This window comes from Halichoerus grypus, chromosome 1 (genome assembly GCF_964656455.1).
Source record: "Halichoerus grypus chromosome 1, mHalGry1.hap1.1, whole genome shotgun sequence".
NCBI lineage: Eukaryota > Metazoa > Chordata > Mammalia > Carnivora > Phocidae > Halichoerus > Halichoerus grypus.
Window position 1 is genome coordinate 42,066,564 of NC_135712.1, and position 288,358 is coordinate 42,354,921.

At 36.7% G+C, this 288,358-nt stretch overlaps 5 protein-coding genes across 11 annotated transcripts; 3 read left to right on the top strand and 2 right to left on the bottom strand.

Moving 5' to 3' along the window:
• Positions 1-29,326: 29,326 nt before the first annotated feature.
• On the bottom strand, positions 29,327-92,387 carry PROS1 (protein S). 3 transcript variants are annotated; one of them, XM_036097324.2, is made up of 15 exons: positions 92,217-92,387; positions 72,668-72,825; positions 69,716-69,740; positions 63,562-63,648; positions 60,517-60,639; positions 60,287-60,418; positions 57,227-57,352; positions 54,260-54,381; positions 51,262-51,377; positions 48,056-48,245; positions 40,279-40,446; positions 38,814-38,982; positions 34,799-34,947; positions 32,516-32,741; positions 29,327-29,572 (listed from the first exon to the last, which is right to left on the bottom strand). In XM_036097324.2, the coding sequence occupies exons 1-15, from the start codon at positions 92,290-92,292 to the stop codon at positions 29,412-29,414; spliced, it is 2,028 nt and encodes a 675-aa protein (XP_035953217.2). In that variant the 5' UTR covers positions 92,293-92,387; the 3' UTR covers positions 29,327-29,411. The 3 variants fall into 3 exon arrangements, with proteins under 3 accessions (XP_035953217.2, XP_077916962.1, XP_077916996.1); XM_078060836.1 differs by lacking the exon at positions 57,227-57,352; XM_078060870.1 differs by lacking the exons at positions 69,716-69,740; positions 72,668-72,825; positions 92,217-92,387 and adding an exon at positions 64,575-66,870.
• Positions 92,388-98,475: 6,088 nt separating this feature from the next.
• Positions 98,476-165,613, top strand: ARL13B (ARF like GTPase 13B). Of its 4 annotated transcripts, XM_036097325.2 has the most exons (10): positions 98,476-98,838; positions 113,532-113,602; positions 119,837-120,086; positions 143,879-143,984; positions 144,846-145,048; positions 148,546-148,660; positions 151,629-151,854; positions 154,219-154,335; positions 155,306-155,374; positions 163,478-165,613. In XM_036097325.2, exons 1-10 carry the CDS (start codon positions 98,780-98,782, stop codon positions 163,552-163,554), a joined length of 1,293 nt encoding a protein of 430 aa, XP_035953218.1. In that variant the 5' UTR covers positions 98,476-98,779; the 3' UTR covers positions 163,555-165,613. The 4 variants fall into 4 exon arrangements, with proteins under 4 accessions (XP_035953218.1, XP_077917091.1, XP_077917140.1 ...); XM_078060965.1 differs by lacking the exon at positions 155,306-155,374; XM_078061014.1 differs by lacking the exons at positions 113,532-113,602; positions 119,837-120,086.
• On the bottom strand, positions 129,809-139,593 carry STX19 (syntaxin 19). The gene is made up of 2 exons (XM_036097327.2): positions 139,389-139,593; positions 129,809-130,856 (listed from the first exon to the last, which is right to left on the bottom strand). The coding sequence occupies exon 2, from the start codon at positions 130,730-130,732 to the stop codon at positions 129,848-129,850; it is 885 nt and encodes a 294-aa protein (XP_035953220.1). The 5' UTR covers positions 130,733-130,856; positions 139,389-139,593; the 3' UTR covers positions 129,809-129,847.
• Positions 165,614-170,722: 5,109 nt separating the features above from the next.
• On the top strand, positions 170,723-222,315 carry NSUN3 (NOP2/Sun RNA methyltransferase 3). Of its 2 annotated transcripts, none has more exons than XM_036097329.2 (6): positions 170,723-170,900; positions 171,702-171,811; positions 181,571-181,914; positions 187,780-187,934; positions 188,897-189,018; positions 220,583-222,315. In XM_036097329.2, the coding sequence occupies exons 1-6, from the start codon at positions 170,889-170,891 to the stop codon at positions 220,851-220,853; spliced, it is 1,014 nt and encodes a 337-aa protein (XP_035953222.1). In that variant the 5' UTR covers positions 170,723-170,888; the 3' UTR covers positions 220,854-222,315. The 2 variants fall into 2 exon arrangements, with proteins under 2 accessions (XP_035953222.1, XP_035953223.1); XM_036097330.2 differs by having other exon boundaries at positions 170,723-170,794.
• LOC118539023 (heat shock cognate 71 kDa protein-like) lies at positions 192,550-194,842 on the top strand. The gene is given in 3 exon segments (XM_036097328.2): positions 192,550-193,403; positions 193,406-194,262; positions 194,303-194,842. Coding segments are annotated over 3 exon segments (1,938 nt in total). The 5' UTR covers positions 192,550-192,619; the 3' UTR covers positions 194,600-194,842.
• Positions 222,316-288,358: the final 66,043 nt, after the last annotated feature.

Consider the following 288,358-nt stretch of genomic DNA (forward strand, 5'->3'; position numbering starts at 1 on the left):
ACCCTGAAGTTTTCTTGTAACCTTTGATCAACTAGAGCAGGGGGCATGTCCTAAATCAATTGAGGCCTCCCCGCAGTTCTAGTCCAGACAGGAGCTCAATAAGTATTATTGATTGGCTGGTGGAGGATGAATTGTTTTAACTGGTTTATCTCAATTTTTAAGGTATTTTAAACACAGATCTTTTAGTGCATATTTTTAAATAAGATATATATTTAAATACTTTAATTTTAGAAAAGCAATGTAAACCTTCAGAAAACATTTATACTGCAAAAGTTTTTGTTGGTCTCAAAGAGGTAAATTTGAAAAAGATCGAAAAACCAATGCATACAAAGAATAGGAAATACTGGATTGTACTCAAAGTATTTCAGATTTTAGATTTAAGAAAATTTTAGGTCCTTGGGGGGAAAATCATCACAGCTGTTACAAATCTTTATACAAAGGAAACAATCTTCAAATAAACAAAATAATACACGTTTGAAATTGTAAATGAAGTTGGTCCTTATCTACATAGTGGATCATAGAGGTCACTGGCATTATGCTATACTTCCCCCTCAAAACCATAGCAATTATGACTGAAATCCCACCAATATTGTTAAGTATAGCTGTAAGCATGGATCACTTGCAGCAAGTACTCCTGAGAAAACTAGTAGTCCCAGTGAATTAAAGTAAATTTACTAGGCTCTGCACTTGAAAGCACCTGGTGTGAAGAATGGGATTAGGGGCTTCCAGACAGCATCAAAATCCCTTTGTCCCCTTTTCAGAAACTGAAATTATGAGACTCACACACACCAGTCTCTCTGTCTGAAAAGATCTGAATAACACTGTGGAGTTCTGGAAAGCTGAACTCACTTACAATTAGACATTTTTGAACATAATTTTTATAGCTGGAAAATCTGACAATCTAATATATTTTTCATATAACTTTAAATGTAGAAGGAGATACAGAAAATGTTTGACAAGGGTGCCTGGGTGGCTCAGTTGTTTGGGTCATGGACTCTTGAGTTCGGCTCAGCTGGTGATCTCAGGGTCATGGGACCAGCCCCGCCCAGCCTTACTGGGTGCTGGGTGTGGAGCCTGCTTGGGATTCTCTTTCTCCATCTCCCCCTGCCCCCCACTCATGCTCCGGCTCTCTCTCAAAAGAAATTCTCTCTCCCTCTTCCTCTGCCCCTCCCCCCCTCCCGAATCGCACTTGGCGCCCTCTCTCTCTCTAGAAAGAAAGAAAGAATGAAAGAAAGAAAGAAAAGAAAATGTGTGACAAGAACAGTGTACTCAATAAAACTTGAGGGAAGACATCAGGGTAATTAACTTGCTAACAGCAAAAAGAAAATTTTCAGAGACTACCAGAATGCCAGGGGCTAGTCTACAATAAATATGAGCACCACACTGACATTATTTCAATACATTTTAAGATGACACGGATTATTAATATGCAATTTTCAAGTGGGTAAGGCTGGTGATGTTTTTAATGGTGCATTTTGTTATATTCATTTTAATTCATTTAACTTTTCAGTAATGTTTCATTTTGTTTTCAGTTGTGCCATAAAATAGTTGCAACCATATTTGTAAATAGGAAAAGCATGAATGAGATTGTAAATATAATTAATTTGCATAATATTAGTGATTATTATATTTATGTAATTTATATAATTTTATAATTATGTTTATTTTATTTATACAATTACAGATATTAATTATATTACAATATTAATGATACTGTGTATAATTAAATGAAAATGCTAAATATTTTAAATGCACAAAATTAAAGTATTTGGCCATATCATATGTATGTGTTATTTGTACAAATCAATTTTGATGTTAACATCCTAATACCACTTCCTTCCTAACCTTGCAATAGAAGTTTTTGTCTTATTTTAAAAATGATTAAGAAACACTGCATTCAAACATTGAGTTCAATAGATCTCTTTAGGAGTAAAACTAAACTGTCATGGAAAACTTATGTTAATTGCTCTTCTATTTTAGAGATACATGGTAAAATGGTAATTGAATTTGAACACGTAATCGTTAAATAAAACATGAGTTATTATGACTCAAAGGTTTTCGATTTTAAATCTCCTACAGTTCACAATTTCAGTAAGTGAACATACATACAGACCTCTGTAAGTGAGTATTCCCCACTGTTGTTCAGTCAGCATTAACATGCTCATCATTGTCTACATAGTGCTGGCCCTGTTACCAGCAAGTTTCTAATACCTCAAATTAAGATATCTTTGAAAGAATGAGAAATGCCATTTACCAGGCAAATCCCTTCATTGATTTCATTGCAAGATTTAGGAGGCACAGAGTCAGAAGAGAAATTGTTAACCTAGTTTATGATTTAAAATGTTTTTATATTAAAACTAATAATGATATCATGGAGATCAGAATAAGATAATTCCCCAGAATTGTGAGGTTTAAACAGGACATACCAAACATATTTGCTACAGCCTCAGGCTACCCTTCAGCCACATGCACTCACCACTCTCCTCTGCTTCAAGGAGAACATATTTTGAGAAGTACGTCTGTGGTCCCTTCCTCTTGTTCATTCAACTGTCAACTGCATCTCTTACCCTGCACAATGCAACTAAAACTTTGCTTCTTTGATTAAATTCAACAGGGAATGTGACCTTATTATGAACCTGGCACTTTAACATACATTCAAAGAGATACTCAAGGATAAGACACAATAATTGAGGAAAGAAAGAAAGAACAGTAACTCTTATAGCTTACAAACTCAATAGGCATATAGGACAGATACACATGCAATAATGCATTTTGGTAAGCCACACAATAGTTCCCCCAGGTGATGCAATATTTACTAATCCCATATAGGAAAGGGAGACAGACCTGAACACTGGAGGGGAGGCGTGGGCAGTACTCTCAGGCAAGAGACTTACTTTTGTTCTTAGAAGAATGGATAGAGAGGAAGGGGCCAACCTTCCCCATCTGGAGGAAAAAGTTGAGTAAAACTGTATCACTGGCAATAATCAAGGTCCGAGAAACATTATAAAGGAAGAAATTACTGGGCATGAAATACCAGACAAGGGTGAAGACAAAAAGAAAAGATTATTTCTAAGACCCAAATCTGGGAGACCAAGAGAACAAAGTCAAAGCAAGTCTGAAGGGAACTTTCACAAGAGAAAAGCTTGCGTTAGGCTTGCATACGTTGAATTTTCAATCATTTCTGGGAACCAGAAGAAAATTAAAAGTGGTACTAAAGGGGCGCCTGGGTGACTCAGTCGTTAAGCGTCTCCCTTTGGCTCAGGTCATGATCCCAGGGCCCTGGGATCGAGCCCCACATCGGGCTCCTTGCTCCACGGGAAGCCTGCTTCTCCCTCCCCCACTCCCCCTACTTGTGTTCCCTCTCTCGCTGTGTCTCTCTCTGTCAAATAAATAAATAAAATCTTAAAAAAAAAAAAAAAAGTGGTACTAAAGCTTGGCCAACATGGGAAGTAGTGACAAGAGATCACTACTACCATTCTGCTACAGGGAAAAGCATAATAACTAAGATTTTTAATTATTTTGATCACAGCATCTCTTCTTTCAATATGAAACACAGAGCAGTGAATATTTTCAGTGAAGGTTTCAGTGGGATCCCTAGAACTCCTGAATTTTCAGCATCTCTGAGGAAAGAAGTTCAATTCAGGAACATTCAGTCAAGCCTCCTTCTATGACTTTTCTTATAGTCTCCTTTTCCTACACTCATCAAAAGTTTTCCTAATTCTTCTAAGAGGCTTCTAATTCATTAACTTGAACTTTACTCCAAGAATATGAGAAAACTATGTGTCTAGTAAAGGGGCCTAGAGTATCAAGTAGAGGAAGTGAAAGAGCAGTGAATATGTGAGTAAGTAGCATGATCACACTTCCAACCTTGCACTCCCTAGAAAGATGGCATGATGCAAGCTCCCCAAGAGACACACAAAATGACCATAAGTTTGCCTACATTTGGCAACCTGATGTCTTCTAGAAATCGAGAGTAACTCAGCTACCAACCAGGCTCATATGATCCAGGCTCAGCTCAGACTTTTGGTCAAAGAAACACAATAGTGTAACCAGAAGGAAATAAAAGACATTCAAATTGGGGCACCTGGGTGTCTCAGTCGGTTAAGCATCTGACTCTTGATTTCGGCTCAGGTCATGATCTCAGGGTTGCAAGATGGAGCCTCTCACTGGGCTCCAGGGAACCCGCTTAAGATTCTCTCTCTCTCTCTCTCTCTCTCGGCCCCTCCTCCCACCCCCTCTCTCTCTAATAAAAAAAAAAAAAGACATTCAAATCATTTAAAGATGTCCTTTTTAAAAATGGTGACAAGATGGAAATAGACTTTAAAAACCACAAATCATCTGAAATATTCATTCTCCCCATCTTTACAAATCTTAACATTCCCCACATGGATAGCAACAGCTCCTAAAAATCTTCTTCTCTGATGCTCTCAAGGCCCCACCACCATCCCGTAAAGGGCTTTGTTTTTCCTTCTAACGCTATTCTTTTTTCTCTTCCCAAAGTAAATATTCCATCTTCCCTTTTTCAGTTCTTTTTTTTTTTAATTCGTTGGCCCAAAACAGCATCAAAGTAACATAGGAATTGAAAGAATTTTCCTTGGAGGTCGGAGGCAAGAAGAAAATCTGGGGGCAAAAGTGGGCAGGGATAAGCACACACACCTTGACATTTGTAGTTCCCATCACATGTGGATGCTTAGTTTCAAAATAATTTACTGTTAGTATGTTTTGTTTTGTTCTCAACTCTAGGCTCTTCAGCGACCCTGGGTGGCTGAGTCATTAAGCATCTGCCTTTGGCTCAGGTCATGATCCTGGGGTCCTGGGATCAAGTCCCTCATCAGGCTCCCTGCTCAGGGGGAAGCCTGCCTCTCCCTCTCCCACTCCCCCTGCTTGTGCTCCCTCTCTCTCTCTCTGACAAATAAAGAAAAATTAAAAAAAAAAAAAACCTCTAGGCTCTTCAGAAGACAATTCAAACTCTCAGGAGATTTCTGGGTCATTCTCTTTTAAGATCCCTTGGGCTTTTGGAATCAGTAAGAAACTGAATAGAAATCTCCATTGTTAAGTCAAATCACAAAGACCTCAAGAGTCCTCTAACCTTGAAGATGCCAATCGTCTTCAGTGTTTCCCTGGCGCATGAGATGAAATGCTGGGGCACTGTGCATTGTCAGGTTCTCACTGGCCTGTGGCTTTCCACATTGCCACTCACCAGAAGACAAGCATGGAATTTCTGTCTGCTCCAAGAATTAGTGCTCCAAGAACTAGTGCAACATTTCTGTGTTGCCTGTTTTTCTCACACAGACTGTGTTCGTGTCCTAGTTTGCTTTTAATGAGTAAGAAGTTTGATAACATGATGAATCAAATTTTATTTAATTTTTTAAGTGTTAGAGTACTACCAAGAAAGAAAAAAGCTATAAAAATGTAGAATGCACTCTTTTTCTTTTCTAAAATGTCCAAGGAATTTTAGGTCATGGGTAGTGAACATCTAGTTAACTAAAGATTGTAATATCAATTACTAGTTTCTATGACATAAAGTATAAAGACACAACAATAACAATGTGTTAAATATAATTCAAAGTATCCTTTGGCACACAGTGAGAGCTCCATAAATATCCATAAATGAATCATTCTCCCTCAAGAGACTGAATTATTGATGGTGATTGCAGAACAATATTCTCGTTACTAGAAAACTAAAATATTACCTTTTTCTGAAAAAAAATTTAAGGAAATTTGTTCTTAAGGAGTCCAATTTTAAGTAGCTCATTTGAATCGTGTTCTCTATAATAATTGTTCTTTAAAATAATAATTATTATAGATGTACCAGGGAGTACTACACTCTTAATCTCCATTTACAGAACAAGAAACCACAGGATAATGAGTCCAGAGAAATAAGGGTTCTAACTATGGTAGAATATGTACTTCCTACTCAACCTTCAACCTGTCTAGCACTATTTCAATTATGTGATGTGTAACTATCCATTATACCTACTCAACTGTTTATTCAGCTGAGTAAAGAGACTTCAACCTAAGTAGCACCAAGTAGTTTCAGAGTTTACCTAAGTCCTAGGGAACTTTAAAGACACCAATTAATTAAAATTGCATAGCAGATAACAATTACACGAAATAAATGCAAATCATCCAGAATGAATGAATTCTTATTTAAACACATTATGTACCATTTAAGAGAAATGCTTGAAGTCAGATGAAAGAAAATTTGAAATAAAGTTCCTTAATTTTAGATAGCTATTCTGTGAATGCATATGTTTAATAGCATTATAAAGAATCACTTCTGAAACACCATTATATTTGCAGACAGCATATTCTTAGGTCACAAAGTTATGATTCATATATATCAAGTCACTTAGCACTGCTCGCAAGTGTTGCCAGCCTGAAATATAAAACAGAGAGGATAATAAAACTTTAACAAGCAGCAATAAAACTAATGAAATATAATCTCAAATATACTACTCTAATTCATCCAGAGAGGAAACACAATCACCCAATCCTGGAGATGAGGAAATGAAGCCAGCTCCATAAAAACACATATTCATCACAGTAACATGGATCATTTTAGAATTAGAATCAAAGAGAATTCAAGCTGGTTACAGTAGTGTAATTATCATGGCCAAGTAGATGAGGATGACAGGTTGAAGCAACAGATCACAAAAGCTTATTCTGGCTCCATATTTAAAGCTATGGAAATGAAAATATTGATATTATTTTTAACAGAGATAATCTTCAGGGCTGAGGACAGAGAAACTTCATGATAGTCAGATTGAGCAGCATTTAGGAAGTTAAGACTTCCAAGATCAATATGCAAGTGGGTCACGAGTTTATTTACATACAGGTCACATGTGCCTGTGATAACCATGCAATCTAGCCCAAAATAACTTCAGGTTGATGTTTATTACTTTGTCCCTTGAGGTTGTAATTTAACAATTGTGAGTTTCCCACTCCCCATCCTCCACTTATTTCTTGTCATTCTCCTCTGTTTTTGAGAACCTAGATTTCCAAATTTAAGAAGCGAGGAGAGGGCAGGAAAGGAAGGGTGAGAAAGAGCAGAGTGAGGAGGGAAGGGGGCAGAAGAGAGGTGCAGTTTGTGCCGTGAGCCCTTCCGCGGGAGCTTTGGTGTTCTGCACACAGAAGTGATTTAAGGCAGCAAGCTAAAGAGAGCACAGAGCTCTCCAAAGATGAAATCAGAAAAGACAAGGGTTTTGGTTTTTTTCCTCTTAAGAGACAACCCGCATGATTGTGCATATAGTATAGTTTACACATCCAAGTAAATAGTAAAGGGAAACAGGTCAGCAGCTGCCCATTCTCAGAAGCATCCACAAGACAACGAAGAGTTCTGTGCTTAGTCCTCCACTTAGAAGATTTAGGGAAAAAATAGAGGAATTTGTATCAATGATTGATTTCTTTTATCTAAGGAGACTGAGGAAACACATAATGTCAAGGGGGGGTCAAAGAATGAATGAGACAGGATATGGAACTCTGTTCAGGTGTGTTTAAGAGAAGTAAAAATAACGGAGAAGAGTAAAATGTGTACAGGGATTATATAGGAGTTTGGAATTTCTATTAATCAAAGGGCAAGTTGGTGGGAGTATTTTCCTAATAGAAAGAACTCACAGAGAGTCAGCTTATCTGCAGCAAGCTGAATTGACTAAAGCATTTTTAAAAACTCTAATAAGAGTTTTGTTGAAAAACAATGGAAAGAAGATGTCACATGAAAAATGTATGAAAAATATGAATTTTTTCTTCTTTTAACCCTACATTTAAATGAATACAAAACAGAATATGAGGTTAAATTCAAGTATTAAAAATCAAATTCATCTTACCTTCTATTTCTCACTTTTCTTTATTATATATGTACACTTCTACCCATTGGCTTTATTTCAGTTTGTTTGATAGGAGTGCTAATAATTTCGGCCTTGAAATTATTCCCTTGGAAAAGATAATTTTCACTATTTCCCACCTGTCCTGAAATTTTAATATCTAGGTACATGACTTTCCATCTTTAAAGTGGCAGTTATTTAGGGGCACCTGGGTGGCTCAGTCAGTTAAGCATCCAACTCTTGGTTTCAACTCAGGTCATGATCTCAGGGTTGTGAGATCGAGCCCCACATCAGGCTCTGTGCTGAGCGAGGACTCTGCTTGAGGTTCTCTCTCCCTCTCCCTCTTCCCCTGCCACCCGTGCTTAATCTCTGTCTCTCTCTCAAAAATAAATAAATAAATCTTAAAAAAATAATACAAAAGGAAAAAACACTTTATAGAAATGAAATAATAAGGTTTGTAAGAGTTATAGGTTGATAAAGAGTCAATGCTATTATTTTCCTTCTTAATATAAATGGCTGATAATTCTTTTCACTAGAAATAAAACCAAAACAATGCCTTTAACATCTACCTGCTTTCAAGGTTTACTAATAATTCTATCAGCCTATGGTGGGAGAAGGGGAAACTTCAATATAAAGAGCATAAGTCGACAATATTTTCAATATGAAGGATGTTCCGTGGCAATCGAGAACTGAATCAGGCCACATTTATGCTTTAAGTGAATAATTTCAGTTGTTAACATTATACAGTTTGAAAAGGAGCCTTTTTAAGGCTTGCTTTCATTATAACATATTCGTATAGCACCATCGTGTGGTAAATCAAGCACATACCAGCTTATTTAAAATAGCGCAAAAAGACCCCAAAAGAGAAAAAAATGTGCTATTTGTTTGGGTTCATTCTGATCATCTTCATTTTATCCAAGAGAGCTTAGAAAGAGTTAGCTGTGCTAACTTCATCCCACAGATCTAAGCCAAGTGCTTGTTTACTAGCAGGCTTAGATAGGCTGTGCTTGAAGTCAGAACCACGCCAAAGTAACTGATGAAAACACAGGGAGCAAATAACATTTTCCATTTCAAAAGTGTTTAATATTCTGGGTCTCTTATACAAAAGGTCTATCAACTATTCAAAGTTGGGTCTTTTATACATTTCAAAAATCACAAGTTATAGTTAAAATGATATTTTATAACCATCGTGCCTCTCTTACCTAACTGAAAAAAAAAAAAACCTGGGTACATGAACGGACAAGTTTAAGTGCACATATAGGGTGTTTGAAAGCAACTTAAATTAGAAATGTTAAGCATACAGCCTGACATCACACTTTTCTCACTTAAATCATTGGCATCCATTTTCAAAAGCACAAAATCAAACTTTAGTTTTAACTCTCTTCTACTTAACTTTCAATATCATCTCTAATACTGAGGAATGGGTATAATTATGAGATTATTTTAACAGATTTATATTTTACAAGTTAAAATTTTTCTTCCAAGATCAGAGCATGGAAATCAAAAACACAAGTTGGTAAGGCAGTTATTCTGGATTTAAATACAGAAGTTCTTCCTATAAAGCATTTAAAAATTTTTTCAGAAATAAAACATAATTAAAATTTAAATATAGCATATTTAAACTATAGGAAAGTGCAATTCTGTTAATTATTTCTCTCACTTTAGAAAGTATTAAATGAGCTGATAAAATTTTTGCCTTTAATTAATAATGTAAGGAGAGAAATGTAATTATTTAAACTCTATTATCTTCATATATTGTTTTAAGAAATGACAAGTGCTTTCAAATATATAGCCTCAGATTATTAATTTAAATACAACAAACAACACTTAATGTATTTTCCTCTTTTCCTTTCACCACTGAACACCAACCACAAATTGCTTTTTAGATTTAAAGATACAAAATTATCAACAGATATAAAATCAGAATAGGAGAGAAAAAAAAGACCTAGTAAGTAAATAGCCTAATGTAGAAGGAAAAGAATGGATTGAGTAGAGATGGAGATGATCTAATCCAAAGATTAGATAAACACTATTATTTTGGTTATATGAGTGTCTATTAGGGAAAACAAAACAAACCCAGTAAATAGACATAATAAAACAAGTTGAACATCTAATGGAATCTTGACACTCTTAAAAGACTTAACAATTAAGGGAGGCAGGACCACAACTAAGACAGTCCACTAGTTATTTAATTGCCTGCCAATGCCAGAAAATTTTAATTTAGTCACGGTGGCTTTGGTTCAACAGAAGAGTCAAGGGCAGCTGCCAATGGCAGGGCTACAAATCTAAAGCCTCCTGAATCTTCAGCCTCATGAAGATGAAAGGCATCTCGAAGATCCGACTATGAAGTAATATCAAGGAAGGAGCACTGTCACCTTTATAGATACATGTCTGTTGTCTTAAGGAGAAGAATGGAGGCAATCTTGGTCAACATTCTTTTGACTGCAAGTTACAGAAACTCATTTAAGATAGTTTTTACACAGAACAGGCATTTTGTTACAGGAATAGAAGTGTACAGAGCTACTCAAAGAGCAATCCAGAGACAATGATGGGATTGGTTATGGAAGTTGAGACTAAGTATTTAGAAAGTCGTATAGCATTGGATACAGTACTCTTTTGTCTGCTGATTCTTTAATAAAATCTGTATTAGTTTCTGATGGCCATGATAACAAATTGCCACAAATTTGGTGGCTTGAAACAACAGAGGTGTATTGTCTCATAGTCCTGGAGGCTACTCCAACCATCTTTTTTTAAGGAGGGCCTTGAGCCAGTGAAGCATCTTAGCCAGCATAAGCAGAGAGCAGGAAGCGCTTGAGAGTTTACAATCACCACTGCCTCCCAAGATGGCTGTAAGCCAACAACTGATTAGTCAGGGAGTATGGAAGCCCAGCAACTTTGCCTGAATCAGGACAAACAGTGTATTGTAACACATTCCAAAATTCCCCTGTTGAATAAGGCTGTCACCACCCTTGCTTGAAATAGCACCCTTGCTGCTTAGCTTCCCTCTCTTGCTTCCCTCACTCCCTTACCAGTTTATCTGGGAGCACTTTCTTAATAAATGACTTGCATATGAATCCCTTGCTTAATGTCTTCTTATACTGAAGAAAGTGACCTAACACTAAAGGTATTTCACAGAGACCTTGTTTAATGTCCCCTTAGACTGGGAAACCCAAACTAAGACAAAAGTGATCTAATATAAACGAATGGCAATATGAGCATCTAAACCTCATTGAAGAACCAGAACCAAATCATCCAGCGCTCTCTCTGGGCCTCCCGAGCCTCATGAACTATTCTCTTCACATGCCTATTTTATTTTTGTCTCTGCATGCATCCATATCTGTTTTCCTGCACATGACCATAACTTTCAATCTAGCTTTTTGGTCTCTATTTATAATTTTCTTCCACTGAATATAGTAACTTTCCACAATCTGTTAATGACTTTTATAATAGTTTTATATAAAAGAAGCTTATTTTAATGAACTTTAATAGAAGAAAAGGATCACCCCACAGCTTCAGAGATTACAATACTCTTCATAGTGTTAAACCAGATCAATTACTTCTCAGTCTCATTCAACTGTGGGATAAAGGTGGATCTGATTGACCCAGATTATATTGAGGTGATAATACTGGGTAGGATCAGTAGAGATATATAGTATACAAATGACTGTCACGTTTCATCCCTTTAAGACAGCACTTCTCTTTTAAGAAAAGAGGTGCATGCCAAACAGAATAAAAATAACTAGGAGTAAACTTAACCAAGGAGGTGAAAGACCTGTACTCTGAAAATTATAAAACGCTGATGAAGAAATTAAATAAGGCACAAACAAATGGAAAGATATTCCATGCTCCTGGCTCAGAAGCATTAATATTGCTAAAATGTCCATATTACCCAAAGCAATCTAAAGGTTCAGTGTTATCCCCATCCAATTACCAACATCATTTTTCACAGAACTAGAATAAATAATACTAAAATTTACATGGAACCACAAAAACCCCAAATAGCTAAAGCAATCTTGAGAAAGAAAAACAAAGCAGAAGTTATTACAATTCCGGATTTCAGGATACACTACAAAACTGTAGTGATCAAAACAGCATGGTACTGGCACAAAAATAGATACATAGGTCAACAGAAAAGAATAGAGAACCCAGAAATAAACCCATTAATATGGCCAATTAATCTACAACAAAGGAAGCAAGAATACACAATCAGGAAAAGACAGTCTCTTCAATAAATGGTACAGGGAAAACTGGGCAGCTACATGCGAAATAATGAAACTGGACCACTTTCTAATACCAGACACAAGCATAAACTCAAAACGGATTAAAGATCTAAATTTGAGGCCTAAAACCATAAAAACCCTAGAAAACAGGCAACAATTTCTCTGACACTGACTGTGGCAAAAATTTTTTTTTTGGATATTTCTCCTAAAGCAAGGAATATAAAGCAAATATAGACTATTGGGATTTGCACAGAAGAAAAAAAAAAAAATCAAGAAAACAAAAAGGTGATCTACTGAATGGGAGAACATATTTGCAAATAAACTCCATTAAGGTGTTAATATCCAAAATGTATAAAGAACATATACAACTAAACACCAAAAATCAAACGATCTGATTTAAAAATGGGCAGAGGACCTAAATAGACTTTTTGCAAAGAAGACATATAGAAGCCAATAGACACATGAAAACATGCTCAACATCATTCATCATCAGGGAAATGCAAATTAAAACTATAATGAGATATCACCTCACATCTGTCAGGATGGCTAAAATCAAAGACCACAAGAAACAAGTACTGGCAAGGATGTGGAGAAATAGGAACCCTGTGCACTGTTGGTAGGAATGCAAACTGGTACAGCCACTGTGAGAGACAGTAAGGAATTTCCTCAAAAAATTAAAACTAAAACTACCTACCCTATGATCCAGCAATCGCACTGTTGGGTATTTATCCAAAGAATACAAAGACACTAATTTGAAGGGATACACACACCCCTATGTTTATTGCAGCATTATTTACAATAGCTGAATTATGGAAGCACTTAAGTGTCCATCGACTGATGAATGGATAAAGAAGAAGTGGTATATATATTCCACTATATATGTATATATAGAGAGAAATATTACCCAACCATGAAAAAGAATGAAATCTTGCCATTTGCAACAACATGGATGGAGCAAGAGAGTATAATGCTAAGTGAAATAAGCCAGTCAGAGAAAGAAAAATACCATATGATTTCACTCATATGTGGAATTTAAGAAACAAAACAAATGAACAAAGAGAAAAAGAGAGAGAGACAAACCAAGAAACAGACTCTTAACTGTAGAGAACAAACTGATGGTTACCAGAGGGTTTAGGAGAGGGGGATAGATGATAGGTGAAGGGAATTAAGACTACACTTATCTTGATAAGCACTGAGAAATATATGGAATTGTTGAACCACTATATTGTACAACTGAAATGACTATAACTGTACATTAACTACACTGGAATAAAAATTGTATATATATATGGCATAAGATGTTTGGCCAAAAGACAGACAAGAATGATTTATTCTTTCTAGAGTAAAAATAAATAAAGAAATAAAGTCTTCACAGAAAGAGCATTAAACATGGACTTGAAGAATGAATAAAAGTTCACCAGGAGGCAAGTGATATTTTATGCAGAGAAAATAGTATAACCAAATCTGTGGAAGCTTACAATGAAGCTCTGAAAGCAGAAACTCATTTGGTGCTTTTTTTTCTACCCTCAGTATTTATCGTAAGTCTGGTCATAAAGTAGCTGCTCAGTAAATGAATTGTTCAGAAAATAAGTGCATCCAGAGTTAGCTGAATTGTGGAATGCATAGAAGAAACTCGATATAGAGCATGACAATAGAAACACAGGCAAGAAGAAATGCAAGAACCCAAGTGAGAGAGAAAGTGAGCGTCGGGCAGAAGAACTACAGTGGTGAGTGAGAAGAGATAACAAATCCCAAAAATATTCTAGTGGTAAAATTGACAAGACATGGTAACCAAACGAATATATATGAGGGAAGCGAGGGGAAAAAGAAGCATGAGGTCACAGAAGAAAGGATCCAGGAGAAACTGCCCAAGTGAATGATGATCCTTTTATTTAAGATAAAGAACACAACAGGAAAAAAACAGACTTGCAGGAATTAATAAAAAATGCAATTTCAGGCTCTGTTAATACCGAAATGCCAGGTGCCTGTTGGGGATATTCTAGAGATACAGAACAGAGGCTCAACAGAAGTCAGGCCGGAGATACACCTTTGGAAGTCATCTCCAAAGAGTTTGACCTCTCAAAATGGAATATGCACAAAAGGGGTATGTATACTCAGCAAGGCAGCAAGTTTACAGTAAAACGCAGGAGATTAAAGGGTGCTCTAGGGCAAGTGATTTCAAGCATTGGCAATGGGAAAACAAATTTTCACTAAACTCACAGGACGTAGTTCTTGCTGAAAGAATTCCATTTCCAGGAAAAGGTTAAGATGATTCTCAGAATATGTAGATACAGAAAATCCGTAGAGAGAGAAGAGGCTGAGGCAAATGGAAAAGTATCACATGATGGGTTAACTGAGAAAATTTATGAACAAGAATGGCTAATATCAATTTGTAGTTACTTTTTTAATAGTCACCATCAGGTGCATCAAACCTTTATTCAGTGCTGCACCTTCAAATTCATTGTGTCAGCAACAGTTGAGAAACTTTGGAGAAAGAAGTGGATCTTCTGCACCTCGGGTGATACTGTCCTGATAGGGCTGGATGGTACTAGAAAGATAGTGAAATCGTATGTAAAATGAACTACATTAGACGCAGCAGGAACTCAAAGTCGGAGGTGACTACAGAAAGCTTCCACGCCTTTCTCTGCCACACACAGACACGAGGTCCCCAGTTCCCAGAGACACAGAGAAGGACCCAGAGTACATGGTATGTTTAAGCAAAAACAATAATAATAATTCCCAAGGACAGACTACCTCATCTGACATTTTAGTTACAATTTTACAAATTAAACAATGGTAGATATAATATCAATTACAGTATAAAATCTACCCGAGTTAAGATAAAACTCAGAACTTCAATGTGGTTTTGTGCTTAGGGTGAGCGACTTCAGGTTATGCTTCCAAAACTTCAAGAGATAAAAGCTCATTCTCATTTGCTGTCGGAGCTGTTTTTTCAGTTTGCGAAACAACCAAAAGAGAAGACAGGAGATGTAATGAGAGATTGTGAAATCAACCACGGAAGTGTATAAAGTGAAGAGAAAGCCAAATACGAAGTTTTGAAAAAATTCATACCTAAAGGATGACTTTCCTAGAGTTGCTAAAAAAAAAAAAAAATTTTTTTTTTCAGAGAAGTTGGAAAAGAATCCTGAAAGACACATGACACAAAACCCAAAGCCTAAGAGTATTTCTAATCAAACAGGAGGCCCTGGTCAGCAGGGTCAAATTTGGTTAAAAAGTCTTCGAGCATTACGATTAAGATCTTCAGTTTCGTAAATGGGAGGTGACTTTTACAAAAGCAGTTTGAGTGGACTAGCTGATGTGGGCCATGGGTTAAATTGTAATAGGTGAGTTTTAAAATGAGCAAGAGAATATGGATTACTCTATTGAGAAGTTTAGAAAAACTGGGAGCAGTCAAGAGATAAGAACGGACTAAAAGCCTTTCACAGAATGGATAAATAGTGAATAAGCTTGTACACCAGGGGAAACAGTCCTAAAGAAGAAAGGACTGATTAAGAGTGCCAGGAACAGAGGGTATTTGGTGGCACAGGGTACCAACAAAGTGGAGGCAAGGGGACAGGAGAAGCACCGCATTCCCTCTGCTCAGAGAACAAAGGGGTACAGGAGGATAGAAAATGAGGCAGTCTGTGAGGCCTCTGTCTTCTCAGATAATTTAGACACTGCTTATCTGGGGAGGGCTAAAGGCACAGGGTTGAACTCAGTCACGAGGAGATAAGAAAAGTTTGTTAAATTTACAGTCAACGAGAGAGAAACAAAAGAATTAGGGAGTACATTGTAAATGCGCTAACTGCCACCGAAAGACTTTAAAATGGCTAATTTTGTGTTCTGTGAATTTGACTTAAATTAAAAAAGAGAAAGTGGTGAGCAAAAGTGTGAGACTGAAAAGCACACAGTCAAGGTTAGTGCAAAACAATAGGAAAGAAGAGAAATAGGATGCTCAAAGCCCATGACATGTTCTGCCAAAGACGTTACAGTTCTCTTTTGACTTTACTGACCTGAAGCAAAATTAAGACTGAAATATGAGTCTATCTTCAAAGGCAGACAGAGAGAAAAAGCAGTATTGTAGGCAAAAATATATGTACAAAAGGAGAAAAATCTAGTCAGATCCTGGGCTTTTAAATCGGGGGGGGGGGGAACAGGTCTGTTAAATGTAAATAATGGGAGATTTTTTCCTTTGTGACTGAGTAGAGTTCATTTGAGTTATTTCCAAGGATGTCAAAGTCATGATGAAACACTCCTTTTGTAAAAGTATTTGAAAAATAATGACATGTCCAGGTTGATAGGAAAGTTGAGGATTTCCTTTGAGACATTTCTGGCAAGATTTGTGGGTGTGGGCTGTTCTATAGTAATATGAGTCATCTGTTTTGCCTGGGACATGAAATTCCAAGAATGAGGAGGAAAATAGAATGCATCTTTGCATGTCAATATCTTCCTTACAAGATAATCTCTCTTTAGAGTACAATGCCTTTTGCCCTAAATCATCTGGTGTGGGCTTGCATAGAAATGGCTCTTTCTGGCTTCTTTATAGACAGAACAGAAACACAGAAGCCTTCAATGTTTCCCTTTATATCCTGCAAATGTTCTGCCATAAATACTCAGCTCCAAAAGACTTCATTATCACGATACTTTGTTTTAGATGAGATAATAGGTGAAGCGTAACAGTAACATCGTTCATCTCCGTGTGCTAAAGAAATGCTAAAATTCCCATGCCTCGTTCTTTTCCACCTTATTGCTTGATCTCCATTGGACCTTCACTAGTGTCTTATGATTTTCATGAACCTCGATTTCTCAGGTATCCATGAAGTCATTGGTATTTTAGGAAGCAGAGAGGTAGTCCAAAGGCATCTGTGGATTCAAAAACAACAGTGGGTATTTTCCAGGTGTGTAAATGTTTACAAACTTATTGCAAATTGGAGAGGAAGTAAAGCAAATACGTATCAACAAAAGAATCTATTTATTTAACAAATATATATTACTTAGCAAATGCCAGGCACTAGGGCACAGATAATGCCCCTCCTTTCATACAAATTACAGTGTACAAAAGGACACATTGTAAATAATCAGAGTATATGGAAGTAGGTAAATGTGACTCAGTGCTACAAGGGAGAATGGATGGATGCATTTGAGATAGTCTGAAGAAAAGTAGGGGGGGGCTTTGTCAGTGGAATGAAAAAGCGAAAGGATGAAGACAAAGGGATTAAAAGGGACCTATGAAGAGCCGCAGTCACTGACCTGATGAGGCAGAGATAATGGCTGGAGACAGGAGGATGGAGATAAGATGATGAAGGACCTTGGAAACTTTGCAGAGAACTTAAATACAAAACAAAGCAATTAGTGACCAGGGAAGGAGTCTGTTTTTTTTGTTTTTTTTTTTAATGAGCTTAACCAGACTCATCTCTTCTGTCTATAATGAGGATTTACTCTTAGCCCTTTGACTGGAGAATTTTGCAGGTGAGGAAAAAGGTAGGCATCAGAGAAAGCTACTGAGAACATACAGCAACTTGTCATTTTGTCCCTAGTTGCCACGGGTTTTACTTATGTACTAAACTGAAAGCATAAGTGGACAGAAAGTGGATGCAAAGGGCTACTTTAAAATCTAAGTTATGAAGAACAAAAATGAAAGACATCTAATCATAGTATTGAATTTGGACAATTCATAATAAATACTTTGAGCTGGTTTTCTCAGTCCTAAGATACACTTTTATATAGTACATTTTATCATGCAATTGATGGAGCTAGATATCTTTTCAGCTTGAGGTATTACTGAGTAGTGCCATATGTAGAGTAATAGGGAATCCTTAGAATGATTTTGAAATATATATTCTTTTCCTGACTTTACCTCACCATGGTCATGAGGCCATTTTTCTGGATCTGATAGTCTGGTACTTTCTAGTTTCTAGTCAGGAACACAGCTTTGTTAATTAAAACTGATTTTGTTCTTACTAATTATTTGAATTATTTAGTATCTCCCATTTTGCCCACGCCAAAGAGGTCTTGTACTTATTTTTTAATAAAAGGGATTTTACCCTTTCTCGCTCCCAGCCACCTTGGTGGCTGCTCTTGGTTGGGGCCATCCCACACCTAAGGCAGCAATATGGAGGCCACAAAAAAGTCAAAAGAGTCGCTGGAGTCAATCAACTCTAGGTTCCAACGTGTTATGAAAAGTGAAAAGTATGTGCTGGGGTACAAGCAGACCCTGAAAATGATCAGATAAAGCAAAGCGAAACTGGTCATCCTCGCCAACTGCCCAGCTTGAGGAAATCTGAAATAGAACACTGCCCCCTGTTGACCAAAACTGGTGTCCATCATTACAGTGGCAATGATACTGAACTGGGCCCAGCGAACGTGTGAGAAATACTGCAGTGCGCACACTGGCTATCGTTGATCCAGGGATTCTGATATCATTTGAAGCATGCCAGAACACACTGGTGAAAAGCAAATCATGCAAAATTTTTCTTTAATAAAACTGGCCAGAGCTTGTTTTTTTTTTTTTAAAAAAAAAAAAGAAAGAAAAGGGGTTTTAAAAATTAAAAAGCAGAACAGAGCATTAAATAATAACTGCCTATATAACTGGCTACATCATGTAAAATAATTTTTATTTGAACAAATCTCTCTGGTCAACAAATGAGGGTCGATTTGAAAATGAAATTCTAGAGGCTTTCTTTTTTTACTTTCTAAACCATAAAATTAGCTATCTGAAAATTATATAGAAAAACCATAATATATCAATGGTTTAAGTAATTCCTAGAGGAAGCAACAAAGACATTTTAATACTTTCAGAGGAAATGCATCTAAATGAATTATGCGAGTTAATTATAGTTTAGATTTCTTACCTTCCCCCTCCCATAATTTACAAGAGAGTCAGAATCTATTTTTTTAATTAAATGAACATTAACATGAGTGCTTAGTGGATTAGCATCTCTGCTTTTGCACCATTATGAATCTGAATGAAGGTTCTAGTGGTAGTGATTAAAACTGTGATGGTGAAAGCATATAGTATAAATGCATCTTTCAAGGTTTTCAAATTTTGCTTTTTCCTGAATCTGGCACTGTTGGAGAAAGGGACACAGTTAAGTCCCACGGTTTTGATCAAGTAAAAGGTATACAGTCTCTTATCTGATGCAAAAATGGAACCAGGAAAACAAAGCAGCCTGTTACCATTTTTAAGACAGGTCTGAGAAAAAATTGGAATGTATCAATGAATGAAGGTGGATCTTTAGGCATCACTTCTTCAAGCCTAGTTTGTGGACTTCCACATGGCAAGTTTCTGGTCCTGCGAAGTAGAAGATAAGACTTTCAACCTTTAATAAAGACCATTATTTTAATGAATCTTGGGAATCCAGCCAACTTTCCTCTATTTAACAATAACAATAATAAAAATAATAATAACAAACACATATCACTTACTATGGACAATTTAATCTTCACATCAACCCAATAAGCCAAGTACTATTATCTCACTTTACAGATGAGGAAAAAGGCACAGAGACAATAAACAACCTAGCACTAACAGCTAGTTAGTTATGTAACTGATATTTAAACTAAATAGTCTAGGGGCACCTGGGTGGCACAGTTGGTTAAGCGGCCGACCCTTGGTTTTGACTCAGGGTCCAGCCTCTCGTAGGGCTCCACGCTCAGTGTGGAGTCTGCTTCAGATTCTCTCTCCCTCTCCTTCTGCCCCTCTTTCTCATGTTCTCTCTCTCTAAAACAAATAAAATAAATCTTAAAAAAAAATAAAATAAAATAAATAGTCTGGCTCCAGAATTCATATCCATAACAATAACAACATAATATTCCTCTCACTTTCTATCTCTGTTCTCTTAAATTTTAACAGCAATCCAAAATGAATTTTAGACATAGAGTAAGTGTCATGGGATGAATGGTTCCCCCCACCAAAAAAAGATATGCCTACATCTTAATTCTTTAAACTGTAGGTGTTCCTTTTCTTGGAAAAAGAGACTTTTTGGGTGTAATTAAGTTAAAGATCTTGCGATGAGATCACCCTGGATTATCTGGGTGGGCCCAAAATTTAAAGGCAAGGGCCACTGCACCAGACAGATGCACAGAGAAGAGACGCACCGAGGGGAAGGCAGCATAAAGATGGAGACAGAAATGGAGTGACTTGGTCACCAGCCAAGAAAACCGAAGAAAGCCGACAGCCACCAGAAGTTGGAAGAGGTAAGGAATGGAGTCTCTCCTAGAGCCCCCAGAGGAAGCAGGACCCTGCCAGATCTTGACTCTGGCCTCCAGACTGTGAGAGAATAAATTTCTGTTACTTTAAGCCACGAAGTCTGTGGTCATTTGTTACAGCAGCCTCACGAAACTGATACAGTAAATAATGTGTTGCTTTGGGATGACTACACTGGAAACACATTTTGAGAAACTATTGCTACTGATATGCTGGAGCCAGCTCAGACAGACTTGCAAGAGCTGACGTATGAATATTCGAGAATTTCGCAAACTGGTTGTGAAACTGCTACCAATCAGGCGTCCCCTTACCCTGAGGAGTCACTTTGCCGGTTCACCAGCACCTTTACTTTAAGCAGTGCTGGAGCTAAGCGGCTCTTCCTTGGCCCCAGTCTAATCTTTTCAGTCCTCACTCACTGAGGGTAGCAGCGCTCTGAGTTCGGGCAATAAGAAAGTTCTCCTTTCTTCAGGAGAGGCATCTTATGCCCTTTAGCAAGTTTTGATTATTCCTGTTAGTGTGTATGGGGAGAGGAAGACGTGTGGGTAAAGCAGGACAGGAATATGAAGTGTTGCTAAATACCAGGACAGGGGCTTTTATAACAGACCTGTTAGAAAAGCTGGTTAAGGGGCGCCTGGGTGGCTCAGTCGTTAAGCGTCTGCCTTCGGCTCAGGTCATGATCCCAGGATCCTGGGATCGAGCCCCGCATCAGGCTCCCTGCTCGGCAGGAAGCCTGCTTCTCCCTCTCCCATTCCCCCTGCTTGTGTTCCCTCTCTCGCTGTGTCTCTCTCTGTCAAATAAATAAATAAAATCTTTAAAAAAAAAAAAAAAAGAAAAGCTGGTTAAGTGTCGGCACATTCAACCCCTCCCCCCAACTTCTCTCTACCCGTCTCAGACACCCAAATACTTACTTCTATTCTAAGATCAGCTTTGTATTTTACCAGATAGAACAATAAAATCAGAAAGTGTGGTAATTTACAAAAGAACCAATCATGTAAACAAGCTTTACCAATACTCTCCAAAGCAATATAAAGATAAAGTCAAGAGAAAATCTGATACTGCAATCCAACAAGGGTTGTTTTAAAACATTTCTTCGGGGGCACCTGGCTGGCTCAGTCAGTTAAGTGTCTGCCTTCCGCTCAGGTCATGATCCCAGGGTCCTGGGATCGAGTTCCGCGTCGGGCTCCCTGCTTGGTGGGAAGCCTGCTTCTCCCTCTCCCACTCCCCCTGCTTGTGTTCCCTCTCTCGCTGTGTCTCTCTCTGTTAAATAAATAAAATCTTTAAAAACAAAACAAAACAAAAAAACATTTCTTCGGAGCCACGGCAAGCAGAGCATGGAAACTACAGAAGAGCTGGTGTCAGCAGATTCCACTACCAAAGTGTTACTTCCTACACAATGGAGGAAGATAATCTAGAAAAAAGAGTTCTCAGCTAGAGTAAGTGTAATGTCAAAAATTTGGTTTGTTTTAAAAGCATACACACTTTCAGACTTTTATTTCTGTATGAAAAGTGTAAAGTTAGGGTTTTTTTTTACACAACTATTATTTTTATAAGGTGTATATATTACATGCTAGATAGAGTAAATTACTTTTCTTATGGTAGAAGAGGGATTTTTTTTTTGGTATTTGTTTTTAATAAAATCAGAAACATGGCAATATAAGACATAAGTTAAAAACGGGTTATAGAAATATAACTTTTACTGGATAACTTAAGAAAACTCCTTAGAAACAACAGAAAGCTTTATTTCATAGTGGGCATCTACAGGTGGCAGCCAGGACCCCTTCTTTGCAGTTGCTTGCACACCCACCCCCCTCCCAGCCACCTTGCCTCATGGGCGATGCATTCCGTGATGTACCTTAAAATCACCTGTAGAGTTTTAAAACTCTCCATGCCCAGGATGCATACCAAACTGATTAAATTAGAATCCTGGGCTGGAGGTTGGAGCCTGAGGGTGGGGGGGGGAGGGAGGGGAAGGGAAGTAAGTGGTCAGTATTTTTAAGGATCTGCAGGTGATTTCACTGTACAGCCAGGTTTGAGAACCACTGATCTAATGTAAGTCCACCGTTGTTGCCTTCCCACCATTTTTGATGGTTCAGAATGAATACTTGACCCAGGCTGGGCAAGTCAAATATTTCCCTTGGAATTCTGGAACTGAGGATGAAAAATAAAAATTATTATTGATCTGCTATCTCTGACCTGTATGTGACATGAACACGTAAATTCAGAAATGGTTGGCAGCCATATTCCATGACGTTCCAACTGAACAGTTGAGGAAACCAATATGTATTATTACGGCAAACCGTAGCTGGTCAGAGAGAAACAGCCATGAGAAACAATGTGAGGAAACTTCCTTAGTTCATTACAGCAATCCAACCCCCAGGAATAGTTTTTATCCCTTAAATTCCGTAAGTTAACCAAATACCTTTCAAAAATTCTCTTTTTGCTTATGCTAGTTCCAACTGAATTCCTGCTGCTTGCAATCAATAGAATCCTAACTCATTTATGGCTGTAATAGAGGAGCATTTCTTGTTAAGTACGGAGATTCTGATTTTTTTTGTAGAGCTTTCTAAGAAAGCTGACTGTGACAGATATGAAAGCATGCAGCTTAGACCACTTTTAAGAGACCCTGCTGCATGGAACACAGCTGACTGATAGCTGAAGTTGTTACCTCTCTGGATCCATCTGGGATTCCTCCCAACCAATGACTCAGCACAGTCACAGTATTTCTGCCAGGCCACTCCTGCCTGATGCAGAACTCTGCTGAGGGGCAATATTTCCAAGCATTCCTCATTGACCTAGCTGAAACTTCCTCAGAACTGCACTGAGATATGAGACTCTTCCTATCAACCTATTTCCTTTCTCCTTGTACAGGTATCAGACATACCAGGTACTTGAGGATTCTCCCTACTCATTCCTGCTCTCTCCCACTTTTCCCTTCACCGGTGATTCTCCCAATAAATCTCTTGCCTGTGGTATTAGTTTGCTACGACTGCCATAATAAAATACCACGTACCAGGTGACTTAAACAACAGAAATTTGTTTACTCATTGTTCTGGAGGCTGTAAGTCCAAAGACCAAAGGTATCAGCAGGTCCGGTTTTTCCCAGGGCCTCTCTCTTCTTTGGCTTGCTGATGGCTGCGTTCTTCTTGCTGTCCTCATACGGTTTTTCCTCTGTATGCGTACATCCCGGGTGTGTCTTTCTCTTATAAGGACAGCAGTTGTATTGGATTAGGGCCCCACTCTTATGACCTCACTTAACCTTAATTACCTCTTCAAATGCCCTATCTCCAAATACAGTCACATTAGGGTTTAGGGCTTTAACATATGAATTTTGTGGACTTGCAATTCAGTTCATAACACCTGTCTATTACCTTCTTGGTATCTGCTTCTTGAAGCTTCCAAACTAAGGCACTGAGCAAAGAGTAAAGTGACTTTCTTAGACAAATAGTGAGCCCTGCATCTGTGAAGGTGTTCACACAGAACCTGAAAGGTGGTCCCACCGATTAGGTTTCTATCTGAATTCTAGACCCACATAACTTTTTTTTTTTTTAATTGAACATGAACAGTAAAAAAAGTAACCTGAAATCTGGAATACCAAGGTAAAAGCTGATTTAAATTAAGCCATGATATGCAAAGAGTCATAGAAGATACTTTTGCTTTCTGGATTCGACCTCTACAGTTCCTTTCTTTTCCATGACCATGTTTGTACATAGATGAAAGGATATTCACTCATGAAGCCCAAGCACTTAGAACAAAGTTTGGCATATAATATGTGTTCCACAAATACTTGTTGAATCAATGAATTTATTGTTGCCTTCCAAACATGTCCATAGTTATTGCATCTAGTAGGTGCTCAGATTCTGTATGTTAAAAGAATTGAATTGGAGAATTATAATGGTAATGATGTGAACAAGAGATCAGAGGCTAGTGATTTTACTGATTTTTCTCCCTACATTGCCTATCCTGGAAAGTTCAGCCCAGAAAACAGAGTTAACTGAGAAATCTGGGAAGTTTTCCCATAATGATATACAGTTGCATGGCCTTTGAAAACCCCCCAGGTAGTTCTCTGGGGTGGACAATCTGATCACCAGGAAAACTTGATGGTGTCATGCCAATAGCTTTAAGTAATCAGGGCTTACCAGCTACAGATCCCTAGTCTTTTCAGGCATTTCTAGAGTATTTTTAAAAACAGAGGGGAAAGTACGGATACCAAGGAGTGTGAGGGCTCAGCTCAAAATGGCCTGGCATGAGAAAAATTTCTTTGAAAGCTACTGTTTTTAGTTTCATATGCATTTGCCAAAGCCTTTCAAGAGAAAGGTTCAACAGCAAGTTTTGTGCTTTGGAGAGATTCTGGAAAAATGTGGTGCCTGAAAGAAAAAAAAAACAACCAATACTTAAAATTTCCAGACTAATTATTCTACATATTTGGGGGGCTATAACAAAGACAGGAATTTCAGGAATGTAGAGGAGCTCTTCCGAGGAGGTAGAGAACACATACTGAGGAGGATGCTACAACATCACCTCAACAATCAATTCTACCGGAGGGGGCCAGTCAAGCAAGCTTCTTCCTTCATGGACTATGATAGATATGACACTCTCTCTAACTCAGTAGCTTTCATAAACTTGTCATTTTGGCATACTACTGGATTTTCTTTCCTACACTCCCAGGAGTTGCACATTTATATAACTAGCCCACTATTAGTATGCCAGCCATAGCCTGTGTGATGCTTGGATTCTCATATGGCCATAGGCTTGAAAGTTCTCCCTGTTCTAATTCTAACGTCGACTTCACACCATGTTGAAGAGAGCCCTTTCTCTCCTCTGCATTTCCCCAGATGTAATCTCCCTTGGTGACCACTCTCTTTGGTGTAAACTGTCTAAGCCCTCAATTTCAAAGAGGTCAGAAATAAGGCAAGAAAACGCCAGTGATAGTGGTTGCAAGCCCTTCCACCATTCCTGGCAGAATGTTACAAGACCATCCTTATGAATTCCTATAGAGGATTCCTTGATGATTGACTTTGGGGACACTTTGGCATATACACTCCCTAGCAGCTACTTGGCCGAGAGCTCTACCTCCAGGGCATGGAACATCATCTCCACACCAGTCTTATGGTTGCCATCCTCACCTTGGATAAACTGGCTGAGTTCTTCTCCTTCTTCTTGCCTCACTATTTCCGTATCTCTTTCTTTCTTTTTCCCTTTTAATTATTACTATGTTCTTCTTGTTTCGGCTTTCTCTTCCCAGACACATTCTTCTTATTATTTCTATGTCTACCTCTTTCTTGTTTTTCTCCTGGCACTCTTTCCCTCTTTCTTTCTGTTTATATTTGTTCCTTCTGTCTGTCTATGCTTGGTTCATCTTTCTTTACCTATTTTTTTTTCTCTTTCTATGCTCATCTAGTCTTTTCTGTTTCTCCCTTTTTTCTTTCCTAACATTTTCTTCTTTCACATTTTCCTTTCAAATTTCTTTTCTTATAAATTTCTATCTCTACTTAATTATCTCAGTCTCTGTTTAATTTCTTTAATTCTCAGATGTTACTATGAATATCACCGACTCCTACCTAAGTGTCTACAAAAAAGTATTTCTTTTTGTATTTTTTTCTGTCTCTATCCTCTTCACCCAGTATCATTCTGTGTCCTTTGCTTCTTCTTTTTCCTTTTCTTCTTTATTTTCTATCTTACCAAATCTTTCACTGAATCCTCTTTCATATCTTTCTCCTCTTGATTGCTTTTCTCTTTGTCGTCCTTTTCTCTCCTTCTGGTTTTATTCACATACACTCACTCACTCATACCTGTTTCTCTCCCTTTCTCCTATCTCTACTTTCCACTCATTTTTTGTGTTATGTCTGCCCTACTATATGTGTACGTGTGAACTCACATGCACATGGGAGACATAAGGAGACAGAAGGGAGTGCATGAGGTTAGGGAAGAACCCAGAGGCTGGATCTGTGGTTTGTTACTCTGGTTATCCATGGGAATCTTCTGATTCAGTTGTCTGCAATGGGGTCAATGAATCTAAGAAGGCTCTCAGGTTGAGATTTACTGGTTTAATGAGGAAAGCCCTTGAAAGCTAGGATTAATTATCTGTACTTCATGCAATAAGGGAGGTTTTGAGAATTATTGTGAAATACGATCTCTGTGTGAGAGATTATCTGAAAACATTGTGGGAAAGAGGACTTGGAAGCAGAGAAATGGAACTTCATATATATTTTATTGGGCCTAATTCAAATAGCACTTCTCTAAGCTTCCATTTGTAACCCATTTCTTCCTCCCCATAACCCCCTGCATATGGTTTATTTCTTTGTTGCAGCTCTTACCAAACTCAGGCTCATATTTGAATTACTTGTCCCATTTCTCTGCTATCTCCTAGACTGAATTTTTTGATGGCAGGACTAGAGCATTTTCTCCATTGTTTTCCTAGGACAATATGTAGCCCAGAGTTCTAATTATAAAAGTTTTCAGAGTCATTGTCAGCATTTCCTTAATTTAATTAAATAATATCACATTTGTCTTCAAAACCATTAAATCGATGATATTATCACCTGAGAATCAAAGACACAGCAAGTTATATATAGAGCTGAGGACAGAATTTGTTCACTCCAACAATTAGCATTTACTGAGTGATGGGATGACCAGTAAGAATAGAGGAGCAGTATAGAGTTTTGAATTTGGGCATGGACTCTTGATCCAGATCTCCCTGCCTGGTAACCTGCTAGCTACGTGTACAAAGAAGGCTACAGCTGTATCTATCTTCTAGAATAGCCAGCTGTTAGTCCTGTGTGGCTGCCTTGTACATGCTGAGTTGGCTCAGTAAGACACTCATCCCTGAAGGCTCCAGCTTCAACCCCAGTGTTCAATATGACTCTGTTTAATTAATTTTTTTATATTTATTATACTTATTTATATTTATATAAAATAACTTATTATATTTATTCATTATTTGGGAACTCCAGATAATAACATTAGATTCTTCCTATGTCATTTAAATATTGGCCCAATCACTCTTCTCTTAAGATCCACTTGAAGAGATCAGATGTATCAAATGGTTTTTTCCATCTGGAGACTAGTTACGGAATGAGATTTTAGACTACACCATTTAAACCTTTAGCAGGAAAGAGGATTTCTCTTGTTCCACAGCAGAAGATCAGATTTTCAAATATAAATTCTCTGGGAAAGCCTGAAGCCAGATATAGCAAGTAGCCCATGTGTAAGATCATTGTCAGATTCTCATTTGTAAGAAACACCTCCTCACCCAGCTCTCTAAGCCATACCTACATGCATCTCAGAGAGAGATGAAATTTATAAATGGGTCTCTGGAGCCTCTTTGAAGATCACTGCATGTTGGAAGTTTTCTGTTTCTGATGGGAAGTGTGGAATTGATCCCTGTAGTTGTCTTTGTATCTGGGCATAATTAAACAAGAATCACAAAACTCCTCCCCAAAGAAAATTCATTTTTCCTTCCCTTCCTTTCTTTTCTTCCTTTTTCATAGGCTTTCAGTTTTTCTACTTCTTTGCTTTTTTACACCAACATAATTGTCAATAGTTGCTTGCTGAAATTCATCACCCACAGTACATGGTGGTAAATTGGGAGAAAGATTACATCGAGGAAGATGAGCTAGCACAATTTCTGGCAGGTGTCAAACACTCAATATATGTCACCTTTGCTTTTCTTCCATTTCTGAGCTCCAGTCTATAACTCAACCATAGCTCCTGATCAAATATTTGAGCTTTATATCTTTCAACAAAAGAACCACTGTGCTGCAGGAAGACTTACATGTATGTTATATGATTTTATGTTCTGTTCAAAAAGTTGACAGAATATAGATATTATTCACATAAATGTTTGCAATATACTCTAATGTATTATGTTTCATGTGATATAAAATATCTACAGTAGAAAAAAAGTTTATTTTCTAAAACCATCAATTGAGACATCTGATCCATACCTAATGTGACTGGTAGGTTTGGGAGTGATAAAACTACCACTTGGAATGCATTACCAACAAGTACGTGGCACTCTAACCCCCTTACTCCAAAGATACAATATTAACTATGTCCTTCTGTGGTTATCCTCTCATTATACCTTTTCTAGCTTTCAGAGTTCTTTTTGTCCTTCAACAATCACATCAGGAAACTTACTCTGGTAATTAAAGTTGGATTCAAGGAAAACTATGCACTTCCACGTTATTCATTCTCTCATTCGTTCTTTCCATCTTAGGTTCTGCCTTTTCTAATCTCAAGTTTGCGTGACCCACAGCCAAATTTAAGGACTGTACCCATCCTAGGTTTTGACACCCATTCCAGCACAATCTAGTATGTCTTCCTCATAAAATCCAATTACTAACCGGCAAGATTCATGTGTTCTTATGAAAATTTGTCCCACTTGTTTTTAATTCAGGAAAGCTACTGGTTCAAATGTGAAGCTAAGTGAAAGTCCCTCTGAGGAACTATTTTTGGAGTAAAGCTTTAAAGCCTTCCACTCAATTCATTCTTGATAGGCCGCTGTCTCTCCTTCTGCCCTCATTAGGGAAAAACAAAAATAAAGAGTATCTGCTATGATCAATAGTATTTAGTCACATGCACTCTTGTTTGAGTTTACTTCCTTGCCTTCCAAAAAACACAGGTATTTCAGCACTAGGTCATGGTGATAAAATTAAATTTTACTTTGGGCGCCTGGGTGGCTCAGTCGGTTAAGCATCTGCCTTCGGCTCAGGTCATGATCCCAGGGTCCTGGGATCGAGTCCCGTGTCAGGCTCCCTGCTCAGCGGGGAGCCTGCTTCTCCCTCTGCCCCTCCCCCCACTTGTTCTCTCTCTCTCTCTCTCTCTCTCTCTTTCTCAAAAATAAATAAATAAAATCTTTAAAAAAATTAAATTTTACTTTTAATGAAGTAATGTCATTTGTAGCAAAAAATTCAAATTAGAAATGTTTATATATTTCATTATTTAATTTCTAGGCAGCAATAGAGGTAAGAATTTTTAAATGTGATTTGTACCACAAGAGGATCTTGTTCTTCTTGAAAAAGGACCTTTTTTAAAATTCCAGGAAAGCCAAAGTACCATAAAAAATCAAGGTCTGTACATTGCAGGTAAAACCCTTCAGCTATTATTGAAACATAAGTATAATTACATACAGGAAAAATGTATTATCAGTACAGGAAAGAAGCCTTAAGAATTCTCTGTGCTTTTTGAAACTGATGGACACGAGTGAGCTCTGATATCGTTATGCTTAGAAACGGCTTCATCCAGATCCAACTGAACACCATTAATGTTCACTTCCATACAGCCATTATAAAAGGCATTCACTGGTGTGGCACTGAATGGAATATCTGTAAAAACAGAATATCAAAATATTAACCCAAGACTTTTGGCATCTTATTTGCTTACAATTAGAGGAACTATTCAAACTTCCCATTTCCAACCAAATTCTAATCATAAAGGAAAAATTAATAATGTAATTATTCAATAAATTTATATTAAGTGACTTCTATGTATATAAGGTATTGTGCTTGACACTGGATTCAGCATTATCATCGGTTCCTCTGATTTCATAAACACAATCAGTCTCATTAAAACCTAAGATAGATAAACACTTTAAAAAGAATAAAAAAGAGCATATTCTTACCTGTGATGTTCTATTTTATTATTTTCTTTTTAAATCTGAGCAACAGTTTAAGCACTGTTAAATCATTTTTTCAACTCCAAACTATAGCTACATGGAAATCTTTTTAAAATGCTGTGATAAATGTATCTCTTTTATTACTGCTGCAATAAAAGCAGATTTCTATATTTTCCTAAAAATAGCTTCTTGCTGAGCATACAATGTCAGGTCATGACAGGAAATTCACTTTATGTACTGTTTAGTGTTCAAAAAATAATTTTAATAATGCTTCAGTGAATAGGGCCTTTGGGCCTTTCGACACTTTCACTCTCCTCATCAGACTTAATACTTTAGTAACACCCTTGAATTCCTAAGAACAATGGTTCATTTTAATAACATCCATCTCTCTACTTGCTTCTTTTTTTGGCATCTCCTCCCCATGAATTTAGTTCCCAATGGACATTTTTCAGCCTTTATTCTTCTTTCTTAGTACCTTATGCAAAAAACATACAGGTCAAATTTTCCACCTTTAATTTGCCAATGCAGTGAATAAAGTCCATACTTTTCTAGGGGCTCACACCATTCTTTACGAAACCCTTTCAAGTCTGGCTGAGCATCAAGATTATGCCACTATTATAAAAATCCTCAGAGATATCAATTTCCCCTGATTTCTAATTCATAGCATGCAATTGAATATGCCTATTTTGCATATCAACTGGTAATTTACCTATCCCACTGTTTACACTCCTAATATCTCAATTGTCAGTTCTCCTCAATTTTCCTCACTCTCTAAACACATCTTGCCTGAAGTCAATCTTCAGTGCTGATGCCAAAGTCCTGGAACCATTAAAATTTAATAGCTTTACTTCTTTTCAACTCTTTCATTGTTTGTCTGATTTACTAAAATGGCATTCAACTAATTTGCAATAAGGTAGTAAGTGGATTTCAATATAGAATTCATTCATTTGAACTATAATTATACTTCCTAATAATTAACCACAGTAACTTAAGTTAACTTTCTATTAACCATGCTAACTTATCTATTTATCTATCTATCCATAACTTTTAGAGCATCCTTACTTCTATTCCACAAAAACCCACATAAAATTTCCATATATGAAAAATGAAGGCCCTAAGCAGTTAAAAGTAAGAAAATGAAGGTTACTAGAAGTCCAGACATCAAACTCAGAATTTTCCCTGAGAATAACCTGCAAATGGTATTCGAAAATATTTCTCAAAAACTTTCTGCCTCAATTATTTTTTGCCATTTAAAGTAAAATGTTGATGCCAATTTCATATTTTCCAATATTAAGTCAGAGATGAATGTGCTTTTCCTCCAGTTTTCTCCATCTTATGGTAAACGGACTCTCCACCCACGCAAGTCCTCATGGTGGATACCTAAGAAAGAGATCCTTATACCTGCCTTTCAATCATTAAATCCTACTAATGTTGTTTTTCACATGCATCTCCCATCTAATCACTGTGCCCCATCTTCACTGCCATCATCCTAGTCCAGCAGCTTCTTCATCTGTAACATGGGGATAATAATAGCACCTGACTCACAGGTCTATTTTGAAAGTTAAATAAGTTGATCCCTCCTAAGCACTTTCAACGATGCCAGACTATTTATTATGCACTGATTGATGGCAGTATAGTTGTTGCTTCTGTTACTGTTACTGCTTCTCCATCTGGACCACTTCAGCAGTCCCCCGCTCCTCTCATCCACTTTTGCCTCCCACCTGTCCATCTCTATCCATCACGTGGGGTGGGTTTTTAAAATGATAATATTGATATACAATTTCCCTGTCTAAATTTTTTTTTAAAGACTCCCATGGCTCTTGTAATAAGACTCAGGACCCCGAACCAGGTCTACAAACCACCCCCCCACACACACCCAGTTCTCAGCTTCCTCATCCTGTATCTCCCTTGCTCAATGTGTTTTCACCACACTCATCGTCTATATATTCCTCAAGTGTATCCACCCCCCGTTTTGCCCACACATAGACCATTTTTACTTGCATATTAATTCCAATTCCCGCCCTATCACTTGGTTAAATTTAACCCTTCCATTTATCATATTTATATCTTAGCCTTTTCTTCAGAGAGCTCATTCTTGGCTGGCACAACCAGGCCAAGTCCCCATTTTTAGGCTCTGAAAGCAATTCATACTTTTCCTTCATAGAAGTTATCACAATTTAATTATTCTGATATTTTCTTAATTGGTTATTTGATGTCTGCCTCTGTACTAGATTGTAAAAGGCTTAGCAGCAGGGATCATATCTGTTTATTACTATAGCCCTACTATCTGGGGTGTAGGTTCTTAATAAATAAAAGGTAAATGATGGATGAATTAAAGAATAAAGATTGAACTCACAAGACTACTGTGAGAATGAACTGAAATAATAAATACTTTCTCACTAGGATAGTCAAATGCAACAAAACTTGGGTTAGTTTTAGTTCACCATTAAAAAATAAATAAACAAAATATACCCATAAAATGTCACTATAAATCCCCAGGAAAAGAAAAATGGATACTGGAATTTTGTCTTCCCTTCTAAGGTCCTTTTGCTAAGATTACATATTTAAAATACTATCAATTTGATTAAAAATATACTTTTTAAAACTTTTTAAATATAATTCTGAAAACAAAAAAAAAAAGGTAAGAAGATACCTGGAAGGCCACCCAGGTAAGTGGTTACTGTCCCTTTCATTGCTTTGTCCAAAATGGCCAACTGTCCTTGAAGGTTTTCAGAGGAGACGATGTCTTTTTTAAGTGGAGTGAACAGCTCCAGATTGTTTCTGTTGACTCTTAATTCCAGATGGAATTGTTGACTGGAACACAGACTTATGGCCTCTATCTGAAACATTATCATATTTTCGACAGATACGAGGATATCCTGAAAAACAGAGCAAAGATTCAATATAAGCAAGTATTAATGGTAATGCCACTTAAGAGTGACTTTTGAGTCACATCACAATTTTTAAAAATACATTAGTTTTACAAATTTCAGGTTCAGCTAAGATATAAATGGTTAGTGGCTTCTGAAAATTCAATACACCAAGTTGTTTTACCAAAGATGGGAACCTAAAGTCATGTGTTAAGCACTATTTTTCTGTTTGTTAGCCTTCCTAACTTCAAAACTTACATGTGAAAAATGAAGGAGTTGAATCACTCTTTGTTGGGGAAAAGGCTTGGAAAATTTCAAGTGCTTGAGTAAGTACATGCCAGCAAGACTGAAAGGTCTGTGTGTGCCACATAAGCAATCCTATTAAGACCTGGGGCAAAATGAGTAAAAAAGTCCTGAGAGAGGAAAGTCAGGGATCACCAGCAGTAAGTTACAGAGTATTTGCCAGAAGATATTCAAAAGAGAAAATGTATTCATTTTGCTGAACTTTTCAAACTGCTAAGACACAGAATTACTTAACTTCTTGACAGGGATCTATGCATATACCTTATATATGTATACAGGAAATGTAAAAAGAAAATAAAATCAAGGGGCGCCTGGGCAGCTCAGTAGCTTAAGCGTCTGCCCTCAGCTCAGGTCATGATCTCAGGGACCTGGGATCGAGCCCCATGTCAGGCTCCCTGCTCCAATCGCCCCCCTGCTTATTCTTGCTCTCTCTCTCAAATAAATAAATAAAATCTTAAGAAAAAAAAGAAAAGAACATCAAAACTAGGAACATGGCTGTTATGAGATGGTAGAAAGATAGTCTGAAGTACCTACTTAGGAATCCAAGTCTATACTTCGCAAATACAGGTTATTTGAGGAAATCTGTTACTATTACATATCCATATCCTTGAACTCACTAATAATCTTAAAATGGTCAGCAGACAAACTGTTCCAGAATGATCAATAGTATGTGGAATTATGTTATGAAATACTGTACACAGATATTGAGAAGGCAATCTGACATGGAGAAAAAAAAAAGGAGTCATGGAGTCAAACACAAAAGATAAAATAAATATCAAAGACATGGCATGCATTAATCTCCTCTACTGCAGGGATATAGTGCTGAAGATAGGATTTCCATTTTGTTTAAAAAAAAAAAGTAAACAAAAAGCTGGAATCTAAATGTAGCAAGCTCCTGTGGTAGACTAGAGATAAAAACTCAGCAGGATCTCCTTAGGTGGCTTTTGCTTAACCACTAGAAACTCCCTGCAATCATCGTTGAGCTGAAAACAACATACCTTTTTATTGCTACAGACATTATTCAATTACATGCTTCTTTCTAAAAGCTACAGAGAACATCCAAGCCAACCTTGGCTCAGACGCAAGCTTCTTGCTCTAACTTGTTGGAATCCACTGTGGATAACACATGGTCAGAACTATTAGCCTCTAGTGGAAGGCTGAATAATACAGATCTTCTGATAACGCTCATGTTTCCTTTTATCCAAGAGTTTTTTCCTGTTCGTCCTCCTAATTTCAAATGAGAGTTGCCACCAAGAAGCCAGGTGGACTGGTTTTAGTTTTCTCCAGTCCTTCCTAATTTACTCGTGGGAGAAAAGATTAAGAGTGCCAGAGAGCACAAAACATTATAATTAGGCACAGAATATCTAAGACTGAATTTTAATCAGACTCACTTTTATTTTGTTAGTACAGACTATGACTCCCATAATATTTCAAGGATTTAAATAAAGGTGGGTCTCTATGTACTCTGGGAAGGCTCCAGGCAGCCTGTGTGTGAGTCTGCCTGATCTTGGCTGTGGATGCACAGTAACAGGCTTTTCTCCTCTCTACTTCCTGGATCAGACCTTAGAAATAAGCCAGCAAAAAAGTAATAATAATGGACATTTTTTGAGTCCTTATTGATGTGCTGGAGACTGTGCTAAATACTTTACATGTTATCTCATTTAATCACCAAAATAACACTTCGAGGTAAATACTGCTAATATATCCATTTTACAGATAAAAAACAAAACAAAACAAGAATCACAAAAGTTTAGTGAAGTTACCTGAAGCTTTCCAGAGGCAGAGTCTACCAAGGACAAGGCAAAGGGCACAGTATTACCAGAAACCAAGGCGAAAATAACACCAGTGCCCGTGGATGGGCGAATGTTCAAGGACACATTTACTTGCCAGTCCTCAGCATTGGATATATTACCTGTTTAAACAATAAAACAGAAGCAGGATCAGTGTACTCCTAAAGTATGCCAGAAGGAATTATTACAATCTTACTAATACTCAGAGCCATTTTTGTGGAATACTAAAGGTTTTCATTCTCCTTCCTCAGTGACCTATAAAACCAAGGCAAAAAAACAAAAAACAAGAACCATTTTTTTAAGTGCAGGCAAGAAACACAAAAATGGAGCCCCAGCGTTCTGGTCTTCCTAGAATAAAATTCGAGATGTGGTGTTTCAGAATATTATGAATTTCTCCTGTTTGCTCTTTTACAGGTATTCTTTCTGCCTCCATATTCACCATTGGTCCAATCTCAGAGTGGTCATATTTTAAAGTACACATTTAGAAGGAAATTCAACAAATTTATTGTAATGTTTCTGAGGGAACATTTGGATATGGCTGCCATCACCACCCTACCATTCCTCATCCATAAAAGGCTCAGTTCAAAGCAGTGGGAAAGAAAAATATGATTTATACAAATAGGGGAGTTTGGGGAGTTTGATAGTAGAGAAATATTCTGAAATCAACAGTTAACTCTAAAATTGTAACAGGAACTCTTCTTCTGCGATTCTCTTGTCATAATAGTTAACACTCATTTTCTTTATTACTAGGTTAATTGTCTATCCCACTAGAGTGCAAGCCCTACATGTCTCTATGACCACTTTGTTTTTCACAGTAGTCACTCAACAAATAGTTGAATTGATATGTTCCAAAATAGTTTAATTCCTAAAAATACTGGGGCATCTGGGTGGCTCAGTCGATTAAGCATCCGACTTCGGCTCAGGTCATGATCTTAGGGTCCTGGAATCGAGCCCTGCATCAGGCTCCCCACTCAGCAGGGAGTCTGTTTGTCACTCTCCCTCTTTCTCTGCCCCTCCCCCGTTCATGCTCTCTCTCTGTCTCTCTCAAATAAATAAATAAAATCTTTAAAAAAATATTAATTCACATTTTGAGTGAAGTTTTCCTTATTTAATATGAAGTAATATAAAATAATACCTCAAATATCACTTATAGGTTTTGAAAAGGTGAATGTGAGTGGAGAAAATATTTTCCCCTTGACAAGATGATCTTCCATTTAGCCACATCAAATGCTATTGCGTTGTTCATTTATAATCTTTTTTTTTAAGATTTTATTTATTTATTTGTCAGAGAGAGTGTGTGCATAAGCAGGGGGAACGGCAGGTAGAGGGAGAAGCAGGCTCCCTGCTGAGCAAGTAGCCTGATGAGGGACTCGATCCCAGGACTCTGGGATCATGACGTGAGCCAAAGACAGACGCTTAACTGACTGAGCCACCCAAACGTCCCTATCTACAATACACTCATTTATATACATGTGTATTTATATACAATATAATCATTTTGAAATAAGTAAATTTACTATAAGGTATTAATGAACTCAAACTAAAACATGCAAACGTACAGAAATTATAATGTAACATTAAATGTTAATTTAAAAGTAGGTCACTTTCAAGTTATCCATGAAGTAACTAATTGCTTATGAAAGTAATTTTTTTTCAGATACAATAGAACTCTTACTTTCATTTTCTTTTCAGAGAGTTTTTCCTTTGAGCAAATTATTGTGGGCCTAGTTTTTTCTTATATTCAGTCATCAGCCCCAATTAAAAAAAATTTTTTTTAAATCCTTCATATACAGAACAGAACTAAAGTTAAAGACATTGCATTACTTTACGTTAAGAACACAAAAAGTACTAGTGTAAGATTCTTCCTTAAAACTGTAGTAATACTTTTTTAGACTGCAAATAAACACATTTAAAATACAGTTTTTCATTAAAGCAGAGATATCAGATTAACACTAAATTTATGATACAAAGTATTAGTAGCTCAAATAATGAATTCCTAAACAGAAAAAGACAAAGAACCTAATAATATAATTAAGATATAAAAATAGCTAATAAACACATGGAGAGATATTTAACAGTAGAAATTGGGATAATAATATTTAAAACTACAAGATTTAATTTTTCAACTCTCAGATTGGAAACAAATCTCAAGCATACACTTTCTTATTCTGTTGGTAGAAGTATAAATTGAGGAGCACCTGGGTGGCTCAGTCAGTTAAGCGGCTGCCTTCAGCTCAGGTCATGATCCCAGAGTCCTGGGATCAAGCCCTGCATTAGGATCCCTGCTCGTCTGGGAGCCTGCTTCTCCCTCTTCCTCTGCCCCCTCACCCCCCACCCCGCTTGTGATCTCTTTCCCTCTGTGTGTGTCAAATAAATAAATTAAATCTTAAAAAAAAAAAATAAGTATAAAATGATAAAACATCTTTGGAAGAGAATCTAACTGAGCAGTAGGAATTATACATCTGCATAAACTTTGGTGGACATAATCTAAGATTCTCTCCTACAGAATTAATCATAGAAAGGTATAAAGATGTATGTCCAAGGGTATTATGGAAATACTATTTGTAAAGGCAAAAACCTGGGTCAGTCTGGCAGGAGTTCCTGTTCTGCTTAGACTATAGGAAACTGGAAAGAGCACTGCTCCTACCCTTACAACAACAACAACCAAAGACCAATTATTTAGCTTCCCTCCTCCTGCAAGCCTGGAGAAGAGGAGCAGCAACCTGCAGGAAATGCACAAAGTCCATTCCTTCTCTGTCTTCTCTATGCAACAAAAGCCTTACAGCACTGGGGAAAAGGTAACAAACATTGTGGCCATTAGAACACATGCAAAGACCCATTGCATCTACAGGTTAGGGAAAGGAAACTGGAAAAAACAAAACAACCAACCAAAAACCATTTACCATGGAGAAGGAGCAGAAAAAATCTAGAGTCCTGATCATTAGATATCTCCCTCACAGGTGGTTGGGAGGGGGACAATGAAAAGTTCACACCCCTGAGACCCAGGGATACAATACTTGCCCAAAATTGAATCTGTATCAGAACATTAGAGAATGTTCCCCACACCCTGCCACCATGCTAGCAAATGTCAAGTAACAAGAGCATTCTTTTGGGGTGAAGCAAGACCATGGAGAAACACTTTCTTGAGGCATATCATAAACAGAATACCTAAAGCTAAGGATAGATCAGCTATTAAGAAAAATCCTCTGGCAAACCAATCACTACCATAAGCACAAGGTAACAATAAAGGAATTTGAAGAGTATTCAATGGAAACAAGAAAGTTTAAGCAGTTCAACTCTTGACTAGACTGATTCAACCCCTTTACAAAAGGCCTAGCAAAAGCAGAAATATGCTCATCTCCAGACATATATATTATTTACCTGCCTCTACTGTTCTACATAAGATGCTCACTTTTTAAACCAAAAATCATGCAATACCGAAGGAAACAAGGAAAAATAACACATGGTCAAGAGACAAAGCAATCAGCATGACATTGGACCTATCAGACAGGGAATTTAAAATAATTATGATTAATAAGTTGAAGGCTCAGGTAGAAAATGTAGACAACATGTATGAACAGATGGGAAATTTCAACAAAGGGTTAGACATTTTAAGAAACAATCAATTGAAATTTTAGAAATGAAGATGAATCCTTTTGAAGCATTTAATCAGTAGACTCAACACAACTGAGAAATTGGTGAACCTTAAAATAGGTTAATTGAATTCACTTGCAATTAATCAAGTTATGTGCCAATAATCTTTTTTTAAGTAATCTTTAAATAGTAACATAAGCATATTCTACTACCTTTCCCCCCAATATACTGCAAAAATTTAATAAAAAATATATAGCTATATGAATAAACCTAACACAATGCCTGGCACATAGTTAAGTATTCAATAATGTTTACTGAAGGAATTTTTGCTGTTTGTCAATGAATAAATGTAGTCATTAATGAGAAAAGAGAAGTAAAATGAGAAATCACTTACCATAATCTATGCTAAATTGAGCAACACCAGAACCAGGATAGTAGGAACCCTTCTCCACAGTGACAAGACAATGCTTACTTTGTTTTTCTTGAATAATTTCATTTATTCCTGAAGCTCCTTGATCCATCAAATTCCAGCCTCGTATACATCCATCTAGACGAGGGGTTATCTAACAAATTAAAATATAGGTCAAGGAGTACATCTTAAAAGAGCCAGACTCATACATGGCTTAATTAATTACAGATGCAGTTTTCATTTAGAGGGAAAACCCTCTCTTTGTTGATATGTTAAAATTCTTTAAATATTTTGAATATTATCTAATTTTTTAAGGTGTCCTTCAGATGGGCAGTCTTTTTCAGTTATAGTGAGTTTATGCCATCACAGACCTCCACTGGGATCCTAATGATTTTTAGCCCCTCAAGCCCTACCTGCCTCTCCTCTATCCTCCAGAAATAACTTTTCTGCTCTCAACTTCCATATATGCTTCTAGCCGTGGCCCTGGGCTGTAAGATGCTTTCTTTAACTGCATTTATATATAGGTTTGTTTTGCCATCAGACACTGAACCTCTTCAGGAACAAAAGTGTTTGCACTCTTTAGTCTCCATCAAAGCATCCAGCCAGACTCAAGACCCATAGTAGCCATTTCATAAATAGTTTTTGAAAAATTTATTTTACTTTTAAAATGTCTTGATTTATCAATTTCAAAGGAACAGATGCATTCACTCTGACATGGGTTAACTAATTCAGGTTTTATATCATACTGCAGAAATCTTTCAAAAGTTAAGGTAACTGTGAATTGCCATGAGTAAAAGATGGATATAAAATAGTAAATATTTAAGTTAAATCAGCGAGTATAATTGACAGGCCCATGACTTCAAATGAAATTTTTAAAACTCTTCAAGGACAGTGATTAGTCTCCTTCATGAGACCTATTCTACAGGTATTAGACAAACATCATATTCAGAAAATCATCTATTATATATAACTTCAATTTATGATAGGCTGAAGTTATACTCCCAGCAAAGATTTTTTTAAAAAGTTCCACCTTTATATGCTATTTTATCTCCCAAATTTAAGTCCTAAAATAGACCTAAGAAAATTCTTTGACTGGCTTCTACAAAATGTTGTATTTTTGGACTCCAATACATGTATTTATATTTGTAATTGCTGAATATGGACAGTTATCATGTTAACACTGAATTGATGCTTGAGAATTGAAAAAAAATCTACTTCCCCATGAGTAACGCTGGGGATTTAAATGGGCTCAAAAACACTACATTTATTTTCTTATTTCCTTAATATAATTTCAAGGATTGCTGTGTTATTTTTCCTTGTTCATTTCAAGTTGTCACAGTTGGTATGTTCAACAAAATAACTTCTTTGACTCTCAGAAAAACACATCTTCAAATCTATTACGGACAAGAGGAATTCATCCATGATGAATGATAGAAACTTGGATCATTACCGGTCTAATGAGGGCATTCTCCATTTTCCGAGGTAATCCTGCAAAATATACTTTAGTTTCTAGAAATCCATTTGTAGGCTTAAAAAGGCTTTCGGGTTTATTTATATTCATTACAGCTTCTTTAGCTATTTTTACACTAATACTGTGTTCTAGTTCTTCCACAGAGACCTATAATTAAAAAGACAAAAGTTATCAAACAACCAAACATCACTGCATGTCATTTGAAACGCTAAGATTGAAAAATCCTGTTATTATTCCAATAAATAATTTTTCAAAGTAATCATTTTAATGTAATTATTAATTTGTTGTAATCCATTTGAAATGTCTAATTACTATAAAGGTGGTCAAAATGTGTTTTAAAGTGATAATTCTTGATTGAAAATTAAATGAACACCATATTTTAAAGTAAAAAACACACAATATTGTTCTTTTAAATTTAAACAACCAATTATAATATACATATTTCAAATCCAGCATCATAAAATTAAGTGAGTCACTCTACAAAATCTTAGAAAACTTTTTTTTTAAAGATTATTTATTTATTTATTTGAGAGAGAGAATGAGATAGAGAGAGAGAGCATGAGGGGGGGGAGGGTCAGAGGGAGAAGCAGACTCCCCGCTGAGCAGGGATCCCGACGCGGGACTCGATCCCGGGACTCCAGGATCATGACCTGAGCCGAAGGCAGTCACCTAACCAACTGAGCCACCCAGGCGCCCATCTTAGAAAACTTTTAAGTGTTCTTATTTTGCAATTGTCTGAAAGTATACATATGGAATCAATAATGGAAATAAATTCTTAATATAAAGTGTGAGAAATCAGTACCTCCAATATTCTGTTCATGACACACAAATTATACTTTATTTCAAAATTCAAAAAGTAATTAAGGTCATAAGGAAGCACAATACATAAAATTAAATTGGGTTTTTCCAATTTTGAAAGTAGTTTTGTTTTCTTTTTGGTTTTTTTTTGTGGGTTTTTTTTTAAGATTTTATTTTTTTATTTATTTATTTGACAGAGAGAGAGAGAGAGAGAGAGCACAAGTAGGCAGAGCAGCAGGCAGAGGGAGAGGGAGAAACAGACTCCCCGCCGAGCAGAGAGCCCGATGTGGGACCCAATCCCAGAACCCCGGGATCATGACCTGAGCCGAAGGCGGTCGAATAACCGACTGAGCCACCCAGGTGCCCCAGAAAGTAGTTTTGTTTTTGTTTTTTGTTTTTTGTTTTTAAGTATGCTTCATGCCCAGCATGGGGTCCAACATGGGGCTAGAACTCATGACCCTGAGATCAAGCCCTGAACTGAGATCAAGAGTCAGACACTTAACCAACTGAGCCACCCAGGTGCCCTAAAAGTAGTTTAGGTTTTTAAAAAAGGTTGAAAGTGATGGTAAACAACAATAAAAAAAAAAAAATCCTCCCAAAAAGGTGATTCAAAGAACCACTGCTGCAGTCTCCTCATGCAAGACTGTAGCACTCAAAACGCAAACTCTTCTTTTACTAATCAATGATGGAAGCAAAAGAGTAGTCCTATTAAAGCACCACTACGGGAAGGGGAAAACTGTGCTCTAAAGTAAAATAACCTTGGTAACATTTACAGATTTAAAGTTAGTCAGTGCACTGTCCTTAATACAGCCAACCAGCATCATTTTACTTGAATGACTGTTCCCTCTTTGCAAGATGTTAAGTCAACCTCTAGAACCTCAGTCTGGCTTGCATCCGTACATTCTTACCACTCCCTCTCAGCCTCCCTTGCTGGCTCTGCCTCTTCTCTCAACGTCCATAATACTCCAGAGCTCAGCCCCCTAGACCTTTTCCCTCTAGTCATGCAAATATTTTTGAATAGGGGTCTACTGTTCCACTCTAGGGCATTTGGAAAATTTGGGGGTAGGGATGGTACTTTTAGTTGTCACAATAAGTAGGATGTATGCTGACACTGCAAGATGCTGGACACCCTGTAATATGCGGACAGTCATGCAAAATGAGTAATAAAATATTCAATATCCTGCAAATCTCCTGAACATCCCTACAGGATATTCATGTAGGGTATACTTAGGCTTATCTGAGTTTCTCTATATATGAACACAAAATATTTTTTGTACCAATTCAACACAGTCACTGAATTTTTCAAGAATAAAAGTCTTGTCAATCAAGGATATATTGATGTTTGTTTTGTTTGGATCTTTACCAAGAGTTTCTCACTATTTCGGAAAATTACTTTTACTGATGGCAATACCATCTATGCACTTAGAGTATTTGAACTGCCGATACAAAACTCCAGCATAAGTCTTCATTTACAGCTTTCACATTGTTCTACATATAGGAGCAAGCTTTGACAAATATTGTACTTGTACTTGAGCATTTATATGTTGGAATATATATTATTTTCTTATAAATGACTTTCCTTTATTTCTTTGTATAATAATTAGAGCATTATATTGGTTTCTATTAGGGATATGCAAAAGTAGCTTACATTGTTGATGCATTTCATTATAGGACAGTAAAGGAGCATTATGAATACATGGGCACTGGATGAGTTAGAGTTTAGAAACACAGATTAACAATAATCAATCTCATGGCCTTTGAGCCCCTCTTTATGCTGAATATTCAAAAGTTTTTATCTACTTTAAATTGAAGGCTGGACCTTAAAAGTATATCCAGAATCTGACCACTTCTCACCACCTCTCCACTGAGTTACTGCAATGGTCTCATGACCCCATAATCTGTCCCATTCTTACTCTCTGTTATCCAGTTTCCATAAAGCCATCATGTCCTGATATGGATTACCTTTCAAGATACATGCAAATTACATCATGTCACTTCTCACAATCATCCAAGGTCTTTCTACTTAGCATAAACTCCAAGTTCTCACTACAGTCCCTATGACCCTACCTGGTCTTGTTCCAGAACACATTTCTAACCTCATTTTCTGCCCTTTCCTCCCTCCTTTATTCCCCTGCATCTACACTGACCTTTGTGTTGTTCCTTAAATACAACAATCACATCCTCTTGCCTGATGCTCTGTACTTGCTCTTCACATGGCACAGAATCATCTTCCCCAGAGATTTCTCATGATTTGTGCCCTGGTCTCCGGTCAGATGTAATCTCATCGGAGATGGCTTTCCTGATTCCACATGCACATGCACCATCGTCACTCTCTGTTGCCTGGCCTTGCTTTTGTTTCTTCCTCCTAGCACTAACCACTATCTGACATATCCATTTGTTCATGCAATTCATGGTTCACATCTCACCCCTAGTACGCAAGCTACACAAGAACAGTGATTTTGTTTTATTCACTGTTGTAGCCTCACCATGCAAAGGAAGGAATAGCACATAAAGTGCTCAATAAATATCTTATTAAATGAATAAAATTATGATCCAAATTACAGATTTCCCACCCATATTAGAATCATACCCAAATATGAGGTATAATAATGACTTATAATAGAGCAATATTTATTTCTATGATTTGGAGCCATTTTAATTACTTAACAATTACACACATTCTATTTATCTGAATTACAAAACAATTCTACATTTTAATTGCTTACTTTTAAAGTATTTTATTTAAATTTTAAAATTATTTAAAATTAGTGAAACAACTGCTATCAAGTGAATAGTCCAGTTTATAGATTAATTTAACTTAACTTTGTCAATTAAAATGTTTACTTAAAATATGTATCTATTTGAGCTAATTTCTGTGGCTGCATAAATTTGGCTGAAACAGTACAGTTTATTAACAAGCCATCAAGATTATAAAATGGTAAAAATATTATGCAGTAATTTTTTTAATGAAAGATCTGAGGAAAAGAAATCCCATTTATATGGTGAGGATGAATATTCATAAATTGTTAAAATATCCAATTAAAAATTTTTTTAAAAGAACCAGCACCAAATTTATTACCAGATTAAAGTTTTTCTCTGACTTGCTTATTGTTCTTAAATTTTTCATGTCAAGTTGTATTCGGTTTATAAAGGGAAATTTTAATCAAAATATGGGCATATCATTAAATAACAATTTCTTTTTAACAAAGATCATAAACATAGGAGACAAAATGTGTGGAACTGAATAGCTGCCTTCTATCCAGCCCAAAATCCTGCCTTTAACCTATTATGCATGGATAATTCATTAGTAAATACTGCCTGCAACGCCAGATGTTAGCCTCACAGGCAAACATTTACCTTCTTTATATATATTCTGTATTACCTAGAATGTATCCAAGTTCTCCTTCCAACAGATAATATTTTCAATTTGTATCAATTAATCAGAAAAAATTCTGTTTGCTCTATTTTGCTGAAAAGTGATCTTAGTGATTTTTAGATAGGAGATTTGGGGACATGAGGCAATAAAATGTATTCTTCAGTACACAGGAGGAAGAGGTGTACGCATCAAGCTGTATGCATACAGATGGAGTACACGAAAGATGTGGTGGCAAAGCTACATACACTAACGAGAGCATCTGGAGAAGCCGGAGAATTTTAGTGATTGCTCTGACAGTTGCATCTGATCTTGTGCAGACATTATTCTGGTAAGAGTCCAAAATCTATGGCTGTCAAAGGATGAATAGCCCCATTTTTGGTAAACCACATCTGTGCCCAACTGTACTTTATTACTACCTGTATTTTAACGATTGCACATTACATTGCATTAATTCATAAGGCAGCACTAGCTATTAAACTGTGAGGTACTAAGTAAGCTCAAGAGCAAGGAAAATCTCTTGCCAGAGTTCTAGCACCTTGAACTTAGGAACTTAGCATTTTAAAAGTGCTCACTAAAAGCTTATGGAGTATATGAGTGCATGAGTGAGTAAATAAAGAAATGAAATAATTTAGGGGTGCCTGGGTGGCTCAGTCGTTAAGCATCTGCCTTCAGCTCAGGTCATGATCCCAGGGTCCTCGGATCGAGCCCCGCATCGGGATCCCTGCTCAGCGGGGAGCCTGCTTCTCCCTCTCCCACCCCCTCTGCTTGTGTTTTCTCTCTCACTGTGACTCTCTCTGTCAAATAAATAAAAATCTTTAAAAAAAATAAAATAAATAAAATAAAATAAAAAAAAGAAATAATTTAATGATGACCTCACATGTCTTCTCAACATGGACCTCCTGGCAGATCCCTTAGGCATAGAAAGTGTCTCTTTTGGGTACCACATTCTAAGGTGAAGCTGATCTCTCAATTATTAGCTGCTGAAAGTAGCAATGACTCTTTTGCAGAAAAGAATTCTCCCCATTATAGACTGGCAGTAATCCCTTCATGAAAAATTCCATTTTAGGCTCACTTTTAGGGATTATGTAAAAATTCTCATTTCTTTTCTTTTCTTTCTTTCTTTTTTTTTTGAGATGAAAAGGAATGTTTATTAATTGTCTAGTGACTTTTGTTCCTATTGGGTCTCATCTCTTCTTTGAAAGGAGTCTAAATAAAAACCATTGCATCTGCTTTTTTTTCCCCCTTCTTCTTCTACAAATACATCCATGGTGTCCTATATTTGCAGCTGCCTTCTTGAATCACAGGTAATTGTGTATGTGGGTTCTCATGTACAACAACGAACAAAGTCTTTGAAGAAAAAAGGGAAATTTATGCATGGGTTCTTCTTATATGCAGAGCCATGATTTTATTTACCTAGGATTTAGCAAACTACTTAAAGACATTTAGCAGTTTGTTCATCTGCCCCAATATATTCTCCAAGTATCATAGTCTCAATGACAGGTTATGCTAATTACCTAAAATTCTGAATAGATTTCATGCTCATGCTAATATAATCAAAACATGTATTTAAAAACAACTTTTTTGATACATATAGTAAAAACTATAATTTTTACATGGTGTTTTAAAATTTTGCTCTGTTTAATAGTTCCAAGAAATATATTAAGGCTGCCATGTTGAACCAACCGGTAGGATGGAAAAATACGAAACTTTCCCCTACCAAAGAACTTAGTTGTTTTCTGCTTATATACTGGGTTCCTCTATAATAACACATTTTAGGAAGGATTTCCTTGTTAAAGAATTCAGAAAATGCTACCTAAAGTTTTACATTTCAGAGTATACTCACATACAGATTCTGTTTTACTTTTTCCATAACTCATTGTCAAACTCTTGGCACCTTATCTATGTCATGACTGCTCCATGATTGCATCTTATTAAATTCTTACTACTAAAAAAGAATAACTATTATTCCTTTCCCACATGGAAGGAAGAAAATGGAAAGAAATTAACCTGTGAAGATAATGATAGGTATTCAAGTTGTATTACACAACATAAATTGATCTGACCAGAAGGAGGAGATTTTATTCCTCACTGTAAGAGTAATAAAAATAATTAGTAAATTCTCTTCTGTTTTTTTAAATGGGAATCTACCACTTAGGATTAATTTCACTTAAAATAACGCAAATACAAAGTTAAATGGGCTAAACCAAAATATTTTTCTACCTCATATAAAAATCTAGAAGAAGGCAGTCCAGGGCTGGTATGATAGTATGATTTCTTAAAGTCTCCAAGAATCCAGGCATGCTTCAGTATTCAATTGCCATAGCCAAAGTTTTATTGCTGTTATTATTATAAAGACGTTAGTTTTTTAGAGCAGTTGGGGGAAATCGGAGGGGGAGATGAACCATGAGAGACTATGGACTCTGAGAAACAAACTGAGGGTTCTAGAGGGGAGGGGGGTGGGGGGATTGGTTAGCCTGGTGATGGGTATTAAGGAGGGCACATATTGAATGGAGCATTGGGTGTTATACGCAAACAATGAATCATGGAACACTACATCAAAAACTAATGATGTAATGTATGGTGATTAACATAACATAATAAAATAAAATTAAAAAAAAGAACGGATTTTCTGGATCTAATATTTTTGGTTTGTATTTTTCTCTCTAGAACACAGAGTGCCTATTCAATATGTAGATTCAGTCTTCTTCAGTTCTGGGCATTTAAAATTATAATAATTAACATTTGTTGAGTATTTACTATGTACTTTATGCATTTATCCAACAAATATTATTAGAGATCTATTGTGTGCCTAGTGCCCCTCACTAGTGGGAATAGAGGGGCAAAAAAAAATTCAGACAAAATTTCCAACCTCACTGAACTTGCATTCTAGTCAGGGAGGATAAAAAAGAAACAGCACAACGGAGCCCGATATGGAGCTCGATCCCACAACCCTGGGATCATGACCTGAGCTGAAATCAAGAGTTGGACATTAACTGACTGAGCATGCAGGTGCCTCTCCCCTCAATTTTGCTGAGAATCTAAAAATGTTCATTTCTAAGCACTCTAATTAGTACTAGCTAGTGTATACTGTTTGTACAAGTTGATTATCTATATGCTAATATTTAAAAATTGCGTTAATTACTATATGCATTACTCTTTCTATGTGTATTTCTATGTTACTACGTGTATTTCTCTTTCATTTAAAAAATATGGGTGGCTCTTCAGTATGGCTGTCCTTGGTCAGTGGTATCTTTGCATAAGCTGTTATGCCTACTAATAATCCCTAACCTACTGGAGAGACACCACTAACAGCCACTAAAAAAGGTAAAAAGTCAAAGATAGAAAAGTCCAAGCAAATAACTGAAAACAATTTAAGTTCTAGGAAATCCTAAATATATTATGTGAGGTTATCATTTCTCAGAGGCTGTTTCAAGGATTTACAGTGTATGGGATATGCTTCATACAACATCAAATAAATCCAGCTCCATTTAGATTTGGTATCAGTATAAAAATAAGTTATTAATGATGTTAAACAAACTGTGTCAAAGTAGGGATATTCTTTGTGAAATATGCAAAACCTACCATATTCCATTGACCATCATTAATAACTTTGCCTCCAGTTGTGATTTTGGTTGTAAATTCATTCTTAAACTGAATTTCAATCCTTCCATCACGAAGTGCAATCAGGAACCAAGCTGAGCGGTCAAGAGATTCTGCATACAGGATAACACCTTCTGAATCATATGTTCGGAAATCAAATTCGGCTGAAAATCTAAATAATGGACAAAGAGAAAGCCTTAATAGAGAAAAATGGAAAGCCCAATAATTATTCTTTTTCTCTTACGCTAGCAAACAGCAGTATGTTGAAAGAGCCAACTATTTCTTTCTTTACTGGAATTAAAGAGTAGGGCAGAATTAGACTGTTCATGTGTTATCTCTGGTTCCATGTGTGTTTAAAATCAAGTTATTATATTTTCTTGCTTATTCTTGGAGTCTTTTCCCCCCTGTGAACAGATGCTTTGGTAATTTTTCATATTTTTTGGCATTTGTTTTGAAGGCCCTCTTTTAAATGCTGGAATTCATACACATGTACAAATATTAGATATATTCTATCTCTCCTGGAGCTTTTTATACACTATATAATCTGACATTTTGACATTAAGATTCCTATTTTTTTTTTTTTTTGCAGTGTCCATAAGTGATTAGTAAAAGATGTTACAATTTCATGAATGGTTTATACATCAAAAGGCCCATTTTCCCTGTAATTTCATATATGTCAGGAAGGAATCACTCACAGAGATATAGACAGCATATGGATGACTGCAAGTATAATTAAGCCTTCATGTGTGGTAAGAAAGGTAAAGTAAAAAACTTTAAAATATATCTGTTAGCTTGATTTCAAAAGCTCTCCAAAGCTCTAATTGTATAAATCACTAAAGCACATGAAAGGACAGCTTGAAAGCTGTAGTCTAGCCATGTGCTTGGGGGTATCTGAGCTCTGGCAATGACTGTTATTATTAAGACCTAGATACATGTGTAGCTGTTACAGGGGAAGAAATTTCTTAGAAATGCTGGATTAAAAAATAACATGTATTGATTAGTGCCCTAATGACACTGTAATGAGGATCGGCATTAACATTTCCAAGAAACCAGAAAACGAAAATGATTGAAAAAAGACAAACATGGAATAGAAAAAATAGTTGTATAACTATTAGTCACTTGAGTTAAGCTAAAATAAAGGTAATTTAAGCTAAAAAGTCAGGACTTCAGATAATTGCCAAGTAAGGCAAGAAAGAATCCCACAGCCTTACCTCCTAGTAATAGTAATAGGGGCACCATATACAACTTCTAACTTCAAATGGAACAAAGAAAGGCTGATAAAATAAATTTTTTAATCTTTAGAATTCCAAAGAAATATTTAAAAGTGGTCATGTGGGGTAAAGTATGTTGGACAGATAACAATGTAGTAGTAATTGACTGAATTAAGATTATTTTATTTTTTCTATTTTTCATTTTTTGCTTAGGATAAGGACCTCTATTCTCTTTCATAACCACCACATTTTGCTGATGTCAAACATGTATTATCTTGTCAAAACCCAAATCTGTGTATGCTCAGGATCTTCCAGAAGTTGATCCTATTATGGAGGTAATTTCCTTCTCTTTGCAAAATCATGCTAACCCAGTAATACAGAGTTGTGTTCTGCATCTTTCCGTCTGGAATATTTCAGCATACATTGGGGAACAATTCATTCTTTCTCTGAAGTTTTGTAGAATGAAAAAGATGAGTGAATTTGTTAACTTTAGGATAGGATAAATATTTGATCATTGGAAACAGAGCTGAAGGAATTGGCAAAAAGGAGGAGAAAAAAGCAACAAAGCACTGGCTGTTCTTTGTGTTGCTTACTTACCAAGTGGCAGTTTCTAAAAAAACTCATCAAGCTGTACATTTAAGATATGTGTATATTTCTGTATATGTATATATGCTATACTTCAATAAAAAGTTTAAACTAAATAAATAAGGAACAAATAAATAAATACTGAAAAAATTATTTGATCCAATGTTAGAGCCCAAACTGCTGTGAGTTGTCAGAACTGAATCGCCCTGAACATGCCTAAGTGTGTAATAATTAACACTTTTCTCTCTCATTCTCATTATTCTCTTAGCAAAGGAAATGTTGTCTCCAGTCTATGTCACTAGATAATAATATTTGCTCTGAGATGTTAAAAGGGAAAACCAGGTCTTGGTGGATAAGGGTATTGAAGGAGCACAATTATATCAGTGAATTTTATTTTATTTTTTTTTATTTTTTTTTTAAAGATTTTATTTATTTGACAGAGAGAGACACAGCGAGAGAGGGAACACAAGCAGGGGGAGTGGGAGAGGGAGAAGCAGGCCTCCCACGGAGCAGGGAGCCCGATGCGGGGCTCGATCCCAGGGCCCTGGGATCATGACCTGAGCAGAAGGCAGACGCTTAACCATATATCAGTGAATTTTAGAATACAGTTCAATGTTCCTTAATGATGTGATTTCTATGAATTTAATTGAATTATTTAATGAATAATCATTCATATATCTAATGAATTAAATTGTATGTATGCATGCTTATCTAATTAAAATATTTTAAAATATGGACTCTATAATCAGTCACAAATATGTTTTCTTTCCATTATTCCAACAAAATTCCAATTTCTTTTTTCTAGTTCCAACCATGTATGACTCTGAGAAAATATGGTAATTAAAGTAGAATCATGACTCCAGAATACAAACAACTATTCTTTCCATAGAGGCAACCTAACTGTAGGAATAACAGAAAAGGTACTCAGTCAACTAAAATCATGATGTGTTTTTTTAAAATACCACCTAAGCAATCTTATGAATTTTCCTTAATAATTATGAATATAACTATATTCTAAAAGCAATACTTTGAGTATTTTCTCATTACTTAGTTTTTATAACACGTATGAAGAAGAATGAAAATTTCACAAATATATTAAATCTACTTTCCCAACTTCTTAGTAAATATGTATTCACTAGAAAAGGAAGAAGGATGTATTAAGGTAAAATGATCATGGGGAAGGTCAGCCTAGAATGACCTTTAAATGATTCTAGCATGACAATTACACGTGTGAAGGGGTAAATCAACTTTAGTGTTCCCCAAATCATCTGATAATATCCCTAAATTATCTAACTGGAAATGCAATTTTATACATTTCAAACCTTTTTGGTCACTTATCTTCTGTCCTTACCTGCTTACCTCTAGAGATTATCACGGACATTGGTACCTCACCTGGTGATTTCCGGCAAACGAAATTTTAAATATAAAGCCACGCCTACAAATTGCTCTGCCAAGTAAAGTAATTCATAATTTTTGTCAAGGTTCAAGGGAAGGCACACTGGAACAGCCTGGAGAAAAGGAAAGAAAGCAAAGAAACAAAATGTATAGGTTATTACTTGCTGTTTGTGTCAGGTTAGGCATTCCTTTCTCGGATTCCTAATGGTCTTGTCAAATGTATCCTCTGTGATACGTTAATTAAATTAAGAACACCCTTGGTAATAAAGCAACATCCTTTTCTTCCTTATATAGTCCATCAGTATAACATCCCAGAACACGTGTTTTAAAAAGTCTTGCTCATTGTGTGTGGCTTATATTTTTGTCCTTACTATTTCCTTTGCAAATCTCAGCCCAAAACACACCCTTTTTCTTCCAGTAACAACACATATCTCCTTAATTAACTACAGCTCTGATGCCTTCTAAGAATTACATTGGGGAAAAAAAAATTTGTTGGAGTCAGAAATCATGGAAGAATTAGTATACCAATAAGTAGCACCTCAAACGTTCACTCATTCATTTATTAAGAAAAATTTTCTGTGGGCGCCTGGGTGGCTCAGTTGGTTAAGCGACTGCCTTCGGCTCAGGTCATGGTCCTGGAGTCCCGGGATCGAGTCCCGCATCGGGCTCCCTGCTCGGCTGGGGGTCTGCTTCTCCCTCTGACCCTCCTCCCTCTCATGCTCTCTGTCTCTCATTCTCTCTCTCTCAAATAAATAAATAAAATCTTTAAAAAAAAAAAAAAAAAAGAAAAATTTTCTGAGCAAAAATGTATAATCTAGATAATGAAGGTGAGGTAAGGAAGCTGAAGGGACTCTATTTTAGAAAGTCTCCATTTCTGCTGTTTTCTTGCTCAGCCCTATTTACTCATGTTCTGTATCTCACCTCGCATCTGTGTAAAAACCAAAGAAGCTATGTTCCCACTCCAAGGGGGAAACAAGAAAGTTAATCATTCTCTGAGTTCTGTCCTAGGCCCCAAACATCTGATAACATCTAAGAAGACCCAGATCCCAAAAATATTCTAGGACATTAGCTTCAAACAAACCTCAGCTGACACTGCCATCAACACCCCCTACCTTCGATGATTTATTAAAATAACACCTATTACTCACCTATCACTTGCCTTTGATGGGACCCTACCCTGGATTCCTGAAGGAACACATACCCTGGACCCCTTTCCAATATAAACCCCTAGCCCTAAATAACGAAGAGACTCATCCTCTTTTCCTTTCTGAGTCCCCCAGACACTCTGTCTGCTATACTCTGTCATTCACACTATTCAATACACTCCATTTTCACTTTCCCTGGCTCACATTTGATTTCTATCCTGTGGGAAGCCAAGGAACCTCTTGGCTGGTCCTGTGGGGACTCCCCTACCCCATCTCCCCAGGTCCTCAGACTCAGCCTGCCTGCATCAGAGATGCTGGAAATTCTAGATGGGATAAATATAAATTAAGATACCACGTTAGTCTCCAAGCAATTTACAGAAAAAGTGATTCAGAGTCATTAAATTTAATATCAAGTTTTTTTTTTTTTTTTTCCTAAGAGTAAAAGCAAACATTAAAACAGAAAGCTTTTTAGGGATAAGTTCTTGGGCATACATATAGGGATATTCAGGGGGGGATCTGTGTACATGGCACTGTATTAAATCAAGGTCCAGAAACAACATCTCATTTCCTCTTAGAATTTCAATAAATCTATTCCAAGGTAGATGGTGATGTGTAACTACTACAAATACTAAAATAATAAAAGATTAAATTACAAAATAGACATTCACACAGCATGGCATTCAATTAAGTACAGTTGAAGTTACTGCATATGCCAAATATCTCACCTTACCTTCCTTTACCAAGTAGGTGGCATTTATTGAATGTTACATTTTTGGACATACACAGTTTTGTCCTAGTAACAGATACGGAGGTATGTGAACACACATGATTAAATCACCGTTTAGGTGGGTTTTGTTTTGTTTTGTGTTTTTACTGTCTGCCTCCTAATCCTGTGAAAAAGAATGCAAGAGTTGGACTAAGAATCACTAACACATGACCCTTATATACAGGAAAAAAAGCTTCAGATGTTGACCTATTTATTTCAGTGAAGGAAAAACTACCCCTAACATTCAATTCTTGGGTCAATTATGAATTAAATCCAAGTAACTAAAAGCAAGTTTGAGAGATACAGGTTAACAAAATTGACCTCTCTGAATTTTGATATACTTTTAAACCCCACTAAATTCTAATCTGACAGTTATTTCCACCTGAGATTTTATGAGCACTCTTTCAAGTACTGACATGCCAAAGTGCAATCAAACTTGTCAGAGTGGGATAAGGAAAAATACACAGAGGAAAATGTTTCTGCTCAGGTTTCTAGGTAAGATTTTTTTTCTTACAAAGAGAAGTATAAACCTCACCTTTATTTAAATTTTTAAATAAACATACACATTGTACTTTGTAAATGTACAGCCCATACAGATGAGCACTTTCTGAACTATGACCCTGCAGTCGGGTTTTTTAAACCTAGTCGCTAATTATCCCCAATATTTATACCTTACATGACCGAAATTAGTAATAGGATTGTGACTCACAGCCTGCTAGACCTATAGCAATTATTATAGAACATCTGTATTTTCCTGGGGCACCTGAGTGGCTCAGTCAATTAAGCGTCCGACTCTTGATTTTGGCTCAGGTCGTGACCTCAGGGTCGTGAGATGGAGGCCCTCGTGGGGTTCCCTGCTCATTAGGGAGTCGGCTTGAGATTCTTTCCCTCTCTCTCTGTCCCTCCCGTGCTCACGCACTCTGGATCTCTCTCAAAATAAATAAGTAAGTCTTTTAAAAAAATGCATCTTTTCTTAAAAAAAGAACATCTGTATTGTCCTGACTTACCCCAGCTATGTGGAAATAAGTACACCAGTCTCCCATTTTAGAAAAGAGATGGTAAGTTTAGCATTGCAAAATGTTACCTCACAGCTCTTGTGATCTTGGGCAAGTTTGAATCCTTTTTTCCCATCACAATAACAAGAGTAACCTCCAGGGTAATTGACACAAAGTTGAGCACACATGTTCTCAGAGCATTCGTCCACATCTGGGGTAAAAGAGAACATAGATCTTAATATCTTCTAAATGTTCAATACAATAGGAGTATTCTGATTTTAGTATAAGATAATCAATGATAATAAGGGTGCCTGGGTAGCTCAGTCAGTTGAGCATCTGACTCTTTATCTCAGCTCCGATAATGATCTCGGGGTCTTGAGATCGAGCCCTGCATCAGGCACCATGCTTAGGGCTGAGTTTGCTGAGATTTTTCTCCCTCTCCTTCTGTCCCTTACCCTTCTTGTGTTCACTCGCTCTCTCTCCCAAATTAATTAAATAAATAAATAATCAGTGATACTAGATTCTTAGCAAAAGAATCTCTGTGACATGAAATCACATTTCAACACTTGGCATGGGAATTTAAATGGGTTACAAGTGTAATTTCTATTTACACAAGTGAAACAACAAATTTAATGTATAACTTTCAGTAATAAATAATAAAAATATAACAACTATACTAATTTTCCAATTTTTGAATTTGAAGGAAAAAAGACTGAGAGTCTCAAGGCAACTGTCATTTCTAACTAAATGAATTCCATTGAGACTGCCTTCCAATTGTTTGCTTTGACAAAAGAAAGTGAAGGGTAAGGAAGGGAGAGGAGAGGAGGGGAGAGGAGGAGGAGACAGGGAAGAGAAGGGAAGGGGAAAAAAATCCCTTTTAACTGAAGGTTAATATAATCAGGTATTACATAATATCAAGAACATCTGACATTCTATAATGCAGTGGTTGATAGTGACAAATTTAAGGATGTATCTTTATTTCTTATCATTTAAAAAAGAAAAATAAACCTCACTGTGCTATTACATCTCATATTGTGAAATCTATATAGCCCCATATTTTGAGAAAATCATCCTCGAAAAGTGTAAAAACATGCTTCAGCTAAAGTCTACTTCAGAGCTACATGAGATCCTTGATATTTTCAATGCATGCACCCTGCAATCTTTGAAAATTCGCAAGTACATAAATGCAAATATTAGTAGCATATAAATTCCCCCATAAAATGTCTCATAATACAACTGCAAAATTAGTGATCCCTTAGCATTAAAATAAAATTGCAGATAATTAAAGTAATATGAATACTGTACCTATGTGTCATACATACATCTTTTTAAAAAAAATCTGTCATTCATTGTATAAAACTACAATACACATGATGAAGTTGGCTAATAATAACTCTGAATATTACCATAGTAATTTCTATCTGGAGTTGTGGGAGAACAGAAATGGTGTGTGGAGGGGATATTTTTTGGTGAGTGCATAGGAGGTAAAACATCAAAATATCAACAGAAGCAGATATATTTGAAAAAAACCTATTCTAAAATTACTATTGATTTAGGCAAATTCATAGAGACAGAAATTAGATTAAAGGTTATCTCCCAAAAAGTAGATTCAGAAAGTAGATTAGAGTTTGGGGGAGGGAGGAGGGGAAATTTATTGCTTAATGGTTATAGAGTTCTGGTTGGGATGATGAAAAACTTCTGGAAACAGAGAGCAGCAATGGCTCCATAACCATGTGAAAGTAATTAATGCTACTGAATTGTACCCTTAAAAATGGTTAAAAGGGTACATCCTATACATATATACATATGTATATATATATACATATATATGTATATATATATATAGCCGTAATAGAAAATCACTATTGATTTGATTAGTTTTATTCATGATATTAAATTTATCTTGAAATGTTTAAAAATTGAAAGGAGGATATGAGATAATTTGCATATATATCTATGATAAAAAAAAATCTCCCTAATACCTCCATGCTACATGCACACCTGGCAGCACTCTTTTGGCCAAATGAGTCCAAAGGGTTCTCCCAAATCCACAGGCGCCAACAGTACTCATCAATACTTCTCAAATTTCTAGAGCTCAGTTATCATTTAATTATGATGAGATTTTTCTTTTATATGCATTTAATTATAACAGAACTATGTCATTTTCTATTTAAGAATAAATGACATATGGATACAAGCACAGAAAATTATCAAAAACTTGGTATAAAACTGAATGTTTCTTTTTTTTTTTTTTTTAAGATTTTATCTATTTGTCAGAGAGAGCACAAGCAGGGGGAGCAGCACGCAGAGAAGGCAGAGGGAGAAGCAGGCTCCCTGCTGAGCAAGGAGCCCAATGTGGGACTTGATCCCAGGACCCTGGGATCATGACCTGAGCCGAAGGCAGACGCTTAACCGACTGAGCCACCCAGGCGTCCCAAAACTGAAGGTTTCTAACCATCCATGTAACACCTATGTGATTTTTAAATTTGTCTTTCTTTGATATATGTATGTTTTTCCTTCCAGGTTGAAATTCTTTTTATCTTTGAATATTATTTAAATGATGTGAAGGTATGTTTATTTTGCTTTTATCATACATGGGAGGTCTCCGATTCATACGCAGCTTAGAGGACAAACAGAGTGCATAACTCTAAACCTAAAGACCATGTGTCTTACATACTTTTACTCTGGAAGGAGGCCAACGACTACCCAATTGGCCAAGCTGTATCATGGAGCTTGCCATCTTAGAAAATCTGATTGTGGGGACGCCTGGGTGGCTCAGTCGGTTAAGCGGCTGCCTTCGGCTCAGGTCATGATCCCAGGGTCCTGGGATCAAGTCCCACATCGGGCTCCTTGCTCGGCGGGGAGCCTGCTTCTCCCTCTGCCTGCCTCTCCCCCTGCTTGTGTTCTCTCTGACAAATAAATAAATAAAATCTTTAAAAAAAAAAAAAAGAAAGAAAATCTGATTGTGGATGTCAAACAGAACTAATGCTTCTAATCTCAAATCAAGGTTCAAGCCCACCCTCTCCACCATTAACATGATACCACCACAACTCTACCTTCACAAGACTTTAATACGGGATTGTATCTGTAGCCTTCAGCACATTCGCATTCAAAGTCTCCTGGGACGTTCTTGCACACAGCTGTGCCACAAATGTCTGGCATTATAGAGCATTCATCCACATCTATAAATGAAACCAATAAATTAAAAAAAAAAATTTCCCATACCAGAGGATACTAGCAAAGAATGCCTGATTTGTGTTTCCTGGATCTAGTTTAATATATGTAATGAGACAACAGAGTGGCCTGGGAATAACAAAATTTTAAATCTATCATCAGGTTTTAGTTTGCTAAACATGATTTCTCCATACAAACATATAGGGAATGTGATGTTTGCTATGTTCTTCATAGTTATGTAAAAGGAAAGGGCTTTTAGTTATTTTCTTATCTGCCAAGTTGTATTACACGAATAAATGGGAGAAAAGATTCACCATATTCTTAATATATATCTTAAACACATGTTTTTGAAATATGTTCTTAAGGTAGATTCACTCTGCATTATCACAAATATAAAAAATAAAAATGAGGTGGCTCATCAGTCATGTCTTCCTTTGGAAATGGACAGTAGCTCAATCAGCATACTATTACTGTTGGCTAAAGTATTCAAGAGTGATTCAAATTTAAAAAGGAATTGAGTAAGGTCTCTAAGTATTTATAAAATTCCAATACAAATTTTAGTGCTAAATTAATATCCAGAAATTTCAGATGCATTTATTATATTACATGGTAGAGTAGGAAACAAAATACTGATTGCAACTAGTCACTAGATAAAAGCATCTGTGAGAAAAACAAAACAAGTGACAGAAATAGTTCAATAGAGATGTAATTATTAGTGAACTTTTTTCATCTGTACCCTCTGGAGACAGACAAGTTCAGAATGGAAAATATATCTTGTACTCTATAAAATTGAGAGTTTAATTTTTCCACAGACTAATAACCAAAATTTCAGACATTACTCTATTTTAAAAAGCATGAACAGAAATAACTGAGTCAATTCCTATATAAGGGAATCCTCCTGTATCATGACCGTATCAGTGTCAATATCCTGGGTGTGATATTGTATGACAGTTTTGTAAAATGTTACTATTGGGGGAAACTCCACAAAGAGTACATGCGATCTCTTTCTATAATTTCTTACAACGGCATGTGAATCTCCAATTACATCAAATAAAATATTCATTTTTTTAAAAAGAGCTATAAAAGCTATATTTTAAAAGAAAGTGAAAACATATGACTAAAATTATTTGGTTTGAGGCATATTGCAGAGCACTATTTAAATCATATGAGTTCAGGTTATAGTACATTGATTTTATTACTCTACACTGACATCTAATGTCTGATGAAAAGTTTTATTCTTGCATTGTAGAATAAATTACTGTAGACAATTACTGGCAACTTGATCTCAAGCATATCCACATCTTGGCAAAGGCCCTATTGTAATAGTTGTATACATATTCTTCTATCACCTAGTTCATGGATGAAGTCTGTGTAAGTGAAGTATACAAGAAAATATTTTGTGGTCATCAGGGACATTCTTATATGTAAGAGGACTTTTTGTAATAATTTATATACATGTATATTAACTCAATGGATAAGAATTAAATACCTTTTAATTAAAAATATAAGTCACAACTTCTTTAGAAGAATAGACCACTCAAATATTTAAATGCAGAAGTATGAATGGATATTACTTGCTTATAGAATGCATATGGTATCCTGCATTATGTTGGTTTTCTATAGTGTTCTAACAGTATTGGTATTCTCAATTTCTAACCTCAAACAGACCTTGAAATAGGCAGACAAGAAAGATGTATGGTCACAAATTGGATAATGGTTTGGGAGAAATTGTTAGTTAATGCAGTTCACTTCAGAGTCATTTAACTGAACTTTAAATAATATTATAGTAAATTATACTATACTAAACACTATAGCACAGTGAGGGACAGAACATCCCTTGAATATGAATTCAATTTGGGGATTTCCCAAAGCAGATATGAATAGAGTTGAACAAGGACACTTTATGTTTTAACTTACTATATTTTTGCACCTCATAGCAAAAAGGAGAGGGACAAGTAAGGTGGGCTGGAGGGAGGAAGGAAGGAAGGAAAGAAGGAAAGGAGGGAGAGAGGCAGGGAGGAAAGGAAGAAAGGGAAAATTATTTCCATTTTCTAAAGGCAAAACTTAACTCCAGGCTGGAAAATTTCATTTTTAGTCATCCACATGTAGCACAAATATTTGAAGATTTAATTACGGCAGTTAAAACAGTCAAATAGAAAGGAAATAGGCAGAGGGGAAAAAAGTCAAAATTGGAGGGAAACATAAGGACAAAGAAAAACAAAGGAAATACACTAGTAAAATGACTTATTGAAAAGCTAAACTTTAAAAAAAAGAAAAAGAAAAGCTAAACTGACAGGGATTATTTAAGTCTGAAGAGAAAAATAGTTATGACCAATGATACATATGAGAAATGTATAAAGAGAAAGTATATGTATAAAGAGAAAGAAAACTAATTCTTCATCTTTCCCAAAACCACAACAGGAGATAAGGTGCAAGAAGATATTTGACAGGCATATCTAACCAGGAAATATGAAATACAGTGGAAGAGGTTATTAAGGATTATGATGGATTACTTTGTATGGCTGTTTATCTTATGGAATAAAGGAAATAATATTATAGTGTCTGAAAAAAATAAAAACAATGATTTTGCAAAGTCTCTAGTAAGCAAGGACTTGCACTGAAACTTCACTTTATCACCTTGTAATGAAACTCTTTATTCAAACGTGTACATGCACACACAACCACACACAGACGGTAAGAAAATAGTAAAATACTCAATAAATAATAAAATACAATAAGAAAACAATGAAAAATTCTATAAATAACAAAATAATCTATAAACATTAAACTAAAAGGCAGTCCCTTAGTATCACAAGGCTTCAAGGTGGGTAATAATGTATATTTATTACAAGCACTTATAACCAGAGAGTCCCAAGAATTTCCTGGGGAAATTCCTCTAACCGAACTTTGCTCTCACACAGTAAATGCCTTCTTGCTCTTACCTTTGCAGTCCTTTTTATTTAAAAGCATAAAAAAACCACTTTTACAGGAACAGTGGTAACTTCCAGGTGTATTATCACATATCTGGCTGCAACCTCCATTTACATTTGAGGGATCTTTGCATTCATTTATATCTAAGAAGGGAAAAATAAATTATTTTTAAAGCAATAAGCCTTTGGAGAACTTTCCAGGAGGCCAATCCAGATGAGTCAGGTGGGTTTAGTAGACATACCATATTCACACTTGTCTCCTTGCCAACCTGGTTTACAAATGCAAGTGAATCTAGCTTGACCATCTTTGCAGCTCTTATATCCATCTTCATTGCATGGCAGAGGACTACATTGGTCTGGAATGGCTGAAGGAGATAGACAGTTATTTAATTTTTACCACATGCCATGGTAAAAAAAAAGAGTTATATACCCTTTAATAGAAATCCTGTGCACGGAGCCTGTAATCAATGAAAAAAATTACAACTCCTTCCTTCAAATAATACTTTTTCATAGAAAAGTGAGTCCATTGTTTTTTCCTCTATGATCATTAGCCTTGTTTCCCAAACTCCACATATGAGTGAAACCACGTGGTATCTGTCCTTCTCTGACTGACCTACCTTGCTCAGCATAATACTCTCTAGCTCTATCTACATTGCCACAAATGGCAGGATTTCATTCTTTTTTTATTTTATTTTATTTTATTTTATTTTATTTTATTTTATTTTAAGATTTTATTTATTTGACAGAGAGAGACACAGTGAGAGAGGAAACACAAGCAGGGGGGGTGGGAGAGGGAGAAGCAGGCTTCCCTGCGGAGCAGGGAGCCCGATGTGGGGCTCGATCCCAGGACCCTGGGATCATGACCTGAGCCGAAGGCAGACGCTTAACGACTGAGCCACCCAGGCGCCCCTCATTCTTTTTTTAAAAAGAGAGAGGCAGACCCAGAGGTCAACTCTTTTTTCTTTTTCTTTTCTTTTTTTTGGTTAAAGACTTTATTTATTGTCAGAGGGACAGAGAGAGAGAGCAAGCACAAGCAAGGGGAGAGGCAGGCAGAGGGAGAAGCAGGCTCCAACACTGAGCAGGGAGCCCAATGTGGGGCTCGATCCCAGGACTCTGGGATCATGACCGGAGCCCAGGGCAGACACGGAACCAACTGAGCCACCCAGGGGTCCCAGGCCAACTCTTAACTATGGAGAATGGGCTGACGGTTGGCAGAGGGGAGGTGGGTGAGGGGACGGGTTAATGGGTGACGGAAATTGGGGGGTGCACTTGCTGTGATGAGCACCAGGTGTTGTATGTAGGTGTTGAGTCACTAGACTGTGCAACTGAAACTCATATTGCACTGTATGTTGGCTAATTGGAATTTAAATAAAAATTTTTTGAAAAAAAAGTGAGTCCATTAGACAAATCTTTGTAATTATTTTGCGAAAGGGAACTACTTTTATATTTGCAAATATATACAACTATACAATATATACAGTATATATTTACAACTGTAATTTGCTATTTTCATATAAATTGCCTTATTCGATCCTTAAAACAATTCAAATGTGGTAGGCAGAACAAATAAAACTACTCAGTATCAATACAAAAAAGAATTTGGGACTTCTAATTTGGGCTAAGATGAAGTAACACCAACTAGATTTATCTTCCTGCCTTAAATAAATACAACTCTGCTCAAAATACATAAAACAATGGTTTCCAGACACTGGGCAATAGGTAGCAGAGTACTGGTGATTCCTAGGGGAAGGCCATTTTGTTCATAAAATGTTACAGCACTTCATCACCATCTTTAATGATATGCCCATTTGTGTATTTATGGTTTCTCTCCCCTCATTAGACACAGCAATGGTCCCTTGGTTCCTGCACATTTCCACCTGTTTCTCAAGCCTTCCTAGTTAACTCTGCAAGTTCCTTCTAACACAGTCCCTTTTGCTTAAAGTAGCCTAAGGAAGTTTTTGTTACATGTTAAAAAAAAAAAACAAAAGTTTTAAACCTAACCAAACCCTAATTACCAGATTTTCAACAAATTTCAAGTCCTCATAAAATCAAGTTTTTTGAAAAGTGCTAATAAATTAGGTATTAGTTAAAATTCTAGAAGACAAGCTAATCAGCAAATTATCAAATTATTTTCATATCCGGAACACCTGGGTGGCTCAGTGGGGTAAGCGTCTGCCTTTGGCTCCGGTCATGATCCCAGGGTCCTGGGATCGAGCCCCACATCAGGCTCCTTGCTCAGAGGGAAGCCTGCTTCTCCCTCTGCCTGCCGCTCCCCCTGCTTGTGTGCACTCGTTCCCTCTATCTCTCTGACAAATAAATAAGTAAAATCTTTAAAAAAATTATTTTCATATCCTCTGGTAAATTAAAAAATAAAGTATGGATTAAATATACATGTTCAGGCAAACTGTTTTACTTGCGTAATTACAACCAACTGAAAATTAGAAAAAATTCAGATAAATGAATATTTAGATAATGCCAGTGCCACACGTAAAACATTCACTAGGTGAACCTCCCAATTTACACATTGCCATTTCACCTTTTTGTCTTTGACTCTCAGCTGGGAAATTGGGAAATTAGAGACAAATAATCTACCAGAGTTATCAGTAGGCCCTATATGAACTTCAGAGGGAGAAGGCTAATTTGATATTCTAACATTTTTCACATTTATATGATTGATGCCAAAAATTAGAAGAATAAACATGGCTCCACTTTGACCTATTAATCAACTGTATACATGGTTATGCAACAACATCTAAAATAAAGCTGTGGGCGGGCGCCTGGGTGGCTCAGTTGGTTAAGCGACTGCCTTCGGCTCAGGTCATGATCCTGGAGTCCCTGGATCGAGTCCCGCATCGGGCTCCCTGCTCGGCAGGGAGTCTGCTTCTCCCTCTGACCCTCCCCCCTCTCATGTGCTCTCTCTCATTCTCTGTCTCTCAAATAAATAAATAAAATCTTCAAAGATAAATAAATAAATGAATAAAATAAAATAAAATAAAGCTGTGGGGAATAAAATTCTGAAGTCAAGGACCTAAAGCTTAGTAAACAAGGAACACTGTTCAACTTAAACATTAGGTGGAATATTTATTTTGAGTAAAAGAGCAGCATTTACATTTGAAAAAAAAAGCTTTCAAATGATTTGAGAATATCTCCTTGCTAGGCACACAACTCCTATAGGGCTCATTTGTTGATTTTAAACATTAGTTATGTTTACATAGTGTATTTTATTTACTCGCAGGTTTTTAGTTTGTTTGGTTTTGTTTTTTTCAATGGATGATAGAGGTGTTTACCAGTGACACAGCTCCTGAGATCAGGGTGAGCATCAGTGGACTGACGTGCAGCAGTGAACAATCCAGCTCGGAAAGAGCCAAGACAACCTGTAAGTACAAACAAATGTAATCTTTTTAGAGTAGATACACTTACTTCATCCGAAATCATGGTGGAGGTAGAAATTATCCAAAGTGATAGAATATTTATCTTCCTGTGGATTGACAGGATTCGGCATTCAAAACATCATCCCTAAATATTTCCATCCACATTTTTGAAAAATTAAAAATTCTACACGCAAGATTACAATAAATACAGAATCATGAAAAACAGGTTTGTGGAAGCTTCTTTTGGAGAAGAACCTTAAAGAAGTGAAAAAGATCTTAGATTAACAGAAAAATTTATTGGCAAATAAATCTATACTCTTAACTCTGCAGCAGAGACCTAGAGTTACCCTCAAATCTGTAGACCAGAGTCTAATTTAAGTGTCTATAATTAAGTCAATAGATTAAGTTAGTGTTTCTGGCTGCTGCAGGCAACTTCTAATTCTCCCAGTGTTGCAGAGAGACTAATATAATAATATTTGTATAATGCCTCAATATTACAAAGTAGGTTTACTTCATTCATTTTATTCCTCACTATAACTCTGTGAAATTAGATACAGCAATCTGGCAGCAAAAACAGCTGAAATAACAGATAAATACTTATATACTTTAACTAGGAGACATTTAGTGTCAATAACATTTCTTAATAGTCTCTGAAGACAACATTATTGATAGATAGATAGATGCAGATATAGATACATCACTTCACTGTACAGCTAATCACAACTTACTAAAGAAGTGGTATTTTGATTATCTTTTGCCGAGTAAACAACCCCCAAAATTAGAAGCTTAAACAATCCCTCCATTTTGCTCATAATCTGTGGGTCAAATATTAGAAAGGATTTAGTTGGGTTCTTTGTCTCTGTGGCACATAGAGTCAGCCAGGGTAGACGAGATTGGAAGATCCAGCTCTCAGATGGCTTTTCACTCACATGGCTGACAGCTCAGGCCCCTTGGCATCTCTCTCTCCACATGTGGTCATACTTCAGGGCTTCTCAATGTGGTTGAGTTTCTCTTAGCATGCTGGTCCTACAGTAGCACTTCTTTCACGGCAGCTAGCTTCCAGGAGGAAGAAAGCAGAGGCTGCCAGGCCAAAGAAGAGGCATTTTGTCACCTGCACCACAGTCTATTGATCAAGGCAATCCCATGGTACATCCAGATTCAGGGAGCAAGGAGGGACTATATGTTTATGATCACTCCATGCTACTGCATATGAGTTATTGCTTCTAACTTTTTGCCTGTTAAACTTTACTCCATTGCAAGCAACCACCATTTTTATAATCCCCTCTACCCATGAAAGATACTTAGATTGCCCCCAACTTCCCACCTCTACAAGTTGAACTGCAATGGATATCTTCATGCGTGTTTCATTAGTACATGCGTAAGAAAGAGATACTGAAGAAGAAGATACAGAAGGGGTTTCAGGAATTGTGGGATCATCAGATGGGCAGGTCCTCTGTGGCTCTCCAGAGGTGCCTTCCCACTAGAGAGCATAACAATTTTTATACCTTGGCTTTCAGAAAATTTTTGCCATAATAGGCAAATAAATGATATCTCATATTATTTTTCTGATTTCTAGTGAGATGGAGTATACCTTTATGTCATTTAAAATTTTTTTTCCTCCTCTGAAAATGTTCCTTATTATTTATTAACTATTTTTCTATTGGCAGTTATTTATTGTTCAGGTGGGCTTGCAGAAATTGAAACATTTATGAATACCATCTCTCATTCTGTTACCTGTCTCTTAACCTTATCTTTTATGTCTCTTTTAAGAGAAGTTCCTAATTTTGTTGTAATCAAATTTACCAATTATTTTGTCTTATGGTTTGTGCATTTGCAGTTTTTTTCCATGCCGTTGATTACAAAGATATTATGTATTATTTCTTGAATTTCATGGTTTTGCTTTAACATTTTTTGTCTTTATTCCAGCTAGAATACACCATTACATTTGGTGGTAGTTAGGAACTCAAATTTATATTTCTGATTAGAGTTAGTCAATCTCCCCCACACCATCTTCTCAACAATTCAGTGATTTGTGGTGTCGTCTTTATCAAATATTAGGTTGGCATATATACATGGGTCTGTCTCTGAACTCTCTCGTTTCATTAGTCTATGTGTTCTTCTGACAATATCATATTGTTTTCTTTCTATAGCTTTGAATTATTAGTATTTGATGAGGTGCTTCTTCCCTTTACATTTTTAAATGTTTATTTAGACATGGGTGGACTTTTATTCCCTGATTTAAATGCTAAAGTGAACTTACTGAATTCTTTTAAAAAAATCCATCTGGAATTCTAAATGAGATTGCTTTTAATATATAGATTAATTTGGAGAGAATTGCTCTCCCTACAGTATCACTCAATCAAGAACATGAAATGTCTTTCCATGATTTCAGTTCATCCTGTATATTCTTAATTTGAGTTTTAAACTTTTCTCTGTAGAGGTCATATGAGATTTGTTGTTATAGCAGGAGGTATCATCTTTTCATTTTCTACTGGACTGTGTAAAGAACTACTACTGATTTTTATAGGCTAGTCTTAGAGCTATCCAAAAATCTCTTATGTGTTCTAATATATTGTCTATGGAGCCCATTTATTTCTAGGTATATCATCATATCAATTATAATTAATGACAGGTACATATTTTGCCCATGAGCTATACAGTTCTGTTTATTTTTCTTTCCTTATTGCATTGGTTGTAACTTCCAGTGCTTATCTTCTTATCCTTAATCATAAAGAGACTACATCTAAAGTTTAACCGGCAAGTATAATGTTTACTGCAGATTTTGGGTTTTTTTCTTCCTTTTTCCCTTCTTCCTTTCCTTTCTTTTCCTTTCCTTTTCTCTTTCCTTCTTTCTCTCTCTCTCTCTCTTTCTTTTTTTCTTTCTTTCTCTTTCTTTCTCTACTGTTGTGTGTATATCATTAGAGTGACCATACATGCCAATTTTCCCAGAACAGTCCTATTTTGTTCTTTTTTACCTGGCATTTATCTATGGTAGTACTGGTCCTGGACAAAAATATCAAAATTTGTAAATTATATGGTTATTCTGTATAACCTTTACCAAGCTCAGAAAGTTCTCCTATAATCACAGTTTGCAAAAAGGTTTTATATTAAATGCTGAACTTTATCAACTGCCTTTTCTGTATGAACTGAGGTAATAATACACTCTTTATGTGGATAATTAAATTGATAGATTTTCTGATGTTAAACCATTCTTGAATTTCTGGAATAAACCCTTAATTTATTATGATATATTATTTTTAATACACTTTAGATTGGATATCATTTTATTTAGAATTAATTTATAACTGAAAAGGAATTTTATTTTTATTTTTATTTTCTTGTGTTGTTCTTATCTGATTTGGGAATCAAGATTACACCAACCTTTCTGAATAAGTTCACAGCATAGAATCTTATTCTCTCTTCTGGGACAATTTTATAAGAGAAAATTATCTATGTTGGGCTTATAGTATTTCTTCTTTTTATCCTACACTTTGTGTTTTGGCATTTCCTTTTTCCTTCTTTTTCTTTTTCCTTAATTATTCTTACTAGAGGTCAATCTAACTTACTAACCTTTTCAAAGAATGAGATTTTGCTTTTGTGAATCTTCTTTTTTGTTTTCCTTCTTGCTACTAAGAGTTTGCAGTATTGTACTTTTAAAATTTTTTCTGGATTTGTATGATTAGGTCATTTTTTAAATACTCCAAACTGTCCTCTTACTGCTGCCTCAGCAGTCAGCACCCCACTTCCCACACACACATACTAGGTCAAGCCAGCCTTCAGTTTATCCATGGATTTCTCACATTTCTTGTTGTTTTTCATTTTGTTTTGTTATCATTAGTGTCTGGAATGCCAGTGTTTCTCTTGAGATGATTTTAAGAGAAGGAGTCAGCAGTCTGGGCTAATTCACCAACTTGGAAAGAACCAGAAACTAGAATTTATTTCTAATGTTTATATTTAGGCTCAGAACTTAGCATTTTTCCAAAGAAGTTTATCTTCCATTAATACAAAAATCCACTCTATCAGGTGATATTTTAAAGGCCCACATAAATAGTAGGGAGATTCGTTCTATTTTCTAAGGAAAGAACAGAACTTAAAAACTTAACATTTCTATAATGAAACCCACAAGTATTTTTTTACCAAATTCCATGTTTCCAATGCAGTACATAGGATATGTGGATAAACTGAAGTACTTTCTAACCCCTGAAACTCTAAACCTAAACACTGCCCACTGTGTGAGTATTAGTGAGCTAAGTTCTTGGGTGTCCCTGTCTCACTGCAAGGAGATTCCTGATAAGCTGGGGTAACTAGTAAAGTTAGGTTAGGTTTGCCAAGGACAGGATCATAAAGTTTTTCCCCCCCAATTAGGGCCATTGGCCTATAGAATATATACATCAAACGACGTAAAAGTTAAGTAGAGCATTTCTTTTCTGTTTTCAATAGTGGAATTCATTGCATATGCCTAAACTTAAGTAAAGACCAAAATATAAATTGTGAATCAAAAAATAAAACACAATAAAAAGTATAGTTCAAATTATGGGTTGGTTAAATAATAATACTTTACATTTGAATAAAAGTGTAAAGTAAAAAAATCTATCTACATACGTATACTTATTTGGTACTCCCAACAGGTCCGAAGTTAGAGAATATAATTATAGTGCACATTTAAATACAAAACCTGAAAAGCAAAATAACTTGCTTAACCTGACACAGTAGAAATTTTTAGATCTGGGAGTAGAGCCCACATCTTAGAGGTTTTGTTTTTGGTTTTTGGCTTTTGGTTTTCTTTTTTGTTTTTTTCACTTGGTTATTCTACCATGCTGCCAAATAAGACAAGCAAAGAGAAAAGAAAGTTGAGTAGAGCCAGAAAAGAGGAAGTTGAGAAGGAGAAAAGGAGAAAAAAGAAAACTATTTTATCTAAGGAATTTTCCCAAAGTACATAATGTTGTATTAAAAAGTTATCTATGGGGGTTACTGGGTGGCTCAGTCGTTAAGCGTCTGCCTTCGGCTCAGGTCAGGATCCCAGGGTCCTGGGATCGAGCCCCGCATCAGGCTCCCTGCTCCATGGGAAGCCTGCTTCTCTCTCTCCCACTCCCCCTGCTTGTGTTCCTGCTCTCACTATCTCTCCTTCTGTCAAATAAATAAATAAAATCTTTTAAAAAAAAGTTATTTATCTTTATCCAAACGTACTCTGTGATCAAAGGTATGTACTTCTAGAGTGCTGATGCCCACAAAAACAGAGCTTCATTACATGGACCTAAGAAACAAGGGTTAATACTATATTTTTTAATGCAAGCTTTTAATTTTTAATAGCCAAATATCTTTTTTATAAAATATTTAAACCCCTACCTAAAATTGAGAAGCTGAAAAAGTCTTGACATTCTATCTTTTCTCCACGTTAATTTAAATTATGATGATTTATGTCATAAGCTTTCGAGAGTGTAGAGATCTTTTCTTTCAGCAAAAGATAATCCATAAGTTCCAGTTATAGAGTAAACAAGCCTTAGGGTATAATGTATAGGATGGTGACTATAGTTAATAGTACTGTATTGTATATTTGGAAGTTGCTAAGAAAGTAGATCTTAAAAGTTCTCATCACAGGAAAAAAAAATATAACTATGTGTGGTGATGGACATTAACTAGACTTACTAGGTGGTCATTTTGCAACGTATACATACATATATTAAATATTATGTTGTATACCTGAAACTAATACAATGTTACATGTTAATTATATACCAATATTAAGATAACCCATGACAATTCATATGCTTCTAAAGAATGTCCTGATACTTAAATATAATTTATCATCAGCCCATGGACCTTTATGACAAAGACAAGAGAATGAAAAAGACTAAAAGTCAAAATGCCACACATTCATTAAAGAACCATTTCAAATTTGTCTACATGACCTTAAATAAAAGGACAGCAAAACTCCATATAAAATGAACTCTTACTCCCAAGGCTAATTAAATTATATTGGATGGAATAGATGGGTGGAAGATTGGACTTGATCAAATCTAAATTCCCTCCTATTTCTATGATTATTATGATTGAGATTCTTTGAACTTACCTAAGTATTTTGGATAAAAATAATCCTAGAAAGAAAGAAAAGAAAAAATACATCTTAGCAAGCCTAAATTTCACTATATAGTTAAAACTTAATTTTATAATGTGTTTTATATTAAATATGTAAATATATTACATATAATTATCATTTCCACATTACAACATTTTTGCTATAGTAAAATATGCCAGGAGTAGATAACTAATAACAATAAGCCAATAAGACACTTAGCTTAAATCAATATTAAGCAATAAAATCATGTTACAAAAGCTTCTAATTTGAAAACAGGTTCTACTGAAGATGTTACATGTAATATATGCTATTTATAAATCCTTTAATTTTTCCATAACAATCAGATACCCACTTGACACATTTCATGTCATGATGATTACATATGCCACATTTAATGTTGAGTAAGTGACATAATTTGAAGTGAATTAAAGTGAATATTTATCTTTTAGCATCTTATGTACATGTAATACCTTACTTATAAATTGGTTGTGTACCAAAAGTTTGTCTGTAAATCAGTAATTTGGACTAAGGAATGTACTTTTCCAAAGGGAGAAAAATGTTATAAATGATTTCTGAAGCTACGGTTCTTAGGCTGGTTTCCCAAAGCCTTCTTAAGCCATAATATATCTAATGTGTAACATTAACAGCACAAGAACACCTCACGAGAAACCAGTGTTTCTACACAAAAACATACTCAAGTAAGGAATATACCCCATCCAGTTCAGAGCCAAAGTCTCCACTCTTGCCTCCTCTCCCATATAAACCTATAGAACACTTGTCTACTCGTTTATAAGGATGGGAACTCCCACTAAGTAATTCAAACAGTGGTGTTTTCTTCTACAGAACAAAAGCCAGGAAGATAAGCAACAATGAATAGGTTCAAAAGGAGATGATGTAGGTGTGAGAGGAAGATACTAGGGACAGTGGTGAGGTGAGCAACCGGGTGGAGACTGGGAGTGTGAACTAGGATATTAGGGACGAGGACAGGGAGAGGCTGGGGCAGGATAGAAAATGAGAAGCAGGGGCGCCTGGGTGGCTCAGTCAGTTGGGCATCTGCCTTCAGCTTGGGTCATGACCTCAGGGTCCTGGGATCAAGCCCCGCATTGGGCTCCTAGCTCAGCAGTGAGTCTGCTTCTCCCTCTCCATCTGCCTCTCCCCCAGCTCATGTTCTCTCTTGTTCTCACTCTCTCTCTCTCTCTCTCAAATAAATAAAATCTTTAAAAAGGAAAAAGAAAGAAAATGAGAAGCAGTCACAAATGTTTCTTTTTCCTTGCCTTTCATTTCTCCCATTTTTTCTTTACTCTCTGTCATCCTTCTCTTTTGTATTTGAGACCAATGTCAGAAAGTGGAGGGGAGGAAGCACATAAATGAGTTTCCCTTCTCAACTAGTTTCCCTTCTCTCCACTATGGTCTTACACCTCACTCTCCATTTGCCATTCAGAGGCTAAGCTACAAGAACATACTTATAATGTTAGAAATATATACTCAAGTATTTATGGGCACTGTAATAATATGATATCTCAGGGATGCAGGCTTGCCTTAAATGATCCAGCAAAACAAAACAAAAATTAGACTGGGTGGGGTAGAGAACAGACAAAACAAGAATGGCTGACTGTTGATAATTGCTGAAGTCTGGGAAGGTATATGGGGGCTTATTAAATTGTCCCGACTACTGTGGTATATATTTAAATTTCTATAATAAATAATATTATATTATATTGTGATATATATGCACATCCTGCACAATAAGAGTACTAATCTGCTATATAGTGTGAAAAAAAATATTTCGTCTTGTCAATTGCTTATCCACAAAAAGCAACAAAACTGGCTCAATCCTGCAGAGTATTAAAAATTATTCTTTGGGTACCTTAGAAAAAATATTCTTAGAACCTATTAGAGTAGGTAGAAATAAAAGGATTAAAGAGGAACTCTGGAGAACACAAGTTGTTACTGTCTTGGACAAGTTCTCTAACTCTAGACAAATGTTCCTGCTCATTATCTCTCATCTAGTCTGATGGTCCCAGGAGCCATGGCTGAGCTAAAGGAGCTACTTTGTATATGTTTTCTCCCTCATTTCCTTTGGGTTACATAGTTCATCTCAAGAAATATATCTGAGGTAACCCTGATGGCTATTATATTTGAATTCTCAAGGTCATCTTCATCCTAATTTTTAGAGGCACTGTTTATAATCCTGTTTTCCACAGGGCATATTAGAAAACATCCTTCCCTAGGAAAATTAGGAGACAAAAGATAAGGTCCAGGGTCCCATATTTCTATATGATATTTAGTGGTCTTTATGATTAAATTCTTCTAGACTAACTTGGAAAAATTTATACACTAAATATATAAATTCTAACCCCAGGGATTAGTGATCATATCAAGTGGGTTCAGGAAACTTCCCAAGGCTTTATGGAAAAAATTATACTTAGGGAATACAGTACTGTAATGAATTCTTCAGTAAGCATTCACTGAGTAGCTATGATGTACCAAGCTCTGGATTAGATAGCCTTGTCTTCTAAAGCCTGGTTAAAAATGCCAACGGAAAGATTTAATGAAGTATAGTGATAATGCAGTCACACACACACACACATATTATGGGGAGATACCTTCTTCTCCACCTACCCAATACTACCAAATTCCAGTTAGGAAGAAAGTATTTACAAACCATGAGGTCAAGACCACTTGCTGATAATGAAGTATAACTGAATTATAGTTTGGTCAGAGCACATTGCTTTGACAATAGTGTCTTCCTAACAAACCCACTTTCCTCTGAAGTTACTTTTTCTGAAATGCTTCAGTGTTTACATGTAGAAGGAGATATACATAATCATTAACTTTAAAAAGGAACACAAGGGAACACGGACTCAAGCTGGAAATGTTCAGTCTTTAATTGTATGTCTAGGTATGTAATTAAATCTAATCTAATTAGATTTCATAAATTCTTACCGTTTCAGGGTCATTTTCAAAGACCTCCCTGGCTTCTTCTTTATTGCACAATTCTTCAATGCATTCTCTTTCAAGATTACCCTTTTTGGTTTCTTCAAACATAGAATTTGCACGGCGTTTCCTAACCAGGACTTGTGAAGCATGCTGCTTTGACAAAACTGAAGGAAAAAGTAAGTTTTTATGAGTAAGCTTTTCCTTTCTCCACCTAAAATATGGTATTTTATTAAACAGTGAGAATTAAAATCATTGTCTAAAAAAAATTTAAAAAATCATTGTCTAATTGTGAACTGCATAACATTTAAAATCAGTATAGAGAATTGAGAAGAAAAATATGCAGATACATAAGCACTTTGATTAACAACTCAGACAGCAAGTTTGGTGTGCAAGCTACAGCACTTGTATAATGATCTACATGAATCATTCAAGTTCATGCATGAGGCCAAACACACCAGACAATATTTAATGTTTACCTTATTATGACTACACTTGGGAAAAGCAGCATGCTGAAATGACTATATCAAAAGTTATAGCCACACATCTTTAAAGCTAGAGTAATAAGCTTTCTCAATTTTAATGGAAAACCACATGACCTCTGTAAAGATAGAGAAATGTGGGAGTACAGTCCAATCAGCTACTTAAAAGATACTTGATGAGCTAAAACATTTGATTTATTCATACAAAGGGAAAATAAAAATCTTTGGAAAAAAGGAAGATCATGTGCAAAGCACAAAATACAGAAGGCAAAGAGAAAAAATTTGGTAATATCAAATGCATAATGAATTTCAAACAGCTAAACAAACAACAACAAAAATAACAAAGTTCAACATCAAATGACAGATTAGAAGAAAATATTTCATAATATAGAATGGAGAAAATTACATCCAGAATGTATAAACAACTTTTGCAAATTAAAACAATAACAACAATAAGCCAATGGATAATAAGAATGTGTGCAAGATTAAATACAAAACAATATAAAGAAAATATAAAGAAAACACTATAATCAAAATCATATAAACATCACTAAAGAGGAAAATAAAAATGACCAATAAATACGTGAAAAGATGTTCACTACAAATTTTTCAATTAGATTTTTGCTCATTAAATTTGCACAAACTTAAAAGACTGATAACATCAAGTAATGGTGAGGGTAAGGGGAAACAAGTATTCTTGTATATCGGTGGTAGGAATATGTACTGGTAAGCATTATTTTAAGGTAATCTGGTAGTAGCTGAAAATTTAAAGCACACATACTCTTCAGTTCAACAATTCTGCTTCTAAGAATGTCCTGCAGATATGTACCTGTGCTGGAAAAGGTGTATATAGAATGTTTGTTGAAAAACTGTAATATCAAAAAATTAAAAACAATTTAAATAACTTTCAAGAAGGGAATGGAAAAATAAACTATAATACATCTGTACTGTGAATTAATATGCACTTATCAAAGAGAAGAAAGATATTCCTGTATTGAAGATCTTCAAGATATATTATTAAATTAAAAATGAAAATTGTGGAATGTCATACTATCACGTAACCCTATGTATACCAGCCATACTTGTAGATATGTAAATATCATGTGGACAGATACACAGAAAATAGTTTGGAAAGACACTCAAACTACTGATTGCAATTATGTTGGAAGAAAAGAATGGACAGCATGAAGCTTTGGCTTTATTGTTTTAGTATGTAAACAACACTACTTTTTAACGGAAAATTTTAAAAGCAAAAATAAAATCTACAAATAATTTTTAAATCCTGATTTAAACCATAATAATGCTTTCACTAAGATGAGTAAGTAATATAAACAGATAAATTTGTTTTTCTCTTTTTTATCTTATTACCTGGTGAAAAAGGCATACACAAAAGATGACAATAGAAGGAAGAAAAAGAAAAGCAAAAGGACTAATTAATCAAGTCACCATAATTATTAGTTGAATAACTGAACATCTTTCAAGAATGAAGTAAGTAATGTTATTTTATTTCTCCTACTTGCCAAAACAGAAGTTTAAATGTGATGACTAACTAAATAAATAGTGTTTGGGTTATATTTTTAACCCTATGTCTTACCATCTTTATCACTGTTCATTAAGATCAAGATTAAATCAAGGCTGTGTGTGTCTAACAGATGCTATTCTGTGAGCACATTACCTGCCAAGTGTATTACTGACTGATAAATGGTAGCCCTATCCACAATGGAAGAATCTGACATGGCCAATTATCTCATTTATTTGAAGTAGTTTTGAGGATCCTACTTTATAATAAATATGGCAAAAACTGAACTCTTCTGAACCTCAAAGCAAATATGTATCTTTCTGGGGAAAACAATAACATCTTTCTCTGGAAGATAAATACAGTGATGCGATAACAAAAAATCAACGTCAAATGCACTTAGAAAACTAACCATAAACATCACTCTTTTGCATTTCTTTCTTATGGAATATTAAGTTTTGGAATTTAGATCTTAATATTGACATTTAAGAATCTCTCTTCCCCTACAAGTGACCCCACTGCAGGACACAAACCAGGTTTGATAACACGTACTATATTCACGTTGTGAAAGGGGAAGTTCTCAAATGTCCACAGAAAACTAAGGTGTACATTTAAAGGAATGCTCACGTAAGTTTATAGAAGGAAAAGGAAACAAAAGAGCCTCCATTATTTCAGAGAAGATGGAACTCACATAAAGAGCATGCAAGATAGTTGCCCTAAGTTATAGTGAATAGCAAAATTAGGACTTAGATCCCAATGTCCAGACCTGTGACTATCCATTACTATCCGCTGCTTCTCAAAAAACAGTCAGAGGTTTCATTTTCTCCACTGATTAGAGGAATCTTAAAAAAGGAAACTGTTACACCTCTACCCTAAAGGATAATGAAGTTAATAATAAAAACCTAATTTTGTCTAAATTTGAATGCTTGTATTTTATTTCCTCTAGGCTCAAGCCAATAATGTTTTAAATTGGCATGGTACTTAATAATTTTCAATGTGTATATTATTTCATTTGATCATCACATAAATAATGCCATAAATCAAAGGACAGAATTATCATCCCCACTTTCCTTGAGTTACTTGAAGAAAATGAAGCTGAAAGAGGTTACATGACTTGGCCCAAGGTCATAGAGCTAGGATGTGCTGCTAATGCGACAAGAATTTAAATATATCCATCCTCCTAATCCAGTGCTCTTTCTTCTCTATATCTGCCACTCAAATGCCAACAATGTACTTGATTTTAAAAAAAAGAAATTATGTGGTTGTGGCATGGACAAGTTTGATATCTTAAATAAGACATTTACTGTCCTTGGGGCACCTGGGTGGCTCAGTCGTTAAGCTCTGCCTTCGGCTCAGGTCAGGATCCCAGGGTGGAGCCCCGAGTCGGGCTCCCCGCTCAGTGGGAAGCCTGCTTCTCCCTCGCCCACTCCCCCTGCTTGTGTTCCCTCTCTCGCTGTGTAGCTCTCTGTCAAATAAATAAACAAAATCTTAAAAAAAAAAAAAAAGAAAGGAATTTACCGTCCTTTAGAAAATAAACCCATCCATTTAACAAATGTGCTTTCAAAGGAGTCTACTATTCTTTGTCAAAAAAAATATAAACATGACATCACAGATCCAAATTAAGAACTACAGAACTGTAGGATGAGAAAACTATGTGGGTTAGAAGTGCTTTTAGGGGAGCCTGGGTGGCTCAGTCATTAAGCATCTGCCTTTGGCTCAGATCATGATCCCACGGTCCTGGGATCAAGCCCGCATCGGGCTCCCTGCTCAGCGGGAAGCCTGCTTCTCCCTCTCCCACTCCCCCTGCTTGTGTTCCCTCTCTCGCTGTCTCTCTCTCTGTCAAATAAATAAATAAAATCTTTAAAAAAAAAAAAAAAAAGGAAGTGCTTTTACCAGCTGCCTCAGTCTATCTACCCAAAAGCATGCACCCTGCCAGACTGCAGGAATGTCTACAAAGTTCCATTATTTATCATAATAGTCATGGCATATAAGCAAGTATATGCCATTTTTACATTATCTCCTTTAATACTAATCACAACTGTTCTAAGTAGACAGTAATTTTCCCATTTTATGCATGAACAAACTACAACTCAGGGAAGTTGAGTTAACCTTACCAAGCTCACACAGCTGAGAACAGAAGCCTGCCTCCAAAACCTGTTTTTCTTTTGCATTACTACACTGTCTCTAATCACTTGTTTCACTTCTTTGGATTAAGAAGTTTTTCAAGAAAGTCTGTTAAAACCTGAGTATTGTTGCTTGAAAAGTGTTACCTTCAGATTCATATTGTTAGGTATAATGTTTAGTTATGAGTCTTTCAAGTTAGAAGAATGACTGAACTATTCACATTTTTAACTTATCTAAGTCTTCCCTCTTCAAAACAGTGACCATAGCAGGTTGAACAATTATGTCAATAACATAGCCATTGTTCAAACATTAACTGGAATTCCTTTTTGAAATTGTCTTAACAGCTTTCATATGTTCCCTTCGATATTTTCTGTGGGGGCAAATCTCTGTTTTTTGAGCATAAGATTTGATTGTCTTATCCTCAAAAAAGTCACTTATTGTTACTGGTACTTCATAAAAGCACCTGTAAATAAAGATAGTGGAGTTAGCACTGCCTCTGGTCAGAGGAGAATTTCCCAGTGTTCAATTCAGTTCCACCTGGTCAAAGGGAGGTCCTTTCCTGAGGCCCCTCTTTTCCCACTGAAGTGTTCAAACTTGCCACCCTCTGTTCAGGAGTTGGTTAGGACCACTGATCTGCAGGTTGCCCAGTACTGATCAATCAGAAGAGAGTGAGGTTGCAGATGAAGGAGATACAAGCTTTGGGATAACCCATCCTCTGAATCTTTTCATTCTGCTCTCTTGTCCTTTGCCAAGATGGTTCTCACATTCCTCCTTCCAAAGCTCATCTCTTTTTTAGTTCTGCTTTCTGTCTCTCCTTTTCCCAGGCCCTACTTGTCTGTCATCCCAAGAATGAAGAACTACCCCTAAAAAAAATGCGTCTGAGAGAAAATCTCTGGCTAGAAATTGGGTTGGCAGAGTGTTTGAATCTTTGTTTCTGCTTCAATGTGGGACGAAGCAGGGGAAAATTGTTTTCAATGTACAAATAGAACAACTAGATAATACTTTGAGATGTAATTGTGCTTCATGTGTGTCAACTGTTGAAATGGCATGTTTTTAGTCAAAGCCTGAAGAAAAACAGAACTGCATGTAATATAGAAACACCGTTAATTAATAATGATGGGAAAACATATGTCCAGATACTACTAACTCTATTTAAAATACTCACATAGTAATCAAACATAAAATCTTTTGTTTTTTTCATAAAGATTTCTATCATGGAAGATTTCTAATTGAGGAGGAATATTTAAAAATGTGAAGACTGCAAGGACTATGAAAACCAAAAGATAGATTTTTAATTAGGCATTTGTTGGCCTATATAATTATTACCAATTTTCAGAGAAGCTTGTGTTAGACTTCAGGAAGAAATGCCATGTCTGGATGCATGCTACACTTCAATCTTTTTTTAGTTAAATTTTTAAAGAGAACTACTACACTTGCTTTCCTCTCAAGTTCTTATTTTTGTTTATATTGAGGACTAGGCTGCTGAGCAACTGAGTGTTCTCATATTATTATGTTAAAGGTTAGAAAAGTGTTAGAAAAAGTATTCTCTAAAGGTGAACTATATATGCATCCATTCTTCAAGAGGACTAAGCAATAAATAGGCTGATGAGAAATACTTTAAAAGAGTCAAAAATCATAAGGAATAGATCTGGATAAGAATTTAAATCTGGGAAAGAAAAAGAGGAAATAATCTATGAGTTATATGTTGTATAAAGGTAAGTCCTAAAACATTGGATTAAAAAAGATGAAGACTGGCGTTTATTTATAAGTAGAAGAAGCCATTGGTGCCATTAAAAAAAAAAAAAAAAAATGTGACTATCAACCCCCATTCTGGCTGAGTAGGGAAACAATGCCTGAACTGTTTAGCCACAACAGGAGTGACATGGACCTCTCCTTACTCTGAGATTTAATTATAATTTTAATTCACAGTGCCTAGTCTAGAAAAAGAAGAATAAATCAAACACTCTGCCATTGTTTCCCCAAGGTTAAAACCTTTTGATTGTGGCCATAGACAGAGAAAGTGGTACTTATCTGTTATTCCTTCCAAAACAACAAATACTTCTACCCAAAAGACAGAACAGGCAGCTTAATAATCCCCCCCAAAACAAACAAAACTAACAAAAAACCCAAACACAACATTAATCATTTCTTTCATTTGATTTGTCTGCTGTTGGTGAGTGATAAATTATAGTACTCCGTTTGAAGGGACTCAGAGTTCAGATTTTGGCAAGGCAGGGAGAGGGATTTGCTAGCCCTCTCTTTCCTTCTCCAGATAACTACACCGCAAACTGGCTATACTTCCTGAGGCTCCAGCAGGAGGCCTCCTTTATGACGTGCAGAACATCTTCCACGCAGTCGGTTTTCCTTGTCTTTTTCATCTCCGACACACTAGGACACCAGAACAGCATCTGCTTTTGACATCATGTACCAAGAGGTAACAGCACAGGAAAAGTTGTGTTTTTGTTTTATTTGACCTATTTGTTAGGATAGCATCAATTAATATTATTAGTTCACTGGCCTGTGTCTGTGTTTATGTTTGGAAAAGCAACAGGCAAACTGTTCCTGGACATTTTTAAAGGCAACAGTGAAAGAGTTGACCTAATTCTGCACTATCCTACTTCCTTCATATCTCCCAGATATGAAGCAAGGCTTAGAAAGACTCTGGATACATCCCTTTTGACTCTTAAGATACATTATTTTTAAGTGCTGATGTGGAAATGAGATTATTTGGAATATTGGTATAGTATTGAGTAGGTGCTTATAATTCAATTTCTAAATTTCTGCCAGACCCTCAGAATTCCTTCTTGACTTTCTAAAAGGCTATAAGACACAGTCTAAATAGCAATGGAATAAAATAATTTATTAAGGAGAGAGGAGAAAATGATTTGGATAAGGATTTGGGGAAGAAGGATAATAAAACAAGTAATAAGGAAAGGTACATTTAACATACAGAAACTCAGGCCCACTTAAAAAATTGGCCACAAAGTAAAATAAACCTACTTCTCCTCTTCCACAGTTACAAAAAAACAAAAAACAAACAAACAAACAAACAAAACACACACAAAAAAACAGAACTTGTGTTCTACTTGACAAGGCATATGGACTGAATCTGAATGTTTGGCATTATGGTCTGAATGTTTGTGTCCACCTTCCTGAATTTATATGTTCTAGGGGAAATCCCCACTGTGGCTGTATTTGGAAAAGGGGCTTCTAAGGAAATAATTAAGGTTAAATGAGGTCATGAGGGTGGGGCCCCAATCCTACAGGATTCGTGTTCTTATAAGAAGAGACATTAACGAACTCTCTCCCTGTAAGCATACAGACCCTGAGGAAAGGCCATGTGAGAACATAGTAAGAAATCAAGGTCTACAAGCCAGGAAGGGAGCCCTGACTAGAAACTGAACTGGTCAGCACTTTCATCTTGGGACTTTCCAGCCTCCAGAACTGTGAGAAAATAAATTTCTCTTGTTTAAGCCATGTAAACTATGATATTTTGTCAGACCAGTCCAAGCAGACTAATATGTAAGGCAAGGAGGTTAGTGACTATTTCTAGCTGCTCTTTAAAGTTAATGGATGAACTGAAAAATAGAATGGACTACTTCTCCCCCACCCCAAAAAGGTCACCCCCATTTTTATTCCTATTGCATTGACAAAGATTTAAAACGAAGTTAATGTTCAATGTTGGCAAAGATGAGAGCAAGTAGGCACTCTTAAATATACTTTTAAAAGCAAATTTCCAGGGAGAAATCTAACAATATGTATTCAAAACCTTTAGATATTCAGCTAATCATTAAATTTCTAGGAAATTAATCTGAGGAAATGAACAGGACATATGTAAAGAAATATGTATGAATATGTGCATCACAATTTTATTGATATAAGCAAAACATTGGAAATAATCTAAATTTCCAAACATATATTTTTGATTAAATATATTATGATGAACATATATGAAGAAAAACTATAAATCTATTTTAAAGTATGACAGATTTTATTGACATGAAAACCATCATCATATTTTTAGGTGAAACATCAAGTTAAAAATATTAGAAAAAAATAGTATCACAGCACAACTCCATTCTTGTATTATGTATTTTAATTTCTAAGAATATACATATATATGCAGACAAAGTTGCCTAGAAGAATATAGAGCAAAACATTACTTTGGCTGGTGGGACTACAGATGCATATTTTTAGTGCATATCTGTATTCCCAAACTAGATTATATTAATCATGGATTACTTGAATGGTTTAAAAATGTTAGGGAGTCAGTAGGATATAGTTAGTAGTTTAATCTAAGTCTCTGTCTCTCAAAAAAAAAAGTTAATAATAATTACCATTATTTAGGATGAGAGCCAAAATGTAGTTGATTTAACAATAGGATCACTGTTAACAGTCCCAATCACCAAGACCAGTGGGAGGGTGAGAAGGAAGAGAGGAAATAGAGACTGCTAGAATAAACCACTTCCTCAAGAAGTTCAAATGAGAGCAGGAAGAGAACATGGGATAACAATTCTTGGTAGAGGGTGAGTAAAAGTTAACATTTTCCTAAAGTTGGGAAGGTGCATCACAGAACAGCTGTGACACTCCCTGAGAAAATGCCAAATCTGCCATTTTTTTATTATTTATTTTTATTTATTTGACACAGAGAGAGAAAGAGTGAGAGAGAGAGATAGCACAAGCAGGGGGAGCGGCAGGCAGAGGGAGAGGGAGAAGCAGGCTCCCCGCTGAGCAAGGAGTCCAACGTGGAGCTTGATCCCAGGACCCTGGGATCATGACCTGAGCCGAAGTCAGACGCTTAACCTACTGAGCCACCCAGGCGCCCCTAAATCTGCCATTTTGAAAGATGGAAACTATCACACAAAAGCAGGAAGTTGTATTTTTACCATTTCTATGAAGATTTAAAAGCCATTGTTTTTGAATGTGTCTTTTTTAAGTCCATTCCAAAAAATGAACAAGAGGACTAAGAAGAATTATACTAATGGCCTAGAACTAGTGAGAGCCAGTTCCTATTACTTTACTCACTGTAGAAACACTCAGAATCTAGATAAATTATCCTTGTTTCACTTCCCCTCAAGCCTGGAGGACTCAATTTCCATATTTAGAACAATGTAATATAAATAAAACTCTTAAATGAAATGGTGTTCTCACACTGAAGTTAATAACTCAAGTTATTTTATTTATTTTTTTTAAAGATTTTTATTTATTCATTTGAGACACAGAGATACAGAGGGAGAGAGAGCATGAGCGGGGGAGAGGCAGAGGGAGAGGGAGAAGCAGACTCCCCGCTGAACCAGGAGCCCAATGTGGGGCTCGATCCCAGGACCCCGGGATCATGACCTGAGCCGAAGGCAGACACTTAACCATCTGAGCCACCCAGGCGCCCCAAGTTATTATATTTATTAAAAGCAAAAAAGTAAGCAAGGAATAAAAAGCATCATAACTCTACTTTCTAAAGGCACTATTAAAATGTTATCCATTTTCTTCCAATCTTTTGTGTGAAGTATTTTCTTGTCTAAAATTACTGAATTCTTGCCCATCCCCCAAAATTATTATAATTATTTACTTATATGTATTTCCCAGATACATGTAAAATAAAATAGGAATATTTAGGTAAAAAGGATTTGCATCACCCAATAGAAAAAGAGTCAAGACCTACTATTTGTTTTTGCATCACCAAGGTGAGTTTTTTTCTTCTAGCATTAACAAAACATTACCCTCAATCAAAGGTTTAAATTTAAAGATAATCTGAGTTTTGCTAATGTCATATATCATCTTGCCCTTTTTGATTAACTGACTGGAATCCTAAAACCCCAATCCCACACCTGATAAAAATTCCAGTGTCTCTCAAGACTTCATCCTAGGGCACCTGGGTGGCTCAGTCTTTAAGTGTCTGGGCTCCCTGCTCAGCGGGAAGCCTGCTTCTCCCTCTCCCACTCCCCCTGCTTCTCCCTCTCCCACTCCCCCTGCTTCTCCCTCTCCCACTCCCCCAGCTTCTCCCTCTCCCACCCCCCTTGCTTGTGTTCCCTCTCTCGCTGTGTCTCTCTTGGTCAAATAAATAAATAAAATCTTTAAAAAAAATAAAAAAGATTTCTTCCTCCTTTTGGAGCTGAGGTTCTTATGGTCACTATTGGCTTTGAGTGTTAGCTTTCACTAAACTCTTCACCTCAGTTGTATCTTATGGAACTATTCCCTTCTCTTCATTCTTAATCCAGTTAGATATGGAAATCAACCTCTTCTGAAGAAACCCTGAGAGTAGGAGGCAGGGGGGGAGGTACAAAGGGCTATAGTTTACATTAAAACAACTTTTGCAATTTAAAGTCAAGTCTTAAGCCAGTTCCTAAAGGTCCTCTGTCCACCTCACATATAATAATTTCTTAATGGATGGGGCGCCTGGGTGACTCAGTCAGTTAAGCATCCAACTCTTCATTTCAGCTCAGGTCATGATCTCAGGGTCGGGAGATTGAGCCCCGCGTTGGGCTCCATGCTCGGTGTAGAGCCTGCTTAAGATTCTCTGTCGTCCCCCTGCTCCTGCTCTCTCTCTTCTCTCTCTCTCTAAAAAAAAAAAAATCTTACTGAAGACATTCCTAAAAGCTGCATTGTCTTGCCATATGGCTCAGCTTCTTTTCTCCCTTCTCTGACATCTTCTTCCCTTCCCTCTCCCTGGTTGCCTCCTACTTCCACCCCTGCAACTTCTATTTACTTCTCATGCAGAACCATTTACCAACCTTTTCTCCTATCTCCTTAGACACCAGCATGATTCAAATTTTAAGTGTGCATAGGAATTACCCGCGGTCTTCTTAAAATGAATATTCTAAATCAGGAGGTCTGGCATGAGGCCAGAGATGCTTCATTTCTAATAAGCTCCCAGGTAATGCTGCTGTTACTGGTTCATGAACTACTCTTGAGTAGCAAAGTTATAGACCATGTTTTCAGGACTTCACTTTCTAAACCTGAAGCCACTTTTCAAGGTAAAACAATAAGAATTCTCACAAAAGAAATAATTTCAGTATTAACTGTTACCATATTTTTTTCACCCTGCTACATTAACAGCCAGTTCAATGTCATTATACTATGTCCCCAGCTTAGGTCTGTTGGGCATGGTTAATTATGCCCTCTCTATTTAACAAATAGATAGTTAATACAACCTCACATTTTGTAATCTATATTACCAAAGGTTAAATGAGCAATATGTGTTTGTGCTTCTCTTAGAGGAAGAAACAGTAATCTTAACCCTAGGGGAAGAATATTTTAACAGAGACAATGCTGACCAAATATTCCATGTGCTTCCTTGGATTGGGGCTATTGGAATTAAAAGCGGAATGGAGTTTTGTCACTTTCATGCACAAGCAAACGTCCTCCATTGATCTCCTCTCCCCTTCCTCTCATTGGAGAGATCAATACACTTAGAAGAGAACACCGCAGATGAGACCTCAGCTCTGGTGGACCCCTTGATCTTAGCTTTGTGAGACCCTGAGCAGGTCCCTGGACTTGTACCTGGACTAATGAGTTAATAAAATGGGGGCGCCTGGGTGGCTCAGTTGTTAAGTGTCTGCCTTCGGCTCAGATCATGATCCCAGGGTACTGGGATCGAGCCCCGCATCGGGCTCCCTGCTCGGCGGGAAGCCTGCTTCTCCTTCTCCCACTGCCCCTGCTTGTGTTCCCCCTCTCGCTGTCTCTCTGTCAAATAAATAAATAAAAATTTTTAAAATAAAATAAAATAAAATAAAACTCCAGTAAAAATTATTAAAAAAATAAATTATATTGTTTTAAGTTGCAAGTTCGTGGCAATTGGTTACACAACAATAGAAAACTAATACAAAAAGGCATATGTAATTTTGAATTAGGCTAAATGTATTAATATTGCTGATTTCATTCCATGTGCTAGCTAGGGTCACCAGTTCCAGTTCAAACAGTTGGCTTCGTTGGCTAATGGCATCCTAGACAAAACTCTGGCACACACTAAATAACTCTGAAAAGCCAGACATTCCTCGGCATAATATTAAAGAAAGAATTCACAAGGACTAGGAGATAGATTCTGGCTTGGATCTTTCACGTGGTTCCTACCTATTCACTTTCTCACTTATCCATCCCACTCCCCATTATGAAATAAAAGAATGTATGTTCATGATTATCAGAGATATCAATTAGTAAGGAAATCACTGGGCTTGCTAAAAAGCATTTTACTGGATGTTCTCCCTAGATTGGAAATGCTAATGGCAGGGGCTGCAGTGAAACAGGGCTCCCAGATCTCAGGGGGAATGGGAGGAACCCAGGGTGGCTGAGCTTAGTTGGCAGCTCATATTCACGTGAATCAAAGTCAGGGTGAGTGTAGTGATCAAATCTTGGAGAAAGAATTAACAGGTGAACATCTCCCTAGAATGAGATGGGAAGACAACCCATAAAATTCCTCATTAACTTTTGTATTCAAAACTCCCTGGGTTAGTAAAATAGAGGTTGTACAATTCAAAGAAATCACCACCTCTCCTTAATTACCAATCTTGAATCAGTTGATGGATCCAGAACTTCTAGAATGAAGGAGAGGAGAGATGCCCTTGAAGAAGCATCCTGTACACAGTGAACTTTTCTTCTTGTTTTCTCCCGCGCAGATTAACTGCACTGGGTAACTGCACTAAGGGAAGAGATTCCAAAAATTTCTAGTGATTATTAGATATTGGCCTGTAGAGAAGAAAAAACATCTAAAATCTAAGGTTTGCTGCCTAGAACTGAGGCCCATGAGGGTCAGTTGATTAAGGGCATTGTGTCCTACAAGTACCTAACTATAGGTCCAATAAAACTCAAACTCCAAACTGTGCTTCCTTCCCCAGGCATGAACTATTTTCAGCAACAATTTGGTCATGCTGGAATATTCCTGCCCAAGTGAAAGACAAGTTTTTATATACCTGGGCATTCAACACTGAGATGGACGCATACATATCGGTGGACCCCTTATTGTTGAGGCATATTCCATTTTTAGGTACTCCACTCTGGTCTATTTATCATATGAGTCCAAAAGCTGCCAGATGTAGATGGAAACCAGAATAAGAAAATGCTCTCTAGCTAGTTCAAAGTTCGAATCAAGCAGTCTGTCAGTCAGACTAGACAGTGACCCATCAGATCCAATTATGTCAAATTGTCCCTAGGACGGCAGGGTCCTCTGGTACTGTCCAAGGCACCTTAGCAAGTCCCCAAAGAAGAATTTCAGTAGAGGTCCTTATGATTTGAGAGCAAGTCACATTTCCTTCTGCCAGTAATTAGTCTACCCTTGAGAAACTGTTCTTGGCATCCTTTCAGACTTTAGTGAAGTCTGCAAATACAACCACAGGACACCTGGTGACCAGGTGATTTGAACAGCTCATTGTGAACTGGATGCTACCTTTTCCATCTAGCCAGAAACTTAGTTGTGACAGAAGTTCAGCTGTGACGTGTTCCAGTGGTGTGAATAGGATGGGACTATAGGCACAACTAAGTGGTCTATGCAGGCTGCTCACTCTCCTGACGTGAAGAAGTCTTACCTCAACCCCTCTTTAAAGTCTCACGAGGAAAAGCCTATGACCAACCTAGTGAGGATGAAAATCAACCTACTGAAGACAACATCTCTAACTGGCAGATACTTCTTTGTGATAGACCAACACGAGCCAGAGGGAGACCTGCTACGAAGCCACAGCTGCAATGAACAAACAAACGACAGCCTCTCTCAAGGGTGATCCTGAGGAGAAACAGAATGTTTGGAGAAACGAACACCTCACAATGGGCAGACATATAAGCAGTATTTCTCACTGTCCACTTTGCTTAGAACGAGATCTGGATCTATTCTGCTTCCTGAATGGTTGAAAATAGTCTGTCTATATGTTCAGAGACCCATAAAAAGCTAGATATCAGGTCGAGAGACAAGGTTGTTTGGTAAGAATTGCCCAGAGCTGAGACTATTTGTGTTCCAGGGGAATACTCACAAGATAGCCCCACACCAGAGAAGTTCTTAATAATAAGAGGGGATAGAATGGTCCACTTAAGGATTGTCCGTTGTGTTTCTTCTCAAGGCAATCTAGTGCAAGGGTCACAAACTCCGAAATCTGCAAGTGTTAGACAGGTTCCATAAACAAGGGAAGAGAATTTGGTGAAAGACGACAGGGGACGCTCGAAATTGTGGCAAACTAGAGAGAGTATATTCTATCTTAAGAAGGCAGCTTTGAATCTTACCATGTTAGAAGGTGCGTGCAGTGTTGCCAGATCTTCCTTCATTTGTTTTTCAAGAGAGGTCATAAAGCAAACTTTTTAGATGAAATTTCCTGATTTTTAAAATGCCGTGTGGGCCAAACACACAAGTCTGTGGGCACATTTGGTGCTAAGGCTGTCACTCACTGTGTCACTTGGTCTACTGTTGCTGGATACTCACAAAAAACCCCAGCTTGAGTGGCAAGCATGGAGACGACATATTGACTCAGCCGTACAGACTTTTCCCTCACTAAGATGCACTAGGCTCTCACTACTAAAAACACAACATTTGCCAGCAGAACGGCCATTCCTTCTGCTGTTAGACATTGGGCATATTGCAAAATCCATCAGATCCTGGTGGATGGTTGATTAGTTAGGGCTCTTTTATCATGCAGGAGCAGCGCACTGTACTCAGAGATAGAGATAGTCATTCTGGATTTGGATTTAATTTTTCTATTGGTACCACTATTGGTAGACTTATTTAATGCCTTATGCTAAGCCACACAACTTTATCTCTAACAAAGGAATTAATTCCACAGTTAAGGAAATAAGTCAATGGGATGATTATTATAGTTTTCATGGGTCTTACTATGCACACTAATACCTAAAAGGAGCTAGCCGTATAGGACGATAGACTGACCAATTATTGAAGGCTCTCTTACTGCCTTTTCAGACCTAACACTATCTTCCAAAATGTGATTTAAAAATTGTGGTATGTTTTGGAGGCCTCTCACTGGTTCAGTCAGTAGAGCAGGCAACTCTCGATCTCAGGGTCCTGAGTTCAAGCCCTATGTTGGGCATAGAGCTTACTTTTTTAAAAAAAGGGATACTTTTTTGTACCAGACATCATTAATACATAGTGCTTTTATTTCCCTAAAGCTAAAATACACAGGTTAGAAATAAAGGTAGAAAGGGAAGAAGTACTTGTCATGATATGATGCTTAGTGACTGTTATGGATTGAATGGTGTCCCCTATGAAGATGGTAACATCCTTAATCCCCCATTACTTGCGAATATGATCTTATTTGGAAAAAGGAGTTTCGCAGATGATCAAGTTAAGACAAGGTCATGAGGGTGAGCTCTAATCCAATATGACTGATGTCTTTACAAAAAGGGGAAATTTGGAATAGAGACACTCATGTACAGAGGGAAGATGATGTGAAGACATAGGGAAAATGCCATCTACAAGCCAAGAAATGTCTGAGGCTACCAGAAGCTGAGGAGAGAGGCATGAAACAGATTCTCCTTCATTGCTCCCAGAAGTAATCAATCCTGCTGACACCTTAATCTCAGACTTCTAGTTTCCAGAACTGTGAGACAATAAATTCTGTTGTTTAAGCTACCCAGTTTGTGGTACTTTGTTATAGCAGCATAAGAAGCTAATTCAATGACCTATTCTCACATTTTTTGCTTTTTTCTTCCCTTGCAACTGTCTTTTGCTCATCTAGAAATTGGTAAACCAAGAAGAAATGCATTCACTATGGGACCTAATAGATTTTCCACTGAATTAGAAGCTGAGACTGCTATGTAGCCATTTCAAGTTCTTTATTCCTGTTGAAAAAAAATTAAAAAGAAGATTATACTGGTATGACAATAATCAAGGCAAAATAGTGTTTTTGCCACATCTAAATCAAGTCTAGAAGGAGTGCTACTCCTTCAAGATGACTATTATACACAACAGAAATTATAAAAGAAGAGATGGCCACAATCATCCATAGGTAGGAACAACAAGGCTCAGACTCTTCCTGAATAAGGGTGTGGTTCATCTCAGAGAGAAGACAAAAAAATCCAACATAAGTGAACTGCGTGAAAGCAAGAGACAAGTGAATTGGGGAGTGAAGGAGGAGGTCATAAATACCAGCTCCCGCTCAAAAGGAAGAGAGGCCACCCCAAAGTACTTGTATTCTTTTGCTTGTCTTTTTAGTATGATTATTTTTTGGCATACGAGATGGATTGTAACAATGTATTGTTTCATCCATAAAGCATAGCACCATGACATGGGATTGTGACAGAACAAGTCGAGGCACGGACATCACTTGATGACAGTAAACTAAGAAATGGTAGCCATGAGCCTTCCTCTTTGGGTGCGGTGACTGGAATCTATTAAGGAGAAGGTCCTTTCTGCTGTTCTCAGTTATTTGTATTATATTAAAATATGTGCATTATACTTGAAATATTTCCAAATGGTGTATATGGAAAGAAGGGCGTGTGTGTATGTTGTACAGCCAATAATTAGCATGTGTAGACTTCTTTGTTTCTGCTTCCTTTGCAGCTTCCATTCCTTTGTGGGAGTTGTGCAGACACTTCTGATTCTAAGGAGCTGTCAGTCACAGGACTCCAGAGACATGTTAAGCCAAAATGATCAAGTTCTCCCTTCTGGGAATTTCAGTCATGGGCAGGGACACCCAGGACTAGAAGACAGTTAGAACCCAGTCATCTGATAGCAGCTCCTAACACAGACAGCATGTGACTTCCCATTATATAGATCAGTGAAATGCCTAAGTCCCTGGCTTCTGTTGGCCTAGTTATTCAGCATGCCATTCAGTAGTCTTACAATAAATCCACTCAGCTTCCTTCCTTCCTTCCTTCCTTCCTTCCTTCCTTCCTTCCTTCCTTCCTTCATTCCATCCTTCCTTCCTTCCTTCCTTCCTTCCTTCCTTCCTTAGTTAGCAAGTGTTCATTATTGTTGCTTGTAGCTAAAGAATATTGATATATGTACTATCAGGCTTCTCATTTTTTCTCATAATATCTTGAAAGTTTAAATATAGATCATTTAGCTATAAAGAGGATATTGAACTTGGTGGACAGGAAAGGTTTGTTATGAAGCATTACCATGTATCCTGATGTAGAATGGATGGTAAGAGAATATGGCACAGGGTATCATTGCTATACCAGAAATTGTCTCTAACTCTTCCTAACCTTAATAAAATCTCTCCAACAGTGCAACATTTTGAACTCTGAAATAAAGGGAATTTTTTTTTTTTTAAAGACAGATAAGCAATGAATAATTAGAGAAGGAAAGAAGAGAGCAAAAAAGAGAAAGCAGATATGAGTCAGTAATGTCAAGGGTAGACTGCATCCACCTAGCAGTGGAAGTCTGGATAGGACCAAACTAGCACAGCCGGAGAACATCTCTTTTCTCCTATTTCTCCTCACCACAGCCTTTAGTGGCAAATGATGGAATATGTAGACAGTATATATTTTAAATCTATCTCTCTGCCCCTTTCTGTCTGTCTCTCTCTTATATTTACTAAAAATATAAGAGATAGTAAAAATATCTTTCATATATATAAATGTCTACAAAGTCAGTTAACATCTCTGACCAATTCTTTATTATTAAAATGAAGAAGTTGAACTGGATAGTTTCTAACAACTCTCAAAACTAAAACCTTTTTCTTTAAATAGCAACTATATTTCCATGGACTAACCAATGAGTTATAAATCAAATATTTAGAGTTCTAATTCTATCTCAAATTTAAAATCTTAGGGAATAAAAACATTCCATCTGTACCTCAGTCTCCCCATCAGTTAACCAAAGATTATTTTTAATCCAATTAAACTACTCATACTTTTTAAAATAAAGTCAATATAGGGCCAACTATTCTTTATGTCATATATTTGTACTATTAATTTCTCCACTCTATCATAAAAAATATATTTCATCATATATATGGTTTGATTACTTGTGTGTAACACGCACAGACGTATACATCATTTTTAACTGTGTCTAGATTCAGTGAAAATTTAACAATCTCTACAAAAAGAAAGGGTTTAGCACATTCCTGTGATGACAAGCAGTGAGTGTGGGAGGAAACTTTTGCTTCTTTGGTTACCAAGCAAATATTTGATTGTTGTAATGAACTATATAAATAATGAATTTATACACATATGGTCCACATACAGGCTTACTGATAGTGGTTTGAATAGCAATGCTGCTATTGCAGCTCTTTAATATAAGATCAACAAATCATGTTTTACCTTTAAATTAGAATTTTAAAATACCTCAATCATCCTAATCAGTTAACTAATACAAACTAGTGGAATGTTAGTAAATTCCTGCTTAAGTCTCCTAAAATTACCATCTTTGAAAAGTTTCCACAGGAGCTTTAGGCAGCCTAAAAGTTTTTGCAATTCAGAGTTTATCTCTCCCATGCCATTTCCTGAGAATAAAAAACGTAGCACAAGTAAGCATTTTTAATCAATGACCATGCTTAAACTTTGAAAACGAACAAATTAACTGGCAATCAAAATGTACTAAATGCCAAGGGGCGCCTGGGTGGCTCAGTTGGTTAAGTGTCTGCCTTTGGCTCAGGTCATGAAACCGGAGTCTTGGGATTGAGCCCCATATCAGGCTCCTTGCTTAGCAGGGAGTCTCCTTCTCCCTCTCCCTCTGCCCTTCCCCCCCAGTTGTGCGCTCTCTCTTACTCACTCTCTCTCTAATAAATAAATAGATAAAATCTTTAAAAAAATGTACTAAATGCTTTGATATTCCTTATATACTTTTCAGAGAAAACTCAACATCCTGCCTTGAATCTACCCATGGGAACATAAAGAACTGGAAATACAAAGATAAAGTACAGAGAATTCATGCCATGACCTCAGATCAGTGACAGTGTCAAAAATACTTTGCACAAAATGATCTGAGAAACACAACATTTAGCAGTCCTTTTGATTTCAAGGTTAGAAAATGACATCTACCTCCTGCTATGCAAACCAGCAGTGATCCTAAAACAATTGGTTTGTCAATGTTGTGATAAGCAAACCAAGCTCAAAGTCCAGAAATTGCAAAAGGGAGGTAAAATTTCAGCAAGGGGTGTTGGCTGGGGACAGCCGCTTGTACCAAGAGAAAACATAGTAGGCTGCCTTTTTCTCCCTATTGTTATACTGGAAAGTGCTCATCCTTGTCCTCTGGGAACTTCAGCTGCTGAGGGCAAATGGGTAGGTGTTGTAATGCCTTCATTGTTATTTAGTGTCCCCCAGGTTTTTGAATCCGTCCAGTAGCCAACAGTTGACTCCTAGAGCAGGGCAAAAATTGCCCCTGCCCCACTGTTACACTGCCCGCTAGATCCACTGGCTGCTTCCGTCAGCCCGGAGATTGTCAGGACTTACTGGAAACTTTCTAAAAGCTGGCTGCAGCCGGAGCAAAGAAAATCCTACCAAGAGGGCTCCGGGTTCAGTTGCGCTGCTGCGGAGAGAAGACAGCACGCTATTGATTACTCACAGTTTGCCTCGGAGACTGGGAGCACTAGGATGAGGCACGCCAGTAGCGCCCCGCAGCGCCCACCCAGGACCCTCATTGCGAAGCGGGGGGAGGCGCGGGCGGGGACCAGGACGGTGGCGCGTCGCGGCGGGGACCTGCGAGCCCGGGCGCCGCTCACTGAGGACTGCGGCGCGGCGGCGCCTGCGAGCGAGCGCTCGGGCAGAATAGCGGGAGCCGGGGGCGGGGGGACCGCCCGCTCCCAGCCCCCAGCCCGAGAGGGGAAGTGATAACGAGGACATTTCCAGGAAGCTTTTCAAAGCTGGGGGCAGGGCTCAGGGAGAGTGGTGGAGGCCTAGTAAACACTGTCGAGACATCCTTCCTGGTCCCATGTTTCGTTCCCTGTCTCCGCGCTGTGAACCTTCCCAAGGAGAAGGGGAAGGAAACGTAGTAGAAACCGCCAGCGAGCTAGGGTGAGAGGCTGAGTGGCCCGGGGAACTTTGAGGACTCCGAGGACGGGGTGTCCAGGTTTAGAAGGAAAAATCCTGCAGAGACAGACTGACGTTGAGATGAAGACATTAATCAAACCTAGAAGCGAGTAACTTCATGAAGGCGCCAGAGAACAGAGATAATGGAAGCAAATGGGATAGTTTTGATCATCCAGTTTTCTTTTGTTCTTGCATTTATGGTGTTAAAAAAAAATATTTTGAGAAAAAAAATGAGAATGTATCAAATTCCATCACCTTCAAACAGCTCATTTTAATTTTTGCAATATAACCTCTACATTTTGTGCTTAGACATACACATCTGAAATGTTATGTAATGTTTAAGACTGCATCTGGAGCTAAAACACCTGATTCAAATCTCAATACTTTAATCACTTACTAGTTCTGTAACTTTAAGCAAATTGCTTAACCTCTCTAAGCCTCAGTTATATCTTCTGTAAAATGGGGATAATAGTGCGTTTTCATAATGTTAATGTAAGGATTTAAGAGATAACACATGTAAAGCAATTACTATGCGTTAAATAGTATTACTGAAGGCATATTTACTATTATCACTTCTAGAATTTCTGCCCAAATGAGCCTGTCAATTGATTTCCTATGTGTGTGTGTGAAATTCCATAGGCTGATCATCTTTCAAGGGGCTCTTCTGATTCTAGCTTTCTGTGGTTCTGTGACCCAACTGGATGGAAGTTGATATTAGTCACTTTTTCTGATAAGAACACTTGTGAAGGGATTACTGAATATATCTATTACCCTTCCCTCTTTGAAATTCTTTTCCTTCTTGCTGTGTCTGACTCTACCATATTAATCTATTCACCAGTTTATTCCCAGCCCCAAGTGATTTAATTTTTAATATAATTCTAATCTCTGTAGAATTGTTTGGTGTGCTGACAATCATAGCATTAAACAAAATGACCTTTAAGTGATATATTTAACTATTAAATTTAAATGCATTTAAGCTAGGAGTCTTTCAAGTAATGGTTCGATTTGGGAATCTCCTCATCTTGTGAGGAGGAATTAAGAGCTGAATATCAATTTTGAAATCTCAAAATTTCACAAGGAGAGAAAACTTCCAAAATCATGAATCAACAACATTCATAGCCATCTCTAATATCCTCAATATAAAAAAGAATATAAAAAGTTTGAAGAAGGAAATGTTAGAGAAGCATAAGTTACCCAAAAGAAATCTTGCTCTCCTGAAAAGTTCAAGAGATTAAAGTGATTATCTTTTTAATACCATAAAGGTGCAACACAGTGTCAGCAATTTGTCAGTGATGAAAAATTATGTATCTTACTTCTACTGTAATGTCAAACTTTGAAAAATCATATACTGAGATGTTTAATAATAAAATTTAATAATACATCTTTGGATAAAATTTTCAGGTTTTTAACTTATCTCAGAAGTTTACTTTGTGAAGATGATATCTGGCTTCAGCTCAATAAATTAATACTTAGTCAATTTCACTTGCTCAAAATTTATTTTTAGTACATTTCTAAATATGTTTGTAAGTTTGTTTGTTTTAAAAGGAGTAATTTCCATTGTTTTACTTTTTTTTTTTTTTTTAAGATTTTGTTTATTTGCGAGAGAGACAATGAGAGACAGAGAGCATGAGAGGGAGGAGGGTCAGAGGGAGCAGCAGACTCCCTGCCGAGCAGGGAGCCCGATGCGGGACTCGATCCAGGGACTCCAGGATCATGACCTGAGCCGAAGGCAGTCGCTTAACCAACTGAGCCACCCAGGCGCCCTCCATTGTTTTACTTTGAGAATGTTACCTTGTTAAATGTTTGCAAAATGGATTAGAGCAAGGAAAGTTTAGAAACCAGGTAACATTTATACAAGAGACAAGTGTTGATGAAGATGTGGAGAATGGTAGGAATGTATATTTATGGAAAATAATATAGGAAGTTCCTCAAGAAACGAAAAATGGAGCTACCATATGATCCAAGAATCCTACTTTTGGGTTTATATACAAAGGAATCACTATCTGGAAGCCATTTCTGTACTCCCATGTTCATTAGAGCATTATTCACAGTAGCCAAGGTAAGGAAACCACAACCTAAGTCTAATCAATGGATGAATGGATAAAGAAAATGTGATATAGAGATAGAGATAGATATGGATATCTCACATTTATGTATGACATTTGGGCACTATGCTAAGTGAAATAAGCCAGATAGAGAAAGATAAATACTGCATGGGATCACTTATATTTAGAATCTTAAAAAAAGAGGGGGGGGGGCGATTGGGTGTCTCAGTCAGTTAAGCATCTTCCTTTGGTTCAGGTCATAATCTCAGGGTCCTAGGATTGAGCCACACGTCGGGCTCTCTGCTCAATGGGGAACCTGCTTCTCCCTCTCCCTCTCCCTCTGCCCCTTCCCCCAGCTCATGCTTGCACTCTCTCTCTCAAATAAAAAAAAAAAAAAAAAAAGCAAATTCATAGAAACAAAGAATAGGTTGCCAGGATCTGGGGAATAAGGAAATGGGAAGAAGTTGATAGGGTATAAACTGAAAGTTTATATACCCTTTCACAGCATGGTGACTCTAGTTAATTATACTATATCATATACTGAAATTTGCTAAGAGAGTAGATCTTAAGTGTGTTCTCAAAAGAAAAAAAAGAAAGATAACAATGTGAGGTGATGGATGTGTTAATTAACTTGATTGTGGGAATCATTTTTACCATGTATGCATATATTAAGTTATCATATTGTACTTTTAAAATATATTATAATTTTGTCAATTATCCTTCAATAAAGCTGGAAAAAGAAATCAAGTAACATTTAAGATGCTAAATAATCCCTGGGGGATTAAATAAGAGTCTTAGCTAGAATGACAGCAAGGTTGTTTTCATCATTAAGAATAAACTAGATTACACTATGGTGAAATAGTCATGGAATTACAATGGTTTAAGGTAAGTGTTTATTGCTTACTCGTGGGAAGTTCACTGCAGGACTTTCTGGGCAGACATCTTCATTGTGTTGGCTCAGCATTTCATACTGTTTTGATTTTACAGTATTTCAAAGTTAATATAGTCTTCCACAATTTCTATTTCATTCACATTTCACTGGACAAAGCAAGTCCCATGACTTCTAGAGGGTGGGAATAGCTATCTCATATGTTTGGAAAAGGAAAACTGAAAATAGTGTGCGGTGCTTATGTCTACCAAACCACTTAATGTATTGAAAAACTAATAGTCAACTTAGTTTACTAATTGACCGACTGTATTTTGGCACCAGAAATGTTTGGTAACGTATCATTCTCAGGGAAGACATGAAGTAGAGGTGGGGTTAAGTATATTTTGGGGGAACAAGAGGGGTGTTGAGTATAGTTCCAGAAATGCTGAAGGAACATCTGCATAGTAAGTCTCTTCAGGCATAGGAGTAGTAATTGGACTCCAAGAGAACATGCTTTTAAAAAGGAATACAGAGGGATAAGGTCAGATCTTGGAGAGTACATATGGGAAGCCGAAGGAGGAATGACTAGTGAGATCCAGAATAGTACATAATTGTGAAAAGCCAAGGGAGGAAAGAGTTTTAGAAGAATTAACTGTATTAAATGTATTAAGGGATGAAAAAGAAAATGAGAATTGATTTAGTAATTGGAAAGATATAAGTTACATTAAAAAATGTGTTTTGAGTAGTTCAATGGGGCAGAACCTCAGTCACAGTAAATTGATAAAAAGAATGAACAGAAAAAAAAAATAGTGCTTTGGGGTTTTAGTGGTAAGCCACCAGTTTAAAAAGTTGGGTTATGAAAGTAAAGAGTCAGCAGAACAGTAGTAATCTGGCTCATAGCTAAGGAGGAATTGTGGATCTTTCCTGCCTTGCCTTCTTACCCCCTCTCTACCCTGGAAATTGCAGTCAAAGATCTAGGGAAAAAATGGGGAGCAATATGTTTCAGATGTTGGATCAAGAAGAAATAATCAGAGGAACAGGATTTCAGAAAAGTTGAAACATGATGTTTGTCAATGTCGCAGGAAAGTGGTTAACCTTGGAAAAGATGAGGTAGATATCTTCAGATATTAGACAATGAGAAGAAACAGATAACAGTGAGAAAAGGAAATTTATGAAGGTATAATCTAACTTTCTTCATTAGCACTATAGAATAGAAGTATTATTGTGTCTGGACAGGACAGTCTGGGCAGAAAAAGCATCCAGCACTGATGAAGGGATGATTCAGTTAGGAAAAACAGTACAGCCTTGAGACTGGAAAGAAATTTGAACTTATCAAGTCAGGACAATGAAAATAGTGAACAAGATCCTTAGCAATTAGGAGAAAAAGGTAGGAGGAAATGTGCCATAAATGTTTTTCAGACAGGTGACAGCAACTTCAAAATCTACTATCTATTATTTGTTAGAAACTGCACTTAGGCTTTATTTCTTTCATTTCATCATCTTAGTGACCCTGCAAAGTAGGTATTTTCATTCCCATTTTGCAGATGGGATAATTGGGTTCAGAGATGGTGAGCTGTAAGAGATGTATATGAGTTGAATCAGGGTCACATGAATGAGTAAAGAACAGAATAATTTTAAAACTAAATCTGTTGTGGGGCGGTGGGTGACTCAGTCAGTTAAGCGTCTAACTCGATTTCAGCTCAGGTCATGATCTCAGGGTCCTGGGATGAACCCTGCATAGGGCTCCATGCTCAGCTTGGAGTCTGCTTGAGATTCTCTCTCCCTCTGCTCTGCCTTCTGCTCATATGCATGTGTGCTCTCTAAATAAATAAAATATTAAAAACAAAAACAAAAACAACAACAAAAACCTAAATCTGTTGTAGCAAACCATTATTTTCCCCTGGACACACTGGGCATCCCAGGGCCCTCTCCTTTTACCAAGATTTGAAAAAACATATTTAAGTAGACATGGAATGGACACACAGGTCCCTACATATCGTGCGGGCATTTTTTTCCCCTACAGGAATGTACTTGCCATTTCTTTTCTCTCTCTCTCTATAAATATATAAAGAAATGCAGATATTACATATCCTTGTAGATAAACTAAAACATATTAAAAAAACAGCCAGCAGATCACCATCACCATCTTGCAGAAACCAAATAGCTAACAATCTAATATTATCTAAAAATCTTAAAAAGAACATATATCAAAATGTTAATACTTGTTATTTTGGGGTGGTGAATATGAGATTTTATTTTGTTCATCTTATTCCTTTTTCAGTGTTTTTCACATTTTCTACAATGAATATATTATTTCTTTTAAGCTCCTGCTAAAAGATACTCATTTATTTTGCATTCATAACCCCCCCCACAATAAATATCATACAATTCCATTTTACATTTTATGTAACAAACAACAATAAACATACAGATTAAAACGTCTGTCATCTGAATTATTAGATAGTTAGCAAATGAGCTTCCCCCTCGTCCTTAATTTATAATAACTGCCCCAGGGTATTGTTTCTGTAGTTGTGCAGCCAGAGTCTGCCGGAGTCCCAGAGGATCCCCAACCCTGCTTCATAAAACAAAACAAAACACGCACAAGACCTGAGATCTCTGGATCTCAGCTGGGGTTAGGGACAGACGAGGAACAACACATTTTGTACGGGTATTCAGAGAAGCCTTGCCCAAGATCTGTCAGGGATTTTTCAACGCCTCTCTGGACGCTCCGGTTGCCTAGTTACGAGAACCACCTCCCCGCCCCCGCCTCCACAGGGGAAGGGGAGTCCGGCCCCTTCAGCCACTCAGAGGCCCCCACCACGGGCGGTCGCACGATTGGAGTAGTACATGGGCGGTGCTTGGGGCGGGCCTTCCGCGCCTGCGAGGAACGTCAGCACGTCGACGCGGGGGTTTTCTGTGGCCCGGCTCCGCTAACCCTGCTCGGGTCTGTGTATCTGCGCCTTCGGCCCTGCTGTGCCTGGGCGACGAGGCCGTTGTTGGCTCGCGGGCCCCCGGCGCGGTTATCAGGGCCTGGTGCTGGGACTGACCGCCTTGACCTCCCTCCCGACTTCTCCGCCTCAGAGGTGCCTGGGAGCGGCTGCGGCCCTCCGGGGACTCGGCCCGGGGCAACCAGGGGCCCATCCCGCTCGGGGCTCGGATGGGAGGCGGCGGGAGGTGCGGCCTGGCATGTTCAGTCTGATGGCCAATTGCTGCAGCTGGTTTAAGCGGTGGCGGGAGCCCATCAGGTAAGCTGGAGCCGGCTGCCCGGTGCGGTCGTGGAGTGTAGGGACAGCTGCGCCCCGAGGGGCCGGTTGGGGGGGCCACACCTCTCCTCTGGGAAGAGTCTCTCTCAGGCCTCGGGGGATGCTTTTGCTCCCAATTTGACTTGTCCCCCGAGGAAGAGGTAGGAGGATGTAGCCTTTTTGTCTAGTTGCATTTAAGTTCTCATCAGTGGTGCTTACTGTTACCATTTAAATGGGTTCGAATTTCTTAAAAAGTTGTGGATTTTGTGTATGGAATTGGAAACTATCCGTTGTGTATATTTCCTGTGACGTTTTTGTAATGGGAGTTTTTTTTTTTTTTTAATAGAGAAGCATGGGATATAGTTTTCATAACATCCACACATTCCTTTCCAACACACACACGCACACATACACTCATGCACTCACTGTTTTGAGGACTTGGGTTTGAAATCTGGCTCCACTGCTTAATAAATTATATGACTTAACCACTTTTGGCCCCACCTTTGTCATATATTAAATGGGGGTGATAATATCTATGCCTCAGGAGTGTTGTATTAAATGAGACTAGCTGATGGAAAGTGTTTTCTTAACTGTAGTGTAGCTTCAGTTTTCATGTGGAATCTAGTTAAGCCTTTAATTGAAAGAGTCCGCTTCTTAACCTTTCATTTTGAAACGCTAGATGTATTAAGATGTAGCACCTGCTACTTGATATTCACTCATTTGTTGAGAAAATACCATGTGCCAGGCACTATGCTAGGCAAGAGTCAGTAAAAATGATGCTTTTTAGGCTTATCCTATAAAGAAACCTTAAGTTTGTTATTCCTTATAAATAATGTTGACTTTTTAATAGTTCTACTTTGGAATTAGGCCAAGGGTAAATTATAACAAAGTTTTGTTTTCCTTGTGATTTGATAAAGGTGTTGTTGGGCAGAGGAATACCACAGAGATGACATGTCTTTCTCAGTATCGAGGGTTGCGTGATGTTGATAGTCTTATTACTCGTAGTGTTAACTTTGATAACTTGGTTATGGTTGTGTCTGCCAGATTTCTCAATATAGTGTTTTTGAGTCAAACAGATTCATGTCTGAATCCTAGGAATTTTGGCACTTTTCCCCCTGTCAAGTGTGGATAATTTTTGTCTTGCAGCATTTTGAGAAGGAAATTTATGCAAGTACTTGATGCTTTGCAGGTAGCACTCAGTAAATGATACTTCTAAGATTAGGAGACGAGTGCCTATTAGTCAGTTCCCCACCTCAATTCATTTTATACTTATCAGTATAGATACCTTTCCCTTCTTCCCTTTCTGTGTTTGTGGAAGAAGGGTTCATTTTTCCTTTTCAAGACTAATTATGGTGGCTGTGTTCTTTATTCCATTTTTTTCCCATTTCTTGGTTAGCTTCAGTTGGTCAGCATTTTGCCAGAGGTCACAGAGAAAACTTCTGGGATACAAGAATAAAGCTAAACTTTGATTCCAAAATTTATTGTTCGGTTTTATCAAAAATACAAAATCTCTTTCTCTTTTGTCTTCACAGCTTCGCTTCTGTTCTTTCTTTAGAATGTAAACATGCTCAAGCCTCTCTTACCTAAAAAACAACCCAAACTAAATGTTTCCTATTGCTGCTTAACAAATTACTATTAATGTAGTGACCCAAAACAACACAAATTTATTATCCTACAGTTCTGAGGCCAGAAGTCTAAAATGGGTCAGGAGAGCCTTAGAGCTTTCTGGAGGCTCTGAGAGAGAATCTGTTTTTCTTTGCCTTTTCCAGCAAAAAAAAAAAAAAAAAGAGGTTGCCTGCAGTCATTGGCTTGTGGCCCCCTTCTTCCATCCTCAAAGCCAATTGTATAACATCCTTCTTCTCTGCTCTTTTATCAGGACTTTAAAAAGTCCCTTTTATGATGACTCTTGTGTTTACATCTGGTCTACCTGGGTACTCCCAAGATAAGCTCCCCATCCAAGATCCTTAACTTAATCATGTCTGCAAGATTCCTTTTGCCATGTAAGGTAACATATTCACAGGTTCCAGTGATTAGGTTGTAGACATATTTGGGAAGTCATTATTCTGTGTCTACCATAATAAACAACCCTCTGTCCCTGCAGCCACTACCTTTCCCTCTCAGCCTTCACCCCAGACTAACAGTTGGCAATGGATTACTGATACTTTCTCAACTTCATCTCCTCTCATGCATTCCTTAACTTCCTGCATTTGAAGACTTCTGCCCAGACCCTTTAATTCAGTTTGACACTTAAGACCACTCTCTTCTTAAAATTCTCTGGTTTATTTTTCCTGAATTTAAAAATTTTTACCTTTCTGCCTTTGGCCATTTCTTTCTCTGTTTGCCAGTTAGCCTTTCGTCATCTCACTCTCAAGTCTTCCCCAGTGTTCTGTCTTCAACTCTCTTTTCTTCTGTATGTTCTCCCTTCGTGGGCAATTTCACCACATATAGTGACTTCAGTGGCCACTTAAACATTGACTTTCAAGTCCGTGTGTTTCCAGTACAAAGACTCATCTACCACTTGAAGATTTACATATCCCATTCCACAAGAATCCTCAATCCCAGCACATCCAAAATTGAATTTAGATCCTCTCTCATTTCCATGCTGAATTGCTTCTGCCTTCTTTTTACCCAAGTCAAGCCGGGAGCAATCCTAGATACCTCTTTGTGCTTTGATCTCTCAAATCATAAAGTCTTTTGGTTTCTATGGGCTTAATACCACTTATAAGTCTTACACTCTTTTAGCCTTTCCATACCCATTGCTCTGTTTTAAAGATTTTATTTATTTATTTGACAGAGAGAGACAAAGCGAGAGAGGGAACACCAGCAGGGGGAGTGGAAGAGGGAGAGGCAGGCTTCCTGCGGAGCAGGGAGCCCGATGCGGGGCTCCATCCCAGGACCCTAGGATCATGACCTGAGCGGAAGGCAGATGCTTAACAACTGAGCCACCCAGGCGCCGCCCCACTGCGCGGTTTTAGATTAAATTTCCATTATTTCTTTCCCACATTTCTTTGACAGACTTTCCACTGTTCCCCTCTGATCAATTCTCTACACTGTTGTCAGTGGTCTTTTTTCCTTTTTCCTTCTGTCCAAATTCCTTATGCCAAATTCGCCGAATTTAAGTTCTCTAGTCCCTCCATTCCTCACCAAATGCTCTTCTTTTTTTGGTTAGCTGTTCCTAATCATTCCTCACTTGTCAGTTGGGAGATTCTCTTTCAGAAAACTTTCTTTGAATTCCATCTAGGTTTTTTACCTTTTCATTATAATTGCTTAGCACCCTGTATTTGTCTCTGCTTATCCATGTATTGTAATGAAATGTTTATTCAACTCTTCTCACCTGTCCTCCAGGATGGCTTGTGGACAGGAGCTGTTGTTATTTAAAAATATTTAAAAGTAATGCATGTTTATTGTTATTTAAAGGTGATGAATGTTTATGTAGAACATTGAAAGCACAGTTAAGCAAAAAGTGGCATATAAAGTGGCATATAAAGATTTACATTTTGTTGTAGAATCTCTTATATAACTGTAAATTCTCTTTTTATTTGCTGTTTTTACTCATTACCAAATGATCTCCATGGTGAGTCCAATTAACCATCTGACACTACACAAAATTATTAAAATATTATTGACTATATTCCCTATGCTGTATATAACATCCCTGTGACTCATTTATTTTATAACTGGAAGTTTGTAACTCTTAATCCCCTTCACTTATTTCATCTCTCCCTGCTATAGTAACCAACAGTTTGTTTCCTATCTCTGTAAGTTTCTGTTTGGTTTGTATGTTTGTTTTTTAGATTCCATAAATAAATGAAAACATATGATACTTGTCTTTCCCTGACTTATTTCACTTAGCGTTAATACCTCTGGGCCCATCCATGTTGTTGTAAATGGCAGGATTTCATTCTTTTTTTATGGCCGAGTAATATTCCATCGTATATCTATACACCACATCTTTATTCATCTATCGATGGACATTTAGGTTGCTTCCATATCTTGGCTATTGTAAATAATGCTGCAGTAAACATAGGGGTGCATGTATCTCTTCAAATTGGTATCTTTGTTTTCTTCTATAGATACCCAGAAGTGGAATTGCTGGATCGTATGGTAGTTCTATTTTTTTTTTTTTAAAGATTTTATTTATTTATTTGACAGAGAGAGACACAGCGAGAGAGGGAACACAAGCAGGGGGAGTGGGAGAGGGAGAAGCAGGCTTCCCACTGAGCAGGGAGCCCGATGCGGGGCTCGATCCCAGGACCCTGGGATCATGACCTGAGCTGAAGGCAGATGCTTAACTGACTGAGCCACCCAGGCGCGCCTGGTAGTTCTATTTTTAAGTTTTTGAGGAACCTCCATACTCCATATGTTTTCCATAGTGGAAAATTTATGTTCCCACCAACAGTGTACAGGATTTCCCTTTTCTCCACATCTGCACCAACACTTGTTATTTTTTGTCTTTTTGATAATAGCCAATCTGACCAGTGTGAGGTGATACCTTATTTTAGTTTTGATTTGCATTTCCCTCATGATTAGTGACATTGAGCATCCTTTCATGTGCCTTTGGCCATCTCTGTGTTTTCTTTGGAAGAACATTTGTTTGGGTCCTCTGCCTGTTTTTTAATCAGGTTATTTTTTTGAGTTGTGTCAAGTTATGTATTATCCTAAGTTTTATACATTTGGGATGTTAATCCTTTATTGGATGTATGATTTGCAAATATCTTCTCTCATTCAGGAGGTTGCCTTTTTGTTTTGTTGATGGTTTCTATCTGTGTAAATTTTTAAACAATAAAGAGATAATAGAATGCTATTTTGCAGCTTTTTATTTATTTTTGCTTTAATCATAATTATTATCTTTTTGCATCTTTACATGTTTTTCATGAACCATCTTTTTAGGTAGAGTAGTGTGTTGTATAGATTCACCAAAGTATGTTTAATTATTCCTGTTACTAAATATTTAGAAAATTAAAAATTTTTCACTATTATGAACAAGGCTTGTGTGGGCACCCCTCTATAAATATTTTGGAAATGGAATTCAAATGATGATGAGATCAAATGAAAAAGTTTAAGGTATTTGCTATATATTGCCAAATTGCTCTTCAGAAAGGCTTTAAAAAAACAAAACATATCAACAATCGTTGCTCCTACCAGAAGTGTATAAAAGTGCCTTTTCCCCCCTTCCCCAAGTCACCACTTGTTTTTTTCAGGTTATAGGGAGAAATGCTGTCTGCATTTAGTTTCTATTTTTTTGATTCCTATTAAAATTGTTTTTTCCTTGGACTTTTGTATTTCTTCTTTTGGGAATTTCCCAATGATTTCCCTTGGTGTTTTCCTATTGGGGCAGGTGCATTTTCTTATTGAATTTTCTAAGAGATTTTAAATGTATATAGTAGTAACCATTTTTCTATAGTATATATTGCAGATATTTTTCTTCCATTTGTTATATTTGTAAATTTTCTATGGTGTTTGAAGCATAAACATTTAACAATTTTTTATTCAAATACACCATTTAGTGTAATAATTAGATTATATTCCATTATATGTATCCAAGATTATATTCACCTATACTTTTTTCCTAGTACTTTCATATTTTAATTTTTAACATTTAAAACTATTGAAATTTATTTTGTGTATAGGGAACAGCATTTGTCCTGGACACAGAATACAAGCCATCGTGCTCAGTATATTCGGGACCTTGTAAGTAGGTCCTCACCCTTACATATTATCATCTACATACTCTAAACTACTATGATTTATGCCAGGTAGTGTCTAGTTGATGGAATAGTGCATATAAAATGTGATAGAACACGCAAGAGTTGAAAGATGATTTCTAAGATTTTTAGCAAGAATAAAGGACAGGATTTTGGAAGGGGTATAATTTTACTGGGGTCTTGAAGAAATTTTGTGCTTCCTAAGCTTTCCAAGGGCATGAATTCAGAAATGGCTTACCTAAGAGAAGCAGAAAATTAATATCAAGTTAAATGAGAAAAAAATCGGCAAGAAGAATAACGTAATATTACAATTAAAAATAAAAATATTTACTATTATTTAAACAAAAAGAAAAATATAGTAAGTACTCATGTGCCTACTACCCAGATTTTACAAGTATTAAACTTTGGTTATCACATTTCAGTTTTTTTCTAAAGAAATAGATAACAAATCTTTGAAGCTCCTTGCTCCCTATTCATCTCCTACATCCCTTCCTAGAAGTAACCACTAGCTGGAAGTAGTTTCTTGCCCGTCTGTGTTTTTTGATGTCAGAATTCAGCTTATCAAAACTTTACTTCAAATTTATTAGTAAATTGTTGTTCACTGTGGCCAACTGTAAAAGAGACTCAGATGTTACTTAAGCATTGTGGATTAATGCTTTTTGTACATCTCTGTGGTGTCTGGTAAAAGCGTACCATGATAGGGTATATCGTCTTTGCTATGAATTTTTTCAGTGGGGAAACATTTAGCACCTTAATAGCCATCATTTTGGTTTAAATAAATATAACTGTAAATCCTAGACTGTTTATAGAAATTGCTGAGTTTTTAATTTGTTAATTAAGCTGTACACACAGATTAGCAAGGATTATCTGATGTGCTGTATGCAGAACTGGAATGGTTTACATTTCTTTTTAAACCCCTGGGGCTTCTTGTTTATTCTTAATAAGTTTAGAATTTTAGGATAAAAAGGGACCTAGAGACATTCTGATTCTACCCCTTTATATTTTAGAAATAAACAAATTGACACTAAAAATTTGACTTCAGAGCTAGCATATGACCCCAAGTTTGGTCCTCTTTCTATTTATTAATGGTCCATAAATTTAGATAGTGATTTTGATGTAATATTATCCTGGGCTCCACAATCTGAATTAAAATGTCAGAAAATAGTGCACTTGTACAATAAAATCACACCATAATTTTTTTTTGGTAAATTTTTTATTATATCGATTTTTTTTTTGTGGTAGGTTTTTTCTTTCTCTCACACATTTATCATAAAATCGTGTTCCCAAGTCTTTTTTTCCTATGTGTGTTTATGTTACTTTTTAAATTTAGAACTTGCTTTATGTAGTTCTAAATATTTTCAGTAATACTAATTTGATGTGTTAAGTTTTTTTAGTGTTTTGGTGAAATTGTGTTGTTTTTTTTTAAGATTTTATTTTATTTATTTGAGACAGAGAAGAGAACATGAGTGCAGGGAGAGGGGCAGAGAGAGAGGAAGAGTGAGAAGCAGACTCCGCACTGATCAGAGAGCCCGATGCAGGGCTCGATCCCAGGACTCTTGGGTCATGAACTGAGCCAAAGGCAGCTGCTTAACTGACTGAGCCACCCAAGCGCCCCCGAAATAGTTTATTTTTGACTTGCAAAATATTTTTGAAGTTAGAAATAGTTTTTATGTAATTATCTCATTTGAAGTATTGTCTCCTTAGTTGACAGGTCAGGAAGTTTAGAATTGTAGATGTTCAAATGATTGCAATAATGTCACTCAAAAAAGATTGACAAATCAAATATTTTCTGAGTCTAAGTTCAAAACTCCAGTATTATGTTGCTTATATTTCTGATATATCAAATTGTATATCTGTTTTATAAAAAGAGACTCTGAGATCAAATATATAAAACAAGCTTTTGACTCTCCTAATCCCTACTTTTAATTTTTTTTACTCAGAATTATTTCACTTTTAAAAATATTTCTCACTGTTATTACCTTGAAACCTTGAGCACATAAACTTTTTCAGAAAACTCAGCCAGTTTGATGTAAGAAGATAGATAATTTTTTTTAAAGATTTTATTTATTTGTCAGAGAGAGAGAGAGCACAAGCAGGGGGAGTGGCAGACAGAGGAAGAGGGAGAAGCAGACTCCCCGCTGAGCAGGGAGCCCGATGAGGGACTCCATCCCAGGACCCTGGAATCATGACCTGAGCTGAAGGCAGATGCTTAATGGACTGAGCCACCCAGGCATCCCAGAAGATAGATACTTTTAATTACATTCCCTAAGATTGAACTGTTACTTTTATGTGAAGGTTTATATAAATTAAATCCATTGTAGTACTTTATCAACTGAAAATTATATATTTTAATTTTACTTAATATTTACTCAGCAAATGGGGGAGTCGGAAAATATATTATGCTGTTTCATTCAGTAAAGATGCTTAATGTGTGCCCAGCGTGTTTGATGCTAGGGCTACAGAGTTGATTGACAAGTTCTAGTAGAGGACACTGTATGAGAAGTTGCCTGAGAAAGTTAATGTCTGTTTGCTGTGGTAGCATGGATGGTCAGGAAGGACAGAAAGGATGAGGGGAGTACGTGGACTAGTAGGCCTGCTGGAGGAGAGTGGCAGAAGAGGAGGCTACAGAGTTTGGACTTGATTTTGTTTAAGGATTTTAAGCAGAAAAATGCCATAGTTAGATTTTCATCAATATCATGGTTAGGTTTTATTAACAGCATGCTATTCATGACCTTAGTTAGTGTACCTGTTATTAGGTAATCTACTTTCTATTAGGTCCACGAACTAAGTTTTGATTATGATATTGTGTAAAATACCACAATACCTTCAAGATACTGTGATGCAAATGAGCCATACTGGGGTGCCTGGGTGGCTCAGTCGGTTAAGGGTCTGCCTTCAGCTCAGGTCATGATCCCAGGGTCCTGGGATCAAGTCCCACATCGGGCTCCTTGCTCAGCAGGGAGCCTGCTTGTCCCTCTGCTGCTCCCCCTTCTTGTGCTCTCTCTCTCTCTCTGACACAAATAAACAAATAAAATCTTAAAAAAAAAAAAAAGAAAAAGAAAATGAGCCATACTACTTGGCTATCGGATGTGTATCTATGTGCATATATATAAATGTGAGTAAATTGTAGGCTAAACAAAATGGTTCAAGTTACCCTTTAAAATAATAATGATTATTACTATTTTTACAAGCCATTGTATTTAAACTTGCCATGGAAACTGCTGTTGACTTTTTATGAGCACGTAGAGATGGGTAACTTGTACCCGCTCTACTTGCAGGGACAGTATGAATATAAATGGTAGGGTAAAGTAGCTTTGAACTATTAAGACATACTGTATAAATTCAAGGCATTGGTTATTGCAGGGTTTGGGAAAAGATGAGAGCATTTACTGCTGAGTTACTTAATTTGGGACAATTGCAAAAAAAAAAAGATACTTTTATTTTACGAAACTTTGCAGTATTTGATATTGTTCATCTCATAACCCTTCTGGAAACTATTCCCAATGCTGCCATTTCTTTAGTCTCCTCATTTCTTTCTGACTACAGTTTTAAGGGTTTCTTCAAAGGTTCTCAGGGTTCCATGCCCCCCTCGCCCCTGGCTCTTCTCCCTCCTGCGCCCTCCCTGGGATCTTTCATCTGTTCTCATAGTTTTAATTACCAGGTGTACGTCTCATAAACCTAGCACAGGTCTCTCCTTCAGCTTCAGACTTCAGTGTGAGATGAGTGAGCACTGTCAACATGTGTAAAACTGCACCCATTCATTCTCTAATCTGGTCCCTGTCTGTTTCTGGGGTCTCATCTCATGGACTCCCTGTTTTGAGTCTTATGCTGTAATAAGAATAGCTATTGGTTGAGCACTTATTTTGTGCCACAGGCATTGAGCACTTTACTTGCAGTGTCATATTTCATTTAACCACATTCCTATGGGATGGATGTTATTATTAACTCATTTTACTGATAAAATTCTGAGAAGTTAAATAACATGGCCCAGGTCATATAACTTGGAAGTGGCAAATCTGGGACTTGAATACAGGTCTAATACCAAGGTTGTGGCAACCTATCAGATTTGTTACTAGTACAAACATACTGTACATCTTAAAATACCACGAAGTCCTTTCCATCTCAGCCTTTGTAGTTTGATATATAATTAATGACTCAGGGATAACTGTGATAAGAGTGAAGTAATCACTTTCAACTTCTGGGAAGGTCACATTGTTAACTATTTGTTGATACTAGTTCCTAGGGTAGCAGTATATCAAGTTTCCTTTAGACTCAGTGTGTAGTCGTATTGTGTCATGATTATGTGTGAGTCTAACAAGTGTTCTCCTTTTGTTTAAGGCTGCTCTAAGGTGTACTCTTAACCCCTGGCTTTAGCAACTCTACATCCTGCCAGTTCTCCTCCCCTCCTTGGTGTGGTATCTTCTCAGGCAGTATTCTCAGTTGGAATCTCTTCATTCTCCTACCTTCTATTTTCATCTTCCCCTTGTTTGGCAAACTTTTCCACTTTAACCGCTTAGCCGAAGCATTGCCTTGTCTAAGAAGCTTCCGTGACCTTCTGTATCTTTAGGCTGGATAAAGTCCTCTTGCTCTGTATTACTTTAATATCTTTTATGTATAGATGAGCATATTTAACTGTCATAGTGTCACAATGTACTAATATTAGTTCTTATATTTATTATTATTGTCTCCTGCCACTATCATGTAAGTTTAGTAAGGGAAGAATTTCTGTATCTGTTGTTTTTTGTTGTACTAATATTTGTTTATGTTTTAGTCACTCTCATTAGAAGATGAGTACTCTGGGATAGAAAACCGTGTCTCAGGCATGTTTGTGTCCATAATGCCTCCTGTCTGACCAAATGACTTGTTTTTTTTACTAGTATGAACTTTTCTAGACACTAAACCTAAGCACACTGTATATATATTTTTTTAATAGAAGGGCTAATGTATTTGATCAGTAATCATAAGGTTAAAAGACAGAGTGTCTTCCATCCTTCTTTTGTCATAGGCACAGCCAGCTATTCCCAATCAGTGATGATTTACCATATTTTAAACAGCTGTAATGACGTACATTTTTAACATGTGTTAGATTGTACATCTTCATTTTTTAAAGGGTTGCATAGAATTTTGAGTGTTAGGTGAATGTTAACCTTTTAAACCCATTCTGGGGACCCCTGGGTGGCTCAGCCATTAAGCATCTGCCTTCGGCTCAGGTCAAGATCCCAGGGTCCCGGGATCGAGCCCAGCGTCAGGGTGTCGGGCTCCCTGCTCTGCGGGAAGCCTGCTTCTCCCTCTCCCACTCCCCCTGCTTGTGTTTCCTCTCTGGCTGTCTCTCTGTCAAATAAATAAAATCTTTAGAAAAAAAATAAAATAAACCCATTCTGTTCTGAAAGTATAAATTTAATGTTTTGTTATCGGACATTGCAGTAATTCATGCTGTGATTTTCATTTGTACTGCTAATGTTATGTTTATTCATTAAGACTTTAATTACCTCAAATATTTAATTAAAGTCATGTTTTCAAGTATATGGCGTAATGATCTAAAAAATTAACTGCTTTCAAGAGTAGTCAGAGTAAAAAAGAAATCCAGAGAGACTTATTTTGTGCCAGTCTCAGCATAATTACAATTTTCCAATGTGTTATTTTCATGTTTGAAGGACTTTTTTGTTTGAACCTAATAGTCTATTAAAAAAGGAAAGCTTTTAAGGTAAAAAGCTAATACCCTTGGTAGCAAGCTTCAAGAGCAATGTTTCAAAATGTTTAAGAGCAATTATTTGGAAGATTTTTTTCAGCTGAAATCTTGGCAAGAATGGAGAGAAAACATAAGATGCAATCTGTGTAATAGAGAATGAGGGGCCATTTTCCTGAAAAAAGTATATTTGAGATTTTTCACTTTGGCTCATAAGGCATGAGAAAACATCAGTTCCGTGATGTACCTAGGAACTGCTGACCTAGTTGCAGTTGGTCTTCCTTGACTTCTAGAGTAGGTATGGTTGCCTGCCATCTCTCCCTGCAGCTGCCTGTGCTTTTCCATGACAACAGTCACCACACATACTTACCTAAAACCTGTTTTCTTGCTCTAAGGTGTAGGAGGGCTAGGGATTGTGGAATGTTTGTTTGCTGCTGTATAAAAGGTGTTTAATAAATATTTATAGAATAAATGATGCAAATAAGCATAATGTGGGCATTTTGTTCCCTAACAGTAATTGTTTTGGTTCATCGTCATGTTTGAAGCATGGTAGATCTTGAAATACATTATACATTTTTCAAAGGGCAATTGAATTAGTTTTAATATTATTTTAATCTAATTGTATATCTAGTAACTGGAGTTACCTAAAATATTATATAAATGCTACATTATCCATTTCTTTTGGATAGACATTTACTATACTTTGCTTAAGAAATTATTTTGTATTTAAATCTTTTTTTTAAAGATTTTATTTATTTATTTGAGAGAGAGTGAGAGAGCACAGCAGGGCGAGCAGCAGAGGGAGAGGGAGAAGCAGGCTCCCTGGGGACCCCAATGTGGGGCTCAATCCCAGGACCCTGGGATCATGACCTGAGCCGAAGGCAGATGCTTAACTAATTGAGCCACCCAGGCGCCCCATAATTTGTATTTAAGTCTTATTTGATATTTGGTAGTTATGAATTCTTCAAACAAAATAATAAAGTTATACTCCAGAATATTGCACTGCTTCCTCAAGAAGTAAACTCATATTTTTCACAGTTGATAATCAGGTATAATTTCTACATGCATAGAGGTATCCAGAACTCACATACTACCTCAGCTCCTTAAATTCATAATCTGTCATGGTTCTCTTTGGCATTCCCACTGACCCCCCACTGGATGACTAGGGATGGGGTATGGGGATGCTGCTAATTGTGGCTTACTTTATTCTTGCACTGATTCAAGCTTAGATATACTTCCATTTATTCCCCATGGTGGGTATAGACAGTTGAAACTTTTAGAAGACTATGGCTCCTGGATAACAAAAGAAATTAATATGGAGAGTAAATTAACTTCATTCACAAAAGCCAAAGTCCTCACCTACAAGGTCCTCCGTGATCTGGCCTCTGATGTGTTTCTGACTCCCTGTTCTTCTTCCCTGCTCCATTCTCACTGGGTTTTACCACATTGGCTTGCATGCTGATATTAGAACATTCCTGCATGCCCCCACGTTAGTGCCTTTGCTCTAGATATTCTCTTGACCCAGATATTTGCATGACTAACTCCCTCCTTCAAGGCCTTGCTCCGATTTTACTTTCTCAATGAGGACTGCCCATATCACCTACATAAAACTGCAACCCACCTACATAAAACTACATAAAAAATCCCCACTCCCGCCTCCCTTTACCCTGCTTTATTCTATATTTTTTAATAGTATGTAACCACCTTCCAACATAGTTATAATGTACTTAGTTGTTATATTTATTATTATTGTCTCCTGCCACTAACATGTAAGTTTAGTAAGGGAAGAATTTCTGTATCTGTTTTTGTTTGTTTTCTTGTTGTTGTAGTTATTTTAATAAACAGGCGTATCTCGGGATGCCTGGGTGGCTCAGTCAGTTAAGCATCTGCCTTTGGCTCAGGTCATGATCCTGGGGTCCTGGTATCGAGTCCCACATTGGGCTCCTTGCTCAGCGGGAAGCCTGCTTCTCCCTCTTCCACTCCCCCTGCTTGTGCTCTCTCTCTGACAAATAAATAAAAATTCTTAAAAAACAAACAGGTGTATCTCAAATACCTAGAACACTGGTGTCTAGTGTACAGAAGATGGTCAGTAACTATTTGTTTAATAGATGACCAATTTGGCTTTTGCAAGACCAGGTTTGTTCTTCCTCAGCATATGACCCATAACCTGACTGCCTTACACCTTCAACTCTGTCCTTTCTTTTTGTTATATGGATCCTTTGAATACATGTAGAATAAAACAAAAACAAACAGATCCAAGAGAGTCAGGGCTAGAGAGATGAAAGAACACCCCTTCTTAACATCTAAGTTCTGTTTTTTTTTAACCCTTTTTGGGATGATTGTTAGTGAAGAATGACTTGGCAGAAGCCCTGACTGTATCCCATGAGAATGTGGCCCTGTGGCTTTAACATGACAGCCATGTTACGCTCTGGCTTTCTTGCTATATTCCCAAATCTATGGTGTTAATGGATGGTCTTACCTGTTATATTGTGTGATGGCTCAACCTGAACCAGAAATGAGCTCTAGTGGTGGACTGTATTGCCAAGATAATAGGACCATTATAATAGGTTTGTTTCTTTTTACCTATCCCCAGTTTAAGAAGTCTCTAAGAGTTAAGTGATTTAGGTTCTGGTTCTGGCTTTGTAAGCGACTCATTGTCTTCCAACTCTGGGCTTATGTTTCTTCGACTGTAAAATTGAACTAGATTTTTTTTTTTCCTGATTCTGTCAAGTTTAGCTATATCATCAAAAACATTTTAAGCTTTATAATTGTAGGAACCCTATTTCAAAATATGTTAGCACTTAAGTTAATAATCATGTTGTTATACTGTGTTTAAGATTTATACTTGGTAAGGTGCTGCATATCTAAAAACAGGTGAGCACACCAGTAGTGCCTAGAACCTAACAATAATTGTTTTCTTATGTATTTCACAAGAAAACAGATTTGTGATAATCCTTAGCATTCAATTAACTAGAAAATTGAGTCTTTAGCCATGATAAGTAACTCATGGTTAGAATCCTTCTTTCTCTTTCTCTTATTCTTTCTCTACCTTTTGCACAATCTCTTCTACAATTTTTTTTTTTTTCTTTTTTGCTTATAGAACAGAAGGATGACACTTTAAAGGTATTTCTCAACAATTTTGCTTTTGGAATCTATTCTATTTTTGAACTGCCTGGGGTCTAGCAGATTGTCTTATACATAGTAGAAGCTCCTTAAATGTTGCTTGAATGAATGAATTTACTTTTATTTTTTCCCCAATATTGAATTAATTCAGAAAGTGATTTTTAAATTTTTATTATTTTAAGAAAGGTGACCCTTGTGATGGTGGGACTTGATAATGCTGGTAAAACGGCAACGGCAAAGGGAATCCAAGGAGGTAAGTGGAAAATATTTATTATTAAATTATTCTGAATTATTAATTTATGTAAATTGCTTTGTTACATATTTATTTGGTATAGATAGTATACACTCCATTACTTTAAATTCTTAGTATACTTGTGGCTAATATGGTGAATAGACTCTAGCTTAAGAGTACCAGCCAGTTAACATGTTTCAGATTTGAGTAAGTGCAGAGATGCAGAGGATCCTTGAGGTCTTTGATCAGATAAAAGGGATCACATCTGTCTTCTCAGCACAGGAGGGAAAAAGCAAAAAAAGGACATGCCCTGCCTTGAATGATACCCATCTTCCACTTACATTCTCTTGGCCAGAATTTAGTCACAAGGCTACGCCCAAATGAAAGAAAGGTAGAAATGTAGTTAGCCAGCACAACTGTCTTTGTATGTCTTCATTTTTTTTTCAATATTTTTTTCCAACATGATTCAACTTGATTTTTATAGTTATGTTAAAATGAGGGCCTCTTTTTTATCAAAGGGTTTTATGTCATTTATATTGCATCTCATTGAATGTATTTATTTAGTTAGTCTTAATTTAATGCTATGTACTACAAAATAGAAGCAACTGTGCTGGTGAGTTTGTTGTATACCCAGAAGATGTGGCGAAACATCTTACAGGTATGAATTGGGAAAAAACTTAACATACATTTGTTGCTGAGAAAGGATGTTGCAACAAGATATGCATATCAAATAGTCAGGGTGCTTTTATTTATGGAGGCTTAGGAAAGAAAATTAACACCTTGCAAAACTTGCTGTTTTGTCACCTCATATTCTACTATGTAACATTAGATGTAAATTAAGTATTTTGTCTTTGGATTCTTATGAAGTCCTTTTGTACATACCCTTCATGCTATGTCCTAGGTTATAGCCTCATGGAGCACTCATCATCATCATCTAAACCAGAGGTGACAAACTTCTTTTGTACAGAGCCAGATATTAAATATTTTAAACTTTGAGGGTCATGCGGTCTCTTTCCCAACTATACAACCCTGACATAGTGCAAAAGCAGCCATAGACAATATATAAACAAATGAGCATGGCCATGTTCCAATGAAATTTTGTTATGGACACTAAAATTCGATGTGTTATGATATATTGTCTTTTTGATTTTTTTTGTAATTATTTAAAAATATAAAACACAATCATAGCTTGAGGGCCATATAAAAATAGGTAGTGAGCCAGATTTGGCCTGCAGACCGTGACTCCTCATCTAAACATCCCCTTCCATTTCTTCAGTCTTACATTCAGGGGAGCATAATCTAAGAATCAGACCATCTAATCTGTTGTGTGTACTTAGAACATCCTCTTTCCATTAGGATCTTTCTCTTCTGATTTTCACCTCCATATATCCATCAGTTTCTTTTTCTGAGTTTAGAAAATACTCAAGGTGTTACATCATGAACAGAAAGTTAAAGCTGTCTTCAACTTTAAGCTTCCCTCTGGTTCTGTTTTTGTTCTTCATCTTGTTTATTTATTCTTTAGTCTACTCTAGTGACTGATTTCTTACCTTTTTTCTTTTTTAAGGATTCCAGTTATATAGAACTAGATGAAGTTTTCCAATGGAGCTTTTTTATGCCTTTGTATTTGTTTATGCTATTCCCACTTGTCTTACGAGAGAGAATATCTGCTTATCTTTAAAGCAGAGTATCTATATATCTCTAAAGATGGATTTTTGTTATATAGTCTCATTCTTCATGAAGTCTTTTCCACCTCCTGCTACCCTTAGCCATTACCACCACCATCAGTAGACTTGACTACTTCCTCTGCTTTGGCCTATACTTACTTATACCTACTTGTATCACTACTTAAATTACTCCTTCATTCATGTATCTCTTCCACCTTTCCAGACCATAAATTCCCAAAGAGTAGTTTTACTCATTTTGGTGTCCCAGTTCAGCCATGCCTTAGGTGTAATAGGCAACCTTCTTCCAACATTTCTGCCATGGCTTCCACTCTTCAGCTTATTTGTGGCTTGTCTCTGTTTTCCTTTCCTTTCCTTCCCTTTCCCTTTCCCTTTCCCTTTCCCTTTCCCTTTCCGAGATATATGTGCTTCTTTTCTAACTGCAGGGTCTAAATCCACACCCTCAGTGTCTTTCATCTAGAATGTGATAGCTTCCTAATCAAAGTACTTTCCTTACCTTCACCTTTGCTTCTTTCAATCAACTTCTCTTCTTTATGGCTATCAAAGTGATTGCATTAGTTGGATATAGGTTCAGTTGTCCTAACAGAGACCTAAAATAACAGTGGCTTAACAAAATAGAATTTTATTTCTCATAATAGTGCACACTAAAGTAGTGTAGGCGTAGCATAACAGCCCCATGGTGGTAGAGATTCAAGTTCCTTCTCCTATTTTTTTTGCCATTTATAGTGTTCTCCCTTGCCTATCTAGTCCAAGGTGGCTCACTACTGTGCATTTCAGCTGGAAGGAAGAAGTAAAGGGGAAGGGAGGCCATTTTATTTTCTTTTAAGGGCGTGAACTAGAAGCTGCTGTATCAGTTCAATTTAGTGACATTGACTAGAACGGGTGGTATTCTGGAGCTGGCTCCTACTTGCTCTCTTGGCTCATATCAGCTATCTAGAGCCAGTTTGGTACATCTCTTCCCAACGGTGTTTTCAGGTACCTCACAGTAGTTTGAAATTAGCCATAGTGGGAGTAATTATACCATGGAAAATGGCAAACACTGCATATCAAAGCACCCCCAAAGTGGTTAAACATTTAATGCCACAACACAAGCTCATTATCTAGAGTGTGCTCTAACAGCCATCCCTAGCTGCCACAGAGACTGGGGATTGTAGTCTTTATCCTAAATAGGTATGTGCTCAGCTAAAGAATCCAGGATTTTCTGACTATCCAGTGTGTTTCCTAATAGTTTCTAAGAAATGATTGTTATTTGGGTGGCAGAATTTTTCTTCGTGTAAATTGATCCCTAGCTTTGTTGGATATTAACATATCTTCACTATGTTACAGTTATTTGTTTATGTTTCCACTTTTCTCCTCTACGTAAGATTTCTGTAAGATCAGAAGATGGATCTTATTATTGTGTATCTAGGACGTTGCACAGTGCTTAGCATACAATAGATTCTCAATAAATAGTTATTGATTATATATTTTCACTTTATCTTGGGCTTTCTAGAGATTGTCTTAACACATATACTTTACTGAAATCCTCAGGATTGGGGACCATTTGTCTTTGTACCCCTGGTTCTTGTATGATGCCTGATCTTTCTATAATAGGCCCTCAATAAATGGCTACTAGCATGAATGGATGGATAAATACATGGAAGATGGATGTAAGGACAGTAGCTTCAGCTGTCATGGCAGTCTGGTGTTATAATATTGAGCCACTATATACTTTGTGCTAAGTATTAAGGATACAAAGTAGATCCCAGATACTGGGAAGGGACAGGCTATTGTGAGGACCAGCAAGAAGACAGAATATTATGATAGAGCGTGTAGGTGATACTGGCAGTAGGAAGAAATCATCAGAAAGGGTTTATAGGGAAGTTGTATTCAGAACATTTAGTCTTCAGTCTCGAAACACGAGTAGGACCCAGAGGAAAGGCTAGAGAAGTCAGAGAGGAAAGGCGTTTAATGTCTTGACCTAGATTTGAGTCCTTGCTCTGCCTACCATGTAACCTTGAACAAATTACCTGATCTGAATTGGTTTCCTGGGAATGTTGCCATCATTTTATCTGTGCTTACATTGCTCTCCTGCTTGGAATGTTCTTCTCCCTTCTTTATTATAATTATGTAGTTTTTAATCCTTCATTTTTCTTTCATGGCCTTTCTGAAGCCTTTGTATACCATAACTTCTGCCTCCCTTCTCTTTACTGTTTTCCTCTTGAATGCCCTTGGTCTTGGTTTGGGCTGCTGTACCAGTATCTTAATTTAAACAAGTTCTGGAGGCTGGAAGTGTGAAGTCAGGGTGCCAGTATAGTTGGGTTCTTGATGAGGGCCCTCTTCCTGATTTACAGACAACCATCTTCTTGCTGTGTCCTCATGTGGTGCAGAGAGACAGAAAACAAGCTCTCTGTGTCTTCTTATAAGTGTACTAAGCCTCATGACCTCACCCAAAGCTAATTACCTCCCAAAGGCTTCACCTCCAAACACCATCTCATTGGGGATTAGGGTTTCAACATACGAGTTTTGCAGGGGGAGGGGAGCACATGGACACAGGACACAGGCATGCAATCCTCACGCTATCCTCTCCAGAGTTTTTTTCATAGAAATATCAGTTCTTGTGTTATTTCCATTAATAGTATCTGTCTATATTGAACTATATGTTATTTGAGGACAGCAACCCTATCTTATTCATCTTTATATCCTAATGCCTAATGAAGTCCTGTACTGAGTAGGTGTCTGTACGTGTTAGTTTCCTTATCCCTACTCCAGCATTGTTGATTTATTTTCACTGATAATTTCCTGGGAGTACCTCTCAAATCATGCTCAAAGATGGCTGCTTATTTTCACTAAGGAGACCAGTTTTGGTCTGGACTAGATCCGTATTTTTAAATGTCTAGTATAATCCTGTTTTGGGAGTATCATTCTGCTTATATTGCTTCTAAACTTTTTTCTCCTAGATAATGAAGGTCTTAGAAAAATAGGACTTGTAATGTCTCTTTGAACTCTCTAGGGAGCTGTTTAAACTGCACTAAAGTACTTGCTGCCAGGGAGTAGTACCTTGCAAGTCTGTTTCCCAGTCACCCCTAAGCCTAGCAGCAAATGCCTTTCAAACTTACCTCTGTAGTAGCAAATGTTTTGCTGAATGTGGAAATGATAAGACCATCTACACCAGTGTTACTCAGTAGAGCTTTCTGCAATGATAGGAATGTTCTGTATGGGCTAGTAGTAGGATGGGCCACTAGCCAATATGGCTTTGAGCACTTTAAATGTAGATAGTACAGCTGAAGAACTGAAATTTAATTTAATTTTAACTGATTTTAATTTAAAAAGCCTCATGTAGTTTGGGGCCATTGTATTGCCCATGCAGGTGTAAACAAAGTCCATTGGAGTACTGTTTGTTGTGGATTCTGGTGATGAAGAGAGAATGAGACAAACGTGAAGTTTTAACTCTTCTTCATTGCCATCGAGTCACTAGGTTCTGTTAGTCTTTCATGAGTTCTCTCTTTCCATTCTTTCTTCTTTATTTTCATATCTGTCTGAAAAGCAGCCATCACTCTCATTTCTAGCCAGTTCTAGAGACTTTGCAAAGATGTGTCTTAATAAAGTACTACTTTAGTCACCTTAATTATATTACTGGTCTACTGAAATACCTTCCGTGGCTCCCAGTTCTCTCTGCAGAACTCTCTTCAGTCTGCATTCACAATCTTAAGGGTTTGCTCCAACTATGACATTCAACTTGTTTGTACTTTCTTGCCTTTGCTATTTCTTCTGTTACTTAGATCACTCTTACCTAGCTTTTAGGCCTAAAGTCTCAACTCCCAATTCAAGTCTTTCTTGAACCTTAGTTATCTTTTTAATCTTATTGTTATTACCATTCCTTGGCAGTTATGTACACCCGGTACCTTGTTTGTGTTGTCATATCCTTAAGTACAGAAAATTTCAATTTTAAATTTATGAGAACATCCAAAACATGTTCCTGTAGAAATAATGAAATCTACTCTATATTTGCAAGCTGACTTGAGAAGTTTCTTTATTCCAATTATAGCTTTAATTCAGTAATTAAAAAAGCACAGTCTACTCCTCATAGCTTCTCCCATTTTTTGGTTCTTCTCAACTATTCTCTAAATACTCAGCTTTTCTTTATAACTTCACAGAGGTTGTAATGGTCCCTGAGGATGGCTGTGGTGTTGAAGGGTTAAAATTTTTATTATTTGTAACTTGGAGAGTCAATAGCCTTAAAGGCAAGAGTTCATTCATTTATTCATTCTACAGATATTTATTAAGTACCTGTTATGGGGTAGACATTATTCTAGGAGCTGGGGTTATGTTAATATAAAACAAAAAAACAAAAACCAGAAATTTTTATCTGCATGGAGCATAAATTCTAGTTGGATATTTTGTAATATCTACCCTTCCCCCAAACCAGTATACTTAGATATAAAGCTTAGTGTGTAAGCAAGTAATAAACATTCCATTTAGTACTAAATTATGATGAAAAACACTTTATGTCATTTAAGTTGTGAAGTTAGATTAATGTTACTAATTTAAGCCTAACGGTTTTTTTTTTTTTTTTTTGTATCATTTGAAACAGAGTATCCTGAGGATGTAGCTCCTACTGTTGGCTTTTCCAAAATTGACCTTAGACAAGGAAAGTTTGAAGTCACCATCTTTGACTTGGGAGGTGGAAAAAGAATTCGGGGAATCTGGAAGAATTACTATGCTGAGTCCTATGGAGTAATATTTGTTGTGGATTCCAGCGATGAAGAGAGAATGGAAGAGACAAAAGAGACAATGTCGGAAGTGCTAAGACATCCTAGGATATCGGGAAAGCCTATACTGGTGTAAGTAACGTTGGTGTCATGGTAAATGCAGAAGCAGTGGCGTTAGCCAATAAAGAAATTTACCTAAATTACAAAATAAGCTAAATAAGCAAATAAGCTAAAATTGTCACATCCTAATATAATAAAACGTGATTAACTGGGGATTGTTAATATAGTGAGGCCTTGTTATGTTCTCCATAGGGATTAAGGATTGAGGCTGTATTATGAAGAAGAGTTATACTCAGATCTTCTGGGTATTCAAATACAAACTCTTTGTTTTATTTGATAATTTACTTTTTATAAGATTCTGCATTTTGAAATGGCCTATTAACAAGGTTCTAGAATGTTTTTCAATTTTTTCCCTCTTTTAATAACTTACGTTTTGCATTTTTCTTGTTTTTCTTGAAGAGTATTCTTATTTGGAAGTTATTTAAAACGTTTATTCTTCTAATGCCACAGTGATTTCTAAATTTTTATTTCTGTATTTCCAAATTGAATGTGTGATCTGTGTTGTTATCAACTTAGTCATGTGTTCATATCATTTTGTTGGGCTGCCTAAACATTTTTTAAAAAGTGACAAAGGACTTTTACACCACCTGCCCTCACAGCCTTTCTGCATGTAAACACCAGATGGTGCTATAACTATAAGACATAGAAAAGTGAAAGTCCTTTAAATTGCTCTTAAAATCATAGTGAGCTAAATGTGTGCTCTTGCCTTCTTGTCCCTTTTTCCTCATGCTTGTTTCATTACTGAGGATTAAAAAAAAAAACCAACCAGCTTATCATGTGGTTAAATGAGAAATTGTAAGCAGAGTTTCTCAGTGGTCCTCAGTAGTAAATGAACATTTCTAAATGAGGCAGTTTGGAAGCTCTGATTACAGAACGTAAGACTTTATGGCATCATTTATTAGTACGGGTTATATGGCTTAATTTTTTATTTATTTAACCAATTAGTGAAGTTATTTTATTTGTGTAATCAATTCTCATCTTTATTGAATCTGAAGGAAAGTTTAATAGACATATGTACAAAGAATGAACTATGTTGAACCCCATAGGCTAAGATAGTTTCTAAACATTTAAGCAAAGAACCAGTGACTTCTAAAGTAAAAAGTGTCAATGACTGAGATGACTGATGCTCATGTGTAAAATAATTGTGTGTTCATTTTTTAACCTAATAGTCATTTATTTAATTTATTCTTTCATTCATTCATTCATGTGTTAATTCAGCAAATATTTATTGTGCATCCACTATGTCCTAGGCATTGTTCTGGTAATGGGGATACATTTGGAAACAAAAACAATATAAATCCATATATGACCTCAGAAGCGTACATTCTAGGGGGTGACATACACAATAACTGTAATAATTAAGTTATATTGTACATTAAGTGATAAGTATATTGAAAAATACAGGTAAAATATCTGGGATCCTATGGTGGTGGTATAACAGGGGTATGTTACTCTTATAATTAGGATAATCATAGTAGGTTTTATTGAGGAGATGACACTTGAGGGGAGAGAGGCAGTCATGCAGATGTATGTGGAAAAATCACGAGGCAGGAGCGTGCAGTTCCTAAGTGACTACAGTTAGCACTGAGTAATGAAATACGGTCAGCAAGAGACCTGCTGTCCGTTCTCTCACCTCTCTCACCTAGTAGATTTTTGGAATAGAGGGGGAACAAAACTCTGGAAAAGCACCAACTAGGGGGTTGCTTCACCATTATAATTTCGTAGTCACTGAGATCTCACAAAGACATGAGAATTAATAATGGATACTATAATTTGCTTGTGAAGTATAGGATGGCTTGCCATTTGACCAGTTTTTCCCAAGGGAATTTTACAACCAAAGGATTTTTTTTTAATAAAGGTAAACTGCTTTTTGAAATGAGTGTGCTTCAAAAATACACAAAATGTACATATTCTTAATAAATTTAGTACACGTAGGGAAGAGTGAGTTAAAAAATGTTGATCGACCACGCAATGCCAATCACTGCTAACATTTTGATGAATTTCCTATGCATCTTTTTGCAAAATTTGTAATGTATACAGTTGTGTATAATACATAAAATTTTGTATGCCATCTTTTCTTATTAAAAAAAATACATATATTAATTAATTTATTTGTTTTTAAGTAAACTCTCATGACCCTGAGATCAAGAGTCATATGCTCTTCTGACTGAGCCAGCCAGGGGCCCCTGTACCCCCACTTCTTTTTTATATGTTTCTAAATCCCTCTTAAATACCTATACAAAACCCGTATTTGGAAATTCTCCTGTTTACCTTTTTCTCTCTGACTGACCAGTAATTTCTCTTATTGATGTTACTGTCTTAATATCCTTTGAGTCTCTACTTCTCTGTAATCCCCTCTGTAATCCCTCTGCACTTCTCACCTGTGTTTCTGAGAGCAACAGTGTCCTAAGCAGTCTCCCTACAGTCTTGCCCATCCTCCAAGCTCCCTCTACATTGCTAGCAGGAGTCTTTTTCTTAATTTGATGTTTTTCCAATTTACAAAATTTGATGTTTTACCAAAAAACTTGATGTTTTACAAAAACGGTACATGCTTTCACAAGTGAAACAATGCTAGTATATATAAAGAATATGAGAGCTCTTTAAAATACACTTTTGATCATTTTACAGTTCATCTGCTTAGTCATTCAGGTTGCCTTCACTGCTCCATGCAGATAAATTCTGTTTAACTGATACAACCCTAGTCCGTAATAGGTATGGCATTGAATACTCCACTAGGTAATAAGTGGGAAGGGCCTCTGGCAGAACCCTGCTAAGCTCAGTGCTAGGACCTGGTGGGTTGTGGAGACGGAGGGGGAGGGTATGTGAATTAGGCAGGCTACAGTGCTCCTTGTTGCACTCAGCTGCTTCCTTCCAGCCCACAAATATCTGGACCTATCATGGGCAGAATTCAATGACAGCATCTAATTTCTTCTGTTCATCTGTGTCTGAGCCTAAATTAGCTGATTTAGGACCCAAAGAACCTCTCAGAACTCACTGCAATACCTAGATAACTTCCTCTTCCCAGCCTCTAATGATGAAAAACAGCGAACAATATAAAACTTCTGAGAAGATTCAGCCATTCAACAGAAATAAACCTGAAAAATTAGAATATTGTCTATAATCACAAAATTACAAATTGATGGAGCTGGGATTCATTCATGCTCTGGGAAGCAAAGTTAGGTGCCCACAGTAGCGGGTCCTGGGGCCGTCTCTGGCTTGGCCTGACTTGCTCTTACACACCAGCCTGATGGCATGTGTCACTGCAAATGAAGCCTCAGCCAAATTTCACTTCATGTCAGACTTGAGGGCTCTCTTGAAAGGTCAGAATCATAGAACATTACTAGTCTTCTGTGTTTTATTAGCTCAGAAAGTCTTTTTTACCATTCTATAGCATTTACTACTTAATGAGCATTACTACTTAAATATTTTGATTAAAATCTCTAAAATAGTGGTGAAAAGTTGAAAAACCATGGGTTTAAAGAGAAGATGGAGAGTCTGGAACCTGGATTCTAAGAGCTGATGTAAATTTGTTTATGACCCTGGCAAGTAACTCTACTTCTTTGGACTTAGTGGTTAAATGCCTCTTCTATATTAAAAGTAGCTGTAAAATATTGTAATTCTTTTTTTGTATTCAGCTACATATAATCATGCGAACCATACTATAGGGTATTGTAAGAACCCATTTCAGTAAAAAAGTAAAAGTGATTAAAGAGTTAAAATAGATGCTATTCAAAGTTCCTGCTCTGTAATCATGTTAACCTATTTATTTACCTAGAAAGTGTTCCTTTTACTCTCTTAGCTACAATAGAGATTAACCTATACTCTGATTAAGGTATGAATTATATTATCTGCCCTTATGTAACCCCTCCATACTCTTGCTTTAACAATTTATAACCTAATTTTTAAAAAACTAAAATTAGATACTCTGGACAGATACTTTTCCAATAGAAAAAGTAAACAACTTTTGCAGTTGTATCAATAGCACTGGAATCAACATAATCCCCAATTTCTTTTTTAGTTGAAATATAGTTAACATATAATATTAGTTTCAGGTGTACAACATAGTGATTCAACAATTATATATACATTACAAAATGCTCACCATGGTAGGTGTAGTTACCATCTGTCACCGTACAGTTACTACAATATTATTGACTCCATTACTATGCTGTACTTTTCTTTCCCATGACTTATTTTATAGCTGGAATTTTTAACCTCTTAATCCCCTGTACCTCTTTCACAATCCTCCCACCCCCTTTCCAGCAGTAAGCCCAAATTTCAAGCTCAACACCCACCATTTTTCATAAATAATATAAGGCACTATTTGTTGATTACTTCTGGAAAAGATTGAGCTGAAGCTTTCCTTTTTTATGGTTGAATCTCCTAATACTTAAAACTGGGATAACTCTGGAGATCCAAGGCTAAAATTTCCTCCCAGGATAATAACAATTCTCCTTGTGTTAGCACATTTGTACTCTTGGAATGATGCCACTTTCTCATTACATACTGTCTGTTTTTCTGTGGAGTTATATGACCTAACTTTGGGCCAAACATTGCGAATTAGATGATTTGCAACAAAAGTAATATAGAGGAGTTTCACTCAGGGAAGAAAACATAATATCTCTGATATGATCTTACTAGGTGTTATGAACATTTCAATAAAAAAGAATTTTTTGACCCAGAGATGTTTGCACCTATGATGGCCTCCCAGGACCCTCTGAAATCACAGACACAATCCTGAGTGCATGTGCATTTTTCCTTGGGAGCAGATCCTAACTCTCATCAAATTCCTAAAGGATTTCATGACCAAAAAGGTTAAAAACCATGGCAGTGAGTTTCCATATTAGGAGAAACAATAACCAGGGTTTTATTATTACTTTTCCAATAGAAGATTTTTGTCTCCAGCCTTTATATGCCTACTTGAGTCACCTTTTTTCTAGACAGTATTATAGGAAAACGTTAGTTTGCAAATTTCTTTGAGTCATATTCTTTACTATAAGTGCTTAGAAGTTAACTAAGTTTACGAATTATCCTAATACTGTCATTAGAATTTGAGGAAAATGCACTTATACCAAGTAAGACCTTTAAATAATAAATAGGAGAACCTGGGCCCTTTTTAGATTGTTAGAAACTCGTAAGTATGCAGATATGGACTCCCTATGTCATTTAATCCCTTCGTCCTTAGATATAGTGGTATGTCCTTTAACTTACTATTTTTACCATCTGAAAACCCTGCTCACTGTATGTATAGGGTCCATTGGCTTAAGATTTCTCTTCTTGGCAGTGGAACCTTACCAAGCTGTCATCTTCATCAACCTTATTTAGTTATGTTGTTGATTCACCTCAGAACTTCCTTACTGAAGTCTTTTGTCTCTACTGGCATCAACTTCACTCTTAGCAGCTGTATTTCATAGTGAAGCTTCTCAGCTAGTTGACCTCCTAGGTAATTTCTGCATAAGGAACCTTCAGAAGTTGCCATCCTTCCCTTCCCCACCCAAACACACTTTATATAAAAACAATACAACAGAGAGAAACCTGTTGGTAGTGTTATTAGCAAGATGTTTTCTGGGGACCATCTGCATATCAGCATCAGCCCAGACCTTTTAAATTTTTGAGGGTGGGGCCAGGAAATGCTTCTGGCTTTTTTCCACAGGTTCTCCAATCATTCTGATGCATAGCAAAAGTTGAGAACGACTGGTATAGGGGAAAGCATGGGCTTTGGAGTCAAGACAGGCTTTGGGCAGCTTACTTGCTCTTTCTGAGCTTCCATGTCTGCACTTGTAAATAAGGATTTTAGTATCTGTGTTGTCATGTGAATTTCAAATGATGCATTTAAAGCAGCTAGTGCAGTGCTTTATTAGTGTTCTGTAAATGTAATGATGGATATGAGTAGGTATTGTTGATGATACGCTGTGCCTGGATGGAGATGGTTTAGGAGAGCAAGTTTTAAAGTGTCTCATCATATGAATTCAGGCTATGTGAAGCTTTTGACTACAGAAAATGACATAATTTAGTAGGTGAGAATATGAGCCCAAGTGCTCATAGTAATTTTACCGGTAGATTTCCTAATATTATACCTCTAATGCTTAGTAATTTTTTCTCTTTAAGGTAGTGATTTTAACAAAAAAAAAATTACCGTTAGTGCCTATTGAGTGTGTAAATAAAATATATACAAAATGTTCAACTAATTAAGAATCCTGTTGTTTTTGTTGCTTAGGTTAGGGTTTTTTTTTTTTTTTTTAAGATTTTATTTATTTGAAGTAGAGAAGGAGAGAGAGCATGAGCAGGGGGAGGGACAGAGGGAGAGGGAGAAACAGACTCACTGCTGAGCAGAGAACCTGACACGGGGCTCAATCGCAGGACCCTGAGATCATGCCCTGAGCTGAAGGCAGACCCTTTAACCGACTGAGCCACCCAGGCACCCCTCTTTTTTTTTTTTTTTTAAGATTTGATTTTTAACTAATCTCTACACCCAACATAAGGCTTGAACTCACAACCCCAAGATCAAGAGTCGCATGCTCCGCAGACTGAGCCAGCCAACTGGGTGCCCCAGAGTGATTCTAGTTGGTTTTAAAATATAACAATGAAAATTATATGTGATACATGTGAGGTACTGCTTTGCTAGAATCTTTCTGTGCTTAAGTCTTGCTTTAAAAGCACTATGTGCAGATATAAATACTAATAGAAAATTACTATTTTACAAATCCATCTGGACATAATTATGCTAGTGAGTAGTAAATAATACTTAATTTTCTCAGTTTCCATGATAAACAGTTTAGGAACAATTATAAACAAGTGTCAGTAAGGTGCTAGATTAAAGGTTATAGTGCAACTTGAGAAGAAACAGAAGAAATCACCACCTGATTAGGTGGAGAGTTTATCATTGGTTTTAAATTTATCTTTTTTATAAAGTTCTTTAAACATTTGGAGCTGATATGTGAAACATCTTTTTCTCTAGAAATACTTGATAATTGACAGAGTAGAAAACTCTTCAATTTCTTTATATTTTATAATTTAAAATTTATTTTATAGTGTTAGGACGTATGTATATGTATATTCCAGTTCTCCCTTAATCCCATTGTGCTATCAGTTACTAATTTTGCCTCAGTTCTTTAGGAAGTAGAAACTACCACGAAAGAATTCTCTCGTTTAGGACCACCAAATTTGCTCAGCTCTCTCTATCTGCTTTTATTCCTGAATGTTGCCTTCTCTCTGATTACTTGGAAAAAGTGCTTCAGCTCCTGTCCAAGGCCAGGTTCTCCATTTGTACTACAGATTCCACCCCTTTCTAGTTTTGCATATAATCCCTTCCCTTTCTTATATCAAGAGTTTGGCTCTCTGGATCATTCCCATTAGCAGGATGTGCTCTTGTGTTTCTTAACTTTAAGTATTATGGAATCCTTTGACTCTGCATTCCTCTTCAGCAGTTAATTCTTTTTTATAATCCTCTATTCACACAGCTGGAAGGAATAGAAGAATAGTCTATAGTGGCTGCTGTACTTCATATTGCATTCTTCAGCATATTCCACTTGTGCTTCTGTCCCTACAGTTCCTTGAAACTGCTCATGTTGGAGTCAACAAATTATCTCCACGTTGCCAAACCCACTGGCAGTGTGCTGTTCTTATTTACCTCAAGTTGACTTTTTCCTCAACTTTGTTAACACTGCATTGTAGCACACTTTTTTGGTTTTCCTTCTGCTTCATTGATGGTTTCTTCTCAATCTCCTTTATAAACTCTTCTGCTTTATTAACTCTTCTACCCCAGGTTCTTTTCTGGGCATCTGGTTTTTTTACATCCACAAACTTTTCAGGTGATTTCATTCTAAATAATTACCTTAAATCCTGTTTACTCAAATGACCCAAATCTATACTTCTAGCCCTTCCCTCTTCCAAGAGCTCCTGGTGATATAGCTAATATCTAGGAAACCTCTACTTAGGCATTTTATAGTAATCTCAGCTTCTGTTGGCCAAAAGAGAATTCTAGATTTCCTTTTCACCCCCAATTCTGAAACCCTTATCTCTGTCTTTTCCCTGATGACATCATCGTCCGATCAGTATCCTGTAGATTCTAGCTCTTAAATCTATCACAAGTTAGTCTAATTTTTTTTTTTTTTCATCACTACTTATATAGTAAATAGTAGTTAAGAACTGGTTCTGGAATCTGACTGGCTTGGTTCAAATTCTGATTCTCACAGTTTCTGTGACCTGGGGCAGGTTACTTAACCTTGCTGTACCTCAGTGTTTCGTTGGTAAAAATATAAAATTATTAGAACAATGGTGAGACGTAGTACATAGTAGACAGAATGGTTTTTCTCAAATATAAATTATATAACATTATTTTCAGGCCAAAATAGTCTTGAGGGCTTTGCATTGATTACATTTGCTGTAAACTTCAGACTTACATGGCTTACAAAGCCTTAAAGCTAGCCCCTGCTGACCTTTCTTAACTTTATTTCTTACCTCATTACTTTTTTCTTACTATGATACAGGTGTATTGCTTGTTTTTCTTTAAACAGAGTAAGTTATATCATCCTCAGAGTCTTTGTAACTGTTTGTTTTCTATGCCTGGGATATACCCTCCCTTGTCCTCATCATTCATATCTTCATGTAATATTACCTTTCAGAGAGGCCTTCACTGACCACCCAACCAAAAGAAGCCACTCCAATCATCCGTGTCTCAACACCTTATTTTAAGTTTCTGCCAAGAACTTAACATTACCTAATATTTATATTTGTGTGTTACCTGCTTTCGCCACTAAAATGTGAATTCCAAATCTCTATACCTATGTGAGTTCACACTGTATCCCTAGCCCATAGGGTAGTGCTCAGCTTCGTGGTAAAGTGATGGAGAAACTTTCAAGAATGCAATTGCCTTTATTTTTTATTTTATTTGTCAAACTTCCTGATCTGTAATACAGTGTCCTGAATGGAGCCAAGTTCAGGAAAATAGTGCCTTACTTTCTTAGGCCTTAAACTAGATTCAGCTCCCAGTTACCAACTAGACTCTTCATCGAGTACATAGTTGGATTTTTCCAGGATATGTTGACCACTGAGTTAACTGACCTATCTGAGCATAAAAGATTTAATTTTGCTTTAATATAGCACTCTTTGAGGGCACCTGGGTGGCTCAGTCGTTAAGTGCCTGCCTTCGGCTCAGGTCATGATCCCAGGGTCCTGGGATCGAGACCCGCATCGGCTCCCTGCTCCGCAGGAAGCCTGCTTCTCCCTCTCCCACTCCCCCAGCTTGTGTTCCCTCTCTCCCTCCCCCACTCCCCCTGCTTGTGTTCCCTCTCTCGCTGTGTCTCTCTCTGTCAAATAAATAAATAAAATCTTTAAAAATATATATATATAGCACTCTTTGAGTTCTTGTTATATATACTTCTTAACTACTGAAATGCTCTCAAATGAGCCAAAAGGATTGTTTAAGCAGTTGTCACTTACTGACACTCATCTTGTTAAGGCATTGAAAGTTAACAAAAATATATAATAGAACTTGATACCTGAACAGAAATGTAAAATCACTGATCTCATTTCCAGTAGTTAACCTGTGAGTTTAAAGTTAACTAACTATACTGTTTTTAGTTTAATAAGTGAAGACTTGTTTTCTCTGTGACTTTAGAAGTTTCTGTTGTTCTAGTAGGTAAAAGCTAAAGAGGAAAATCATGACTTAATAGTGATGAAAGGTATGTGAATGGATCTATAAAATGAAAAAAGACGCTGAAACGTGGGACATCTTCATTCTAAAACTGGAAAAAATGTCTCCAATAGCTTCTTTATTTTGAGCTACAGCATGGACAACACCAACAACACAGTACTTTACAAGGATTTCTTTTTTTGTATTTTACAGCTAGTCCAAATTTCTCCTTAGTAGTGTTAACATATTCTTTTGTACTGTTCACTATCATTTCAATATTGTTGATGCTTTCTCCTTGTTCCTCTACTAAAAGAGATATCTGAATGAAAAGGTCCCTTAAATCCTTTATTTGGTTCTCCAAATTAACAAGTTCCTTGTGTCTCTGTTCTATCTCTGAGAGTTGTGCTTTAGTGATAGTGATTTCTGTAAGTAAGCTTTCATTAAAAACTTCCCATTTTCCTTGATAAAGCATATCATTTACTTCTTCTTCAGGCATTTCTTTCCCAGCAACTTCAAGCTGACGGAAAATAAATGTCTTGCACTTCTCTTGCTTTGCTGCTATTGTGTCATTGTAGGTAAACATAGTTTGTTGAAATTGGCGGAACATCGCAGCATGCTGAGATTTAAGTATCCTTGTCACCACTGATGATGGACCATTTTCAGCCTCTGACTTTCTAACTTCTTTTACTAAATCATCCAAACCTCTATTAATGTGTTCTGCTTGGATTTTTATCTCCTTTGTAATGCTAGACTCTCTCTTAAGTAGACTAAACCTTCTCATTGAAGCCACCAGACTTCTCTGTTGTTGCCCAAATTTTTGAACATCAACTGTCACATTGTTAATACTCTCCTGTAGTTTTTGGATCTCATGTAGGTGTCTCTCAGCTACAGGCTCTTTTTCATAAATAACAGCTTGCTGCAAAAACACCCCTTGTTCTTCTGCTTCTGTAGTCGACACATGCCTGTCTCTAGAAAGTTCGATTTCCTTTGTTCGTTGCTTTAATTCTTGAAGTCGGTCTTTCATCTTCCCTTTCCTCTTAGGAAGCAAAAATGATTGTGTTGAACAAATAAAAGTTTGGCATTTTCTCTCAGTAGCAATTGGTTTCACAGAGCTATGTGTGTCTTACAGGAAAAATCCTCCTAGTTTTCTGAAAGGAGGTTGAAAAATTAGAAAAATCATTAAGAATTTCCTCATAAACATAAACTGAACAGGAAAAGTAATATAAAATAATTTATAAGTTACTGTGCATCTTGTGGGCCTATTATGAGTCCTGTTCGGTTGAGTGAAGTAGCTGAGAGAGCAGTGATAAAGATACAGTTACCCCCCAGATAAATACTTCAGTGTCATGATACTGTCACATAATAGATTTTTGTGCATATAGAGGATATATCTTAAAATGGAAGATTTGGCCATATCTTCAAGTTTTAGAAGTAAAAGGGCACTCTGAAAATGCCCTTACTACTAAAGATACTGTTCCCAGTTAATTTGACCTATGTCATGTTAAACTCATTTTGCTAAATATGCATAATTCAGTTAAAATCAGGATAGTGACAGGGCAGATTCCATTTGAGCAGTTGAAATAATATAGATAATACTGAATTTATTTTAAAAATTCTGAGGCTTCTAGATGGATTAACACATTATTTGACATAGTTTTGTTTTTTTTTATCCATTACATACATATGAAAACATATTCCTGGTTTGATTATGCTGGTTTCTCATTCTTAGCATTCCTTTGCAAAGATACCCAGACCTAGAACAAAATTTATATCCATTCATATTAAGTGCTATTTTGTTCAAACATGAGGATATATGAAGTCTTGTTTGGGGGTGCTGATAATATTGACATCATATCATGTGTTGGTCATTATCCACAGGATTAAATTTGGTGTACGTAATTTATAAATAGTGATTTGAGTAAGTGAGAAAGCAAACTGGTGCAGCCACTTTGGAAAACAGTATGGAGGTTCCTCAAAAAGTTGAAAGTAGAGCTACCCTACGACCCAGCAATTGCACTACTAGGTATTTACCCAAAGAACACAAAAGTACTATTTCAAAGGGATAGATGGACCGCAGTGTTTATAGCAGCAGTGTCTACTTCCAAATTATGGAAACAGCCCAAGTGTCCATGGACTGATGAATGGATAAGGAAGAGGTGGTATGTATATACAATGGAATGTTACTCAGCTATAAAAAAGAATGAAATCTTGCCATTTGCAATGACATGGATGGAGGTAGAGTGTATTATAGAGTGTATTATACTAAGCAAAATAAGTTGGACAGAGAAAGACAAGTACCGTATGATTTCACTCATGTGAAATTTAAGAAACAAAACAAACGAGTAAAGGGGGGAAAAAGAGAGAGAGAGAGAGAGAGGGAGAGGCAAACCAAGCAACGGACTCTTAACTATAGAGAAGAAACTGATGGTGACTAGAGGGGAGGTGGGTGGGGGATGGGTTAAATAGGTGGTGGGGATGAAGGAGTGCACTTGCTGTGAGAACTGGGTGTTGTATGGAAGTGTTGAATCACTATATTGTACACCTGAAACTAACTTAACTGCATGTTAACTAACAGGAATTTAAATGAAAACTTAAAAAATATATTGAAAAAGGCAATCTATGTTCATAAAATATTTTCACAGTACATCTTGATTTTAGAAAAGCACTTAACGATACCCTTCATGATATTTTTGCAGGTAAGAAGCTGTTGGGGAGTTACAAATAGTGCATTGAACCACACATAATATCAGTATAAGCCAGAGAAAAATCAACCAGTATTACTAATGTTATGTTGTTATGCTATTGGATTTAGTGTTTGATATGCTTATGCAAATATTTTGTTGGTGATTTGGATGTTGTCACAGAAGGCATACTTATCAAATACATTGATGGCACAGAATTTGGAGAGATCTTCAGAATGTTGAAGTACAGAGTTGGGATTCAAAGATTAAAATAGCATAGAACACTATACTAAAAGTAACAAAATTATGTTTAACCAGGACAGGTGTAAAATATTACAGGTAGTTGTTTAGAAAACACCTTTATATCTATAAAATGGAAGATCCTGTGTTCATAGCAGTGCTTATGAAAATTATTGGAGATTTCTATCAGAATAATCATGCTTTCTATCAGAATAATCATGCTTTCATGAATAATAGTGTCATGTCTAGACTGACTAAGCAAATGACTCTAGGCTAGATGACTCTAGGCTAGTCAAAGCAAATGGAAGAAGGACTGTGTTAAGTTGTGATGTTTTGAGATAAAAATTCATAAAATGGGAATTTCTAAACTGTCATGGAAGGATGAGATTGGAAGACCATAGTACAGAGAGAATCACTGAAAGGAATGGAAATACTTGTCCTGCAAAAGAGATGTAGGCGATATCTACAACTGTTTTCTGAAATGTGTAGGTCTGTATATATAAGCGGGATTAGACTTATTTGGCATTAATCCAAAAGATTAATCCCTATAAGTTAACTAATCAATTTCTGCATTTTTCTTATGGGGAAATTGAAAATCAGAAAAGTTAAATGTCTTACCCAGAGCTTGTTAGTGGTAGTACCGGTTAAATAATGCCAGATTTCCTGGCTGCTAGACCAGTGCATTTCCCAGTGTAAGATATATAACATAAATTTCCTGGAATATATGTATTACATAAAGCTGGGATCATCTATATGCTCTTTTGTATTCGGTATTTTTTTTTTTTAAAGATTTTATTTATTTGAGAGAGAGAATGAGATAGAGAGAGCATGAGAGGGGGGAGGGTCAGAGGGAGAAGCAGACTCCCCGCTGAGCAGGGAGCCCGATGCGGGACTCGATCCCAGGACTCCAGGATCATGACCTGAGCCGAAGGCAGTTGCTTAACCAACTGAGCCACCCAGGCGTCCTGTATTCGGTATTTTATTAAATATCTTATGATTATGGGGCGCCTGGGTGGCTCAGTCGTTAAGTGTCTGCCTTCAGCTTGGGTCATGATCCCAGGGTCCTGGAATCGAGTCCCACGTTGGGCTTCCTGCTCCATGCGGAGCCTGCTTCTCCCTCTCCCTCTGCATCTCTTTCCCCCTGTTTCTCATGAATAAATAAATAAATAAATAAAAATTTAAAAAATCTTTTGATTATGTTGGTATTGATATTTAAAAACACTCAAAAACATTGGGAAGTGATTGTAGAAACTTTTTCTTAGGTGGCAACTTTGTGAAAGCAGAATTAGCAACCGTAATTTACTCTATACCTCTGATAAAAACTAACCATCTTTCCAGTGTAGAGGGAGGTTGATGCCAAAGTCAGTTAGCTTAATGATTTATCTTGAATAGCTCCCTACTTTTTGTTTGGCTTAGTATTATATATTACTTCCTTATCTATATGCTCTCTCTGGCATTACCTTATTGATGCTGAAAATAAATTCCTCCCCAAAGTGTTTAAGATGTTATGTTGTTTTTGATATAGCCATAAACTTTTTCCTTTTTTTAAATTGGCTTTTTAAATATGATTTTTATTTTACTCAAATTAACACATATAGGCAGTTTAAGAAGTCAAATCACTTCAAGGTTTGTAAAGATAAAACTGCTGATATCTGCCTGCCCCAACACACCTCATTTCCAGTTCCCCATTCCCAAACGCAGTAATTTTCAACTCCTTAGCTGTATGTTGCTCTTAAACTCTGTTTCTAAGTAATTTGCCTATGTAGGTGTTTCTGCTTTTTCAGTTTTAAATATTATATTGAATCTCTGCTATGAAAGATGTGGATTTAACTTTCTCTTAAACCCCGAGTCTTCCCTCAATTTTTCCCTCTCAATATAGTTATATCGTAATTTTTGGTTAGTCACTATTCTGTGTTTATATTATTATAACTATACATTTTCCTAGTTCAAATATTATGTATGCCAGAGTCACATAAGGTACTGTGGTCATGTTTCCTTTCTCAGATAATTTTTTTCATTATTTCTAGGCCTTTTCAGTGGATAGGGCTAGGAAATGTGTATTTTCACTTTAAGAAATCTTTTCATTGAAATATTTGCACATATACAGAAAATGCCCAAAATAAAAATGTATGGTTTGATGATTTTTCACATGTCCATGTAACCACCACACAGATCAAGAACATGTAACTTTTAAAATTTCTCTTTTTTTTTTTAAAGATTTTATTTATTTATTCATAAGAGATAGAGATAGAGAGAGAGAGAGAGAGAGAGGCAGAAGGAGAAGCAGGCTCCCCGCCGAGCAGAGAGCCCAATGTGGGGCTCGATCCCAGGATCCTGGGTTCATGACCTGAGCCGAAGGCAGAAGCTCAACCATCTGAGCCACCCAGGCGCCCTAAAATTTCTCTTGAAGATACTAATTACCTAAGTTTTTCAATTGCCTCATTTTGTGCATGTGCATTACTAATTCAATCTAAAACTCTTCAATTGAACTGAAAGTATCCTCTCAATATATTTAAATATAGTAGGTATTCTTTTTCTTTTATTTCCTTTTATTATTGTTATCTTTTGAGGCTTCTTTCCTGGAACCCTGTAGTATGACCTGATTTACCACACAGCAGTTGTGTTTAGATATTTTTCTCCTCTCTTGTGTATTATCTCTTCCTGATTTCTAGTTCCTCATCTCTTTTCTTGGTTTATCCCCTTGATTTTGGGGCATACCCATAGTTTTTTTTTTTTTTTCCAGAACATAAATGTAGTGATAACTTGTATTTCTGAAAGTGTTTTTATTCTATCCTTAACACCTGAATGATATATTTTCTGCAGATATAATTCTTATTTGGAAATTATAGTCCCATAGAATTTTGAAAACCTTGCTGCATTTTTATCTAACATCCTTTGTTGCCCTTAAGAAATCTGCTATCAAATTCCTGGTATTTTATATGGGGTCTTTTATTTTCTTTCTTCCTTTCATGAAAGCCTTGGCCTTTTCTTTTTATTCCTGGTGTTCAGAAATTTCATAATAACATGACCTGGGGTACATCTTTTTGCATTAATTTGCTGGAAATTTAGTGGCTCTTTTCAAGCTAGAAATTCATGTATTTAGGATTTTGGGGGGAGGGTCCTAATTTTTTAAAAACATCATCTCTTCCATTTTCTTTGTATTCTTTTCTTTGGAATTCCTCTTATATGGATGTTGACTTTCTTAGCTATTCCTCTTTCTTAGTGTCTGAAAGGTAAAGTGACTTGCCAGAGGCCACACTACTAAAAAGTAGCAGAGCCTACAGTCAGATATAAGCTTACCTGATTGCAGATCTGTTCTTTTTTACCCATTCTATAGTGAATAGAGGTAGATTATCCTAGTGAAATCTACTACAAATGAAGTTGATCTGTATCAAATATTGTGTTATTTTTATAAATACTCTTAAATTAGTATAAATTACTATAAATACTAAAAAATGTTCTTACTAGAAGTAATATAGCATATTGGTGCTAAATTAAGTATGTTGTTTGCAGCTTTATTATAACCTTTAATATAATTAGACCAAATTAAGCACTTTACAGTTTAGAAGAGGAAAAAGAATTGGTTCTGATCTCATACACCTATGTTACAGAAAGTCTCTAAGAAATTTTGAATCCTGTCCTTGGTACCATGTAGAGATGAGGATTCTTATATTTTGTTTTGGCTTGTAGTAATAGGCTGAAATAAGAGATAGAAGTGAGCTATACCTCATTTCTATATATGTACACTGATTTCTGTTTTCTACTAACCTGTTAGTATTAATTCTTACAGCTACAATGTCTATACTATGCAAGACATAGCTATGCTGTTTTTGCACTTAAAAAAAACAAAAACAAAACTGACTTGTGTTCTTGATAATATGTGGGAAAAAAAGCAGTGACAGTATTAGAGGCTCAGATGAGAAATGGAAGGGGGAACCAAAACAAAACCAATTCTGATTTTTTTTATTCATGATAATTAAGTCCTATTTAATGCTTCTATATGGCTAAGTAGCTTTTGGTAATGTTTAAATTTCACAGTTCTCAACTACAATGTCCCCAACTTTGTCCTTGGTTGCATGGTTTAGAAGAAATCCTGAAAACAACCCCTTCTAACATTTTTATGGCTGGATAGATCTTTTTTTTTTTAACTAGAAATAAATGATCAATGCCATCAAAAGCCTTTTTCTCAAGCATCATAGTTTGAAAAAATTGTTAAGGAATAGGATATTTCAAATTGATATTGTAACACAGTGTGCCTTTGCAAAGTGCTCTTGGGAAGGTAAATTTTACTCTCACTGATTTTGAAAACCAACATATTTGACTCTCACCCTTGTAAAGGTTGTCTTTCTTACTTCAAATATAATGATGCAGTTTTAAATTTTGTCTTTTTTTTCTTAAGATTATATCAAACACTTCTGTATGTTTGTATAAGAGGGAGGAATATCTGTATATCTTGACTGAAAGTCATAGGTGATTATCTTTACAGAGTTAACTAATTCAGAATGTTCCTTAAATCCTTGTTAGTCTCTCCAAAAAGTGACTTGATGTAGGTACTCAGGTGCACTTACATGTTATATATAAATTGCATTTTCTAGTAGTTGCATGCTCGTAACTACATGCATAACTATTTCCAATTTAACTGCTTAATCTTATAGCTTCATAAAATAGAATATTAGGCAAAGTGAGATATCTAAGCATATTAGAATTTGAAAGTTGAAGAGACAGAGTTCATGAAGCCATAAAGTATAATAGCTTAGCTGCATGAAATTGATGAGACCACCATTGTATGTAATCTTTTCTGTACCTTAAATTTATTTTTCTTAGTGTTGGAAAAGTTCTATCCAAATATGAATCATCTTTCAGCCTTTTTAGCTTACTGTATTGCTATACAGTTTTGAATTGTACTATTAATAACTGACTTATCTTTGAGCTTAAACATGGTATTTGCAAAAAGAAAGTTAGAAGACTGATTTATAAATACGGTAATCAACTTTGACAGTTTGTTCTAAGAAATGGAAAAGTAAACCTTGTATGACTCAAAAGTTTCTCCACCCTATTACAAACAGGGGACATCCCAGAAACAGAAATATGAATAAAAATTACCTAATGCTTTAAGAAATATGCCCTGGGATAGATACTGACAGATGTATAGTTTTTTTTTTTTTTTAAGTAAGATATTTCTTTCTATAGTTCCTATTAAGTACAATATTTTAATAAATGTAACCAGTTTTTATACAACATAAAATGGAGTATTCTTTTGCTTTTATGACTGAAGACAACTTGCAATATTTTCCTAGTTCAAGGTGAAAGCAGCTGTTACTGAAAAATTCACCTCCTTGGCTACTTAAATATGGAAAACTAAAAATATTAAAAAAAAAAGAAAACTAAAAATATATATATATATACACACATATATATATATAGGCAAATTGCATATATTCTCTCAAAGCTTAGATTATCTGATACTTTTTGTAATGCAGTCTTTCAGTGCTTTTTTCATTCTACTTATTTGTTGTAAATAAGTTGTTTAATTAACTTGCTTAATGTAACAAGACCATTTTTGTTTAAATATTTAAGAACTGTATAATTTTGAACTCTCACTTATCTGATTAAGCTGTATGTACATGAAATGATTTTTATATTAAATTTAAAACTACATAGCCATGGAGATAATATGTTGTAGGTATATCATAGCCAACTTTCAAGTCCACCCTTAGTACATTTTTAAAAGTCATTATTATTTTGATTGAAAATGAGTTACTTATTAAGTTCTAACATTGTAGGAATTATAAAGTAATTTTGAAGAAATACCAAAAAATAAAATAAGTTTTGGTTAAGCTTCTTTATATTGGTTAATTTTTGAAAGTATTAGACCTACCTAATATAGGTATATGTTGCACTTAAATAATGCTGACTTGGGGTGCCTGGGTGGCTCAGTCATTAAGCGTCTGCCTCTGGCTCAGGTCATGATCCCAGGGTCCTGGGATCGAGCCCCACATTGGGCCCCACATCGGGCTCCCTGCTCAGCGGGAAGCCTTCTTCTCCCTCTCCCACTCCTCCTGCTTGTGTACCCTCTCTTGCTGTGTCTCTCTCTGTCAAATAAAATCTTAAAATAAATAAATAAATAAATAATGCTGACTTAATTTTTTTAAGTATCAAATCAAATATATTTATATTGAATTTTATAATTTAAGTACTTTTAATATACTAAAACATTAAAAGTAAGTATTTTGATATTTTTATTGTAGTCCTTTTATAACAAAATTATTTTCTAATTTCACCCTGTTTAAAAGATTTTCAGAAACAACAATGAAGAAATCAAGACCTTATAGAAAATTACCTTAACTTTAAAAAAAAATTATACATGTGTGTCAAATTTAGGCATAAGCTTCTTTTCACAGTTAAATGTAAAAGTGTTCTCTAAAGCAAGCACAGCATGACTAATTTATAGTCTGTCTACAAAAGAAAGAATTTTATTTTTAGAGGATCTGACTTTCACCTGTTTCCAAAATAAGAAGTTATATTTTAAAGAAATTAAAAGAAAAAAGTTGATTTTTATTACAGTGGCTTATTTCTAAGAGCTCTAAACCCAAATCTTATTCAGTATATTAGCAGTGTAAATCTGCTATATTTATATAGCCTGGTCCAAATCTGAGCGAACCAGTAACTTTATTTATTGAGTTATTTTTAAATGTGACACATTTCAGTTTATGGGTGTCTTGCATTGAAAGGTAGAAAAAAAAAAAGTAGTTTATTTACCTTTGTCTTGTTCTTTTTGTTGCTTTCCACCTTCGGTGTTGGGAGTCCTGCCCTTAAGAGAAAAACAGTATCATCTGTAACGTTTCAATCAAATTATTTAAGCCTGTGTCTTACGGTTCACAGGCTAATTTCTGTATGGGTTTCATACAGTTAATGTAATTGAAAGTCGAATAATGAAGTCAAATAAGTTAGATATAAAGTTGTCCTTTTGCTGTTAGTATCAAATGAGAAGAACAAATTGCTTACTTCACACCTGGAGAATCCGGTTTTGCCTGTTAGCCGCCCATTCTTTAGATTAAAGGAAGATCATTTTCATTGGAGCTAGCTGGTAACAGGAAGTCCTTGTTAAACTGCCTACATCGAGTATTTGGCACAGTCCCTGTAATTCCAGTTCTGTATTATATATAAAATACATTACTCACAAAAAAGGTGATTTGTATTTAAACAGAGGTTACTTTGTTTTCTTTAGGTATCAAAACTCGCTAAATACACAGAATTTAGAATAAATAGGAATGGAAACAAGCTTGGTGACAGCTTTTTAGTCCATTTACTTTAAAATGAATTCTATTTTATTTTAGGAAGTCCCAAAGGCTTACCTCATGAAATCATCGAATTTCAGAACTACAACAGCCAGAAAAGAGCTTGTATTTGAACCTTACACCCTTTTCTTTTTTACTTATATCTGTCTGCTATTTTCATTTTAAAATAAGTTACTTAACATAGTTTCAGTGTAGAAAAACTAAAGTTGTGGAGCAATCTGTGATACTGTTTATAATATCAGTATAACAATTCAAAATGAATTTTTACCAGAGTGAAATATTTATAAGAAGTATTAGAAATGAAATTTCTCTCAAACTACTAAATATCCTTACCTTTCCTTTTTTGCTGCCTGAGTTGTTATGATTTGAGGGTAAGAGGAGGGACATTACTATAATATCTATCAAAATAACATTTGCATTTATTCTTTGATTTAGTAGTCCTAGTTCCTGGAATCTGTTCCCAAAATAAGAAATAACTCCTTCACACACTTACTCTTCACAGCACTCTTTGTGAAAACAAATCACTGGAAACAACCCAAAAGTCCTTCAGTGTAGGCTTGACTGAATAAACAAAACATCCATATAATGATCATTTTGCTTATTAATAAAGAATATAGTAATAAAAAAGATTTCTTTATACTGCTCCAGGGTAATTTTAGGATTTACTATTTTTTAAAAAAGCGTGGTGGTGCACAAGAGTGTATGTAGTATACTAACTAGCTCTAGAGGAAGAAATGGAGGGTAGAGATAAACACACACAAATACCCTTCCCCATCACCAGTCAATAGCAATGAATTTCCATAGTCCCCAATTGTGTGCTTTAAAATACCATTTCCCCCATAAACATGTTTGTATTTTCAAAAAGGAACAGTGGGAGGATGAACTAAAAACTAATGAAAATAGTTACCTATAGGAGAATGGAAGGAATAGAGAAGAAAAGGGACAGAGATGGGAAATAGTTCTGATTGTACCTTGTTTTTATAGTTTTGAATTTGCAACCATATAAATGTTTTAAAAATTAAATCTTAAAAGAATAAAACTATCTCTAAAAGGCAAAAGAAGCCTGAAACAAATGAACCCAGGTACATATCTAGGTGGTGGGATAGCTACACAGAGAAGGATTATTCCGAGTAATTTAAAAACTGAGTATTTTGACCCGTGCATCTTTTGTGGGATGTATATTAGAGACAAAAATATTCACAAAGAGATCTTTTGACCTGCATTTAGTAGGATTTTTAGTAATAATATTGGTATTGTTATCTTGAAACTCATATATGTTGTAGGATAAAGAAATAGTTAATATATTAGGAACTGTAGTTTTCAAGCATAAGAAAAAAAGAGATACAAATTAAGCTAAGTAAAATATAAGTAATATTTGATTTAAAATGGAAAAATCAATACGAGCTCATGATTTTTTTTTCTTTCTTACAAAACGACATTTTTCCTAGCTTTATCCACTGAGAGGGTCTAGAAGCAATGGCATTAACAGCAATAAATGCCCATAGTCCCCAGGTTGTGATCTTTAAAGTACCATTTCCTTCCTTACTGAAAGGAATCAGGGCTCCTTAGAGAAATTGATGATTCCAGGTCTGGGACATTGTTTTTTTTTTGTTGTTGTTGTTGTTTTTTTTAAATGAGAAATCAAAGAAGCTACCAAAGCCTATTTAAGTTGTACCAAAAGAACACAGGAGCTAGTTCAAAGGGGATTCCTACTGACCAAAAATGGGTAACTTTGAGCCTCAAAAATAACAATGACTATAATAAATTGAAACACATCAAATACATTTTTAAAATCCATGAGTTCATAATGATATCCCCTCACAAACCAAAGAAAGCAATTCGGAGGTTGATAGGGCACCAATTCATTCTTATGAAAACTAAGAAATGAAGGCAAAAATCAAACATTTATGTTGACTTTCATCTGAATTTTATTTAAGTAAGTTACCAAGTAGTTGATGAAAGCTTACTTTTTTTTAAAGCAAAATCCAGCTAGTAAATTCAGAAATTCAGAGTAAATTCTAGTTCTAATTCATAGAACTAGAAAAATCATGATTTTATAAGCTCTTATAAAATAATGAAATTAAGCAAAGGTCATTAATGGCTGTTAAAATCATTCAATGAAAGAAAGGTTAGTGGGGAACTTTATTTTGGATGAATCAAGCTGACTCCAGCCAAATCCACTGATCCATTTTAAAATCACTAAATGTTCTATAACTAGATATTCTATGCCTTCTCAGTATCAGCACCATCTGTGAAATACGCTTGTCAAGATTTCAACTTGAAACTCATCCAGCCTGTACATCTAACTGCAGATGTCACATCTACAGATGTGCATCTAACTATAGATATAGGAAATACTGGGTATGCATGTTAAAATGACCTTATAAGGAAGATAGTCGAATCCTAAACACAGGAAATTCTATAAAATTCTATAGAAATTCTATAGAAATGGGACTTACTTTGTTTTCAAATAAATGTCCTGGAAGGAAACGTGGTGGTGGTGGTATTGCAGGGGTGTAAGTGTTGGGACTAGGGACAGTATCAAAAAGATTTAAATGAATACATTGTAATGTGTATCTTGTTTGGATCTGAATTTGGACATAACAAAAAAGATTGAGGAATGTTAGTTTTTTTAGGTGTGATAGTGGTATTATGGTAATGTTTTTTTAATTTTTTAATTTTTGGGTGAAGTAACATAACTGGGCAGGGAAAGTAGAGGATATGTAGATGAGCAAGAATGACGTAATGTTGATAATTTTTAAAGGTAGGTGATAAGGTTTCATTAGATTTATTATTCCACATATTTAATAAATAATATATATTTGCCTCTGAAATGTCTGGCAAACCCTGACCAAGACAGTGTTTTATTAAACTTTTGATCTCTGCCATCTGATAGGCAAACAGTAACTTGTAGTAATTTTTGTAGTAACTCCTATTTTTTTATTTTTTATTTTTTATTTATTTTTTTAAAAGATTTTATTTATTTATTTGACAGAGAGAGGTAACGAGAGCAGGAACACAAGCAGGGGGAGTGGAAGAGGGAGAAGCGGGCTTCCTGCCGAGCAGGGAGCCTGATGCGGGGCTCGATCCCAGGACCCTGGGATCATGACCTGAGCCGAAGGCAGATGCTTAACGACTGAGCCACCCAGGCGCCCCAATTTCTATTTTTTTAATAACTTATTTTGGTTTTTCATTTTGTTTTTCCCCAGTTTGTTTCTAACTGATCAGCATGGTTTTTATGCCCAATGCTATGCCAAGTAAATTAAAAGTGACCCTGCCTTTCCAGTAAGTTGCACATTTATGTGGACACATTCACACACTGAAAATACAGATGAGCTCAAATATTACAGGCTCAGTATGACCATCTGGGTGTTTAAAACATGATACAGTTTGTATTTTAAGAAGAGAAGGACATAATGTGAAAGTTGGAATTGATGGCTGAGGGCAGTGGAAGTCCGTTTCTTTTTCTCTTTGTAGCATTTTTTGTTGTTGGCCTATTGCCCTATTGCTTGTTTTCTTGACTCTTCTGTTCAGTTGATTTTTGCTTTTTATAGGACAATTCTCACAAACTTATTTTAGCAGTAATAAATCAAGAAAAAATGATAAAATAGATACTACAATTCTTTTTTAAAAAAAAGATCTTATTTATTTGAGAGAGAGAGCACGAGCGGGGAAAGGGGCAGAGGAAGAGGGAGAAGCAGACTCTCCGCTGAGTAGGGAGCCTGACGCAGGGCTCAATCCCAGGAATCCCGGGTCATGACCTGAGCTGAAGACAGACACTTAACTGACTGAGCCACCCAGGCACCCTAATACTACAATACTCTTGAACCAGTGTGTTCTGTAATCAGTATGCTTAATTAAATCTTTGGAATAAGAACATGATCAAAATATTTTTAAGTGGCTTTATGATCATGTATTTGCTATAAAACTACTTCATTTATATCTCTCTAGGTTGGCAAATAAACAAGACAAGGAAGGGGCTTTAGGAGAAGCTGATGTGATTGAATGCCTGTCTCTGGAAAAATTGGTCAATGAGCACAAGTGCCTATGTCAAATAGTAAGTTTTTGGTGTTTTTTTGCCCTATGAGATATGTTCAGCATCACTTAGTTTTTATAGAGGTGATAGGCAATTAAGTGGTAGACACCTAACAAAATAATTTATTAGTGTCTTAAATAATTTTTTTTACCCAAGAATTCACATTCTCACTTCTTCTATTGATATTATTTAATACTGTAACATATGTTTTCTGTTTAGTTGTTACTTCCATAAACTTTCATGATTTCAAAGGCTTTAGATTTGCTTTCGTTTAAGATATTGCTGTTAGGACATGTAAGTTATGCAAACATGTCATACTATAAATTTTGTAGAATGGTAAAGTATACATACAAAATTTAATGATAGGGGAGGTTATAATGAGTTTTGAAAAATTGTATCAGGAGAGTTATCCTACAATCTTAAGAAAGGTGGACAAACAATTTAGTTGTTCATTCTGGTTTCAGAAGATAACCATTAGGCTGTCAATCTTAAAAGATGTTTACTGCTATAAATTCCCTGTATATAAGGAATTAAAACTTTCTGCTGTTTTTAATAAGTAGGGGTATTTTTCTTCTGGCAATATAATTTTGTCTTCCATTGGATTTGTTTAAAATTATAACTGGCACTGTCGACTTATGTCATAATGTGTCTCATAGCTTACAGATATAATCCATAAAATATTTCGACTTATCTGTACTAATGTTAGTTTAGTGATCATTGCAAAGTTGTCTTTTGTAAGTTAAATAAGCAGATGCTTCATATCTCATATCATATAATGAGTTAGTTTTGATTTGCCAGTAATTATACTTAATGGTTTATGTACAGATTTTTGTGGAGAACTTTTAATTTTAATCTTTAAGTCAAATAAATTGCTGTTTTCAGGAACCTTGTTCAGCAGTCTTGGGATATGGAAAGAAAATTGACAAGTCCATTAAAAAAGGCCTTTATTGGCTGCTACATATCATTGCAAAAGACTTTGATGCCTTAAATGAACGCATCCAAAGGGACACAACAGAACAGCGTGCTCTTGAAGAACAAGAGAAACGAGAAAGGGCTGAACGAGTGAGAAAATTACGAGAAGAGAGGCAAGTAGATTTATTTGTACCACAGCACTTGCAAAGTCAAGAACACCACAGCTTTATGAATAACTTTATAGTTTTGTCTATTCAGTTTCCTCTTGCTGTATGAAGATGTTAGGTAAGGTTTTTATTTCTCTGGATTTTTCTGTATACAAGTTTGGGTGATAGGGTTCTAATTTTCCTAGTGGTGTTATAACAATTAAATTTATTCCTTAGTTATTTATTATTTCCCAGAATTTGAAGATTTTTATCTCATCTTATGGGTAACATTGGGATAGTGGTTCTCAATCCATGGGGTGATTTTGCTTCTCAGGACATTTGGCAATGTTTAGAGATATTTTTACTTGTCACATGGGGGTAGCTGGAGAGCTACTGGCATCTAGTGGGTGGAGGCCAGGGATGCTGCTCAATATCTTGTGATACACAGGACCGTCTCCCACACAAAGAATTATTGGGCTCAATATTTCAATAGATTGAGAACCCCTTCTTTTTAGTCTAAGCAAAGATAGAAGGTAAGCTGTTAGTGGATCTGTCAACTGATGCAAACTCTGATCTTTGTCAGAAAGTAGATTAAATTTCAGTATCTCAGTGTTCTAAAATGTGTTTTTAAAATTATTTTAAAAATATGGTGTTTGAAAGCAAACATTTAAATGGAATTTAGCAAACTGAATTAAAAAAAAGGATTATATAAATTCTACCACAGAATCATAATAATCTTAATGTGCAAGAAAGTACACAGATTTGATTAGAAGTTGAGTTTAGTACTTAATACCATGATTCAGCTTTCTTTCTCCACTGAATTGTTATGTGGTAGGGGAGGGGAGAAATGAAAAGATTTATTTATTTATATAATATATATATAAATATATATATGTGTGTGTGTGTGTATATATATATATATTTTTTTTTTTAGAGGTGGGGGTAGGGAGGGGCAGAGGGAAAGGGGGGGAGAGAATCTTAAGCACGCTCCACACCCAGCAAAGAGCCCAATGTGGGGCTGGATTTCACAAGCCTGAGATTATGACCTGAGCTGAAATCAAGAGTCAGACACTTAACTGACTGGGCCACCCAGGCCCCTAAAATGAAAAGATTTTTAAGTGAGTTCCTGTAAGATACAAAGTTGTCTTCCGTGTATCTAAGTAATATTGGCCTCCAATGTGCTTTTAACATAGTTGTAGTCTGGTAGGCAAGAACCCACTAATTACCCTTGGTGATGCCTTTGTGAGATGCTTCCTTACACTGTTGAGGAAATCCTCTGATTACTGGTATCTTTCATTTAATTCAGAGATAGGACTTAAAGAAATATTTTTAGAGATAACTCTCCATCCCCCAGTGCTCAGTAATATGAGCAGATTATTCATCTAGGTCTTCCTTGATACCAGTGTGAGATTTTAGTAAATGTGAGAATCTTTGGTTTTCTCTCTCCTAGTGTATCATATTTCCATGTTATAAAGCTCAGTACAACCAGTAATTCATGGGAGTATACCTTTTATTTTCTGAGGACTCTTTTGCTTTTCCTCCACTAAGAAAGCAAACAAAAATAACCAGAAAAATTGAGTTGGATAAAAGAAGTCTAATGTTAGTCATTTTTTTTTTCAAGTTTTTACCTTTTCCAGAAAGATATTCTAGATCATGTTATGGCAGGCTTTTCTATTATCCATTCCCCTTTCCTCCTTTCACCTAGCCATGTCACTTGTGGTCTGAGCCCTCTCCTGTTGAGCAAAGAGACTCTGTAATTAAAAGTGAATTGGCATTTAGAGACAAGTTATTAAAAAAAGAAAAAAAAACTAATTAAATCCAATTGAGTAGGTTCAGATATTTTTGAAAAACAGTAAAACATGCTGTTGTTGATAACCTGAAAATATTATGTCAGTACTAGATTACCTGAAATTGCTTAGTAATAAATGAATAACATTAAGAGCAATTACTGTCTTGTAGGTATGTTCATTTACACAGTGCTTTTACATACAGAGTGCTTTGTCTACACAACCCTATGAGGTAGATATTTTTATCCCCATTTATGGGAAAGCTGAAGCTTAAAGATCCAGGTAGAAGTCCAAGGTCACAGAGGTAATAAATCTAACTCTTGGCTTCCTGTGTTCAGAATGAATGGATATATCTTTCCATAATAGAGCATGATAAATGTCATAGTAATGAGCATTCATATTACCATACTTACAGTGTAGTTGCAGATCTACAATACTTTTTTGTCTTTGGCTACTTGTTTTAAAAAGAAACTTATTATTCTTCATGCCTGGGGCAATGTAAGCTATAAATAACAGTGATAGTAAGTGTTTCAGTAGTAACTAATGTGGAAATATTTATTTAATCTGAATGATATTGGGCAACTTAGTTTTATAATTTCTCTACTTTTACACAGCAATGATTGTTATCCAGCTCATTTGTGACATACAGCTTGACACAGCCCTGAAGAAGGGTGTTAACTAGAGGACTTACTTATTTGTCAACTTCAATGAGGATGGCATTTGTTTGGGAGGGTAATTAAGAAATTGATGAATATAAACCTTTGGGACATAGAAAATTAATTAACAAGCACCACTGACATTAAGAAGTCAGTCATAGGGAATGCTATTTTTGTTAGCATTTCTTTTTTTTATTTTTTTATTTTTTATTTTTTTATTTTTTTAAAGATTTTATTTATTTTTTGACAGAAACAGCAAGAGAGGGAACACAAGCATGGGGAGTGGGAGAGAGAGAAGCAGACCTCCTACTGAACAAGGAGCCCGATGTGGGGCTTGATCCCAGGACCCTGGGATCATGACCTGAGCCGAAGGCAGACGCTTAATGACTGAGCCACCCAGGCACCCCTCTTTTTTTTTTAATTCAAATGATCAACTATGGAATATTACTCAGCCATAAAACATAATGAGAGCTTGCATTTGCAACAGCATGAATGGACCTAGAGGGTATTATGCTAAGTGAAATAAGTCAGACTGAGAAAGACAAATACCATATGATTTCAGTTATATGTGTAATTTAAAAAAAAACAAATGAAAAACAAAGCAGAAACAGACCCATAAGCATGAGAACAAACTGATGGTTGCAGGGGGAAGGAGAGGTGGACAGGCAAAATGGGTGAAGGGAAGTGGGAGGTATATACTTCCAGTTATGGAATGAATAAGTCATGGGATGAAAAGTATAGCCCAGAGAATATTGTGATAGTGTTGTCTGGTGACAGTGGCTACACTCGTGAGCATAGCATAATGTATAGACTTGTCAGATCACTATGTTGTACTCCTGAAACTAATGTAATATTGTGTTTCAACTATACTTCAAATAAAAAGTTCAAATGATTAATCTTTACATGGGGCTATGCATGCCTATTATCTGCATTAGGATTTCTGAAAGTCTCTCCATAATTCAAAGCCATGTTCAGATGTTTAACTTACTCACTTTAATAGCCTTAAACCTATTACAAGTGTTCTTAAACATGGGTCAGCATTTTCTCATAAGGAATTCCAAATTTTTCTCTCAAACAATAGAGAACAAGGAGAACGAGCACAGGCGGAACTGAATGGAACCAGCAGCCTAGCTGAGTTGGACCCTGAACCAATTATTGTTAATCCTTTCCAGCCAATAGCATCTGTCATCCTTGAGGTATGGATGGTGGCAAATGTAATTTTTATAACTTAAGTTATAAAGTTGGAAGTTGAGAAAGGAGGTAGGAAGAGGTGTTCACCAGAGATTATTTCTAAAAGAAATTAAATGGGAGAAATGGATTAAAGGCTTGCTGCTTTTTCTTCTTCTTAATGTTTGCTTTTTGATCTAATATAAAAAGGAAAGCTGACTTCTGAATTAACTGAGAATGAAAATGAAGATTGAATGTAGCAACTGTCATAGTTACTATCCTGATAAATCTTTTTTTGTCATATGATAGTAATGTATTTACTCATATGATAGTATTTCATATGATAGTAATGTATTTACTCTTACATTGTCTTTCTCCCTGTGTTGCTGTTACTATCCCTTTAAAGTAATATTAAATGCTTATGATGCATTTTAGAGTATGTAAATGATTTCCTAATTATTTTCCCAGGATATTTCAGAATGTTTGAAACTATAGTAAGTTCTTCTATATATGAATATAATTTATTTTAATTTTAATTGTCAGAAGTTTACCAAAATTAATTTTTAGACTTTAATCACGAAGAAGTTAAGGGACTGTGTGTGTGTGTGTGTCTGTATATCTCTATCTTCGTTTTCATTTTCTACTGGTGTCCAGAGTTCGCACTGGCCTTTGCTTTAATTACCCTCAGCAGCCATGCCTCTTTAGAGGCAGAGCTTCCTAAATCTCCATTCACTTAGAGCTTAATGTGGCAGCTGACTTGGTGGTCCCATCTGTATATTCTCCATTCCTCTTCCCCTGTCACTGCCTCCTTCCACACAGGTGCTCATCTGGAAAGGTGGATGATTGTTTCTTCCTTGGGGCTGCTGCTGAGGAGGGAGGCAGCTCCACAGGTAAGAAGATGATTGGATAGTTTTGGTATTGCTTTATTTTGCAGAGTAATTGGTAATATGAGATAGTTTGTCTTAAGTTGCTTAGATAACAGAAGGTTAATTGTATTTAATCTTTTTATTAACCCTACTACATTTACCTTAAGTATATGCTTTTCTAAGTATATTAAAGCTGTCTTAATAACTTGAGCTATTGATTTATCTCTATCCTATTAAATACTGTGGTTGCCAAGTTTTGTTGTATGTCCTTTAAAAAATGCTGATAGGAAGGAAATCAAGTTTGACTTTTCACTTTGAAACATGCATTTTCTCTATATTTGTAATAAAGCTCATCTTGTAAATGATGACTGATTATTTTATAGTACCATGGTTATAAGTTACTTAGAAGGCCTTAGTGCTTCTACCAACATTGTATTTTTCATGATATAAAGATATGAACAATAATGGTGTATAGCATAGTATACCTCATATTCAAAGTCCCTGAACTAATTAGTGGCATACAGAAAGTATAGTTATTGTGCTTTTAAACTATGTTAATTTTAAGAATATGATCAATAAAGAAATGAAATAAATGAAAACAAATTACCTAAAGTCCCTTTTACCAAGCAAATTTTCCTTTCTTCACATAAAACTTCTCTTTTAAAATGTTTGCATTTTAGAGAAACACCCTACATTCCTTTGATTTTACCACAGTTAAAAAAAATGATGAGGTATTGTTTCCAGAATAGACAGACCAATCAATGGAACAGATAGTAACAAACTTAATTATGCATGAGGATTTAGTATAAGATAAAGGTGACATTTCAAATCTGAGAGAAAAAGGAGTTAGAATAATGGACAATTATTTGGAAAAAAGTAAAATTAATGAACAGTGTCTACCAAATTCAACTCTAGAAGACTTAATGTGTAAAAAAAGAAGACTTAAAAGTACTAGTACATAATATAATTGAACATTTGTATATACTTGGAGGAGAACTTTCAAAGCAGGACAGTCAAGCCACAAATCATGAAGTGAAAAACCCCAATCTTATTATATTCAATTTTTAAACATCTGTTCTACAAAGTTAAAGCCAAAGAACAAACCCTAATGAAAAATACTTGAGACACATAAAAAAAAAAAAGAACCCTTAAAAATTCTTATGAAAATAATGAGAATCTAATAGAAAAAAAAGGTTTTGAGTTACCATGGATAGGTCCCTAAAGAAAAAAATAAAAGTGGTAATAAGGTTACTTAATAGTTCATCTTCACTAGCAATAAAAAAATTAAATTGAATTAAACTAACACTGAGGTAAAAATATGTATTTATTAATTTGGCAGACATGTAAAAGACTGACGATGATATACAGGCATTGAAAAAGATATGAGGAAATGTCACTCTCCTAACCCTTTGCCTGGAGTGTAAATTGACTTTAGCTTTTCTGAAGAGTGGTGTGTAGTTAACTGTTGATCCAGTAGTTCTAGGAATTTATTCTAAAAACCTAATTCAATAATTGTATTTCTTAGAATGAAAAATTGAAAATAATTTGTCTCTTCATTAGGAGTTGGTAAATTAAGTTATGCTATAACCATTCAAAATGATAATATAATTGATGAAAGTAGTAATGGCTAATGCTTACAGCATTATATAACGTATAGCTAACACTTTACTATGGGTCAGGTACTATTCTAAGCACTTCAGATATTCATTGACAAGGAAAGAAATATATATTCTTAAGGAAAAACTTTAATTCTTTTCTGTTTAAAAAACAAAGGCATAAATATGTATATGAAGAAAGAGACATTTAATCACATTTATGTATGTTTTTGGGTGGTGTATGTCTGTATGTGTGCGGGTAAGAAAAGAAAGACACCTCTTAGTGATTACGTGCCACACAGATCATTTCTTGATTGTGGAATTACTGGTAATATTTGTTTTCTTTCTTTGTACTATCTGTGTTTTCTGAAAGTTTACCAAACAGTATGCTTTAGTGATATATTCAACAAATAATTTTTTAATAGAAATATCACAGTGCCCTGAAGTTACAGAATGCTTTTGGATTATTTGATTTCTTCCTTAAAACTATCTTAGACAACTATTATATTAAAAATAATATATTTCATTTTTGTTAGAATGAAAGAAAACTTGAAAAAGAGAAAAAGAGACAAAATATGGAGAAAGACAGTGATGGCGGCCCCCTGAAACATAAAGTGGAGGATGAGCAAATAGAGACACAGAGCCAGATCAGTTACAGTAGCCAAAAAAACAATGAGCTTGGAATAGTAGAAAATTATAAGGAGGCATTAACACAGCAGTTGGAGAATGAAGATGATACAGACCAGCGATCATCAGAATCAGGTGATAAATCTAGTTATTAAAAAAATACATTTATACATATATATAAAGACACAAAACTTAACAGTACGTGTCTCATTTGTCATGATTATTTTCACAAAAAATGTACTGTAATATTTTTTGTCTCCAAATGCAGTATTTTGTCATGGTTTTCTCATGGTTTTGAATTTCTCATTAGTGAATATGCTAACTTTTGTTTTTATTCATGATGCCTTAAAATATAGTCCTTTGTAATTTAAATGAATTTCAGCAGAAAGTTCTGTTTTCAGTTTTATTTCATAAATTTGGAATATAGCATAGTCCCAGGAATCCTTACACTGTGTTTAACCTTTAAGGCTTTTTTATGGGGTTTTGTTTTAAACTTCGTAATACTACAGTCAGCATCATTTCTTTTATTGACTTGCTATTTCTACAGAATGCAGACATGCTCAGTTGGACATTTTTAAAGTCAATAGCCATTTTCCTCTTATTTTAATATCATATAAAATCTTCAGTTCATAATTGCTTTTCTTTCTCTTAAGTGGCTATATGATTTAACAGGAAGTTCATGTCTTTGGTGTCATAGAATCAGACAACCTCGGATAGAATCTAGATATTTATTACATTACATTGTATTGTTTTTCAGTCTTAGCTTCCTCATCTCTAAAATGGAGATAAGCATCATTTTTTTTCCCACAGGGCTTTAAGGTTACTTACAATAAAAATAACCCCACAGTGTTCCTAGTGCAGGGCCTGACACATGACCCAATAATCATTACTTCCTTGTAACTTCTAGTTAGCAGTATGGTTTCATTATATATGAGAATTTTTGTACAGTATCAGGAAGGTTATGAAAATAAGAATGTAATCCCTGAGGTTCAGATTAGCTAACATGGATGTTTTGCTGTATAAAAAAACTAGATTTGAAAGTTATAAATTGGGAAGGTAGGGCAGCATATTCATACCCATGTAGTTCTGTTAACAGAGTTAAACAGAAAATAGATTTAAAGTGGCTTCTCAATATATTGAAAGAACTTTTGAACATTAATACTCTTTGTTAAAGAGCAAAAGATTTGTCAGATTGTTTGAAAATATAGTGTAGAAAGATCTAAGATAGTCAATCATATAACTATAATAATAATTAACATTTTATACCATAGAACATGGTTTCAGATATATTATTTAATGCAGGATTATGTTATTTAACATAACAATCCTAGGGTATATTATTCCCATTATTTTGAATAGGAAATCAGGGACTTGGAGAGATTGAGTTACTTGGTTAAGATCATATATCTCATCTGTGGCTGGGCTGAGAGCCCCCTTCATATCATCTGCCCGTTATCCTGTGTTCTTTTATGATCCTGAGCTATTCCCATCCTGAAATACCATATGGTTCTGGACTTTCTCTTTCCTTTCTCTCAGCTGTAAAGCTTAGGTTTTAATTGTAATATGTCTTTGTTTTTATCTGGAGTAAAATGTCTCAAATGACACAAGTAATTTATTTAGAAAGATAATGTGTTTCTAAACATGTTTATATTTCTCATTGCTTTGCAGATTTCATAGATGTTGGCTATTTCTCATATAACAGATAATTCCCATTTTATAAAATGTATTACATATATGTAAATTAAGTAGCTGGGATTGTCAATTAAAATATTTCAGTAACTTTGGTGTTTGGTTATTTAACTATTATGCTATACCGGTTTTCATTGTTAAAGTTTACATGTTAATGACATAGATGTCCTTAAATTGTTTATAAGTACTTAAGTGAGAATCTGTAGTTATTTTTTTTTAGAAAGAACACAAATTAATTCTGCAGTCTCTAATAATGTGATTTTGGTTACATGTGTTTATATTAGGCATACATTGTCCAGGGGTTATTTCAGTGGGTAATGTGTTTAGATTTGATTGGGGTCTTTTTTCACATTTCAAAGAATTATTTTTGGACTGTTTATACCTAGAATCCATTCTATATATTCTACTGAGACAAATCAACATCTCTCCCCTTTCCCTCGGCCATTCTGAGTTTCATGAAAATCCCTGCAATTAGGCCATTATATTTACTTAATATGACATTCGGAAAAAATATAAGTTACTTTTGGAAAGGTGAACTTTTTTTTGTATTCTGAATAACCTGTCATAAAACTTAAAATACAGGCTTTTTGCTGTTTGTATCATATTCATTAATTATTTATTCAATAAGCAATCATTTTAAAAATTTACTCTTAGTAAAGGCAGATTCACATTTCATTACTGGTAACAATTTCCAAAGTTGAAGATGTAGTTTTATGGTAATGATCATATGAATATCTAGTTCCATTCTTTTTTATTATAGAAGTTTACATTTTCCCAGAGGCATATAGTTCCATGTTTATATTCTTTTAGATAACAGTAAAAAGAAAACTAAGAAACTAAGAATAAAAAGGAGTCACCGTGTAGAACCTGTTAATACAGATGACTCTGCTCCTAAGAGTCCAACACCACCCCCACCTCCTCCTCCTGGTGAGTAAATTGATATTGATACTGAATTTAGAAATACTGCTTTAAACAGTAAGGAAAAAAAAATTTTGTAATTTTATTCCATATGTTTATTATTTTGTGAATTTATGAAAAAGGCAGTTTTCTCTACTTTGTTCAAAATTTATCATTATGTATTTCCTTTTTTTAATAAAAAAAATGTTTTCTAAAAGTAAAAAATAGTATGTAAAATTAATAAGAACACTTTACCCAAGCACTTCCTAGAATGGATTCAAGTCCTACTTGAAATATCAGTACCCAGATTGCTAAAAGGAATTTAAATGTAATGAATGGATGGCTAATGTAAGTTTTTAAAAAGTTGGATCTTTCATCCTGAAAGTTATCATTTGAAAGCAAGATGTGTGAATTTTTCCAATATATTTCCAACATACATACTGACCTTCTAAGTTGTCATGAGGATTAAAAGGAATATTGCATGTAAAACACTGGGATGTGCTAATGGCTCAGTAATTGTGAGAAATTTCTGAGCACTAGGCACAGTACCTCACATACTGTAGGTGCTCAATAAATATCTAAATGTATATGTTTATAGTGTCCTTTTAGCCCTGTTAGAAGGCTTTAGGTGGTAACATTTTCCTTTGAGGATTATTTTAAGACTCCTTTCTAGTATATAATTTATTAGTAAACATTTATTTTAGCCTTTGCTAGGGGTTGGAATAGTAGCCTAAGGTAATTTTTGATGGTGGTGAATGAAGATGCTTATATTTTTTACTAAAGATAAGTAAAAACTTAAAGCAGATGTTACCAGCCTATAATTACATTTTAAAATAAAAACTATTTCAAATGGCTTTGTGGCTATTCAGTACTGTGTCATTCAATATACATATATGACTTGACATCAAATATATACATTCTTGTCAAGGGAGGGATCCTCTCAACAGGCCTAAAGAGACATTGTTTAACAGTGTTTTAAAATGTTTTTCTTTTTCCTTAGTTGGCTGGGGAACCCCCAAAGTCACTAGACTTCCAAAACTTGAGCCTCTTGGTGAAACACGTCATAATGGTAATGCAAAAGGATCAGTTTTCAAATATACATATTACATCCACTTTTCTTTACCTCATTACTTCAACCAACTTTTATTTTTGGAAGCCTTTCGAATCCACAACCATCCTTTTTCATTATACTTCGCTTTTTTCATTTAATTTTTTTTATTCTTTAGTGCCTTTTGCCTCCATATAATTTGTTTACCTTGGACTACAGATGTAAAAATAATCATAGTTCATGTTTATCCATTATATATTTACGTAAATTGTTATGAAGAGTGAACAGGTATAAAGCAATTTAAATTAAATATGAGACATTACAATTATGCTTAGTGTTAAAAATAGCATTGTCCTATATGTGCTCAGTATACTCGGTGAAAATGCCACATAATTGTTCTTTGTTTCTAATAAGACCCAGTTGCTGAATATTAAAGTCAAGTAAAGATCAACACAGTTTATAAAATCAGAGACTAAATCAGCAAACCAAATAAAGTTCAGCTAAATAGAAAGTTACTAAAGGCTTACTGACTCAAGAAAACAGTTTTCTTTGGATGAAATTAACATAAGGTGTAGTCCAGCCAATATATGGCATTGGAACTCCACAGCTGGAAAACTAGAGAAAGGACAGTTGCGTATAAAGAACTGCCTGATACAAAAGGCAGAAGTTCTGATTTCAGACCATCAGCCCAGGCTCTTTCAATAAAATGTTTCTAGAAGGCAAAAGGGTGATTATGTATATTGTAGCTCAATGAAGTTCTCCATCAAGAATATCCAATTCCCTTTTTGATGGCTCTGTTTACCTAATTTAGAACTTGGATTCCTAAGGAGACCCATTTACCACCAGGAAAGAAAGTCAGAAGTTTAACGTTTACAAAAGCATTATCATGTAACTTGAAATTATGTCAAACTTTATAAAATATTTTTATTCAAAAAGTACATTAATATAAATGACCCATTTGTTTTTCAGAAGAATGTAATGAAATACATCTTTCATAATCATTAGTGAAAATTAAAGGATTTTTTTCATTTCTAAATAGAGAAAAGTTTGTTCTTAGACCATATGGGAATTACAGTGAAGTAACATCTCCGGTTGACTGACTTTACATCAGGATGTTTTTATTGACTGTAATATGTTAGTTCGTGTTTAATGATACTCAAATTGTGTATGTTAGAATACATTATCAGTTTAAATATTTACTGTGTTGTTAAAAAATTAGCAAAGTTAATATACATGTGTATGTATGTATATATTTATGTACACATATATAGAAAAATACTAATTTCTCATAAGACAGGCATTTTTTCTCTTGCTGAATTTTAGGCATCCAAAAAGCAAAGTTTTTATATTTGACACCACCTAAAACATTGGTGATACCAAGATGAATAAGACATAAATTCTGCCTTTCTGCAGATCCTGGTGTAATAGAAAAGAGAATACTTGAGTTTACTGTAGTGTATGTGACAATTCACAATATACAGTAATAAGTTCTGTGGTGTGGAATTGGAGTACTGTGCACAAACTGCATGGACAGTTAGTGAAAGTGGTATTACAACTGGGTCTTCGAAGAAGGAGAAGTCAGTAAGCAAAAGAAACAGACCATTCAAAGGTAGAGGAGTGGGAAAGGGTGTTGCTTATTTGGAAAATAAAGTTCCTTGTGATTGAGGCTTAGGTTCATGTAGGTAGGGTGGGTAAGAAGGAGGACATTTGAAGTTACCGAGTTTTGAGACTGGAATTATGGCTTAGGGTCAGATTGTGAAGGGCCTCATATATATACATTAAGATGTCTGGACTTGCTGTAATTTTTCAAGAGACACTATACATTTTTGAGCGGGGAAGTAATGTTACTAGATGTGTTGGTTAGGAAAATAATTTTTGTCACAGTGAAAAGTACAGACTTGCTGGTGGCCACACTTGAGGTAAGGATCCCATCTAAGAGGCTGTTCTAGTAGTCACAGTGAGAAGTGAGGAATGGAAATTGGAATGGAGAGTAAAAAATGTATGCTGGAAATATCTTAGTGACTATAAAAAGTAATATTTGATGAATGAATGTATGGGCCAAGGGGAAGAGGAATAGAGGATTATTTACTCAAGCAGCTGGAAGGTTGGTGCTATCTCTGAGATTGAAAATACTTGAGGAAGGAAACCTGCTTTGGAGGTGTCTGTAGGCTTATCTATTTGGAAATGTCTCTTGGCCAATACAAGTAAGATTCAAGAGCTCAGGAGAAAAGAAGGGACTCAAGTGAATGGAGGGTGTGCAGATTTTTTTTTTTTTAGTCGCCATCTCATGATAGGAATTCTTTGCCCATAATAAATGTGCTGTAATTTTACTGGATTAATGCAGGAGGGGATGATAGTTTCTTGTTTCTGAAGGAAATTTTGTAAAACGAGGAGAAAAGAAGTAATGGTGGTATTCAGGGGGAACGCAGTTAAGGACAGGTGGAAAAAGGTCGAAAATAGGTTGAGAAGGTCATTTTGTTTTGTTTGTGCTCACTTTCCTGTTTGTTTTTAAATTAGAACTTCTGAGAAAGAATTGTAATAAATTAGTTAAGTTCAAGTCCACCATATCCCAATATTTTAGTCAGTTTTCAGTATTAATCAATAAATGTAGCTTCCCAGAGCAGAGAAGAAAACACTATAACTTCACAAGTTTTAAAATATTTTTATCATTTTCTTCCCATAAATTTTAAGTCTAAATATACCTAACCTGGGTTAAAAAAAAAAAAAAAAGTACAATCAACTCTGTTTTCATTAATGTGGAAGAAAGCAGGTATAATTAAAATTTTGAATAAAAAACCTTAAGTTTGTTTTTAGAGTTTATCATGAGATCTTCATCGGAGATGCTGATAGCTGCCAATTTTATAATTGCATCCTCCTCTTTTCTCTAATTTTGTACATATTTCTTTGCATTTGGTGAATGGCAAGTAAACAACAGATACATAATGAACTAGAGTAGTAATTAAAAGTTAACTGCAAGTGGCTTGGCACTTAAAATTTACTGGGATGAAAAACAATTTTTTATAGTCACACTGGGAATTTTTAAGGCAGATTCTTTCTTGTTCTTTGATAATTGACATTTGCTTTTAGCAATTTGATTTTACTTTTCTAATACTATCTGTAATGCTTGCTCAGTTTAAGAGGTAAGGCATGCATTGAGAAAAGAGATGTAAAAAGAATACCTTTACTATATAAACACTCTCAACCCATACTTCATTAACATGTTATGTGTTATACATTATGAGAAATAAATCAAGGATTCTGTTAGCTAGAAATACCAAATGCACTAAAGAATATTTCTAATCTTAAAATGTGAATGAAGATAAAATTTTGTATGCAGTTTTTACTACCCTTCAATTTGATTTTTGAAAAGTTTGAAACTCTTTATAAAAATGTTTGTTAGCAATTAAGTTGGTTTATTATCAGTTAGTGCCCAATTATCAGTTGGGTACTAACATCGGCTTATATGCCCCACAGTTAAGACAATAAGAAACCTACTTTGTATAGAATGATTTTATTTTCTGGCAAAGAAATAATACAAAATCTTTACTGCAAAAATAAAATAATTTCCTGGGAGGGAAAAAGATAATTCTTGCTATGTGTATCTGATTTCTCTTTTTAGGAAGATACTTTTAAATTCTAGAAGTATAACACATTAGGAAGTATATTCATTCTGGTTTAATTTTGAGTTCTGTTATGTATTAAAATTCTCATTAATTCTGAATTTAAGAAGTTAGAGAAGTCATACTTAAAATTTGTCAAAAATGATTGTTTTAATTTAAATTATAACAATAATATAGCAATAATACTAACTGTATATTCTGTGTTCCTGGCATATTGTTAAACACTTTAAGTACTTTATGTCATTTTAATTCTCCTAAAAACCTTGTAAGATGGGCAGAGATACCCCATTTTGTGCAGGAGGAACTTATACTCCAAGGTCACATAGCTACTAAGTAGCAGTATCAGGATTTGAACTTAGGTCTGTCCAGCTTTGAAATCTATACTTTTAATTCATTATGTTACACTGTTACATCAAGATTTATTGCAGCTATTACTAGTTGCTTGGAATTTATAGTTGCTTGTAAAACCATTTTCTCCTAATACCTCTCTATATTTAAAGTGGTTTTCTTGTAGACAGCCTATAGTTGGATCATATTTTTTGCTTCACTCTGACAATCTCTATCTTTTAATTGTTGCAGTTGTACCATTCACATTCAAAATGATTTTTGGTATAGTTGAATTAATATCTACCATATCCATTACTGTTTTCTATTTGTTGCCCTCATTCTTTTTTTTTTTTTTTAAGATTTTATTTATTTGAGAGAGAGAGAGAGAGAGAGCACAAGCAGGGGGAGGGGCAGGGGGAGAGGGAGAAGCAGGCTCCCCACAGAGCAGGTAGCCCGATGTAGGGCTCGATCCCAGGACCCCCAGATCATGACCTGAGCAAAAGGCAGATGCTTAAGGGACTGAGCCACCCAGGTGCCCTTGTTGCCTTCATTCTGTGTTCCTATTTTTGTCTTCCACTCATTTTCTGCCTTTGTGTGTGTGTGTGTGTGTGTGTGTGTGTGTGTGTGTGTTTTAAGATTTGTTTATTTTAGAGAGGGAGAAAAAAAGAAAGGGAACGGGGTGGGGAGAGGGGCAGAGGGAGAGAGAAAATCTCAAGCAGACTCCCTGCTGATGGCAGAGCCTGTTCCAGGGCTCCATCCCACAACCCTGAGATCATGACCTGAGCCGAAACCAAGAGTCGGGGACACTTAACTGACTGTGCCACCCGGGTGCCCCTGCCTTTTGTGGGTTTAATTGAGAATTTTATATGATTCCATTTTCTCTCCTTTCTTAGCATATCAGTTATCCTAATTTTTTTTTTACTTTTTTTAGTGGCTGCTCTAGAGTTTGCAGTATACATTTTCATTAATCCAAGTCCACTTTCAAACAACACTATAAATTTAATGGGTAGTGCAAATACCTAAAATAATGAAATAATCCTAATTCCTTTCTCTGTGTTCTTTGTGTCATTGCTGTCATTCATTTGACTCATATATAAGCATGTATAAGTGTATATATGTATATATACATATTCATAAGATATATACCTTCATATATGTAATCAAACACATTGTTGCTATTAGTATTTTTGAACAAACTTATCTTTTTGATCAATTAAGAAGAAAAATACGTTTTCATTTGACTTATTTCTTCTTTGATACTTTTTCTTTCTTTATGTAGATCTGAGTTTCTGACCTATATTATTTTCCTTCTCTCTAAAGAACTTTTAACATTCCTTGCAAGGCAAATCTGCTCGCAATAAATTCCCTCAATTTTTGTTTGTTTGAAAAAAGTCTTTATTTTTCCTTTACTTTTGAAGGACAATTTTGCAGGGTACAGAATTCTAGGTTGGTGTTTTTGTTTGTTTGTTTGTTTTTTCTTCTCTCAGCACTTTAAATATTTCACTTTACTTTCTCCTTGTTTGCATGGTGTGTGAGGAAAAGTTGGACGTAATTCTTATCTTTGAGCCTCTGTTGGAAAGGTGTTTTTTTCCCCTCTGGTTTCTTTCAGGATTTTTCCTTTTCTTTGATTTTCTGTAGTTTGAAAATGATGTGCCTAGATAGAATTTGGCATTTATCCTGCTCAGTGTTCTCTGGATTCCTTGATCTGTGCTTTGATGTTTGACATTAATTTGGGGGAAATTCTTAGTCATTATTGCTTCAAATATTGTTTCTGTTCTTTTTTCTCTCTCTTCTTCTGGTATTCACATTACAAATAAGGTATGCCTTTTGTACTTGTCCCAAGCCCTTGGATATTCTTTTCTGTTTTTTTCCCCCCAGTCTTTGTTCTCTTTGCTTTTCAGTTCCTGAGGATTTTATTGATCCATTCTCAAGCTCGGAGGGTCTTTCCTCAGTCGTGTCCAGTCTACTAATAAGCCCATCAAAGACATTCTTCATTTCTGTAGCAGTGGTTTTTTTTATCTCTAGCAGCTATTTTTTTTTTTTTTTTTTTGGTTCTTTCTTAGGATTTCCATCTCTCTGCTTACATTGCCATCTGTTCTTACATGCTGTCTACTTTATCCACTAAAGCTCTTAGCTTATTAATCATAGTTGTTTTAAATTCCTGGCCTGATAATTCCGACATTCCTGCCATATCTTCTGATGCTTGATCTGTCTCTTTGGATCTTGGGTTTTTTGCCCTTTTTGGAATGCCTTGTTTTTGTTTTGTTTTGTTTTATAGTCTGACATGGTGTACCAGGTGAAAGGAACTGCTGTAAATTGGCCATTAGTAATATGGTGGTGATGGGTGATGGAAGGAGAAGTGTTCCATATTTCTCTGATTAGATCTCAGTCTTTTACTGAGTCTCTGCCTCTGGACTCTGAACTTCACAAGGGTTTCTTAGTTTTATTTCGTCCCCATTAAGTGGACAAAATGGATAGTGCCAGCTGGAATTGGTGATTTCCTTCCCCAGGTCAGTTAGGGTTTGATGATACCATGGTAGGTTAGGCTCTAGTTAATTAGTTTCCCCTGAGGGCAGGCCTTGTTCCCCAGAACAGAGTGCTCTGGGGTATTTCAAAATGGTTTCTTTTTTTCCTCCCCTGCCAGAAGTGGGAGGGGGATTTTTCTTCAGTATTTATTGTGGGAATTTGTTCACATTCCTGGAGATAAATTTCACAATATCGCAGGGATTCTCTTATGACTTAGTCTCCTTGGAATTTTTAACTCTCCGATTTGTTCCTACTAAGCCTCCAGCAGTTCATGAAAGTTCAGGTTTTCCTACCAGGCAGTTTTCCTTCCTTTGGCAGTTTCCATTTATGAATATATGCTCTGGTAAACTGAAACTCCCTATATTTGCCTGTGTCCAGTATTGGGGCAGTGGTGTGTCTTGTGACCTCCCCTCTTATGGAAATGAGATGAGTTGTTGATTTTGTAGTCTGTTCAGCTTTTTACTTCTTGTTAGGGTGGAGTGGTGACCTCCAATCTCCTTAAATGTGTTATGACTTTGTTAAATTAATATTTGTTCATTAGGACCCCTGGATGCTAGATGGTAAGTCGTGGTTCAAAAAAAACCACAGTAGAAATTGAAATAGGAAAAGTTTATTACTCACAGGTCCTGGAGGAAGTATATGCCATACCTTGAGGGTTCCACAGGGGGAGATCAAGGCAGGGTGCAGGCAGAGAGCTGTAGAATCTGGGCCATATGCTAAGGCCAGACTGGTGAATTCAAAACAAAAAGAGTGTAGTTTTGTAAGCTCCACCAGGGTCTTATCTAACAGAAGACCGTGGCAGGTGAGGGAGACTGTTGATCACAAAGGGCATTGGGTAAGTTATATCAGGAACTTACATTTACTTCTGACTTTGCAGGCTGTTTTCTAGGGCATGTGCTTATTTGCATGAAGGGCTAGTTAGCTAAACTCTCAAGATATGTGAAACTGGAACAGGCCTCTAATACATTTTCAACATATTTATTTCAAGTGATCCTAAAAATCTATGCTTCTAGAATAATTTTAAGGTAATAGGCTAGAAAATAATTACTTACTGAAGGTTTACATATGTTATTAAATTTAAGCCAATTTATAATAATTAAGGGACAGGAACTTATTATGAAATGTAAAATAAGACTTTCTTTGTTTCATATATGCCTTAAATCACTGAATTATAGTGAAGCATCATTGTAAATGATTACTACTTACCAGAAAACTGAGATAATTAATTAATTCTTTTCTCAAAATACCTACAAGTAATAACCATTGGATGAGAACACGGATGGTACAAATACTGACTTATCAGGGCCTTGGCAACAGGATCCATAGATTTTTGAATATTTGTTATTTGTTTTATTCTAATGTGAACATGTAATTGAAAATAAAAATAATATATATATTAGATACAGCTTTTTATTAAATCAAGTAGAAATTAATTTATAATCTAGAGTTAGGAATTTATCCTAGTGGTTATGTTTTGAATTTATTCAAGTTTTCTTGGATTTTGATTTTTTTTGTCTATTTTCTTCATCCATTATTTTACCCATCAAGTGGGAGCACCTTTCTTTTTTAAACATGTTGGTTGGAAAATAATGAATTGTATCAAAAATTCTGATTTACCATGACTTTTTTTTGGTGTTCCTTCTTTATGTAGATTTCTACGGAAAGCCACTGCCTCCCCTGGCTGTGCGACAGAGACCTAACAATGACTCTCACGATGCGGTTTCGTAACCGAGTCACGTGCGTGCACTCTTTTAATGCAGGCAAGATCAACTAGAGGACCTTCTTTCTCAGAGAGGAAAAACCCTAAACATTGATGACTGGGGCAAGATAACCATAGCAATTTCAGTAAGGAGATGAATAGCCAAAGACCTGACTGATCTGACAATTATCCATGTTATTAACTGTTAAAAAAAAAAAAAGGAAGCAAAATGACCAGTAGATGGGATGAGCATTTGAATCAAGTTAGCAGGAGTTACTGTTGACTCTGGATTTTACAGTTCCACTCATGGGCATATTCCTGAAGGAAAACCTCTTCAGAAAAAGAGCCAATGGACTCTGCACACTTTCTTTACTATTTGTTTAATAGTCTTTGTTACTGTATCTTACACATTTTTTGTAAGATACACGTGCATGGAAGGGGAACTCTTGGAAATTTATAACCTAAGTTTTTAACTTTTTATATTTTTCTAAAACTTATAAGAATTTTAATTACTATGATATTGACTGCACTTTTCTATAGATGCTTTGTTTAAATTGTGTCTGGAAATGGAGTTGACAAACATGAACTATACAAACAGGACAAATTTATATGGTTTCAGGTATGTTTTATGATAGTATTGTTCTTGAAGTGTACATCCTAATTGTACCTAATTTTAAAATAATACCTTTTTAAAATAGATTCTTAGATCTTTATTCTTCCAAATTATGTTATCTGAAAACACTACCCAAGGAGGGTTCATTTTGTTGTTGTTTGCTTTCTTTTGGTGATGATCACAATAAATGAAAGAGGCTTGAAATACTTTCTTGATCTAAATGCTTTTTATATTAATAAAAATGCTATGTGAGATATTAAAATTTTCAGTGAACACCTCTTTTATGGGATAGACCTTTTCAGATCAAGGTGCTTGTTGTCACTCCCTCATTCTCTCAGAAGCTGAAGTGACTCTTTTGGGTTATTCTAATTCTTTTGTGTCTTGAAAATAAAGGCAAAAAGACTGAAAAAGCCACAGTGGGTACAGAGACTTGGTTTTATAACCAGGAAATGCTTGGGTACTAAATCAATAAGAATAAAAATGTTGGTTTAAAATTACTTTTATACGGAAAGACTTCCTTTCTCAATTTAAAATAATAGCACTTCCCTTGCACTGAAGAATGGCATCCATATGGATTCTCTATTTAGGCAAACTCTTAGATATATATTTTGAGTATTAGATTCATAATGTTGCATTTAATTGAAAGTATATATATTTATAGCAAGGTGAAATGCTATAAACAACATAAATCCTTATTACCTTGATAAAATTGGTAAGTTTGGTAACTTGTACTGACAACAAACATATACTTGTATCTGACAATAACAAGATTAAGTATGTCTAAGGCAGTTTAATATGATTATTTTACTTTGGAGCATCACATTTAGTCACATTTTTTAAGTCCCTGAACTTTCATTAATTGGGTCACTTATTACTGTAGTCAGTATCATAATGCAGTCTTTTGAAGTTTCGTGCATAGGACACCAGGCACACTGAGTAAAAAGCATTCTACTTCAGATATAAAATTCATAACAGTCTAAATTTGATAGGTGGCTGAAATATAAGGAAAAGCAACACAAGGAGACAGAATGTAAATTTTGAACTGGATTGTAGAGAAAAACTTATTTGTACATCTTTTTGGTTCCTGTTTGTAACATTTACATTCATTCATTTTTTTATACACTAAACTTATACTTTTGTCATCCTTTTAATTTTCATCTAGTTTGAGAATAAATAAAAGTTTAAAAATTTTGTTTCCTGTAAGTGATTACTGTAGTGTACAATAATACTGAGTTCATTTATTAAAAATGAATAAAAATTCTGAAATTAAATATATGATAAAGTGAAATAAATGTTTTATATATCTCTCAAAAAATTGATTTGTATTCTTAAAGTATCCTAAAGATATTTTAAAAGAAGTTTTGTAAATCCAGGTTGCTTTTAACAAGTAAATGCCTATTTTGTTATATGCTGCATTTTTATTCTTAATTTTCACGAATTATGACATTTTCACACAATAAAAATAATTTATATCAGTATGTGGTTTTGCTTTTCATTTGATAAATTTAAATGATTTCTTTTTGGTAAGAAAATAGAAAAGGAATTTTCAAATATGACTGTTGGAAGAAATCTTAAGTTGATAGATAAAAATAATGACTTTTTATTTTACATGAAACCTTTTTTCTCTGCACAAGTTTTCATATATGTGGAAAAGAATATTGTCATTTTAAAGGCAGCTAAAAATATCATATCACCTTATGATCCTAGATGATCCAATGTCTGTCTTTTGTTACATTAAAATTACTGACCCAAAGATATATTTTTACTTATTTAAAAGATAATTCTATATGCCTCTAACACAAAAGGCATATATGACATACATAAAATATTCCTTGCAACACTAGAAATGTTATAAAATGTTAATAATGAATTTTTTAGAGTTACTGGTTGTGTGTTTTCCTCAATTTTTCAAACTAGTTTTTAAAATTTTATTTATTTACTTTTTAAAGATTTTATTTATTTGACACAGAGAGAGAGAGACAGAGCACAAGCAAAGGGAACAGCAGGCAAAGGGAGAAACAGGCTCCCCGCTAAGCAGGGAGCCGGATGTGGGGCTTGATCCCAGGACCCTCGGATCATGACCTGAGCCAAAGGCAGAGGCTTAACCAACTGAGCTACCCAGGTGCCCCCAAATTTTGCTTATTTTATAATGGGAGAGTCAAACAAAATTTGGTAAAAATTAAGTGCCATGCTTTCTGCAAGCTTAAAATTAAATGGTCTTTTAAGTGTCCAATGAAGGACTTAACATGTAAAACTTATTTTTTTTTAAATATTTTATTTATTTGAAAGAGAAAGAGCGTGCACATGAGCAGGGTTGGGGGGCAGAGGAAGGGTGAGAAGGAGTAAATAGACTCCTGCTGAGTGCGGAACCCTTCACTGGTCTGGATCCCAGGAGTCATGAGATCATGACCTGAGCCAAAGCCAATAGACACTCAACCGACTGAGCCACCTGGGCGCCCCTGTAAAATGTATTTTGAATAGTCCAGAAACATTTATCTGTAGAAGATGCCATTTTATTTGCAGCTGATCCCTAAGTATTCTTTTACTGTGATAATATTTTATTTTATTTGATACTCGGTTCTATATGGTATGCTATTCATGTTATGCAGTTTCTCCCATTCTGCACTGAAGAAATATAATACTCTTTGGTGTCAAAAGCTTATCAAAAGTGAAACTGCTTATACAAATAAAGCTGTAGCTTATAAACTTTATTACCCTTTGTTTAATACTTAAGTTTTTCTCTTAAGTGGAGTAGACTTTGCAACTGAGATTCTGCTAATACTATTTAATTTATCAAGAAATATATTCCAGCTGATCCAAAGAACAAATTCATATATTTGAAGACTTACATTAAAGTATGATTATAGGGCCACCTGGGTGGCTCAGTCGGTTAAGCATCTGCCTTCGGCTCAGGTCATGATCTCAGGGTCCTGGGATCGAGCCCTGCATCGGGACTCCGCTCAGTCAGTGGTGAGTCTGCTTCTCCCTCTGTGATCTCTCTTGCTTTCTCTCTCTCAAATAAATAAATAAATTCTTAAAAAAAGTATGATTATAAATTATCAAAATAACAGTAATCCATTAGCTTTGTGGAAACAATAATGGAAACCTGTTTTTTGGGGGAAAGAAATCAGAAATGCATTACCTTTAATGAAGGGGATCAGCTTATTATTGAAGGAAAAATAGGAAGAAAATTATTTGCTTGTTTAGAGCCTGAGCTGTAAATTCTTTCTGTGTGCTAATGAGTAAACAGAATTTATGACCTAGGTAAATGAGTCAGTGGTCTCCAGATTTTTTTTTTTTTTTTTTTAAGATTTTATTTATTTATTTGAGACAGAGAGAATGAGAGAGAGAGCACATGAGAAGGGGGAGGGTCAGAGGGAGAAGCAGGCTCCCTGCCGAGCAGGGAGCCCGATGCGGGACTCGATCCAGGGACTCCAGGATCATGACCTGAGCCGAAGGCAGTCGCTTAACCAACTGAGCCACCCAGGCGCCCCTACAGATTTTTATAATACATCTTTTCCAGTAAATGTTTAAGTTATTGTATTAGTTTGGTAGATCTGCCATAACATACTACCAAAGACTGGGTGGATCAAACAACAGAAATTAATTTTCTCACAGTTCTGAAGTCTGTAAGTCCAAGATCAATCTGGAACCTTGTTGGCAGGATTGGTTTCTTCTGACACCCCTCTCCTTGCCTTATAAATGGCCTGCTTCTCCCTGTTTCCTCACATGGTCTTTCCACTGTGTGTGTTTATCCCTAGTGTCTCAGGGTTTAAATTTCCTCTTTTTATAAGGATACTAGTCAGATTAGATTAGGGCCCACCCTAAAGGCCTCTTTTTAATTTAATCACCTCTGGAAAGACTTTCTAAATACAGCCACATTCTCAGGTATTAGGGCTTCAGCATGTGAAGTTTGAGGGGATAAGTTTCAGCCCATAAGTTACATACATTTTCTATTGCACTTTGTACATATACTCCCCCCAAATTTTTTTAAAAGATTTGATAAAATTAAATAAAAATACAAGTTATATTTACTTCCCAGTCCCAGTGGATTGTCTGATAGAGTTTGTACACACCACTTTGGAGGCCTAAAATAATAAAATGAGAACCTCAGCTAATTAGCTATTCTGAAATGATAGTTCAAGTTTGCCTGTAACTAAGCTTTGTTCCCTTGCTTTGATGGTGGATTTCTCTGTTGTGTTTTTCTGCCATTCATTTTAAGGAGCTAATAGTCTCTTGACGTTGGATTGTTTTACTACAAAGTCCGTCTTTATCTTTTTGACACATAAACCTCCACGTGAATGTGAAGGGTTTTGAGAAATGTTTTATGTAAATATGAAAATTCATAAAATGCACAGAAGTCTATAAAGTATACTCATCCTGAAACACTTCTTATATCTAATGGCTTCAGAATAAAATTGCTTAGGTATGTAAAAATTATTTTCCTTTGTACATATTAAGCTGCTTTATTCTTTAAAATAGTAATAATAAAATATAATTTCTGGTATTTGTGTCAGCTCAATTTCTTATATCTGCAGTGGTTTAAAACAAGTCTGGTAACAGTTTCTATTTTTAAAATAAAGCGTGGAACTTTGTTTATTCTTCAGTAGGTATTTGGTATAAGGTAGGGGAAATCCACTAACATTCTCATGATACATTAATATTGATTCTAGATAGGTTAATGGGTTAAATATTAATGATCAAACTGTAAGGAAAAAAAGGGAGAAAGAAACAGAAATAATTGCTTGCATCTGTGGGAAGAAATTTCCAAGCCGAAAGCAATGGAATCAATTACAAAATCAAAGAACTGATTGCATAAAATTTTTAAATATTTTTACATTTAAAGGGTTATAAGAAAAAATGGGAAAGTACTTGAAAATGTGATATGGTTAACATCTCTAAAATAAATGTAAGTAAAAATAGCACTAAGACACAGATAAGTGGACATGAGGTGGTAATTTACAAAAGAACATAATTAGTACGATTTGAAACCTATTCAAACTAAGAACATAAAAAAATTATAAGGTTATCAGACATGCAAAGAACGATGAACAAGCATGTTTATCAACAGTAAGAAGGTAAGTTAGTATAGTGACCTCCATACCTTGGAATACTATGCAAATTTTAGAAATGATGTATATGAGGAATTTTTAATATAAGAAAATGCTTATAATAATAGGATACATTATATGTACTATTTGATCAAACTTGAAAATGCTTAAAACTAGAGGAATACATCAAAATGTCAATATTGATGATTTCTAGTGGCATTATGTTCAATTTTCATTCTCATAGGCTTTTGTTTTTACACTTTCTTCAGTAAGCATTAGCTTATTTAAAATCATAAAGTAGAAACATGCTAAAAAAAGGCAAAAATAATATAATAGAACCAATATGACATGACTTCTTTCCAAGCATTACACATCCCCTTTCCCTAATAGAAATATAGTGTATATGATTTCTACTATCTCCTTAAAAGTCTTTTAAATGTCTATTTTGCAATTATACTACCCTATTAATTAAATAAATACAACATAATGAGCACAGAAAAAAATTTATAAAATCTCTTATGTACAGAGGCTGAAACACTAATGACTTTTCTCTAAGCAACTAACAAACTGCATGCATTTAATCACTTCACTCCTTAATACTTTATTTTATTTTCCACCAAAGCTAAATTCATTTTTAGATTACTGGGGAACTTGTTTAAGTAAATATATTAAGCTTCAAAATCACATTAGTGGCGATATTTTTCTTTTTACATGGTTCTAAGATTTGTACCTATGGTATATGCCTATATTGATATTTTGAACATCAAAGGTCTCAAAATGATGCTCATTAAATATCGGGGACCATATGAAGCACTGATTTCCTGATGAATTGCTGATTGCTGTTACAAGGGAGCAACTAAAAAGTAACACTAAAGGAGCAAATAAACTGCCGTTCGTATCAGAATGGGTGTAGTACTTTCCTCAGAACATGTAACACTGCCCCTAGTAAAGGGTGGGAGGCTAGTGCTTAGGGTCATTCTGGTCTTCAGGTATTTGGTATCAGAACGTGATGATAATTTTGAAGATCATGATAGTGAAAATAAGACACAGCAGCAGCTAACATTTGGGCGTTTACTGTTTCCTACCTTTGGTGCTAAGTGCTATACTGTGTATTTCAATTAATCATTTAACTCTCTCAGTTAAAAGAGATTATCCCCATTGTTCATCTCTAGGAAATAACATGCCTAATTTCTTCATCATATCCATCCCTTTTACCCTTCGTTCTAAATATCTGAGCTAAAGGGAACTTATCAAATTTGGTAGATTCAGTAACTAGCTTAGCCTCTGAGAACATTTTACAATGATCATTATACAAAATCTAATAGTGGCAAAGTTACAATTCTTTTTACTGAACCACCAGCACGCAGCAACCACTGTTCAACGCAAGGCTTCACTTGAAGCTCCAGCCACTCAAGCTCCGCCCAAGGGTCTAGCTACGCCCTCAGGAGTAAGCACCGCCTCCACCAGGGGCCGGCGGAAGTAACTTTGCGCGCGCGTGCCTCTCGCGGGACCTACACCTCTTTTTGGCGAGATTTCGACGACACGGGCAAAGCAGTATCTCGCGGGAAGTTGAACCGGAAAAGCGAGGGGTAGAAGTGAATGCGGGTAAACCTCGGATGTGAAGCTGTGCTTTTGATTTGCTGGAGGTTTTAGATGCTCAGTGGTGTAGACCTTTTGTTTGGCATCTCGCGGAGGGATCATGTTGACCCGGGTGAGGGCTGGCACTCGACTGGGAGCCTCTGACTGAATCAGACACTCTAACGGGCCGAGGTGGCGAGGGAGGGGGTCGGGATGGGGGGACTTCGCGAGCTGTTGGTTTCTGTGGCTTCACAGTCCAAAGTCCTAGAGTAATGCTGAATGCTCGAACGCCTTCTCGTGAGCGTTCTCTGTCGGTTTCTCCCAAGACTCACCTGTGCCCCCCGTAACTTGTCTGTAATCCAAACGGCAGACCTGAATACCTATTCCCTTAAGCTTTGAGCCGAATACAAGCTCCACAGGGCCTGAGACTGTCAGCTGCTCCGTTGTGGGAGCTTAGAACAATGTTACATAGTAATACCTCGCTAAACTTTGCGTGAGTAAATGAAATAGAATTGCAAGGAAGTTTCCACAGGAAACGAGTGATTTTTTTTTTGAAATAACCTTTTTAGAATAATTTTACATTTACAAAAAAAGTTGCAAAGATAATACTAACTTCCATAGGCTTTTCACTCAGTTTCCCCAAATGTTAACACCTAGAGTGGCTTATTTAATTTTGTTCCTTTGACGCAGCTTCTGTTAAGTCCACTTTTTTTTTTAACGCCACAAATCCTTTAACCTTTGCTTTACATTTGAGCAATAATTATTTGAAGAAACCCTCTTTTATCATAAATACAATTTTGTTACATTTGAGGTAATGCTCCCTTGCAAGAACTAGTAATAATCGTAAAACATGTTAAGAAAAAAACCTGCTTATTTGAAGTTTAATACATTTGTAGTGTCAGATTGTGTCAACAGCGTTTTCTTGTCATCATAGCTGAAAGCAAAATCAGAGAGGAAGCTTGCAAAACAGATTTGCAAAGTTGTATTGGATCATTTTGAAAAACAGTATTCCAAAGAACTTGGAGATGCCTGGAATACAGTAAGGTTGGTATAATTCATCTCTTGATGCTTTATGATAGAACACGAAATAAATCTTTTTTGGGGGAGGGGTGCTGTGAGTATAAAAGATAAAGGAATCTAAATCTGGCTGCCCTTTTCCTACAGAGGCTACAGAAGAGAAGAACTGTGAAGAAATAGATGGAAAATCATAGGAAAATGAAAAGGGGAGAAAGAAATCTTTGTAGTAATAGTAAGGAAAAAATTGTTATGGCCTTGCCTTGAGCAATTGTTTTGATCTTTGAAACAGGAAATCCCACCAGTTTGACAAAATTAATTATACTGTAACAGAAAAATCTTAAATTTTTGAGGGTATTTGACTAGTTTCTGAAATTCAGAAGATAATAAATCTTTAAAGCTGGCACAGCTCTGTCTTAGCTAGAGTCACTTTATTTGGTTATCATATTTCTTCCCTGTGTTTTTGGCAGGCTGTGTTTTGAACACGTGTACACACACACAAATTCTTTGAATGTATTATTGAAAATAAATGTTTCATGCATAGAAGTAAGAGATAAGTTTGATTTGTATGTTTAGTGATTTTTGCCTTTGGTCAGAATGTTATTCCATGGGTTCTTTACATTGAGTTCTTTTTTTCAATTTTTGTTTAAATTCTAGTTAGTTAACATATAGTGTAATATTGGTTTCAGGAGTATAATTTAGTGATTCATCACCTACATATAACACCCCGTGCTCAGCACAGATGCCCATCACCATCTAGCCCATCTCCCACCAACCTCCCCTCTAGCAACCCTCAGTTTGTTCTCTATAGTTAAGAGTCTCTTATGGTTTGCTTCCCTCTCTCTCTTTTTTTTTTTTTTTTTCCCTTCCCCTGTGTTCATCTGTTTTGTTTCCTAAATTCCATGTATGAGTGAAATCATACGGTATTTGTCTTTCTCTGGCTGAACTATTTTGCTTAGCATAATACATTCTGGCTATGTCCACGTCATTGCAAATGGCAAGATTTCATTCTTTTTGATGGCTGAGTAATATTCCTGTGTGTGTGTGTGTGTGTGTGTGTGTGTGTGTGCGTACACATCTTTATCCATTCATCAGTCGATGGACATTTGGCCTCTTTCCATTATTTGGCTGTTGTTGATACTGCTGCTATAAACATGGGGTGTATGTGTCCCTTCAAATCAGTATGTTTGTATCCTTTGGGTAAATTCCTAATAGTGCAATTGCTGGATCATAGGGTAGTTCTATTTTTAACTTTTTGAGGAACCTCCACACTGGTTTCCAGAGTATGGCCGCACCAGTTTGCATTCCCACCAACGGTGCAAAAGGGTTCCCCTTTCTCTGCATCCTCACCAACAACTGTTGTTTCCTGACTTGTTAATTTTAGCCATTCTAACTGGTGTAAGATGGTATCTCATTGTGGTTTTGATTTATATTTCCCTGATGATGAGTGATGTTCAGCATCTTTTCATGTGCCTGTTGGCCATCTGTATGTCTTCTTTGGAAAAATGACTATTCATGTCTTCTGCCCGTTTCTTAACCGAATTAATTGTTTTTTTTTGGGTGTGGAGTTTTATAAGTTCTTTATATATTTTGGATACTAACCCTTTATCAGATACATCATTTGCAGATATCTTCTCCTATTCTGTAGGCTGCCTTTTAGTTTCATTGATTGTTTCCTTGGCTGTGCAGAAGTTTTTTGTCTTGATGAAGTCCTCATAGTTCATTTTTTCTTTTGTCTCCCTTGCCTACATTGAGTTCTTACATAGTACATTCCATTCCCCGTAGAATACAGAGAGCAAGACAGTCCCCATATCCAGTTTGCCTGCAGTCTGGTGTTCCTGGGGGATAGGCAGCTGGTTAAAACTATATAAACTATTAATTCCATAAATATCCTGATAGAAATAGGCAGGAGAACCTTGTCTTATTTAACAAAGCCTGAGGGTGCCAGCAAAGACCTGAGGAGAAGCCAGGCCTTGGTGACTTAACAGGAGTTACCTTAGCAAAAAGAACCAGGTAACTGAGGCTGAAAGAAGAGGGTGCTTCTGAAGCTAGGCTGCAAAAGCCCAATACAGTTTGCTCAGTAAAAAAAGGTTATGTAGCTGTAGACAATGGAATTTAGTCACATTGTTGTCTTATTAAATCTCTTCTTAGACCAACTCAGTAACACGTTCTCATTTACAAAGGACAGCTTTAAGCATTTTTTTTAAAACAGATTAAGTATTGGCTGATAATAAAGTCTGAGGTGGTTCTGAGATAATTTTAGGACAAATAACACTGTCTTAGAAACTTGTAAATACTGTAATATGAAAAAGTAGTTTATGGTTGTGGTTTCTATTTCAAAACTGGATTTTAAAATGGATGTCTTCTGTCACAGAGAAGAAAGAAGGATGATAGTGAAGTGTAATAAATTCAATATGTTTTTGTATGTAAAGTTACTCACGTAGAATAGCCAAACAACCACACACCTACTGCATGCTTATTATGTGCCAGATCGTATTGGCCTTATGTGATCCTCAGAACAAAGCTCTGAGGTCTGTTTCCCATTTTTCACATGATGAAACTATACAGTTTAAGTAATTTCCCAAGTTTACTTAGCTAGTAAGTGCCAGAGCAGGGATTTGTGTCTAGGCTTTCTGGTTCAAGAATTTCCACTGCTAACCCCTAATCTCACACCTGCGGTGTAATTAGGCATTCATGGATAACTTTAAAAAAAAAAAAAAGAGGTTTTAAAAGGTATATTGTCTTCAGATTTTATAGTAGTCTGGCTACCCATACCCTGTAATGAGTTATTTTTCTATTTAATGTGCTCAGACAGATTTGTAAATTATTGTTTGACCCTAAACAAAATGAGCAGTGAACCTCAAATCCATTTAATTAGGTGTGCCTTCTGCTTCATCTACCTTTTTGTTGGGTTTTCATGGTAATTTAAATTTTGCATAAATGTGCTAAATTTGCCATGGGCAAAATAAAGGCTGAGATTAGAAAGTAGTCTGAGCATGGAAGATGGCATGGGGAAGTAAGAACATATATATATATATATATATATATATATATATATATTTAACTTTTATTTGGAAGACATAATGTCATGCTTGCAGAGTCTGTTTACTTCCAGGGAAAGGTGAGTGCATTGTTGTCTTCTACCTAGAAAGGGATTTACTTATTTTTAGTTTCCTGTCTTATCTAAGAGATTTAGATAGTGGGGAAGATTTAGTATTTATTTAAATTTTATTGTTTTGCAATAACCTTTTTTAAAAGTTACCCTCTGAGCAGGCCTTTAAAGTTGTTTACAGTGGGTTCAAGTTTTGCACTGCTCATTACCTACATTATCTTTCAGGTAAGCCCATTCATGGCATGACTTTGAACTTCCCTCACTATGCTGCCATCTCAAGCTGTGCAGTCCCCTCTAAGCTTTGTTACATTCTTCTCAGTATTTTCTGGTAACTTCACTTAGTTTGGTACTAGGCAGTCTCAGAAGCATGCTATTTTTCCCTTCTAAACCTATGTTATCATTTGCCACTTGCATGTTTTTTCTCACTTGTTGAAGGTATCACCATCAGTATGTTTCCTCTTTTCTCCTCCACACCTTCAAGGTAAAGAATGAAACTTAATCAAAAATAAGTCTGACATTTACCCTCAGCTCCTAGGAGGTTACCTCTAAGCCCTTGGAATGTCCTGCCTAAGAGTGACTTTGTTTACCTGGGGCATTGGGCCACACTGGAAAGTCTTAACAGTGTGATTTGTGGTCGGGGCTGTGGGTCATGGTATCAGCTTGGCTTCCCACCTCTGACCTCTAAAGGAGCTGGAGAATAAAGATTAGCCAGTTGATCATGTTTGTGTGACTGGGCCCCAATAAAATCTAGATGCCAAGCTTTTGTTGAGCCTTCCTACTCGTCAGTATTCCTATGCATATGGTCACACATTGTTGCTGGGAAAAGTTGTCCTTGCTCATGATTCCACTGGAGAGGACACCTGGAAGCTTCATGCTTTGAATTTTCCTGTGCTCTGCACCATGTACCTCTTACCTTGAGTGACCTTGACAGTTTGGGGGCTCCAAAACTGTGGACTGCCGTACACCACTACTCTGCCTCCATCAAAATCTAAATGCCCACCAAATGCTTTTCCTTCTTCCTGAGAAATTTCTTAATTTGGATTTCATTTGTATCCCCTTTATTAGTGTTTCTCGGAGTCCATAGTCTCTCATGGTTCGTCTCCCCCTCCGATTCCCCCCCTTCATTTTTCCCTACTATTACTGTTTTTAACCAATTCTCCCATCAAGCTGTCCCATATACCCTTGACAAAATTAGTTCTGCCTTTGTGTTTCCATTGCATTTTGTTGATAACAGCTATTGTAATTCTTTCACGATTGTGTTGTCATAATTTATTGTTATTTTTTCTGACAAGGGAGGGTCTTGAAGAACCAATACCTTAAGACTTGAGCAAGTCATCTACTTATTCACAAGTTAGTGTTTATAAACCAGGCACTGTTCTAACCACTGGGGATACAAAGATGGATTATATATATTCTGCCCTCAAATATATATGAGGGGAGGATTAATTGGAAATCTTTATATGAACTTTGGAAATTTTGTGTGCACTTTGTAGAAAGCAAAGCAAACAAAAGAGCCTCAGTTAAGTCTGGCCTGTCTGTGAATATTTTTTTATTTAGACACTCTTCTCCAGAGTTCACATAGTTGACTATGAGGGGAAAAAATATAGCAGATTGCATTAGCAGAATCTGTGAATGGGATGGAGTGGGGTGGTTGGAGAAAGCAGAAATGAACTAGTATCTCTATTTCAATTTTGTCCCTTATGTTAGCTTTACACAAATATTCAACCTTAATTTGTGCAAATCCCTGTGAATTAGTAACTTTTAGCCCCTTTAAAAGTCAGAAGTTAAAAAGTACCAATTTTAATGGCCAATCCAGGCCTGTGACTGAATGAAAATAATGTCAAATAACATTGTCCAAATAATACATTAATACAATTTTTTCAAGGGATATGTGTGCACAGGCAAGTTACAGCAATCAACTTCCAGATTTTCAGATTTTCAGTTTTCATGTCTTCTCTTTCACAAAACTACTCTGATCCTTATGTGCCTAAGGGAGTACTTATTCTCCTTTCCCAACCTGCTTTTCTGTTGTCTTTCTCCCACTTTCCAAAAAAAGGACACACTTTCACCATCCTGACTCTTCCACATTGCATTTCTCCAGGGTGACAACACCTCTACCTGTCAGAGACTATTGGAATGTCATTTTAAGGGTTGAGAAAGTAAATGACTAATGACTAACAAATTCTTTGACAGTTCAGGTGGTTTCCAAGTTTTGCTTTTAACAAAAAGTAAAGGAGCTCCAGTTGAGTTGTCAACTAACAGGTCATTTAAAATATTTTTGAAGATAGATCATTAAGTGATTTGGGAATATAACTCAGAAAGAAATAGAAGTCAAAAAGAGAGACATTGCCGTAACAAAATATATTTAATTCTTACCCACTTATTTAAGTGAAGGTTTTTCTCAGCCCTTGTAAGAATACAAAACAGGAATGTAGTTGATTTGGACCCTGACTCGGTACAGCCCTAGGTAATATTCATCTCTGGATATATGGGGACCAGGGTCAGGGGGAAGCTCATTTCATTGAGATCCATTTCCTGACACTTTTCCTTTTTATGTTTAATAATTATGAAATCTATGGTAAATATTTTGATCAACTTTATACTAATAATTTTACTGATAACTGAATCCAGAAGTTACCATTTTAACACTTAGAGATTTAGGCCATAGTGAAAACAAATTTAGTATGTGTGTGTGTGTGTTTATGGCAGAGAAGTACGATAGGGTAATAAAAGATTTCAAGTACAAAAATGTGTTAAGATAAAGTTATATGGGGAAATAGAATGTAAACAGAAAAAGGAACTGTAAAATTTTCACCTGTTCAGGAAGAGTCAGTTCATGACAGTTTTTAAATGGATAATGATGGGTTTCAAAATCACTCTGGTATTTAGGTTCCATTTTATATACCATTTTAAAAAGTGGTATAATTTATATTTTAAAATGTCAGTTTTTATAGTATGCTGGAAATTACGTTCTTAATCTGTGGTTAAGATTTTGATGTCAACTTAAAACGTGCCAGAGGGTACATAGTTTTTTTCAAAATGGTCAGTGGAGGTACTAGCAAACATCTTCAGGTCACTTGTGGGTCCCAATTCTGCTCTCTGCTGATGTACTTGAAACTTCTGTCATTGAAGACCAGTAAGTGGAACAGCTTCAGACCCCTCATGAATCTTCAGAGGAGTCCTGGAGTGTAGTGCCTGGTGAGTGTCGTCTTAAGCCCTCTAATGTACGCTCCCAGTATTGTCTGCTGGGCTACTTGTCCATCCAGTCAGAGCTTTGGACTTGAGTAGCCATTGGCCTGCCAGCCCCAGGGGCATCATCCTGCCAGTGCACTGGAGTGTTAGTGTGTGTGCGTGTCTGTGTGCGCATGTGCTAAGGAGAGGGGAAATCACTGGTAGTTGGGTGGGGCAGGATGGGTGGGGTGCTGAGACCCACATTAATATGCAGTTTTGCTTTCTTAGGGGTAGGAAGCACCAGCCTGAGCAATCTGAGCAGTCCCTTCATCAAGTGGTCCCATTGCAGGTGCTCAGGGCAGCGTGTATCAGGCTATTCCCACTGTTAGGAGCAGTGGGAGGCCAGGGCACTGACACTAGGCGAGGGTTGGAGTGAAAATTCTCTGCCTCTCCCCTGTGGTATGCCGCTAGTGCTACAGTACCAAGGACTCACACTTCGTTAGACTTTAAAGTCAGCCAGATTTTGGGGCACCTGGGTGGCTCAGATGGTTAAGCGTCTGCCTTTGGCTCAGGTCATGGTCCCGGGGTCCTGGGATCGAGCCCCACATTGGGCTCCCTGCTCCGCGGGAAGCCTGCTTCTTCCTCTCCCTCTCCTCCTGCTTGTGTTCCCTCTCTCACTGTGTATCTCTCTGTCAAATAAGTAAATAAAATCTTTAAAAAAAAAAAAATAAATCAGCCAGATTTTGAATCAGGTATTTCTGCTTAATAGTGATAGAACCTTGGGTGAGTTGCCAGATTTCTGAAAGCTTCAGTTACCTAACTTCTAAAATGGGGGTAATAGCTGTCCTTCACAGTAGTGATTGTTAAATGAGCTAAGCAGGCAAAATGCATATTGTAAACATATGATCAGTAATTTTTATTATTAATATCAGGGTGAGGTGGAGCAGGTGGATTCGCTTGTAGGTAGAAAGGTTTCCCTGAGGAGATAAAGCCTAAACCGGCCCCTCAGCAGAGAGTAGGGGAGTCAGCCAGGCCATTGTAGGTCAGAAGAAAGGTCATTTTGGGCAGAGGGAGCAGTTTATCCTGAGACTGGTAAAGGCTAAAGAAAACTTGTTCCAGGAAGTTCAAGGACTTCAGTAAGGCTGCATATAGGTTAGGAGGAGTCAGAAAATTTGTTTAAGCAAGTTCTTATTTTATCTAGTTGTTAAAGAATGAGAATAATTTGTGAAGATTGCTGACTCACTCTGCCGTAAGTACATGTTTTGTTTTGTTTTTTTTTCCAAGATGTATTTATTTGAGAGAGAGTGAGTGCCGGGAGGGGCAGTTGGAGAGGGAGAGAGAAGCTTTAGCAGACTCCTTGCTGAGCTCCCCACGTGGGGCTTGATCTTAAGATCCTGAGATCATGACCTGAACTGAAACCAAGAGTCAGATGCTTAACCGACTGTGCCTCCCAGGGGCCCCAATAAGTATATGTTTTTAAATGCAATGAGGTTCTCTCCCCTAGAGTCCTTTAGTGAACTTTATCATATTATATTTGACCCATATAATCTGCCATGAGCCACACCAGACTACTTTTAATTACCCAAATGCACTGTCCTTCATACGTTTGTGCCTGGGCTATTGCCTTTGTCCTTGAATTTCCCTTCTCATTTTGTCCTATGGTATTCCTCCTCATCCTTCAAGATTTAACATATTGTATAATACACAAAAATACTGTTCCTAAACTAACATACAATAAGGTTAAAAGGAAATATGCAAGATTAATAACCTTTACTAAGGGATCTGAAAGAAAATGTGACTAAATGGAGAAACAATGTAGTCAGGGTTGGAAAGACTAAATACAATAAGGATATTAATTCTCCCCAGATTTACTGCATTTAATATAATTCTAGTCAAGGTTTCTGCTATCTACACAAATATTTTATAAATTATTTTTTAACTGACCCAACTGATTCTAAAGTTCATCTGAAAGAATAAACATTCTAAAATAGCTTTGGAAATTCTGAAGGAAAAAAAAAGAAAAGAGATTTGCTCTGTCAGATATTAACCAATTGAAAGTGTCCTACCTTTGTTAGCTAAAGAAACAAGCCACTCCAATCTGTATTAATTAAATTATGTTTCTGACTATTATTTCTCTGTTAAATGAGTCAAAACCCTGGGTAGATTTTCATCCAGTTTGGAAGGGTAAGATTAGGATAGACTGAAATAAAAGTTATAGCAGTGACATTTGCAGATCTCCCCTTTGGGTCTGTTTTAATGCAGTGGTTCCCAAAGTGTGGTCCTGAGGATTAGCAGCATCATTATCACTGGAGAACTTGCTAGAAATGCTAATGCTCAGGCCGTGCTTCTGGCCTACTGTGTCAGAAAATCCTGTGGTAGGGCTTAGCAGTCTTTTACAGACACTTGATGCCTGCTAAAGTTTGCAGAGTACATTCTTAAAAAAAGAGGTTGTCATCCTCCAAAATTCCTGAAACAGACACACTGGGCTCCTCTGATGGTGGACCATCATAGTAAGAGGCAGTGAAGGAGAAAGCAGTTTCACATATTAGCCCGCAATTGAAATTCACCTGGCACAGTTCCAGTCGCAGGTGTTACATTTCAGTCCAGCCATTTCTCACCTAGGCAACTCCAGGGTGAGTAGCAGCTGGGATTTATTTAATTGACCATGGTTAATGAGGCTCCCAAATAGCTAGAAAGGTGAGCTTGTAAATAAATTAAATATTTCCTGCTATATCATCTGTCAGTTGATGTGAGCTTCTGACTGTTAAGAGATCTAACTGTTGGACCGAATAAAAAATTAGGAAAGAGAATCTTCTGGTGAAGGCGGGAGGGTGGAGGGTGGGCGGTGCTGTCAATCCATAAGTGATTTTTAAACCATCCTTGGTTTTGTATCATCTGAACCACTGATTGCCTCATTAACTCTGTTACTGTAGGGTTCACTATAGTTTTCCATACTTTTATTTCATGAGAGGAAGACTTTAACACTCACTCCTTTAAATACCCTTTAATGATAGTACTTTTCCCTCCAATATTAATAGTCTCAGGTTTTAAATTTTGTCTTTTGAAAAACACTTGTGCAAAGTGATAGACTGACATCTCTTTTGATGTATTCAGAGGTATATAAAGACAGGCCATGTGTTTTTGGCAAGATGTTCTGCAGGAAGGGACTAGGCTGAATGGCAGGTGAGGCATTCCTCTCTGGTGCAGAATTTAAGGGGCCCCTAAAACTCAACAATCAAATAATACTTTAATGGGCACAATTCATACAAAAGAAAGAAAACCCATGATGAATAAAATACTAAAGTTTTACATAAAGGCAGGGTCGTAACAGTGGTAGGTTGAGCCATATTAGAGCCTATGGCAAAAGGGCAAAGTCAGTGATACTAATCCTGACTCTGAAAAAAATCACAGGTAAGTGTGAAACTAGGACCCCATTCACTTGATTAGTAATATAAAATTGTGTTTGTATATGTAATATTAATATTCTTTTGTTTTTCTATTTCTAGGGATATACTAATATCTCCATCATGCTGGCAATATGCTATCCTTCTTAACAGATTCAATTATTCCTTTGAACTGGAAAAAGATTTACATTTAAAGGGCTATCACACACTCTTTCAAGGATCTTTACCCTACTATCCTAAATCAATGAAGTGTTACCTTAGCAGAACTCCAGATAGAATGCCTTCAGAAAGACACCAAATTGGAATTCTAAAAAAATACTATCTCCTGAATGCTGCCTCTCTTCTCCCAGTATTGGCTCTGGAATTAAGGGATGGGGAGAAGGTTCTGGATCTGTGTTCTGCTCCTGGAGGCAAATCGATAGCTCTGCTGCAGTGTGCTTATCCAGGTAGTGTGCTTTTCTTTCAGTAATTGACAGCTTTTAAATATCCATATATTACAAAATACTTTTAAAGTATATGAGAAGAAGTGTAAGATTGAGTTTGCAGACTTTGAAAATCTGAAAAAACCAGGACAGTATGTCGAATGGAAGTTTTAGCTAAGAAATCAGTGTAATTTTTTTTTTTTCAGCTACATACTAGCAGATAATTTTGAACAAAACTACCACATTTTGTAAACCTAAATCTGTCAGGTAATATGAATCCTGATAAGCCAATAACAAAGATTTTTTATTTTATCATTGACTTTTATACTTGAGAGTCTTGTATTGACATCTCATTATACTTCTGGGCAACAAAATACACACATTTAAAGTCATTTTTTGTATCATTAGACCATAAGGTTATAAGGCAGTTCTGTCCAATAGATATATAATGTGAAGTGCATATAAAATTTTAAATTTTTAAGTACTCATTAAAAACAGAAACAGTTGAGATTAATTTTAGTAATACATTGTAACCCAGTATATCCAAAATATTATTTCAACATGTAATCAAAAGTTATTAAAGAGATATTTTGCATTCTTATTTTCTTACAAAGTCTTCAAAATGGGCATGTATTGTACAGCACATTTCAGTTTGGACTAGCTACCTTTTAAGTGCTCATAGCCACATGTGGCAAATGGGTATGATATTAGACAATGCAATTCTTTTTTTTTTTTTTTTTTTAATTTTATGTAGTTGACAAAGAGAGAGAGAGAGCACAAGCAGGGGGAGCAGCAGGCAAAGGGAGAAACAGGCTCTCCACTGAGCAGGGAGCCCAATGTGGGGCTTGATTCCAGGATCCTGGGATCATGACCTGAGCCGAAGGCAGATGCTTAACCAACTGAGCCACCCAGGCTCCCCTAGATAATGCAATTCTAAAAGACTTTTTAAAAAGTTTTTTGGAAGTAACTTATCATTACCATTATTAGTATAAAAATGATGAAATATATGTAAATGTACATTTTTATAAATATTTGTTAAAAGTAATGAGTCAACCAACATCATAAATTATTTTCCTAATTAATAAGACTTTTTAAAAAATTATTTCAGATTTCCGTGGGTAAATATTACTTATAGCTTGGTAAGACAGGGTTCAGCATCAGTTCTGTCTAGTTTTTGTTTATTTGATGGTTTTTATAAATGGAGATGCTGTTGTTTATTTTAGATAAGATGATGGAAATGGTAGGAGTTGTGTTATAATTGTGCCTTCATATCACTTCTAATATATGGACAGTATCATTATTCCAATTTTTACATTGGGGGGCATATAATTCCTCATAATCATAATTATAATCATAATCATAATTATGGCATCAGTGATAGTCACACTGTGTTCCTTAGATAATTAAGTAAGGAGTAATTAACAGAACTGAAAATAGGCAGAATTGAGTTTTTTCCAAGTTAGTTGCACCAAAATAAATAAACGAATGAAACTAGTAGCCCAATTTCTTTCCATGGACCAAAGGCTGCCTTACACAGATGTAAAGCCTCAATGACTTTTTCATATATTTTTTAAATTCACTCCCTTTCCTGCTTAGATGAAGAAATACCAAGATTTGGTTTATTTTTGACGATTTAAACATGAAGTTAATTCTTTTTCAATGTAGTAAGTCTTCGTATATATATGAAACTTGGGTTGTGATGTCTTATATTACATATTTTGAAAAGGTTAACCAGTCTAAGACAATTTCAAATAAAATCTACATCTAGGCCAAACAACAATATAACATAAAGCTGTATTTTAATGAAGTTATTTTAAAATGCTGAATTAAGAATCTTGACTAAAGCTGTAATTTAATGAAAAGCTGACCTGATTTTCAGTTTTAACAGTTTAAATATTCTTTATTATAATGCCATGTTTCAAATCAACTCAGCCACATTAGTGAGCACGTACTACGTGTGCAAGGCTTTGGATGGTAGGTGTGGAACTGTGAAAGATGCAGAAATAACTAAGATTTTGGTTCATTGTAGAATGACAAAGTAGGTCTCCTAACCAACCCTCCTGCTGAAAACAACTAAAAAATGTAGGATATAATATTAAAAACAGAATCTTTAAATGCATTGGTGATGTCCAAATATTCAGTGACCAAAATCTAAGAGATAATGGGAACCTAGAAGATCAGTTGAGCATCAAAGCTAGCTTTTCACTTGTGAGCAGTTGCTTAACCTGAAAAACTTGCATGTTGATTTTCATTGCTTCATGAAAATGTGGGAATAAAAGACAAAGCCAGAGCTTGCCCAAGAGATAATCTACTAGGAGGTTAACTTAAAGAAAGCTGAGATTATAAAATGGTATACCCTCCATGTAAGGTAAACTAAGAAGAAATTGTCCTATCCCAAGGAACTGAAAGGAAAACTGTCTATTTTCAACTTTGATGATGGAGGAGAAATGGAAATACCCTCTGAAATTGTGTGAGCACAGCTAAGCCAGTGTAGACCATTATAGTGAAGTTGCAGAACATTGAAAATAAAGAGAAGATCTTAATAGCAGCCAGAGAGGACAGATAGTTTACCTCCAAAAGATAATAGAATGAGGATTGACCTTTGAGGGTAACAGTGGAAACTAGCATTCAGAGGAATGATGTTTTCAGTGTCCTAAGAAAAGATGACTATAAATCCAGAAGTATATTCACCAAGATATCCCTGAAAAATGAAAGTGAAATGGACGTGTTTTTTTTTAGACAAAAAGAGAGAATATAAGTTTGTCACCAATGATTCTGAAAGATGTGTTTCAGGAAAAAGGAAAGCCATTGTAGATGGATGATAAAAGATAACAAGAAGAAATGAAGAACAAAGAAGATGGGAAATATATGGGTAAATCTAAAAGTCATTGACTATAGAAGACAATGATGATAATGTTTTGTGCAGTTAAAAAATGTAAGCCCAAATATACAGTAACAGCATCTAGTTTGGGAGGGAGAATTAAAAGATTCTTACATCTTTTAGGGAAAATGGTAAGGTTGACTAACCTTATATTTTTTTTACATATGCATGTTAAAAATTTTAAGTTTATATATGCATGTTAAAAATAATAGAAATGGAATATAAAATATTTAAACCAGAAAAAGGGAGAAGTGGAATGAAAAATAATTAAGACACAGGTCTTTCCTTTGAGTCTCTTAGTGTCTGATGGGGACAAGGTGTGACTTTGGGGAGCTTTCTTGGTCCCAGTTTATGCTCCACCACATATGTCTTTGGCTTCACCTTTACTCCCATTCCTTAAAGGCTTGAGACCCTTGAATTGTTTCCAGATTGGAGAAACCCTAGAAAAGATTCATGCTGTTCCTGCAGTTATCTGCTGCTGCTGTTACTACTGCCACAAATTGAGGAGCCTCCAGATAGCTTCCAGCTTACAAGCAAAAATCACCACACTTGAATGGTTGCTGTTACTGGCCTTGGGACTCTGGCTTGCCTGTAGGGGCCAGATAGCACAAACCTGAACTGTGTGGAAGTTATCAACTCTTGGAATGGACTTTAACCAATGAGAGGCAGGAGACAGGAAGATGACAGCAGATTACTTGTTCTTCCTCCTTACTCCACTAAACCCCATAGTTTCTTCCAAGGCTTAGCAATTTCAGACTATGGACATATCCTGAGAGACTGACCAGTGCTGTAGCCAGCTTGATTACAACCCCTTTTATATTTGTGCTCCATCTTTGTATGATTTACTTCCTTTTTTCTTTCACTCTAGTTTCCCTGTGGTTGCACCTCCTCCATAACATTAACTTTTGCCTTAGGTCATTTTCTAGTGATTTTAGGTTTTTAGACAACTGTCCGTAAGCTGCATTAGCAAATCCTCTAAAAGCCCCTGAAGTAAACACATAAACTAAATTAAAAAAGAGTATACTACCTGTGTAAATGTAGCTTTAAAGTGATTTCTTATTCCTTTAACCCCCTAAAAAATTGATGCCATCTCCTAAGTGCCTTCCATATAGAAATTGTGGTGTGGTGATAGTAGAAAGGGTAAGCAATGCACATGAACATCTCTTGTGGTAAAATATGGTTAAGTACTATAGAAGTGGTTCAAAGTATGTATGAGAAGTGGACAAGTCAGTCAGATTTGGTGGAGCACAGAGTATGTTGGTAAAACAGTGGGAGGTTAAAATTGAAAGGTTGTCTTGAGGTCTCATTATCACAGACCTTGAAATAAATCAATAGTTTGAATTTTACTGTATGATAGGAAGTCATTAAATGTTTTTAATCATGGATTGACAATCAGAGAAAACAACACATGTATAGATATATATATATAGAGAGAGAGAGATATGTAGATGTATATATATTTATACATATATATTTGAGCAAAGGGTTTACAAAAATATTTCCCCCTCTACATTACAATTTCACCTTCATGTAGTTCTCTAGCTTTGTTTCCCTGGTAACCTGACAGATTGTCACTACGTTTCCAGGCAACATTACTCATGATAAAAAAGACCCTGGTGGGTAAAAATGCATGTGCACTGGGAGAAAGATTAAATAAGCCCCAGAGACCCAATAGGGATGCCCTGATTGGGTCTTCCTGAGTGCATTGATTCTTGTTACTGGGCAGTCCTCTTGTAACTTGGGCATCCTCATGGGGATCCTGAAAGCTGTGCCTATGAAGTTGTTAGAAGAGGTGTCTTCTGTGGGACATGAAGCTTTTAAGCCAGGACAACTCCTACACCTGCCCAATGTGAATGTGGAAGATCCACAAAAGTGGCCAATCGTTAAGTGCTTGTATACTAGGTTGAACATAGAGTGCCAGTTGTGGAAAATAACTAAAATATGTGGGGGAGAAGACAGGGAGAATTTTTTTTTTAAGATTTTATTTATTTATTTATTTGAGAAAGTAAAACAGAGTGAGCAAGGTGAGGAGCAGAGGGAGAAGCAGGCTCCCTGCTGAGCAGGGAGCCCGACGCGGGGCTCCATCCCTGGACTCTGGGATCATGACTTGAGCCGATGGCAGCCGCTTAACTGACTGAGCCACCCAGGCGCCCCAGGAAGAATTTTTAATAAGGTCTGTTTGTACAGATTTCTCTTGGCCCTGACTCACCATCTCTGGTGATAAGAATATTTCTTTCCTTCTGGTGTAGGGAGAGTACTTTTCATACGGGATTTCATCTCCTTTTAGGAAAAAAAAGGAAGGTAAAAATGCCCTTCCTGCATCTGCTATTATTCAAGTGCCTTTTGCTCAAAATACTATCAACATGCCAAAGTGGCATATTTTGGAGAGGCATGTTCTGAATCCTTTTACTAGGTACAATCCCCATTTTACACATAAGGAAACGGAGACTTTTTTTTATGAAGTCATGAACATTTTTTATTAACATATAGTGTATTATTAGTTTCAGAGGTGGAGTTCAGTGATTGATTAGTTGTATATAACACCCAGTATTCACTATATCACGTGCCCTCCTTGTTACCACCTTGTTACCCCATCCCCCCACCCCCCTCCCCTCCAGCAACCCTCAATTTGGGAAACAGACTCTTGAGAGCTAAGTAACTTCCCAGTTATGGGAATTATGACAGTTCATACTTTGAGCGATGTCTTACTAATACCATGAGGTATTGGTTGTATAGCATATCTTTAGGAATCCATAATTAAATTTGAATGAATAAATGGTCAGAGCTTCTGACAGGCTATGTAGGCAAGACTGTTGTGAATGTTTTGTGTGTGTGTGTGTGTGTGTGTATTGCTGTTTTTAAAACTTAAGATCATTATATTTACCTCTGTGCCCTATTTCTGCATAATTATGATGAATTGATTTCTTTCTGAAATTTATTTGATCAAAAGTGGAAATTTAACAATTCCATTGCATTCATTTTAAAACTTTTTAATCCTTTATGTTTAGGTTACCTTCACTGTAATGAACACGATAGTCTGAGATTGAGGTGGCTGAGGCAGACATTAGAATCTTTCATCCCACAGCCTTTGGTAAACGTAATTAAAGTGTCTGAATTGGATGGCAGAGAAATGGGAGATGCCCAGCCTGAAATGTTTGACAAGGTATAGTTATTACATTGTGACAAACTGATGGGCTCCCAGTGATACCACTGTTATGTTGCTTTGTTGTTGTTGTCTTCCATCTGCTTCCAGACATAGCCTGATACAATTTCTCAGTACTCTGGGAAATTTTGATAAAGTGAACAAGGAAGCAGTTTTCATTTGATGGTCAGCATGGTTCAAAGGAAGCGGTAGTAACATTGGGATTGGGGATTATTGAATTTTTTTTTTTTTTAAGATATTATGTATTTATTTGACAGAGGGAATGACAGCAAGAGAGGGAACACAAGCAGGGGGAGTGGGAGAGGGAGAAGCAGGCTTCCCGAGGAGCAGGGAGCCCGATGCGGGGCTCGGTCCCAGAACCCTGGGATCATGACCTGAGCTGAAGGCAGACGCTTAACGACTGAGCCACCCAGGCGCCCCATTGAATGTTTTTTATTTCCAGGTGCTTCAGAGATACTCAGGAAAAGATCAGATGTTACTTGGGTCAATGCACAAACATGTACACTATATAATTGCTTTAATTCGGTAACATTTCATATCAGAGTATGACAGTTGAAGAAAAAGAACATTTCAGCAAACCAAAATTGAAATATTAGTTCTCAAAAATAAATGCTGAGAATCCAGAAATATAGAATGTCTGTTTAAAACAAGTAACTTTTGTAAAAGTTTTTGCTATAGTCATCAAGAATATGAAATATGAGTAGACATTAGTAGACTTTTAGTCCTCCTGTTCCCTCTCCCTGCCAAAAAACCAAACACTGAAAGTGCACAGGAAATTTTCCTGTAAAGTATTAGTGAAGAAATGTCATGAAGAATTTACCATAGTATATTTTTGGTTTTAAAAGAAATGTCTTTACTTACTAGCTGCTTATTGTCATGTTTTACATAGCTTCTCCATGTATTTTACATCTGAGACTATATTTTCAGTGCATGTTTGCATTATATATCCTTTTTTTCTCTAGGTGTTAGTTGATGCTCCGTGTTCAAATGATCGAAGTTGGTTGTTCTCTTCTGATTCTCAGAAGGCAGCCTGTAGGATAAGCCAAAGGAGGAATTTGCCTGTTCTGCAGGTAGAACTCTTAAGGTGAGGGCTATTAATACAAAAGTTACTCTGGTTTCTAATGTAATTTAAATAGGCATGACAAATCATGACACGGGATTCCCCAAATGGAGGGTTTTCTGTGTAGGTGTTGATAATTATTCCTCCAAAGGCTGTATCCAGAAAATTCTTAACCTCTTTCCTTTCAGCTCTCATGCTGTAAGACCCCACTGCCCCCTCCCCCACCCCCTCAATGAAATGTACTATTGCTGTGCATTGTCTTTTAAAGGATACATATGATTTTACTGTGGTTTAAAGTTGTTTGCCTATCAGGACCGTCTCAAACCTAGTGTTCAGCACCCTATTCTTTCACCAGAACCTGAACAGTCCCCCATAATAGTAGCTTTGGACCAAGATGTATGTTTTTGGTAATGGATACATTGTTTTGGATGAGTCAGCCTCCTAGGAAGTTGTAGTTCATTGTTAGCACTTACCTCCCCTTGAAGAATTTTCCAGAAGCATGTGACCACCAAGAGATACCTGGTTTTCTTATGAACAGAGGCATTTTGGGACATTCTGTCCTGGTTTCAAAAGAGATTTCTACTTATACTCTACTCCCAAGTAATTCCTGTTGTTCAATGCAGAACAAAAATTCTCTGGAATATTTTAAAATATAACTTAATGATGTATTATCACTTGTTACCTCTTACATGTGGAATGATAATGATTAACATTTTTTATGCACTTCTGACAACGTGGTTTACTTCCAATTTCTGATTGATACACAGCAATCAATACATGCCATTACCTAAGTAGTACAACCAACTAATATGTAGTCTTGTTCTTGTACCAGATTATGAAATCAGCTCATATGGCTGTTCTAGGTAGTACCTACCAGAGGGTTCTTCTAAACGTTACTCATCTGGCATTTAAACTATTTATATGCTTCCAGTGTCAGCCTTTCATCTACTAAACCCTAAGATATTTTGAGAATTTTATACCACCTTTCCCCTTCTACCTTTTGGATTATTAGCTTTGGCATGTTGCATAGATCCTGCTATAAGACTTCTTTCTCACCTAAATTTTCTCGATCTGGCTTCTTAGTTAATTATTCCAGCTACTCTGGGCCTTGCCATTGTTAACCTTACACCTTGTAACAGACAATAAGTTTTATGATGGGTTATTAGCTTTGTGACGTCTAATTTTTTTTTTAAACTGTGATTAAGCAACCAGGCTTTCTGAGAATATCATTTTTCTTTCTCTCTCATGAAAAATCCTCCCTTCACTTCTTTTTCTTCCTGTTCATTACCAAGCTTTCTGTGTTTTATATTCTGTTGCTTTTCCTCCCATTTTGTCTCAGTTCATTGTAATCTATTTTCTTTTCCCTTTATTCTTCCAAATTTATGCTTGTTAAGGTTACTAAAGATCTATTAAATTGGCAAATATTTTTCAGTTTTAATTTTACTTGATCTCTTGATAGCATTTTAAAAATCTATTTTATTATATAACTATTACAAGGAAACATTTTCATTGTAAAAAGCTCAAATAATAAAAATGAAGCAAAAGGCCCTCTTGGCCATGGACCCAACCAAATACCAGCTTTCTTTACTGAGTTATCTGTTGGACTTGTTTAGTGGACTTGTGTGGACTTACCAAATCAAAAAAATTTCCAAACTTTTTCTCTAGCGATTTTTACAATTATGTGTGCATAGAGAAATTCATTTAAAAATAATTGCTATCACTGTGTATATATTGTTCTGAAACTTGCTTTTTTTGTACTTAATTTTTCTTAGTTTTTTCCTTATAGATTTACTTTGTTCTCTTCAACTTTTGTGAAATATTAAATAGAATCAATCTATCATATTCTATTTAATCCTCTATTTTTTGAATACTTATATTATTTCCTTCTTTTTTTTTTTTTTTTTTTTTACTTTTACAAACCATCCTTTGTCTCATTGGACATGATCCTAACATTTTTCTTGATTAAATATCAAGAAGTGGAATTGAGAATCAAACATTTTAGATATATTGTTCTCTAAAATAGCTATACCAGTTTATACTTTCTATTGCATTTGACTTTATTGACTGCATGTTCCCTCTTTTTTTTTTTTTTTAAGATTTATTTGCGGGGAGGGCAGAGGGAGAGAGAGAGTCTTAAGCAGACTTCATGCTGAGCACAGAGTCCCACACAGGGCTCGATCTCACAACCCTGAGATCACGACTTGAGCTGAAACCAAGAGTCGGAGACTTAACCAACTGTGCCACTCAGGCACCCCTGCTTGTTCTCTCTCATAGTATTCTCTTCCCTTGATTTTTGTGATCATATGCTTTCCTGGTTTTCTTCCTACTTATTTTCTTAATTTACCCTTAACCAGCTCATCCCATAATTTCTGGGTTTCCTTAGGCTGCTGATGTTTGCTCTCTTCTCTATTTATCTGATGGCTTCAACTGATACAAGACGCTACCTCCCAAGTATGTATCTAAGCTCAGATCTTTCTCCCTAGCCTCAGACCTATATATTCAGTTATCTCTGACATATCTCCATTTGGAAGCCCCTTGGACACATAAAACTCAGTTTGTCAAGAGAAGAACTCATAATTTCAAATGCTATTCTGTCCCCCCCAAAATCAACACAACAAAAAATCAAATAGAAACCCCACTAATCTACCTCTCTTTTTCTCTTTTGTATCTCAGTAATTTCCATACCATCATACATTTGCCTAAGTCAGAAATCCACCTCCAACCCCCCTTTCTCTTGTACTCAGTCAATTGCTAAGATGTTTCAGTTGTACCTGTTCCGTATTTTTCAAGTCCATCCAGTTCTATCCATCCTGAATAGTCTAACCTGAGCCACCAGCATCTGTCATCTGAATCCTTGTAACTGGCTCCTAACTGCCCTGCATGTCTCCAGGTGTGAGCTTCACTTCACTCTTCACAGTAAAGCAAATCTGATCTGAAATGTAAATCTGATTATGTCATTCTCCTTTTTAAAATTCTGCAGTGGTTCCCATTACCATTAAGATTTCAAATTCCTTAGTATGATATTCAAGCCGTCTTTGGATATGGTTCCTTCTTACTTCATTTGCCTCATTGTCTCAGGACTTCTCTTGCTTTGTGTTCTACTGGAGCAGTTCTTCAAACTCACCTTACAATGTCATTTCTGAGGCCAGGGCATTTCCTGTTCCTTTTGATTGAGGGTTCTTCTTACTCATTCTCCCCTTTCTCTTGGCTAACTCTGGATTCATTAGAAATTAGCTCTGACTAGGGAGTGTAGGGTAAGGCTTCAATAAGAAGAGGTCAGGGATTGATATTCCCTTCATGTCCTTACTTTCATTTAAAAATATATTGTCAGTTTCTTTGCTTAACATTTGCCTAGTACTTATCTCTCTCTTCAACAAGACTGTTATAAGCCCCATGGGAACAGGGATAGTCTTACTGTTTTTACTGCTAATACATAATTTGGTGTCTGGTATGTAGAAGGAGGTCAGCAAATAATTGTTTTAAAACACTAAATTAGAAGGGCTGAGTATTTAGAATTTAAATCTGTAATTAAATTTATAGCAAAGTTACTCTCATTGAATGCTGGGCTAGATCACCAGACAGCTGTTTTCTTCTCAAGCCGAGCCAGGCCCACACAGAAGCAACCATGTCTAAGGGACCGGCAGTTGGCATTGATCTTGGCACCACCTACTCTTGCGTGGGTGTCTTCCAGCACGGGAAAGTGGAAATAATTGCCAATGATCAGGGAAACCGAACCACTCCAAGTTATGTCGCCTTCACGGACACCGAATGATTGATTGGTGATGCTGCAAAGAATCAAGTTGCGATGAACCCCACCAACACAGTTTTTGATGCCAAATGCCTGATTGGACGTAGATTTGATGATGCTGTTGTCCAGTCTGATATGAAGCATTGGCCTTTTATGGTGGTGAATGATGCTGGCAGGCCCAAGGTCCAAGTAGAATACAAGGGAGAGACAAAAAGTTTCTATCCAGAGGAGGTGTCCTCTATGGTTTTGATGAAGATGAAGGAAATTGCAGAGGCCTACCTTGGGAAGACTGTTACCAGTGCAGTTGTCGCAGTACCTGCATGCTTCAGTGACTCTCAGCGTCAGGCTACCAAAGATGCTGGAACTATTGCTGGTCTCAGTGTACTTCGAATCATCAACGAGCCAACTGCTGCTGCTATTGCTCATGGCTTAGACAAGAAGGTTGGTGCTGAAAGGAATGTGCTGATCTTTGACTTAGGAGGTGGCACTTTTGATGTGTCAATCCTTACTATTGAAGATGGGATCTTTGAGATCAAATCCACAGTTGGAGACACCCACTTAGGTGGAGAAGACTTTGACAACAGAATGGTCAACCATTTTATTGTAGAGTTCAAGCGCAAACATAAGAAGGACATCAGTGAAAACAAGAGGGCAGTTCGTCGCTCCATACTGCTTGTGAATGTGCTAAGCGTGCCCTTTCTTCCAGCACACAGGCCAGTATTGAGATTGATTCTCTATATGAAGGAATGGGCTTCTATACCTCTATTACTCGTGCCTGGTTTGAAGAATTAAATGCTGATCTGTTCTGTGGCACCCTGGACCCTGTAGAGAAAGCCCTTTGGGATGCCAAGCTAGACAAATCTCAGATCCACGATATTGTCCTGGTGGGTGGTTCTACCCGTATCCCCAAGATTCAGAAACTTCTACAGGATTTCTTCAATGGGAAAGAACTGAATAAGAGCATCAACCCTGATGAGGCTGTTGCTTATGGTGCAGCTGTCCAGGCAGCCATCCTTTCTGGAGACAAATCTGAAAATGTTCAAGATTTGCTGCTCTTGGATGTCACTCCACTTTCTCTTGGCACTGAAACTGCTGGAGGAGTCATGACTGTTCTCATCAAGCGTAATTTTACCATTCCTACCAAACAGACACAAACCTTCACTACCTACTCTGACAACCAGCCTGGTGTGCTTATTCAAGTGTATGAAGGTGAGTGTGCCATGACCAAGGATAACAACCTACTTGGCAAGTTCGAACTCACAGACGTATCTCTTGCTCCTCGTGGCGTTCCTCAGATTGAAGTCACTTTTGATATTGATGCTAATGGTATCCTTCGTGTCTCTGCTGTGGATAAGAGCACAAGAAAAGAGAACAAGATTACCATCACTAATGACAAGGGCCGCTTGAGCAAGGAAGACATTGAGCGCATGGTCCAGGAAGCAGAGAAGTACAAAGCTGAAGATGAGAAACAGCAGGACAAGCTGTCTTCCAAGAATTCACTTGAGTCTTATGCATTCAACGGTTGAAGCAACTGTTGAAGATGAAAAACTTCAGGGCAAGATGAAAGCAACTGTTGAAGATGAAAAAATTCAGGGCAAGATCAATGATGAGGACAATCAGAAGATTCTTGACAAGTGCAATGAAATCATCAATTGGCTTGATAAGAACCAGACTGCAGAGAAGGAAGAATTTGAACACCAGCAGAAAGAGCTGGAGAAAGTCTGCAATCCTGTCATTACCAAACTGTACCAGAGTGCAGGGGGCATGCCAGGAGGAATGCCTGGAGGCTTCCCTGGTGGTGGAGCTGCTCCCTCTGGTGGTGCCTCCTCTGGACCCACCATCGAAGAGGTTGATTAAGCCAACCTGAGAATAGGTCTAGCATTGTTCCACACAAAATATTCGAAGGACCCAAATTTGTAGCAAATTCCATGGCAGTTTTAATGTTGAGCTGCTATAGTAAATAAACTGGGCATTCTTGATACTTGAATATGGAATACGTGCACAGGGAAAGGAAATAAGCATTGCATTTATAAACACTGTATTGTTAAGTGGAAAATGCAATGTCTTAAATAAAACTATTTAATTGGCACCAAAAAAAAATTATAGCAAAGTTAATCTGCCAAAGATGATATAATCACTGTTGTGCTGCATAGTAATTAGACATAAACATAAAGCATTTCTGTAATTTATTTTGATTTGTATTGCTTTTATATAACCAAAGCATGGTTTTAGTTTCAGTTTAGTTTTTTTCCTCCAATTGATACATTTCTCTTAACTTCATTTAGCATTTCAGTCCTCGTTGTAAAGGTCATGCATTTATATAAACCTCACATAGGCACCTACTTATGCCCTAACAACTATGCCTCTTCCTTAGTGGCCACTCCACTCTCCCATCATCTTATTTTCCAAAAGGAATGGCTTTAGCATTACATCATTTTAGTAGCATATTAACAAGGTGCAAAACTGACATCTCACTCACTACAGGTGTAGATTTTTATGTAATCAGACGGGGAAGACCATCACCCCAGCCATCTCCTATTCTTTTCCTTGAGCAGCTACTCTCCATTTCCTGTCTCTGATGCTTGGTCTGTGTGAGAGATTTGGGAGCCACCTAAATAAAGTAGTTGAAACTTTGGGTCCCTTGGTTGTGTGGTTATGATGATAATGGGGAAAGAGTAGGACACCCAAGCTATAGGCACAGAGAATGGTTCTAATTCCCTGACATCTACAAGTCTGGGAGTTGAAAAGATGAAGGAAAAAATGATAATGCCAGCCACAATTTCTCTTTTACCTCCTGTCCTTGACCCTAGAAAATGAAATATATAGTAATAGTAATTTTCTCATCAGGGATAGCTCTATCACTCACCGTGCCACATACAAAGAAATTTCTTCTACTTTCTTTGGAATCTTTCTCACCTAGTTATTGTCTTACCTTCCTTTAACAAAAGGTAATCCTTTTATTCCACAATAAGAAATGAAAGGTTTCAAATGCAAACATAGGCAAGAAAGTAAATATATTGATGTGTGAGTTTTACTCAAAAGTATAAAGGATTGATAGTAGATCCTTATTTTCATTTGCAAAGAGCAATTAGAAAGCAAGAAAGCAAATATTGCCTAGCTTGATATTGTGGACAGATGATGGCACTCAGAAGGGAGAAAAGGAGTGGAATGGATAATTGAGAGGCAAATAAAGAAAACTTTTTGTACTGTTTTGTTGAAGACTAGTATTTGCATTTGTCAGCTGACAGATACGGTACTCAAAGATACTTTATGCCCTCTGTGGCTGTATATTCATTTACCTCACCAGAAATTTTTCATATTTATATTAATTAGGCAGTCTGCATAGTGTTCACAGTTTTAGCTTTTGAAAACACACAATACTGTACAACCAAATATTACTCTTAACACGTTTTTATGAATGTGATACTTAAAATTGATACTTTATTATTAAAGATTTTATTATTTAAGAGAGAGAGAGTGCACACAGAGCAGGGGAAGGGCAGAGGGAAAGGGAGAAGCAGACTCCCTGCTGAGCAAGGAGCCTGATGTGGGGCTCAATCCCTGGACCCTGAGATCATGACCTGAGCCAAAGGCAGATGCTTAACCGATTGAGCCACCCAGGCATCTCAATACTTTAACATAATAGAAGTTTGTTGATGTTACATATTTTTGAAAAAGAGTAATGTTAGTAGATATGTAAGTCTTTTAAAATTCTTTTAAAAATTAATATATGTTTATAATCATGAAAAGAGTAATCTAACCTGATTTTTCTTTTTACCATGGAAAGCTTCTTGGAAGACACAATGATGACAGGAGAGAGATTCCAAAGCATATGAGTTCATTGTACACTTATTGAGGACTCTTTGATTTATCCATACAGAAGTGGAAAAATTAGAATCTTCTATTTAACTTATAAAACATGAAGATAAAATTATATACAACTCTCTCACATATCTTCCCAAAAACCATTTCAGAAGATAAGAATGTGGGACAACATTATAAGGAATAATTGAACATAAGCCAGTTCTATTAATGGAGTACCATTTGAAAGTATATCTTTACTTTATTTCTCAAAATAATTTCTGAGACCAGTCATTTCTGTTACATACTATGTATGTACATACTACATAATCAGATTCTCTGCTTCATTTTAATTTAAATGTATTAGGAAAAACAGAGTGAGAAAATATGCTGAAAATAACACACATGTAGTCTTTTTAGAAAGTGGCCATGGTGTTTGTGCAAAAGAAGTTTACATGATTTTTAGGTGGGAAAGCACGAACTGAAGAGTATGATTTATAACAAAAATATTGGTATGTTATTGCAGTAATGTATCATGTCATCCCTTTCCTCAGAGAAAATCAATCACATTTAAAATACTGACCCCTTCTGGTTTTCTTTTCTCACTAGTTGACAAGTAAAATCCAATTTGTGAACCCATTGAAAAAGGAAGCTTAGATGATTCAGTTACATTTTGAAAATTTGTATAAATCATCCAGATAACTATCCTTAAAAAGTGGTGCTCTGACAGCAAGAACTGTGTTTTAAAAGAAACATTAAAAAAAAAAAATCCCCAACAATTCCTGTCATGCTCTTGAGCTGAGATAAGGGATACCTAGTGACTATGGAGCGTGAGTCTTCATCATTCATCATCATAGTGACCAAAATATTGATGTGTTCATGTTGGAAAAATATTTGGACATACAGTTCTATTAGAATGGAAGATTTCACCACTGTTTTGGCTATGTATATAATTTGTTTTTAAAGGTCAACTAATTCACTTAGCTTTGCATACTATCATATGCTTAGTCATATGTTTGGAATCCAGAAAACGAAAGCAAACCACTATTAATACTACTACTCTTGCTGCTACTACTACTAATACTTTTCTTCCTCCTCTTTCTTCTTTTTTTCTTTAAGTTAAATGGCAGGAGTCAGAGGTTCTCAGATTAAAAATCTGTAATTTGGGCAAAGTACACACTTCTTTTTAATGAGAGTGTGCAGATCCAAATACTTCACATTAAATGAAATTGTAAAAGGTTGAGGAGACATCCATAGTTTGTAGCTGTTGTATTTTCAACATTAAAAATATCTCAAATATAGATTGAGAGTATGAAATAAAATCTTGAAAATGAGATTTTATCAGCATTTATGAATTTATCCAACATTAAGTATTTTGCATCAGAACTTTGCTAGGCACTGCAGATACTAAAATATATACGAAATGCTTTTTGTTCTCAGGGCAATTGTCGTAACATGGGGCAAGAACGTGTAGTAACAGAATAGAATACAGAGGTAGCAAGAGTGGGGACACTAGGCTTTGGTCAGGTTAAGGATGGGGTGTGGGTTTACAAGTTATATTTTAACAAAATAAGCAGCAGATAAATATTTAAGCTAAAGATATTTATTCTAATAATTTTTCCTAACATGGAAATAATGTAGTCTCATACAGCATTTGAAATATAAAAAGAAATATAAAGAAAAAAATAAGCCATCCATTGAAAGAAATTTATATTGACTTACTTCCTTTGATTGCATATAGTAATTACAATAATAGAAATCATAGTGGTATATAATTTGTTATCTTTTTCTATTTAATTTATTATGAACATGTTAATAAGTAGTATTTGAAAATATACTTTTGAAATGGCTACATCATATTAAATCACTCCATTCATTCACATGTATTCAGGTAGCTAGGAGTATCAAAGACTTTCTGCTGATAGGATCTCATTAATGCAAGAAATAGGTACAAAAACCTCCTAGTGGAGATTAAAATATCAGCCTTTTCAATGATCCAGGCAAGAGTTTGATAACTCTTTGGGGAAGGAGTTAGCAGCTGGCCTGTGATCCATTTCTCTTGATTTCTAGGGAGGCAGTCCCATGGAAAGAAAGAAGGCGGGTGACCCAGTTAAACATGATGATAACTGACCTCCTTGGTAAATAGACTAATGAATTTTGTTGAGAGGAGAACTCTTACTTATGGCATGCTTTGAGCAGACTATCCCTGGTTAGGATTGCCATGATAAACACAACCTAGAATCTAGATTTATGAGGCCCAGCTTCCTGGAGAGTGTCATACAAGTATTCAACTCCCTAAGATATATTGGAGATGCTCCCCATTGTGTGAGGTGACCTGTGAACTTTGCTTAGAGAACTCATCTATTATCTGAGCTAGAAAACATTCTGAGCTATAAGCAAGACTGAGATAGCCACATTGGATGTCCCTGCCTCTTTTATGCCACTTGATTGCTTGTATATTTGAAATTATTAGTAAAGCTTGATAATGGCTAAGATATCTGGCTCATGAGAATCTGATTTGACAATCCAGTCCTTTGTGTTAGCTCACCCCTAAACCCCACCCAGGGGCCTCTGATGAAACCTTATTCCAGTCCCACATCTAAATCTTGAAATTTAATCGGCTAATCCAGACAGCTCTGGACAGTAAGTAAGAGCCCTCCCCCTTTATATCCTGTGCATGGAAACATGATTAAAAAAGTGAAAGGGTAGGGCCTGTTGTGCCAGAGCTCAGGCAGTTCCAGGAGAATAAGAGAGTTTGTGATGTTCCACGAATAGTGATTTTTCCATTTTGGTTCCACTCATTAGTAAAAATAATAACAATGGATGCTGTTCATTGACTACATTAGCTACTTCTCTCCTTGTTTGCAGAGGCTCAAGTAAATAGGTGGAGAGAGTCTTGAATTGTTTACTCCAGCAACATGCCTATCCCTGCCTTGTAGGTGGAGGAGGAAGAATCTCCTCCTCCTTCATAGAAACAGGATGCAAGGATAGTGACAGTTCTCCCCTAACTGTATTCTTTCTGTTTATTGTATTCTCAGTATTTATTGAGTGCCTTTTATATTCTGGGCACCAGTGGTGAAACAGGGCAGATTCAAATTTTGTTTGACGTGGCTGCCATTATTTTGTAAGTAATTAACCGTCCATCATTACTGATTTAGGAGTTTCATGACTTCTGTCAACATCCCTGAAACTGGCATGCTACCTTTTTAGCTTACAAGCAAGATAAATATCAGTCCCTTCACAGTTTTTGACTTTGTGGTACAATATCTTCTCCATATTGTGGCTTGGTGGCTTACCTTTTACTCTTTTTAGTGTTTTGGTTTTTTTGTTTTTGTTTTTATAAAGAAAGGTTATTGCTTTTTAAATATATTATATCTCTATCTTCCCTTAGGATGAATGCTTCTTTGTGTCCTGTTTAAGAAATATTTCCATAACTTAGATAATCTCTTGTGTTATTTTCTGGAAGCTTTATTTTTTAACTTTTACATTTAGGTCTATAATACATCTCAGCTAATTTTTGTTTAGTAGTGTAAGGTAGGAATCTATTTTCTTTTCTTCCTTCCCGTTTTCCTTCCTTTTTTTAACCTTGCACATGAATACCTAATTGTCCCAACAGCTTTTATTTTATTTTTTTAAAGATGTATTTATTTATTTTTAGAAAGAGAGAGAAAGCACATGGGAATGGGGGAAGAGGCAGAGGGAGAGAGAGAATCTCTAGTAGACTCGCAGCTGAGCACGGAGACCCACATAGGGCTCCATCTCACGACCCTGAGATCATGACCTGAGCCGAAATCAAGAGTCACACGCTTAACCAACTGAACCACCCAGGTGCCCCGCAACAGCATTTATTGAAAAGTCTGTCCATTTACCGGTACTCTGTAGTGCTACTTCTGTCATAAATCAGATGTCCACATTAACATCAGTCTGATTTCTGTTTATTCAATTGCTTTGTTTACAGATCCTCCAACTAGTGCTACACTAACTTAATTACCATAGCATTAATGTCATAATATGTAGGTGCAAATATTCCCTTTTGTTTGTTTGTTTCATTTTTTTTTTTGTTAAGAGTATGTTGGCTATTTTCGATTCCTTTGCATCTTTACATTTTATATTCAGCTTTTCAAGTTTCATAAAATACTTGTAGGGATTTTGATTGGAATTACATTAAACCTATCAATTTAGAGAGTTTTGACATTTTCCTGCTATTTCACAATATTGATAAATTTGTTAAGTTTAAAATTTATAGATTCTTTTGGATTTTTAACAAAACCCCTCATAATTCTGTGATATGTAGAAATATATAGGTAATTTTTTCTGGATTCTGTATGATATTTTGCTTAGGATTTTTTCATGTGTGTTCATGAGTGAAACTGGCCTGTAATTTTTCATTTTTGAAATAGTCTTATTAGAGTTTGGAATTAAGGTTATGCTGGCTTCATAAAATGAACTGAGGAGTGGGTTCTCATTTATGTTCTCTGGAACAGTGTATGGAAAATTGCAATTATTTTTTTCCCTTGACTATTTGACAGAAACTGCAATTGAAGCCATAATGGACCTGGAGTTCTGTGGGGAAATTTTTGACCGTTGATTTAGTTGTTTCTTTAACAGTTACAGGACTCTTTTTTTTAAGATTTTATTTATTTATTTGACACAGAGAGAGAGAGCGCGCACGCACAAGCAGGGGGAGTGGCAGGCAGAGGGAGAAGCAGGAAGCAGGTTCCCCACTGATAAAGCTGAGCCACCCAGGCACCCCACAATTACAGGACTCTTAACAGTTCTCTCTCTCTCTCTCTTTTTTTTTTTGAACCAGTTTAAGAGGGTTTTGTTTTTTGACTAATTTTCCCATTTTATCCAAGTCTACAAACTTACTGACATAAAGTTGTATATAGTATCTCCTTATTCTCTTTTTAGTGTCTGCAGGATTTATAATGATGTCCTCTGTTTTATTTTTGTTAATCAGTCTTGCCTGAGGCTTGTAAAATTTTTATGACTTTTCAGGATCCAGTATTTAACTTTGTTCATCTTTTTTATTGTAAGTTTGCTTCCTATTTCCAAACATATGGGGATTTTTTTGGTTATCTTATTAGTCTTTAATTTTTATGTGATCAGAGAACATATGCTATATCAGCCTGTTGTTTACTTCTAAAGAATTATTTAGGATAGTGGTTTTTAAACTTTGCTCTGTAAAGACATAGGGATTTTGTAGGATTGTTGTAGGAGCCATCTTGAGGGAAGGGAAAGGGATGACCAGGAGAGCCTTTTAGTTCATCACAGCAGATCCAGCTAGAGGTGTGATATCTTCATCTCATTAAACCTGTGGGATGTCATTTGAAGAAAATTTCTTGTTACTTAAAAAAAAAATAATAATGTTTGAAAAAACTTTAAAAAATCATTTAAATCAGTAATAAGCAATCTCTTTTCATTTATAAGCACATTTGCCATGGGCAAAATTAAGTAATTCTGGTGGTTTTCTTGAAAGCTTTTTAGTTCTTTTTCTTTATGAGTGAAGAGACAATATTTGATAGTAGATTAAAGATCCTGTGAAAAGGCAGGCCTAATGTAATCTGTTGTCACTCTTCCTAACTTAAGCAACACAAATCTGCATTTCTTATATTCAGTCTTAGCAGAGAGCTTTTAATCCCTAAGCCATCCTCCTATACCAATCTTAATGAGGTATTAACTGTTGGTGGGAAAGTATACTAAACATAAGATTTCCAAGTAGAATTGGAAATAAATATGTTAAAACTTGTCACTTATAATCTATTTCAGGAGTAGCTAGCATCATTTATCACTCTGCTCTACCATATATAAAAATACCATATAAAAAATATTCCTTCTTCAAGGTAAAAACTTACTGCCAGTGGAGAGAAGATAACTATCAGCATTGTTTTTGTTTCTTAGGCTGACAAAGGAATAGCTGCTGGGTATGGCATCTCTGAAAATAGCACGGTCGGTCGTGTTTCTTTATCTTGAATTTACAGAACTTCTTTGATAATAAACAGTTTGATATCTAGAAATTTGATTACTTACTGCGAGCATAGTGAAGGGTACCCTCAAGGCTTGTAAAATAATACTTTTAAAACTGATGATAGCACTGGGTAACTATCAACTTAGAAATATCTGTGTTTTAGATTCTTATGGTACCTGAAATTTAATTTTGAATCTGCATTTATTTGATAGATTGTACATGAGCTTCAACTTTTCACCTTAATGTTTTCTTTGGTCATAGTACATAATAGTAGTATTTGCTTTCTTCGCCAGACTGCTGTTTACCAGCAGAAATAGTAAACTGATAAAAACAGGGTGAAGTGATAAAGAACAGGCCATGGAAAAATGAAAGAAATAGGAACTGTTGAAAAGGAGCAAAAGTAGAAAAATTTGAAATGAATACTAGAAGCCAACAATGTAACATGGAAAAAAAATATGGAATGGTAAGGAAAAATAAATCAAACAGAAACCCCTGCAATACTTAGAGGAAAAAAAAGACAAAATGTAGAGGAATTAAACATTTAGGATTGGGGGTGGGGGGACAAAAAAGGAACAATTTAGACATATAAGCTTTGTGAACTCATAACAATTGGCTAAAGTTGTCATTTTATTATTTGTTAAATTATTTTGTAGTAATTAAAATATTTCTATTGGTACATCAAATTAGGTTAATTTTTTTTTTTTTTAAAGACTGGATTTATTTTCTTTCTTTTAAATCAGATTGCCTGCCTTCCACACTAACTTTCTCTTTTAAATTTCTTATGTTACCAGAAAAACAGTGTCAGGATAACCTTCATTTTTAAATGTGTCTTAATGGCATTTTTGGTGCCTAAAAGGGTTCTGGTACCAATTCCAATGTGGTGGTGGGGGTGGTTCCCCCACCATCACCAAGTAGTTCTCTGTGATACCAGTTGGGTGTCCTACAGTTTAACTCAGTTCTTGACAATCTCTACCCGGAGTGTCAAGAGTTCAGTCCTGCAAGACTGCTGTCACCACACTTCAGAAGCCAATCACAAGTCCATGTTTGTCACCTTGCTTCTAACCAATGGGCTATAAATCAGAGGTTCCCATGACCCACTTGTTGGTTTTGATTTGCTAGAGCATCTCACAGAACTCAGAGAAACATTTACTTGCATTTACCAATTCTATTAAAGAATATGATAAAGGATACAGATGAATATCCAGATGGAAAAGATGCAAGGTATATGGGAAAGGGCATAGAGCCTCCATGCACTCTGTGGGCATGTTACTCTGTCCCAGCTTCTCCACGTGTTCACCAACCCACAAGCTCTCTGACCTATCCTTCTGGGTTTTTATGGAGGCTTTATTATATAGGCATGCCTGATTAAATTGTTGGCTATTGGCAGTTGTTAAATCTTCAGCCCCTCATGCCTCCCTAGAGGTTTGGAGGGTGAGACTGAAAGTTCTAACCTGGTCACATGTTGGTTCGTCTGGAAACCAGTGCCCACCCTTAGTTGGTGTTCAAAAGTTCACCTGATTTGTGCAACAAAAGATACCTTTGTTACCCTCATCTCTTAGGAAATTTCAAAGCTTTCGGAGCCCTGTGCCAGAAAAAGGAATGAAGACCATATATATATGATTTTATATATATATATATGAAATTATAAATCACAAGATCACAGTACCACATATCTCAGTTTTAAAGTGGTGACCATGGTTTTCCCTATGGAAAGTCAAGTTCCCTGCTAAAAGTTAGTAAACTATTCCACTCAATCAGAATTGAGACCACAATTGCTATGTAGTAACCTTCATTAACAGATTATTTTACTTTCTTTTAGGAGTTTATCCACAACCCGTTTAGCAAGGAAAAAAATCTTCTTTCTCGTATTTATAAATTACTTGTTGGCAAAAACTTTATTATTTCTTTTTTTTCCCAAATAAAGCCTCTGGCCGCTAACATTTCCATCTGTTCTATAACGTGAGAGTTGTAGGTTGCTTGAGCTGTTCGCTATTCAGGATTTTCTTTTTTTTAATTTTATTTATTTATTTTAGAGAGAGAAAGCATGAATGGGGGGGAGGAGGAGAGGGAGAGAGAGAACTGAGCAGGGAGCCCAATGCGAGGCTTGATCCCATGATCCTGAGATCATGACCTGAGCCAAAACCAAGAGTTGGGCGCTTAACCGACTGAACCATCCCACTATTCAGAATTTTTGAGTGTTAGTTGCAATGAAATATGTTCCTTTTGTTTTACACTGAAAAGTTCTCTGCTTGACCTACCTTTTAATTAAGTAGCATTCATTCATTCACTATTTAATAAATATATTTTGAGAACATACTTTCCAGTTGTGCTATATATAAACAAGGCAAAATGAATGTAATATAAACCATGTTTTCAAGGAGCTGAAAATTTATTGTTTGGGAAAAACAAGAGGAAGGAATTCCATGGGAAGTCAGTGAAAGTTTTAGAGGTTATATGAACTTTGAAGTAAGTCTAGAAGGATGAATGACAGTTTGATCAAAAAGAAACTGGAAAATAATTATGTAAGCATTGGAACTTGCTAAACATCTAGAAAGATGAAGCAAAGAATGTATTTTAACTCCTTGACTTGAGAATTAATTACACACATTGTCTCATTCTATAAGGAGCAGAGGTATTACAGACTGACACGGTTTGGTCAGAGAAGAATCTAAGTGATGTAAGGGATCTTACAGGAATTAGATCTTGCTGAATCATGGGAGCTGGTTAAACAATCTGTAGAAGTTCTATATAATTGTGCCCCTACTTCTGGTGTGGGACCTGAAGTTAACCAGGGCTAGTAACCAGCACACAAAGTGGGGGAGAACAAAGACAGACTATAACCCAGAAGGACAGAGGAACCATGTCTTTCTATCACCAGAACCTTCATAGGTCTCCTATCACCTCTGAGCATCTGATCTTAATGATGTGGGTGGTCTGCAGAATAGCTGGTGCATTTCGTTATGGAGCTGCATAGGAATGTGGCCTAGAATTCAGAGAAGCTGAAGGAAGATCCCATGATTGCTGGAGGAGCTTACCCCCACCCCACCTACAAGTTGAGCCACTGGATCTGTAACGACATGTGTGTGTACTAGGCCATATGTACGTTTTAGGGAATTTTGACAGTTACAAAGGCATGTGTAACCCACAACCCTATCAGAATAGAGAACATTTCTATCACCCCAGAAAGATTCCTGGTGCTTCCTTAGAATCCATTTGCTTCTCTCACCAAAGGCAACCACTGTTCTGACTTCTCTTACTAATAGATTAGCTTTGCCTATTCTCAAACTATGAAAATGTAATCAGACAACATGCATTCTTTTTTATCTGGAATTTTTCTCTCAGCATAACATTTTTGAAATTTATTCATATTGTGTATATCAGAGGTTTGTTCCATCTTATTGAGTGAGAAACATCTTTATTTTGGGACTAAATCCCACTATCTGGATAAGAACATTTACTCAGGAGTGCTTGAGCAAGGCTTGAGGCCACAGTCTTATCTGTAAGAGCTGCCTATTCAGGGATACCTTTTTATCACTACTTTACTTTGGGGCACAGAATCTCTTGACTTTTTCAACCCTAACAAGGCCCAAATTATTGAATTCTTTGTCGATTTAGAATATGATCTACAGGCAGAGCGCCTTCCTTAGCAGAGCTATATTCCTTCCATCTCTTCTTCCAAATCCTAGGATCTTTTCTGAGCCTTCTCTCATTAATATGCACTGACATTTTGAGATTTTTTTTCTAGTCACCTTAGAGTTATATAAGCTTTGTTTAGCATGTGGTCCATCTTCCAAGATATCATAAACAATGAATTTATTAAATGTTATCCCATGGCATAATAAGGGTTATTGGCTGTATTAATCTGGGTTTTGTGGAGAAACATAGGATGTATGTATATATACAGAAAGGGATTTTTTAAAGGAATTGGCTCACACAGTTATAGAGGCTGGCAAATTCAAACTCTGTAGGATGAGTCAGCACACTGGAGATCCAGAGAAGATTTGATGTTGTGGTTCAAGTCTGAATAATCCTAGCTGGTAGAATTCCTGTTCAAAGGAGGTCAATCTTCTGTTCTATTCAGGCCTTCAAATGTGACTGGCTGGATGAGATCCGAACACATTATGGAGTACATTCTGCTTTGCTCAAAGTTCACTGATTTAAATTTAATTTTATCCAAAAATACCACCACAGAAACATCCATAATACTGTTTAACCAAATATCTAGGCACAATGGCCCAGTCAAGTTGACACATAAAATTAATAGTCACTGGCTTTCTAGCCAGTAGTTATTTGTTTGAATATTCTCTCTATTGCCTGCTTACTAAGCCAGTTCTACATTTTAGATGCTGCTAAGGCAAGTCCACATTTGGTTCCAAATTCAGTGTAAGTGAAGATAATTTTTCCTCTAATATAACAGAAAGAAATAGACTCAAAGTAATAGTGACTTAAATAAGTAAAAGCCTGACTAGGTTTCTCAGGGTTGTCCTGGCAATCATTTGATTGCCAGACTCCACAATCATCAGGGATCCAGGCCCCAACTTTCTTCCACTTTGTGGTCTAGGATGGCTTATTTCAGCTCTTGCTGCCTAATCTGCATTGCAACTAGTAGGAAGGAACAAAAGAACATACCTCACATTACTTCTGCTCACATCTCATGGGTTAGACTTAGTCATAAGACTATCTTTAGTAAAAGGCAGTTTTGGAAATTAGCCTTAGCTATACCCAATTAAAAACTGTATTACTACAGAAGGAAGGGAAAACTGGTATTGAGGAACAGTTAGAAGTGTTTGTCACAAATTGGAAATCCCTTGGAGGGATTTCATTGGAGGTTGCAAAGAAGATTTACAAGAAAATCCTTTAGCAAGAAAACCAATTTGAAAAATTTTACAACAGTCAAGAATTAGATGACAAAGGCCTTAATGAAGTAAATGATAGGGAAATAGGGACATGTGGTTAGATTTGCAAGATAATTTCAATGGAGAATTAATAGAACTTGGTGATTGATTGGCTCTGGAGTGGGAAGGAAAAAGTGTCAAGGATAACACCTTGGTTAACAGCATGAGCTATAGAGCTCTATTGTCTGGATTTGATTCTTGCTTTGGATATTTACTGAGTGGCCTTGTAGCAGTTGCTTAACTCTCTTGCCTTGGTTTTCTCATCTGCAAAGTGGGAATAATAACTAATGTCTAAAAACTTAATTGAAAGATTGAATGAGATAACATGTAAAACACCCAACTTTGGGAAAAAAAAAATAAACCAAGGAGGGGCACCTGGCTGGGTCAGTCGGTAGAGCATGTGACTCTTGATCTCAGAGTTGTAGGTTTGAGCTCCACGTTGGGTGGAGAGATTACTTAAAAATAAAATCTTAAAAAAAATAACCTAAGGATAAAATTCTCGGGAAGACTGATATTTTAATGGATAGAAAGAAGAGGAAAGGTGGTTAAGGAGGCTAAAAGGGAACTTCAGAGAAGGAGGTGTGAGCAAAGGAAGAGTCGTGTCCAGGAAGCCGCAGTGGGAGAACGTTTCTTGAGGTTGAGGATGAATGACAGAATCAAATAGTATAGTTAGATGAAGGCTGAAAATGAACCTTTTAGGCTGGTTTTGTACTCATTTTATCAGCAAGCTTCTGAGGAAAACGTATTTTTTATTTAAAGTTATGGAAACAAAATTTGGTTAAACGAATTGCCAGATGATTTGGAATTCGGAATAATTACTGAATTACCCCAAATTATTTGGAATTTTAATGGAGGTTCTCACTTAGAGGTTCTAACAGTTGAGTGTAGTTTGTTAAAATTCTTCAAAACTAGATGTCATTCTGTGATGAAGAGGTTCAAATTATGTCTCAACATGAGGTATTTGCTTTCATTTACCTCATCATAAATTCTGTGCTGTATCACCTGAAGAGGTGAAGGTTGTATGTTCTATAAAAGGAGCAGGTAGCCAAGATTCTCAGGTCATAGGGTCAGACCTATTAATTCTTAGTTTATGTTAAAAATGCCTGGAAGTATATAGTTACCCCTTACCTTCAGTGAGTATTTGGGACAGTTGGGATGATAAAATGTGGCATCCTCTGTTTTATTGCCCTAGATTCCATACTTATTTTAGTAGTGGTAACATTTGCTTCAGGGTATGTAGCAGTGGTAAAGCTTGCAGTCCTTTTCCTGGTATTAGGTTAGGGTGGCAGTCTTTGTGCTGCATTATTTAGCTGTGTAATTTTGAATAAGTCACTGAGTCTTTGTGACCCTCCATTTGATAAATTGGGTCAGACTATTTACCTGGTGCACCTCATAAGGTTTTTTTTTTTGTTTTTTTTTTAAAGATTTATTTATTTGAGAGAGAGAGCACAAACACAAGCCAGGGGGAGGCAGAGGGAGAGGGAGAAGCAGCCTCCCCACTGAGCAGGGAGCCCAATGTGGGGCTCGATCCCAGGACCCCGGGATCATGACCTGAGCCGAAGGCAGCCGCTCAACCAACTGAGCCACCCAGGCGCCCCCTCATAAGGTTTTATTAAGACTCCATGTGTGAGGTGCTCTTTAAGTACAAAATAAACATAAGGTAACATGACTAATTAGACTGATTGCTTGTCCTTCACTTGGCTAATATAGGGAATCATATAGGAATCACATCTCATTTGATTCCTGGACCAAATCCATATTCCTGTTGATACAGGAATCTTCTATTTTATTCGAAAGAAAAAGGAAAAATTTCTTCCTGGAGGAACATGTGCTGTGTGTGCAATGTCCTCTGGAAGCATTTAACCTTTTCAGTTTGGGATTTAGTTTGTCATTTGAGTAGTAAGATACAGAGACTGCCAGTAGTTTTCATACATCTTTCATATTAATTATATAAATGTTTTTCTTTTCTATGTAAGTTGAAAGTAACCTTATAAAGTAGCCTTACATAGAACCTCTGAAATGCTAATTGAATATTAAATGGTTACAAGGGACCAATTGCAGGATTGATGCTCCTATGCCCCTTTAAAATTTTTAAAGTTACTACAGTCTTACTTGGTTTTTTTTAAAAAAAAAGTTTAATACAAGCGTTTCTAAGATGAAGGCAACAAGATTGAGAATATTGTGGCAATAAAGGAATCTTTAAGTCTCTTTCACTTGATTGCTTCCCCATATTTACATCTGAAGAAAAGGTAGCTATTGCCTTAATGCTTTAACGTTGATAGAAGGGACTTGAGGAAAGATGAAGAATAAATACATTAATCATTAATAATGTTTAGCTGTAATCTTAATTTTTCAAAAGTACAGACATCTGTGATTGCTTTACTTCTACACCAGAAATTGTTGTAGGAGGGATGGTGACTGTAACTTCAAACATGTTACAAGGAAGACATAAAAAGATGTTGTTTATCTCCTGATAGTAAATCATGGGGAATTAAAGGGGAAAAGAATCACTTTCTGTTTTGGTCAAAAGATGGCACTATTGCTGTGCTGATTGTTTTCTTCTGCAGTTTGCTTCAGTCTTTTTAAATGCAGAAAACAGTTAAATTTAGTGATCTAGTTAACACTGACCCTCCCAACAGAATGCCAGATTTCTAATCAAGGAACAGAAGAATAGCCCAGGAAAATGGAATTTATATTTTAAAAATGTCTTAGGTTGTTTTAGTAGCTATTTAAATAACATTTTCTGAGATTCAGAGATTTTACCTTAGGAACAACAGGACACCCTGCATCATGTTTTCAATTTTGGTTAAGTTTGAAATACCTTTACTTTGGAACCTTGATAGCTGCCAGGGTTCCAAGATGTTTTAGTTTGTTTTTGTTTTGGGGTCTTTTTTTCTTTTTCTTTTTTTAGTTTTTTAAGGTCATTGAACTTGTGTTCATGAAGGTAATAATACTTTTTTCTTCAAAGTATTAAGGTCAGGTAATCATTTTTTTTTCCCCTCAACCATTATACTTTACTTCTTGAGGGTTGGAAAACTATGTGGACCAAGCTGGAAATGTAAAGGTGGTCTCCCTTCTTGTGCTGGGAATGCCAGCATCTTCTCATCGTATTTCTGAGCCAGTACCTTAAATGGCTCTTGGGGCTTAATTCTATGTTTTTCTTTGAGCAGATCTTTCAGGGGTGGAGGAATTCAAGGAAAAGCACTGAACAAAATGACAGAATAAACTCCTGAAAAAAAGGGCTTTCTTATTGATTGTACAAAGTGTTCTTTAAAAAATACAAAATAAATAAACAAAATACACATACCAATCAAAACACTTTTTGGGGGGAAGGAGGAATCCTTGGTGTATTGAGAGAACACAAAACAATCCAGTTTTTTTGCTTACTCTGTATTAGAATAGGAAAACACTGACGGACTCCTGCATATAGATTGCAGATTTACCTATCTGGTGCTTTTTAAAGTTAAGATTTAAATGGTTTACTTTTAAAAGTAATTAAATTTAGCTCTCATCAGTTAACTATATGGCTAGTTTACCATGTAGATAATAAGACAGACTATATTTTATGTAGCTTTGCATTGTAACTCATTTGCATCTAAAATACCATCCAAAATCTTACTCAAAATGTTTGAGGCCAGATATGTTTCAGAATTCTGATTTGTTTGGATTTTAAAAAGTAATCTAGTAGATATTTGGTAGAAGACATTACCCACTTCCCCCAGTAGGGTCCAAGGCAGCACCCTGTCATCAAACATTAATATGTTTTCAACAAAACCTCTGAATAGTTATATCACATGGGCTAAGTCTTGACCATAAATAGCCTCACATGAGTTTAGGTCAGATTTTGAGGCCAAATGAGTCTGCCATAAACTTAAGAAAAAAAACTGTAGGTTGCAGAGCTTTTGGATTTCACAAAGGAATGTAAGAGGTAGTAGAGAGGCGCCTGGGTGGCTCAGTCGTTAAGCGTCTGCCTTTGGCTCAGGTCATGATCCCAGGGTCCTGGGATCGAGCCCCACATCGGGCTCCCTGCTCCGCGGGAAGCCTGCTTCTCCCTCTCCCACTCCCCCTGCTTGTGTTCCCTCTCTCGCTGTGTCTCTCTCTGTCAAATAAATAAAATCTTTAAAAAAAAAAAAAGGTAGTAGACCTCTCATTCAGATCTCAGTTAGTTAGGTCAGTAGACCTATCATTCAGATCTACTCTGTGAATTGCCAGAAATCAACTAAGGTTTTCTGTTTGTAAACAGGAAAATTTAATTTAACATTTTATTCTATTTAATGGTTTCTTTTTTTAAGAATATGTTTTATTTTGTTTTTAGCTGCTTCATTAAGAGGTGGTTCAAGCACAAAATGCATCTGATCCTATTCCGTAATATGCTGAAAGACAACCAAAGATTTGGAAAAATTTGTATAGCCAATATCTGCCATAAAGCAACAGGCTATCTAGCATAAGTTCTGTGGTAAAGAAAGTCATCATTCTTTTTCTGTTAGGAATACTTGAGGTAAAAGCATTTCCCATTTTATTTTATGCTGTACTATTAATCAACACCAGCTTTATTTCAAACTACAGCAGTGTTGTGAGATAGAATCTTATTTCAGATTTAAAGTAGGGTTAAGCCTGATCATGACTTAGGTAGGGGGTTTCTGAGGAGAACGTATGTTTCAGTTAATGATAGAGGGACTGTATTATGTGGCAGATTGCTTCCTTTTGAAGTACTTCCCCTGGTTCTGCATTATAGTTAGGCATTGTGTATTCAATAATGTATAAAACAAGATAATGTCTACTAGTTTCTATTTCAATTTAAAGTATTAGGTTAACCTTCCACCTAATCTGATCGAAATAATACTTTTGCTCCATCTATTGTAGTTAGTCATGACATCTTTTTCTGCCTGCTGCTGGCAAGTATGATTAGAAAGCTCTGCTGACCATCTCTCTAGCATCTGTTATAATTCAATGGTAAATAATGCCATTAATACAACTTGGTTTGTTGTAATTTCATGTAGTATAGTTAGTGATATAGCATAGGTGAAAAATATCCTATTATTCAGGTTCTTGTTAAACGATGAAATTTATAGTCATTGAGAAGCCAAGGGGCCACAGCTCATTTGGAGAAAATTAGAGGATACCATTATGCCAAAATGGATGTTGCCTAGTTGTTTAGTTTTCTTTCCTATTATTTAAAAAAAAAAAAGAAAAAAAAAAGTTTGCATGGTATAGAAATTTACATAAGTGTAGAGAGAACCTTTTTTGCCTTCTTCCAGACCTCAGATCCAACATGTCTTATTTTTCTTCTCTAATCCTGACTTATATTTTTATATGGTCATGACCACAACTTTGCCACTTTACTTGTATTATTCAAGTTTCTCTGACTTCTAAATGTTTTTTTTCCCCTTTCCAGAATTTTAAGTTTCTTACTGGGCTTGTTAGACCTACTAAGCAATATCTTTCTTCTATTCTGATTGTAATTATTTCTGTCCTGAAGCATCACACCCTTCTCACACCCTCCTGTCTAACTATTCTAAATATATATATATATAGTCTTTTTATGATGTGGACGAAATAATAATTACTTGGTTCTTACGGGCTGTTTCAAAGTATGCTGAATTATGGAAGCAGATGATTTATTCTAGACACCACTGTAGTAGGCAAAGTAGTGCATGTTTACGTACTTATATTTTAGAAATGTGTTAATTATCACTTAGTATATTGTAAAACACTAAATTATCTTTTAATTTATTGGAATGCCAATACCAGAAGTATTGGTTTTTAAATCATTGACTAATCTATAGAGTTGTTAAATACTCTGTAGCCTTAACTAAAATTAAGTACCTATTGCCACTTATGTATCAAAAGTGAAGAAACTCTTACATGTATTGATAAATGCTAATTATAAAGATATCTTTATACTTTCTAATAATTCTCAGCTGTTTGAACCCTGGGAGTGAGTTTTCTTCACATGCCTGTTTTCCTTGATCTGTGAATACAAAATTACAGTATTTATGAAATCTATAACTACTATAAGCAAAAGGACAAAAAATGGTGTTTAAACAACAATCATCAGCAGCAAAACAACAACCATTTGACAGAAATCCCTAACATTTTGCACTAGGGTGTTGAGATTAACCCAGTTTGTAAAAAAGCCTTTGTGTTGCCACACACAATTTTCTTGTTTAGAAATTAATGTGACCAGTTAAGTTATACCAATCTAATTTTAGAAACATAAATTATGAATGTTGGAATGAAAAAAAAAACCAGGAGAATTAGCCAACATTGTAGAAATTAATTTAAATTTCCATCAAGCCAGGAACATATTGTTTGTAAATGATAAGGCTTCTGTGTACTTTTGTATAACTGTAATAAGAATCGTACTTACTTGATTAGGCATTGGCTTTGCTAATTGTGGAAGTAGGAGCAAAATAAGTCCTTTTAGCGGAGGTTTAAAAAAACTGTATTCAAACTGTGTACATCCCCTCCTTAGTAATCTAAGTTTTTTAAAGGAAATCTTAAACCCATTGCTATAGTCAGAAAATAATCCAAAATGAGTGTAGTTGTAACTTACACAATTTCAGCAAAATCTTCTGATGCCTTAGTATGTTAGCTGTATATAAAACAAAAAAGCTATCACCAGGTGTGTATTAATTTCCTATTGCTGCTATAACAAATTACAACAAAGTTAGTGGCTTAAAGTAGCACAAGTTTATTATCTTACACTTCTGGAGGTTCTAAGTTCAAAATCAAGGTCCTGCAGAGCTGCAATTCCTTCCAGATGCTCTAGGTGAGTGCTATAGACTGAATGTTTGTATCCTCCCAAAATTTATATGTTAAAATCCTAATCACAAAGGCGATGGTTTTAGGTGGTAGGGCTTAGGGGGTGATTAGGTTATGAGGGTGGAGCCCTCATGAATGGGATTAGTGCCCTTATGAAGGAGACCCCAGAGACCTCTCCGACTCCTTCTGCCCTGTGGGGACACAAGGGCCATCAGTGAACCAGGAAGCAGGTCCTCACCAGACACCAAACCTGCTGGTACCTTGATCTTGGACTTTCCAGCCTTCAGAACTGTGAGAAATAAATGTTTATTGTTTAAGCCACCCAGTCTATGGTATTTTTGTTATAGCAGCCCAGAGGGACTAAGATGGAGAATTGCCTTACCTTCACCGGTTTCCAGAAGCAGCTCACATTCCTTGGCTTTAGTCTTTGGCCAGCAATCCTGTCACTCCTGCCTTAGCTTCAGTCATCACCTCTTTCTCTGACTCTCCTGCCTCCCTTTTCGATTTGTAAGGATCTTTGGGATTACATTGGGCATACTCAGATAATCCAATTTAGTGTTCCTATCTCAAGTTCCTTAATTTAATCACATCTTCAAATACCCTTTTGCCATGTAATGTGACATGTTAAAAGTACTGGGGATCAGGATATGGCCAATTTGGGGGGCCATTATTCTTCCTACCACAGGCTATTCACAAATGTGAACCTATGAATGGTTCACATCTCTGGTGTCTAGATAGGAGCCTTTTTTTGTTTTTGTGGGGGAATATTTAGAGGACAGTGAAAAGTAAGATACATATAAAAATTTTTTTAGAGACTGCCAACAAACACTAAAGGTTAAGTCGGCCTTCAGTGGTAGGCACTTCCCCAAATATTTTTTACAATAAATGAATACATGAGAAGACTAGAAATTCTGAATACCATAAAATTTTAGTTATCTGGAACCTCAGGGAATAAGTTTTCTAGAGAGTTAATCCCTTAAGAGTAAAAAAAACAAAAACAAAAATTAACTGACATCTGTGGGAACATTTTTCATATTTATCCTACTGTCATAGCTCCCCTTTAATTTGTGTTATCATAGAAATACATCATATGGGTAAAAATTGAAAATAAAAATGAACTTTTAGTTAAAAGAGATTTACTCCTACCACTCCCCACTCTTTCCCTAGTCTTATTCCTCATAGGCAACCACTTCTAATTACTTCTGTTCTTTACCTATTCTGCATGTTGCTCCCAAACTTCTAACTAGTATGTTTATCTTTTATTTTTTAATTTATCAACTTTAGACATTGACTACTGACTTCTTGCTAGGGTTTCTTTCACCTATGCCACCCTTACCTCCTCACCCCACTCTGCACCCTGAGTTCTTACGCTGTTCTCAGTTTCTCACTCATTCAGTTCAGAAACAGCACTACACGCTTAGATTTACACTTCTTATTCTGTTAGTAGTGGAATGGGTCTCTGAACACACTTCCAACTTTATTCTTCTTTGAAATAATGAGGCCACTATCTCTTGGTTTCTCTTTTTGTGATATAAGAATATTTGCAGTCCTACCCTGTCTTCCATTTCTCCCTCCCCACTTCCCAGTGGCTTACAACTGCACCTTTACTGTCCAGTCCACAGTATTCTTTCTGAGATGTACAGATCTGTTCTGAAGCATTACTAAGATCAGTCTATGGAATGATTCTGAACATTGAAGACCAATAATCAGTATATATTTAATTCTGTAAATATTGTTCACTGCAGATACCTTAGAATTGCATTTCCTTTTCTTTTGGTTCAGTGTTATGATAGAGTGCTGAAAGGAAAATGTTCCTACAGTCAAATTTGATGGGAAAATCTCTCTCTCTCCTCTTTTTCTCCCTCCCCCCAACCCCAGCCCAGTTACATATACCAAATCTTCAAGATTTTCTCACTTTTCAGTCATTTCATCTATTCTATCCCTTCTCACTTCCTTCTAAAGATCTCCCTCTTATTCTAATCTGGACTAGTTACCCTCTGGGGCTTCTGAGTAATTATCATTCTGAGATTTCACTCCCTCCACTGCTTTCCTATGTTACATTTACTACATTCAGTATCACATTTCTCCCCTTTCTTGATTTACCTCCTCATTTTGCTAGAGGTAACATTTCTGAGTCATCAGATATCTGAACGTTTCTGTATTTCTCCTATATATTTATTTGACAGTTTGGCAGTAAATAGCATCCACTTTAAATTGCTTTTTTCCAGGATTTCAAGTGAGCTATGCCATTGATGCCAGTCTGTTTCCTGGAGCCTTATTGGTGACCCATTTTTCTTTCTGAAGGCTTTTAGCATCTTTTGTTCTTGAAGTTGTAAAGTTTAATAATAATGCATCTAAGTATGGATGTTTTTCATTCATTATAAGATTGAAGTGCTTACAGTGTTAATATAAGACCTTCTACACCCCCTCCTCTTAACTCTCTGATCTCATCTCATTCTGCCACCCCTTTGCTCACCTTGGTCCAGCCACACTGGCTCCTCTTTCCTTGAACATGCCTCAGGGTCGTTGCATTGGCCATTCCTTTTGGTGGAATGCTCTTCCCTCAGATATCTGCATGGCCACTTCCTTACCTCCTCAGGTCTTTGTTCAAATGCCGCTTCCTGAAATGTCATCCTATTCTAACTACCCCATGTAAAATTGTAATCCGCCTCCCCGCCCCCCACCATCTAAGCTCTTCTAATCCTGTTATTGTGATTTAATTTTCTTCATAAACCTATTACTAAGTAAAAAAATATATATATATGCAAACTGTGATGTTGTAAAGATATATTTGGTCTTTGTTACTGCATCCAGGCCAGAGCTCCTAAAACCCTTGTAATTTCTTAAACGATATGAGAGATAGGACCATCTTTTGTTACAATATTTGCTTTTTGTTAATACGAAAGCAGCAACATTTGTTATTTCTCAGCCACACCTTAGTATATTTTAATGAGGTGGCTTTTGGAAAGCCTCTAAGGATGTCAGGGGAACCAACCTTGTGATTACAGTGTTGGAGCTTTCAGCACCCCTCCCCTGTGCCTCCCCCTCCAGAGAGATTGAGTTAAATTACCAATGGCTAATGTTTTAATCAGTTATGCCTACTTAATGAAGCCTCCATAAAAAACCCTAACTGAAGGGATTTGGAGGGCTTCCAGGTTGGTGAGGGGGTGCTGGGAGGGTGGCATGCCTGGAAAGGGCACAGCAAGTCTGCACCCCTTTTCCCATACTTTGTTTTATGCATTCCATCTGGCTATTCCTGAATTGTATCTTTTTATAATAAATCAGTAATCTAATAAGTAAATTCTTTTCCTGAGTTCTGAGAGCCATTCTAGCAAATTGTTGAACCCAAGGACAGGGGTTGTGGGAACCCTTAATTTATGGCAGGTCAGTCAGAAGTACCAGAGGTGTAGATTTCCAGTTGGCATCTGAAGGGCAGCCTTGTAGGACTTAGCCCTTAACCTGTGGGATCTGACACTAACTCCAGGTGAATAGTGTCAGAATTGAGTTAAATTGTTGGACATGCAGTCAGTGTTTTCAGAGAATTGGAGGGAGGATTGTGTGGTGAGGAAAAAATACAGAAACACATACGTGTGTGTGTGTATTTATGTGTGTATATGTATGTGTTTATATACACACACGTTGTCCTTTGGTGTGTATATACTTAGTATTAGCTTTCTAGGACTACCATAAATTACCACAGACTGAGTGGCTTAAATCACAGAAGTTTATTTTCTCACAGTTCTGGAGGTTAGAAGTCTGAGACCCAGGTCCCCAGGGTTGGTTTCTTCAGGCCTCTCTGGTTGGCTGGTAGATATCTGTCATTTCCCTGTGTCTTCATGTGGTCTTCCCTCTGTAACTCTGGGTCCAAATTTCCTTTTCTTATAAAGACACCAGTTATATTAGAGTAGGGCCTACCTCATTTTAACTTAATTACCTCTTTAAAGATCCTATTTTCCAAATACCATCAGATTCTGGAATACTGGGGGTTAGGACTTCAGCAAATGAGTTTGTGGGAAAGGGGGACACAATTTAGCTCATGACAAACTTACTGTCAATATTATTATTATTTTTTATATTCTGTCTCCCCCAGCCAGAATGTTAGCTTCATGAAGGCAAGGAGTTTGTTGTTGTTGTTGTTCTATTCTAGTATATGCCTAACATTTAGAACAATGCCCAGCAACATAATAGATGCTCAATAAATAATAAATAGTCTTCTAGCCTCTTCATGAGTTCTTTCATCTTGAACACTCCTTTTATCCCTGGAAAATTCTCTTATTATTTCACTGATTTAGTGTCCCCCCACTTCCAGTTCTCTATATTACCTTTCCAGTACTCCTGTTAATTGAAATTTGGACCTACTTGACTGATCTTACTTGTCTCATTTTTAGTCAATATGTTGTTCTACTTTTTTGGATGATTTCTTCAACCTTAACTTCTAAACTTCTACAGAATATTATTTATTTTGTTAAACATATATTTAACTCCTATGAGCCCTTTTCTTGGTCCTGTTTCATGGCATTCTGTTATTGTGTTATGGGTGCTATATCTTTGCTGATCTTTTTGCATTTAATTATGTCTCTTGTTTTCTGAATTTTCTGTTTCTTCCTAGGCCATTTTTTTGTTTATTTTGTTCTTACTCTTACACATTGCTTAAGCATTTCTCGCCCAAAATTATCTGGCAATCCTTGGTTGTACATTTTTATTTAATGGGACAATAAAAAATAGGTTTATTTTAGAGGTGGGATTTTTTTGCCTAGTGATGTCACTTTATGATGAGCTGGTAATTACTCTGGAGGCTCCCTTCAAGGTAGAATGTGGAGGTCATTGGTTTTGGGGGGCAAATACTGACAGTGGCTGACCTAGGTCTCCCCAAATAATGTATTCAACTTTCTTAGATGAAAACCTTCCAAACTTTTTACCTGGCTGCCTGACTTGCCATATATGGGAGTATGGAATCCATGGTTTCTTATATATGCTCTGAATTAATATCCTTGTTTTCACTTTTTACTCCCATCACATTATATCTGGCATTTCCAGTTCCCAAACTTCTCTATATTTCCCCAAATTATGCCCTCTGTGGCTGTTGTCCTCACCATGAGAAGCTCTCTCCACTCTCTTGATCTGCTGCTACGCCTCCATCTGCATATCATCTTTCAGAAATGTGTTGAAATCTGTTATTAGTTAATAATTCTATCCTATTTACTTTATTGTTTTCAGTTTTAGTACTTGAAAATATATGTATATATTTTTCACCTTATGTTTCACGGTGTCACCTAAGGATGTTTGAGGAAAGAAAACTTTGTCATCAGTTTGTTGTCTTGAATTAGGATTCTTTAATCCTTTAATAATTGGACTTAGGGAATAGAATTTGAACTTACTTTGATGATGTGTATCTTCATTATAAATCTCCATTATTGGCATGTAGTCTAGGTTGTTAAAATATAGATTGAGACATGGGGCTCTCTGTATACTTAAATCCGGTAGAGGTTTTAGAACATGGATTCTTAACAACAACAACAACAAAAAAAACCTCGAGTAGTAATTGCTCAGGGGTTATCACCACAGCAGCAGGACTAAAACTTCTCTATTTTCTCTCTCATTGATTACCTTATCTCCCACTCCACTATTATTATCAAGGCTTTCTTTTTATCATGAACTTTTATTTATCTTAAAACATCCTGGTTCCCTGTTCACGCTCCCATGTTGTTTCAGATGAAGTGCTGGGACCCCATCTTTTCTGAAGCTAACTCCTCCATTAGCTGTCTGAAGCCCTAGGTCTGTTCTTCTCCTGGATCTGCATTTATACATATGTTCAAGTCTTCCCCTAAAAAAAACAAAAAACCAAGCCAAAACAGACAAACAAAAAACACCTTTCTTTCCATCTTTTCCCAAAGCTGCACTTTTATCGGGTGAAGCCTTTGTTATTTCCTTTCTGAGTTTTGTCTCCCTTTAAATAAAGGTATTCTCTTAGTGTCTGTCTTTAGTCCACTTATTTTCTTGCTCTTTTCTGGGGAAATCCTATTTACTCCCATGACTTGAGCTGTGACTGAACCTTAACTCCTTTCCTGAAGTTCAGATGTTTTCTTCCCACCAACTCAGTACCACTCAGTATATTCAAAGACAAACCCATTAATCATGTTCTACCCCCAACCTCCTATCCTTAAAAAACAAAACAAAGAACCAGCCAAACATATTCTCTGTTTTTCCCATGTTGATTGATCTGATTATCATTTTTTGAGTCATCCAGGGACACATTAGAAAGAAATAGTTGTAAGGCTAGAAAACATCCAGAGTTATTGCAGCCTAAGTCACAGTAAGTTAGTTTCAAGTATAAGTTTCCTTGCCCTCTGACCTCATAGTTTCCTTTTCCTGCATCTAACCAAACTTCTCCATTTTCCTGATTACACACAGGTCTGCAATTAAGGCCTTACGCCCTGGAGGGTTACTTGTGTACTCTACATGCACACTTTCCAAGGCAGAAAATCAAGATGTCATCAGTGAAATTTTAAACTCCTACACGAACATCATGCCTGTGGACATTAAGGAAATGGCAAGGACTTGCTCCCAAGACTTCACATTTGCTCCCACTGGCCAGGAATGTGGACTTCTGGTAATTCCAGATAAGGGCAAAGCCTGGGGCCCAATGTATGTAGCCAAATTGAAGAAATCATGGACTATGTGAAGTTGGTGATACACATTTTGTAAGCCACATCAGTGTATTATTATATTTATTTTCCTGGGCTCTCTAGGTGTTAACATTTAAATAATTATGGAGTCATTTTCCTTGGGTCTGTTTGGAATCCTGTTTTACTTAATACTTGGCATCTCAGAATCTAGGCTTGAGAATTTTCCAGGTGTATTTTTTTCCTAGAAATATATCTATAGCACTGGTTTCAGGTGTTGCAGATGGTGTTTGTTCTGTATAATAAACCTGCTGTCTTTTAGTTGGCATTTTGTAGTTAAATTAATCAGAATATATGGTTTTATGCATAATATGTTTAGGAATACATTCTATCCATGATGTTGGTGTTTTGAACCTTTAAAAATGCACATTTGGCTGGCCCTTTTATAATTTTTTTCCTTATCAAATATACATATTCTTTCAGAGTCCCACCCCCCCCACCTTTTTCCATAAGAACTGGTTAGTATTCTGAGACTAACTTCTTAAGCGGCACTATTTCTAGTTCTAGAAAATAGGTTTCTTATTTGCCACCTTGTTTTCCACTAAGGACTATCTTCTGTTTACTGCAAAGGTCAGTGACCCTATTGACACTAGCTTTATTTCTCCACTTTTTTTTGTATTCACAAATACAAATTGAAAGGGTAAATTATGTTGAAATGCTGTTAGAACAGCAGATTCACATGCACAGTTTGACTTTCGACATTCAGCTCGCGAATAATGGAGTCTATCCAGCAGGCTATAAAACAAGTACTTGAAACAAAACCAGAATGATTAATAACTGCAATAACTGAACTATATTTGGAGAGTTTTGTTACATAATTGCAGTCATAATGAGCACTACAGAATCTGATTATCTTACAGTTGCAATCTGGAGGAGCTTCTTATTTCACTCCGTTATGAAATGTTATATGAGAGTATGATGTCATGTATTAATGCACAAGAGGGAGATGCCTAATGAGAGTGGATTATACTATTACCAAAACCCAATACATTTACTATGTGGCTCTCCCTGTTTACATATATCCTGGGAATATTGGGTACATTACTGTATATGTACTTAGGGTTTTAGCTTCAGGTTTGGATCATGTAGTTTTCTCTAGAAATTGCTTCACTTAGAGTCCAAAGGTACTTTTCCAACTATTAAGAAAAATTATGCAACATACTTCAAAAGATAATAATCTATTTGGAAATTAACTTTAAGAAAAATAAACTGACTATAGAAATAGGAAATTCTGCTGAAGCTGAATCCTTTTGAATTTGTTTACTATATTCTACATATTTAAACCAGAGACTCTTTTCTCCCGAACTGTTTTTTTGTTTGTTTGTTTTCAACAAGCATATATAACCAGTTTCTTACAGCTGGGAAAGAAAAAACTGGATCTCTTGGACTCAATGAAATATACCGGATTAATACAGAAGATTAAAGATAATGGAAAATATATATATTTATTTATTTATTTAAGTTTTTATTTGTTGGTTTGTCTCTTTCAATTTACAACCTTGTCTTCGGGGCGCCTGGGTGGTTCAGTTGGTTGGGCGTCTGCCTTCGGCTCTGGTCATGATCCCAGGGTCCTGGGATTGAGCCCCGCATCAGGCTCCCTGCTCGGCAAGGAGTCTGCTTCTCCCTCTCCCTCTGATCCTTCTCCCGGCTTGTGCTCTCTCTCTCTGTCTGAAATAAATAAATAAAATCTTTAAAAAAATAAAAAAATTAAACCTTGTCTTCACAGGGCGCCTGGGTAATAACCCAGATGGTTAAGCGACTGCCTTCAGCTCAGGTCATGATCCCAGGGTCCTGGGATCGAGCCCCACGTGGGGCCCCCTGCTCAGTGGGAGCCTGCTTCTCCCTCTCCTCCCCGCTCTGCTCTCTTCTCCCTATCTCTTTCTCTCTCTCTCAAATAAATAAATAAAATCTTGAAAAAAAAAAAACAAAAAACCTTGTCTTCAGATACTGTAGGTTAAAAAGTGCATTTATTCTGTGTAGGTTAATCACAAAGTAAATTTTCACAGTGTCCTTGTTGAATGTCATTATTTTTCCAACATGCTGCCATGAAGCCTAATCTGAATACTCAGTGCCATTGGATTTGACCTTCCTATGATTACTGAAAAATGCAAATATAGATACATACATAGCTTACTTTATTATTAACATTAATTATAATGAAACAGCTCGCCTTTATGGAGCATTAAATATTTGATTAAGTTCTTCATATATATGTTATCTTTTCTGATCTTTAAAACAACTTGAGTATTATGACCACCTTTTGTGAATGAGAAAGCCTAGCTCAGTGCTGTTTGTGGCTTGCCAAGGCTACACTGGTAGGTAAAGAGTGGGGCCAAAGGCCAGGCCCTTCTCACTATACTATGCTGTCTCACAAGATAGAGATTATAGGAACCCCCAAGATTACCAGCTGGCCCTCCCTTATTCTCCATCACTCAGGTTCTCACTTATATGCAATTCTTTAGTCACAGAGCATCAAAGGGTTAATCAATATTTGAGGGGAAAAACTGCAGTATTTCAGGGTGTGTTCTGAACTACTTCTTGTGATTGCAATACTCAGAGATCTCCCATGGAGGTGCTCTGTGCCTCTCTTTTCTTTGCAGATGCTAAACTGAAGAACAAATTTGGAGCAGCCTTGCAATGTCAATTGAAAAGCAAGGAGTAATTGATATTACTTTCTGTGGCATTGAGTTACTTTCAAAATAGCTTTATAAAAATTTAGTTTGCTTACCAACACATTAACTTCTCTCTGCCTTCAGCACACTGAATAGCCACTAGTTTCAGAAATAGGCTATGAATAAATGTAATGCATTTAAGTGGTTTATACTGAATTTTTAAAGCATTTGATATTATCTGTGAGTTGAAGTCAAGGCGGCCTACAGAACTTCATCCTATTATATGTATCCATATAGCCTCATATGCAAGATTGCATGTTACTCCCTTAGCAGTATTGTGAAAAATATCCTTTTATACAATGTGAGTAGGTGTAAAATAATAGGTACCAGAACACTTGCTACATGACTAAATAAAGTAATCACAAATCTAATAGGCCCTCATCCAAGAAGGCTTTATACATGGAAGATAAGCATCAGATGATCTGCATAGGCTGATGCAACTCGTCTGGAATACAAAGAGAAAATAGGAACCAATAGCAACAGTTTTATTAGATGCAAAGAAGTCCTTTGATGCACTTGAATGGGACTACTTGTATTATGTGTTAGGTATATTTGACTTTGGGGACAAATATAACATATAGCACAACCCATTTATATGGTTCAAATCAATGGTTTACAATCTCCCTTTCCTTGCCTTACTGCTGCACTGGGGAGTAAGTAAGGATGGTACCCATTACTGATGTTACTTTTCAGGCTGGCATTGGAGTTATAATATCACCCAGATCCCATGGGTATCTGAAGGATATTCAGATGAAGGTTCACAAATTAACTAATGTCTGCTGATAACCTACTACTTGTGCTGAAAGCCCTAACCAGCATCTGTCCTGAAAACATTAAAAGTAATGTCAGTATTTGGAATGGCTTCAGGCTGCAAAGTCAATGGGAGAGAATCAGAAATACTATCTTAACAGAATAGTTTCTATTAATATTACTTATTGTGTGACATTTAAAATAAAATGAAAATTTAACAAGAATTGATTTGGGATTCTTATTAGGGAATGATTAAACAATAGAATAAAAAAACAAAACAAAAAATTGACCTGTAATTCAATGCTCAGATTTCTAAAAAATAGGTTTCACTAAATCTAAGGAGGAAGAAAGCCTGGTAAAGCATATACCTCTTTGAAATTTAATTAGCGCAATCAAATATTAACTCCTACCTTTCTGTAACTTTTCACAAATGAAGAAAGTAATTTCCTTAGTCATGTGAGATCATATAGTCATGTTGAAACTGGGTGAAAGCATATGTTACCTTAGAAAAAGGACTTTTTGCCTCACTGGAAGCTATTTGATGGCATGTGTCATGACTCAAACTTGCTATGGCTTGTCAAAAGGGATTTTCTGCTGCATATTGCTATGGAAGAGCCTATTACACACAAATAACTGTACAACCTAGCAGAATCAACAGAGACTAAAAAAACATATAGCCTATTGAAAAATAAGCAGGGGCACCTGGGTGGCTCAGTCGGTTAAGCGGCTGCCTTCAGCTCAGGTCATGGTCCCAGGGTCCTGGGATCGAGCCCCGCATCAGGCTCCCTGCTCGGCAGGAACCCTGCTTCTCCCTCTCCCACCCCCCTGCTTGTGTTCCCTCTCTTGCTGTGTCTTTCTCTGTCAGATAAATAAATAAAATATTTAAAAAAAAAAAAAAAAAAGAAAAATAAGAAGCAGGACCCAGTTTCTTCCTAGTTCTTAAAAACAAAAGTACAATTGCAGGTATTAACAAGAATGGACAAAGTTAAGAGGGATTAGCACTGGTGATAGAAAAGGGGACTGAGCTTATTCCAGTTTATAATGACTAAGTTATAGAGAGAAAGATTATTCATCCACTCATCCAAACAAGGTATTAACAACCTTTCCAAAACAGTAAACCTTTTTCTCCTGGCATTACATTAATCACTGGGGTGAGGGATGGAGAAATGAGAAGACCAAGGAACCAGTGCTGACTCATGAACTGTTGTTAGTAGGGATGGATTAGTGTGGGCTTGTAGTTCATAACTGTAACTTTTAAGAAAAAGGAAAAGGGGGGGGCGCCTGGGTGGCTCAGTCATTGCGCGTCTGCATTCGGTTCAGGTCATGATCCCAGGGTCCTGGGATCGAGCCCCGCATCAGGCTCTCTGCTCCGCGGGAAGCCTGCTTCTCCCAATCCCCCTGCTTGTGTTCCCTCTCTCGCTGTATCTCTCTCTGTCAAATAAATAAAAAATCTTTAAAAAAAAAAAATTAAAAAAAAAAAAGGAAAAGGGGACATGGTGGTGGCAATTAGCTCTAATGCTACGGGAAATTGTTCTATATGATACAGCCATGAATAGCCAACTAGCTATACCACATTTCTACAAATAGATATCCTTCTTGACTTGATTATAAAAAAAAAACACTTTAAGTCCTAAATTATTAACAAATGTGTTTAATAAACAGAGCAGACATACACAACCTGTGTTCTTCAATTAAAAAAAGATTGCTTTTGTCATATATTCTCCCACAGATAATCTCTATTAAATATTCTATATGAAGCTATAGCTGTGCCCACAGACACATTATTTTCAACTACCTACTTAGCATTCGGAGTTAACAGGTTCCTTTCTCATCCCACAGTACTGAGTTGGCTGAAGCAAGTTGATGGAGTTTCACAAGAGGTGATTATGAACCAGGAGAATGGTTCAGAGGCGGTTTAAGTGGGATCTGGAATATCACTCTGGGGTAGGGTCTAGATTGAATCAGTCAAGCATGCTTGCAAGCAAAGGACACTACAGTAGTCCTAAAGGATTGTAGGATACACTGCCAGGAAGCACATCAGTTTATGTGTTCATCTATCTGGTCACACCCTCTGCATTCACTGAGGGCTTCAGTGTCTAGCTCATATTTTCTCCATTGGAACTCCTGGCAAAGGCTGGATTCAACACCTTTATGGAAAGCCCATCCAATATCCTACCTTTCTGATTCTTTTACTGCCTCTCTCTCAATGGCTTTTGTCTTCATTGTCTTCAGTATCTTACATTCTTGGGCATTTCCTAGAACTTGGCGTTAGCTAGAGGCACACTCTCCAATGGAGCTTTCTACATGATGGCAATGTTTTAGCTGCCCTGTGCAATATGGACAATATGGTGGCCATGCATGGCTACCGAGCACTTGATATGTGGCTAGTGTGACAGAGGAACATAATTTATATTTTAATTAATTTAAATATAAGTAGCCACCTGTGGCTATTGGCTACCATATTGGACAGCATAGATCTAGAATTTCTCGACTTAGGAAACTTTAATCTCAGTATCTTCTATCCTTTCAGCTTTCTTACTCTCTCATTCTCATTAAAACTGCAGTCCAATCTCCTTGACACCTGTAGTTTTTAAACCTTTTTCCCTCTGAGACTGTCCATTCCTCTCATGGTCTCCTTTCCTTATCTATCCTAAATCCTATGGTTGATGCCTTAAAACTTTTTTCTGACAGTGCTTTTATCTCCTCATACTTTTGGATTCTATGGCATCTGACATTTAAAATTGCAACTCTGGATCAGCCCAGTAGTTCCTGCATCTACCTCTGTCATATCTAGATGGCTGAGCATTGTTTGGAAAAAAGAAAACCATATAGCAGTGCAGACTGATGTCACTACATGTTCATACACCTGTGCAGATTGATTTCACTACAGATTCACGTTCCCCTGCCTCCCCTAAGACTTTTACACCGCTCAGTAACTTTGGCCATTCTTTGGCCAGCTTCCTTCTCCATTCCCATTAGTGACTTTTCCGAACTTCCACTATTTTCTGCAACTGTACTATATAAACACTCTCCTCTTTTCTCTCGGAAGATGCTCCTGCCTCCTAGTTCCTTGAGAAAATTATGGCCATCAGAGTGAATGTCCTTAATCTTTCCTCATGCATACTCCTCATTTTATTTAGAAGTACCACCATCCATCTGGCCTTATAAGCTAGAAACCTGGGAGCTATGTTCAATTTTTCTCTTTCCTTTTTTTCACTCTCACCTCCAGATAATAACCAAGTCTTACCTTTTTAAATTGTTCTCTCTTAATACCATTGGTGTTGCCTTAGTTAAGGCCACCTGACTATTGAATTTTCTTTCCAATTCATCTTCCTACCTCCTGCCTCACACTTCACAATCCACACTCTCTACTGCTGCTGAAGTTCTGTTCCTACAATAAAATCCCATCCCATTACCCTGCTTAAAATTGTTCAGTGATCTTTAAAAAAAGGAGGGGAGTGTGCCTGGATGGTGCAGTCAGTTAAGCTTCCGACTCTTTGGTTTCAGCTCAAGTCGTGATCTCAGGGTCATGAGATTGAGCCCCAAGTCGGGCTCTGCGCTCAGCGCAGAGTCTGCTTAGGATTCTCTCTTTCTCTCCCTCTGCCCCTCCTGCTCATGCTCTCTCTCTCTCTTTCTCAAATAAATATATAAATCTTTAAAAAAAAAATTCTTAAATGACTCCCTATTGCCTACAGGATGAAATCTGAGCCCTTAGTATTTCATGCTAGGTCCTCATTTTGAGATCTGTATCTCTCTCTCTCATTCTCACTCTCTTTAACACACACACACACACAGACACACACACACAATTCCATCCTTGTTAACGTCATCAAAATTTGAATATTCATGTTAAGGAAACCCAATACCATAATGTGTGAAGTGTCCCAGCTCATTGTTTGGGATATCCTTTAAATAACTTGCCAGTGTCTCCACTCTAATTAGCTAGAGTTCTACTAGAGAGCCTGATATGTTGTTGTTTTTTTTTTTTCAAAGTGATCTAGATTTTTAAGAATATAGTCTTCTTGTTCTTGTACTCTTATCTGAAAACAATAAAGGCATATTTTAGGCTGCAATACTTGATTTTTCCATAGTGAATTGAAAGAATAGTCAAATCATTTTCAAAAGCTTGTGCATTGGACTGAGATGTAAATTAAATAGAGAATCCACTATATTATGAACATGCTTAGGCATGCATACAGTGTGGGAAAATTTTAAAATGAAATAGGCTCAATAAGAAGGTTGGAGTGCCAATGGATAAATCCATAATTGTCTTCTAGAGGATACTTCAAACCTACAAGGAATATCCAAGGGCAGAACAGCAGATGAGAATGTCTTAAAATAGAAAAAGAAATTGTACTTCAGCACATCAAGGACAGTCAAAAAATAGATTATTAAAGTGGCACTTGCAGAAACTATAGAAAAATCTTACCCTCTATAAACTTACCAGTTACTCCAGAGTTTTTTTTTTTTTTTAATATGATTTGGAACTACTTCTGCCTTTAACTTTATCTGTAACATTAAATAGGTCTCTAACTTTCTAAATCTTGGTTGCCTAATTTTTAAAGTAAGATAGATTATCTCTAAGGGAAGTGAATATGTTTTGAGCCATTACAATATTGCAGGCATTGTTCTAAGTATTTACATACTTGTTATCTTATTTGGTCCAGTTTCTTCTCTTTTTATAAAGTTCTCTGACCTGAAACTGAAATTGAGTTAAAGAGTAATACTGTGTACTAAAGTCAAGAGCGAAAATAGATGGTAGTGAACCAAAATAGTCTAGGAGGAGTTGATAAATAGAAGAGTGAGACCTGAGTAGGCAAAGCATCGACAAGGGAGAAGCAGATGGGAGAGTCTGGTTGAAGAGGACAACTGCCCATGTTAGTTCATATTCTTGGCAGTTACATTCATTTTGCTAAACTGGCATTTCTGTAAAGCCAAGATGCCAGAAAGCCTGGTTGTTTCTATTTCTTTTTCATAGAAAACCAAAGCATGATGTTTTTCACTCTAATGTATCTCAAATTTTTGTAATATGAGAGCCCCCTTTTTAAAGAGCAAAAATATTTTCTGAGGCTCCAGTGTTTTCTTATTTATTTTAAAGTTGAACAGTATATAGGGGCACCTGCGTGGCTCAGTTGGTTAAGCGTCTGCCTTCAGCTCAGGTCATGATCCCACGGTCTTAGGATCGAGCCCCACATTGGGCTCCCTGCTCAGCACGGAGTGGGGAGGTGTCTGCTTCTCCATCTCCCTCTGCCCTACCCCCACTTGTGCTCTCTCTCAAATAAATAAATAAAACCTTTAAAAAAACAACAGTGTATAAAATTCTGTATACATATTGTTTTACACAACTCTAAAATCCACAAACCCTATAAAGATTTTAAAAATTGAAAAATAGAGTTGAAACAAATAGCATTAATTAACATCGCAGATGACACTGTTCTGTTGAAACTGTATCACCACTTGAGATCTGAGTGTGGTATTAACTGTTAAGGTGTAGGGCTTTGGAGTTCAGCCAATCTTGGCTATCAATTAATTTCTCAATTCTTCCACCAATTTTCTCTATTTGTGCTAAAGAAAAACACATCATTTTTGTGTGTTCTATGATGCCATTTTGTCTCCAACTTTTCATGAATAGAGAATTTATATATTAAAAACACCTTTAGGATTCTTAAGTTATGTCACAAATATTAACACAGTACTGCTTAATTTTAATTTGACGATAACAGAAGTACCTTAAGCACTAGAATCTTATTGTGACCATTCAGATAATTCAGAGTATGCCTACGTTCTATTTCTTTTTTTAAAAGATTTTATGTTTAAGTAATCTCTAAACCCAAAGTGGGACTCAAACTCACAACCCCAATATCAAGAGTCACATGCTCTACTGCCTGAGTGAGCCAGGTGCCCCAAGGTAGGTTTCTTTCTGAGGACTCTTTTCTAGGCTTGCAGGTGGCTACTTTTTTTTTTTTTTAAGATTTTTTATTTGTTTATTTGAGAGAGAGAAAGACAAAAACAGTGAGAGAGAAGGAGAGGGAGAAGCAGGCTCCCCAACGTGTAGGGCTCGATCCCAGGACCCTGGGACATGACCTGAGTCAAAGGCTGAACCACCCAGGAGCCCCAGGTAGCTACTTTCTCACCATGTGTTCACGTGTCCTCTTTGTGGGAGAACCATTCTACTTTTTAAAGATTTATTTTGGAGAGAGAGAGAACATGCGGGAGGAGGGGCAGAGGGAGAGAGGGAATCTCCAGCAGACTACCAGATGAGCTCAGAGCCCCACACAGGGCTTGATCTCATGACCCTGAGATCATAACCTGAGCTGAAATCAAGAATCAGACCCTTAACCGACTGACCACCCAGGTGCCCCTGTATTTTTCTTTTTCTTTTTCTTTTTTAATTTAGAATAGCTTCAGTGAACTTTGGTCTGAGAAATACTTCTCTGGTCTTTATTACACTTCTGAATAGGAAAACATGGAGTTTCCTCTGACAAGTATGTCTCAGAGGGTTTACCAGGAGAAAGAGAAGCATGTAGAAATCATAATTTGAGTAAAAGTATAGAATATCTCTGGTACACAGTTCATCCCTACTAATATTTCCAGGCCAGGGACATTTTTCCTTGCTTATGGCAAGGGTGGTCATATAATTTGTCATCCATCCAGTGCTCATCATGATAAGTATACTCTTTAATCCCCATCACCTATTTACCCCATCCCCCCACCCACCTCCCCTCTGGTAACCATCAGTTTGTTCTCTATAGTTGAGAGTCTGTTTCTTGGTTTGCCTCTCTCTCTCTCTTTTTTTTCCCTTTGTTCATTTGTTTCTTAAATTCCACATATGAGTGAAATCATGTGGTATTTGTCTTTCTCTGACTTATTTTGCTTAGCTCCATCCATGTCTTCACAGAGGGCATGATTTCATTCTTTTTTTAGAGCTAAATATTACTCCATTGTGTATATATATATATATATATCACATATACATTGTTTTTTAAAAAATATAATACTATTGCACACTTAATTGACTACAGTAGAGTGTAAAGATAAGTTTTATATGCACTGGGAAACCAAAACATTCATTTGACTCTTTTATTGTGCTATTCTTTTTTATTTCAGTGGTCTGGAACCAAACCCACAATATCTCCCAGATATGCTTGTATTTATTTTTGAACTTGAGATATACCCCCCTCCCCTATATATATATAATTTTTATTTTATTTTATTTTTATTTATTTGAGAAAGAGAGAGAGAGCAGGAGGGCTGGACAGAGGGAGAGGGAGAGGAGAATCTCCAGCAAACTCCCCACTGAGCGAAGAGCCTGACATGGGGCTTGATCTCAGGACCCTGAGACTATGACCTGAGCCAAAATCAAGAGTCAGATACTCAACTGACTGAGCCACCCAGGCACCCCATATGTCTGTATAATTTTTTTAAAAACTGCCTGTGACTCACTTGGTTGATTTAATGACCCATGCATGGTTTGTGATCTGTGGTTTGAAAAGACTGCTAACCAGCCATTCCGACTATGTCAAGTTAAGTAAAAAGGTACATAACAGTACTATATTAATTCACTTCTACATGCCTTCAAGGAACTTCAATAGACTATTTTGTTCTTGGTTTAAAAGTTAATTTCACAACACTTTTAAAAAATCTTATATAAGACATAGTATACTATGGTATTCAAAATCTTCCCATGTAAGGACCCTAATTATGAACTTTTCTTAGATTTCAATGAATGTTTTCAGATTAGGAAGACAGTGTAAATCAGGTTATTTCCCATTTTGCCTTGGGTGCTGAGAAACAGAGCTGAGTTCTGCGATCAATTGCAGCAAATATCTCTGTCTCCCTTCACCTACCTCATTTTCTACATGGCTTTTCTTCTCCTTTTCAGATAAAATGGTCCTGTTGTGGAATGTGTTAACCTCTTTGTATCTTATCTTTCCTCATCAAATAATTAGAATAACAATCATAATTTCTATTTTATAGGTTTTTGTGAGAGCTGAATGAGATAATACTTGTAAGTACTTTGAGTGTTGCTTAGCTTGCAGTAAGAGGACAGACAATACATGAAGTTATTATTGGTGTCATCTAAAGTTTCAAAGCAAACATACAATTAGGTATTTATTATTTATTTCCCAATCTTACGGAGCCAGCAAACTCCCATAAATATAAAATCTTATCTGAGGTGAGCATATAAATGTGTCTCTGCATCTTATCCCATAACTATCCCTTTATCAAGTGAATTAATAGATGAATGTTTTCTCTTGGAATCTCAAGGCTGGGTAGTCCCCCACCCTCCTCCTTACTCACTCCTTTGTGATATGTATGTACAAGGTTGTCTTCCCACTAGTATGCAAGAAACTTGAGGGTCAGGGTCTGTCTTATCAGTCTTTGAATTCCCCCAGCACTTTATTCAGTGCTTTGCTACAGTAGGTATTTCATAAATGTTTAATGAAATAAATTAATCTAACTGGTTCTTTTCAATGTCAATAAAGTAAGGAAATTCTCAGTACGAAGTAAAAAGCCACACAGAGTTTGATGAAAGCACAGAGAGTTTGGTATTCAGAATGTTAGCCGAGGCAGTAAGGCCAATTTAGAATGCCCAGTTTTCCTATCAGTGGTGGTTAAGAACATGGGCTTTTTGGTAAATCTGGATATAAAATCTTGTCTCTGTTGCTTCCTAGTTATTCAGATGTGGGCAGATTATATGCCTCTTTAAACTTCAGATCCCTTTAAGCTACGGTAAAGATAACGAAAAGATCATATTTAAAGTACTAAGCACGTGTCTGATATATAGGAAGCTGACGTATTAGGTTTTCTTTTGCTGTGTCACAAATTACCACAAACTTACCAGTTTAAAATTTATTACTTTATAGTTTTCATGGGTCAGCAGTCCAGGACATTTTAACTGGGCCCTCTGTTTATGATTTCAAAAAGGCTAAAATCAAGATGTAAGCCAACTATGCCCTCATCTAGAGATGAGACTAGGGAGAGATCTGTTTCCAAGCTTTCTCAATTTGTTGGTCCAATTTTGATACTAACTGTTGGCTAGAATCACTCTCAGCAACTAGAAGCCACTGGCAGGTCCTTGTCACATGGCCCTCTCCACAGGCCTGCGCACTCTACAAATCTCTTAATCCTCTCAGTTTCTTCCTTCAGAAAAGGCTCTCAGTCACTTTGAGTACTCATGTGATTAGATCAGGCCCGCCTAGGGTAATCTCCCTTTTAATGAACTCATAGTCAACTGATCACCAACTCAGACTTGGGAGTGATAGTTCATCATATTCATAGGTCTGGCTCACATGCAGGAGGAGGGGATTATACAAGGGTGAGGGTCATGGGGGGGTGGGAATCTTAGGGGCCATCTTAGCATTCTGCATAACACAAGATGTAATTTCAGATTCCCTCTGAACAAGCATTTAAGTTTTGGGAAACAGTAAAGAGAGAGAGAATCACATTTCATTTCACCATTCCACATTCAGTGAGTTTGTGCACTGTAGTAAGTATGAGAAACTTGTGGTTGATGTTCTCTCGCTGCATGCCTCTGTTACTAATAAGCATCTTGCCATTCTGAGTATGATTACACTACTTATGTATACAAATTAATTATATAGCATGGCCCTTAATTATTTAATCAGGGGGTAAATGGAAGAAACAACATTTTTTTAAGATTGGAAGATAAACTGGTAGATCTCCCACAAAGCACTTTCCTAAGAAGTTTTTAAAGGTAATTTTGATTATATACTATTTGTACTTAATACCGTTTCTATAAAACAACAACAACAACAAAACTCTACTGTATTTTTCTTATTATCATCTTGGACCCCTTAAGATACCAGATGAGACAAAAATGATTGAAAGGGTGTAGAGTTAGGAAGGTATGGGTCCTCTTTGATATCCCTCCTGTATCAAGTGGTTTAAATGGAAAATTTGTTGTAGTTTTCAGTTGTGTGAATTATATTCAGCGTTGTAGAAAGTACAAAGAAATACGAAGTTACCTTTATTGTCAACAAATTTTCAATGTTGCTGCAAAGGTAAGACATAAATATGAAGAACTAAGTCACAGTGGAAGGCAGTATATAATTATAAGCCGATGAACAGTGATTATTAAATGATAGAGTCATAATTATAGGCTGGAGATGTTGAGGTTAGCTAAGGGGAGTAGGGGACCACAGCTAAACCTATAGAGATGGGAAGGATGTCACCAGATGAGGAGAATAGAAGAGGACATTTCAGGAGGGTGGAGTGGCATGAACAGAAATGCAGATGCACATACAGTGAAAGATATTCATGGAGTGGCAGTCTGGCTGGAGTCCAGAGCTCAACTAAATGAATAGGAAGAGATAGAGTTGAAAATGTAGTTCTTCTTTGGAACTTCAAGTGGGAATCCAAAGACTTTAGACTTAACTAAATAGGCAATGGCAGTCCATTGAACCTTTTTCAGCAGTGGAATGTTGCACAGAATAAATATCAAATAAGCATTGGTAGAAAGAATGAATGAATACATAATAATATTTTAAGAAGAGTAATAGTTTGGGGAAGGTTGAATTGGAGGAAATAGGATGTTGGTCTGGTCTGTATTATGTTAAGGATCTGAGACATGGCCTGTGCAGTCATAGGATCTGAGTTAGGTCATATCCTAGCAATGAGATTTCAAAGGGAGGGATAGATGGGAAGGAAGAATTAATAGGGTTTGAGGACTAATTTAATATGGAGGGGAGGAAGAGAGAGAGGAACTGAAAATGACTCTGGATTTCTAACCTGGATAATTAAAAAAAAAATGATGGTAGCACTTTACAGTTTTCCTACATGTAAAATGAAGAAAATAAACAGTATTCACCTCATAGTAAGCACATTTCTATTATTATTGTTATATACCTAAAATATCTAACACATTGCTTGAGTGATTGTTGGTTTCCAATAAATAGTTGTTATTGTAATATTGATGTCATCATTAATATTCTTTAATTCACAATCCCTGAATCCAAAAAGCTCTGAAAATTTTTTAAAAATTTTTTGATAATACGTTTGGTAACCTGACCTGAAGTCTTTTTTTTTTTAAGCAATAGTCTTTCTTTAATTCCCCTGTGCAAATGGAAGCCCCTGAGCTGGTCCCCACCCCTGCAACCCACAACCTGGGGCCCCCCCAGATGCAAGGCCCCACCTCAACTTGGTGGGAAGAAGAGAGGAGCACCCCCTCCCCAGGTTGGCCGACCTGAAGTCTTTTGATAGCAAAACCTTACCTGAACTGACTGAGAAGTTATTTCTATCTTTATTTACCGTGTAAATAATGGTACTTTTGCTCCCTAAATATTAACGATACTCCTGGGAGTGTTAAAAAAAAAACAACATGTAGTATATGTAACATGTTACTCTTCTAACATTTGAAAATACCTAATTTCAAGTTCCATTTAGCTCGGGGGTGTTAGATACAGGATAGTGAACCTGTATTACTGTTGACGGGAAATGAAAAACAGAGCTACTTTGAGGGGACAAATAATTGATTTAGATATGTTGGGTTTGAGGTGGTTTTTCCCATCCAAGTGAAACTATTTTTCAGGCAATTGGAGGTAAATGATTGAAATTTCAGGCAAATGAGTGAGAGCAATATAGAAGTGAATTTTTAAGCCATGAGTAGGATGGGATCTTCTAGAAAGATTTGAGGAGGGAGGAAAAAAGCAATGAGGGATTATGAAACCTGGGGTATGCACACCATGCATGTAATGAAAAGCCCTGGCTAAGCTATCAGAGTGCAGATGCTTAGTCAGGATGGAAGCTGAGTCAGTAGGAATAGTTAGAAATGGAAAAGAGGCAGGATAGCTCCAGAGTTGACAAGGAAAGAACTAATTTTAAGAAGGAGCAGTTGATCCCTAGAGTCACGTGTGACAGAGAGGTCAGGGGAAAGGAGCACAATAACAACAGATTAGAGTTGGTAATTTTGAGGGTTCAAAGGTGGTGAGCATGTATGTTGAACTGCTATCAGGGAGGTGAGCACAGAAGCCTCAAGGATTTAAGTGGGGAATGGCAGTAGCCTAACTGGATCTTATTACTTCTTTTTTATTCTTAATTATACTCATTCTTGCATATTCCAGGAACAGAAAATTGAAAGAATCGTAGAATTTCAGAGCTAAATGGGATCATGTATTCTATCCCTCTTGCTTTGCAATTAAGGATGCTGATACGCCCAGAGTAGTTAAGGTTCTGATAATGATGAGTTAGTGGCAGAGCTAATACTAGAACATGAGTACTGAGAGTCCCAATTTAGTGCTATTTCTGCTATGCCTTAGATGTCCAAGCAGGAGACTCAACTAGCGGTGCTATCTGAATGATGCCTGTAGATATCCTTCAGTCCCCTTTAGTACAGAAGCAGGATACTCCTCCACCAACCAGTTCAAGGATAAAAAGGCTATATACAGGCGACATATATCTTGTCTATATGTGTTCATATATACATGTATATATGTGTGGTGGTTTTTATTACAAAGCATTTTTCTTCACATTAATTTGCCTCTCATACGATTGGTATTTTATAGGAAATTGAAAATCTTACACATTCATATATTTTAACTTTCAGTGAGCCCAAAGAACCGTTCCTTTGTATCAGTATCCATGACAGAAGATCAGTCACTCTGTCCATAAACTCTTTTAATAGTTTCATTTTTCTTCGGCTTAATCTTTATAACTTGCAGAATCCCAACAGCTTTGAGAGGAGCACCACAGGATAGTGAGCTTCTTAAAGGCAGAGACTTTATCATACTTATCTTTTATCTGTGGCATCCTAGAACAATGTCTGGAACACAGTATATAGTCAATGAACTTGTTGAATGAAAGAATGGGCAAAGAAATGAGCAAAGGAAGGAATGAGCGAATGTTCAGTAAACCTCATCCAGAAACTGTGGTGAGAAAACATATTTGGTTCAATCTCCTGACCTAGCTTGTGCCTGTTTTTCTGACTCAATTCCAATAGAAATAGCCCTCAGCACATTTGTAAATACAACAGCAGCGTCAATCAAAGCATTAAATCTGAAGTGTCCCTCAGAATTATTGTTAACAGATTTACTTCTTTGGGTGCCAGTAACCCTGAATAAAAATTGGGGAATTGAGGAGATCATGGTGGTGGTGGTGGAATGCATTGATCCTGCTCCTCTAACATTCTGGTTATACATTTCTTTGCTACCCAGTCTCCATTTGGGCTTCTCGTTTCTTTTGAAATGCAGCCTGGAGAGCAAAAGGATATATACCAGGAAGTCCAGCCTTATTTGGAAGATCTCTGTCAAAAATGGCTTATCCATACTTAGCATTTTTCCAAATTTGGTGCACAAATATGCCTTATTTAATGAAATTAAATTAATTAATTAATTAATTTATTTATTTATTTTAAAGATTTATTTATTTGACAGAGACACAGCAAGAGAGGGAACACAAGCAGGGGGAGTGGGAGAGGGAGAAGCAGGCACCCCGCGGAGCAGGGAGCCCGATGCGGGGCTCGATCCCAGGAGCCTGGGATCATGACCTGAGCTGAAGGCAGAAGCTTAACGACTGAGCCACCCAGGCGCCCCCAAATATGCCTTATTTTAAAAAACGTGCCGAGTACTAATCATATATTTCACACTGTACTATAAGAATAGTTTTTTTTCTTCTCTCAGTGTGATGTGTTTTTAACCTATAACATTTAATGTCACAAATTTCTAACACTGAGATTAAAATTCCTCAGAGGCCTGATTCCCAAGTATCTCACGATAAGCCCATTATCACTAAGGAGATGCCTATGCTTTGCCCAAGGACCCACGCATCACATTGGCAGGCTGCCTCCCTGGTGAGTCACCTTGGAACAAAAGCTTGTCAACAATGGAGCACTCATTTTCTCCTTAAAACCTTTTATTTGCTCCCCACTTCTCTCCCCCCACCTAGGTCATCCTGTATTTTAAAGCAATGATCATAAAGTACTTAGCTATTTTGTCAGGATTTCTAGATAAATTAGCTTAAGCAGCTACGTATCTCCCTGGCTTCTCTGCCAGCCTACCCTGAGATCATTTGGGCTTAATTCCTATCTTTAACAAGACCAAGACGACAGTCTTTGCATATCCATGTGCAAAGTATTTACATATTCAGAAATCAACTTGGCAAACCACAGCTAAGAGTATGGGGAATAAACATTGTTTCCATTCTTTCTTTCCCTCGTCAAAGTGAGAATTTGATTCTTGAATATGATAAGAGCTGAAAATTGGCAAAGGGGAGAGGACAACGGTGATGTGACATCTGTCAAAAACTCATATTGGTCAAGGAGGCCTCTCTGCCTACCCTGTGTATCCTTGGACTCTTGTGAGCTTGACAGGTGTTTCCCTTCTTTCCCTTTCCTTCCCCTGACCTGGCTTCCATGGGCCTGACAGAGGCAGAGGCAAACATTCCACAGCTCATACCACCTGATTTAAAATGCACGGTGGGTAGAAATTAAAATTAAAATGAGTTCTTTTTTAAGCAAAAATGTCACCATTCTCTTGCAAAGATGAGAATGTGAGTAATGACTCAAGAGAAAAGATTGGTGTTAGATTATGAGGTTGTGCTTAGTGGGCTTATGATTTATGTATAGGAATACATAATTTTTAAATAAAGAGCAAGATGAGGTTGAAATTGTATTTATTTGGCAAGCTAACATTAGCTTCTTTTACTTTTAAGCCATTGGCATACATTTTGTATGTCATGTACACTTGTCCAATATCATACAGCAAGGACATGGGTGTTCATGCTCAAAACTAGGGCAGGCACTCATCTACTAGACCACTGTAGGAAGTCTCCAAAGAATTCCATGGAATGAGAGCTATTTCTCTATTTCATGATGTATCTAGGCTCTTCATTTTGTTCTTAGAAGTGTGATTTCTGTAGCTATCTGCTCTGTCTCTCCCTCTTTGTCTATTAATGCTACAAAGAGTGGTCTTTACCTCGGGCAAGCGGAAATTGATATAAGGACCACTAGCTTTTAGAAATTCTTTGGAAATATATATTCAGTTCTCCCTATTTCTCTCCCCAGAATGGCATGCTATTTTAGCAATCAAGCTATTTGTATATCACAACTAAGAATTATAAATAACCTAGTCTGTCTTCACTAAGTAATAATCATGAGTATGATTACATAGAATTTTCCTCTGTGAGCTCTTGAACCCCTGGAGGCTGTGCCATCACCATCATCATCATCATGACAGTTACTCTCTAAGATGGCTCTTACGGATCTTTGCCTCCTGGAATTCACACTCTTTTGCACTCTTCAGTGTTGAATAAGGATGACCTGTGCAACCAATAAGATATTGTGGAAATGATTATGTGTAATTTCTGACCGTAGGCCATAAAAAAACACTGCTTCAGCCTTTCTCTCTTGGATCATTTGCTTTGAGGGAAGCCTGGTGTCATGGCATGAGGACATCAAAGCAATCCTCTGGAGAAGACCACATGGCAAGGAAGTGACACCTCCTGCCAGTCGCCCTGTGAATAAACTGTCTTGGAAGTACATCCTCCAGCCCTAGCCAGAACTGCAGCCCAGGCCAACATTCTGTCTACACTTTCATGAGAGACCCTAAGCCACAACCATCCAGTTAAGCTGCTTCCAAACTCCTGACCCATAAGAACTATGAGATGAAAAGGTTTTTTGTTGTTTTAAGCTACTAAGCATTGAAGTAATTTGTTACACAGCAGTAGATAGCTAATGTAATCATCACTGCACTTCTTGAATGCCTTCTGTATACAAGCAAGTATATGATTTCATTCTTGTCCTAATCCTCTGAGTTTGTAGTCATATCCTCATTTTACAAATGGGCAAATAGAGGCCAGAAATGGTTACATCACACATCTAGTGAATAGATGAGCTAGAATTTGAAGACAGACTTTATTTTTAAACGGTGTTCAGTGTTCTGTTCTGAGTAGTATCTTTAGACTATAAGGCTATTGCTGGCAGTGTCTGAACATGACCTGGGGAACTTGGTATCATAGACCACTTTCAGTAATGATATTCCTTTTAAGGCACAAGGTTAGAGTCCCTAAGTACTTTGAATTTCAAGAATTACTCAAAGCTTCCCCGAGTCTTCTAAGATACATGCATGGGTTCTGTAGAGTCACAATCTTTATCTCATGCTAAGTTCTTAATCAACTAGCTAGTCAGCTAGCTGGTTCCCAGTGGAATTAAACACAAGAGAAGGAAGTTTGGATAGTGTAGGGGTTCAGGGATAATGACATTGAGAGAAGGGAGAGATACACAGAAATCATGATTTTAAAATGTGGTAAATAATCTGTCATTTCACAAATTATCCACCAAGTCTGGCCTTCAAAGAAAGGTATACTTCTTCAAAAGTAAGTGACTAGTAGCTTCCCTTGTTTTCCTGGGTTCACTGCTCTAGTATTTTATCTTAAAAATGATTATGCCTAATAGTGGAGGGAAGAACATAAGAAATAAACAAGAATATAAGAAATCCCTGACCTGAACTTTATTCACATCCACTCCCCTTATTATATTACATTTCCTCTCTACCAATCTGAAATAGAGTTAAATGTAGTTAAAGTAATTCTCCCAGTGGAACCCGAGCAAAGTAATGTGAATTATATATTCTGATTGTTTCAAATGTTTACATGAAATTAAGACACAAAGCTTATGTCTGTGAAACAGGTGCAAGCTTGAAATCTAACTGATGAGTGCTTAAAGATGACAGTCTAATTTCCCCAAATATATAAACCACCTCATATGGCCATTTTTGTGCTCAGTACTCCTATTGTCCTTTGTGTTTTAAATTCTTTTGCTGACTTATTTCCTGTGTCAGTTTTCCACAGTCAGCATCCTTTAAAATTGGCTTAGAATTTTGCTACAGAAAATGCTGAAAAATCCCTTGCTGACTGTGTATGGCATATACCCCACATAAAATACACCATATCTCATTTTCTTTTTGAACAGTACTTCTTATAAACATGAAATTACAATGGAGTTGGGGAAACTATCTAGAAATGAACAAATGGCTGACATGGGTGTATGGTAAACTCTTTTCTATGGGTACCAACATTATATAAGACCCTGAATCTAACTCCAGAAATACAAGGACATAAGTATAGAAAAGAGGAGATTGGATATCCATACAAATAGCCAAATGGGAGATGGATTCAGCAGGAAACTTACTGAACCTATGGGGTGTTGTGGCAGCCAATAAAGCTAATGGGCATTAACAGAAGAATGCAATTTAGAATGAGGAAGGTGATAACCATACTCTGCTCAGACATTTGTTGGGATATTGCATTATATTTTGAATATCAAATTGTTAAAGGAATAGAAACAAGTGAAGCTTTATTCAGAGAAGAAAATTTTAAACGTTGGATTATTTCATATCTATGTCATATGAGAAGCATATTCAGATATTTAATGATCTCTGTGGATTCAAGGTTTGTAGTTTTATTTATTTTAATATTTTTTAGGTTTTTTATTTAAATGCCAATTAACATACAGTGTAATATTAGTTTCAAGTTAGAATTTAGTGATTCAAACACTTCCATGCAATACCACAGTGCTCATCACAACAAGTGTACTCGTAATCCCCATGTCCTATTTAACCCATCTCCCTCACCTCCCTTCTGGTAACTATCAGTTTGTTCTTTATAGTTAAGAGTCTGTTTCTTGGTTTGCCTCTCTCTTTTTTCTTTTGCTCATTTGTTTCATTTCTTAAATTCCACATGAGTGAAATCATATGGTATTTTTCTCTCTCTGACTTATTTCGCTTAGCATAATACTCTCTAGCTCCATCCATGTTGTTGCAAATGACAAGATTTCATTCTTTTTTGTGGCTAAATATTCCACTGTGTATATACGTATGTGTGTGTGAGTGTGTGTGTGTGTATAACACATCTTCTTTACCCATTCATCAGTCAGTGGACACCTGGGATCTTTCCATAATGATGCTATAAATATCGGGATGCCTGTATCCCTTTGAATTAGTATTTTTGTATTCTTTGGGTAAATACCTAGTCATGCAATTGCTGGATCATAGGGCAGTTCTGTTTTTAACTTTTTGAGGAACTTCTGTATTGTTTTCCAGAGTGGCTGCCCCAGTGTGCATTCCCACCAACAGTGCAAGACAGTTCCCCTTCCTCCACATCCTTGACAACAACTGTTGTTTCCTTTGTTCTTAATTTTAGCCATTCTGATAGGTGTGAGGTGATATCTCATTGTAGTTTTGATTCGTATTTCCCTGATGATCAGTAATGAGCATCTTTTCATGTGTCCATTTGCCATCTGTATGCCTTCTTTGGAAAAATGTCTATTCATATCTTCTGCCCATTTTTTAATTGTATTATTTGGTTTGGAGGTGTTGGGTTTTATAAGTTCTTTATAGATTTTGGGTACTCTTTATCAGATATGTCATTTGCAAATATCTTCTCCCATTCTGTCAGTTGCCTTTTAGTTTTGCTTATTGTTTCCTTCACTGTGCAAAGCTTCTTATTTTGATGGAGTCCCAATAGTTTATTTTTGGTTTTGTTTCCCTTGCCTCAGACGATGTCTCTAGTAAGAAGTTGCTATGGCTGATGTCAGAGAAGTTACCGCCTGTGTTCTCTTCTAGGATTTTCATGGTTTCCTATCTCACATTTAGATCTTTCATCCATTTTGAATTTATTTCTGTGTATGGTGTAAGAAAGTGGGCCAGTTTCATTCCTTTGCATGTGGCTGTCCAGTTTTCCCAACACCATTTGTTGAAGAGACTTTTTCCCATTGTATATTCTTTCCTGCTTCGTCGAAGATTAATTGACCATATTGTTGTGGGTTTATTTCTGGGTTCCATTGATCTATGTGTCTATATTTGTGCCAGTCCCATACTGTTTTGCTCACTACGGTTTTGTAATATAACTTGAAGTCTGGAATCGTGATGCGTCCAGCTTTGCTTTTCTTTTTCAAGGTTGCTTTGGCTATTCATGGTCTTTTGTGGTTCCATACAAATTTTAGGATTGTTTGTTCTAGCTCTGTGGAAAATGCTGTTGGTATTTTAAGAGGGTTTTCACTAAATGTGTAGACTGCTTTTGGTAGTACAGACATCTTAACAACATTTGTTCTTCCAACCCATGAGCATGGAATATCTTTCCATTTCTGTGTCGTCTTCAATTTCTTTTATCAGTGTTTTACAGCTTTTGGAGTACAGATCTTTTTCGTCTTTGGTTAGGTTTATTCCTAGGTATGTTATTGTTTTTGGTGCAATTAGAAATGGATTGATTCCTTAGTTTCATTTTCTGCTGCTTCATTATTGGTGTATAGAAATGCATCATATTTCTGTACATTGACTTTGTATCCTGTGACTTTACTGAATTTATCAGTTCTAGCAGATTTTTGGTGGAATCTTTTGGGTTTTCTATATATAATATCACGTCATCTGCAAATAATGAAAGTTTTATTTTTTTCTTGCCAATTTGACTGCCTTTTATTTCTTTTTGCCATCTGATTGCTGTGGCTGGGACTTCTAGTACTATGTTAAATGACAGTGGTGAGAGTGGACATCCCTATCTTGTTCCTGACTGTAGAGGAAAAGCTCTCAGTTTTTCCCCATTTGAGATGATATTAGCTGTATGTTTTTCATATATGGCCTTTATGATGTTGAGGTATGTTCCACAAGGTTCAGATTTTTAGTTAATTTTTCAAATTATGGACCAGAACCTATGCATAGAAGAAAATAGGCTGAATCAAAAGAATTAAGGAGATAATTAGCTGCTTCAGGAGGTATGTACTTGTGATTATTGAAGGTGCTCAAATGTAGAAAAGTACTTGAGAGAAAAGTACTTTTTTCCCTTCGCTGTACACAGATGTATCATCTTTTAATATAGAATTGCCTCGTGTACTACTGTTTTGCCCAATCAATGTTCAGGATTTAGATCAATCAGATTAGCAAATCCTCACTGCTTAGGAAGGGGGTTTGCTTAGTGGTGGTCAGAGCAACAAAAGCATGGAGGAGGGCTGGGTTGCTGTTATTTATACCACTACACACACACACACACACACACACACACTCTCTCTCTCTCTCACACGCACTACATTGGTATATTTATCTTCCCTAGGAGAGAACTAGAAAACTATACGGCAATAAATAGTGGGAACTTTAAAGATGCTCATGTCATTTGATCTAATAATTTCACTTCTAGAGTATGAAAGATAAAAATGGATATTGTGAGAAAACTTTATATACAGAAATGTTCATCACAACATTATAATAGTAAAAAAGAAAAAAAGTGGGAGACCCTTTCAATTTAGGAAATATTTACTAAACACCTGCTCTGTTATAGATATTTTATAGGCGCTTGGGATAGATCAGTGAGCAAAATAGTTTCCTGCTCTCAAGGAGTTTATGGTCCAGCAGGTAAAAGTAAATATAAATACAATAAATAAATATTTATATAATACTATTTATATAGTGATAGAAGAGAACAAGTGCTATAGGGCAACATAAAGTAGAGACAATAGTGGGCGTTGGGCTTGGTGACTGCAGAATGACCAGGGTGGGTGTCAGGGAGAAGGCAATGTGACCAAAGACTTGGCGATGGTGGTAGCTATGCAGATATCTGGAGGGAAAGAGCAGTATGTAAACTAATAGGAATGATTCAGTAGAAAGTAAAAATCTGATGAAATAGGATTTCTTTTATTAACATAGGAAATGCTAACAATATAATGTTCAGTGAAACAAGCAGGGTATAAGCTGTATATTCAGTATTACAGTTTTAATTATGCACATGTGTATATACTCATTTATTCCATAAATATTTATTGAGTACCTATTTATTTCATAAACATTTATATAGCACTTATTATCTTCCAGGTGCTATTCAAAGCATTTCCAAATATTAATGTCACTAAATCTTCATAACTTTATTATGAAGTAGGACTATTTCAGGAATGGAAAAGATTCTAATTAATTACCTAAGGCCACATTGTTAGTAAGAGCAGACCACAGTTTTGCTCTGAGTCTGTTTTCTTTTCTTTTTTTTTTTTTAATGTTTTATTTATTTATTCATGAGAGTCAGAGAGAGAGAGAGAGAGGCAGAGGCAGAGGGAGAAGCAGGCTCCCCGCCTAGCAGGGAGCCCGATGCGGGACTCGATCCCAGGACCCCAGGATCATGACCTGAGCCGAAGGCAGACGCTCAACCATCTGAGCCACGCAGGCGCCCTGAGTCTGTTTTCTTAATCTGCATGATTCTGCCTCCTCTTTGCTGGGCACTGTTTGCATGCTGGGGAGGAAGTAAAACATACATATATGCCTAGAAAAAAGTTTTGGAAAATACATACCAGGTGTTAATATTGATTTTTCTGTGTGGGTGGAATTGTAGATAATAGTCATTATTTTGCATACATTTGTGCATTTTTCAAATTTTCTATAATAAAGACATTTAAAGTTATAACTAGAATATTACATATGTTTTAATAGTATGGTGCATTTTACAGTGCTTATAATGCTTATAGGAATAAAAGCATAAACAGTTAAAGCTTTAAGGAAGAGCTGAAACAAGATGTTGGTCTCCCTTATTTTCGTTCAGTTTTTTTTTCCTTTAGCTGTGTTTCTTTTACATTGTATATTCAACATAATATGATAGAAAGATGACTCTCCTGGAAGCTAGCCTCCAGTCCTGCTTCTGACTCTCCTAAGCTCTGCACCTCCAAACAAGTTGCTTCTCCATATGGGCTTCAGTTTACTCTTTTGTAAAACTGGAGAATTGGACTATTTGGTATCTGGTTCCTTTCATTTCTGACTTTCCAGGATTCTATAGCAGCTTTACATTCTTATCTTAACCAAAAGGCCAATTATTCTGAAATAGACCCTGGAATTCCAGTTGATTAGCTTGCAAAATAAGTTAAGTGGTGTGTGAAAAAAACCTTTGAAGTCTGTATTATTAATTCATTTTCTTAATGTAGCCAAGCTATCAAAGTATTGTTTTACAGATCAAAAAAGTAGGCAAATATTAACAAATTCATAACATTTGACTTAATACGTGGAAAAACAATAATAACCAACCTCTTTATTGATTAAATTTGAACTTACTGTCACATGCCTAGCGATACTTGAGGTTTGGATAATTAGAAAATTCTGCAGTATAGACTGACCAGCTTTGGAGTCTGAAGTTTGCCTGGTGAGGAGAGAATCAGAGTAAGAGGTATCAGAAGAATCAAGCTGTCTAATGACATCAGGATAAGATAGCCCGAAACATCTATGTATCTACCTGGAGATTCAAAATCTGTTGCCTATAACCTCCATATGCCACCTCCACACAGCCTTTCCGATGAGACTAGAACTCATGCAAATCTGTTCAAGTGTTGAAGGCTCTCTTTTTTGGCACATTGTCAAAGTTAGGCTCTGTCCAGACTGAGAGACCTGGACCTTTATTTCTCTGCTTCCTGGCGGGACCCAAACTTCTCTCTCTAGAGGATTGGCTTCTTGAGTTACTTTGCATATCTGTATCATCCAGGTTACAGTTGAACAGCCTAAAGCCTTTTTCATTTTACTAATTTCCTGATTTTTGAAAGAGGGTAGCAATTCACTGTTAACCTGCAATTATCAATGACACAATTTGCCCCTTTGGTCCTTCTGGGCTAGGAGAAGCAACTTTTCTTCAAAATCCCAGGCTGAAAATAAATTAAAGTTACCTGTAAAGCCACCAGAGCACCCAGGCACCTCTGCAAAGCTGTTACTAGCAACTTTGCTGTCCAAGAAAAGAAGCACCAAATGTACCCGCAAATCAGCTTCATAAGTCACAAATGGGAGTTATTAACAATGTGCACCATCTGGCAGCTTCCTCTCTTTGACTAATTTGTCTTGCTAACTAGGCTCAGTTATGGTCTATGCTGCTGAGGAAGTGCATGGGCTGTCAACATGTATATATAACAAACTTGAAGACTGTACAACCTTAAAGTCATTACTTTGAAAGTTTTTTTGTTCTTTAAGTTTTCATTGCCCAGCGCTAGATATAGCTTTGCTTTTGGGTATATATCCTCAGTTTTCACATATCCTACGTTGACAGGGAACTTTTATTTTATTTTATTTTTAAGATTTTGTTTTTATTTATTTGACAGAGAGAGACAGCGAGAGAGAGAGCACAAGCAGGGGGAGTGGGAGAAGGAGAAGCAGGCTCCCCGCGGAGCAGGGAGCCCAATGCGGGGCTCGATCCCAGGACCCTGGGATCATGACCTGAGCCGAAGGCAGACGCTTAACGACTGAGCCACCCAGGTGCCACTGACAGGGAACTTTTAGAGAATTTTTCTTTTAAGCAATATGGAGAAATATCTATGGAGCGCTGAAATAATAAACAGTGAAAAGTTACAGAAGCCCCCAAAATCCAACAAAATTATTATATCAGTTATTGTCTGTCTTAGAGTTTCAAGCTCCTCATCTGATATGAATTCTGTAGACTCTCTCAGGTGGTCTATACATCTAACATTATTCTATGGCACTTCTATTCTGAAAATAGCTATCATTAGTCTCCTCTTTCTTTCTGCTCAAGATCCTCTTTATTTTAACTAGGAGAGGGCAAATTATATCATTCCCTGGTATACAGTTGCTGTGGAATTAATTAAATACAGTTTCACTAACTTCCCTATCATAGCTAGACCTTGCACTTTTTATGAGAGATTATCTTACCTACTAACAGATTGTCAGATCCTTTTAAGTTATAAGGGACAGAAACCCGACTCAGACTAGCCTAAGCAAAACAATGGACTTTATTGATTCACCAACTGGTAGAAAAGAAAAGGAAATGGCACCAGGTATAACTAGATCCAGCATTTAAGTGATATTTCCAGGATCTCTTTCTCTCTCCTACTCAGCTGTTTCTCTCTGTGTGTGTTAGTCTCAATCCCTCTATTGCTTCCCAGCTTTCTTTTGCTGGCACCGTCAGGCCCGTAGGATACCAACTAAGCATCTTCAAAGATGGGAGAGCCAACACTTTCCCCCCCAGTGTCCATATTGCAATTGCAGGAAGAGACTCTGCTGGGCCTTGTTAAGTCACTTACCCACCAGTGAACGAATCATGGCGACCAGAATGATATTGTGAATTCATTGTGAATGGAGGCCAGAAGGGGAAGGCTCCCATGACCAATCCTTGGTTATTCTTTTGGCAGGGGATGGGGGACTGGGTTGTATTTGTCAACAGAAAAGCAGGAAGAGATCCTTGCATATTAAGCAGACAAACACAGTAGTTACCATAGTGTACTACAGTGTCTAAGAATAAAGTCATTTTCAGTATTTTTTTTTTAAAGGTTTTTTATTTATTTTTTGACAGAGAGAGACACAGCGAGAGAGGGAACACAAGCAGGGGGAGTGGGAGAGGGAGAAGCAGGCTTCCCGCGGAGTAGGGAGCCCGATGCGGGGCTCAATCCCAGGACCCTGGGACCATGACCCGAGCCGAAGGCAGACGCTTAACGACTGAGCCACCCAGGCGCCCTTCATTTTCAGTATTTTATATATATATATAACTTTTCATTATGGTAGCCAAACATTCTAGATTTTCTGGAACAATCCTGATTTCAGATATTCTATCCCACTGAGTGACCATGTGTCCAAAGTTTTGAACTGGAAAATTACATCATTCTGCTCTAAGACATGCAGTGATTGGCTCTGAGGGCAGAACATTTTTATAGCTTTTATGTGACAATCTACATATTTTTAAAAAAGCTTTAATTATAATGTGCTGGAGTATAAATCCAAGGGGAATGTAATCAACAATAGGTTGTAAAGAATGTAGCAAAATACTTTTATAAAAGAAAACGATAATTTGAGGTTTTGGGTAAGCCTTCAAACTTGCCAGCAAATATCCTTTGCCATATTGAACTTGTGTAACTCTCAACACTGACATTTAAGCTACTGTTTGCTTGGCACTTTTCACAAGCTCATTAATTATGCTTTGAAATTTTACTTTACAAAATATTACTTTTTAATGAGAGAGCTCATTATTTTCCATTGGAAGTGCTTCCTTGCCAAGTGCTACCATTTCGTGGGAGGTGGGCAGACTTTAAGTGGCAGCACAAGGCTCCATTATGCTTTTCTGTTCACATTGGCCCCAATCCACTGTCCTTTCCCCTCTCTGCCCAAATAAACATTTCTCCCCACCAGGCATACATTTTCAAACCTTGGCCCTTGAAGCTGCTATTGGGAGTCTACAAATTAATCTGTTCTGCCTTCGCTAACAGATGCCACACTGGTGCCAGGCACGTAGTCCAAACTGCAGGGATTTGTAACATTAAGAGTAAGTGCAAAAACTACAAGCATTCGAAAGGCACTCATTTTATTTAATTCACCAGACCTTGGCGTTTTGTTGAAAAAGGGAAGTATAAACCCCTTTCTCATTACCCCTCTCAAGTGATTCTCCTTTATTGAAATACGGTGCTCTTTTTCTTTCCTCCCCTCTTTCTTTCTTTTTCTTTCTTTCTTTCTTTCTTTCTTTCTTTCTTTCTTTCTTTCTTTCTTTCTTTCTTTCTTTCTTTTTTTAAAGATTTTATTTATTTATTTGACAGAGAGAGTGAGCACAGGCAGGGGGAGCTGCACGCAGAGGGAGAAGGAGAAGCAGGCTCATGGAGCAGGGAGCCCAATGCGGGGCTCGATCCTAGGACCCCGGGATCACGACCTGAGCTGAAGGCAGCCGCTTAACGACTGAGCCACCCAGGCTATTGAATTATGGTGCTCTTTCTAATTAGGCCCCCAAATAAGCACAAGAAACAGAAAAACTGCGTGAGGCCATAAAAACTAATTATCAAAAAATGCCACCAAAAGCTTCAGGACCCAAGGGGCTTTTCTTAAGGTCACCGCCCACCATACTGCTACAATGTACGCATCAGGAGGACAGAGGAAGAACTAACAGATGAGACTAAGACGTGCAAACTCTGTGCCTTTCCACGCAAGGTGCTCAAGAGGCATTACCAGGTGGCGGTGTGAGAGTGACAACGTGTTTTGGAAAGTGAATTTCAAGTGCGAGAGTACTTTTGCCATCTTAACACCATTAAAGGGAGAAAGTACACAACAGGCTTTTAGGAATCATGAGAGAGTTGGGGCATGCAGTGTTCTGATTTAAAATCCTTTTAACGACTGCCCATTTTTTTTCTTACTCTTTTTCATTCCCGACGCTAGAACAGAAAGCACTCCATGGGGTGCAAGTGACACATCATTTTATGCATCCAAGTGCTTTCTTCGCCTAACCATTTTTTCCAGCAATTTAAATAAATCACAGAGATGGAATTAGATTTTCCTGAAGAGCTAGAGAAAGGCAGTGAGAGGCTGAGTCACAGTTAATTTCTACTGCGCTGATAGGAATCTCACTCCCTCCATTTAGGTGATACTCATGTAGTTTGGAGAGTAATGTGTGTCATCTTATCAGCCTACTATAAAGGCTGCTTAAGCTCCTGGCTAATGAGTATCCGAAATGTTTTTAATGAATGATGGGGGGAGGACTATGAAGGGCCCTCATGTTTATTCATTTCCTCGTTGTAATGCTGGCTGATAGACGGACTAAAAGATTGAGCACTTAAATAATTAACTCATTTAAAATGTGAATTATATGCATGATTTGCCTGACATGCTACTTATGAAGTGGAACCCACACGGAAACCAATCTACACAGTAGTAAAGATAGGGAAGAGAGCAAGTTACTTGAGGTCTGGTTAATCTGGGGAGGAACATTTAGTGAAAGGATGAGACATTAAAGGGAATGAAGAAGCAGAATATCAGATACTCAGTTTTCTTCCTCCAGGATGGGGATTTACAGTCTTTTTAGTGAAGGGCCAGGTAGTAAATATTTAAGGCTCTGCAAGCTACGTGGTCTCTGGTGTATCTCCTCACTCCTCGGGTGCAACACCAAAAGGAGCTGAGAACAGTATGTAGATGACGAGACGTGGCTGCCTTATAGCAAAGTGTAATTTATTGGCATTCAGTCTGAATTTCATATAATGGGAAGTGTCGCAAAATATGATCCTTCTTTTGACTTTTCAATCAGTAAAAATGTAGAAGATATTCTTAACTCACATGCAGGACAAAAACAGCGCCCCTGTGGGTGGCAGTTGACAGTCTCCCTCTGGAAGACTGAATATGGGTTTCTCCACTTAATTATGAAGGGACTGTGTCCGGGGCTTGAGGTAGGACATAGAGTTATAAAATTCTAGAATCTTAGATTGAAGTGGCTTTTAAAGATTGCCCAGTCCATCACCCTCACTTGAATGATCATCCTTAGCATTTCTAGTTCACCATTAAGTATGGTAGAAAATAAAGGGGCACCTAGGTGGCTCAGTCGGTTGAGTGGCTGCCTTTGGCTCGGGTTATGATCCCGGGGTCCTGGGATCGAGCCCCGCATTGGGCTCCCTGCTCAGCGGAGAGCCTGCTTCTCCCTCCCACTCTGCCTGCCGCTCTGCCTACTTGTGGTCTCTCTCTCTGTCAAATAAATAAGTAAAATCTTAAAAAAAAAAAAAAGAACATATATGTAATAGTACAGTACAAAGAGTTGTCAGATCGTCAGTGATTTGGCTTGGTTTAGGATCTGCTTCTTGGCTTTGCAAGTCCAATAACACTTGTCAGTGCTTTTGATTTTCTTAGAGTAGGTGAGGCTGGCTTAGGGTAATTCATTAGGAGTAATTAGCCTTTTAAAGCCCTTTTTCCTTTTGCAATATTATGGAGCCCAAGGATCTCATCTCAGAATAATCTTTTAAAGATTTTATTTATTTTTATTTGCTAGAGAGAGAGAGAGAGAGCGCGTATGCGCACGCGGGAGAGTGAGCGAGAGCACAAGCAGGGGGAGCGGCAGGCAGAGGGAGAGGGAGAAGCAGGCTCCCTGCTGAGCAAGGAGCCTGATGCAGGACTCCATCCTAGGACCCTGGGATCGTGACCTGAGCCAAAGGCAGCCGCTCAACTGACTGAGCCACCCAGGCGTCCCTCAGAATAATGTTTTAAAGGCATAAAATAAAATGCACTTGCCAGTGATTGTTTATAATGAAACAAATTATGTTAAAATAGTTATAAAACTATAAATTATAAATTGTGCTATGGTAATTGGTGCTTGTTTATTAACTCAAATAACAAGATCTAGTGAAAGTAGTGATGAACATAAATGGTATTTTGCAAACAGTATTTTGTGTCACAATGTGATCTAAAAAGTTCTGTGATTTATTTTAGAAATGAAGACTTAGGTCCTATTAAATATCTCATAAAATAGTGAAGTATATAAACAAGAATCCTAACGTATTGATTTTCAATCAGAAATATAAATATGAAGCAGACCACATCTTCATATTGTCTTTACAGTATTGTTCCCTCTATAGGCCAAATGCGTAAGAAGTTAAAGCACAGGGAGTTTGCCTTATGAGCAGAGAAGTGTAGAGCAAAGGTGGTTTCGATTCAAGTAAACTGATTCTTCCATCCCCAAAGTAGAGAGTCATGGAGACGAGAAGGTCCACTTGGCAGCCTCCTCCCCTAGGTAGTACTTGGCTGGATACTGCCAGTATTTCCCATCATGACAGCTTTTTTCTGTTCCCATTTGAAACAACTACTCTGAATGACATAACTCTTTACATAACAGATTTTCCTCTAGTTCATCTACTGTGGCAAGCCTCCTGACCATATCTGGAATCCTTTAGTAAATACCTTACATATACTCCAAACAAGAGCCCTTCCTGTGTTACATTCCAAAAGTGGCCATAAATACACACGCACACACACACACCCCTTCTATCTATAGTATTAGCGTCTATCCCCCATAGCTCCCACACCACTTCTTAGCCTAATGGTGTGGTTTGCTTTGGTCAATGGGACATGAGCAAAATGACATAAGCAGGGTCTTGAAAAGCACTTGCACTTTGGTGTTTGCTCCTCTCTTCTTGAAACCTAGAAAACTCTACATGAGTAAGTCAGGACTCGCTGGCTGGATGATAGAAGACACATGGCTCCTGACAATGAGACTATTCCAGACCATACAGCTCCTTTCCAAACCACACAAGTGAGCCGAAGACATACCAGTTAAATCTGTCCCAAAGCTACAGAATCTCCCAGCTGATGCATGGATTCCGGAGCAATAATAAATGTTGGTCGTTTTAAGCCTCTGTGTTATATGATACCTTGTTCTGCAGCAAAAGCTAACTGCTCACCATGCCATTCCCTTTGCCCTCCTACTGCATCCCTTTCCAGTATGCTGTCCCCAAAGTTTGTGGAGATAGCATTGAAGAAGTGCTCTGAAGGCACCCTGCTGAAGTACAACATTTCTTCCCAACCTTTGCCACCATTCCTCAGTATTACATTCTCTCTCTCACTGAGATCCCAGAGAAGTTGCCTCAAGCACCCCAAATGTAACACAGATATGTGGAAATAACTCACTGGTTTGATTCCAAAATGTACCTCTTCTGTTAGAAGGAAAGCATATGATAGTATACTAAACTCCTCTTTAGGGGCATTTGAATGTAGAAGGATATATCACAGAGAGAAGGCAAGGCTTTGCACAAAGGAATCAACTGCTAGTGATAGAATTTCAAGAATCAGTTGAGGTGTTTATGGGCAAAATAGGTTTCCTAACACACTTTAAAATTAAATAAATGCATTTATTGAACGTATTATATCATGTCCATAGCCAAGACCAAGGCTAGGGTAAAGCCAGCCAATGTTTGTAGGACACAACATTTAAGAAGGCATTTACTCGCAAGGCTCTGCAAGGGTACAGGGTGAATGCTTCCTTAAATGTTGTGCCCCCGGTGCCCTAATCTCAGCCCTGGTCTGCAGCATTCTTCAGGGCATTGTACTTACCAGTATTTGCTCTGACGGTGGCAAGACACTCTGCACAACTGCAACGGCTATTTCTCTCCACTTCACTGTGCTGATACAGACTGAGTTTTGTGCAGGTGCCTTCACGGAGCTCTGTGTTCATGAATGGGCTCCTGACCTACCCTAGGAGGTGATTAGGATAAGTCTCAGGCAAGCATGGTGCCCCATACCCCTTGCCAGTGATTGGTTCCCATGAGTGGATCTAATCTCGGTGAGTGGGACCTGAGGGAATTCTGCTGGGGTGCTTCTGGGAAAAATATGTTCCCTAATCCTCTGTTCCTCACTAACATGGTCTTGTTTGCAAATGATGCCCGGCCCTACTACAACCATTTACAACTATGAGGGATGGATCACTGACATGCGGGAGATGGCAGATTAGAGCGGTGTCAAGCACCTGGATCTTTAATGACAAGGCTGAGCCACAGAATTAACTACAAATGAGTGCCACCTCTGGACTTTTAAAGTATGAGATAAGAGTTTTAAGCCGCTTCTAGTCAAGTTTCTGTTAACTGAAGCTGAAAGTGTATGTGATGCAACTGAATACTATGAATTTGCAGAAAGAGAGTTTTGCTTATGGGGGAGATTGCACTTCCTTAATGCTTTAATTAAACAGCATACAAAATATCTCCTTTCATTTCAAGCATGGTTAAAGAAGCAACAAACAACTTATGAGACCTGAGATCTTATGAACCCATGTAATTTAATTTGTGGAGTGAACTGTATAGCCACAGGTTGGTTATTATTGAACACAGAAAGGATTCTTCAACCTTGGGTTCTAGAGAAGGCATCTCAGGCCACCCGGGTGAGAAACACAGGTACTCATAAGCAGAGTACCTCTGTTTTATAGTATGGGAACAAGATGAGCAACAAAGAAAATTGGTGGAGAAAAAGGAGCCACACTTACATTTAATCGACTGAGATAAACCTCAGCAATGATTTAGAAAAATTGATGGCCACTTAACTATAGAAATAAATCAACAAAAGACATCTCCCTCACGGAGACTTTATTTTCAAGAGAACTTAGAGATACGAGAAGAAGACCATGCTATCGTAACTGCACATGCTGTAAGGTGTGGGTTTCTCTCCACAGCTCTACCCCATCTCTGCACTGGGACTGTGAAGCCAGGGAGGAGTTACTAAGAGGAGGGAAGGGAAACTAGAGCACTGGTGGAAGGAAACTCGAGAAAATATAAAAGCACACAAACAAAAACGATGCACTGTGAAGAAGACATGAGAGAATTTAGAAGAGAAGACAGGAAGGGAAACTGTTCATTGTCTACCTACCACCTGCCACGTTTGTTATCATGCTTCTTCATTTAATTTCCACAACAATCTTGAAAAGAAACGATGTTTACCTCCATCTTACCGATAAGGAAACTAAGTAAGCTTATATGACTTGCCTCTCTGGGTGATAGGGTTGGGATTCAAATTCAGGTCCAGTGTGTCACACTGACACAAAGAAAAAGTCTTTGAATTTATTTTTATTTTTTTAAAGATTTTATTTATTTGAGGGAGGGAGAGAGAGAAGAGAGAGAGAGTAAGTGAGCACAAACGGGGGAGAAGGGGCAGAAGGAGAGGGAGAGGGGAAACAGACTCCCTGCTGAGCAGGGGGCCCTAGGCGGGGCTCCATCCCAGGACTCTGGGATCATGACCTGAGCTGAAGGCAGATGCTTAACTGACTGAGCCACCCAGGTGCCCCAAAAGTCTTTGAATTTAGAAGTGAGCTGCAGAGTCTGTAAAATGGGAGGAGAAAAAAATAAATCTGTCATGAGATATCTGTATCTAGAATCTTTCAAGTTGTGAGTGAACACAAGACCAAATGAGCTGACTGATCTAAGGCGGTGGGAAAGAGAGGTGCCTGGCATGAAGTGAGGGGAGAGGGAAAGGTGGGTTTCTGAGAGGTGCAGATTAGACATGAAGTGGTCTTGAGTAATTCAATTTCATTGGAAGAGATTCTTCTGTGAGGTCGGGAGACAGAAAAACAGAGGAGGCCACAAGATGTACTGGGATTGAGGGTATGGGGGTATGGTCAGCTGCCCTATTTACTCAGTGCCTGGAGCTGTCCCACATGGTCAGTAGAAAGGGAGACACAGGGAGACGGAGAAGTAATTGGCTGGGTTTGGCAGTGGTTCTGTGACGCACCACAGTTTTATCTGCAACATAATCCTATTGGCTTCTCTTTGCTCCTAACTATTGTCCAGCTTTCTATCCAAGGTATAAGGGCCTTCCTAGGAGGAAATATATCCCAAGTGCAAGAGGAATATGCTTCTGCTTGGATTCTCTGCGTTAGTTCTTCCTGGGGCAGGTAGCCAGGAAAAGTTGCTGCAAGTTACCAGAACAGGAGGAAGATGGCCATCAAGAGAAACCCCAGAGCCTCAGTCTCATATAACCTCTCTTTGCCAGACCATTTATTTTGGATGTTTCACAGATACCTTGCTTTCAACATGTCCCAAACTGAACTCATTTTCTTTTCCCTAGCCCTGCTTTTTGTAACCAGAGGTAATAACATCAAGATAGGCATGCTAGAAACCACGGTGTCATTCCCGAACTCTTCCCTCTCCTCCTCTGACACATCCCAGGGTCCTCCACGCTTGTTTCCCTCTTCAGTCATTCTTTCCTCTGTTAACTCCTTTCATACACACTGTCATTGCCCTGCACCAGATCCTCATACCATATCTGGATCCTTCTAGCTGGCCCCACCCTTCTCATCCAGTCCCTTCTCTGTTCAACCTCCCCTCCCCCAACTGCCCAGGGTGAACTTTCTAACACACTCGGCTGCTCTGATTAGCTCCTGGTGAGTTACAGCACCAAGCCCAGGCTCTTTGGCTACTCACTGTGGTACATGAGTCTCTCCCATAACTGGCTTTCAGTACTTCTTAATCCTTGTCCCCCCCTGTGATTTGTTTTGAACTTTATTATTTAGTAATATCTAACAGCTTATGCTTCTCAGAACATACCATCCTGGTGAATGCCTTAGGTCTTTGTTCATGCCTGGATGTCTTTCTCATCTTTTACCACCTTGCTCTTTACTCATCCTCTCCGGTACATTAGCCATCTTCATCTTCAGGAATCCTGAACCAAAGATGAGGTTAATGACTGCCCCTTCCATGCCCCCTTCACTTTTGTGCTACAAATAGAGCCCTCATTCTATCTCTAATTTAACATATAGAAATTTTCTGTCTGTGTGTCTGCCTCCCTCAGAAGATTATAGAATTCTAGATGGCCGGACCTGGGACTTGCTTAGTTTTGTATCTTCAGGTGTCTAAAATAACAGATAGATTAGGCAGATAATAGATGTTTAATAAACCAAATGAAAATTCTCTGACCAAAGTTTGCTGTTTGCCTTCACCATAGACACAGGTCTCACACTCCATAAACATACTCTGAGCTGGAGGGATACCCTTAGGCTGGTGGCCTAGGTAATACTTGTTACACTGTCCAATTAATAATCCTTAACTCCTTACCGTTATAAAAGAAGCAGACAGAAGTGTTCTATTTACAAATACCTTTTTTAAGTTGTGCAAACAAGATTTTGGGGACTAATGCCTGAATCATTACAAAAGGATATGCTACAGTTATTTTTTTGCTAAATTATCATCTGCAAGTTGAACTCAACCATGAACCTTCAGGAGACATCATTTTGAAGTCAATGTATATCTCCTTGTGTCTTTTTCTTTGTTCACCTATAAAAGCTAGTTTAAATCTTACATATTGCAGGCTAAGTGTGGCGTCCGTGGACTAGGCTTGAGGTCTTTAGCAATCTGTGAGAATATTTTTTCTGAACTTTCAGTGGACTAATTTACATCATTTAGGCCTTTTGATAAGGCAGAAGAGCCCTCGGGACTGAGTTTTAAGAGCTTACAAAGTGGATGACTTACAGCCGTCATGCTTTTCTTGATATCAAGGATAGTTGAAAAATTGATGTTTTTCTCTTGCAAAAATAGACTTTTTGCAAACTATGATACTGGAGGAAATGAATTTTATACAGCTTATGCTGCAGGCATAGGTATAAGGTGTTTTTTTTTTCTATTTTATTTGAAGGATTGTCTTTTTGCTGATCTGCATGTACACTTTCGATCGGTTTCATAATAGGAGGTGTGAAATCATAACAAATAACGATTATACACCCAGAGTGGTGAATGCCCTAAGTATGTGTGGACCCAGTAGATGTTGGTTGTTGACAGTGCAATATTTTACCTCCCTCATCACAGTGATTGGAAAAGCACTGGAGATGGAAGACCTCATTTCTAGTCCCGGCTCTATAGCTAATAAGTTTAGTGCCCTTAGAAAAGCCAGCTGTATTCTCTGGGCCTTTGTTTTCTCATCTGTAAAATGTAGAGAATGAACTTAATGGCCTCAAAACTGTCTCTCTAGTTATAAAAATTTATATTTGGTACTAAAATATTAAAATTTTTAATGCTTGGATGATGGATTTGTGATCACATTTACCTTTCTTTTCTACTTTACTGTGGTTTCTGTTTTTCTCAGTGTTTTTTACTGGCTTGTTCTAGAAAACAAAAATAATATATGGAATTACATTGGTTCTAAACAAATTAAATAACATTATTTAAATATCCATCATACATATCATGATAGCAGTACATAAATTATCTCATTTAATGATTACATCTGCACTGAGAGTTAATTATCCCCACTTATGATAAGGAACCTAAGGGATAGAGAGATGAAATAAGTTTCCCGATGCAACTAGTTAAGTTACAGAATCAGGATACTAATAAGCTCTACATACAAATTCCTAGAAGACCATGCTGCTTCTGTTTAAAATATTTTAATATACAAGGAATTGGAGGAGAAAAAGGACTAGTCTAAGGAAGTTAGCTGGACTGTTAGGGACAACGCTAAAATAGGCTGTGATTAAAATGCTTTAGGGCGGGGCGCCTGGGTGGCTCAGATGGTTAAGCGTCTGCCTTCGGCTCGGGTCATGATCCCAGGGTCCTGGGATCGAGTCCCGCATCAGGCTCCCTGCTCAGCGGGGAGCCTGCTTCTCCCTCTGCCTCTGCCTCTCTCTCTCTCCCTCTCTCTGACTCTCATGAATAAATAAATAAATAAAACATTTAAAAAAAAAATTAAAAAAAAATGCTTTAGGGCATTTTCTGTTTCCTAGTGGTTGGATTTTAAAATTTACCAATGTCATAGCTGGCTGAAAGTACATTTGCCATCTGTTGTTAAAATCTCCAATCTTCTGGCTGTCCTTTTCAAATCAAGTAGTGTATGCACGTCTCATCCTTAGTGATGTATGCTGTGCTTTCTATGAGCCACCGATCCGCCATCAATCCAGCTTCTCTACTAGCTGTTACCCAGCATCAGTGACAGATTTCAAGCAAAACTCTGCAGACTTGGCCTACAACCAATTCATGCTGCCTGACTTTAATTGCTTCTTAATCCTTTCATTAATCTCTTGTTGATCCTCTAACATAGTCTGCACAAGAGCTATTCCAAACCTTCGCTCACTTCCGATTCAGGGGCCCATCCTTCCTTTTCACCTTGAAGTGGACAACTTCCCTTCTCTGTCAAGAAGTTAGGGACTATCCTATGGGAGCATTTTTTAAAAAATTGCCTCTTCTTTTCTTTTCACATGTCTTTTTTTCTTTTTTTACAGTCTGAGAGTAAGAAGTGTTTTCCTTTAGAGCTAATGCTTCCACTCGAGTCCCAGGTGTCATGCCTTAATCACCTCTCACTCCAGCATGATTAATCTTTTTTTTTCTTATTTCCACCATGTTGAAATGTACATTCCTTAACCCTACACTCAGCATCACCCAACTTTCATTGAACATCTTTCTTTAATTTCCAAAATTGTTCTATTTATTTATATTCAGTATCCCCAAATGTGCACCATCCATCCCCTCCCCACCTCCTTAAAATCTTTATTTCAAAGCTCCCTAGTCTAGTGAAGCTACTCTCTCAAAGGCTCCCGTGCCGATTTTCCATTTTCTTATGAAATATAATGACTTTTTTTATAGTTCATCTTTCTGACATCTCTTAAGTACTTGACTTGGTTTTCAATTCTCTTCATCATGATTTTTTCCCCTCATTTTTCAAGACCTTTTCATGACTCTTCTGGCTCTGCCACTGTTCTTTCCAGCCTCTCTACATTCTTCTGTTACATGATGTTTTGTTTTACAATGAGTCACTGAAATACTTGACAACAAACTTGTATCTCTTCTAAGTTTTAATCATAAGGTATTTAGGTATTCTATTAGTTTTAGTGGTCTAAAATAATTTTTATTCCTCCCATAATTTTTTTTCTTTTCTTCATGTCTGGAATGATAGAAATAGTACTGCCAGTGCCCCCTTTACCCAAGTTTCTCTTCACCTGAATCCAAGCAATTACCACCTAATTGTATTAGTTTTCTATGCTGCAGAATAAATTACCACACATTTAGCAGCTTACCATAATATACATTTATTATCTTGCATTTTCTCTGGATCAGGATTCTAGGCATGGCTTAGCTGGGTCCTCTGCTGAGGGTCTTATAAGACTACAGTAAAGATCCTGGCTGAGAATGAGGTCTCATCTGAAGTCTCAACTGGGAAATGATCCACTTTTAAGTGCCCACAAGCTGTTGGTAGAATTATTTTCCTTTTTTTTTTTTTTTTTTTTTTTCGTGGGAAGGATGTATATAGCTTTAGAACTAATGGTGTCTTGCTTCTTCAGTGCCATTGTGAGACTAAAATTGATAGGAGATCTATTGCATCTATCTATGTGAAACAAGAAAGTGGTATCCAATCACTCTTACCATGTTTTGTTTTGTTTGGCTAGAGGCAAGTCATAGGTCTTGCCTACACTCAAAGGATATGGATTATACAAGGTAGAACACCAAGGGGCTGTCTTAGAATTTTGCCTACCACGCTGTTCTTTATACAGGACTCAAGCAAGGGAAAGAAGTGCCTTTTGTCCATGCTATTGGAACAATTTTGTAGCCAAATTGGATAAGCATACAAAATGCACAAAAGACACTTTAGTTTACTACTGAGATTCTAGGGAAGGAATCAAATTGGGTTTAGAAAACAGATAAGAAGAAAGAGTAGGAGGTGAAAATGGGTCGAAGGGGAGCTGCCATTTTCCTCGAATGGTCTAATTTAGTGCTTAAAGTACCTGTAATAATGGGCCAGGATTTTTATTTGTGTGTTTGTTTATAATACATCAAATCTATTACATACCAAAATTTTTGTAAAAATAAAAAAGATTTATATTACTGAAAAAATGAAATAAAAAAAGAATAACATACAAAATATGAGCTCAATTTTTTTATCTTAATAAAACAGATATAAAATTACTCCGTTAAATTGCTATATAAGTTTCCAAATGCTTATTTTTAATATCTGTTTTTATCTTAAAGACACATGACAGCTTGAGGACCAGCATTGTCTGAAGTCCATACTTTGAGCAGAACTGATTTAATATACTCCCACAGCATAAATTCTCCCAGGTATGTATTAATTCCCTTTTCTAGATTCAAGGCTAGATCTCTTTTCCGAGATTTTTTGTTTATTTATTCACAAATGAATTATTGAGCACTTATTGTTGGTCAGGTACCATGTCTGCATGCTAGACAACATGCTAGATAAATTGATGGCTTCTCTTTGCACATCTTTTTATTTTTTTATTTTTTTATTTTTAAAGATTTTATTTATTTGACAGAGAGACACAGCGAGAGAGGGAACACAGCAGGGGGAGTGGAAGAGGGAGAAGCAGGCTTCCCACGGAGCAGGGAGCCCGATGTGGGACTCGATCCCAGGACCCTGGGATCATGACCTGAGCCGAAGGCAGATGCTTAACGACTGAGCCACCCAGGTGCCCCTCTCTTTGCACATCTTTACTTTAGGATTCAAATGATCTCAAACACAGGGCGCATGAACTTCAAAGAGTGAACTTACAGTCTTCCTGCTTGCCTGCTATCCCTACTATGTCTTCTCATTTCATGCTTGCCCCTTCCATCCACAAGTTGCAAAAGTCAGAATTTTACTTATCCACTCTCTACTCCCTCATATTTTCTTTCCAAAATATCAAATCTACCTACTTGCATACATCTCCAGTGCTAAACTACATTTGCTCAGGCACCCAGCCTTTCCCATTGGGACCGCTGTAGCTGTTTGCTCAATATTCTCTTTGATATTATTCTTGCTCCTCTCCATTCAACTGCCACAGTACATTCAAGAGGATCTTCCTAAACTCTAAGCCTCATTATGTCATTGCTTTGCTGAAGACCCCTCGGATGTTCCTCATTGCTTACCAATAAACCTGAACATTTATCAAGGTCTAATTTTTTTTTTTTTTTTATGGGCTCATTCCTGATTACTTCTTCTTCTCTTGCCTCACTTATTCTCTGAAGCTTTACTCCAACCACACTGAATTATTTGCAATTCCTAGGATTTACCATGCTCTCTCTTTCCTTGGTTCTTTGTGTTTGCTGAATTTCCTCCCTGACACATCTTTCCACTTGATCCTTTAATTGGGTACTTCTTTTGGCCTCAGCATTGGATTACCTTTTTTCCAGGAAAACTTCTGTACTGCATCCCCAGTCCCTGTCTGTGTCTACCTGTATGGTAGCACTGTCAAATTTGGTTGTAATACAGAAAGGAGATGGCTGGAATATTTCCATCATTAGACTGTGAATACTTGAATTTAGAAATTTTATCACAGTTTCATTGATATTTTGAAATGGATATATGAAAGGATTCTAGAGAATAGGTTGTTACACACATTTTGGAGGCAAGCTCAGCCCATTTAATGGGGCCAAATTGATCTATTCTTCCTCCGTTCTTGCTCTCACCAACCCAGTTTAAGATCTCATCACAGCATACCTGGAGTGTCACTACAGCCTTCTAGTTTCCTGATCTCTACTCACTTTCTTGAAATCCATTTAAATGCCTTTTCTCAGGCTTTAATTCTGTATTCAGAGATAATCAAATAAATATTTGGTTAAATGCATTTAGTTTTTCAACCAAAAATTTTTTTTGAGCACCTATTCTATTCCAGTCACTCTATCAGTGAATAAAATGGAAACAAAACAAAACATAGTCTTGGGAACTTGTGTTTCTTTCATTGCATTTTTGTTGAAATCATTTCATTTATTTTATTTAAATACTGAAATGTATATACAGTTTAAATTATAGAGATGTAGTTGCATACTACAAATAGAGAAAACCATGACTCCTCATGCATTTACAAATGCTATATCCACTACCCTGTATTGGTTCTGTGATCCCATAACAATATATTATTACTGTGCAATAAGCCATCTCCATCTCAGTGGCTCAAAAGAAGTGTTTGTATTATTTCTCATGAATCTATGAGTCAGCTCGACAGTTCTGCTGATCTGGATCAGGCTCAGCCAATCTCAGCTGGGTTAGCTCACACATCGGTGGAAATCTGGCAGATGAGCTAGAGGCTGCCTCATCTAAAATAGCCTTACTCCTGTGTGCTGGTTGCTGGTTGGGGTGATGGAGGTAACCAGGCCAGATATGTCTCACCAGATATGTCTCACTATCTAACCATCTAGCTTGGGCTTGTTCACAGTCTGGTGACAAGGTTCCAGGAGAGAGAATATACAAGATCAAGCCTCTTAGAACCTTAGCTCAGAACTGGCACATGGACTCTTCTGGCACCATCTGTTGGCCAAAGCAAGTTATAAGGCTAGTCCAGGTTCAGGGGGTAGGAAAATGGATTCCGCCTTTTGATGGGAGCAGATGGTCACATTGCAAAGGGCATGAAGAAGGGGTGGGGAATTGAGGACATTTTGGCAATCAACCTACCACAGTTTCCTTCTTTGCAGATTGAGTATCTGATGGAATGCTTATACAGAGGTTTTTGCTTGCCAGTCATTGTACCCAATTATCTTATTTCTGTATATGTTTCATAACTTCCTGTGATACATAAAACTAAAATGTAAACCCCTAAGTTTTTTTGAGCTTCTTGAGGACAAGGAACATTCCTAATTCATCTTCTCATCTTCCGTGGGACATAGCACAGCACATTGCACAGAACAAACTCTCAAAATACTGACTGAATCAATTATTCACTAAATCAATTATATGAATCTGCAATAAAGAGCAGGGGCGTGTCAAAGTGAGATGTCCTTTCACATCTACTTGACTTAAAAGGAATGTGAAAACACTAACTTAAAGTGCTTTCCCAATATTATTTGGTTAGCTGATATGCTTTCCTATTTGATGGGGGAAAGAGCTGAAATCCATTAAATTTGACTCACTAACAGTCATCTGGTGTTTCTAAGAAGAGATAAGGATTGATTTCTTCAGATAGTTAAAATGCTGGCTATAGAACAGCAACAAAACAACCAGGAAGGGAAGCAGAGGGACCAGAGGTCCTGCCGTATGTCACAGTGAAGTTAATGTAGGTAGAGCTAAAGCGTGTGTTCGGGGGAAATAGGAAACTGCGGTAAAAAATATCTATTGGACACTTGCCTTAGTTGAGCCAGGCTGATGAGGTTAATAAAGAGTGAAACAAGTCTTCCAGGGAAAGCATCTAAATTACTCCCAGGAGACCCTAACTATTTGGAGATGAGGTCTAGGTAAAAAGATAAAATACAGGTAAATTGTAAAGGCAAGCTATCTTCATTTATAGAGTTTGAGAGACATGTTACTGCTAGAAAACTCTGATATTAATAACACAGGTTTTTTTTTCATTTTTCCCCAAGGATGTTTTATATAAATATATGCTGAGAGACGATGGGGGAAAGAAAAAGAGGAAAGTTCCTTAGCTTTAAGAATTTGCTTTTTGCATTTGTAAATGTAATTCTATCAACTTTCAAGAGTTGGAAGGAAACGAGGTAGATATATATTTTAAAAAAATCTGACTTTAGGAAAATTGGAAAGAGGAGTAATTTTTATTCAGATTTTTGTTTATTAAAGAATATTCTGTTGTCTTTAGGATAGACTGTATTTTTCAAATGCTATTTACTTTACAAAAGAAGATTGGAATTGCTTGCATTAAATTTGAATTTTAAGACTTTGTTTTAAATGAAACTAACAATCAAGGTATAGTCAAAAAGGAGAATAGAATCTCTGCTAAGGGTCATATAGTATAACTACTACAGAGTAATAATTTAGTCACAATAACCTGTAACATAAATGGAATAAAGTGATGATATTGATGTAAACTGTTACATTAAGAGAAAGTTCATCTTCTTTTTTGACTAACGTGGGCCATCAGGTTTAAGTCTTACAATCCCAAGTTTGTATTTTGCTTAAGCAATCCAGATCTTATTACATTAGGCAAACACTATTTGGGAGAACAGTGGATCATGTAAATACCTTTAACATTATTCATGAATTTTATTTCCACAGTAGGTTGGAAATATGCTACAGATATTCTCTTATGAATGACCTTATTTAACTTCTGATATTGCATTTCTAAATTTTTTCAATTTAAAGAGGCTCTGATTTACCTCCTTGCTACAGATTTAGTGTTCCTTTGTCTCTACATTTTGCTCCAGTTTTTTTCACTGTTTCTCGTCTTTATTTACCTTCCTACTTTTATTTTTCTTCATCCTTACAGGCCTCTTGGCACCAGTTCATATCAACAGTCAGCATTGCAGGTCTAAGTTAATAAGTTTAGCTTTGGACAACACGCAGACTGTGTGTGTGTGTGTGTGTGTGTGTGTGTGTGTGTGTGAATCAGCCTGGAATTTATGAGCACCTCACAGAGATGAGACTACTGTATACTTGTGCTACAAGGCAGCTTTGATAAGCACGGCTGCTCCCATCACATGGTATCTTGTGGGCATATTGTGATCTCAGAAGAATGAAGAATATACAACATCAAAAACTAGACAACTTTTGTACTTCATATATTAGCATATTTCTTAATCTCTATAAATAATTTTTCCACTTTAATAAAAGAATACTGAGTTAAGCTGAGTATCCTTAGGAAATGGGGTCAGGAATTGGGGTAAAGACAAAAAAAAAAAAAAAAGAAATTTATTTTTTTATTGTGAAATTACCCATAATCACATTAACTCATGCCATTTATTCATTCAGTTATTCAATAAATATTTATTGAGCAGGTACTGATAGAGCAGTGAACAAAAATGTTTTGAACTCTTGGAGTTTGTTTTTAGTTGGGAGAGACAGGAAAGAAATAGATAGAAAGTTGACCGGGTGCTAATAAATACTAGGACGTAAAGTAAACCAGGAGAAAGGTACCCAATGACAGGTGTAATTTTAGGTTGATGATGTCAGTTGCATAATCACTGTCAGGTGATTTTTGATCAGAGCCCTACATGAAATAAACAAATGAATAGTGTGAATCTCTGAAGGGAAGAGTGTTTGCTTCAACAATGGTGTGGGCTTGGTGTGTTAAAGACAAGGGGAGGGGACCAGTTTGGCTGCAGAGAAGGAGTGAGGGGAAAGTGGGGGATGAGGTTGGGCAAGTGGGTGTGGGGGTTAGCACAGAGAGTAGTGGGGGTCCAATCATGCTTAGTCCTCTGGGCCAAGGAAAAGGTTCAGGATTTTGCTGAATAACATGTGAAGTCTTGGGAAGATTTTCTGAAGAGAAAAATAAGCTCTACCATGTTTAAAAAAAAATACCACTTCTAAATGTATAGTTCAGTAGTGTTAACTATATTCATATCGTTGTATAACAGATCTCTAGCTGTTTTTCATCTTGCAAAATTGAAACTTTATACCCATTGAACAACAACTCCCCATTTTCTCCTCCCCCCAGCCCTTGGCAACCACTGTTCTTCTATGAGTTTGACTATTTTAGATACCTCATCTAAATGGAATCATCCAGTGTTTGTCATTTTGTGACTGATTGATTTCACTTTGACATGACTTTTATATTTTTGACTTATTATGTTATCTTTATGTTATAACTTTTTTTTTTTAAGATTTTTATTTATTTATTTGACAGAGAGCGAGAGCAGGAGCACAAGCAGGGCGAGTGGGAGAGGGAGAAGCAGGGCGAGTGGGAGAGGGAGAAGCAGGCTTCCTACCAAGCAAGGAGCCCGATGCGGGGCTTGATCCCAGGACTCTGGGATCATGACCTGAGCTGAAGGCAGATGCTCAATGACTGAGCCACCCAGGCGCCTCTATGTTATAACTTCTATGTGGAGAAAATATAGACTAAGAGAAGGGCAAAGGAGGAAGCAGAGGTACAAGTTTTGAAGCCATTGCAGTACTATAGGCAAGAGATGTTGGTACCTTGAACATGGCTGAAAGAGTGGAGGTAGATAGACTCTGGATATATATTTAAGGTAATGCTAGTGAGATTTGCTGATATTTTGGACATGTTATGTGATAGAAAGAGGAAAAGGATATGAGTTATTGTATAGTGAACAGTCTGAATAATTTAATCATCAGTCCCTTATCCATCACTGAGGGTAATCTTTGTAAAATTTCCTTAAATGCTACTTGTCTTCTATAAAAGTGTGCTGATGCCAGATCAGTCTATTTGATGGCTCAGCGTTATGATTTGAACTTCAGTTTTTATATAGGTGTTTTAAATTCAGATGTGGATGGTATAAAACCTAAGGTGTGCATATGTCAGGAGAAAAGATATGGGAAATCTGGTTGGGCTGGGCAGCAGCAAACATTTACAGGTAGAGGACAAGAATGTCTGATTTTGACAGTAAGTTGGCTCCATGCCACCAATATTTTGGAACATTATCTAGATGCTATATTGTAAACTGCCATCCTTATGATAAGGTCTACTCAGTGTTATATGAGTGTGGGATGAACAGGTAGCAACTTGAGACCTAGGGAAACTTAAGACCTAGAGAAAATGGGGGAGGCAGAAAGGGAAGAATCATACTTTCTTTTTCATTTTTAGGTTAATATTAGAGACAAAGGGAAAAAAAGAATGCTATAAACAGATTTTTTAAAAGCCAAATATATAGACTAGCCATTGAGGAATATTTCTAAGTGTTTAAAAGTTATTGGTTATCAGCTTAAACTATGCAATGAAAAACCACTTATGGGCAGCTGGAGATTTTTTTAAAAATCTGGTTATTTGTGGCAGGTCACATTTCTTATGGGACAATAAAAGAGGTGTAATGAAAGGATGCATGGTCTCCTAGGCTGCGCCTCTCTTCCTAACATTGTGTTCTGTATTTCCTTGATTGACAAGAGGAGATGCTGTGCTGTTGGGGAACTGAATGTTGGCCATGTGTACTTTTTTTGACCATTCTTAAAGCATGTCAGGCGGAATTTTGTAATTAGCTGAAAAGCACCCAATTCAGTTTCACTTTGCTGAACCCAATCTGTAGGATTGACAGCATGCCTTTAATAGATTCCTTCAGTAGATAATTAGACCAGTTTAACGCAAGCACTGCATGAATTAACATTTGCACTTGGGTATGAATATTCAGGGCTACGGTGCTTTCTGTGGTGTGAGTTGTTTTGCCAGGATTTGCAGGAGTGCCTATTAGGTGCTTGTAATGTATTGATTAGTACAAAATGGCCAATTAGAGGGTATGGATACATCCCTGGAGTCAGAGATGACTTTTGGTGGTACTTGGGCTTTCTCCTGGTAACTCTAACCCAGACAACAGATTGCCTGCTTTAACTTGTCATGTGCTTCAGTTTTGATGTGAATTTTACATTGCTATGCAGTGTTTCCTGGCCTTTCCTGGAATGATGCCATCTGTTTGTTTCTCCACTCTCTATGAGACTTTTCAACTGTAAGATTAACCCGAAAGATCATATGCTCTAGATGTTATAAATAAATAATTGAATAAATAAATGAAAGAATCGTCGGGCCACTGAAACTTGCTTTTTATAGTGATGAAAATTGCTTTGGCACAGCTTGCTAGTTCCTCAAATATTGGTTCAAAACTTTATTTGCATTTATTTGGGAATTCCAAAGAACTTTATGCTATTTACAAAATCATCTCTGAGAAAATAAAAAGTTCAATGTGCATACCTTTAGGGTAAACCTAGTCAGAGGACTTGGAGGTGGAGGAAGGGATTGGATAGCTGAGACTAGATCAAGTTAATATCTCTGTATGATGATTTAAAAGGGAAATAAGATTTTCAAAACTTCAAAAAAATTTTTCTGAAAACTGAAAGAGGTTGTATAATGTGGTGGTAAACAGAGTGAACTCTGGAGCCAGAATGCCTGGTAGGAATCCAGCTCTACCATTAGTTTACTAGCTGTGTGACCTTGGGTAAATTACCTAAACTTTCAGTTCCCTCACCTATAAATAGTACGGTAACAATAGTACTCACCTATGTGCTTGCTCTTCATATTTGCTCATTAATATACAGATAGCATAGATACTTTGAAATGGTCTTTTCTAAAGTATATAAAACTGCCGGAGTCCAGCTCCAGCCGGGGTGGGTCTCTCGTAGGAAAGGACGGCGTCGGCAAATGAGGAGACACAGACACAGGATCAGGTTGCAAGCATCTCCTCCTGACAGGCTCGGAGGAACTTTATTTATATGTTAGGATATTTTTGTTTTTCCAAATCTTAGATCATTTTCTGGATTATAGCCGTAGCCTTCTTTCATTTTTCCTTTGTAATGATTAACATGACCTTTATTGATTTCTGCTTATTGGCTTTCGCTAAAACTAAAAAACAGTACGCAAAGAGAAAGATGCTAGACAGAGTGTGACCGTCTTGTTATTTTGTTCTATAGAAACTAATTCTTTGTGGAATTAGTTTCATTTTGGTTGCTTAGATAGGCGTAACTAAGATGAGTAGTCACTTTATCATGAAACCCCGGAAATATTCCCACAATTATAAAGATTACCATAAACAAAATGAAAGAGAATAGCAGGAGCCAGCTGTGGAGTCCCCTGTTTTCAGGATCGTCCCCCATACTTGGACCTTGTCAAACAGCATGAGTAGCTTGGCTCGCGCCATAACACATTGAATGTAAACTTTAAAATGTTTCAAATACTTCTTACTTACAAGAGGTGACAACTATTCAGAAAGTGGAGTAAACTTTTCATTGCCTTCCTTTCCTAATCTGCAAGTCCCCAGCCTCCTTCTCTGTTCTTCCTCACCATCCAAGACTTAACATGCATTTTGAAGGTTAATGTCAGGTCTAGATCACAGGTAGTTTTCACAGTCCAGAAAGCAACCAAATGATTTTAAGTATACCCTCTCCATGATTTTCAGTGTTCCAATCCTACATCTCTGTAGTGCTGCAAAGATGCTTATATAAATTGTATATGAACACCAGGTTCTCCCACACAGGTTATTAGGGCATTTGGACATTGATGTGGAAAGAATGTAAAGAAGCTTCTGTTTGCTGTAATTGCAAATGCCCCCCGGGACTGAATTTCAGTAGGAGTAGACCCATGCCGTTGTCAATAAAAGTGAAAGAGAAAATAGAGTCCCTCTGTGGAAAAGTAAGTAGATTCTCTACCCAGCAGAAATGAGGAGGTGTATCACTTCTGGGGTCATTTAGGAATAGCCTGAAGGCCACCTATGCTTTCTTTATGGGTTTTTAAAGTGTTGAGTAATAAAAGTTGCTTAAATTGAGTTGGGGAGAGACCTCAGCTCTCAGAGTTCTAATGAACACTGTATGCCAATGGGAACACAAGTGTCCTTCCTCTTACCAGTTCTTCTAATGGCAGAATGCTCACTTTTGGAAACATTACTTCTGCAGAGACAAGGACATGAGAGCGGGATGAGGCTATGTTCCCAATACGTCTAAGAAAATTGAAGGATGCTTTCAGACCAATTCAAATGACATCAAACCGAGTTTATTTGCAGCTTCATCAGATACTGTGTAATCATAACTTTTTATATTTTTATAGTGTGGACAACAAATACCAATGTCTTGTATCTGGAGGGAACTCATTGATTCTAGTTACCATACTGAACATTGCTGAATCTCAAACTTCTGATTCTTAGGTAAAAATATTGTCATACTATCCAATTATTTGTTTATTTAGGGAGATTTCTTTCCCAGATTGAAACCATTGATTTTATATAGGAAGTGCTTCAGTTGAGATGTGTGCTGTAATAGCACAAGGTGAATGCCATGGAGCATCCCAGAAGTTTTCAGTGAGGGAAGCCAGTACTCCGTATATGTGTGTGGTGGTGGTGGTGGGGGGGGGGGGGCAGGGGGCCCTTTTAGCTTGGTCTCAGATTGAAGATAGCCACCCTGTATGCATCAATGTCAGGATTCTGGAAGATGCCTTTTGTCAAAGTGTGGGAAAAACTGATTTCCCACAGCATAGATAAATAAGAATGAAGATTTGCTTTTCAAATATCAGATTAGAGGAGAATGCCAGCATCACTTCTGCTCCTAAATTTGTCTCTTTAGGCTTATATGTGCAAACAGAAAAAGAAAAAAAAAATTTCTCTCTCCCAAGTGTAAATCAGCTAGGATTTTCCTAGTTTCCTTCCTTTCTGACTTTAGTTTTGCCACTTTGCAAACTGAAATTGTGAAATAAAAAGCAAGATTAGCATGTTATGAATTTCCAGAATTTCCTATAATAATTAGGGTACTGCATATATATGCAATATATTATGGTCTGCAATGTTGGAGAAGTAGGAAAAACATTATTAAAATAAAGAGAAATATGAGATTTCATAATCAGCTGATTTAAAATTTAGGATTTGTAATTGCCTTACTGTTGGGGGCTAGGAAAAACTTACAGAATCTTTGCTGCTCTGCCTACTTCATTAAAATGCCAGGTTAAGGAGTAACTATTTTTGTAGGAAACTTAACTGAAGTTATACATTTTGGCATAAAACTGCACTGAGTACTTTAAGGTGATAATTTTCTTTTAAAAAAGGATGACCTTATGGTTAAATTTCAACATCAAAAAAATCTGAAAGTGTAGTCGACAAAAGGAATTTAAAAAGTTGGAACAAATGAAGTTACCCATTTGTTTCTAACAAAAAATATGTGCATTCTCCTGCTGCTCCAGTTTCATTAACACTAAATGTGAGAACAGATAGTATAATTGACAGCTAAGTCTATTACTTAAGATGTTGCCTTTCATATGGGCGTGTGGGATGTGAGTTATGCATTAGAAGTTGTCACTATTGTTCTTAAGTGCATATTCCCCAGTATCCAGCATTGCTTTCTCGGCTCTCATTTTGGCTTTTTGTTTTTCTCTGACATTTATTTCTCAAGGTGCGTACTCATTAGTAAGTTAAAGTTGTTTTTTAAAAGAAATTCAAGGCAAATGTGTGTAGCTGAAAATATTTTCCCAAAACCTATTTGAAAGATTCTATGTCTGAAACTGAGTTTTACAGAGTATGAATGACCCGAGTTGAAAATTAAGTGAAAATGTTACAAAATAATATACTCACTTCCCGTCGAATTGCTTTATGTGTTTTCCTATAAAACGTGTTTTCCTGTAAATGTTGACGCAGGTATTTCTTTCAGACTTGAGACCAGGAGTGCCTTGCATTATAGGGAACTCAACAAGGTCATGTGTCACCAACATGATAAAGAGTTGGGAATCTGGTGGAAAACATCAAATCTGAATGACAAAAGAACATGATGTCAGACAAATCTGCCTATGTATCAGTGCTGAAACTTACTGTCTAGGTAACCTTGGTCAAGATGCTTAGCCTTCGTGAACCTTAGTTGCTTTATCTGTAACATGGAGATAATAATATATATGTACCTGCTTCCTAGGGCTGTTGTGAAAGACTGAATGGAATGCCTTATGTTGAGCATTTTGCAGAGGGACTGGTCCATTATGGGTAATCAACAAATTGCAGTAAGTTCTTTCCTTCCTCCCAAGGAAAGGAATTTGAACAAGGCTATACTGGTGCTTAAACTGAGTTGGTGAGAGTACTATGCTAACTGGTGTTAGTACTTTTGGTTCTCTAGCTTCCGTTTTCACTAATTAAAATCTAATTATTTTTTTTTGGTTTTTATGGTGAAATAGGAGAACCATTATAAATGGATGGTAGCTTTACTATGTAGTGGGTAGGAATACAAATGGCTTCAACCTTTTACATGATGCTCCTGCAACATAATGTAAGGGCCTTAAAATCTACACCCTTTTCATCTTCCTTATAAGGAATTAATCAGAGAACTGCATGAATGCTTATGTGGCATTATTTATAATGTCAAGGAATTGGAAGCAAACTAAATGTATATTATTGGGGGATTGGCTAAAGATTATTTAAGACATGCCCATAATGGAATATATTAAAGCTATTAAAAATAATGTTGCAGAAACACATTTATATGGAAAGATGATCATTCTACATTATAAGAGAAAGAAATATATAACAAAACTGTATTAGCCAAGTTAAAAGTATTTTCACAGTTTAATTTAAATAAATATGTACATGCCAGTTGATATCTCTAGATGATGGTTGCTTTCTATTTTGTATATTTTATTATTGTCTCTATACTGAAGAACAAGCAAGTATTGCTTATGTTTGCTAATTTAGGAAAATGTCATTGTTTTAAAAATTATTTCATTAATATATAAAATTATGAAGATAGCACATGCTATTTGGAAATTCAAACTGTGCAAAATGCATGAAGTAAGAAATGGGAGTTAATTCCACCACCCCTACGTGTTTAATTTATATGCACTAAAAAACAATACAATTTTTTTTCCATTAATAAAAATAATCAGACCCTTACTAATCCAAATCACCATCATGCGAACAAGAAGTAGGAACAGACCATAGTAGAGTGAGTTCACTGCCTAAATGGTTTGGTTGATGAAGCCAAGATATTCTGAGAACTGCGACTATCATTGTTAACTTTTTCTTTTCTGATAGCACTTACCATTGGAACCTGATTTGAGGCTTTAAATGAATTCAGAATAAAAAAAACCTGTTGCATTAGCAAAGAGCTTTCCTAATATGCAGAACACACATTCCCACCCATTGTGTGAAATTGCACTGACAAGATTCTATTGGAAGCTTGCTGTGCCACGGTTAACTGTAATGTACGCCAGTCTACCTGGACTGAACTGAGAGGGGTTGGGTGGAAAAGGTCTGGGGGAGATTTGGCTAAACACAGCCAGGATTTGGCTAAACACCTATTTAAATATTTGTAATCACAATTTTTTTTTTTTTTAAGATTTTATTTATTTATTTGACAGAGAGAGAGACACAGCGAGAGCAGGAACACAAGCAGGGGGAGTGGGAGAGGGAGAAGCAGGCCTCCCGCTGAGCAGGGAGCCCGATGTGGGACTCGATCCCAGGACCCTGGGATCATGACCTGAGCCGAAGGCAGACGCTTAACGACTGAGCCACCCAGGCGCCCTAAGGTCGCTTTCTCTTACTTGACACACAATCTCCTGAAAGGTGTCTATCACATAATCTTCCTGGAGAGCACATGCATCAAAGCACATGTGGTAGGGAGCAATGTTCATTTTTGTTCTTAGATTGCATTCAGCATAAATGGATCTCAAGGGATTTTAATCATGTCAGAACAGAAAATTACCCTTTTTAGCAGCATTGGGAAGAAAGGCAGCCGTCAGAAAAGTCATCACTAGTTTATCTGGGCAGGATGTTATCACCGTCAGTAAACGGGATTTTGCCACATTGTATCCTATTAATTAAGTTTCCCCCTCTCTGAGCCATCTTTCATTTGAGGAACATGAGATATCTGCAGTCTTCAGAGGAAGCTGCCTACCAGGGCAGTGTCGTGCTAGGGGCCCTCCATGCCTTACGGTGGGTGAGGGTGAGGGCCAGGGCCCCGCTGCAGTCACCAGGCTTGAGATTTGCCCTTCCACCTTGCACAGGGCCCTCCGCCTCTCTGAATCTTAGCTTCCACATCTGTGGAATGTTGAGAATTTATTTGTAGAGACCAGGAACTCCACTAATGTAAGAAAGCTAATTCAACGATATGGTCTATATTCTTAAGACCTGACTGAATCAGAAGGCAGCATGAGGCAGGGAGTATGAGGATCATGAGTATAATTCCTTTGTTCATTATTCTGGGTTGTGGTGAATGGGAAGGACTCAAGTACTTCCAACATCAGTACTACAGACTTTTCTTATCCTCTTTCTATGGAAGCTGTAAAGTAACCAACAATGTAAGACAGCATGCTCTAAGTGTTCCATTGTTTCAACCAGAAAGGCTTCTCATGAAATTTTTTTAAGATTTTATTTATTTATTTATTTTAGAGATAGAGAGAGAGAGAGCATGGGGGGGAGGAGCAGAGGGAGAGGGACAAGCAGACTCCGCACCGTGGGCAGAACCGGATGTGGGGCTTGATCCCAGGACCCTGAGATCATGACCTGAGCTGAAATCAAGAGTTGGTCGCTTAACCGACTGAGCCACCCAGGTGCCGCAAGGCTTCTCATGAATTTTTTGATGCACGTGCGTGGCTTGAGCTTGTAGCAGACATCTCAAGAAAAGAGTTGTTCGGAAAATTAACTGCCCATAATCTCGTAAGTAGTTAGTAACATGCTATCCATTTTCTCATTGCAAAAATGTTATCTGTTGTATAGGTTAAGGTAAAAAATATCAAACATAGGAATGAAAAAAAATCCAGTTACTTATCTAGAAGGCCTCCCTAATATATATTTTCTATAATTAAACATATAACATCTAGATTTTTCGTCAATCTTTACATTTTTATTTTTTCATTTTTTTTAGTCTGAACATTGCTTGTCATCTTTTTTTTTTTAGTATGTTATGTTAATCACCATACATTACATCATTAGTTTTTGATGTAGTGTTGCATGATTCATTGTTTGCGTATAACACCCAGTGCTCCATGCAGTACGTGCTCTCCTTAATATCCATCACCAGGCTAACCCATCCCCCCACCCCCCTCCCCTCTAGAACCCTCAGTTTGTTTCTGAGTCCATAGTCTCTCATGGTTCGTCTCCCCCTCCAATTCCCCCCCCCTTCATTTTTCCCTTCCTACTCTCTTCTTTTTCTTTTTTTCTTTTTTTTTATTTATTTATTTATTTATTTATTTATTTATTTATTTATTTGACAGAGAGAGACACAGCGAGAGAGGGAACACAAGCAGGGGGAGTGGGAGAGGGAGAAGCAGGCTTCCTGCCAAGCCGGGAGCCCGATGTGGGACTCGATCCCGGGACTCCAGGATCATGACCTGAGCCGAAGGCAGTCGCTTAACCAACTGAGCCACCCAGGCGCCCTCTTCTTTTTCTTTTTTTTTTTTTTTTAACATATAATGTATTATTTGTTTCAGAGGTACAGGTCTGTGATTCAACAGTCTTACACAATTCACAGTGCTCACCATAGCACATACCCTCCCCAATGTCTATCACCCAGGAACCCCATGCCTCCCACCCCCCTCCAATCCAGCAACCCTCAGTTTGTTTCCTGAGATTAAGAATTCCTCATATCAGTGAGATCATATGATACCTGTCTTTCTCTGATTGACTTATTTCGCTCAGCATAATACCTTCCAGTTCCATCCATGTTGTTGCAAATGGCAAGATTTCATTCCTTTTGATGGCTGCATAATATTCCATTGTATATAAATACCACATCTTCTTTATCCATTCATCTGTTGATGGACATCTTGGCTTTTTCCATAGTTTGGCTATTGTGGACATTGCTGCTATAAACATCGGGGTGCACATACCCCTTTGGATCCCTACATTTGTATCTTTGGGGTAAATACCCAGTAGTGCAATTGCTGGGTCGTATGGTAGCTCTATTTTCAACTTTTTGAGGAACCTCCATACTGTTTTCCAGAGTGGCTGCACCAGCTTGCATTCCCACCAACAGTGTAGGAGGCTTCCCCTTTCTCCGCATCCCCGCCAACATCTGTTGTTTCCTGATTTGTTAATTTTAGCCATTCTGACTGGTGTGAGGTGGTATCTCGTTGAGGTTTTGATTTGGATTTCCCTGATGCCGAGCGATGTTGAGCACTTTTTCATGTGTCTGTTGGCCATTTGGATGTCTTCTTTGCAGAAATGTCTGTTCATGTCTTCTGCCCATTTCTTGATTGGATTATTTGTTCTTTGGGTGTTGAGTTTGATAAGTTCTTTATAGATTTTGGATACTAGCCCTTTATCTGATATGTCATTTGCAAATATCTTCTCTCGTTCTGTCGGTTGTCTTTTGGTTTTGTTGACTGTTTCCTTTGCTGTGCAAAAGCTTTTTATCTTGATGAAGTCTCAATCATTCATTTTTGCCCTTGCTTCCCTTGCCTTTGGTGATGTTTCTAGGAAGAATTTGCTGCGGCTGAGGTCGAAGAGGTTGCTGCCTGTGTTCTCCCTTAGGATTTTGATGGACTCCTGTCTCACATTTAGGTCTTTCAAACATTTTGAGTCTATTTTTGTCTGTGGTGCAAGGAAATGGTCCAGTTTCATTCTTCTGCATGTGGCTGTCCAACACCATTTGTTGAAGAGACTGTCTTCATTCTTCTGCATGTGGCTGTTCAACACCATTTGTTGAAGAGACTGTCTTTTTTCCATTGGACATTCTTTGCTGCTTTGTCGAAGATTAGTTGACCATAGAGTTGAGGGTCCATTCTGGGCTCTCTATTCTGTTCCATTGATCTATGTGTCTGTTTTTGTGTCAGTACCATACTGTCTTGATGATGACAGCTTTGTAATAGAGCGTGAAGTCCAGAACTGTGATGCCACCAGCTTTGCTTTTCTTTTTCAATATTCCGCTTGCTATTCAGGGTCTTTTCTGGTTCCATACAAATTTTAGGATTATTTGTTCCATTTCTTTGAAAAAAGTGGATGGTATTTTGATAGGGATTGCGTTAAATGTGTAGATTGCTTTAGGTAGCATTGACATCTTCACAATATTTGTTCTTCCAATCCATGAGCATGGAATGTTTTTCCATTTCTTTGTGTCTTCCTCAGTTTCTTTCATGAGTATTTTATAGTTTTCTGAGTACAGATTCTTTGCCTCTTTGGTTAGATTTATTCCTAGGTATCTTATGGTTTTGGGTGCAATTGTAAATAGGATCAACTCCTTAATTTCTCTTTCTTCTGTCTTGTTGTTGGTGTATAGGAATGCCACTGATTTCTGTGCATTGATTTTATATCCTGCCACTTCACTGATTTCCTGTATGAGTTCTAGCAGTTTTGGGGTGGAGTCTTTTGGGTTTTCCACATAAAGTATCATATCATCTGCAAAGAGTGAGAGTTTGACTTCTTCTTTGCCGATTCGGATGCCTTTTATTTCTTTTTGTTGTCTGATTGCTGTGGCTAGGACTTCTAGTACTATGTTGAATAGCAGTGGTGATAGTGGACATCCCTGCCGTGTTCCTGACCTTAGGTGGAAAGCTCTCAGTTTTTCCCCATTGAGAATGAAATTCGCTGTAGGTTTTTCATAGATGGCCTTTATGATATTGAGGTATGTACCCTCTATCCCTATACTCTGAAGAGTTTTAGTCAAGAAATGATGCTGTACTTTGTCAAATGCTTGTTCTGCATCTATTGAGAGGATCATATGGTTCTTGTTCTTTCTTTTATTAATGTATTGTATCACATTGATTGATTTGCGGATGTTGAACCAAACTTGCAGCCCAGGAATAAATCCCACTTTGTAGTGGTGAATAATCCTTTCAATGTACTGTTGGATCCTGTTGGCTAGTACTTTGGTGAGAATTTTTGCGTCCACGTTCATCAGGGATATTGGTCTATAATTCTCCTTTTTGTTGGGGTCTTTGTCTGATTTTGGGATCAAGGTAATGCTGGCCTCATAAAAGGAGTTTGGAAGTTTTCCTTCCATTTCTATTTTTTGGAACAGTTTCAGAAGAATAGGTATTAATTCTTCTTTAAATGTTTGGTAGAATTCCCCTGGGAAGCCATCTGGCCCTGGGCTCCTGTTTGTTGGGAGATTTTTGATTACTGCTTCAATTTCACTAGTGGTGATGGGTCTGCTCAGGTTTTCTATTTCTTCCTGGTTCAATTTTGGTAGTTGATACATCCTTAGGAATGCATCCATTTCTTCCAGATTATCTAATTTTCTGGCATATGGTTGCTCATAATATGTTCTTATAATTGTATTTCTTTGGTGTTGGTTGTGATCTCTCTTTCATTCATGATCTTATTTATTTGGGTCCTTTCTCTTTTCTTTTTGATAAGTCTGGCCAGGGGTTTATCAATCTTATTAATTCTTTCAAAGAACCAGCTCCTAGTTTTGTTGATCTGTTCTACTGTTCTTTTGGTTTCTATTTCATTGATTTCTGCTCTGATCTTTATTATTTCTCTTCTCCTGCTGGGTTTAGGCTTTATTTGCTGTTCTTTCTCCAGCTCCTTTAGGTGTAGGGTTAGGTTGTGTATTTGAGACCTTTCTTGTTTCTTGAGAAAGGCTTGTATTGCTATATACTTTCCTCTCAGGACTGCCTTTGCTGCATCCCAAAGATTTTGAACAGTTGTGTTTTCATTTTCATTTGTTTCCATGAATTTTTTTAATTCTTCTTTAATTTCCTGGTTGACCCATTCATTATTTAGTAGTATGCTCTTTGGCCTCCATGTATTTGAGTTCTTCCCACTTTCCTCTTGTGACTGAGTTCTAGTTTCAAAGCATTGTGTTCCAAAAATACACAAGGAATGATCCCAATCTTTTGGTACCAGTTGAGACCTGATTTGTGACCTAGGATGTGATCTATTCTGGAGACTGTTCCATGGGCACTAGAGAAGAATGTGTATTCTGTTGCTTTGGGATGGAATGTTCTGAATATATCTGTGAAGTCCATTTGGTCCAGTGTGTCATTTAAAGTCTATATTTCCGGGGCGCCTGGGTGGCTCAGTCGTTAAGCGTCTGCCTTCAGCTCAGGTCATGATCCCAGGGGCCTGGGATCGAGCCCCGCATTGGGCTCCCTGCTCTGCGGGAAGCCTGCTTCTCCCTCTCCCACTCCCCCTGCTTGTGTTCCCTCTCTCACTGTGTCTCTCTCTGTCAAAAAATAAATAAAATCTTTAAAAAAAAAAATTAAAAAAAAAATAAAGTCTTTATTTCCTTGTTGATCTTTTGCTTAGATGATCTGTCCATTTCAGCGAGGGGGGTGTTAAAGTCCCCCACTATTATTGTATTGTTGTTGATGTGTTTCTTTGCTTTTGTTATTAATTGGCTTATATAATTGGCTGCTCCCATATTAGGGGCATAGATATTTACAATTGTTAGATCTTCTTGTTGGATAGACCCTTTTAGTATGATATAGTGTCCTTCCTCATCTCTTATTATAGTGTTTGGTTTAAAATCTAATTTGTCTGATATAAGGATTGCCACCCCAGCTTTCTTTTGGTGTCCAGTAGCATGATAAATGGTTTTCCACCCTCTCACTTTCAATCTGGACGTTCTTTGGGTCTAAAATGAGTCTCTTGCAGACAGCATATTGATGGGTCTTGTTTTTTTATCCAATCGGATAACCTGTGTCTTTTGATTGGGGCATTTAGCCCATTTACATTCAGGATAACTATTGAAAGATATGAACTTAGTGCCATTGTATTGCCTGTAAGGTGACTGTTACTGTATATTGTCTGTGTTCCTTTCTGGTCTATGTTACTTTTGGGCTCTCTCTTTGCTTAGAGGACCCCTTTCAATATTTGTTGTAGGGCTGGTTTCGTGTTTGCAAATTCCTTTAGTTTTGTTTGTCCTGGAAGTTTTTTATCTCTCCTTCTATTTTCAATGACAGCCTAGCTGGATATAGTATTCTTGGCCGCTCTAAATATATCATGCCAGTCCTTTCTGGCCTGCCAGGTCTCTGTCGATAGGTCTGTTGGCAATCTAATGTTTCTAACATTGTAGGTTACAGATCTCTTGTCCTGAGCTGCTTTCAGGATTTTCTCTTTGTCTCTGAGACTTGTAAGTTTTACTATTAGATGTCAGGGGGTTGACCTATTTTACTGATTTTGAGGGGGGTTCTCTGTGCCTCCTGGATTTTGATGCCTGTTTCCTTCCCCAAATTAGGGAAGTTCTCTGCTATAATTTGCTCCAATATACCTTCTGCCCCTCTCTCTCTTTCTTCTTCTTCTGGGATTCCAAGTATTCTAATATTGTTTCGTTTTATGGTATCACTTATCTCTCCAGTTCTGCCCTCGTGATCCGGTAGTTGTTTATCTCTCTTTTTCTCAGCTTCTTTATTTTCCATCATTTGGTCTTCTATATCATTGATTCTTCTGCCTCATTTATCTTAGCAGTGAGAGCCTCCATTTTTGATTGCACCTCATTAATAGCCTTTTTGATTTCTACTTGGTTAGATTTTAGTTCTTTTATTTCTCCAGAAAGCGTTTCTCTAGTATCTTCCATGCTTTTTTCAAGCCCAGCTAGTATCTTTAAAATCGTCATTCTGAACTGTAGTTTTGACATCTTACTAATGTCCGTATTGATTAGGTCCCTGGCAGTCAGTACTTCCTCTTGTTCTTTTTTTTGAGGTGATTTTTTCCATCTTGTCATTTTGTCCAGAGGAGAATAGATGAATGAGAGAACAAAATGCTAACAGGGTAACAATGACCCCAGAAAAATATTCACTAAACAAATCAGAAGAGACCTGAAACTGGGCTAAAAGAAAGGGAAAGAAAGAAAAAAGAAAAAAAAAAAGAGCGACGCCTGGGTGGCTCAGTCGTTAAGCGTCTGCCTTCGGCTCGGGTCATGATCACAGGGTCCTGGGATCGAGCCCCGCATCTCTCCCACTCCCCCTGCTTGTGTTCCCTCTCTCACTGTGTCTCTCTCTTTCAAATAAATAAAATAAAATCTTTAAAAAAAAAAAAGAAAAAAAAAGAAAAAGAAACAGATAAAAAAAAGAATATGATCAAATATGATCAGGCTGGTGAATAGATCAGTGCCACACACTAGATTTGGGGTGTATTTTGGTCTGTTAAAAGAAACTGCCTCCCAAAATTTTAAAGAAAGAAAAGCTTATATATATACAAAAATAAGGGTAAATACGATGAAGGGATGGAATATGACTGTAAAGATGAAAATTATAAAACATTTTATAAAAGGAATTGATAAGATAAGAAGTTGGTTGAAAAAAGAAAGAAGAGAAATAAAAAAAAAAGGAGAGAATGTGATCAGGCAGGAGACTAGAACAAAGCCATACACTAGAGATTTAGGGTATATTTTGGTCTGTTAGAAGAAACCGTATCCCAAAATTTTAAAGAGAGAACAACTTATATATATATATATATATACCGAAAATAAGGTTAACTACTATGAAGGGATAGAATATGACTCTAAAAATGAAAAATAAAAAAAGATTTTTAAAACAAGGATTGATAAGATGTAGTTTGAAAAAGGCAAAGAGAAAAATTCAAAAAAAAAGGAAAGAAAAAGAAAAAAAAAGAAAATTAAAAAAATTAACTTTGAAAGACTAAAGAATCATTGGGAAAAAACCCATGAATTCTATGTGCAGTATTCCCCTAGTGCTGGAGTTCTGCCGTTCTCACTGATCGGTAAACCTGGTCTTGGCTGGCTGTTCTCGCTGATCTTCTGGGGGAGGGGCCTGTTGCTGTGGTTCCCAAATGTTTGCCGGAGGCGGAATTGCCCTGCCCTTGCCTGGTCCAGGCTAAGTAATCTGCTCGGGTTTGCTCTCGGGAGCTTTTGTTCCCTGCAAGCTTTCCGTACAGCTTTGGAGGATGAGAGTGAAAATGGCGGCCCCCCAGTCTCCACTCCGGAGGAGCCGAGAACTCGGGGCCCCACTCCTCAGTGAGCCCCCAGAGAAAAGCAATCACTCCTGTTTCCACGGTCTCCGGCCGTACTCCGAGCTCACCCGGCCTGTGACCGAGCATTTCTATCTCTGGCACCCGACTCGGTGTGGAGTCTCCAAACCCAGCAGATCCCTGCGATGTGCTCCCACTCCGCTCCTCCCAGGGGAGGAAGGTGAGTCTCCCCAGATCTGCCGCTTGTTGGGTCCCTGCTGGAAGAGCAGTGGCCTGACTGTGCCGCGGATCACGGTTTATGGCAACCCCGAGCTGAGAGCCCACTCCTCGGCTCCGTCTCTGCAGCTGGCTTCACCACTCCGACACCCGGGAGCTCCTCCACACTCAGGCGCCCCCGGTCTTTCTGTGACCCTGAGGGTCCTGAGACCACACTGTCCCGCGAGGATTCCACCCCCACTTAGCCACTGAAGTGATGTCCCTCAGCGAAGCAGACTTCTAAAAGTTCCGATTTTGTGCTCTGCTCTATCACTTGCCGGTAGCAGCTGATGGAGGCTCCCGCCCCATGCCGTCTATCTTCCCGAATATCACCTTGGATTCACTTCTCCGCACATCCTACCTTCCAGAAAGTGGTCGCTTTTCTGTTCAGAGAGTTGCTGCTATTCTTTTCTTCGATCTCCTGTTGAGTTCATAGGTGTTCAGAATTGTTTGATACCTATCTAGCTGATTTCCTGGGACCAGACGAAATTTAGGTCTCCTACTGCTATGCCATCTTGCTCCTCCCCCCGAATCTTTACATTTTTAATCTGGATGTCTGGAGATGGCATTAGCTGCTACTTGGGAGTGATTTATACTACCAATGCAAGAGCCCAGTTACATGAGAGCCAATTTTTTTTTTTTAATTAGTTAATTTATTTTAGAGAGAGAGAGAGAACAGCAGGACAGGCAGAGGGAAAGAGAATGTAAAGCAGACTTCGTGCTGAGGGTGGAGCCCCACACAGGGCTTGATCTCATGACCCCAAGATCATAACCTGAGCCAAAACTAAAAGTCTGACATTTAACCAACTGTGCCACCCAGGCACCCCAGTGAGAGCCAAATTTTTAAGGAGTAAATAGTTGAATAGTTTAGGATTTCTTTCTTTAGCCCTAGAATGGAAATCTGATAAAAATGATAGTGACTTCTGAGTACTTGAAACGTAACAACAAAACCTAAAATATAATTTAAATGAGATTGTGCAAAACCTCCAGGATGTAGAAGACCAGATATCCTTCCTTCTTAAGCCTCACTCTGTAGGGAGTTGGGAAGGGGTGTCTGTGCAGTTTGCAACAATAGCATTTGAGGTCAGTGTTGCTTTTCCACCTTTTCATTCCAGCAAAAGAATGCAGGATGCTTTTTCAGCCTTGGAATATCTGTAAACCAGTCTGTGAGGAATGAATAAAAGCATAAGAAAGGAAGGAGTAGGGAAGCTAATCAAAGGTTTTTTGAGTTTTTCACAAACACATTTCTCTTTGGAATATAACTGGCTTTTTCTTTTCCCTAGTGGTGATTCAGTTCTGGGATCATCATGTGGTGACTCTGTTCTGTCATTGCCACTTCTGCAGAAAACTTCCACCTTCAAGCACGAGGTACAAAATTACTGCATATTAATTTAGGCTCTCACTTAGGTATGACTTTTAACCTCTCATTTCAGGATGAAAGGCTAGCCTTTTGTTTACTAAAATGACATACACTTTCAGATGGCATCTCTGTATAATTTTGCCTTTCACTTCCTGAGTGAAATTTCCTCTACTAACTAGTTGGAGTAAGAGAACCAAATAAAATATTGTGTTGGCATACTCGGTTTCTGTCAGGCATCATCTCTTACTGAATAATGAAAGATGATGCCTGAGGCATGCTTTCATTTTCATGGTGGTTTGGGGCTTTCGTGGCCATTTATTTTTCTGAACAATTTATGTCCTGATTTTATTTATTTTTAATTTATTTTTTTAAAAAGATTTGATTTATATATTTGAGACAGGGACAGAGAGAAAGAGAGCGTGAGTGGGGGGGAGTGGCAGAGGGAGAGGGAGAAGCAGACTCCACGCTGAGCAGGGAACCTGATGCTGATGCCAGGCTGGATCCCAGGACTCTGGGACTATGACCTGAGCCAAAGGCAGATGCTTCACCATCTGAGCCACCCAGGTGCCCCTATGTCCTGATTTTAGTTCATACTTTCAGTTCCTTTGGTTAAAATCAGATTATTATAAAATTTCCCCTATCCCAACTGGGAAATTCAGGAACGGTGTCCCACCAATGCTGGGATAGGTGCTAATGAGCAGAGAGAAAATAGACTTTTTAATTACTTGATTTTATCACATTTCCCCATAATTAAGACATATTTCAAGCACATAGAGCATTTCAAAAAATGTTATAGAAAATGCAACCCTTTTGTTTTACTTGCTTTAAATAAAAAAAAAAATAACATAAAACTATATAGATAAAGTTGAGACTACCCTGGGTACATTACCGCAGTCTAACTTTCCCTCCCTCTCCTGAGATAAGCCCAAGTTAGTATGGATCATCCCAAATTTTTATACAATAACTAAAACAGCATGTATCTATAAACAATACATAGCACTGTTCTGCATATTTGCTAGATTTAAATAAATACTATTATATTATACATATCATTCAGTAACTTACTTTTTTCATTTAATTCTGGTTTTGAAATCAGTCCATGATGATACATGTGATTCTAGTTCATTCATTTTAACGTTGTATAGTGCTTCATTGAATAAATAGATCACAATTTATCATTTCCTTCTGGTAGACATTTAGGTTAAACAAAGTTGTAATAAACCTTCCATGTACATACTTTTTTGTTTCCATAGGAAAAAGTATCTCTAGGTATAGCTGAATATTTTCATCTTAACTTTATAAGGTATTGCTAAATTATTCTGTAAAGTGGATATGCCAATTTATCTTCCCATCACTGGATAGAAGTTTTGTATTTCTCCACTTCCACACCAAATATTAGGCTTTTGAAATTTTTTACTGAATTGGTGATTGTGAAATGATACCTCATTGAGGTTTTTAGCTTGTGTTTTCTCGATTACTAGTGAGGATATAACCTGTTTTATTTCTGTTCGTCATTTTTGTTCCCTCCTTTGTGAATTTTTATTCATTTCTCTGTCGCTTTTCTATTGAATAATTTGTATTTTTCTCTACATGTGTTCTGGACATGCATGAATTACAAATATCTTCTTGCAGATTGTAGCTTTTTAAAAAAAAATTTGTTTATGATGTTCTGTTAACAGAAGTTTCTATTTTAATGTAATCAGATGTATCAGTCTTTTCATTTGTGGTTGACACTTTTTGTATTTTGCTTAAGAAGAATTTCCATACAATATCATATTTGCCCATTTTTATTTTTTAAAATTTAAAATTAATAAACTTTATTTTTTAGATCAGTTTTAAGGTTCACAGCAAAATTGAGTGGGAAGTACCAGAATTCTCCATATATACCCCTTGTCCTCACCCATGTACAACCTCCCCAACTATTGACATCCTACACTAGAGTGATGCATTTATTTCAATCAATTAACCTATATTAACACATTGTTATCACCCAAAGTCCTTAGTTTACATTAGGGTTCACTCTTTTTCTTTTCATTAGTTTTCACTTGGTGTTGTACATTTTATGGATGACAAATACATAATAACATGTATTCATCAATGTACTATTATACAGAATGGTTTCACTGCCTTAAAAATCCTCTGTGCTCTGCCTATTCTCCCCTCCCTCCACTTTAATCCTGGCAAACAGTGATCTTTTTACTGTCTCAATAGTTTTATCTTTTCCAGAAGGTTACATAGTTAGAATCATTCAGTATGTAGCTTTTTCAGATTGGTTTCTTTCACTTAGTTATATGCATTTAAGTTTTTTCTGTGTCTTTTCATGACTGGATAGATCATTTCTTTTTAGCACTGATTAATATTCCATTGCCTGGATGTACCACAGTTTATCCATTCACTTACTGAAGGACACCTTGGTTGCTTCCAAGTTTTAGCAATGATGAGTAAATATGGATAGAGTTATTTTCATGTGAATACAAGTTTTCAATTCACTTAGGTAAATACTATGGAGTGTGATTGCAGGATTATATAGTAAGAGGATGTTTAGTTTTATCAGAAACCACCAAAATGTCTTCCAAAGTGGCTGTACCATTTTGCATTCCCACCAGCAGTGAATGTTGCTCCATGTCCTCACAACGAGTTGGTATTGTCAGTGTTTGTATTTGACCATTCTAATAGGTGTGTAATGGTATGTTATTGTTGTTTCAATTTGTAATTTTTTTTTTTTTTTTTTTTTTAAAGATTTTATTTATTTATTTGAGAGAGAGAGAATGAGAGACAGAGAGCATGAGAGGGAGGAGGGTCAGAGGGAGAAGCAGACTCCCTGCCGAGCAGGGAGCCCGATGCGGGACTCGATCCCGGGACTCCAGGATCATGACCTGAGCCGAAGGCAGTCGCTTAACCAACTGAGCCACCCAGGCGCCCTCAATTTGTAATTGCCTAGTGACATATGACATTGAATATCTTTTCATACGGTTACTTTCCCTCTGCATATCTTCTTTGATGAGGTGCCTTTTCAGGTCTTTTGACCATTTTTTAACTGGGTTGTTTTCTTATTGTTGAGTTTTAAGTGTTCTTTGTATATTTTGAGTAGCAATCTTTTAGTAAATGTGTCTTTTGCAAATATTTTATAAAATCCCCCCAAAATAATTATAAAATCGCTATTAGAGAGAGAACAATGACTATAGCAAGAGAATGTAAACAATCAAGAACGCTCATGTTGGAGAGAGTTCAGGTAAATCAGTGTTTCCCAAAATGCAGAACATATACCACAAGTATGGTCATTGTAGCCTTCAGATGACTCCAGCCAGTGTCATTGTCTGAACTTAGCCACATGGAAGACTCTGAGTGAGAACCACCCAGTCTAGTCCAATCAACCTCTACAATCATGACACATAATAATAATAGTATTATTGTATCAATGTTCATTTTTTAGGCTTATTGATTTTATTATGGTTATATAAGAAATTAACATTAGGAGAAGTTTGGTGAATGGTATATAAAAGCTCTCTGTGCTATTTTTGCAACTTTAGCAAGCATAAGGTGATTTCATTTTTTTTTTTTTTTTTTTTTTTTTTTTAAGATTTTATTTATTTATTCATGAGAGACAGAGAGAGAGAGAGGCAGAGGGAAAAGCAGGCTCCCAAGGAGCAGAGAGCCCGATGTGGGACTCGATCCCAGGACCCTGGGATCATGACCTGAGCCGAAGGCAGACGCTTAACCATCTGAGCCACCCAGGCGCCCATAAGGTGATTTCATATTAATACCCCTAAAAATGAGACACAATAATAAATGTTGTTTTATGTCAAGATTGGAGTGGTTTATTTCACAGCAAGAGACAACCACAACACAAAGTAAAGTATTGTCACCTGAAGCTCATGGGCATGGAGATGGAGATGGACTTATTTTAAATTTATTTTTAATTTGAAATCATCTTATGCTTACTAAAAGTTGCAAAAAGAGAGAGCTTTTATATACTATTAACCCAGCTTCCCCTAATGTTAGCATCTTGTATAATCACAATAAAATTAATGACAGCAAAAAAAATAAACATTTGTATAATAATATCATTAACTAATCTAGAGACTTTGAATTTTCCCAGTTGGACCACTAGTGCCACTTTTCTAGTCCAAGATTTCATCCAGAGTCCCACTTTGCCTTAAGTTGTTATATTTTGTTAGCCTTCTCAAATGTATTATAATTCTTCTTTGTTTATCTTTTATG

Coding starts and splice junctions, on each gene's coding strand:
- STX19 (XM_036097327.2), bottom strand. CDS start 130,732: ATGAAAGACCGACTTCAAGAATTAAAGCAACGAACAAAGGAAATCGAA.
- ARL13B (XM_036097325.2), top strand. CDS start 98,780: ATGTTCAGTCTGATGGCCAATTGCTGCAGCTGGTTTAAGCGGTGGCGG. Junction 148,661..151,628: donor TAGCATCTGTCATCCTTGAG/GTATGGATGGTG, acceptor CATTTTTGTTAG/AATGAAAGAAAACTTGAAAA. Junction 151,855..154,218: donor CCAGCGATCATCAGAATCAG/GTGATAAATCTA, acceptor ATATTCTTTTAG/ATAACAGTAAAAAGAAAACT.
- NSUN3 (XM_036097329.2), top strand. Junction 171,812..181,570: donor GATGCCTGGAATACAGTAAG/GTTGGTATAATT, acceptor TTCTATTTCTAG/GGATATACTAATATCTCCAT. Junction 187,935..188,896: donor AGCCTGAAATGTTTGACAAG/GTATAGTTATTA, acceptor TTTTTTCTCTAG/GTGTTAGTTGATGCTCCGTG.
- PROS1 (XM_036097324.2), bottom strand. CDS start 92,292: ATGAGGGTCCTGGGTGGGCGCTGCGGGGCGCTACTGGCGTGCCTCATC. Junction 60,640..63,561: donor TCTCAGGAGCTGTGTCACTG/GTAAACACCTCT, acceptor TATCTCCTTCAG/CCATTCCAGACCAATGTAGT. Junction 34,948..38,813: donor TCAATTTAGCATAGATTATG/GTAAGTGATTTC, acceptor TTGTTTAAACAG/GTAATATATCCAATGCTGAG.